We start from the raw sequence: 288,358 nt of genomic DNA, 5'->3' as shown, positions 1-288,358 counted from the left end.
GAGGAGCGGTGGCACAGTGGTTAGCGCACTGTGCTACGAACCCGACACAGCGAACATCAGTGGTGAGTGACATCTGAACTGGTCCTGGGGGAACTTCTCTTCAACAGCCCATTTGTATGTGCTATGAAGATGAGCCATTGCCTTAAACGTCACCTATTATATACATTTCCCCCCCGTTTAAGGCCACTGTTATTGACCAATGTGTTGACTTTTTTCGCTCCTCACACTGGCTCATGTAAAGTATGGTTAAACACAATCCTTCCCCCCCCCCCTCGACCAACAAAGTGTGTCGATATTTTTGTTCACCAGTGAGTTGATGAAGGACTGTAAGTTATTATTATTATTAAATTTTTATCCATGACATATAGCATACAGCTCAACTGTATGTTTAACTTATTTCGCACCGTACGTAGCCAACCGTGCTAATCGGAAGTGCAATAAGCAAATCGGAAGGTGCGATGAGCAGCACTCCGATTAACCAGGTCACCTGCAATGCAAACAAGTCCTGTCAAATATTGATAGCGAAGCAGACTCGAGTCTGGAAAGTGCTTGGATGGGAAACGTCGTGATCTATTATGTTTCTACCTACGTGACTTTACCGAAAGAACTAAAGAGTATGGATCCCTGCAGTCACGAAAGCTTCAAATCAAGATAGGCGCAGCGCGTTATAAATTGCACAGCCGAATTGTAAATCCAGCAGTGGATTGACAATTCGGCTGTGCATGTACGTACGGCTTAACCACAGTGGGATTAAGGATAATCCAATATTGGTCAAGGTGCATAAATCAAAATATACAATCTTGATTTAACAACTTGCAAATTAACTACACGGTCAGGAATTATTACATTTGTGTAACATATGAAAGTGTGAAGAAATTATAGAGATAATTGGAAGTACAGTACTGTAAAATAACTCCTAGAAAAAAAATCCATAACTATTCAATATTAAAGACATTATTTTAATGGGAAAAAATCATTTCCCGTTATTATTAGACATATATATCCTAACCAATTCTGATACATTTTAAGGATTCCAATTTTTGTTAAGGTATCTAAAATGAGTTTTACTTAATACTTACATTTCCACTGTATTTCACATTTTAATTTCCAATTCGGAAAGCTGTGCACATTAAACTTCACGTGACCTTCAGAAGGTGGACATCTGGAGACAGTCATAAAATCTTGCTGGCATCTGGGCTTCAGGCGCTCCTCTTGCCATGAAAAAAAGCATTAAAAAGCCATCGCCAGTGGTCTCGCCATTTGGCTAACAGGGGGACAGAGCCAAGAAGTCCACCAAAGGGAAATAAAGCAGAAGGGAGGCCATAGCAGGAAGAGCTTGTGATAAAGGCTGCCTGTTTGAATTTTAGAACCACTGTTTGTTGCCAGGCAGATGGTGGGGCCTCAATGCCCCATTTTACCCAGTGTCTGATTTACAGCACCTGCGGTTGTGGAGGAGTGACACAGTAAACATCAATAAAGGCACCATAAACAACTGCAATTCCATGGGACTTCATCGCCCTCCCCCTCCTCACCTCGCCTGTCACCGCCTTCCCCTCTGTGAGGCTTGGTACCACAATGCTTTGTGACGTGCATCAATTCTTTCTGGGCAAACATCACAGTGAGCTCTTAACAAGCAATGCTACAAGGGATATATTTTTTGATACTGAAACCATAACAGCGTCTCTCCGCTCAGCACAACGCCTCCACGCTCGTGGCATGCGTGACTCTCATCACATTTGGCATTTCGTCTATGGTTGAATTATTTTCTCAGCTGCCAGTGTCTTCTTATTTCATTGTACGTCTGAAAGCTTAGCAGTACACAGTTTCCGAGCAACCTTTGTAGTTTTACCAGTGATCATTTACAATATACACTATTCATCAAAAGCTCTGAATTCTAATTGTTATAAATGACAACCGCTAGCCATTGGGTTTCATACGATCACATCACCCGAAATGCGTCCAATCTCCTCTGATCTTGGACGCTATGGAGAGCAAAGCTGAGCCTGAATTCGTACTTGGGAAGAAGCCGGTATGGGAATACCAATTGTTTTAGGCTTGGACCGTGAGATGGCCAGGAGATGGAAAGACAACAATAGATGATTTAATCCATCTGAGCGGTGCTTTAAGTCTTATCCACTCATCCCTATCGTTTGTGTTTCCTCCCAGATGCTACTCATATCCCAAATACAGGACCTTCCTGGAATTCACCGGTGTCACAATCCACGTGAGCCAGTTTGAAGCATTGCACCGCAAATTCTATGCTTGCCTATGCTGGCAATAGGCTCAGGAGCTAAAATGGCAATGTCGAAGTCTGCTAGCCACGAGAGGTCTTCGGGAGAGGGCTAGCGCAAGTTTTGCCATCCCTCCTCCGTTGAAGGAACGCAGACGACCAGATGGGCAATTGTTCTTGGTTCTTTCGGTAAAGTCACGTAGAAGGGAAGTAATAAAATAATAAAAATAAAAATAATAAAATAATTCTCACGACTTCATCTTATTGGTTCTTTCGGTAAAGTCACGTAGAAGGGAAGTAATAAAATAATAAAAATAAAAATAATAAAATAATTCTCACGACTTCATCTTATTGGTTCTTTCGGTAAAGTCACGTAGAAGGGAAGTAATAAAATAATAAAAATAAAACATAATAAAATTACGTGCTTACGTCATCATACGTAAGCACGTTTCATCCAACAATATAATTTGTGGCCACCTAGTGGAATCTTTAATAAAAGAAACTAGAGTGGTTTGTTTTAATAGTGAGTATAGAAACAAACAAGATGTATTGTAAGAGTCACTTTATTTTTCATTAATATTGAAGAAGTGAAGTTGCCTTTACATGCTTAAGCTGTTAATTTATCCATTGCATGGGTGGACCTTATCCTTATCAATCATCCAGACATTTGCCCCCCCTGAGAGATTTTGCAGGAGCCGCCACTGGGGTAGGGTACGGGTACGGCCGGGTACGGGTACGGGTACCCGTTTGCGACCCTGGTGCGGCCGGGTACGGGTAAGGAATCAAAACCCGTTTGCGACCTCTGACACAGCAGCAACAACAACAACAACAATGTCAAGGATTCACCTGGGAAAGTCTCACTGAGTCTTAACACTTGTTCAGCAGGGCGCTGCACCCCTACCTACCCTACGCGCACAAGGGTGTGACGGCACTGGCACCTTATGAGCACCAGGGAACCCCATGCCTAGGACGCCTCGAAACCCCCCTGGTGGTCACCCACCCAAGTCGCGGAGCAGACTCGAACCCATTTAGAGTCTGACAGGTGACAAGATGGGGTGCATTTTCAGGTGATGTTATTTTCCTGCAGTGAAGAGTGATCTAACTTAAATGTCTGTCAAACAGTGGTAATGGTTAAACAGTGTGTCTTACATTGAATGAAAGTGGTCTCAATGGCTATACCACCCTGAAAATGAATGTTCTGTATGATCCCAATGGGCTCTCACCTGGCCATAAAAGAAAGCAATCCACGTTTCAAGCCTGTCACTCATGAATATACAATAAGTAAACCTTTATACTCGTTGGTTCTATCGGTAAAGTCACGTAGGTATAAAATAAAATAAATCACGACGTTTCGGGCGCAACACAAGCGTCCTTCATCAGGTGGGAAAGCATGGTCTGCTGCTGAGGCAGACTGTTTCGAAAGGTTTGAAATGGGTGTTCCATTTCCCTCTGCCTAAGGTGACAAGGCTTATAAGCAATTCTATACCAACTTCTTTGGAAAGAAACATTGCGATGTTTAAATTACTATCTAAAAGCAGTTCTAACTGACCAAGAAATGTTTAAATCTTAGCAATAGTGTTGAAAACAACTGCAAGCTTTTTGGTTGGAAATAAATGTAAATGAGTGATGCAGCTTCTCTGCATGAAGCAAATATAATTTATCAATTCAAACAAATCGTGACAAATATGTATGGACAGAAAAGGGGTGAAGATAGCGTGCAGAAATGCAAGAGGGCTTGTGGGTATGCAGCAATTAAGTATGGCATGTGTATACTGTGTATGTAACAACACGTCAAAATGAGAACACCAAGCAAGATAGCGTTAATAAACAAAGCAATCCGGCTTCTTTCAAGCTGAGGCACAGGCAGGGGATAACGCACACCACACCGAATTACATTTAATTACAGGCTGCTGTGAAGGCGTTACCTCTGATCGCCACCACTTTCAGCATGAGCCTTGGAAGTGCTGTCATGCTGAGCAGTGCCCAACGCGGACACAGAAAAGCCATCGCATTCGATGTAATTTTTAACCTATTAAAATATATATCAATCCCAATTACACGAGTTTTTTTTTTGCTAACAAAAACTTGCTTTCTACAATGTCATCCGTTTGATAAATATAAAGTGTTTTTTCGTAGTTTTTTTTTCTTTTCCCACCTCCCGTCAGCTATTTTTCCATTACTCAGCCATCGTGCGCCAGGGCCATCATCACGCGCGCGTGCCCGCATTGACTGCGCGCGGCGTTCCGCCATCACGCAGGGCACTTGCGCTACCTCTTGAGCCCAACGGAATTGAGTTGTTTTCGGCCGAGTGATATGCTAACGAGCCGTCTCTGTCCAAACCCCAGGGCAGGAGGAGCTAAGGATGAGCAGGGAACAGGGTTGCCCTGATTAATGACAGCCTCTCCACCGCCAGCATCCCCTGCCATCTGCCCGGCCCGCATCCAGTCCGGCCCAACGTGTGAAATAGCAAGGTGATCGACGTGAGAGCTGGCGGGTGAGCGAGCGGAACTGGCAAAAAATCTGCGATCGCCATCGTCACAGGTGGTCCATTTGCCCATCAGGTGCAGCACATTTTGTGGCACCTGTTGCCTGAGACAAACAGCGTTAATTTGCACGCTGGCACTCGATGAGGCTGATGGAACACTAAGATTGTTTCACGTATAAATATGCAATGTTTGGGCAGCCTATAGGTTTGAAGATTTCGTTATTTGCTCGGGCTGCATTTGTACGTGCCCGTGTGTCTTCGTGTGTGCTTATACAGGGAGCGATGGCATAGCAGTTAGCACTACGAACCCGGCAATCTGAATTTAATTCCCGCACACGGCCAACATGAGTGACGAATATCGGGGCCTCCCCTAGGTAAACTCAGCCTTAAATTAGTATAGTACCTGGTGCACCATGCCAGCCTTCAAGGGTGTTCGCTCATAGCATTTGCTCCAGCAGCCTGTGTCAGATATATGGGGGATCTTTATCTTCGTCTACAGGTGTATCTCATAATCTACAGGCATTTCAAGTTGAGGCTGCTGGTGAATTACAGGGCAGGGGCTCGAGTATAAGACTTACATTTCAGGTCCATTATAAATGGTACATTAATGAAGACTTACGATCAGCACACCTGTAATCCACCACTTGGGGGGCACGGGTTTTGTGGATCGTACAGATGGTGACATTCCACTGGGCTGTTAGGTGACCTGGGCATGGTAGTCCAGCACAGCAAATGGGTTTGTGGACCCATCTGTGTGAACTTTTGAGTATTATGCCCATGGATGCATCCGTTTCTTTGCACGCACACCAGTTTACTACGTACACATGCACATCGCCACTCAAAACATATTCCAAATGTCCAAAAGGCACCAGATGAGATTTTTTTTTGGAAATATACAGTCCATGAATCCCAATGGGTTTACTATTTTTTTCCAAGCAGTGCGTGCCAACAATGAAAATTCAAAGCAACGTGGACACGAATGGGGCCTGCGAGATGTGAGGTACACGGCATTATTCAATTCCACGGTAGTAATATTCGTGTGGAAAATCAGAGACGCAAGCAGGAGGGGAGAAGCACCCGTGGTTATTTGACAAAGTTCCAGCTTTGTTTTACAATAAGAAATGTCAACATCCACAATTCCATTTGCAGCAGTGCGAGTGGCATCTTAGCGGATAAAATAAATACTCATACCGTTCTTGGCACACACCACTTTGAAGCTCTGGGAGAGTAAACAATAATTCAAAGCACATCACGGATTGGAACCAAGACCTGTAATGAAACAACACAGAGGAGTGCTTAGCCGGGTTCAGTACATGCAGTGACAATGGCATGCGTTTGGTCTTGCTTCAGCGGCACTCTATTGAACTGTGGAAAGGTGGTGATGGCATCATTAAGAACAAGGCTAAGAAGCACAGCAATAACATGTTTGAAAACAACGGTGCACTTTAGTGAAGACTGATATGCGCTGGCCTTCATATGGACGAAACAAACCCCAATAGTTTTAAACAAGTAAAGTTGTATTGTAACTTGCCAATTCGACAAAGTGTAAATTGCAGTCGGTTCTATGCATCAGTTTAACACGTAAACTTTCGCGACCAATTTTATTCATAAAAGGTTTTTGGGTTAGATCGCGTAAGTATAAATATATATTCTACATATATTGAAAGATTAAAACGGTGGTTACATTTTTAATCCGGAAACATATTTTTGTATTTTGATCACTTACAGATATATTGTTTTCAAGATATGTAACATCTGTAAATTGGAATCTTTTCCGGATAACTGAATAACCGTAATGTATATATATATATATATTTGACAGTCCAGCACGGTTCATCTTCTTGGTTCTTTCGGTAAAGTCACGCAGAAAAGAAACAATTAAATAATAAAAACAAAACATAACAAAATTATTCTCACGACGTTTCGGCCACAACGCAAGCAGCCGTCCTCTTCTTCACCTGAGGACGGCTGCTAGCATTGTGGCCGAAACGTCGTGAGAATAATTTTGTTATGTTTAGTTTTTATTATTTTATTGTTTCCCTTCTGCGTGACTTTACCGAAAGAACCAAGAAGATGAATCCCTGCAGTCACGAAAGCTTTAAATAGAAAAAAAATCCAGCACGGTTGTTTATCTGCTTGTCACAGTTATAGCGCGCACTGAATGGGGCAGGCACATTTGCTGTGGCCGTGGAGAGAACGACCTCCACCACGGACAATGGACCTCGCAGCTGCCTGTAGTCATGCGTTGCCAGGGCAGCAAGACCCGCACCAAAATCCCATCACCCTTCTTGTGCCCTACCCAACCCCACCACCACCACCGCCACAACTTCCTAAATCCCCACAGTTCTCGGCACTGAACCCCCCCCCCCCCCACCACCGCCACTCAGATCTCAAAAACAAAGACATAGATCCCCCCCCCCCACCCCGTTATACCCTAAACAGACTTGGAGCAAGTGCTGTTAGCGAGCACCTAACTCCTCTCTCTCTCAAACACGCGCACACACCACGCTTCTCTCTCTCACCCCCTGCCTTCAACTGGCAGGCAAAGGGCACTCCCAGCACATCATCGCCCGTTCGTCCTGCTCCTGCAGGCAACCTGTCGGATCGCGTGGGAGGCTGCCACTGAAAACAAACAAGAGGAGGGGGGGGAAGAAGACGAAGCAGCAGCAGCAGCAGGAGGAGGAGGTGGTGTTGGGAGGGGAATAGGGTACGAGCAGGATAACGACTGCTCCTCCATCACCACCACCCCCAGGTCGCCCTCCAACTCGTCCCCCCCACCACCACCCCCGGCGTGCCAGCAGTGCGGGCGGGGGTGCCTTTGAGCGATTCGGCCGTGCGCGCACAGCAGCATCAGCAGCATCAGGAACAACAGCAGCAGCAGCATCAGGAACAGCAGCAGCAGCAGCATCAGGAACAGCAGCAGCAGCGACGGTGGCGGCAGTAGCAGAGGCCCACGGCTCTCCCTGGCCCGGCCACCGCGCCGCGCGCATCTCCTCCCAACCTCCCGCGATCCGTGTGATCTGCGCCGCTGTACTGACCGCACGCCGTCTCCCTTGGGATCGATGAAAAATGAAGCGGTAAACTTTTTGACAATGTCGTTTTTTTGTTCCTTCTCTCTCTCTCATCTCTTCTCTTCTCCTCTCCCACACCGCCGCGACTTTTCCCGGGCCGATTCTTCCCCACCACCCCCCCCCGGCGACCCGACGCAGTCGCGGGTAGCAAAGAGTGTCTTGCGAAAAAGGCGTGCAACTGTGAATGCATCCGTCATGCGCTTTCTCCGCTCTCTCGCTCATCCCCTCTGGTCCCCCCCCTCCTCCTCCACATGACCCATACTGCTTGCCAGTAACTTTGTCGACACACGCTTAACTTTTTTGTTTACGACTACCGCTTTCAAATAGGCTTTACGTTGTTATTGGTTTTGTTGAAAACTTTCAACTCGCTTTGGCAAGTGCGGTCGATTTTCAAGTCAGTAAAGCCCCCAATGCTAATTTGTGTTAAGCTTTAGTTATGATTTTGGGTTCTAAATTCAGAAAGTTGCAACAAAGGTTGTATGTTCAGCAGGCATAACTGTTGAACTCAGAGTTGATGGCAATGCTTATTGCAATGTTTCAAGTATGACTTTAAACGTTGTTGAATGGAATGTGAACAATGCATATGCACACACTCCACATATACACTCACGTATACCTGGTAGCATTCACATTTGAGGGATGATATAACAGTTCAGAGTGATACGCCAAAAAATATGGATTCCCGTTTTCAGCTTGTAGCGATATTCATTGAAGATAATTATATTCAGCTGGAAGAAATGAAAATGTCTGATGCCAAGAAAGATTTTCTTCAGTTGAACATTGCGTTTCGGTGTTTTGGCAGCACATATCAAGGTGCTGGCTGGGTGGATAAACGTAATGCCTTTCATGTCTGCTGCATTCTGACTTTAATGGGAAAAAATTGGCAGAATTGTATTTATCTATCCCTGTTATATCCAGTCTGTTTTTACTTATCATGAGCAGCAGCAGCAGCATGCTGTGCTAAGATCTTCCTTTAATAGGTTTTCACCAATAAAGTAGTCGATGCTTTCAAATTGCAAAGCCAGTCACTGTTGAGTATATTCTACAAATACTCTTCATCCTGCATGACTTGTATAATAAACTTGGGAAATTGACTGTTCAACTTTAAAACGATGTCCTTCCGCCTCCCTCGTTTAATATGATCATTTTAATTTAGAATGTCCTTTAATATAAAGCACATTCATAAGAACGCTGAACACACTCACCTGAATGTACCTTGAATGCTCCATCCTTGGATTTATTATACAAACACCTGCTTTTAATTACGGGAATGTGATTAGCATAGTCCTGTCACTGAAGCTAATAATGCGCACGCATGCTATGGAATAATCAAGCGGTCCCCCCCCCCCACCCCCGAAAGAAATTGGGCCCGTGTTTGTTGTTCAAATTACATTTATTTATCGGTCCATTATGACGACATTCCACGAAGAGAGTTCGCTACTTTCATCTTTCATTACTCAAGAAACATAGGAGAGGTTTTGTTTTCAATTAAAGCAGAAATTATGCATTCGTTGTGGGTCTGGTTATCTTGCATTCTAAAGATACCGTTAACTATGCACAGCTTGCAAAGAAAATAATTGCATTTTCAAATCGATATGGAATTAAAGTATCTTAAAACGCGTGTTTCACCCCCCCCCCTCCTAATTAATTCCACGTAGAATCTCAATTTAGCATGCTACAGCGGTACAACTACATATAAGCAATATTTCCTACTGCCCTCGTAAACATGTGCAAGCCATTAAGTTAATAAAGGTAAATTAGATTTTTTTTTTAAAGGCAACTTGTGTTTTTGTTCATTTGAAAACGTGTAAAAACTCATTATGTGCCATAAAATATAAACGCTTGCTTACAGAGAAACTGCCGCATTACACCACGTGATTACGATAATAGCCAGTGGTGGACATTACACTAAAAGACCGTCCTATATGGGATGAGGCATATGATATTTCGCCATCCAAGGCTTGGATGTTGCCCACTTGGGGCAATTAACGTATGAACTACCCTGTATGTATACTGAATTTTAAAACGGTTACAGCACAAGGATTAGCTTTCCATTTCAGGCGAGAATTACGATTACCCTAAACGAGTTTTTAAAAAAACTCACAGTTTTCCAATCTAACACCTGCTATATTCATAGTGACAATACAAATTCCAGTCATTCAGTGCGAATGACTTTGCAAACTTTATTTCAGCACAGGTATTATCAATAATGAAACAATTTGTAACATAAGAATAGGTTTTTCCCCTTTTTCTGGCAACAAAACTGGAACCTTTGGTAACACGCACACTATTCCACGGACGTAAAGTATTACACCGTGGATATTGATTACATTACATAGAGCTGTCATTTACCTTTTCACTCAAGACTTAAATAAGCCACTAAAACTCCACTCAGACACCAAGCCAGGCAGTGATGACTATGCACGTGGCCTGTTACCCAGAACTGTGGAGGTAGCGAGATTTGGTGGTTCACACAGATGTTGTGAACTCCCTTTACGTTTACATCGAGGTCCCATACCCTGGCTCGTCAGGGGAAGACGGTACAGCACGTGGACTAATCGCCATCTGTCTCCATCTGTATGGGGATAGAGTGTTGCCCCCTCGCATACGTGGGTTTTCTCCGGTTGCTCCCGTTTCCTACCACATGTGTAATTATAAACACTCGTCGTAAATTGGCTGAAAACATCTATATATATAAAATCGTGCATGTCTGTCTGTCCGTCTGTGTGTGTGTGTGTGTGGATTTCGGACCATACGCACTTTCATTGGACGGCGGTTGCCCCTGGCAACGGCTAGCGACGCCTTCTCCGCTTTCATTGGACCTGCCAACGGCTAGCGACGCCTTCGCCAAGGGCTGCAGTTTCATTGGACGGCGGTTGCCCCTGCCAACGGCTAGCCACGCCTTCGCCACTTTAATAGGCTCCGTAAATAATTAAATAATAGCCATTACACAGTATTGTTGGAGCGCTGAGGGGGGGGGAAGGCACGCCACCCGTACCCTGCCTCTGCCGGGTGGACAATTTTGGCGAGGCCGCAGGCTCTGCACGCTACTAGGCCTCGACACCCACCACGCCACTCTGAGGTAAATTCATCAAAGTTTTTCCTACTCTTCACTCCACCCCCAACACAATGTGTGCAATTAATATTACTTTTAAACCCAACGCGCCAACAATCGATTACTTAAATGTTCACTGTACAAATAGTCATTAAGCTGGGTCAGCGTACTGCCAGTCTATCATGTAGACTGTAGCCTGCTTATTAAGCTCGGTGAGCGTACTGCCACTCTATCATCTACACTCTAGCCTGCTTATGATGCTGACTGCGTGTACTGGCAGTCTACAATGTGGACTGTAGCCTGCTTATTATAATCGATTCTTTATATGTTCTTTGTACAAATAGTCATTAAGCTGGTTGAGCGACCCCAGTTCGATTCCAACTCACGCCCACCACCGCTGACGATTATTTGAAACGGACCTGGCCCTCCCCTAGGTCCACTCAGCCTCAAACGCGTAACTGCTGTCGTGTGTGAACATCGTCACTGGGGAGACAAAGGCGGCCGGGCATCGTGGATCCAAGTCCCGGGCGAAGCCGGGTCATGTGTATGTGTGTATGTGTTTATGTGTATGTCTGTGTGTATGTATGTGTGTGTATATGTATGTGTGTATGTATGTGTGTATGTGTTTGTGTGTATGTATGTGTGTGTGTATGTATGTGGGTTTTTTTCTATGTCTTTATGTGTATGTCTGCGTGTCTGTATGTATGTGTGTATGTACGTGTGTGCATGTGCTTGTGTGTATGTATGTGTGTGTCTATGTATGTGTGTGTATGTGTTTCTGTGTATGTATGTGTGTTATGTGTCTGTCTGTGTGTCTGCATGTATGTGTGTGTGTATTGTGTATGTGTTTGTATGTATTTGTGTGTTTACGCTCGCATTACACAAATGTGTTGCAGGTCTAAGGCGTTCCTTGCGCAGCATTGCCGCTTTATTATTTCAGTCGTTTACTGCCGTACGCACCCTGAAAGTCGTGTGTGTCTGCAGCAAGCGCGTGTATGTGTACCTATGGACGCGCGTGTGTTGTGTAGGGGGAACAGTAGTGTAGTGCTTAGCGTGCTGCCTGTGTGTGTGTGTCTGTGTGTGTGTGTCTGTGTGTGTGTCTGTGTGTGTGTCTGTGTGTGTGCGTGTGTGGTGTGTGGGGAGCGGTAGTGTAGTGGTTAGCGTGCTGTCTGTGTGTCTGTGTGTGTGTGTCTGTCTGTGTGTGTCTGCGTGTGTCTGTGTGTGTGTCTGTGTGTGTGTCTGTGCGTGTGTGGTGTGTGAGGAGCGGTGGGTGTAGTGCTTAACGCTACGCTGCGCTACCAACCCGGCGAACCCAGTTCCATTCCCGCTCACGGCCACCACCGGTGACGATTATTTGAACCTCCCCTAGGTCGACTCTGCCTCAAACGAGTAACTGCTGTAGCGTATTAACATTGCCACTGGGGAGACAAAGGCGGTCGGCCGTGGTGGATACAAGTCCCGGGCGAAGCCGGGTAGTACAGCTAGTCTTAAAATAAAAACCCAAATGCAGAACCCTCCTGAAAAAGAATCTGACGACTCAGTGTGGCTTGTTTGTCCCTAGGCTGAGCATTATCCACAATGTGCTAGTGCATACTTAAGGTTGGCTGAGAGGTGCGATGGGCAGAGATTCCAGGTCTCAGCTGGGTTTGTTTTCAGCGTGCTCACAGATGGGGGGAGGTGCTTCATATGGCGAATGTGTTGGGCTCCTAACATCGTTGCCTCTTATTATCACTGGAATATTCAGAAATGTTGAGACATGAGCAATATTCGAGACGTTAGCTGGAGAGAGAAGGCAATTCAACAGCCAGATTTATATAAATTGTGTCAGTTCAAAATAGGATTACGTAGATATACAGCTTTCGCAACCGATTTTATCCATAAGGTGTTTGGGTTCGATCGCGTAAATATAAGTGTGTCGATAAGCCTGCCACCACACCGGTATGCTGAACTAGCAACGAATTGGCATGTTTTGTTTACGTAACAAACCTTACTAATTGGCGGTGTCGAGTGGTGGCTGGTTTTGACGCATTTATATTTACGCGAACTAACCCAAAAACCTATATTGTGCCTTGTTGTCTGTTGTCCAAATAAAACATTCCACAATCTCGGCTCTTTTGAGCCCATGTCCATCATGAGAATGTGTGCAGAATGTGTAGAAGCATGGCAATGTCATCTTGACAAACAAAGCATTCTGGAATTCCGGTTATTTTTGTTGTTGAAGACACAGCTTTGTGGATATAGTATTGTCATGCATAAGCCATTGTGCCTGATTTATAGAGTACTGTTGAAAGTGATTCCACAAACATTTGCCATTTGAGCACGCCGTTTCGCTGGAAATTATATCCAGCATCTTCGGGCGATTTGCCAGAATGGTGAAGCCGTCCACCTGCTTCCGGTCTTAAATAGTGCAGGATGATGTCATCATTGTTGAACCCCATCAGGATTCGAGATCAGAGGCGGCGGTGGGGGTGTATGCAATTATGTAATAGATCAGTAATCAACCACTTAGCATGTGACTCACCTGTAAGGAATTGCAATATGTGTTGTGTATTACTTAATAATACGCTTCCAGGCTACGCTGAGTCTATAGCGATCACAGCGGTTGAAATCATTTGAATTCTTCTCAATTTCAACTGATTATTTAACTAATATTGGCCAGTAATAATTCGTTCTGCATAACACTTCAACGTTATCAAAATCAATTGAATGTCCTTGTTGGCAAGCATGCTCTGCCACTGCTGACAGCTGTGTTTGGGATAATTTAATGTTCCTTTGGTGTTCTAACCCCAAAAACACTTTATTATGAATAATACTGGTCGCGAAAGCCTACGTGTTAAATTGAGTATTTGCCACCTCTATCAGGAACGTTGAGATTAGAATTGTGTTTGCAATTTAATGTTCCTTTGGTGTTCTAACCCCAAAAAAACGTTTATTATGAATAATACTGGTCGCGAAAGCCTACGTGTTAAATTGAGTATTTGCCACCTCTATCAGGAACGTTGAGATTAGAATTGTGTTTGCAGACCTTTCCTCAGTGATAAAGTGAGTAAACACTCACTGATACGACAGCAGCGATGCACGCGGCTTCATCATCTGGAATAGACTTTATCAACAAGTTTTTGTTAGAGCTGGAGTAGACCATAGGCCCTCTGCCAAAACCTTCTAGTACATCATAAAATGGTTGAGCATGCATACAGCTAACGTACAGCTCTCTGATGTGTTATCAGGATGTGACACGTGTTGTTCGGCATGACGTCCGACTTTTCATCCCACGTGCTGTGTGCTTGTGCAGTAACTTAATCATCACAACCACTAAAAATAATTTGCCTCCAGAAGCGCCCAGCACGTAGTTTTAAACGTCAGACATCATGCTGTACAGCACGCAGTACAACCTGACAACACAGAGCTGTCCAGCACAACCTCTAAAACCTAGACAGTAATAGAGCAAATTAATGCACTTTCTCGAGTACAAACAGATAATGGTATCAATAAGCGTTGCTCGTGTAACGCATACCTGCGGAGGGAGCTGGTAGGAACGTTGGGTTGCTCGGTCAATGGCCAGGGTCAATGGCGGCGTGGTGTATTCCGCAAATATGCCCGACTGTGAGGGCGGGCACAAGCCGGCGTGAGTAGGTTAAACGTTGAGTTTTATAAGGGCACTACGGGGTGACCAGCCCCTCCCCACCCAGCCCCACGCCTCCCAACCCCCACCCAGCCCCACCCTCCCCACCCAGCCCCTCCCCACCCTCCCCTCCCCACCCAACCCCTCCCCACCCTCCCCTCTCCACCCAGCCCCTCCCCACCCTCCCCTCCCCATCCAACCCCTCCCCACCCTCCCCTCTCCACCCAGCCCCACCCCTCCCATTTTTGGATTCACGACGGACGGACGGACACAATAATCCCCTGTGGGCTGGTGGAACCAGGTGGTTCCTACCAGTATTAATGTGGCATGTAGGCTTTACAGGTGTCTTGTGATGTATGCACGCAATACAACATCTCTGAAATCGAGTCCAGGGCAAGCGCCATGAAAAATTGAGCAATGGTAACATACGCTCCTCGGTTGTGCGTCCATGAGAACAGAGTGTCAGTACAAATAGTACCACTCATTAACTATGTATGAACATGTTCATGGAATGACAAAAGCATTGGGATTACCAGCAGCAAAAACACACTCTTTGCAACATAGATGATGAGAGTCCATACATTCTGCAGGTGAACTGTTAGTACAGCTAATATTCAGAGTTATGGGTGTCCCTTTGTAAAATCTTGCCGTGTCGTGTGTACACACATCATTACTCTATTCTCTGCATACTATGATGCTCCTACAATTTAAGTTACCTGCCAAATTTCGTGGTCATTTTGAAGAAAATCTATGGGTTTTTTCGAGAAAATATGCCATATATTGATGTACAATATATATGAATGTAATGTTGGGTGAATGCTCATAAAAAATATGAAAAAATACGGAGCATATGGCAATTAAATGACAATACAACCTATGATCAATCTCATATTGGTTTATGTGCTATGAAGAATAGATATTGCCCAAAATGTAACCAATTATATATTTTATTCTTTTAAGGCAGTGTTGTTGACACCACTTCACATGCAGCATCAACAAACAATTAGTTTAATGTCAGATGGACTGGCAATCAGACTAATAGAGTACAATATAGTACATACAAAGGCAATGTAAAATGTCAGTTTCAGCATAAGGAGAGACATGCTACATATGAAAACTAAATAGAATTTTCAGATAACCACTGAAACTGGTCATGTCGCCATTGAGAAGTGGTCACCTTGCAGTGAACTGAGCACGATGATAACATGAAGCACTACACTGGTAATAAAAAAAATTCTGGCCTGGACTTTTGCAGCTGTTATATGAAGCCCCTGAACCCCAACACCTAGGGATTAGTAAAATTACAATAACGTGAATCTATTTATGAATTCAGGAGAACATTACTGAGTCTCAAGACTGATTACACTGGTCAACAAAAAAAATACATTTTTTTCTGGCCTGGACTTTTGCAGCTATTTTAGACTAATTTCAGGGTGCTGATTCCAAATCTGATCTCAGATTTGCTCTATCTCATCTCATTTTTATGCTATCGGCATACCCCATTTTCATTGATTTACCCGAAATTAACTCTGTCACTTATGATTGCAAGTTGTTGCGAGTCAGTGACTGCTTTAGTGTTAAAATATGGTGCTGTATTTTTAGGATAGTGTGTTTATAATATAATTTTATGTAGATATCCACATTTATTTAATATTTTTATTCCGCCGTTTTTATTGAAAATGCAATATTTGATATCTCAAAAACCTGATGTGATAGACAAAAACTGATGCCAGATTTGGAATCAGCACCCCAAAATTACCTTAAAACTGTTGGAATACCTTATGCCAGAAAAAGTGTGTTGACCAGTGCTATGTTAACAAATATCACAAGCACTCAGATCCAGAGAGCATAGATAAATAAATATGTTCTACTGTGCAGATGCGTTTTTGAACGATTAGAAATACACTAGGCATCAGCGCATATCCGACCGTTACATAACCACCATTGCAATTAACCGCTCACATGTAGTGGCAAAAATACTGCATGGAGTGACTTTGATTTTCTCTAGAGGTTCACAAATCTGACCTTGTCACATTTAGCAATCTTATTAATCCTGCTACACATTCCCTTCTAAAGTACAGAAACGCATTTTCCTGTGTTGAATGTTGTTCGCAATTTATTTTTGTCCAGTAACCTATTTGAGCATGATGCAAGCAATTTGACTCAGATTTTTACATATGGATGTTTTCACTTGTCAGCCTAAACCTTTAGTTCCAAGCTTGTCAGTCAATTTTTTTTCTACAAAGGTATATATTGAGGTTAAAAGGGAGTTCAGGAGAGGGTGTGATACAAAAACAAACCAAATGAACATAGGCAAATTAATTTTCTTGCAATCCTACAATGCTGGCATTTAATGCAACATCGCTTTAACTCCGTAAAGACAACCTCATCATTGTATGTAAGATGTCAATCACATTGGCATAGCATGTCGAAACACAGTTATGAAAATAACCCTAAATATAAGAGAATTCAATGAGGGACCCTAATTGTTGCAAGTTGGTGAGATACAAGTTTTCCTTCTAATTTAAGTCCTATCTGCCACTTTTTTTTTGGATGAGCGCATTATTAAATTCCTCTCCATGCCACACAATGCCCGTCTTTGTTGCAATTTGTGGTTGCGGGCAGTCATCCATGTCCTGCAGAGCTCTGAAGCAAAGCGATCTCCGCGAAGCGCGGAGCGAACACACTGCCTGTTATTCTAAATTCCAGATGCCAAAAAAAGAAAAAGCCAAACCGTGACTCTTATCCCATTAGGAGTTCTCATTTCTTACAAATTGACAAAAATCACCGTGCGGCTAATTGCTTGGGCCTTCCGCATTTGTCCCCAAGGCGAAAAAAAAAATGCCGTCGAGTTTGCACAGCGATAAGTACGAGAGAGCGTGCATGCCAACTGCACTCAGTGTGTATACGTTTCAATAGCCACATTATGCACGCCCGTACATTCAATACGACGTTGGCGAGTGACTACGTCGGTCGCGTGCAATGAATGGTGGGTGTGAATGCGTTTCATTTGATTTATTTCAAGAAAAGGGCACTTTCAAAAATAAAATACCGACGTCAACCCGACCGCACGTGTCTGTGTTGTGCATTGCCGTGTCGCTTTGTGGCAGCCCCGGAGGCTTAGCCCCTTCACTGGAGCTTCCTGCGGTTTGAGACCGAATAGTTCAAATGAGGCTCAGGCAGGAAATGATTGCAACTGCTTCCCATTGGAAAACAGCAGAGCCCAGAGCTCCCAGATGTGGCATTGGCATTTGGTTCGGTATCAAGGCTGAGATTGACTGAGCTCCGGGGGCAGTGAGGAGATTGCCAGCCTGGAGGCATCGCTTTTGAAACACGTTTTAAAGATTCAGGTTGAGATGATGAAGCGAGCACCTCACCCTCGACCTATCGTTATACCTCTGCTGAACCGGGCAAAAGCGTCATGCAGAGTCGTTTAGTTATTTAATGGCTTGGAGTAGAAGTCTTGGAATGTAACGGCACACAATTTGCGATTGATTATTAATGAGGCTTTGCCTGTATACCTGAGCCACACACAAAAAAACATCTACTGTACTGGGCCTCTAATTGCATTGTTCTTGAGTAAGAGGCATCACCTGGAGAAGTGCAGAATAACAGTAATTGTACCAATTAAGACTATGGAATGGTGCTGCAGTATATTCATACACTGTAGGCATAACACTGGTATATTGTATTAAATACAAAGGCATACATTTTGTTTAATTATCAATTCATAAAGGAAACAACTTTTACTATATTTAAAATATAAAACCCAACAGTAACAGTGGAATGGGATATAATCTACCGAATATTAGAGGTTTTTAACACGGGCAAAATGATTCATGTTCACGTATAGTCAAAATGAAATAACTGTAAGACCGTGTAACATGTTTTGCAGTCACAACGGGGGAGCTAAAGGTTGCTTAAATTATTAATGTTTTTCATTTTCAGATGGTTTCCAGCGGAGAAACTTTGCAGGGGCCATCAGCCGAGATGTCAACTCATCAAACTTTCCACGGGGATTTAGCAGAAGCCTCCTGAACAAGGAGGGGGAGGGGGGGCGCGGGAGGAGTAGGTGTGAGTGTGGGGAATAAAACAAACCACAACGCGACGGAGCACAAGCTGTTAAGATTTCAGCAACAACAACAAGAAAAAAATCGCTGGCGAAAAAAAAAATCCTGAATAATAATAATGAACCGGATTCCATCTCCGAAGGCGCAGACGGCACACGGGGACGCCGATCGCCCGCGTGGACTCGCCCGCACGTGCGGAGGAGGAGACGGGCACTCCGTGCAGCCAACGTGCATCGCCATCTGTCCCACCACTCGGTCTGCCGCGTGCCAGCAGAGCGACACCGTGCTCACGGTATTTCGTGCCGCTGGGTTGTTTTTTTTTCTTCCACACCCGCCCACATCGTCGTGTCCCAGACATGCTCATCACTGTTGTTGGGAGATCGGATGTGGAGGGGTTTTTTTAATCCTTTATATTAAGTTCATTTGCTTGCTTGCTTGCGTGCTTACGACCGTGCAAAACTTTCGGTCGTTTTTTAACCCACTTTCCGTGATCCAATCGAGCTGACATTTTGCACACAGACTCGTTGTGTGTGACAATTTATTTTCGTGAAAATTTTTTCTCAAAATTTTCCACTTTTTAGGAAAAAAAATTTTCATATTTAATTTAAAATACCAATGTGATAAAAATGAAACTTACTCAAAAAAACAGAAATGAATAATAAAATAAAACCGATGCCACGCATATAAAGGATTTATAGTGAAAAACTTTGTTTTTACGGGTTAATTTTTTTTCTTCTTCTTGTTTAAGTCCCTGGTGCAAATCGCTTGAGAGGGAGGTTTGATCCCAAAGCCTTTTGGATAAATAACAACAGCAAAAACACAACACGTTTGTCAATAACATGAAACGTATATAAAAGGTTACGTCAAATGTGTAAATGACGATTTAAAAAACAACCCATCAAAACAAAGAAATCGTGCTGCACAAACTTCCCCAGGACATGCTCATGATTTGTGCACGCGCACACATGTCATTGTGCTTTTTACATATATTTGTGTCTTCGTTGATAAATAGGTGACGTTTCGGACAGTGGTAAATTTTCAGAGCATATGTGCTATAAAGCACATATTCAGTGTGTATACTTTTACTTTTAAGGAGTGTTAATTATGAATGTGTTGAGTTTTTTTGAATTTGCAATTGTGCACCACTGCCAACGCATAATCACAAAATCATTTGTTTTATGGAGGCTTCACTGTTTGTTTTTTTAACGTGTTTTACAATGGTAATTTAGAATTTTAGGCGAGCTCTGTCCACCGAGTGAAACCAACCAAACAACCAGACTCTGGGCCATCGTTTTTTGGGGCCTAAATACAAAAAAATGGGCCTCTGGATATTTTTCTCGAAAAGTAAGCTTTACAGTAATCACCATACGTATAATTTGCAATCACTTTGTCAATCCACGTCTGCCTGAAGGCTTTCTCACACTCCATTGGTCGCGGGGAAGGTAAGGGCTTTAAGGGATGGCAGAATAGTGGCTCACCAAAATCAGCTGCGTGACACCAAGTGTTGCTTGTAACATTAGCAGTATAGCCAGTGACCTATATACACTCGTGTGCAATAACTACAAGAGGTTATAAATGTATTCAAAATGTAAAGTATATTAAATCGTTCAGTTATTACCCTGATGCCAAAAAAGTTATTTCAGTAGCAAAGTAAATGATGCACACTAAAATCAATTACTCAAACATTTATTTAATAATAATCATAACAACGATCATAATTCATCACACTGGTCAGTGTGGTTTGGTAGATATGAGATACCCAAGACTGGTTCGGATATCACTGGCCATCGATGTCAGCCTGGGCCAGAAATCAAGCTCGGGTGATTAGCTTCAATGGGCAGTTCTCGAACCACAATGTGTATTTTCACAAACAGATTGCATAACATGTACAGCTATGAGCGTACAAAATAATGTTTATAATAATTACTGGCAACTCTGCTGCCTCATTACGACTAAAGCCATGGCAACGTTCCCAATCTCTGTCCTTCACTTTAACACGTGGTAGGCGTTCGCGAACAATATCATCCATAAAACAAGTTTTTTTTGGAACCTCCTTTGCCAGTAGCAAAATATGATAATCGTTATAAATCAATACCAGATAAGACAAAAACGATGATCTGGGAGTGATCTAGCTATTTGTTAAAAACTCCCTTGTCTATTAGGTATCCTCATGCCAAATACACGGGGACATCAAGGTTTGGCTTGTAGTTGTTAATCTACTGGTCCTGCAACAAAAATAAAATGAGACACTGAAAAGCACACATACATAATACATGCATGCTGGACAAATATAGCAAGCAGTTTTGCAACTGGCTGAATTAACAACCAGTAACATTATAGATGCATGCTCTATAAATAAGACAACACATAAATTCACAAATTCAATAAATATCTCACAGTATATCTTTCATATGAATACATTTATATAGCTACACTGTGCATTGGTACATAAAAAATGCATCACAAGTATATATACACATGTATGAAATATATGAAGTACATACACATGTACATAGAATCATAATGTGTTTATATATTTACGCTTTCACAAATAAGCTGATAAGTTCCATGATTGTCCTTACATGTTGCTGGGCAGCTGCTTTTAGCAAACGTAGAGAACTCCTCTTATCTACGGATGCTATTAATCCACAAGAGCTGAAGGGTTTTGACAAAACCCCCTCTTCTCTGCCGCTCTATTTTTACTATTGTATGCAATTTTCTGAGGGGTTTCCAATCTTTGTCTGTGGGTCAGCTTCCTATTATCTAAAAAATGGATCACAAATAATAGGAGTCGCGCAGAAAATTCATCCTATTTTTTGTGATTGTCCGTGACTTGTTTCCCGTGGTTGAGTGACGTAAAATTGCAGATTACCCCACGGATAATAGGATGTATAACATTGGTCCCTCCACATCATCACGGACCAGATTCATGCTCCTATATAGCATTGTAAACCCAGTGCTATTGTTGACACATTGAATGGCAAATACTTTCTTTAGAACTAATTTTGTGTTTAGTTTATTTCCCCCTCCGACACCTCTGATTAGCACGGTTAGTTACGTACGGTGCAAAATAAGTTAAACATCCGTATATCGCCTTGAGGCATTTTATGATTTCTAGGTCAGTTAGGAGAGGCACAGACCAAGTTGAGATACCGATTGGCAACAGGTTGCATGGCCATTAATTGAAACCACGTCACCGGGAGAAAATGGCGAATCGTTGTAGTGATTTTGATAATGGCGACGATAATAGGCAGGACAAAGACATGGACAGGACCTGTTGCAGCAACGGAGATGGAGGCCAGTGGCAGAGTGGCATCCAAAGGGGTTGACACGCCTGTATACCTGTCAACTCATACGGTTTACCCGTATTCTTGTACGGGAAATTGAGTTTTCAGGTCCATACGGCGGACAGCCGTTTGAATATGGGCAACTAATTTTTTGTTGGTGCATTTGTTTGTGTTTCTCCCTTGCGATGTGACTTTGTATGCTGAACTTTGAGGTTTATAAGGGCGCGGGGTGACCAATAAGGTCTTAATTGGTCTGTAATAAGGTAGGGCACTGATAAGGGGTTGACAGGTATGCACCTGAGAAGACGTCCACTGGAGAGAGATGAAAGCGGATAGATGGACTATCGTTATGGAGGGCGATGGCCTGGGGAGCCCTTAATCCTGTAGTGAATACAATCATGGCTGGTGAATACAAATGACGATGACTTGACGACGACAATAACGACGATGGCAATGAAGTGGCCAATGGACGTGACAAGTAAGTGCACAACGACGATACAATCTGAACAGTCGACAGAAAAGGGTCGAGAGATCCACAAGAAAGAACGGTGACCCCCCCCCCCCCCCCCCCCCCCCGCTGAAAATGACCCAAAAAGTTTGTCTCTCCCCCGCTCCCTCCCCGTATAAAGGAGCTGTCGGTGATGGAGGACGGCGACTGGGCCTTGGCTCGCGGCGGCCACGAGGAGCTGCGGCTGCGCGAGCTGGAGGAGGCGCGCACGCGGGCGCTGCAGCTGGAGAAGACCATGCGCTGGTGGTCAGACTGCACGGCGAGCTGGCGCGAGAAGTGGGCCAAGGTGCGCGCCGAGCGCAACCGCGCGCGCGAGGAGGCGCGCGCGCTGCGCGAGCGGCTCGAGGGGGCGACGGCCGAGCTGGCGGAGGCGCGGCGCGAGAGGCGCGGGGTGAGCGCCGACAGCGCCCGGACCCTCCGAGCCGAGACGGAACGACGGGGTGCGGGCGAGGAGGGTGACGAGGAGGACGCGCGTGACAGGAAAGATGTCGACGATGAGGATGACGAAGAAGGGGAACGGCAACAGGAAGATCTGAATGCCGACGACGATGATGATCGTGAGGCGGGTGATGCTGAGAGAGAGCCCGGAGACGTTAACAGAGCTGGCAAGGAGGTGGAGAGGATGAGCAGCCCGGAGCAGGAGCCTGTTCGAGACACGGAGCCAGGCAAACGCCCGGTGGCGCTACCCAGCAGCAAGGCAAGTGGCCGTCGGCCAAACTACACGCATCGTTATCGCAGGCGATGAACACGCGCGTACTTCACCGAGCGGAAAGTGAGGCGTTTAAAGGTTTTTATCACAAGATGTACGTCAAGTCAAAGTGTTTCCCCCTCTAGTCAAATGAGCATCGGGAGGTTCTTCTCCAATGGCAGGCGCCAGTCACCAATCGGACCGTTCCCACCGACTTCTAGTTTTATTGCTCACAGATTATGGGCCGAGTTATCTTCGGCCAGAATTCTAACTTCGTCGTTGAATGTGTACGTTATCATCTCGTGTATATCACGAACACAGAAAACTCCACCATTATCCGCCCAATTCCGAAGGCCGCGTCACTTTGGGGCCATTCTCATCCACTCCTTGGCAGCTTCAATCCACCCAACTCCCACTTTTACAGTACTTTGATCCGAACAAGGCACTTGCGATACCTCCACGTCAGTATAGCCTTCAACTGCTGAATGTTCTTCAATTAGTTGCTCTTCCATTACCAATATAGTTCCATTTCTTAGAAAATGTCCAGTAGCCAAGTTTATCTTCTCGGTTTTTTTGCCCATCAGAGTTTCTCATCCCATCATCTTCAGCAGTCGTGATCAATCCACTGCTGAATGAAATCTCCCCGTAACCGACACAATCTCTCACAGTTCCGCCTCATCAATACCCAATGGGCCTCCATGCACGAGCTTCTTTTTAAATCCTTTATATTAAGTTCACTTGCTTGCTTGCTTGCGCGCTCACGACAGTGCAAATCTTTTGGTCGTTTTTTAACCCACTTCCCGTAATCCAATCGAGCTGACATTTTGCACACAGACTCGTTGTGCGTGACAATTTCTTTTCGTGAAATTTTTTTTCCAAAATTTTACACTTTTTAGGTAATTTTTTTTTATATTTAATTACCAATTGCTTAATGGTGGCAGGCAATCATCTGGCCCATCTCAAGCCAGAGGACGAGAGGACTCTAGCCGCCCGTTTCAAAGACCAATGTGGGCTGGGTTGTGGCCCATTGAACACGCATATGAAGGATTTATAGTGAAAAACTTTGTTTTTACGGGTTATTTTTTTCTTTTCATCACTCCATCCTATCAGTCGATGTGCTCCAGCCGGGCACAAGTTCCGTTTCTTGGCTGCCACTCCCGTCGCCATCGTTGACTATTGGCCGTCATCCCTCCACGCAACGGCGCGTTTATATTCACGTCTTCTACAAGCGTAGAGAAAAGTCACCAATTATAAGCCGAGGCAAACATCTGTTGAACAATGCCTCTATCGGAGCATGGCACCTGTGCGGGGGCTGTTTTTAGTCTTTTTTTTCTAACTGCCAATATGCCACCAGCGCCAATTAAAGAACAGCACTTTTTTGACTTTCAACCACAACACCTGCCAATAGCCCAGTCCAGCCCAACCCAGGGACAGCCCCAACCCAGAGCAGCGCCACAGATCCCCGTTTAGCCTACTGCTGTTTGCGAGCGAGCACCTATGAAGGCTGCCACCACACACACAAGGCGTGTTATGGGCAGAACCACGCACAGCCAAATTGCGTGACCAAGGATTGATGGTTATGCACTCCGCAAAGTAATTATTTGTCAACATCAGGGATGTTTATGATAGGTACAGATATAGCTTACCAACAGAGGCGGTTTCTTCATTAGGGCGATTGGGCGACGCACCACCAATGTCATTCAACCACAGAGTCACGCTAGCCGTCACTGTGCCTCTGGATATAGTCCAATCAGCGTTATGTCACGTTCTGTGGAGTACCGCCTCTTTTTGGGCGATTTCATTCCGGTTGAGAATCGCCCCGCGTGGCCCCATAGACTTACATTCAAAGATGTTTTTTTTCGACCGGGGGGCGCTGCAATGCATTCTCTATGGCTTCCGGGAGGGCTCGCCCTAACGTGCTTACGTCATCATACGTAAGCACGTTTCATCCAACAATATTATTTGTCGCCACCTAGTGGAATCATCTTCTTGTTTCTTTCGGTAAAGTCACGTAGAAGGGAAGTAATAAAATAATAAAAATAAAACATAATAAAACAATTCTCACGACGTTTCGGCTACAACGCAAGCAGCCGTCTTCAGGTGAAGAATGAGACACTACCAAACTAGGAGCTTATATATAAGCTGCATTGGGGGTTGAAGAGCGCCTTAACAAAAAGAATGTGCATGTGAAGAGGAATTTAGCATATTCATGGAAAATGCGTAAGCGTTGGGCGGGGGGGTGTCAAAGTCATATTATGCCCATGCATTATGCAGGATCAGCAGCAACCAAGGGGGGTGCAGGGATTAGCAGTAACAAAGGAAAGGAATGTTAATGATATGTAGCTGCAGTTACTCAACAACCACGTAGAAAACTAAAGTATAAACTACATAAAAAACTAAAGTATAAACTGCATCGCACCATCAGTATACTTACTATACTCTATAATAAGCTGAGTTACTAACAGCAAGTAATACATTACAATTCTACCTCGTAAAAATTCTATAATATGCTTCCATCTAAACCTTATTCTCTTATATCACACGAGCATATACCGTACTATATACTGCCATAGATAAACCCAACATTAAATTATATACTGTATTGCTGTAAACCAACCTATATCTTATACATTTAATATAACACTATGTATTATTCTACACACCCTAATGTGTATCGAAATGGTTTATTACGTCCTTCCAATGATTGCTGAGCCAGAATCCATCTTCTCGGTTAAAATTGTCTCTGTGTTTGTATATGTGGATCGCCTCATGAACGAATCTCTCATGATAGCCAGATGGCTTGCAGAGAACCTCTGTCTTGGAGAAGTCGATATCATGTGAGCCCACTGAGTTGTAACAGTGATCTGCCACGGCTGAGGTGTTTGTCCTACCGTGTTTCAGGTCAGCTTTATGTTCACGGATGCGGTCCGAGACATGTCGTTTGGTTTCCCCAATGTAACTGCTACCACAGAGGCAACTTAGTTTGTAGACGCCAGGGTACTGTATGTCTGGAACCACATCTTTTACAGACGGTACCAGATCACGGATTTTATGTACTGTGTTGAATCGGACCTGGATCTTGTGTTTAATCAGGATTTTGGAGATCTTTTTTGTGACCCCAGCAATGTAGGGTAAGGTGATGGTCTTGAAAGGCTCCTCAACAGGATCCTTCTTGATGGTTGGAGTGATGGCTTTGCGGATTGTATAGTCGGAGTAACCATTTGCCTTAAGAGCTTGGCGTACGTGTTTGAGTTCACTGGAAATGTGTTCATGGTCGGAGATGCATTGGGCTCTATGATATAGAGTCTTGATGAGGGAATTCTTCTGGGATGGATGGTGGTGGGAATCCGGTTTTAGATAAGCATCCGTGTGGGTGGCTTTCCTGTAGACAGAGTGGCTCATTGAACCATCAGGTCTCCTTTTGATTAGGACACTTTTGTCATCTGGCCACATGGCCGGCCTGCTCTAGACCAATTTCTCGACCACATCAATTCCATACACCCAGCCATCAGATTCACCATGGAAGTCGAAAATGATGGCAAGCTACCCTTTTTGGATGTCCTAATCAAAAGGAGACCTGATGGTTCAATGAGCCACTCTGTCTACAGGAAAGCCACCCACACGGATGCTTATCTAAAACCGGATTCCCACCACCATCCATCCCAGAAGAATTCCCTCATCAAGACTCTATATCATAGAGCCCAATGCATCTCCGACCATGAACACATTTCCAGTGAACTCAAACACGTACGCCAAGCTCTTAAGGCAAATGGTTACTCCGACTATACAATCCGCAAAGCCATCACTCCAACCATCAAGAAGGATCCTGTTGAGGAGCCTTTCAAGACCATCACCTTACCCTACATTGCTGGGGTCACAAAAAAGATCTCCAAAATCCTGATTAAACACAAGATCCAGGTCCGATTCAACACAGTACATAAAATCCGTGATCTGGTACCGTCTGTAAAAGATGTGGTTCCAGACATACAGTACCCTGGCGTCTACAAACTAAGTTGCCTCTGTGGTAGCAGTTACATTGGGGAAACCAAACGACATGTCTCGGACCGCATCCGTGAACATAAAGCTGACCTGAAACACGGTAGGACAAACACCTCAGCCGTGGCAGATCACTGTTACAACTCAGTGGGCTCACATGATATCGACTTCTCCAAGACAGAGGTTCTCTGCAAGCCATCTGGCTATCATGAGAGATTCGTTCATGAGGCGATCCACATATACAAACACAGAGACAATTTTAACCGAGAAGATGGATTCTGGCTCAGCAATCATTGGAAGGACGTAATAAACCATTTCGATACACATTAGGGTGTGTAGAATAATACATAGTGTTATATTAAATGTATAAGATATAGGTTGGTTTACAGCAATACAGTATATAATTTAATGTTGGGTTTATCTATGGCAGTATATAGTACGGTATATGCTCGTGTGATATAAGAGAATAAGGTTTAGATGGAAGCATATTATAGAATTTTTACGAGGTAGAATTGTAATGTATTACTTGCTGTTAGTAACTCAGCTTATTATAGAGTATAGTAAGTATACTGATGGTGCGATGCAGTTTATACTTTAGTTTTTTATGTAGTTTATACTTTAGTTTTCTACGTGGTTGTTGAGTAACTGCAGCTACATATCATTAACATTCCTTTCCTTTGTTACTGCTAATCCCTGCACCCCCCTTGGTTGCTGCTGATCCTGCATAATGCATGGGCATAATATGACTTTGACACCCCCCCGCCCAACGCTTACGCATTTTCCATGAATATGCTAAATTCCTCTTCACATGCACATTCTTTTTGTTAAGGCGCTCTTCAACCCCCAATGCAGCTTATATATAAGCTCCTAGTTTGGTAGTGTCTCATTCTTCACCTGAAGACGGCTGCTTGCGTTGTAGCCGAAACGTCGTGAGAATTGTTTTATTATGTTTTATTTTTATTATTTTATTACTTCCCTTCTACGTGACTTTACCGAAAGAAACAAGAAGATGAATCCCTGCAGTCACGAAAGCTTTAAATCGAAACCTAGTGGAATCTTTAATTAAAGAAACTTGAGTGGATTGTATTAATAGTGAGTATAGAAACAAACAAGATGTATTGTAAGAGTCACTTTATTTTTCATTAATATTAAAGAAGTGAAGTTGCCTTTACATGCTTAAGCTGTTAATTTATCCATTGCATGGGTGGACCTTATCCTTATCAATCATCCAGACATTTCCCCCCCCCTGAGAGATTTTGCAGGAGCCGCCACTGCTTACCAATGATTGTATATATAGTTCGGAATCAAAAGGTGTGTTTTTGTTTGCAGTGCAGTGCGCCACCAACCATTGCACCACTACTTCCCACCACGCAAGCACACACCACACATACAGACACCAAATTCTAATATCCATATAGCCTACATAGACTTTGGGGAAAGTTATATTTGCGAGCGCCAACGAAGGAAGGGACATGGACATTAGGAGGCTGTTTGTCCAGCACCACACCCAGCTGCCTTTTTCTCCCCAATGCTGATGTTTCAAGGTAACACCGAGTACTACTCATTTGTGGCTGAGTCAACCTCGGAGATGTCCGGGGCCAGTCCATATCTGAACCGATACTGATGTTCGCCTTGGCTGGCAAGTGAACTTAGGTCACCGAGTTTGCAGTGCGCTGATCACTCCACTACCACTCCACACAAAGCCAAAGATCCCCCATATAGCCTTGAACAGACTGTTGGGGCGAGTTCTGTTAGCGAGTAGCACCCGTGAAGGCCGGCACGTCTCCCTAGTGGCGATGCTTGCACACTGCACCAGGTACCCATTTGAGGCTGAGTCGACCTAGAGGGGAGTCCCAGGACCGGTTCAGATAATCGTCGCCGATATTGGCCGTGAGCGTGAATCGAACACGAGCCGCCGGCTTCGTTGCGCAGCGGCCGCGCTAACCGCTACGCCACGGCGCCGTAACTTCCACAAAGTCACCACAAAGCCACAGAGGCACCGCGCGACCATTGCCCGAGGCCACCTCGGCCCAGTGACGCCGGTCCGCTTCCAAAATGCGCGCAGGACACGATGCTCATCGAGGAGGCTCCGGGAGGAGGTGGCGGCGGCGGCGGTACGGGGAGCCCGGCGGAGCCGCGGGAGAAGCGGCGCGACGCGGGGAACTACCGGCGTCGCGCCGGGCCGGCGGGGCGCTGCCAGGAGGCGGCGGTGGCCTCGGCCGTGGAGGAGGAGCTGGCCAGGGCCACGGTGCTGCGGCTGCGCCTCGACGAGTCCCTGAAGACGCTGCTCAAGGAGCGCGAGTGAGTGTCGGGGACAAAAACAATCCCCAAACGCAAGGGCGAATGCATTAGTGCTGTGTTCATGTAACCCATCACCACCCCCCGCCCCCCATTTTACCACTAAGGTGGAAAGCATTGAGGCATGAGCTCTGTCTGCCTGCCTGTCCACGCGTCTGTCTGTCTGTCTGTAACATGGGGGTCACTTTCGTAGAGATGTACTGTAAAGTACATTTTTAGCGGAGAGTCATGTGGCAAATAGGGACTCAGCCTCCATAACATTATACAAATTCATCAACAGGTTGCCATCCACATCTGTAAGGTCACAATTATGTGTCATAATTAATCAGTGTTTTTTACGTATATAATTAACTCATATGCCGAACGGAGGATCACGTGGATTCATATGATCCATGTCGTACCACGAGATGTCGCCATATTTAATGTACAGAGTGGTCCAGACATCTCGTGACCCCAGATCAATTGACCCTCAAACATGGTTTTTCCCCTTTGCATATTCATTTATGTTTTAAATCAACTTCACTTGAAAAATGTTACGTTTCCAGATAATTAGATGGATGTTACAAGACATCGGGACCGTGTACGGTGGTGATACTCTTGACATGACTCATGACCGTGCAGCAACGTGTGAAATCCCTTTGAGACTCAAGGTGTATTTTCAGGGGAGATATAGGTTGAAAAACAAGAACAGAAAAAAAAACCCATCATAACGTACAAGGGATAAACAATATACATGTGGAATGAAAAGTGAAGAAGCATAAATACAAATGTCTTCATACAGATTTTGGCAAGAGTAAGATCTAAAAATACTGCCTAACAATGAGAAACTCTACAATATGAAGCCATTCAAAGCATATTTCAGAAACAAGTACGTTAATACTTTCCGAGTAAGACATCTAATTGCTTATCGAGAATAAACTGGCATGGTATAGATTATAAACTGCGATGTACATGCTCCAATATATTGTCGATCCTTGAGAAACATCAGACGTGAAGATGAGTTCCCAAATTAAGTATTGATTTTTGGAACGTGGCATTTAAGACAAATTTGAAGTACGTCTCTGTTGGCCAAGCAACCACTGCTGTATGTTGTGGTGACACGGAGCCTCTGAGCCAGACACGAAGCAATGTGGGGGGTGGGCTGATCACCCAGAGGACGCAGCCGTCGACGCGTGTGGCACCGGTTACAGCACCGCCACGTTCATTTACGTGTCGGCACAGCAGGCTGGGACACTGCAGTTTATGTGATGCTTCGCTCGCCGGACAATGCAAGAGGTCGTAGTTTGATCTCCCGGCGCGGCGGTTGAAACACTGGGCAAGTTGATTACATTTCCTACCCCCCCCCCCCCCCCATGTCCACCCGACAGTAATAAATGGGTAAAGTGTGATGACTCTAACCTCTTTGGAGATCTTCTTGGTTCTTTCGATAAAGTCACGTAGAAGGGAAGTAATAACCTGAGGATGGCTGCTTGCGTTGTGGCCGAAACGTCGTGAGAATTATTTTATTATGTTTTATTTTTATTATTTTATTACTTTCCTTCTACGTGACTTTACCGAAAGAACCAAGAAGATGAATCCCTGCAGTCACGAAAGAAGCTTTAAATCGAAACTCTTTGGAGATGTCTTGGCCAGCGTGTAGGAGTGCTCCAGAGCTCATTCAAGCAGAGGCCCTTCCACCACCAGTGGTGACAGCAAGCATTTACAGGGCTCCGCCTTTACCCGTGGCCTTGCGGGCACATTCAGTTTGTCTTATTTATCCGTGCAGTCAGGTTTCCTGCCTTCTGCAAGCGTGCCAAAATGAATGTAATACTCCAAATATTCCAAGTGTTATCTGACTGTAAAGCACCTTCTTGAGACTCACAGAAGCTTTCCTTAGATAATCGTAATATAAAATAGTCTTAAAGACACCGTAATATAAAAACGCTTTCCATCTGCAGCAATCGTACACTTGAGAACGCAGCCGATGGCTTCGTGCGAGAGACGTTTAATGCGCAACCAATAAGAGGGGTGGTCTTTCCTCTGTGCCGCCTTGCAGAGACAAGTCTGAGCTCACGAAGACGATAGAAAAGTTGGAGGCCGAGGTGTTGCAGTGGAGGCTCAAAAACGAGGAGCTCAACAAGTCCAAACAGGAGGCTCTCAAGCAGGTAAGGTCCAGATGTCCAACCTGGTTGTAAACGAACACGTCGGCTTTCGTGACCAATATCATCCATAATACAGGTTTTTGGGTTAGATCGCGTAAATATCGTAAATATGTGTCGTTAAACCCGCCACCATCCGACGCAGCCAATTGGTAAGGGTTGTCACGTAAACAGAACATGCCAATTCCGTACTAGTACAGCAGACCGGTGTGTTGTAGAGCCAAGCCACAATTGTAAATGTTGTAAATATTGTGGCTTGGCTCTCCAACACACCGGTGTGCTGTACTAGTGACGAATTGGCCACGTTCTGTTTACGTTGGCTGTGTCGGGTGGTGGTGGGTTTAACGACACATCAATATATTTGTAGGACTCGTACTGACGCGACAGCTTCTTTGTCTTTCTCGGTTATTTATTAACGCGTATAGTTCACATCTCCTCCGTCGGCATCACACAATGTCCCTCCGTACTCTTCAACTCACAACTCCCCATCAACATCACTCCATGTCCCTCCGTTCGCTCGCTCCGCTGGCTTCGCTCGCTCTCCCTCTGCTCCTCTCCTCCAGCGACCTCCCTCTCTGCTCTCTCTCTCCAGCTCGGTCGCTCTTCGTTCTCTCTGCCGTCCCACTCCGTAGTAGCTTTCTCCACCAAGGTCCGTTACCCTGCTGCTATCCTATACTGTACTCGCTCCGTCCACTGCTACACTATCTGTATTCTCTTTATCCACTGCTACCATACTATATATTATCTTTGTTCACTGCTACCTTGTACTATACTCTCTTGTCCACTGCTACCGTATATTATACTCTCTTGTCCACTGCTACTGTATACTATACTCTCTTGTCCACTGCTACGTTATACTATACTCTCTTGTCTGCTGCTCCGTCTCTCCATCTGTTCGTCTCTCGTCCCAGGCACCAACCAACTCCCGTTTTTCCCCACGCTCTTTGCCTTTATCCCCGAACCAATTCCCCTTAATTAATTGGACCATCCTCTACTTCGCTACTCGCCCCCAGCCCCCAGCCTCACGTGGTGTTGTTGTTGTATCACAACATTCGTATCACGTTGGGTCAGCAAATGTCTCCATTGTTGGCAGATTGTGCCATGCAGATATTACTCATGCGCAATGGTCAAAGTCAGCCGGTGTCTACACTCGTGTTCCATACTGGCACTTCTCAGAGCACCATACCAAGGTTTCTCTGCCCCACTGGCGGAGCCAGTGGGGGGGGGGTGGGGTGGCACGTGCCCCCCCCCCCCCCAATGATCCGATCAAAATCCTTAATTGCGATCGGATCATTGGGGTTTATTAGTAATAAATCGGCATGTTGCTACCCTCACTGCCACTGTGTAGCATATTATTATGTGCCAGGGACTCTATAAGATGATAGGACAATAGTCTGAGTCCATAATTGGCAAAAAGTAATGGCAAAGCAGTTATAAGTGACTCACAGAATTGTGCGCAGTTGCGTATACAATCCACGACTTCCCTGAAGGCATCAACACCTTCAGCGAGCGCGATGCCGATCACACAACACGGTTCAAATTGGACCCTCGATCGATGGCTGTGCCATCGCCGCACACGCGTCGAATGAAAAGCAAGGGGCAAGTCCTTACTTACTAACAACTCCTATCATTTTTTTTATTGCTGGAGGGGTTGCCCCCCCTACCTGAAAATCCTGGCTCCACCATTGCTGTTCCCACACCACGATGCTTCCGCAGAGGGTAAACATCATTTACCATGGACTGCCGGACGAATAGGTTTCATGCGGGGATTTTTGATCACTGCCTGTGCGGTAATGATGCTACGCAACGCTCCAATGTGTATCTGTCCAAAGTGCGGAAAACACTGTCCAGCCAGGGTTAGTCTCATGAGCCGCGTTCAAACCCATTACGCTTACTTTACATTGTTATGGACTCGCCCAGTGGTCATCATCGTTTTGATGAGACAGCAATTGATCATGTGACAACCTCATGCCATCCATCGATCACGTGACAACCTCGTGCCACCTCCTTCAACCTGATCTCACCGACTGGAGGGGTTCGTCGCAAGAGAGCAATCGCCTTCACCGTAATATATACATAGAGAAAAAAAACACGCATTTTTCTAAAATGTAATTCAAGGTAACCAGTTGTAACTTTGTTGACCCCGAAAAGGTTTTATGCACAATTCATTCCACATGTACTTTATGGGGTAAGGTGCTTAATTTTTAATTATAAACAAAACAAAATCAAATCACCAGTTTTATGAAAAACTCCCAGGCTGTGTTTTGTTGCTCCTCTGTCCTTGTTTTATTACCAGTCATAAATTCAGACGCACAAATAAAATGGACCAATTGCCATTTACCATACCGTCATAATTTAAACACTAATACGGCCCGCATTATGAATGCATGCGGTTATCTGCATTGTTTGCACGCCTTGAATTTTAAATCTTCGATTGTCCCCTCGTTCAACTGTATACCGCGTGCGTATATCATACATTCTAAACACCCGCCTGCCAATGTATAATATTAACGGTGGCTTGAAAAGCCATCATGAGCACTTCAACTTGTGAGTCAGTACGACTGTTTAGGTTTTACAGGTTGCGTCATATAGCTCTCTGGCGTGCGTCTGGGTTGCATCGCATGGAGTTGTTGGGCACGATGTCTGACGTTTTGCTCCATGTGCTGAATAAGCTCTCGGCACGTGATTTCAGTTCCTGAAGGAGCTCCCAATGCATAGAGCGAAACGTCGTCGGACATCCTGCCGAACAACCTGGTGGTAGTCCGAAAACACATTGGGCAGCTTGTAAGTCAGGAATTTATTAATCTCCGCCAATATTCATTAAAATAATAATTTGCCTTGTTTTTTTGTTCAGTTTGTTAACCTAAATATCGCAGCACATACATTTGCGTGAATTGTAAATAACCAATTTCACACGTAGTAGGCTTTCGAGACCAAGCATAGACAAATATTTTTTTTGGTCAGATCGCGTCAATAAAATGTGTGTCGTACACCGTCCTCCATCCGACACAGCCAATTGATGAAGCTGTCATGTGAACCAACGTGCCAATCGATTACTGCTTCAGTATATCGGTGTGATAAAGAGCATCATCAGACAGTCGCAAGCATTGTAGCAACTGCCTGATGATGCCGGTTGCAACCACCAATGAAACGTCGTAGCCAATTGTCAAATGTGTGTTGATTGCTCTCCAGCACACCGGCGGTGCTGAAGCAGAAATAAATGGGCACGTTTGATCACTTGACCGCTTTATTCATAAATAGCTGTGTCTGGTAGAGGAGGGTGTACAACACACATTTTACTCGAGCAATCTGACCCAAAATCCAATTATGGTTTGTAAATAATCTATTGTTAGCTGCACGAGTCCATGAATGCATAGTTAGTCTCAAAATCCAAAATTGTATTGATTCATAGCGATATGCCTAATGTATATTAACAGGTGTAGAAATGTATTAAGGTATTCAAAAGTTCCCCGAAACTAAATCTGTTGTAAATATTTTAAAATGTCTAAATATTTCAAAATGCAAATACATGTTGAATAATAGGTAACTGCAAATGATGCAGTTAAACAAGTGTAATTCCTGATACAAACACTAACATCTATACCACTTAATCATAACTTCACTGATGAATTAAGTCCTCACCACACCATATTTGCCATGGGGACAAATTGACCATACTTCACCACTCTAGTTAGTGTGGGTCGCTGATGTCAACGGGCAGATTTGTTCAGATATCACTCGTAATTGATATTAGCAATGACCGGGAATTGACCTCAGCTGGCCAGGTTCCTAGCACAACATCTGGTTTCAAACTAAGCTCCCAAAGCAATGAGTAATGCAAATGATCACGTCTCAGTCTTTAAACTTTTTTTAATCTCCGCTGTCATAAATCACCGCTATTCCTCAATCTGAAAAGCAAATTCAGTGTGCCTCACATGAACGGCAGTTACCAACACGTGACTGCATTGCATGGCGTTTTAATGCCATACACTGGGTTTGTTTTTGCGATTACCATTGTCTGGTCGGGACCGATTTACGATCTCAACGGCATGATTCTAAAAGGTGATGATCACTGCCAGGGCTTATTTTCTGCCCTCGGAATTTTCCGCAACGCCGCCGTAGAGTAGGGATTATCGCCACAAGGCACTACCACTCAAGCACAAGGGTAAGCCTGTACATAATAACCATGTATTATTGTACCCGAAATTCCTATAATCCTGTGAACAGATTTATCAAAATATCGGGTGCAATGAGGACCAAATGAGGCGCGAGGTTGGACGGATGTGGGATGCCAAAATCATTCCCGGAACAGCGTTCCGGCTAACATTAAGCTCCGATCACAGCGGTGCGGGAGGAGCGGTTTTGGAGCCGAGAAACCTTCAATTTTTGTTTCCCATCCCTTCTCCTGGCCATGCCGATGCCGCTGTGTGTTCGCGTCGATCAGCTGGCACTGCTGAGAGAGGCCCATGAGGCGGAGCTGGGTAGGATGACAGAGGATCTTGAGGATCAGGTCGGCGCCCACTCCTCCATGGACAAGAAACTCTCAGATATGAGGGCTGAGGTGAGTCGTGGGATGGCACCCTAATGAGTCTACATAGGAACGGTAACCTTTTCCCCCATAGCTTAAACATGAGTTGCTTATTAAAAAAAAAACTCAAATGAAAGATTTATTTGACCGTTTTTGTTCAGCGTCTTGAGATATCTGTCGAATTTAAATGCGAAATGAAAGCTCTTTGTTGACCTCAGAAGTAACTCTGCAGTGTCCACTTCCGTAGGCCATTCTCTGATACGAAGGGATGCTTGCTGTCTTCTTGGTTCTTTCGGTAAAGTCACGTAGAATGGAAATAATAAAATAATAAAAATAAAACATAATAAAATAATTCTCACAACGTTTCGGCCACAACGCAAGCAGCCGTACTCAGGTGAAGAACAGGTCTGTCGAGAAGACAGTCTGAATGCTTACTGCTTTGCGAGCGTTCCGAACCAATACTGAATCTCATGATACCAACAATCTGGTAAAAAAAATTGGTTACGTAAAAACGAACTTGCATCACCCCCCCCCCCGCCCTCTGAACTTTAACCCTTAATCCCTAACCCCCTGACCCATAACCCTCCTGCCCCGCCACGCCTTGTGGGGACCAAAAGCTGGAGCGGCTGCAGGCGGAGAACGCGGCCGAGTGGGGCAAACGCGAGCGCCTCGACACGGAGAAGCTGGCGCTCGAGCGCGACAACAAGAAGCTGCGCCTGCAACTGGATGATCTCGAGGAGCAGCTGTCCAAGCGCAGCAAGCAGACGGCGAGCGCCAGCGACGCTGACTTGCGCTCAGTGCAGGCCCAGCTCTACGAGAAGAACAAGGTGCGACTGACTGACCGACCGACCGACCGACGGATGGCCCCTTGTTAGAGAGGGCCTTGCCTGCTTACGTATGTGTGTATGTTGAACTTATACAGGTAGGAACAATGTTCCACACTGCCCACCAGGGATTTTTTGTCTGTCTGTCTGTCGTGCATAAAAATATATATATAATATAAACAGCTCTTTGATTGGTGGAGACCTACTGCCTGGTACGGAGAGGGGAGGGGCCTAAGGGAGGAGGGTCAGGGGAGGGGCCTAAGGATATTGGGGGGGGTCAGGGGAGGAGCCTAAGGGAGGGGGGGTCAGCGAAGGGGCCTGAGGGAGGGGGGGGGGTAAGGGGGAGGAGCCGATAGTTAAGGGGGCTGGCTACCTGGCTGGCTGCCTGGCTACCTCAAGTCAAGTGATCTTTTATACAGGTAGGAACAGCAGGTTCCACACTGCCCACCAGGGATTATTTGTTCTATACAGGTAGGAACAACAGGTTCCACACTGCCCACCAGGGATTATTTGTCTATACAGGTAGGAACAACAGGTTCCACACTGCCCACCAGGGATTATTTGTCTGTCGTGCATATTTGTCTGTCGTGCACGAATGCGCTGTCCAACCAAGTTCCTACCTGCCCACTCCGAAGGAACGTGTTTCTTGGTTCTCTCCTCCCACCCAGCTTAAAATACGCTGCCAAGCTTAGCAGCGTTCATTAGGACGCTGTCTTTCTGACAGCTCTGTTCTTCACCTGCGGACGGCTGCTTGCGGTGTTGGCCGAAACGTCGTGAGAATTTTGTTATGTTTAATTTTTATTATTCTATTATTTCCCTTCTACGTGACTTTACCGAAAATATGAATCACTGCCGCCACGAAAGCTTTAAATCGAAATTTAAGTTGAACTTCTTTCACATCGTACGTAGCCAACAGTGCTAATCGGAGGTACGCGGTGGCAAGGACACCAAAATAAAAACTAAAGCAGTTCTAAAGAAATACATTTGCAATATATATTTAAAAGTTCGTAGCTCCAGTGGCTTCCGAATATCGGACACAAGAGCGCGATGCAGTGACCTTCTTTGTTTGATGGCTCGCCAAAATCCGCCGCGATGATGACCGGTGTTTGCGTGATGGTGTATGCTCCTTGCTTACAACAATGATCACGCGTTAATAATATGGTCATCCTCTCTTGAAACTGCCGTGGTGTGATGGTTAGCACCCTGGACTTGCAATGCAGCGGTCGCAAATTCTATTTCCAGGTGCAGCAGTTGAAACAATGAGTACGTTTTGATACAATTGATTGTGTTCACGCTTACAGTGACTTTCAGACCGCATTCCATTTTCTTCTCCCCCCTCCTCTTTTCCGAACATAGATGGACTCGTCCATCTGACCAACTGCCAAATCGCTGTCCGTGGTGCTGACGTTAGGAAAAAAACGCCACTTTTTTCAATTTTTTTGCTGTGGATTTCACACCTGATGACGATTGCTTGTGTTGCAGTCGAAATGTCGTGATAATTGTATTGTTATATATGTTTTATTATTTTATTATTTTCCTTCTACGTGACTTTACCGAAAGAACCAAGAATACAATGAGTACGTTTCTTTAATTCTTTGTCCAGCCAGCAGTGTAAATGGGTAACCGCACAATTATTCAAATGGAAGAGCACGTGGGGTGGCATGTGCTACTCCCACCTCTTCCAAGACTACTGGCCGTCCTGAAAGAGTAGGCCAAAATACACGAGATATCTCTCTAAAGGCCTTGGTGGCATGAGCAAGCACAATTGCAACGTTGCACTACCTTCACATTCTTAACTCAACGTTTACGTGTCTCCCACCAATATCAATATTCTTGTACAATCTCTGAACTCTGCTGATACTCATGAAAAGCCTCAATAACATTTCTAAAAACACTCTTCGTACACTGAGGCCAACATAGGCATTGTGATTTGCTTGCAAAATCCAATGATCCGTAAGCCGAGCCCTTTGATGTGTCATGGTTTTCCGGGTCGTGCACACACATCACACACACGGCCTCCAACGTGACTCACAAAAGAAAACCCCACGGGGCTCATGTCAGGTGAGCAATAGCGCCACGCAATTGTTCCGCATCGGCACTGTCCCGACACACAAATGTCTCTTGTAACCAATCACACACAAACACCAGACCGAGGTCACACGACTCACACGTAAAATTAGCGTGGTATCTGTAAATGGATCACCGTGTACGGACTCCCTCGATTCGCCCGCAGGAGATGAGGCTAGACCCCTTGCGGTGGAAGGTGAGCAATGCACGCGTTGCAAGCCAGTGGGGTGGTCCGAGATTGACGAGTGGCAGGCAGCGTGACACCAGCATGTGGGATGCACGATGTAAAAATGTCCAATGCGGATTTTCGTCGATGTCAATCAGTGGCCGTTGGCCACGATAACTGTAAGGAACTCTATGGGAACCTCATTTGCCAGTAAAAATATGATAATTGTTTTTTAACCCTTCTCTCTGGCAACAAAACTGACACCTTTTTATGCAAACATGACTCCTTGTAAAAAGGTGTCAGTTTTGTTGCCAGATAGAAGGGTAAAAAACCAATTATCATGTAAGGAACTCGCTTAATGCAGCCTCGTGACAACGTGCAATGCTCACAGAAATGTTTACCCGTAGGCGGGCAAATGGGGTGCTTCATCTTCATCGTCGATTCTAACTTTATTATCACGCTGCGTGAAAGTATGAAGTAAGTCCCAAAACGCCGACGGAAATGAAGGAGCACAAATTGAGCAGAGTGCTGTGCACGGGTAACACGTATGCACTTAAAATCACAAAAACATTGTGATGACTTTGCACACACCGAGGGGTTATTATAAACGAACACACAGAACATCACTGCATGCTTAAGATGTACAACTACTACTACGTGTAGTACAATGTTTGACAACAAAAAAAGGTGAATTCAAACATTATCTTAAGTTGTGATAAATTGTGGTGGGCCTGGACAAAGTCCACACATAACTCTCCAACTTCCACACAGAACGACCTACTGGAGATAGCCTTGTGCAGGCCTTCCATAGGACATCTCATTATTCTGTGGGTGGAAATCTCACACATGATTATCTCTGCAATCCACTCGCTCTCACCTCTCAAGCACCACAAACACATGCATCTCTGTGCTTACCATGTTTATTTATCCTCGTAGCTAAACGATATAAAACATTTTAAATGACTCTCATGTAGCTATGAATAATGGGCTAGTGTTCATATTGCTATCTTGCATAGTTGTAATAACAATCATTGCAATACCCGTGTTTAGCTATTTATGGAAAGCCTCAGTGAGTCTTGGGACTCATTTCAGGAAGATCCTGGAATGTTTATGTTTGGTCAATTTCATTTCGGAGTATTTAACATGTGGGAAGAAACTGGAAACGCATGCATATATGGGAGGTGACACAGATATATTCAATAATCCACGCAGTATTGTCATCTCGTGGCCACCTAGCAGGAAAAAAGAGATTATACTGCATTTTAATGGACCAATTTCCTTGTAAATACCGAATATGATTGATAATTAATATACACTCCAAGTCTCACATGAAAGAGATACTTTAAATATATATGTTAATGATTCCTGTCCCAGATTTAAAGGAGTGTAAATTATTGAGCATCCCACACTTTTTCGAGTTTTCTATCCTTACTGATGTATCCCACTGTTATCATGAAAAATACATTTTAAATATGTGCCGAAGAACTTTTCTGAACAGTTGTTAGAGTCACTTCAGTATTCATCAGACTTCCAAGTGCAACTACAGAATACATTAAACAAAGTAGTTTGCTGCTCAGCTGAGCAATGGGCAGCACACTCATCTCTTCCTGTTCGCGGTCCTGAGCCAGGCATTGACATCCCTCATTCCCTTGGCTGGAGTCTATTAAGAGAAGAGAACATCGACTGTTGACTTGTCAAAAACAAGTGGTGCTCATTTTTAAATCCTTTATATTAAGTTCGCTTGCTTGCTTGCGTGCTTGCTTGCTTGCTTGCGTGCTTGCTTGCTTGCTTACGACCGTGCAAATCTTTCGGTCGTTTTTTAACACACTTCCCGTGATCCAATCGAGCTGACATTTTCCACACAGACTCGTTGTGCGAGACAATTAATGTTCGTGAAAAAAAATTCCCAAAATTTTACACTGTTTAGGGAAAACAAATTAAATATTTAATTACCAATTGCTTAATACTGGCAGACAATCATCTGACCCATAGATGGCAGCCATCTCAAGCCAGAGGACGAGAGGACTCTAGCCGCCACGCATATAAAGGATTTATAGTGAAAAACTTTGCTTTTACGGGTTTACTTGTATCATCCCAGGAGGGTTGGAGGGATTGGAGGGAAGCTCTCCAACAGGTTTCAAACTCACAATCTTATAATTATTAGCCAATCTCTTTGTAGCTGTGCCCCCCCCCCCCCCCATGATCAGCCACGTAGACCACAGAGGACAAACAATACGATTCCGCATTAAAACAATATTCATTGACAGCAAATGTTCAACACGACGAAAGCCTCCTCCACACCGCATTGCCGTGGGGATTTCTTGACCGCACTCCACCACAATGGTCGGTGTGGGTGTGGTGAATGGGTGGTTTGCCCCTGCACCGGTTCAGATTATAGCTTGCCACTAACGTGACCAGGAATCGAACTCGGGTGGCTGTTTTTTTTTTCACAACTGCGTGAAGAAGAAATGCACCGGTGACTTCATAATCGGGCATGTTCCCATGCCGGCCATTGGCCTTGTGAAGCATTTTTTTAAATTGTCACCAGGAGGCAGCAGCTGCTCGCTGAATGGGCGGTGTGAGCCAACGCAAGAGCAGAATTAGGCTTCTGGGACATTTCCTCTGCATACAAATGAACGTGTGTGTATATAGCCCCTAGGTCGACTCAGCCTCAAATGAGTAACTGGTGCGATGTGTAAACATCGCCACTAGGGAGACAAAGGCGGCCGGGCGTGGTGTTGGCCACCCACCCCCTCGTGTGCTGTGCCCGACTTAATAGGTGCTCGCTAACAGCACTTGGCCCTACAGTCCATTAAGGCTATACGGGGGATTTTTGTCTTTGTGTATGTATAAGAAAAATCCCCACAAGCGAGCAAACTGAGCACAGGCCGTGCATGTCACCGCACACAGCATGACCCTTCGGTAATTTGGTGGAAGGGTTAAAGTTCTGGTTCAGCACAGAGGCGTCTTATTCGAGGCAACATAAAAGGATGGAGACATTGCATTTGTAGGAGAATGTCACAAATGTTGAATGGATAATTCCAAAAAAGCCTACAACTCCGTTTTTTTTTGCTTCCTATGACTCGATTAGACTCAAAATAATAAGCCCACTGCCCCAGTCCTTCTAGTCGCTGGCAAGATTCGACAAAATAACTCGGCAGCCAACATTGCCGTTGCTGTAATCTTCTTTTTGAGCCAAGCAAAATTTGACAGGGTCTGGCTGGGCTTCCATACAGGTAATGCACAGTAAGTGGAAATAGAGTTCTGTTAAGCGCACAGTTTTATCATAGTCCATTGGCGATGGCTTATGCAAAGTATTTACACAAGTCCTAAATGCATAAATGCACGACACTGATTTGTAGCGATACACATTTAAATAAATACAAATTTAAACGTACATTTTGGATTGTTACAAAAATTACTTCCGCATCAAGTCAAAGTGATTTCTTGCACAAATGAGCATGGAAGCAATGCTAATGTTTCGTTTAGAAACTCTGAGCCAGTGGCATCATTCCAAATTCCTATGGCCGTGACGAGATTATTCATAGCATAACTACTGTTGACTCCTCCACAAAGTAGTACTCAATGTAGACTTCAGAGGGAGGATGATGGACTGAGTCAACCCCCAAATAGGATATGACCTCGCAAACCTCCCGATTGCAAGCGACCTGGCCATTTCTGCTGAGTACAGCTGTAGGTGTAAGTTAAAGGGTGGACAGCGCTCCCACTGATGGCAAAACATCGTGACAAGTGGAGGCCTATGGTTGCCCAAAGTTGTCAGTGGCATGAGACAGAATACGTCGTAAGTGCTCCTGAGCTAAAGTACAGCCCAAATTACACCAATAGACAGCTGATGAGAATTATTGGAGCACTTATATGAATGTAGAGATAACGACATTGATGATGGCAAATTGGGCCAGACCAGTCACTGACGATAACTTAGGCAGGGTGGCAGAATGGACACATTTGCGCTGACAGAAAGAAGAGCCTGGGTTCGATTCCTGACTCGGGTTTCTCTCTGTGTGGAGTTTGTACAGTGAGGGAAAAAAGTATTTGATCCCCTGCTGATTTTGTACGTTTGGCCACTGACAAAGAAATGAGCAGTCTATAATTTTAATGGTAGGTTTATTTGAACAGTGAGAGACATAATAACAACAACAAAATCCAGAAAAACGCATGTAAAAAATGTTATAAATTGATTTGTATTTTAATGAGGGTAATAAGTAGTTGACCCCTTCTCAATCAGACATATTTCTGGCTCCCAGGTGTCTTTTATACAGGTAACGAGCTGAGATTAGGAGCACACTCTTCAAGGGAGTGCTCCTAATCTCAGCTTGTTACCTGTATAAAAGACACCTGTTCACAGAAGCAATCAATCAGATTCCAAACTCTCCACCATGGCCAAGACCAAAGAGCTCTCCAAGGATGTCAGTGGGCAAACGTACAAAATCAGCAGGGGATCAAATACTTTTTTCCCTCACTGTATGTGCTCCCCCTGTTCTGCATGGATTCCCTCTGACGTTCTCTGATTTACTCCCATAGCTAAATAATAACGCCATACAAAGTGTGCTGTACTTGGCCCTTCCCCCCTCTCCAACCCTTAAATAAACGGAGTGGTAGCTCCTGCAATCTCTCATTTACTTGATACAGCTGTCGTGGCTGTGACGGTTCCACCTGAAGACGGAAGCTTGTGTTGCCTCCGAAACGTCGTGATTTTTATTTTATTTTACTTTTATTAATTTTAATGTTTTACCTACGTGACTTTACCGAAAAAACCTAAGAATAAAGATATTATATTCTTGCATATGGCAACATGTTCATGAGCTAAAGGCAAAATGTTGAGGTCTGATAGCCACAAGAGTGCTTCAGCAGAGACTTCATGTAGTGTTACTATCCCTGTGTTGAAGGAGCGAAGACAACAGTGGCTTGTCTTTAATTTTCTATTCATGAAGGAGATGTGTGCATCGGCTTTTTGATGTTCTCATGCAATTCACGGTTACACCACTGTCTTCGAATGTCAAAGCCAAAAGGTGCGGATATTTGGGTCCCGAATTAGGTGTTTAATCCGGCTGCCCACGTTGATCCACTCTGTTCACCAGCAGTCGTTAGATCTGTTTCTTGCGGTAGATGGCTGAAGGTGATGATGAGTCGTTTACAGACAGCTCATTTGGTGAGCTCGTCCACTTTGTGCCTTTCAGCAGGATAGCATGCAGGAAGCCACATCATCCGCTGTGGTATTTGGTGGTCTGTGCTCTGTTGGTTTTAAGGCACCTAGGTTCCAGAGGCGCCGCGACGTTTCACAGCCGGAGTTAATGAAGTAAAAATATGCATATTCTTTGGGTCTTTGGGGACGTTCATAAATGACGTCACGCACCTGGGGGGGTGGGGGGTCAGACATTTGTCACGATGTGTGACGAGGGGGGGGGGTTGAGAAATGGGACGTCACATCAAAATGCGCAACTTTAAATAAATATAGACAACACGTTCTACTTAATTAAATAGACTTTTTAATAAATGTGTTCTCCTATATCAGAGTGCAGCGCCACATTAAATACGCACTATAATGACAATAGTTTAAAGCGGTTTGAAGCATGTTTTTTGGGGGGGGGCAGAGCTTTGTGACGTCATTTGAGGGGGGTCTGACTTTTTGTGACGCCGTGTGACGAGGGGGGGGGTCAAAAATTGTCCAAAATCGAGTGATGTCATTTATGGACGGCCCTATTAGGTAAAGTCACGTAACGTTACCAAAAGATCCAAATAATATTAATTCCTGCAGTCACGAAAGCTTTAAGTAAAATTTTTACAAATATGCAGTAAAATCTTCGCAACATTTTTCTCCGTACAGAGTTTAGGAAATCCAGCAGCGTGGTGCCCTTATCTTGGTGACTGCTTCTGATCAAATCTTTCAAGGGTATTTCTGTTTCTCATTGTCAACATGGCGATGTAGCTTTTCCAATCCCCCCCCCCCCCCCCCCCCCCCAGGATGTTGTTTTCTTGCAGCAAATGTCAAAATTGTTCTAATGACTTTATCAATGTATTCAGGTTTCGGCTCCAGGTTCTTCGATTGGGTTTCGGTTTTCGTTTTCGCAGTCGGGCCAGTTGGCCTTCCGAAAGTCTCAACGTGGCCACGGTGTTGAGGTTATGACCGGCATCAGTAGTCCGATGTGCACGATCGTCGCTCTGCTGCGATACGTGCATTGCCTTTGTGTGCTGTTTCGCCTTTTGGCGCTCTCTGGTCTAACACCGGTGAGACTAGGCAATCAAGTTGGCTGTCTCTGTTGTAGGCCAATCAGTTTCAAAAACAATGCGTTTATTATTACACTGGTCAACACACTTTTTCTGGCATAAGGTATTCCAACGGTTTTAAGGTTATTTTGGGGTGCTGATTCCAAATCTGGCATCAGTTTTTGTCTATCACATCAGGTTTTTGAGATATCAAATATTGCATTTTCAATTAAAACTGCATAAGAAAAATATTAAATAAATGTGGCTATCTACATAAAATGATATTATAAACACACTATCCTAAAAATACTGCACCATATTTTAACACTAAAACAGTCACTGACTCGCAACAACTTGCAATCATAAGTGACAGAGTTAATTTCGGGTAAAATAAATGAAAATGGGGTATGCCGATAGCATAAAATGAGATGTGATAGAGCAAATCTGAGATCAGATTTGGAATCAGCACCCTGAAATTAGTCTAAAACAACTGCAAAAGTCCAGGCCAGAAAAAAATCTTTTTTTTTGTTGACCAGTGTTATCAGAGCATGTTTGGTTGCATGTTCACCTACAAGTGCGTGTGGTTAATGCAGACTTGATGACTTGATGCCTTGCAAAAATATATCTACGTGGTGTTTGAACATCTTAACACATGTTTTAGTGACAGAAAGGGTAAAACCTATTCTTATTTTTCATACCGGTCTGTGTTGGCTCTTCATAAAATTGCCTATAACTGCATGTATGTACGATGAACTTCTTTTGCACCGTACGTAGTCAACCGTGCTAATCGGAGGTGCGAGGGGAAGGACAACAAACTCTGGGTCTCTGTGTGAGTCGATGTGTGTACGCTGAACTTATTTCGCACCGCACGCAGCCAACCGTGCTAATCGTAGGTGCGGGGAAATTGCTCAAGAAGCAATTAATTGTTCAAGAAGCAATGAGTGGATGTCCATGGTTGCCCTTTGGGACGAAGCACAAGCCTGTGGGTTATGAGTCCTGTTTCCATCGGGCTGAGTGAAATGTGCCCAGCTGTTTAGGGTCGTATATCAGCAACTTCCCTTGGGAATGTTTTAGGGTGGGAGATGGAAGCCTTTTCAATGCCGATTCATTTTACGTGTTTTCGTGTCACCTTAAACACAACTAATACGGTCATCGTGGCAAAATGGAAGTCGTTAATTTGAATTCAAATATGATCAGCATAACATACAATGTAAAAAAAAATACCTGCAGATTACTCAATTGGGATTACACATCACAACATGACCCCGAAATGCTAAAATCTTTACAGGATTCTCCTAAAAATAATTGTCTTGAGACTTACTGATGCTCTATTAATTAAAATAAGATAACAGCCATCATCGGATTGAAACGTCTCCAACAATGCAATAGGCTTCAGTAGGCACGGAAGCCATCCAGGGAAGGAATGTAATGGGCAGTTATGAATTGAGATACACTTTCAATCTGACCCAACGACCAACCAAATTCCAGGCACTGATCTGCAGATAAATGTGTGAATCAGGGTATTTGAAAGATCAAAGTGTCTTCGTGAAAGACTCACTCATATTACATTTTTACATAATTTAGCTGACGATGGTAACAAGGAAAAGTGACAAGTACAATTATTATGTATAAACTGCTAATCCCCATAAGTCACGATTACATACGGCACGCGCTGTTATGTGCTAATACAAATCTACAGAGCGTAATGCATTAGAGAATCGTTTCCCTAATTGCCAGGTTGAACTTGGTGCCAGTGTTAATGCTACTCGAGTATGGTATTTTCACCTTCATCTCTCGAAAACCAAAGCTTAATACTTTACGACGACGGAGCATTGCACCATTATCTTCGCCTACAGCTTTGTTGCCTACATCACTTGCAAACGTTGTGTTACCCTACAGCAACTTATACGAGCAGTCTTGGAATGTATGCATTTTTTTGAAATGGTAATTTATGTTGTAATTTTCGTTGTTGTTTTTCATAATATAGGTTTTTGGGTCAGATCGCGTTATTTATAAATGTGTCGTAACCCTCCACCACCCGACACGGCCAAACAGTAAAAAATGTGTCACGTTTTCAAAGGACAAATTAATTGACTTCTTTAGCCCACCGGTGTGCTGAAGAGAGAATCAACAGCATTTTAAAATTTGAGTAGTCCGACGTTTCACTGATAATTACAATCAGCTTCATCGGGCAAGAATGGTAAAGCTCTCCTGTTGCTTCCGGTCTTAAATAGAGCAGCATCAGGGTAACGTCATCATTTAATTCAATTCAATCTGGTGCAGTGATTCGAGGCAAGGAGGGGTAGGATATTGTAATTATATAGATTGGTAATCATTCAATTGTTATCCATTGGTATGTGTTTCCCTTATAAGGAATTGTGTAATTCCAAAAACCTATATTATGAATAATATTGGTCGCGAAAGCCTACGTGTTAAATTGTTGTTGTTGTTCTTACACACTTTTGCATCGAACTAATTACGTTGCCTTAGAAACGTAGCATACATTGTAAGGCAGTGAGCAGCAGCTGCGTCTCGTGTGTGTAGTTTTTTTTATCTGCGGGCGTGCAACGGCGCGGTGGCCATTTTTCTTTACAGACTTTGCCATTCGGTCCACGTCAATTCTCATCCCTCTCCCGCGCGTCGAGTCGTTTGCGGTGCGCCAAAACTCTGAACGAGGCCAAAACCGCGGTGGTAATAGCCGTGCCCCCCCCCCCCCCCCCCAAAAAAAATAAAGAGGTGGGATTCCCGCCGCAACGGAATGAAGCGCTGATAGCGACGCTAAGTGGCTGACATGACCGGTGGTGCATTTCTGCATCGAAAACAACAATCTCACGGGGCCTCTCAACGACCCTTTTGCCCTTTGTTGGTCACACTTTGCAAAAAAATAATTATCTCACAATGTTGATGCTCTGGCAATTCTTCGGCTTACATAACGGATGCGCCGAAATTAAGTTTTGCTGCCTCGTTCGCGCGTGCAAGTCCTCATCGTCTCGAGCGAACATCAAACGTGCATATTTTTTAACCGGGGCACAGCATCCGCAACACGGTAAAAATAAATATATGACCCAGTGAACGCACAATAAAAAATAATTACTTGCTGGGAGAATATATTAGCGTAATAAGAGTAAGTTGCAGACGAAAGCAAGTCACGTTTTATTTCTGCTTAACCAATATCTCGAGAACACACGTTCACAACTTGAATGGCTTTAAAAGTCTGCGGAAGTCATGAAATTAACCTTCATGTGCACTGCAGATAAGGTGACAGACATTTCAATGAGAAATTTGTCTTACAGTCAATGCCAAATCTACACAATCTATCCCATTCTGTTGCTACCACCACACCAGTGTCTTTCACACCATAATTATACTGGTAGTAACCTGGTTACACCAGCCCACAGGGGATTATTGTGTCCGTCGTGCAGGGAGGAGCTGGGTGGGGAGGGGCTGGGTGGGGAGGGGCTGGGTGGGGAGGGTGGGGAGGGGCTGGGTGGGGAGGGGCTGGGTGGGGAGGGTGGGGAGGGGCTGGGTGGGGAGGGAGGGGAGGGGCTGGGTGGGGAGGGGCTGGGTGGGGGGTAGGAGGGGTGGGGCTGGGTGGGGAGGGAGGGAGGGGCTGGATGCGGAGGGTGGGACTTGGTGGGGAGGGGAGGGCGGGGAGGGGCTGGGTGGGGAGGGTGGGGAGGGGCTGGGTGGGGAGGGGCTGCTCACCCCGTGGTGCCCTTAACACGTTCCTTCGGAGTGGGCAGGTAGGTTCTTGGTTGGACAGCGCGGCGTTCAGGGGGGGGCAGTTGGATGAGTGGGCATGTTGACCCTTAGCCCCCACCCTCCCCGACATCGTCAACCAATCGCGGCGTAGCTCGATGTTCGGTGGGGAGGTGCATGGGTGGGCGGAAATCCGGATATACACGACAGACAGACAGACACATAATCCCTGGTGGTCAGTGTGGAACCTGTTGTTCCTACCTGTATAACACTCTAGGTAACTAAGACTCACACACACATACACTCACTCTCACACTCACTCTCAGACTCACACACACGCACTCTCACACTCTCAGACTCACACACACACTCTCACACTCTCAGACTCACACACTCACTCTCACACTCTCACACACACTCACTCTCACACTCTCAGACACACACACTCACACTCTCAGACTCACACACACACTCACACTCAGACTCACACACACATACACTTACTCTCAGACTCACACACTCACTCTCAGACTCACACACTCACTCTCAGTCTCACACACTCACTCTCACACTCTCAGACTCACACACACATACACTCACACTCAGACTCACACACACACACTCACTCTCACACTCTCAGACTCACACACACTCACTCTCACACTCTCAGACTCACACACACTCACTCTCACACACACATACACTTACACTCACACTCTCAGACTCACACACACACACTCACTCTCACACTCTCAGACTCACACACACTCACTCTCACACTCTCAGACTCACACACACTCACTCTCACACACACATACACTTACACTCACACTCTCAGACTCACACACACACTCACTCTCACACTCTCAGACTCACACACACTCACTCTCACACTCTCAGACTCACACACACTCACTCTCACACACACATACACTTACACTCACACTCTCAGACTCAAACACACACACTCACTCTCACACTCTCAGACTCACACACACTCACTCTCAGACTCACACACACTCACCCTCAGGCTCACACACTCACTCTCAGACTCACACACACATACACTCACTCTCAGACTCACACACACTCACACTCTCAGACTCACAAACACACACTCACTCTCACACTCTCAGACTCACACACACTCACTCTCACACTCTCAAGACACACACACACACATACATTCACTCTCAGATTCCCACACACACACACACTCTCAGACTCACACACACTAACTCTCACACTCTCAGACTCACACACACACTCACTCTCACACTCTCAGACTCACACTCTCAGACTCACACACATACACTCACTCTCACACTCTCAGACTCACACACACACTCAGCGCGGCGTTCAGGGGGGGGGGGCAGTTGGATGAGTGGGCATGTTTACCCTTCCCCCCCCACCCTCCCCGACATCGTCAACCAATCGCGGCGTTGCTCGGTGTTCGGTGGGGAGGGGATTGCATGAGTGGGCGTGTTTACACCCCACCTCTACCAATGGCGGCCCCGTTCGGTGTTTGGGGGGGGGGTTGGATGATTGGGCGTGTTTACCTTCCCCCCACCCTCCCCGACATCCTCAACCAATCGTGGCCCTGCTCGGCGGTCGGTGGGGGGGGGCATGGGTGGGCTGCATTTCGATGCACGACAGACAAAAAATCCCTGGTGGGCAGTGTGGAACCTGTTGCTCCTACCTGTATCAACGTTTAACCTACTCAGACCGGCTTGTGCCCGCCCTCACAGTCGGGCATATTTGCGGAATGCATCACGCCGCCGTTGACCCTGGCCATTGACCGAGCAACCCAACGTTACTACCAGCTCCCTCCGCAGGAATGTGTTTTATATTTTGTAAATGCAATAGAGTTCTGTTTGGTAAGTGTTGTTCAATCCTACACATTTAAAGAGGCATCTATCCGATAGGCAATGTATCACGCACAAAGTTAGCGTGAGCAGTTGGTAAAAGCAGACCAAGCATTAGCAATGGCTCAATTATGGGTAATATTTTCAGCGCCCTAATTAGGAAGGCTATATTTGTGCTGTGGATTAAATTGGTGGCCCCATGTAATGGTGATACACTTGTGTAGTTCATGTCACTTAAAAAATATATTGGTACTTCTCCCACCCAAGAACTCTGCAATTAAGGGAGACCACGTGTTATTCAATGACTGCAAATCAAACTCATTCATAGCCGTATGCTTATGTTACATGCTAATGTATGTATGTTGTTCAACTTCTTTAGCACCGTATTAAGCCAACCGTGCTAATCGGAGGAGCCTAATAAGCTACCTGGCCTATGAGACTGGACCGCTGAGAAGCTAACCAATTGTGGAAATTCAAACGATCAATCACCTGAAATAAACACACACATTGCCTGGCACACTTTTTAAACACGTGCACTTAAAATGCAATACACATGCCTCTTATTGGACGAGCTACTGTCTCAACTCCAACCCTCGGGGCCTCTGGAAGGAAAATACATACGCATTGCTACAAAGCAACATTTCTTTTGCTGCCGAAAGTGAGATAGCGAGCCAGTGTGCACAGACTGAGCATTGAAACGGGTCAGTACGTTTTGCCTCCGGTCTGCGATCAACCGCACAAGGCTTAAGCCATAAATTAGCAGCAACTGGCTACACCCGCCAGACTAGAGATAATTGGATTTTTGTCTGCAATCTATAAACGGACCATCTTGGGATTGTCACAGAGCGCACTATGATCAGCACCGTTCCAGGCAGGATTGTGGTCTCGTGTAATAGAGAGGAAATAGATAGCAGCGAGACAATGGTTAAATGTAGAGCCACCACTTTGAGTCTTCCACGGTGGCACCTTTATCTGCTGTATTTTAGAGCTCGTGCACAGACTGCCACATTTCAGAAAAGTGTCTGGTGTGTTTTTTTTGTTGGTCTCTAATGTAAATGGTGAAGTTGCAGCCCTGCAGTTTGTTGCTCATGCCACTGCTGGCAGAAGGCCGTGCCCTCTGGAGAACCAACATGAAGGGTGGATTTGACCTACTCCTCTGCCACTTAAAATGTGAAACAATTCCACGTCAAATTTCGATGTAAAGCTTTCGTGACTGCAGGGATTCATCTTCTTGGTTCTTTCGGTAAAGTCACGTAGAAGGAAAGTAATAAAATAATACAAGTAAAACATAATAAAATAATTCTCACGACGTTTCGGCTACAACGCAAGCAGCCGTCTTCAGGTGAAGAATGAGACACTACCAAGCTATATATAAGCTCCTAGCTTGGTAGTGTCTCATTCTTCACCTGAAGACGGCTGCTTGCGTTGTAGCCGAAACGTCGTGAGAATTATTTTATTTTATTATGTTTTATTTTTATTATTTTATTACTTTCCTTCTACGTGACTTTACCGAAAGAACCAAGAAGATATTCCACGTTGGGTAAATGTCTTGGAAGAAGCGGAAGTACCCACACTGCCACACACGAGCTAACGATCGACGAGCTGCTTTGTAGAGGTATAATTTTGTCCGTATATATTTTACAATATCAACATATGAATGCATCTTTAGAATTTGGGAAGAGTGGACAATTATATAGTCGTGAACAATGTGTTCTGCATATGCGAGAAAACCGTGGTTCTGTCTCTCAGCCTCGATCATAATCGCAGTGAATTACGTTTCATGTAAAGTCATATTCTGGCTGCATGACAAAGGGAATATTTCAATGCATTGATGCCACTCATCCTAGCACAATTCCCAGTATGCGGTGGCTCACCACCCTCATTACGAGCCAAGCATGAGATTGCTTGCAATTTTTTCAATTAATCACGTTTTTTGGTGTATTCTACTTCAAGCAAAATAACTGCGGTATCTATACACGGAGTGCAAATGCATTATGAAGCAAAAACATTTCTCCAGGACTCAGTGCTATGCCGAAATACAAGTGCCATTGAGTTAAGTGAATGAAAAATAGGCAAACTATTTTAGGAACTAGCTTGTTAGCCCGTCCTAGGATGGACGCTGTCATAATAAATATCTAAATTAACGTTGTATTGTGTGATTGTTAATTTATTAGGAAATGTAGCGCAAAAATAAAAATTTCTCCACTCATTAAATTTAATTAAGGACTTTAGAAGATTTCTCGGTATGCGACATTTTGTGTGAATCTCTCATCACTATTCAAAAGGTTTCCCTGCAGTTGGCTATCCTTGAAGAACACTTTGATCCGCTGAGGTTATTTAGATCTAGACAGAGCCACGTACAACTGGCCTGGGAAAATACGGGTCCACTGAGATAAATACACACATCTTCAAAAGTCTCACCCTGCGACTTGTTGATCGTCACCGCATTCGCAGGAATTATCGGAATTTGCCGTCGGTTCAGTACGAAAGGAAGAGTGGCATCACTTGCAGCTCGGTTGATTCTCGGGATGAAGACGATTTCGCCTCGGTTTCAAAGGCGAACAATCTATGTGGCTGTGTAGTTTGAAAAAAAAACGTAACTTCACTTTAGCACTGTTTTCAAATCACCTGAAGCTATTACCTGACAAATGTATCTTCACCGATGGACGCTTGATAGCGAAGAGTGAAGCAAGTTGTGTGCTGATACTGCCTGAAGTAACTTAGCAAATAACGAAGACCAAAGGGAAGCATTAGAGTTACGAATAAATTGATCAGAGTATAATTTTGTCTAGATGTAATGGCAGAGAATATTGGCAAAAAAGAATGTCATAAAACACTTCACTGCGTGTCACTCTAGCACTGTATCAATGGCAGTGAATGTTGCACCAAAGGAACTCATTAAACGCATCACAGCATTTGACCGCAGCACAGCATTAATGGCAGTGGTTGTTGCACGCAACTAAGTCAAGGAACACCTGAAGTAATGTCACAGTAGCACTGTATTTAACGGACGTTCAATCCACTGCTCTGAAACTTATCTTCCGCTGTCGCTCGCTTGGGTTGAAAACAATTGGAATTCGATACAATGTCTGCAAAGTAGCAGAGAAATGTTCATCGTAGCATCATTTGGAAGCGTAAAGTCGACTTGCCTTTTGTTGGATGTGCCGAAGAAATAAATAAAGGCACCAAATGCACTGTGATGCAGCGTAGAGTAATTGTCTTCACTTTCTATAAAGATAAGTAAAATCGAAAGCGAATTTTCGTAAAAAAATTATCATAGCCACTCGACCTTCTGCTTTAGTCAAAAAATCTAGGCACAATAATAATAATGAGGGGGGGGGGCACATGTGGAGTGACGTCACGCACGGGACACACACACACAGCCTTGTTTGGCTCGTGATATATTAGTTGCTGCGTTGATTTCTTTATTAGCTTTACTTTGCATAAAGAAAGGTAAAAATGAAAGATAATTTGCGTAAACAATTTTTTGTTTCCGCTTCACCTTCTTCATGTGGAGTGACGTCACCCGTTCATGATTATTAATTACGGGGGGGGGGGTCCATGTGGAGGACCCCACCTGTTCATGATTATTAATGAGGGGTTCATACTCTTAGGTTTTTTTCGGCAAAGTCACGTAGGTAAAATTTTTAAAAAAATAAATAATAATAAAAGATTGTTATTTCATAATACAGTCAATTTAGCTGTGACGGCCCCACCTGATGATAGAGACTTGTGTTGCCTCCGAAACGTCGTGATTTATTATTTTATTTCTATTATTTTTATTATTTATTCATTTTTAAGCTTACCTACGTGACTTTACCAAAAAACCTAAGAGTATGAATCCTTGCAGTCACGAAAGCTTCAAATCTAGAATTAATGAGGGGGGGCTGGTCGATGTGGAGTGACGTCACGCGCGTTACACACAGACATTCTTGGCTGATTATATTATTAATGTTCAACATCGCGATGTCATCATAGGCAAAGCCATTGCTTGATGCCCACTAGACGTGACCAACGTGTTCTACCTTCTGCCAGATCCTACAGCTGCTCCACAGTAGAAACACCACTTCCAAGATCTGCCCAGTGGTATCCTATTGTTCTTAGGTCTTCCACTTGCTCAACTGGTGGAGACCGTTCCAATACCTGTCTGAATAACCTATTAATTATATTATTTTATTATTTATTTTTTAACTATGTGACTTTACCGAAAAAAACCTAAGAGTATGAATAACCCGTCTTTCTCCACCGTGCACACATCCCAACCAATGCAACACTTTTTGCTTAATCATATGATACCACACTTACCTGTCGTGGTCTCTTCGATCAATGCTTGGTCTGGTTTTACCAACTGCTCACGAATAGATGCCTCTTTGGAGTATTTGGCTACTATAAATTTACACGTGATAAGCCACTTCGTTGAGCTATAATTTGTGGCCAGGTTACTTCTAAAAAAATAACTGTATAGCTCAGTGGGCCTTACCTGGCGAAAATAAAAAAAATAGTTTGGTTTAGTAAACTTATCCTATTTTTCCACTAAAATGCTCAATGACAACGTATTTTATAACTGCTTAGGTGGGAACCAGCTGTCTGATCCGCACAGCAATACAAATTACACCCGTACCTCAAATGCCCTTTTCTGTACACTCATGCTTATCTCTCTCCTCTCCCAGAGTGGTTTCCATAGTCATTAAAATAAAACTTTCTCTGCTGAAGCAAAACGCCTCCTTCTACCACCGACTCGCATTATGGATGGATATGGATATTACTGCCTAAGTACAAATTCTTTCCCACAACAACCTTCTCTCCTCCTACCGGGACTTGTCATCTTTGAAAATATGTTTATTCAGTTACAGTAGGCTCTATAGAAAACCAACAACTGCCTGAATTAATTTGTCTCATAAAAGCTCGTATTCCAGGACCCCAGTGTCCAGCCTCACTGGCTAAGACTCCCAACAGCTGAATGGCTCGAGCACAAAGTCCCTTCCAGTAAACCCGCATCATCAGCACAAACTCCAGGGTCCGTACATTCATCTTACCCATACCGATTCCTGGGTTTTCTACTGTGCTAACCCCAATAGTGTATTGTTCAATATACTGTATATCTAATTAGTACAGCATTAAACCATGTGGGAGATTTTGATTCAAAGCTTTCGCGACTGCAGGGATTCATATTCTTGGTTCTTTCGGTAAAGTCAAGTAGAAGGGAAATAATAAAATAATACAAATATACAACTATTTTATTATTTCCCTTCTACGTGACTTTACCGAAAGAACCAAGAATATAATGTGGGAGATGATATATTGTGTCTTGATGCCACGGAAGTCGTGGGTTCGATCCCAATCCTGATGCCTGTATATTTGGAGTTTGCATGTTCTCCCCGTGGTCGCGTGGATTTTTCTAAGGATCCTACAATCCCCCCCCTCTCCCCCTCCCCCATTTAGAAAAATGCGTTGGGAGTATTTGGCTGCTCTACATTTTCACGTGATAAGCCACTTCGTTGGGCGTATCATTTGTAACCAAGTCGCTTCTGAAAAATAGCGAAAAAGCTTACCTCGCAAAATAAGAAAAAAAAAATAATGATGGGGGAGGGGGGGGATGCCCATTTATATTTGAGTTAATACATTTCAAACTGAGTGGACACTTCTTTTCGAATTGTCTGTCTAAAACTGCATCTAATTTCGATCAAATTGGTTGACGCATTCTCAACAATATAACACTTCCGAATCGCTCAAATGCACTGTGGAGGAAATAATTCCCGACCGCTTTTTTTACTCGGGCACATATTCAATGTGTGTGTGCATCGTCCCGCGCGATATGCAGGAGTTTATTACTGGGACATTCATTGTATTGCGATCGGTTGACACCTATCAGTATGTAATTTTCCTACCACATCGATGAAGAAACTCTCTCTGAACACAGTAGATAGTGTCCATCATTGGCAATACCTGACAATAGATGACACTGGGTTTCTGTATCGGAATCATCCTAAAACAGCGAAGTAACATGGACACATTTAACGTTTTGTATAATTTTAATAAGAATGATGTATTGTTTGTCAGTCCACCGATGGATGAAAACCCCGTTAAATTGTATTGGTTTGGGGGTTTGCTTGGCAATAACTTTACCAAGCTGGTCAATGAGGGTTTGCGATGGAGGTTGGGAGGGGGGGGTGCAGGACTTGGACCAGTTCAGAGATCGGCCAACATTGTTACCCCGGAACCGGGAATAGAACTCAGGTGGATGAGTTTCACAGCGCAGCGTGTTAACCACGGCATCACCGCTGCACTGCGGCACAACAGTGTGCATTACTGTTGTATTAATTGAGCGTCCAGAACTGTGACACTGGTCTTGGTATATCTGCAGATTCACCAATCCCTGGTATTAATTCTAGATTTGAAGCTTTCGTGACTGCAAGTATTCATATTCTTAGGTTTTTTTCGGTAAAGTCACGTAGGTAAAAAAATCATCAAAATTAATAAAAGTAAAAAATATATATGTAATATATAATAATATAATAATTTTCTTTTTATTTTACTTTTATTTATTTTTTACCTACGTGACTTTACCGAAAAAACCTAAGAATAACAATCACTGGTATACTTATCCTGCTACCAATCTTAGTATTGCGGGTTTTGGATATGATGTCTGCATGTACCTTTGATCTTATTTTATATATCTTTTTTATTTTCTACATCTTTGACGGTGCTGTTTATTGCTGGCCGCTTGACATTTTGGGCCTTTGGGTCTGTGCTCAGAAACATTGTAAAAAAAAATCCGACAAGCAGTGTGATAAATGTACTCAAGTGTTATTTCTTTAATCAATTGGGTATGTATCACTGATCATTAGAGCACACTCATTAATGTATAATTAATATTTTAGTTTAACAAGTCTGTTGTCACTGAATAATCTCATTTTCAAAGACAACCTTGCCAAGGTGAGTTTGTTAATGTGCGAAATTGCCTCTTTTCCTAATATTAGCTTCAGATTAAAGATTGCATTGTGAGGCAAAAATTTATAAGGTTGGATTGATGCAGTGCACATCAGCCGCAGACTTTTAGATAAATAAAGCATGATTAAAATTACACACCAAGGCATTGCCATTCACAATCATGGATATGCGATGATTTGCTAAATAACAATTATATAATTGCATGCAAAAGTTTCAGATCAGATTGGATTTCCAGAAAGTCATGCTAACTTATTATTGATTGGTGTATATGTATGTATAAAACGGAAGGACTTGCCTGGAAAGGTGCTGTCAAATATGCCTCCCATTAAGAAAAGACAAATGGAAATCAGATTGATCTTACAAGGAGTTGAATATCGTTCAGCTTTTCATGTTCCATAACCTTTGGGCCTCTGAATACATTAAACGGATTTGCATTCAAGTGTAACATAAGAGTGGCTGAACCGATGACAATGTCGTTGTTAGTGCTGCTGCAGCTAAACAAATTTTCTGATATCTTGATTTTACAATATAGTTGCCCTTTGTTTATCCATGGATGCTGACATGGTGTGGTGGTTAGCACCTTGGGCTTGCAATACAGAGTATGCGAGTTCGATCTCTTGGCGTTGAAGTTGAAACGAATGACAAGGTTAAATTTTGATTTAAAGCTTTCGTGACTGCAGGGATTCATATTCTTGGTTCTTTCGGTAAAGTCACGTAGAAGGGAAATAATAAAATAATATAAATATGTTTTATATTTACAAGGAGTTGAATACCTTATATGTTTTATATTTATATTATTTTATTATTTCCCTTCTACGTGACTTTACCGAAAGAACCAAGAATATGAATAACAAGGTTATTCAAACCCCTGGCCACTGTCCATTCAGCTTTAGGGGTGCCACAGTGGCAAGATATGAACTACCTCGCCTGGCATGCAGGAGGTCGTGGGTTCAATCCGAACCCTGACACCTGCTGTATATTTGGATTCTGCATGTTCTCTCTGTGGTTGCGTGGATTTTTCTCTGGGTACTCGGGCATTCCCCTCCACATTTAGAAACATGCGTTTAGAAAAGGTAGCTGCTATACATTTCCACATGATAAGCCACTTCGCTAGGTCACGTTCGGAAAAGAGATATGTAGCTCAGTGGGCCTTACCTGGGAAAATAAAAAATAGTTTCGTATACTTTAAATAGTTTAGTTCGGAATTAATTAGGTGCACCGTTAGTTGGCCAGTCGGCACGTCGTGTGTGTGGTGGGCACTCCCACCACGAAGTGTGGGTACTGCCACCTCTTTCAAGATATCTGGCCAACGTTGAAGAGTCGGCCAAATATCCCCCAGAGGGGCTCTCAAGAGCGTTTACTGGAGGGCCTTCCACCAGCAGTGGCATGAGCGAGAAATTGCAGGGCTGCACCTTTACCTTATTTGTCCACGAAAACCTCATGCTTATATCTTCTTGGTTCTTTCGGTAAAGTCACGTAGAAGGGAAATAATAAAATAATAAAAATAAAACATAATCAAATAAAAATTCTCACGACGTTTCGGCCACAACACAAGCAGCCGTCCTCAGGTGAATAAACGGAGCTGTCGGAAAGACAGCGTCTCAATGAACACCGCCAAGCTTGGAAGCGTATATTTAAGCTGTGTCGGAGGAGGAGAGCGCCTTGACAAAGGAGTTTACACATCAACACCGGAATTAAGCCTATTGATGGAAAATGCAGATATGGGATTAGTCACTCCTTGTGGAATGTGTAGGTGGTGGGGGGGGGTAATTTTCTGTGTGGGAGGTAAGCAGAACACCCAGAGATAATACCAAAAAATGAGTTAGTACCTCCAAAATAATCCAGGGGAATGTTTCAGCAGCCTCCTTGCTAAACTGTCTTCTGTAGGTGATCTTAATTTAAATTATTTACCCGGGAAAGCCTGAGTCACAAAAGTATTTTTCGGCAGGGATCGATTCGCGTTCGAGAGGGGTGACACTTACCACTGCCATCTCCTGAGCACAAAGACAAAGATCCCCCTCGGAGCCGTCAACAGACTGTTGGGGCAAGTGCTGTTAGCGAGCACCTATGGAGGCGCGGCACGGCACGTGACGGGGTGGGTGGCCAACACCACGCCCGGCCGCCTTTGTCTCCCCAGTGCTCATGTTTACACACTGCACCCGGTACTCAATTAAGGCTGAGTTAACCGAGAGGAGGGCCGGTACCTGTTTGGATATTCATCACCGACGTTGGCCATGACTACATCACACCTCCACACCTATAACGACTGGCAAGCTTTGGTGGTCACTTATTCAAGTACTAACCGTGCTCTCAACCCTGCTGACCTGTCTGAGATGTGGCGACACTGGGCACTACTCAGAGTGATCTGTCATGGCAATTCCGCCTCACAAGTGCTTGCCAAGTTGAATGGGCCAAGTGCCAAATATTGAAAATATATTTGCAACTCCACTAAATGATTTCATAATTGTTTCTTCGTGACTCAGATCACCATTCCGGAAAGATGAATGCCCCTTCCATTTGCGTATAAAGCCATCCATTGATGTTATTGATTGAACCATCTTCTTGGTTCTTTCGGTAAAGTCACGTAGAAGGGCAGTAATAAAATAATAAAAATAAAACATAATAAAATTATTATGTTCATTGTTACAATAAAATTATTGTGAGAGTAATTTTATTATGTTTTATTTTTATTATTTTATTACTTCCCTTCTACGTGACTTTACCGAAAGAACCAAGAAGATGAATCCCTGCAGTCACGAAAGCTTTAAATCAAAATTTGATTGAACCATCGTCGACTCTTTCCGTCGGCATGCAGCTGATGCTGCAAAACATTGTGCATACTATTAATATTTTTTTTCGGCATTTTCACAAAGTGCACCGAAATTACTGGAGTACTCATTTGCATTAACGGGATGTTTTCAGGGTAAACAAAGGCACTTGTAAGTACTGGGGTAATGGATGTATCTTATTAAAACAATTATTAACCGGTACATGTTCATTGTTACAAATTGCCACATCACTGAATTGCATGAATAAGTAATGTTATATAATGGAACGCTACGCACAATGCATTTTCTTTCCAACGATTCCCCATCCCTCCGTATAGTCTTTATCAGGCTATTGGGGCAAGTGCTGTTAGCAAGCGCCTATGAAGGCTGGCGCGGGACGCAGAGGGGATGGGTGACAAGCACCGTGCTCACACATGTACAGTGATAGTATTATTATTATTCACAGATTGCAGAAGACACGGAAGGCAGATTAAAAGGAATACATTTGTACTATACTATCTGTCAAACAATTATTTATTCGTGCGTATTACTTACTCAGCCAGCGTGGCAGTTGAGAACATTTGACTAGTTTCTCAAATCGCCCGCCTCTGTCCACCCAGCAATATAAATTGCTATGCCAGTTAGCCGATCGGAAGGTTGTGCGTGGTGGGGTAAAGTGTTGGCGATGCCACTGCGCCCGAGACGTGTGGCCCACGTGGTACAACGGGCCAACATTCCCTCTCGACGTTCTCTTACTTCGGCGGAGGCCCTTCAGCCAGCAGTGGCATGAAGAAGCACTTTGCGGGTGAGGCATCTTCACCTTTTCACTTGTAGCTATTTTAAAAGAAGTTAAAAAAAAGAAACGCGACACCATCTGCGCTGAACAAAAAGTGCAATAACACCGACCCGCCTAATGAAAAATGGATGTTGAAATTTTTATTTTAATATTACAAGATTATTTTTGATCCGTGCATAATGAGTTACATGTCAACCCAGTGAAACAATGCCGACATGTATTTCCGTACACCCCCCCCCCCCCTGCTAACGTTCCGCTTTTTTAGACTTGATTCCTTCGAGCGACACAAGAGTGATATTTTATAAAGAGCTCACCCTCGGTGCTACTCTCAGCAGGCGTGGCCACCCTGCAGAGAGTGGCGATGCCCGTGGCAGGGTATACAATTATCCGAGGTCCTTTCGCAGAGACCTGGGAACAGAATTGGCCAGAAGCTCACGGGGAGTCTGAGCCGTGTCAGAGGTATGGGGGGTGGCAGCAAGAAGCAAGAATCCCCGCTCCTCCACCGGAGGGGACGGGTGGAATGTGGGTCATTCGTAAGATTGAGCTGCGATAGCTTTGAAATATAGAGGCAGTTTACATATTAATTGGAAGGGCTGCACGCCTCCTTTAAGGCATGTTTGTGGTGCCAGTCACCTGAATGCTTCATTTCAACAAACCAATTTTTCTGGTCTTGAACTGATCTGTAAGCAGGCTACATTTTCCCTGTGTGTCCCAGTGTTTCTGCACCAGTGAAATATTCATGTTGCAGAGCAGTCATTTCCTAAAATGGCTCTAAACGATCACATCGCTACACACAGTGGGCCAATGCCAACGTATTTAAGATTTTATATATTTTCACGGTTATACCATATATTGCATTACACTATTCCCATTTGTTCTTCAAAGGACAATCTAGAAGATGCTAATAGAGAAAGCAGTAGCAGGACTGCGGGATTGCAGGCCTGTGAGAATTGGTGATGATATGTGAAAGCCTTCTTTCAGCAATGTATAGACGATGGCTGATGATGATGATGATAAGTAGGACTGAAGGGCAGACACCACCAAGTATAAACAGTTTTTTTATAGTCGTCTTTTTTCAGCTCGATTATAACAATCATCATTGGCTGTCCATGATTCACATCAGCAATATCAGATCGGCCAGGAGTAAAAGTGTTATTACCCACATTTCTCAAGGAACTTTCACAAACAGTTATTTTTCTGGTGTTCTCCAGACAGAGAGTGTCACGTATTTTCTCCTTCCAGATCAATAATTCAAAATGCAGCAGTCACGGTCTAAATCTCAGCTTCAGGGAAAACAAAAAAAAAACAAAGCTGTATCCCGTGCAATTTTATCTCACGCCGGCGCTCAAAGAATAGTAGATGGAAGGGTTAAAGGTTCCATAAACATGCGGCAAATACAGCAATGATCATCAAATGCTCGACCGGGGATTTCAAAATGGTATCATGAAAGGTGTAAGCCCTGATTGTCTTGCGCATATTCTAGGGAAGAGGTTCCACCTGATTGAGGGCATCACTCATATTTCCTTCTTTCACCCATGTGCATGGCGATTCAATCCAGGGCATTCAATCTCACATCTGCTGCTTTGGATCAGCCACGCAAAAATGCTTTCCCACCATCCGGTCTAACACATTTTAAAAGTTTTCTCACCCCGTGGATAGCACTGTTTCAAGACAATCCGCAAAAATGAATTGCGACAATTTTGCAACGCAGGATTTTCACCGCTGACTTTCCGGCCGATGTATTAAAAAGATGCTGGCTGATGTATTTCAGGCATAGCATGTCCAAATGTGTGAATTGGATACATTGAGCGTGGTGGCGCGAACATCCATCTGCAGTTTGTGCCACTACACACAAAGCAAAAATTAAACCCAAAACCGAGAATTCATGTGACGAAAAAAGGAAATTCAAACAAGTCAGCGGTGTGTTTAATAGAAATACATGACAGTCATGTATGCAACACCAGATAGACAGACAAGGAATCTGTAATGAGGTCACAGAGTAGTGGCAACCACGTTATACCTTTGGGTTGCATAGCCATCCAAACTAACATCTAACAAGATATATATATGCACGCACACACACACAAATACATTCAACAAGCTCTATATATTATTGTTTTTTTCGGTAAAGTCACGTAGAAAGAACCAATAATATGAATCCCTGCAGTCACGAAAGCTTTAAATCAAAAGCTCTATATTTATTGGATTTTTTGCCAGTATACAAAATTATGAAAAATAAAAATCTTTTTTACCATTTCTGGCAATAAAACAGTATCAGAGCACTCGTATATTATCGGGTCGTGCTCTGCGTGTTCTGATATGTGCATTGTCTTTGTACTGTTCACATTTTGGCATTCTCTAGCCCAACACCGGTGAGATATTGCCAAAGAGAAGGCTGTCTCTGGTGTAGGCCAGTCAGTTGAAAGACAATGCGTACATTATCACAGCATGTTCGTTTGCATGTTTTGCCACAAGTACGTGTGGTTAATGCAGACTTGATGCCTGGGCAAAATGTACCTACTTTGTGTTTGAGCATCTTAAGCTCCATTCGACTGCCATGTGATGCTGCCATGGTGCCATGGTCAGCACACTGGACTTGCAATCCGGAGATCGACAGTTCCAGTCAATCTCCCGGGAGTGGGCCCCCCTGGAGTAGCCGTTGTCGCAGCTGGGCACGTCCACCCAGAAGTGTAAATGTATAAATCACAATGAGTCAATCGACAGGTCACGCGCGGTCGGGCAAAGCGCGAGTGTTTCCATCTCTTCCGAGATGTATGTCCTCTGTGGAAGAGGAAGCCAAGTAACCTCTTGGGGGTGTTTAAGAAGAGCGATCACTCTCGAGTACTCTGACCATGCTTCACAAATACTCGTCGGTACAGGATGATGAAGGGTCGTCAAAGTCTCATGGACAGGTCCAGACGCCACTAACCACTGATTTCGAGCCGTGGCAGAGAATCGAGCTCATGTCTCCTGGGTTCATAGTGCAGTGCACTAACGAGTGAACCGCCGAACGAACATTTTTTTTGTTTCGTTTACCCCCAACACCTAGAATATCTGCCATGGGAATACTATTACAGAAAACGATCGTGGTTATTTCGTGTAACGTGCATTATTTATTTTCTAAAAAATACCGCTTTATCAATAAATGCCGTCGGATCGAGGATTAAGCGCAAGGTGCCGCAGCGTTCGCGTGCGACATCCGCACGCGGACAATTTTCTTGTTTCGCCGCGTTCGAAGGAGCGCGGAAAGCGCCGTAAAAAATCGGCATGCACAGACGACTGTTCAGCGAAATCGGCGGCCGTCAAAGTGCGGGCGCCCTCGAACGCAGGACGCCTCGGACACGCGACGCATCGTGGCGTGCACTTCAAATGCGTGCTTTTTTATGAGAAGCTCCGACAAATTAAGGTGGTTTGGTTAAAAATTCCAGAGAGACACCGACGAGGCATTAAATAAATAAACAATCTGCACGTCGCAATAGGTTGATTAATGGACGGTAAGGTCTTTGCATATATAACGGTCGTAATCTTTAAGTCAAACGCACTAATTTACCAACTTGATTACCCCAAAGCAAGAAATTCACCATTCTGGCGAATTGCCCGATGATGCTGGATGCACTACCAGCGAAACGTCGTGCTATTCAAATTGTGAACTATTTGTCTTTTGTCAACGTGACACTTTTTGCTGATTGGCCGTGTCGGGTGGTGGAGGGTTACGACACATTTATAAATAACGCGATCTAAACCCAAAAACGTTGATTATGAAGAAATTCAAGTTACGCTTTTTCGTCGCTATTATTAACTAAGCAAGAGCTAAAATTTCGATTTAAAGCTTTCGTGACTGCAGGGATTCATCTTCTTGGTTATTTCGGTAAAGTCACGTAGAAGGGAAGTAATAAATAATAAAACATAATAAAATAATTCTCACGACGTTTCGCAAGCAGCCGTCCTCAGGTGGAGAACAGGTCCGTCAAGTAGACAGAGCTTGTTTACATCGACGGGGGTGGAGGGGGGGTAGGGTGGGTCAGCAGAGGGGGGGGCGGCTCACGAGCGGAAGGTCGCGAGTTCATCCACTGGCCGGGGATTGACTCAAACCATCGTCTCTCCTGGGTTCAACAGAATGCGTCTCGCTTTGTCGGAGAAACCAACGGTGGATGTCCCATGGATACACTCATCCCTGCCAAGGGAATTGTGGAATTTCCATCGCGTGCTTAGGGTTGTAAATGGGAGATGAGCAATTTGACTCTTTTGACTTAGAAGATGGATTTAAGTCCATGTGTGCTTATACACAACGTTGTGTGCTTGTATCAGAAGTTGTCCTTTGACTTCCCCCCACCAATGTGTTGCTTATATTGGAACCGTGCTTTTGAGAGTGTGCCTATATCGATCAAATAGCTTGCACACTGTGGCATTTATTGCACAGTTGCGCGGTGAGTTGTTTTTATTTTTTGCTGCAGGGCACCACGAGACGAGGCTTCGACAGTGCGAGGCTGCAGGTTGCATCCGGTGTGCCCTGCGTTTTGCAAAACGTCCTACGCGACTTGCTGTAGAGAGATACGCACAGGGTGAGATGTGGGCCCCCGTGAGGGGGTGAAGTCTGCGAGAGGAGACGGCGTAAGCGATAGGCAAGGGGGAGACCCACGGAACGGGGTGGAGGGGGGAGCGGTGGTGCAGCGATTAGCACGCTGCGCTACGAACCCGGCCACACGAGTTCGATTCCCGCTCACGGCCAACACCGGTGACGATGATCTGAACCGGTCCTGGGCTTCCCCTAGGTCGACTCAGCCTCAAATGAGTACCTGGTGCGGTGTGTGTAAACATCGCCACTGGGGAGACAAAGGTGGTCGGGCGTGGTGCTGGCAACCCACCCCCTCGTGTAACGTTGTGGCCTTCATAGGTGTGAAACTTTATTTTCAATTTAACAACAACAACAAAAAAGGTATAAGACAAGAGTGTCACATGGGAAGTGATATGACTGTCGTTGATTCGTGTTATTAAATTCCTACACAACCGTACTGAGCTACTGTAGACCCATAAGGTGGCAACCACTTTTCAATTATTTCTAGAGGTAACACCTCTCAGCGGGAAGTGTGGAAGTCTGTGGTAGCTCACTTGGTGGCCCATTCCGTCTCTCCGAGCAATCTGCCCAGCTGGGCAGAGGGTTAGGACATAACCACAATGCCTCCTTGTTGTTTAGTAACATTTATTCTTTCTCGTTCCGATGACAAAACGAAACCATAAGAAAAACTAAAATAACTTAATCGATATTCTTGGTTCTTTCGGTAAAGTCACGTAGAATGGAAATAATAAAATAATACAAATATAAAACAATAAAAATTATCACGACGTTTCGACTGCAACACAAGCAATCATCATCAGGTGTGAAATCCACAGCAAAATAATACAAATATAAAAAAAGAAATTTGTATATTATTTTATTATTTCCCTTCTACGTGACTTTACCGAAAGAACCAAGAATATGAATCCCTGCAGTCACGAAAGCTTTAAATCAAAACTTCATCGATACCGAGGCTCCCACAAAGGCCATGCGGGAGGGCGTGTGGCATAGTTCGGTGCCAGCTATCATAGAGTGCGGACGTGTCGCTACAGTTCTCTGCGGTGAGTACAATGCCTTTAAAAAAACAACGGCGCTACGCCTCTCGAAATAAAATGAACGCTGAGCCTTTTGCGTCTGCACCTTGCAGACGTCTCCGAACGGGAAAGGGTTAAGATACCTTAGTTTTCTTCCCTGAATCTTGTGCTGAGTGTGGGTTAACATGAGATTGGTTGCTTGTTGCCATATTCAATACCGATCAATTACTCAATTGGGATTACACATCGCAATCATCGCATCACCCCCGCCCCCTAGTGGTAGACTAATGCCCGCTTGCAAGCCGGATGCTAAGCCACCTTGTACCCAGGGGGACAGCTGCCACTAAGGTGTTACCCTTTGGAGTTGTGATGTATAAGCACTCTGAGAAAGACCCAGTGAATAGGGGAGCTTTTGCAAAAGCAAATCATCGTCATTATTAAATAATTGTTGGCAACGCCACAGTAGAACGTCACGTTAAGGGTCACATGGTGTGTCATGTGACCCCAACGATTGTGTAATAAACATTATTGCAAATAACAATAGGTTTTTTTTCCCCTTTCTGGCACTAAAACAGGTGTTAAGATGTTCACACACCGAATAGATTCCTTTTGCAAGGCATCAAGTCTGCATTAACCAGACGTATTTGTGGCAAAACATGCAAAAAAAAACATGCTCTGATAATGCATAAACCTATTCTTATTTTTGATATCGGAAGAGGTTCCATACACAATTGCTACTTCGATCAAATTTAAAGCCTTTGGCCCCATACACTTTGCTGCACCCTGGATTTGGCTGCCGGTTGATTTATTAACGGCCGATTAAATGTTCTCAAGTTCAACCTCGTGAATAGAGAGGAACGTTACCTGGCACCGTTGTGATGTAACGTAGGCGAGTCTCGGGTGTCCATTGTTTTAAGTGTCCCAGTGTGAATCCATACGGATACAGAGCGAGCCATTTGTTAAAGACCCCACTGATTTCTAATAGCCCTCTTAATTTCTTCTGAACAGGTGATCGAATATCGAGAAAGCGATGGTTCTGTATCTTACAGGAGGAGGAGATGAGTGCTAAAAGACGTAATAAGTTGCAATGACATTGGTGGGAGACAGAGGGTTTGAAATAAAATGTAGTTTCCTAATTCCTATATGATTTCTCCCGATTATGTTTTAGTGGTGTACATAAAAGTGGGGGGGTTTGTCAGCTGGAATGAAGTCAAGCGCGCACTACCTGCTGTGACAATATGGTACAGAAACATGGTCCTTGAAGAATATTGACGAGTGCGCAAGAAAGCGAGAAAATCTTTACTTGGAATTATACTCAGAGACGGAAAGAGGAGCACGTGGATTAGAAAACATCGTGGGTTCAAGACTTAATTCTACATATATATTAAAAAGGGAAATGTGTGAATGTGTGTCTGTTAGAAATGTTTAGCATACTTCCCAACATGCATAAAACTTGAAATTTGGCGTGTGGGTAGTTTCCAGACTGTACACAATGCAAAAAGTAAAAACATTGACTTTTGTATTTTGGGGGGGGGGGGGGCAGAATAATGGATGTAATATATTGCACGCCAAGTGAGTGGTGACGTCACGTCTGTGATGTCACCCGCATGCGGCAGCGTCACGCAGTGTGCCTGCTGACGTCACACACCCCCCCCAACCCTCCACTTAGGCCGTGTATTAATCCAAGACAAGAATCCAAGTCCCGGGCGAAGCCAGGTCGTAACGCTAGTTTGAAATAAAATAAATTGGGTTTGAGCAGGCCACCTCATAAGAAGGGATGATGGACCGATTGTAACGAATGATAACAAACTGACAGCCAAGGAATGGAACGCATCCGAGAGGACGTCAACTGGGAGATGGAGCCATGTCATCAGCTTGTGTGTAGCTGCTATGTAAATCATTACACAGCAGGAATATCAGAGAAGGTGACAACTTCGGGAGACCTTCATCCAACAGTGGTTTGGTCATGGCTGACATTGATGATGCTCTAAGAATTAATCGCCCTGTAATATAAATCTCCCAGCTGGTCACGTGGGCTTCAGGGCTCAGCACAGAGCAATGACCTCGATGTTAAAAAGAGAAAAACGAGAGTCATTCGGGCACGTGAGTCAAATGGCGGTGGTGCACGTGCGTGCGTGTGGACGGACGGACGCAGGAACTGTGTGACCTCCGGCACGCGTACGGGAAGCAGAGGAAGGCGCAGGCGGACGTGGCGGCGGAGCTGGCTCACGCTCAGCGCCGGGCGGAGCAGAGCGAAGCCGAGGTCAAGAAACTGCGGCAACGCGTGGACGAGCTGAAGAGGGAGGCAGCGCGCGCAGAGGATGAGGTGAGGGGGCATCAGCCGCGACGCACTTTGCGCACGAGCGATCTTCAGAAAAACGTTTGTGTTGACGTGGCTCGGAGGTCAGAGGGCCGGGGAGGCACCGTTGAGACGTTGGTTTTCGAATCTCGGCAGCAGCTGTTGGTTAAACCGTTGCTTTATTAAACCTTTCCCGTTCCGAGATGACTGCAAGTTACCGGGTGGTGTCCCGCTCAGCGTTATTTTTATTTAGAGAGGCATAGCACCGTTGTTTTTAAAGACGTTGTACTAACCGCAGAGAAATGTAGCGACACGACCGCAACTCTATGATAGCTGGCGCTAAACTGTGCTACACGGCCTCCCAGATGGCCTTGTGGGACCCTCGGTACGGACAAAGTTAGTGTTTCCCAAGTAGCTGCCCTGGAAATTATCTGAATCTTCCCATCAGTTGCCACTCAAGACAATGCATTTACCTGCACTTCTCTCCTTCTTCTTGGATTGTGAGATATTATTCTTCCCGTGACATGTCCCAGCTTTTTTAATATCTTGGAGATGGCGACCCTGTGAGTGGATGGTCTCAGTTCTGTCACAAAATGGATGCACACAAAATACTGTCATAGTATAAAAAAAGAAACCATACATTTGATTGCGCACTTAATTCGGTTGACATTCTAGCTCTGAGAATTTGAAATATGGGATTGACCGTCACGCGGCGCACATCACTCTTATATGCCGAACGTGTTGGAAAATGCTGCCCTCTTACGCTGTACCGCAGCGGTAGCAGCTGTGGTGTCCGTATCCACGGGTCGTTCTCGAGCACGAAGGGTTGCACTTCTCTGCGAGACTTCTAAGTGGATACTTGGTCTCACGATGTGACACTGATAGCATAATGGGGATAAAGTTGGTGGAGAATAACAAGAAAGGGTGTTTGTGTGGCCGCCAGCATGCGCTGCCAGTAGTGCAAGCAGACCCACAACGCTGCTTTCTTCTTTACATGCAGGCAGCAGGAAAGTCATTACTTTCAAAATTATAATGGAAAAGAGAGAAAAAAATAAGTTCTATCCTCTTTGCCTGTAAAAGATTGCACTTTTATACTCGTCTGCACCAATATTCGCATGGAAGGATGAGAGCACGAAGGTCAATTTGTTGCAGTTAATATGACAACCGCAATGGCTTTTTGGGAAAATCCGAGGTGAGTTTTATGGGCATTTATGTCAAATAAATAGTCATGAATGTCGTGAACTGAATGCTCATTTCTAATTTTACTTCAACACTTTTCTCCCATGCCAAATCGCGTCTATTACTTCATGAAATCTACCAACGCCACCGTCACACTATCGTGATCTTCATCATCACCATAGTCATCGTTGTCTTTGACCAACGACCCGCTCGCAGCAGATAAACTTGAATCGTTCTAAAAGTTTTTTTTTTACTCGGTCACAAATAAACATTATTACAAAGTCATCCTCTATCAAAAAGATAAAACTAAAAGTTATGTTTTGGCTCTAGAGCTCAAAAGGTACTTGCCCCAGGGCTTGTCAAAGCCACCCATTGCAAACCTGGCACTGGTGTCTACGCTGCAAATATAACACTGCCTGTGTGTACATGTGCAGTGACATCAAGGATGTCACTGTGTGATGTTCCTACTCATATTCTTAGGTTTTTTCGGTAAAGTCACGTAGGTAAAAATTTAAAATTAAAATTAATAAAAGTAAAATAAAAATCACGACGTTTCGGAGGCAACACAAGCTTCCGTCTTCAGATGGAACCGTCACAGCACGATAGCTGTATCAAGTGAGAGAAATTCCAAGAAAACAGTCCTTGTATATATACTGGTTGAGGGTGGGAGGAGCCAAGGTAGGCCCTGAATATTATTTTTGTGAGGTTCGGTGCGGCTGAAGCACGCTGTTAGGTATGAGCCTTTGTTGTGTAAACTAGGTGCAGATGATGTAAAGGTGCGTGTAAATGGGACTGAGCCTTTTATTATGTAGAGGTGGTGCAGCTGAAATCGCTGCCAGGAAATGAGTCTTTGTTGTGTAGAATGGTTGATTGAGCCTTTTTTGTTATGTATAGGTGGTACGGCTGAAATCGCTGCCAGCAATGCTCCAAATATGTGTAGTTAAATCTTTTTTGCATGGTTAATAACATCTTTCCAATGATTACTAAGTTTGTACCCATCATCACGGTTGAAATTATGTCTGCGTTTGTATATTTGGATGGGCTCGTGTACAAACCTTTGATGGTAGCCAGGAGGCTTGCAGAGCACCTTGGTCTCAGAAAAGACAATTTCATGAGAGCCCACAGCGTTGTAGCAATGATCGGCAACGGCGGAAGAATCAGTTTTGCCGTGTTTCAGATCTGACTTGTGCTCGCGGACACGATCAGAGATATGACGTTTCGTTTCTCCAATGTAGCAATCACCACAACTGCAACTCAGTTTGTAGACTCCAGGGTATTGTAAGTCAGGAATGACATCTTTCACAGATGGAATTAGATCACGGGTTTTATGTACTGTACTGAATCGGACTTGGATCTTATGTTAGTTTAGAATTTTGAAGATCTTTTTGGTCACGCCTGCTATGTATGGCAACGTGATAGTTTTGATCGGAGTTTCATGTGGCTGTTTCTGTATGGTGGGAGAAACAGCTTGGCGGATGGTGCGGTCAGAGTATCTGTTCATCCTGAGGGCCCGATGTACATGTCTTAATTCACTGGCCAGGTGGTGTTGGTCAGAAATGCCATGAGCTCTGTGGTATAGCGTTTTGATGAGAGAATTCTTTTGAGATGGGTGGTGGTGGGAATCAGGTTTCAAGTAGGAATTTGTGTGGGTGGCTTTCCTGTAGACAGAATGTCCCAAGGATCTGTCAGGTCTCCTCTCAAACATAATATCTAAGAATGGTAGTTTACCATCTTTCTCCACTTCCATGGTGAATCTGATGGATGGGTGTCTGGAATTGATGTGGTCCAAGAAGTGGTTCAATGCTGGGAGGCCATGTGGCCAAATAACGAAAGTGGCATCCACATACCTTTTCCACAGGGAAGGACGCAGGGTGGATGTCTGGATGGTGTCTGATTCAAACTTTTCCATGAACATGTTGGCTATCACTGGTGACAAGGGGGAGCCCATAGGGGTACCCTCATTCTGTTTGTAAAAGGTGCCATTCCAGGTAAAATAAGTGTTGGTGTTCCTACGTCGCGGACAGTACCGGGTGGGTTGCTGTGTGAGGCCAGCTCTAGCACAGCACGGCGTGCGATGCACCGTCATCGCGTACACCCCATAGGCAGGTGTAGTACCAGCCCTAGCGGGGCTTGGTGAGCGCTGGGATAGCGCGGGCACTACACATGGCGTGTAGAGCGGGCTCCCACTAGGGGGAGTGGGAGAGTGTCGGCCCACGGGCAGGGTTGCCCCGGGCCATGGCACTCTGTTTGACCCCATAGCCACGTGATCTGGAGTGTCCACAGAGAAGGCCCCAGGTGGAGGGGCTAGGGGGTGATCACGTGTACAGGGAGAGCTCTCGAGAGGGATCGAGAGGGAGCTAGAAGGCTCCAGAAGGCGGGCGAGGCCGAGGGCGGAGTGGCCCCGACCGGGAGGATATAAGGTGGGTCCCTGAGAGGGACCGGGGTCGCTGCATTCTACAAGCTGAAGCTCTACGGCTACAAGCTGTAAACTCTACGTCCTACAAGCTGGAAGCTCTACGTCTACAAGCTGGAAGCTCTACGTCCTACAAGCTGGATGCTCTACGTCTACAAGCTGGAAGCTCTACGTCCTACAAGCTGAAGCTCTATGTCTACAAGCTGGAAGCTCTATGTCTACAAGCTGGAAGCTCTACGTCCTACAAGCTGAAGCTCTACGGCTACAAGCTGGAAGCTCTACGTCTACAAGCTGGAAGCTCTACGTCCTACAAGCTGAAGCTCTACGTCTACAAGCTGGAAGCTCTACGTCCTACAAGCTGGAAGCTCTACGTCTACAAGCTGGAAGCTCTACAGGCATCAACACGTGGCCGGGACCCGAGTGAGAGTCAGACCCTTCGTAGCTGTAACTCCTCCGTATAGGGTAGTTAGCTGGGTGGTCACCACCCTAGGCTGTATCTGGTAAAGGGGCAGCTACCCCTTTGTGTTAACGTCTTGATGTTACAATAAATGTGTAGCCTCTAAAGAGAAACGTCTGCGACTCAGTTGGACTCACTACTCCATACGAACATCTCTATTGACCCATGCATTCACTTGACTCGGAATGCATTTCCTTCGCACGACGCGTCAAGTTTTATTTTTACCTGCACGCTAGCGGGACGGTCTTCTGGTGCACCGCTACGGAGGGACACGTGCCGTAAACCCCGGAGGGTGACCTTGTCTGAAAGTGGGGCACGACATGGTGAATGTTAAATAAACTCTTAACAATGTTAAACGCTCAACAAGATTACCAAAGATGCGATCTCCTTTTGGCTATCGTGCATTCTGCTTTTAGCTCTCACCCACTCTGTGTATGAGGGAAGTCTGTGATGCCCATCGCTTAATTTGCACAAGAAGGATTCAGAAGGGGGGTGCTTGGGGCTTCAGTAGGGCGAACTGCCCACTCCAGCCCCGCCGACGCTACTTTGCCGCTCGTTGTGTGTCTGGGTCTAGAGCAGTGGTTCTTAACCTTCACTGCAGCCTTGCACCCCTTTGGTTCTCGATCGTTCAAAAAAGTAGAAAGTTCATAAATAAAATAATAAAAATAAAACATAATAAAATAATTCTCACGACGTTTCGGCCACAACGCAAGCAGCCGTCCTCAGGTGAAGAACAGGTCTGTCGAGAAGACCTGTCGAGAAGACCTGTTCTTCACCTGACGAGAAGACCTGTTCTTCACCTGATGACGGCTGCTTGCATTGTGGCCGAAACGTCGTGAGAATTATTTTATAATGTTTTATTTTTATTATTTAATTATTTCCATTCTACGTGACTTTACCGAATGAACCAAGAAGATGAATCCCTGCAGTCACGAAAGCTTTAAATCGAAAGTTAATAAATACATAGTGAGTTTGATGAAGCAAAGTATTTGTACTTACGTGCCGGTGCTTAATTTGCGTTTCGATTATTTACCTTCTAAAACAAAATCTGGCCATGTCTCGCACCCCCAGAAAGGGCATCTCGCACCCCTAGGGGGTGGCGTGCGCCTCAGATTAAGAGGAACCACCGCTCTCGACGTATGACCGAATCACCACAGTTGTCTGTTTGAGCTGAAACATTCTCATGCAGGTTTCATCATGTGCTTGTGCATCGACTCGGTCATGCTCACAAACCTGACCACGCTGAAGTACGACGAGCTCCCTTCAACTCAACTAAACAAAAAAACGATGTTATATTTTAGCAGGTAAAGCCCACTGAGCTACGTAGCTCTTTATCAGAAGCAACCTGGTCACTGCTGATAGCTCAACACAGTGGCTTAACGTTTGTAACTTTATAGCAGCCATAGCATGTTTATATATGTGGAGGGAAAACTGGAGGACCAGGATTAAATAATCTACGCGACTACGTGGTGAACATGCAAACTCCAAATACACAGGCGTGGGGTCGGGATCGAACCCACGACCTCCCGTATACCAGGCGATGTAGTTAACATCTCGCCACCGTGGCGACTAACCGCACACCCCTTCTCTCAACAGCTGGATGAGTCCCAGAACCAGGTTCGCCGGCTACAGCGCTCGCTCGACGAACAGGTGGAGACCAGCGAGAACCTGCAGGTGCAACTAGAGCATCTTCAAACACGGTACAGAGCACAACACTTAACTCCTTCTTGTTCTGAGACGTCTGAAAGTTGCAGGGTGGGTGGGTCCCGTTCACCGCTGAATCTCAGAACGCGCAAGCGGTTAGCGTTAATTTTATTTAGAGAGGCGTAGCGCCGTGGAGAACCATAGCGACACGACCGCAACTCTACGATAGCCGGCGCCAAACTGTGCCACACGCCCTCCCACACGACCTTGTGGGAGCCTATGTAGTGATAAAATAATTGTTTTTCTCCTCCGAAATCTCCTCCGAAATCTATACACGTACGTCAACGGAATGGGAAATGGTTGATCAAGGTGCGATGCATTAGGAAGCCTCAAGGAGGCTTTTAAAGACTCTTTCAGGAAGGTCCTGCCTTTGGATGTTTGGCCAATTTCATTGCAGAGCGTTTGACACATGGGAAGGAAGCCAGACTCATCGGCATCATCAGCAGTCATAATCAATTCACTTCTGGAATGAAGGCTACCCAAATGGCCTCTCAAATTTAAACGGGAATAAAATCAATTATGATTATGGATATTTTGAAGTGAAGAAGGAAGCGCTGATAATGCATGTCTCACCATGAAGAAACACTATGCATGTGAGGGGGTAATGCTCAAATTCCATAAAAAATAGATTTAAGAATCCATTGCTGTACAGCCATCATCTGGCTACCTCACAACCCAAGTCTACGACACCTGGTATTCCCATTGAGTCTGCCATCCAAGTACTAACCGGGCGTAGCTGCCAAGATCTGACGATATTGGGCACATTCTTAGGCAAATTACGTAATATAAACATACCAAACCTTGATACCCATCAATAATCACCCTCTGTAGTTATACTATATATATGATCAATTAATGTTATTCATTTACCCAAGAGAGCCTAGCAGATGTTTAAACCCATTTTTCAGAGAAGTCCTGCTCAGGACATTTTGGCCAATTCCTTTGGGGGCATTTTTGCACAAGAGTTCCCACACAGATGCCGTACGTGAATCGGCTACCAACTTGCCATGCTGCTTTTCACTGACACCCCCCCCCCCGTCCCTGCAGCCCTTGCGTGGGTGGACGATGCTTCACAGGACCGTCTTCGGTGCACCGCACCAACTGCCGCAGTTGGAAGGCGTGTGCCACCGTGCTGAGCCAGAGTTGGGCAGCAGCCTGAGGCTGGGGTCTCGCTTATTTTTTTTTTCCTCCCTCTCGATGCGTTTCATATCTCACCATGTGCCACATGCACAAGATAAATGGCATACGCGTTCAGTCGGCAAATGCCACAACTCCATCAGCAGCATACGGAGTCCAGGCTTATTCACATTCAAGCAACAAAGTCGTACCGCATCTCAACATCCCCAGTGTAATGGATGCAATTGAGAATTACGGAGCTGCGTGTGAATTCTAATGCGGAGTTAATGTTGTGGATGAATATGCCATGGTGATATCGTTTTCTTCACGGCATTTTGTTCGCAACTGTCTGTTTATTTATTTATATGTTCGCTAGTTTATTCATTCTTTGTTTAGTTTACAAATTGATTTGTGCAAATGGGCAAAAACGTCATCGGTTGTTGAGTTTCGCAATCGGGAAAAAAACAAGATTGAAGTGTAGATGGAAATCGCATAAAATAAAGCCATGTAAAATAATGTGTGCCATTCCAATGCCATTTTCCCATTTGGCCCACTGCTGCAACGCATCTGCAAGAGTCGAGAGTGTGTGTTATTCCATAGTGTGCTCGGCTCTTGCATTTGCAAGCTGTGTGGGGACGTGAATTCCTCTGATGCAGAATGAGAATGTGGGATGAAGAACAAAAGGTTCAGAATGGCCCCTTAATGAAACGTTGACTTGCTATTTTTTTAATTCACAGCAGGCACGCAAACAACAAGGCGGGGGAGCGTAATGCCAGCATCAGTACTCTGGGCCAATACGTTCTGACATTCGTTTTAAAAGCCCCATTGGGGTGTGTTATTGTGGACGTGGGTGGTGACCTGTCATCCCCATCTCAGCTCTTCGTGTGTCTTCAGCCCCATTTTCCAATTAAAAGCTTTTGTGCTCCCTAACTACAGCCCTTGCCGCCGGTACCAAAATACCGAAGACGCCACTCTTGCGGATGACACTGGCTTCAATCGCTGGCTCGAGTGATGACTGAGACGGCGTGCGGTCCACTTCCCCACCACTTACCACACCGGCAAAGAGCTTTCGTGTACACGCTGCACTGAGTGATGCGGACTGCACACCACTCGTCTTGCAATATTGTTTTTTGGCAGAATGCCTTGGTTTGTCTTTCTGACCTTTGAGCATTTTTGCCAGCGCGCTAACTATCCGAGCAGTTAGTTAACAGCCATTTGATTTGGTTTGCAATATTTCATGATGGTATAATGTTGTCCAGGGGCAGATACTTGATTTAAAATAGTTATTATTCATTGAAATGGAGTGGAAAGATCTTAGTCGATTGTTGATGGGCAGAAAGGAAAAGGTGAATATGTAGATTGCAGTAAATATTCGTTTACATTGTACAAAAAAAAAATCCCCCATCTAGCCAAACAGACTGTTGGGGCAAGTGCTGTTAGTGAGCACCTATGAAGGCCGGCATGGCACACGAGGGGGTGGGTGGCCAACACCACGTCCGGCCGCCTTTGTCTCCCTAGTGGCGATGTTTACACACCGCACCAGGTACTTTTTTTAGGCTGAGTCGACCTAGGGGAGGCCCAGGACCGGTTCAGATAATCGTCACTGGTGTTGGCTGTGAGCGGAAATCGAACCCGGATCGCCAGATTTGTAGTGCAGCTACAATACCGCTACATTGTAAAGTATACATGCACATACAGCATGTGCGCACATACATAAATTAATTGTGCATACATAACATAGAAACATAGCATAGGCATATGTAGCAGATCACATCGATTTTATATTTACATATAAGGGGTGGAACGGTGGTGCAGTGGTTAGCGCACTACGCTATGAACCCTGCAACCTGCTGTCCTGTCCCAGCCTTGACATCATTGGCTTGTGATCTCTGCATTGGTTCTGTGCCATCAGCAACCGACACTAACAAGCAGTGGGTTGACATTGGGGGTTCAAATGAACATTATCTACATATAAGCAGTACATAAGAGTATATATGATAATACGAGAACACATAAACAAATGTGTGCGAAATACAATACCAATTACCACGTAATTATATGATGCTGTACACGATTGTGGGCACCGGAATTGTGGCAAGGTATGCTGGGAGATATGGGGTGGAAGATGTTTCTATCCCGCGTTTGACAGGGAAAGCAAGAGACGTCTCACGTTTGACGGATGCAAAAGCCATGCCACACAGCGCAGAGGGCGAGCAACTTCAGCAGTGAGATATTGATAGGAACAGGCCAAGGTGCATCCCATGCATATGCCCTTCCATGGGCTTTGTGCAACAATGAACAAAATGTAAGGAGAAAATTTGGTAAAATCATACCAATGCAATTGTCGCAACGCCCCTTTCAAAGCATTGATCTTGTTTTATATTTAGAGAGTGCCGGAGCTCGAGGGGGCTTTACATCGTTTTAAAAAGCGGTAACAACAAGAACACAAGAGAGTAATTCAGATGGCAAGGAGGCGTGCAAGGGCCGAGGAATGCGTGGCCACAAGAGAGGGCCCACAGGGGGTCACCAAAGGGCAGAGGAGGGACGGGAAGGAGTGGAGGGGCGAGGGGAGGGAAGAGGAAGGGAACGTAGTTTCACGTCACGTCGTCACGTCTGCTGTGAGTGTACTTAAGTGTCACGGCGAGCATCAGGAACATACATTAGTATTGACGGTCGCGAATTATTGTTGTTAAAAAAAATCTATAATTTGGCCAATTGTTATTGAAAATGTGTCATTCGATTGCCGTAGCAATATAATCGAGTCAATAACCTTGGTACCTTAAATAATTCCTGGCAAACACACGAAATAAATCTTTGCTGATGACAGTGTTGCATGGGATATACAGTACGGTTATTAATAGAGCCTTCAAATCGCTCCTAAACTGTTTCACAACATTTATAACGGCATAATACTTCTTAAATCAATGATCATACACCACAGGCAAGCGTATTATGCAAACACGTCAAACAGAGGCAAGAGGTGTCTGTTCCTGAACCCCTTAAGGCAGTACCGGATTATCCTAGTAGCAAAAGTAGTTAAATATGTAGTAGTAGCTACATATGATGTAGTAGTAGCTACTACTACACGTGTAGTAGCTACGGGCCCCGCACTTTCAAGGGACCTGCGCTAAACGCTTTCAAGCCATCAATTCCGGTTCAGTGATTCTGCATGTGCTCTATTACTATAGTACTATACCGCCTTCAACTTTTATGAACGACTGGGTGTTTAAGGTTAGCGGTTTGTCGTATTATCTGGCTGTATAGCAAATGAAAAAATACAATTACTTTACTAAGCAAGTGAAAAATGTGTGTTTTAATGTTTAAGTGTTGTTTTTTTTTATTTAGGGCCCCTTTATAAAATATGCTACAGGCCCAGCACTAGCTTAATCCGGCACTTGCCTGAAGGGCAATCAAGGCAACAGCCCTATTAATATTATAGGATCTGGTGCCGAATTATGTATTTGGAATATTACAGCTTATTAGTAACAAGCAGCAAGCCTGTAGGCTACGGGGACGTGCGGTCTTCACTGCGAATAATGTAGTCTGCAACCAGTTGTTGATGTATTCATTAGTCGTAGTCTCGGTCTTGTTGAACACAACCTGTGGAATTTAAGTCGGGTCTTGGTCTGTGGATTCCATGCAGTCATTATCTTAAACAGATTTTTTAAAAATTAGTCCTCTGATGTGAGGGGTGTGCGATTGTCCCTTGCCTCCCTCCCCCAATATTATCAGGTCAGCCAATCAATGGACTCATTAGATATTTTGATTCACTTACGACGAATCACACCATACTTTGGTCTTCCTCACTCCTTTGCAGTCTCTAATAACGCTACTAGATTATTGCCTGAGTCTGTGTCTTCACCGAGGTCCATTAATTACGCCTCATCAGTCGGTCACGCTTTGTGCGATGGTGGGTCAGTAGTCGTATCGTAGGCACCGCCACGCTTGGTTTCCATGTGCTCGTTGTCATCATTGACTATAAGTTGAATAAAACGCTTAGTTTGATGAATATCTTCGTTACCAATTTCGTTAAGAATCTAAACCGTGGCTGCAACGTGGCAACGGCGTGTAGGCCAGGGGCGTTGTTGAGTTTAGCGCAAGAACCACCTTTATCCTCCCTTCCACACCTCGCTAAGGTGCCCCAAATGTCTCTCTTTCTCTCTCCCTCTCTCCTTTTTTTACGATCAGTGGAAACAAGAAGATGCTCGGTGTAGTCGGCACTTTGCTTCGTTCATCATTTCGTATTTTTTTTTTACTTTGCTTTATGTAAACCCCCACATCTCGCTCACTCTCTCGCTCACTCTCTCGCTCTCTCTCTCGGTCATTCTCTCGCTCGCTCTTTCTCGTTCTGCACGCAGCCCTTCTCGCAGTCCGACGGCCTCCGACGAGTAGCTCATATCAGCATGCAGAGCTCCCCGTCATCTGCCACCGAGCACACGGCCTCCTCCATCGCCCTCTCTCCCCCGCCTGTGTGGATCAAGCAATGAACTCTGGGAATTCAGATTAGGTCAGGAAAAATTTTCATATAATGCGAGGCCATATTAATGTTTTAAAATATTTATTTAAACTAAAGCTTCTCTCGTTAAAACCATGTTAACCCTAGTGTCCTGAGTGAAATCCCACTGCAGCTAAAAAATTTTTTTTTAAATCCCATGACCGAATTACCCATAACTGGCTGTCTCTCAAATACATTTTAGCCTACCATTGATATGCAGAGCTGCACAGCAAAACACTCAAGGCATTTAAGTGAATCCACGTGGACTTGTATTTACACATTTTACACATTTTCAAGCAAAACTCAAGTACTCGATGTGTTTTATCCACCATCATCATCAGCTATGATCTATCTGCTGCTGCTGCATAGAGACCTCCCCACACTGCCACGGTCCCACATGAGCTGATATCATAGATCCATCTCGGTGGTGGACATCTTGCCCGGTGGTGCTTTTCCTCATTTGGTTGCCATTCTGTCACCGGTCAGCTCTCAGCCCTTCCAGCGATGTTTCCTCTCCAAGTCCACGTTCCTTCACCGTCAATACGATGTCTCTAATGTTTGTTTATTTACTGATACATGTGTTCTTCAAACTCCAAGCATGCATCTGTGCATGTTTTTCATATGCACTTTTCAGATTTTTTTTTACTCAGTACAATATCCATGTTTCTTGACCCACATTTTAAAAGTTGTAACAAACACTGATTACAAAAATACCATTCTTGCAGGCGCATAGCTACGTTACTTTTCATCATAATTTCAAAAGTAATCAAGCGGATAATGTAATGTTTGGATAATATACGGTATTTCAGGTATGTACGTGTACAATTTCTCTTCTGAGCTGCATTGCATTTATCATCCCGCTTATGGTGTGGTCATTGATGCAGCCTCGCGATTGTTACCATGTGAAGTTCAGAAGTTTAGAAGAAGTGTATTTCCCGAGTAGAGCCTATTGAGCTAGGAAGTTATCCTGATAGGAACCTCCTGGTTACACCAGCACACAGGGGATTATTGTGTCCGGGGCTGGGTGGGGAGGCGAGGGTGTGGAGGGGCTGGGTGGAGAGGGTGGGGCTGGGTGGGGAGGGGAGGGGCTGGGTGGGGCTGGGTGGGGGGTGGGGCTGGGTGGGGAGGGGCTGGTCACCCCGTGGTGCCCTTATAAAACTCACAGTCGGGCATATTTGCGGAATACACCACGCCGCCGTTGACCCTGGCTATTGACCGAGCAACCCAAAGTTCCTACCAGCTACCTCCGCAGGAATGTGTTTTTTAAAGAGCGACTCGGTGCTCATCGGTTCATCACAGCACAAACTCTGCACATCGGGCAACTCCTCGTGTCATCGAATGGAATAGACCAAATTCAACACACAGCGATAATGCTCTGTTAGTTTCTTTCAAATGCCACACAAATGAAAGACAGACAAGCAAGGGCAATCAGAGTTTGTGTCACACCAATAATTTTTTTGTCAACAGTTCTTCCAAGCAAAATTACTAATTCCCTCGTCATCATGAACACACCGCTTGTGTTTATAGTAATTCAAGTGTAAACACTCCATGCAACGTGAATGTTTTTTGTTTGTTGTTTATATAGGCTAGGGGCCACTCAACAAATTATTGTAGAACTCATTTAGGCAAAATAATTTTAAGAGGAAGTCAAAATGTTTTTAGAATGTATTATGACAACATATACACAACATATTTATGTTTTACCATTTTAAGCAAAATAACAATCCTTAGCAATGTGCGTATTATTTCACGTGATGAAAAGACGTGTTTTTTTTCATTTTGGAGTAATTCATTCAAATAAAATACAGGCCATCCAGATGAATATTTCCACGCAATATTCATTACTGCAAGGTATACATTTATTTAAATGCATAGGCTTCAACTTAATGGGTCTGATCGGCAATGAGTGATCTCGTAAACCTATAGACCATAACCTCATAGCATGCTGGTGAAGGTGAGCAGGCCCGATTCAACATCGATGAGCTGTAATTATTCTATAGCTTCTCACGTGAAGTCCATGGGGTGAGCATGGATTTTACAAATCCATCTTAAAGAGATCTTCCAATCCTTATGTGCGCTGGCCCCGTTAAAATCCCTCCCTCCCCTTTGTTGACAAATGTGACCATGGGGACGTGGCCACCTGGCATTCTAGAGACATGACTCAGGCACGATCCATTCTTTCTCAATTATTGTAAAAATGGCATCCACTGTGATCTATTATACACACACACATGCTGTGAAACATTGTCTTGCCATTCACTTGTAAAAACCCCACAACAGCAGGACCTTATGTATTGAATTGTTTTCCATCCTCCAAAAATTGCCAGAAGCCAGTTGAATCGGGGTGATGCGGCTGCACATTGGCGAGTTTGCATATTGTGCCATGAACCCAGGAATTGGAGTTCAATTCCCAGCTACGCTCACATCAGTGAAGAGTGATTTATGAGTCTGTCCTTAGCCCCCTATGTAAACACCTACACTGCCTGGCTCGCATGGGGATGTATGGATAAACAAACACCGTGACTGACACAGAATGGGAAAACAGTGGATTGACAGAGGGCTATAAATAATAATACTAATTAATGTAAAATGTTGAAATTACCATTGGGACCTCATTTGCCAGTAAAAAATATGATAATTGGTTTTTTACCCTTTTATCTGGCAACAAAACTGACACCTTTTTTACAAGGAGTCATGTTTGCATAGACCACAATACCTGCAGTCATAATGCAAACAAAAAACATAACTCTGATCATGTATGCACTGTCCTTGAAGTTGATTGGTCCACACCCGAGACAGCTTTCCTTAGAGCCTAGTCTCACATGGTGTTGGACCAGATGACGCCAAAAGGCGCACAACTCAAAGACAATACACCATCAGAGTATGAGAGCTCGGGGTAAGCATTTACACCATTGGGACCTCATTTGCCAGTAAAAAATATGATCATTGGTTTTGCTAACATGACTCCTTGTAAAAAAAGGTGTCAGTTTTGTTGCCAGATAAAAGGGTAAAAAAACAATTATCATGTTGAAATTACTATATAATTTATAACAATGATTCCATACTTAAACCATTTAACTCTACCGAGGATACAGGAAAAACCCGAAATAATATATCTTATTCGAATACAATTTTAACAGTTCTGTAAGCTTATATTGGAATGCCACTGATCGTTCAGGGTCGGTGAGTGTTTTAAAAATACATCATGACAAGAGAGCCATATTCGTAAGTCGAGGCCCAGCTCAACTTCTAACATGGCTCAGGTCAGGCTTGAGCCACTCGGTTACTTCTAGAGACGCATGAACGAGCGGCTCAGCCATGGCTCAGCCCTGGCTCGGCCTCTAACATGGCTCAGGTCAGGCTTGAGCCACTCGGTTACTTCTAGAGACGCATGAACGAGCGGCTCAGCCGTGGCTCAGCTCTGGTTTCACTCATGGACATCCTGAGCGTGGCTGGCACCATGCTCAAGAGCCGGCTCAAGTTGAGCGCATGGCTCCAAGCCGGCTCACTTGAGCCAGAGCCAAGCCTGAACCGAACCGTGACTGAGAATACCGGCTTAAGTGTATGCAGAGAAACTGGGCAGTGAACCCACTCAATTTAAGGGATAATTATAATATGTCCCACCCAGCTCCGTGGCAGTATAAATGGGTACACCATGCTCATTCGATTGGCAGGTTGCGTGTGGTGGAGTAGAGTTGTAGGTACTCCTGCCTCTTCCGAGATGTCTGGTCAGTGTGGAAGAGTAGACCATATACCATGGCTCGCTTGGGTTCTCTAGAGCCCTTTCTGGTGGAGGCCCTTCTGCCGGCAGCGGTGTGACCAAGCAGCACCACATAACTAGTAGGGACGACGGCTCATTCATAAGGCTGGTGATGGAATGGCAAACCAACAGAGTGGAACGCTCTCATGAGGACATTCACTGCAGATATGGTGCAGAGCCGGCCCAGCCACTAAGCGACCCTTGCAATTGCAAAGGGCCCCGTGGCCAGCAGAGGGCCCCCTAGAGTCACTGCTAGCGAGTGGGTGAAAAAAATCATACATCAAAGGGGCCTCCAACCAAATTTTGCTTAGGGCCCCCAAAGGTCTAGGGCCGGTTCAGATATGGTGCAATGATATCAGTTGATGGGCCGGACCGAGACAGATCATGGCTTCGCACGGATGACGATCGCGTGGCGAGGCCATCGTGCAGCAGTGGATAGACCACCGATGACGACGATGATGCCTACCTTTTTCTAGATTTGAAGCTTTCGTGACTGCAAGGATTCATACTCTTAGGTTTTTTCGGTAAAGTCACGTAGGTAAAACATTAAAATTAATAAAAGTAAAATAAAATAAAAATTACGACGTTTCGGAGGCAACACAAGTCTCCGTCATCAGGTGGGACCGTCACATCCAGATTTGCTGCATCAAGTGAGGCAATGATTCCAGATGTAATCCCTTAAAAGCAAGTTGAGGGGGGAGGAGAGGGGGGGGGAGCTCATCAGAATGTGGTAGCCAATGAATGGAACGTATCGGGAGGGAGGGGGCAGGGCTGTGACGGTCCCACCTGATGACGGAGACTTGTGTTGCCTCCGAAACGTCGTGATTTTTATTTTATTTTACTTTTATAAATTTTAATGTTTTACCTACGTTACTTTACCGAAAAAACCTAAGAGTATGCCTACCTTTGCCCGCAAGCTAAATCCAGCAGTGAATAACACCTCCACAAAGCTAGGCGTGAACAGCTCACGAAGTTCTCTTACAATCACTGCACCGCGTGCAGCGTTTGACGAGGAGGGGTTACTTAATTCTCAGTTTAACAGCAGAGATGTGCATGCGTTTTTTAAATCAAGGAATGGAGAGGCAGAGAGTCAGGCTGCCTCAAATCTGTCCAAATGGATCACGCAGAGGCTGTGATAATTTGCGATGGGGGGCAGAGGGGTGGAAATGCCACGTTTCACGGTAATTGCTTAACTTCAGAAATCAGAAAGATGTGGCCACGTGATCAGCGGTTGTGTTTGTTGGGACAGCTCCTGGGGGGGCAAGTCAGCGTGGCGCACAGGACCACTTCCATCAAAACAAAAGCAAATCAAACTGGCATTCCTATCGCACACAGCAATCAAAGTGCAGGCTTGTGCACAAACAGTTTGGCACGTGACATGTCGGTGTGATGGAAAAGGGCAGGTTCAGAACAATGCTGCATCACAAGCAGTTTTGTTTTTTAAATCATTATTATTCGGGAAATTTGATTGATTATAAATGTCAATGCTCACTCGGCCATTAGCGCCTCATCTTTTCTGATGTGCCCGGGTGAAATTACAGCACCCTTGCAGAAATGTAATTTAACAAACGTTTGGCCAGGAAATACGCCGACGACAGATGGCTCGGTGCTCATTAGACACAGCCAATGATCGTAACTCTGCCACACACAATGCCTCGCAGATGGATGAGCCGAACACTGCACTGTTAACAAATTCATAACCAAACATCAACACGCAACTACTGTAAAGATGCTAAAATATTTATTTTAAATGCCAAGTGTCACTTAATTGTTCCCATGTGAGCTTTCGATGGGAAACCTAACTTTTGAAACTTTCATGGCATTTTAATTATTTTCTTACGAAGGTTACGCCTTCCCCCCCCCCTCAAACCACAGTGAGCATGAGGCAGCACTAGTGACCTTGACTGGTATAATTTATCTTAACATGCTGTCGGCACAGCAAGGCACTCAACGCATGGCTGCCGAGATTTGATTTGAGCCCTTTAAATAAATAAATAAAACTTGATGGGGTGAGCAAGTGCAGAGATAATGTACAATTGAGCGTTGCCGCATAATGTTTGCTTGTAATTGTGTGCAAAGTGTGCGCCAAAACGCATTGCACATTGGCTCGCTTGCATGTGGCAATGCCCATGTGGCAACGCTCACTTAAATGTGGCAATGCCCTTGTGGCAACGCCCACTTACATGTGGCAACGCCCACTTAAATTTGGCAACGCCCACTTACATGTGGCACCGCCCACTTGTGTCAATTCCCATGTGGCAACGCCATGTGGCAATGCCCTCAATTACCGTGGAGATTCGTGCCAATGGTCTTTCGCGACGCACAGTGTTGATTTTGCTCACAAAATGAGTGGACGGCGTTATCAAATCAGCAAAGTGTTTGTTCTGTTTTGTCTTGTTCAACGATCACGATAAGTGTATGAAAACGATCAAGCGAAACCTCTAAGGCTAGATCATAAAATGGATGGCCCATGGAAACGTCTCGTGAGGTGAGTGGTGAGGGTGGCCAGGGAAGCCTCTGACAAGAAGATGTGGGTCCCTCTAAATGTCTGTCGGAGCAGAGTCAACTGAAGCCCTCGTTTGTATTTCGTTTGCTGCTCGATTTTTAGTTGGCCTCCCAAACGGTGTTAATTCTGTATTGGAAATTATCTATATATGTATTGAAACATATTCTCTCAGTTCAATAATATTATCTGAGCTAATAACATTCAGTGTGGAGAAATTGCACACCCCTAACACCGACATTTAATAACTCAGACGGTATTAAATGTCTGATTTGAAGCTTTCGTGACTGCAGGAATTACTCTTTGGTTCTTTCGATAAAGTCACGTGTCTGAAAGATACGTGACTTTCCGACAGACCTGTTCTTCACCCGAGGACAGCTGCTTGCGTTGTGGCCGAAACGTCGTGATAATTATTTTATTATTTCCCTATAAACTACTGATTAAATTAACACTGGCAGCAGGCAACATTACACTCAGTGAAGACCACACGTCGCCCTAGCCTACATGCCTGCTGGTTGTTGCTAATAAACTGTACAATAACAAATAAAGAATTTGGTTAATGGCTTCTGCAATATTAACAGAGCCAGTGCCTTCAGTGTGGGGGGGAATGTCACGCTCCTAACAGCAACATTTAATAACTGAGAGCAGATTCAACGTTTGACTGCTTTAGTCGATGAGACTTTGAGGATGGCTCAACGACATCTGCAGACTAAGTCCTGACTAAAAGTCCGCAGGTTGGCATCAACTCGACGAAGACCACGACTACATTTTTTTGTGAACACGCCGATCAAATTAATAGTTGTACACACGGAGATTTCCGCAGAAAGTGCAGCACGTGACTATGCAGGCTGCGTGACCTGCAACCACACATTTGTGGCAAAACAGCGCACAATGGCATCGTTACCTCACCAGCTTACACACCCCCCCGCGGCCCATCCTGGCTCCTCCCCCCTCCCCTTAACCAGTATATAAGGTCGTGTCTCTTAGAGCTCTCTTCACTTGATACAGTAATTTTGCTGTGACAGTTCCACCTGAAGACGGAAGCTTGTGGCCTCCGAAACGTCGTGATTTAATTTAGTAGTTTTTCATTAAAAAATTTTACCTACGTGACTTTACCGAAAAAACAAAAGAGTATGAATCCTTGCAGTCACGAAAAACTACAAATCTGGAATTAATGGCATCGTCGTGTGCTTCTCCCCCATTGGCAGGCTGAGGCGGCAGCAGACGGACTCACTCTTTGGAAAGAAGCGGAGTGGAGGACGCTACGAACCCAGCGAAGGTGGAGCTGCAGGGAGCGAAGAGGATGACGGAAGTTCCAGCTGACGACATGACTTGGAGGAGAGGCGGGTGGGGAGCACGATGATGTTAAATTTCGATTTAAAGCTTTCGTGACTGCAGGGATTCATCTTCTTGGTTCTTTCGGTAAAATCACGTAGAAGGGATGTAATAAAATAATAAAAATAAAACATAAAATATATTATTTTATTGGTTAGATTATTTTATTATGTTTTATTTTATAGAAGGGAAGTAATAAAATAATAAAAATAAAACATAATAAAATAATATAAAATAATATAATATAATAATATTTTATTATGTTTTATTTTTATTATTTTATTACTTCCCTTTTACGTGACTTTACCGAAAGAACCAAGAACACGATAATGTTGTTGGGATATCAAATATTGAATTTTCAATAAAAACTGCAGAAGAAAAATATTAAATAAATGTGGATATCTACATTAAATGATATTATAAACACACTATCCTAAAAATACAGCACCATATTTTAACACTAAAGCAGTCACTGACTCGCAACAACTTGCAATAATAAGTGACAGAGTTAATTTCAGGTAAAATCTATGAAAATGGGGTATGCCTATAGCATAAAATGACATGTGATAGGGTAAATCTGAGATCAGATTTGGAATCGGCACCCTGAAATTAGTCTAAAACAGCTGCAAAAGTCCAGGCCAGAATTTTTTTTTTTTTGTTGACCAGTGTTTTGAACTCAACAACATCAACCAGAAGAACATGATCCAGCAATATGCTGTTAAGCTTAAGTACTCTTTACTTTATTCACAAGGTACAAAACTTGAAATTAGAATTTCCTAGGGCTGCGACGATACAATATTTAGCATATCCCTTCGGGGGCAATGCTAAGATTACAAGTGCTGATCACTACTCTGAAACGTGGCTTTACTGAAGGCCCCCCATTAATGCAGAGCCCCTCTTGTGGGCAGCGCTGTTGCTGCCCTGTTCACAACGAATCTGGAGGACAAACTATGGCATTTGCTGCGAGCATTTGCAACGGGTACACAGCGTCAATTGGATAGTGGCTCACCTCCACCCTTCTATTACGCGCCACTTTTGCATACACACGGAGGGCGAAGCTGATTTAAACGACGTTTCGGCGTGCAGGTTGACCCTTTGGACCAAGCGGCTGGTCCACACACAACTTGACGTGTTAAGTCGTTGCATTTGTTTGCAAAACCTGTCGCATTCCAAACCATTTTTGTATTTTTCTGACGCGTGGCACGTAATCTAAAATACACACTTGTTGGTGTTAATAGCTTTGCAGTCCTACGATACCGCATTTCTAATCTCGCTTCACTGTCAAATTAGTATCGGAAGTTTTTTATTTGCAGGCGTACACCCAGAGAGATAATCTTACAGGGATTATCGTCCAAACACTCCAGATGCACATCACTGTTTATACTTTATAGTTCTGCTAAGTTGTATTTATCACAACTCAGAATAACAATGATGAACATTTAACGACTGTTGAGATTTCTGTTCTCGGATCCCTCAAGAATAAATGTTTCTGTTGCGCACAATCTATATCGTGTGGTGTGCTTATTGCTTCCATAAAAAAGCATTAAAAAGTCCTGACACAATCATTACAATCTATCCATTCGCTATCATGGTACACCTTGTTTGAAAACATTTAATGTGCAAGATACAACGTATCATGTTGCAATCTCTCCATAAAGACAAAAACAGTTTGTATCGATTGGTTTGAATGTGCTGCCATGTATATTGAGTTAAATGATGCTTGTCAACGATATTATATGGTCACCATAAAAAAACCCAGGTTGCATGGCAGCAGAGATCTCAATAAGCAAGGTGATGAGGAAATCTGGGCCATCCAATTATTTAAGTAAATCGATTACTCTACCGATTGTCAGTTGGATTACCCGACTAACCAGATATCAAAAAATTAATTAGGGGGGAAATGTTTACCTCTTGTGCCAGGTGTGCCTCTGGATGGGAGGTAATGGGGGGCGGTGGCAAGACTTCATTTGTCATCGCGAGCCGTGCTAGGCATGGCTGCTTAGGGCAGCCCCCATATTTAAAAGGAGCCCAACTCATCGAACGTAAAAAAAAATGTTCGTCGATTCATTCAACTCAAGTTGTGAGTTCGAATCTCGGACAGGGTTGAGTCGGCCCATCGTCTCTTGCAAGTTGGTGGGGCAGTGGTTTGCACGAGTTTGTGTTCAGTTTGTTGTCCTTCCCCCGCACCTACGATGAGCACGGTTGGCTACGTGCGGCGCGAAAGAAGTTCAGCATACACAGGATAAAGTGATTGTTTGCCTGTTGGCCACAGCGAGACCTCCACTCTTGTTGAAGAGAGATGAAAATTCCATCTCCGTGCCAGCGCCAGAAATCTACAATGAGAGGTCCAGCAGCGGGAAGCCCTGACCCTCGAAGGGGAGGAGATGGTGCCAAGAGCTCACGGCGGCCACTGCCAAAGCGCTCCGTCGCTCTGGAGACCTCACAATGGCTTAGGGCAAGGTCCGGCATCTTCTGTGGGGACCTCAGGCGAGGAGGTGATTAATTACCACCTCGCACCACAGCTGCGCCCTCTTCCCTTCACGTTCAGACCTTCTGTCTGAGTGGGGGCGTAAGTTACCGAGACCTGCAATAACCTGGGTCTCACGGCGTGGCCATTGGTAAGGAGGTGGTTCCGCCAGCACTGCAGGAGGATTTTACGGCTTTCATTTGGCTTTATTTCTGCCTCTGGTGTCATTTCTGCGGTTTGGCTCCCACCTCTTGCAGAGTAGCCCCACTCACCAAGGCCCACTGAGCTGTACAGCTCTTTTTCAGAAGCGACCTGGCCACAAATGATAGCCCAACTAAATGGCTAATTAGGTGTAAATGTATAGCAGCCAAATATTATAAACGCCTATTGATTATAAATGTGGAGGGGAAAACTGGAGGACCCGGAGAAAACGCCACGACCACGGTAAGAGCACGCAAACTCCAAATATAACGGCGTCAGAGTTGGGATCGAACCCACGACCTGTATACCAGGCGAGGTAGTTAACATCTCGCCACCGTACCCCCCCCAGTTACTTGTGGAGGGGTTTCAACGAGGCGGTTCTCTGCTCTCAAGGTTAGGGCGTCTGCAATTTCTGCCTTCCACATGAATGGTGGGGTGGGGGTAAGGCTGATAGATGACCTCTCCGATCTTGCCACGCATGTTTTTGGGGCTATTTCTTAGGTACGCCCCCTGATAAGGTCAGAGGTCGCTCCTTAGGACTTGCATCTGCTCCTTAACATCTTGGTGGCCCCTACATTTCAGTCCCCCCCCCCCCCCCCCTCGGCTACCTGCTCACACAAGTTACCGGCTTTCAAAAGGTTTTTTATTGCTATCACGTCGGCAAGGAGGGGGGTGAGCGAGCCCCAGTCCCTGATGGCCATCCCCCCCTCCTCCCCTTCGCGGCGATCACCAGGGAGCGTCCCGTCCTTTGCACATCCCCTCTGTTTGTCCCGAAGAGTTCGTCACAATTCCACGTGAACCAGTGGATCATTGTTTCCCTCTTTCCGCCCGCCACCTTTCCGCTCCCCTAAAAAAAAGCAGCATTTAGGGCCTTTGTCCTTCCATCTAAATCGTTCTTTGAGCCAGCGCATATCTGACCCAGCTGTCCTTCCCTTTTTCTGGTGGTCCTCGTTACGGAGGTCTGGCAATGTATACAGGAGGCTTACGTCATCAACGGGGGGCCCGGTTCTCCGCCGACCCGCTGTAATCCCCATTCTACGCGCGCGGTGGCCACCTCCTAAGCCAGCAGGGCCGGGGTGCCTCTGACTGAGATATGTACGGCAGCGTTTTGGAGCTCGCCTCCTTCACATTCACTGTGCTATTGTCGTCTTGGCAGCCTGGTGGCCAGGGTGCAAAACCTCTCGGTGGCCGTGTCGCAGTAAAACTGCTCCCTTTGTGGATTTTTTTTCCTCATTTAGAGCCGCGGTTTTTTTTTGCCCTCATTTTTAATTTTCACTCGGTTATTACTCGTTCATCTCTTCATAACAGTGGCGTGTGGCGGTGGCCACCGGTGAAAACGAGGCTTAACGTGAGTTTTAGTGGCGGTATGGAATTTTCACTGTGGACTCAGGACTGCAAATGGATGCAAGCGCCACACATTTCGAGTGTGGTCACGTGGACACTTTGGCTGTAGGAAATTGTAAATTATGTTCAAGAAACATTTAGGCAGGAGACCGTGGCAAAACACCTACATTTATAAGTTAGCATCTGAAATGTATAATTTAAGGGGCAGGATTATAGTGCATGGTATGCTGCGATAGCACATTATCAGCTTAGGAAAAGAGAGGTGAGGCCAAGTCAAAGGTCAGTGATCCTTGGTAAATTCAGTTAGGCGAGTGGATTCAAGGCAATATTGGATGCACTATTCCTTTCTAAATCAGTCCATTATACCACAATTGTGATTGAATGGAGGTTTATTCTATTTGGATGCATTTCCCATATAAGACAAAGAAAACCACTCTTAAGAGAAGGCTGATACTTGATCGTGAAAGTAAGCATTGACGAATGTCCGTTGTCGGTCCCCAAAGAGCATTTGTGCCATTGTGAAGTCTTCATCAAAGGGACCCTCCTGTTTATTTCATATCCAGTGGCCAATTAAACGCCTTGCTGCCAATTCAATTGATGCAGTTATTATGCTCGGCGGTGATGGGATTTCTAGTCTCCCCTGTGCTCGGCTTGAGGCACACCTTCCATAAAACATGGCCTCCCATAAAATCGAAAAATTTCAATACAAATTTTATTTATTTGTATTTACCACTTACCTTTCTTACGCTATTCGTTGCGCACGGTTGCACTTTATTTTTGCGCGCGAGTTCCAATTTACTTTGCTTGGTCGGTGTTAGCCGCTGAGATCGTGATGGTTTTCTTTTCTCATTCCTATTGGCTATATGCCCCCTGTATCGTACCCGTTCTATTGTAATGTGCACTGGTGCCTACTTGACTGAGGGCCGTATTGGCACGTAAAATGATTGATTGATTGACACCTCACGCCCACGTGAGTGCACGACTGATGAACGAGTCACTCTCCAATGGCTCTGTTTTTGGGGGCTCCCCCTTTCCGCTCAGTGACGGGGTACAAATATAGGCCTCCATCGAGGCCGACATCATATCGATCAAGGCAACGTTTATTTTGTAATTTCTGAGGGTATTTTTTTATTTTTTAGAAAAAGCAGGCCTTTTCGCCCGCTTTCTCTAAGCCCCACTAATTTGATTGTGTTTGCCGATTCAAGCCGAGTTATAATAGAATGATTCACGGATGTCTAGGGGTTGTTTTTTTTGCTTACGGTTGCACTGTATGGATCTCGTATGCCAAGGTCAATGTGCATGTTGTTTCAGCATGATGTCCGATGTTTTGCTCCACATGCATGGGAGCTGCTGCAGGACCTGCCGTATCTATCATGTGTAAAACACGCAATGCAACTGGAAAACACATCGTAGATCAATGCAGTGATGGTCAAACACACTTTTTTTTGGTCGAACGTTACATATGATTAGAAAAAAGAGGCGATTGGCAAATACGTTGGTTCAATCTTAATTGATGATTGCTTTTGTTGCAATCGAAACGTTGTAGTATGCTATTATTTATTTCATTTATTATTTTATCTTTATACGTGACTTTACCGAAAGAACCAAAGAATACGTTGGTTCAAGTTGAGCAATAGGTGCTGGGAGGCATGTCGCAAAACAATACTTGTGAAAATTCAATTTCCAAAATGCCTACTGAAACAGCACACCGTGCATAGATAATACAACTCGGTAATAGCATTCTCAGGTGATGGAGCTTTTTATGACTTCGGACTTTTAATAAGTTTAAAGCACGTTGCATTGAACACAGGCAGTCCGTTTTTTTAGACTTCTAATGGATAAAAAAAAAAACTATAACTACTGCACGATAAAATTGCTGCCGCAACAAAAGTCAAAATTGCTTCCATGAACAAAGAATAATTTTTTTAAAAATACATCACGTAAGCGAGACTATCAAAAGCCAATTAAACCAATAATAATGCCAAGGTCTTCATAGGATAATGATGTTCCAGGCCATTGACAGATTCATCTGTGTGTGAACGCTCACCATACGGAGATATAGCACCACGCACACAGGGACAAACAACGATTACAATTCATAACAAGCTCTGTAGGATTCTTACAACTCACTTGAATTGTATAATGAAAATTTTGACTCATCTGGTGGACTCCAAACACACAGTGTCAAGGATAAGCGACATACAACCAAAAATATTTTATTCGCTTAAAATTGCTACAGAAATTTTCCAGCTGCAACGGTTTGGCCATGTCATGAGGGAGAGGTTGGACCAGCGGCAGCTTCAAGAAAACAGAACTTCATTCAGGGAGCGGTCAGAGGAAGAAGAGAGGAAGACAGAAGATCGGATTCCAAAAACAGTCAAGCAGTGGACTGGCGCATCACTCCCCGATCTGAGACCCCACCAAGTTCCAAGAGCACACACATGGACTCCAAACACACAGTGCCCCCGCCCCCCCCCCTCTCTATTTAAGGCCTCGACACAGAGACGTGGCTTTCTCTGTGTGTCTATGTATGTCTCTCTCTATGTATCTCTGTGATATCTGTCTGCTTGTATGTCTGTCTATATGTCTCTGGTTCTGTGTTTTTATCTCTCTCTCTCAAATTTAGCATTCTCAGGAAGAACGTAATCAACCAGGTAGGGTGTTGACTGTTATGTTATCCGGCTCTCTGATGTATTACATTACATTTATAAGTATACTAGATTTCTGTTTCTATTTCATTTATACCTGATGATGATTGCTTGTGTTGCAATCGAAACATGGTATGCTAGTATTTAATTTATCATTTTCTCTTTATACGTGACTTTACGAAAGAACCAAAGAGTAAGAGCACACGTGTTGGAGGCGACTGACGGCTAAGGGGCCGTCCATAAATGACGTCACGCACCTAGGGGGGGGGGTCAGACATTTGTGACGATGTGTGACGAGGGGGGGGGGTGAGAAATGTGACGTCACATCAAAATGCGCAACTTTAAATAAATACTAGCTGTACTACCCGGCTTCGCCCGGGACTTGTATCTACCACGGCCGGCCGCCTTTGTCTCCCCAGTGGCGATGTTAATACGCTACAGCAGTTACTCGTTTGAGGCAGAGTCGACCTAGGGGAGGTTCAAATAATCGTCACCGGTGGTGGCCGTGAGCGGGAATCGAACTGGGTTCGCCGGGTTGGTAGCGCAGCGTAGCGTTAAGCACTACACCCACCGCTCCTCACACACCACACACGCACAGACACACACACAGACACACACACAGACACACGCAGACACACACAGACAGAGACACACACACACACACAGACAGCACGCTAACCACTACACTACCGCTCCCCACACACCACACACGCACACACACAGACACACACACAGACACACACACAGACACAGACAGCACGCTAAGCACTACACTACCGTTCCCCCTACACAACACACGCGCGCGTCCATAGGTACACATACACGCGCTTTCTGCAGACACACGACTTTCAGGGTGCGTAAGGCAGTAAACGACTGAAAAAATAAAGCGGCAATGCTGTGCGAGGAACGCCTTAGACCAGCAACACATTTGTGTAATGCGAGCGTAAACACACAAACACATACAAACACATACACACACATACATACACACACATACACAGAAACACATACACACACATACATAGACACACACATACATACACACAAACACATGCACACACGTACATACACACATACATAGAGACACGCAGACATACACATAAAGACATACAAAAAAACCCACATACATACACACACACATACACACAAACACATACATACACATACATACACACATACATAGAGACACACAGACATACACATAAACACAAACACACATACACATGACCCGGCTTCGCCCGGGACTTGGATCCACGATGGCCGGCCGCCTTTGTCTCCCCAGTGACGATGTTCACACACGACAGCAGTTACGCGTTTGAGGCTGAGTGGACCTAGGGGAGGGCCAGGTCCGTTTCAAATAATCGTCAGCGGTGGTGGGCGTGAGTTGGAATCGAACTGGGGTCGCTCAAGCAGCTTAATGACTGTTTGTACAAAGAACATATAAAGAATCGATTAGAATAACCAGGCAAGAGTCCACATTATAGACTGCCAGTACACGCACTCAGCTTCATAAGCAGGCTAGAGTGTACATGATAGAGTGGCAGTACGCTCACCGAGCTTAATAAGCAGGCTACAGTGTACATGATAGACTGGCAGTACGCTCACCCAGCTAAATGAGTATTTGTACAGTGAACATTAAAGTAATCGATTGTTGGCGCGTTGGGTTTAAAAGTAATATTAATAGCACACATTGTGGTGGGGGTGTAGTGAAGAGTAGGAAAAACTTTGATGAATTTACCTCAGAGTGGCGTGGTGGGTGTCGAGGCCTAGTAGCGTGCAAAGCCTGCGGCCTCGCCTAAAATTGTTGGCTTGGAAGAGGCAGGGTACGGGTGGCGTTCCTTCCCCCCCCCCCCCTAGCGCTCCAACAATACTGTGTAATGGCTATTATTTAATTAAATACGGAGCTTATGAAAGTGGCGAAGGCGTGGCTAGCCGTTGGCAGGGGCAACTGCCGTCCAATGAAACTGCAGCCCTTGGCGAAGGCGTCGCTAGCCGTTGCCAGGTCCAATGAAAGCGGCGAAGGCGTGGCTAGCCGTTGCCAGGGGCAACCGCCGTCCAATGAAAGTGCGTATGGGCCGAAATCCACACACACACACAGACAGACAGACATTCACGATTTTATATATATAGATAGACAACACGTTCTACTTAACTAAATAGACGTTTTGATAAATGTTTTCTCCTACAACATCAGAGTGCAGCGCCACATTAAATACGCACTACAATGACAATAGTTAAAAGCGATTTGAAGCGTGCTTTATCTTGGGGGGGGGGCAGAGCTTTGTGACGTCATATTTGAGGGGGGTCTGACTTTTTGTGACGCCGTGTGACGAGGGGGGGGGGGGGGGTCAAAAATGGTCCAAAGTCGCGTGACGTCATTTATGGACGGCCCCTATGTCGTTCTGAAGGGCACCCCAACAATCGAATCGGTCACGGGATTATCAAGTAAATATATCTTCATGAGCACGCATCTTGCTGTGGTGGCACAAGCTGGCAGCGCACTGCATTATTCACCTGGTGGGCCTTCGTTCGAATTTTGGACATGGCTCACACGAGAGATAGCAGTACGGAGTTAGACTGATGGCCTTAATCTAAGTTGTCTTGTGCTTCTTGTTGTTTGACTTGCGTCCCACTGGGATTTTTGCACACAGCGTTGGTGTACGGTGCTTTTTTCTGAAATTGTTGCTGTTTTTTTCCCTGGATTTTCTGTTTGCACTTAGTCACATTCATTTTCATTTATTTGGCATAGCCCTGTGAGCCATGCGGCTCTTAAGTCGGGTGCAACCGCAACAAACAAAATATGAACATAGAACATTGTAAAGCGACGACGCATAACAGAAACATCCTGGAATAAACCAGCAAATATTCAAAAAAAATTGTATTAAAACGCTGTGTGCTAAAATCCCAATGTGGTGCAAGTCAACAATACAAACCATAAGACAATTTAGATTAACCATATGTTTTCGAATCACCAAAATAAGGCTATAAAAACAATGTAACAACAGTAATCATAGGAAGTGTGATTCAAATTTAGCAATAAACAATATACATAGCACGTACGACCAAACTTGCAGCCATAGCTGGCAGCATGACACTCCCAGTGTATGATGTGTGAGTGAGTCAGTGGTAGTGTGAGTGAGTGTATGATGTGTGAGTGAGTCAGTGGTAGTGTGAGTGAGTGTATGATGTGAGTGAGTGTATGATGTGTGAGTCAGTGTATGATGTGTGAGTGAGTCAGTGGTAGTGTGAGTGAGTGTATGATGTGTGAGTGAGTCAGCGGTAGTGTGAGTGAGTGTATGATGTGTGAGTCAGTGTATGATGTGTGAGTCAGTGTATGATGAGTGAGGCAGTGTATGATGTGTGAGTGAGTCAGTGGTAGTGTGAGTGAGTGTATGATGTGTGAGTGAGTCAGCGATAGTGTGAGTGAGTGTATGATGTGTGAGTCAGTGTATGATGTGTGAGTCAGCGTATGATGAGTGAGGCAGTGTATGATGTGTGAGTGAGTCAGCGGTAGTGTGAGTGAGTGTATGATGTGTGAGTCAGTGTATGATGTGTGAGTCAGCGTATGATGAGTGAGGCAGTGTATGATGTGTGAGTGAGTCAGTGGTAGTGTGAGTGAGTGTATGATGTGTGAGTCAGTGTATGATGTGTGATTCAGCGTATGATGAGTGAGGCAGTGTATGATGTGTGAGTGAGTCAGTGGTAGTGTGAGTTAGTGTATGATGTGTGAGTCAGTGTATGATGTGTGAGTCAGCGTATGATGAGTGAATCAGTGTATGATGTGTGAGTGAGTCAGCGGTAGTGTGAGTGAGTGTATGATGTGTGAGTGAGTCAGTGTATGATGTGCGAGTTAGCGTCTGATGTGTGAGTCAGTGTATGATGAGTAAGGCAGTGTATGATGTGTGAGTGAGTCAGTGGTAGTGTGAGTGAGTGTATGATGTGTGAGTGAATCAGCGGTAGTGTGAGTGAGTGTATGATGTGTGAGTCAGTGTATGATGTGTGAGTCAGCGTATGATGAGTGAGGCAGTGGTAGTGTGAGTGAGTGTATGATGTGTGAGTCAGTGTATGATGTGTGAGTCAGCGTATGATGAGTGAGGCAGTGTATGATGTGCGAGTTAGCGTCTGATGTGTGAGTCAGTGTATGATGTGTGAGTGAGTCAGTGGTAGTGTGAGTGAGTGTATGATGTGTGAGTGAGTGTATGATGTGTGAGTCAGCGTATGATGAGTGAGGCAGTGTATGATGTGTGAGTGAGTCAGTGGTAGTGTGAGTGAGTGTATGATGTGTGAGTGAGTCAGCGGTAGTGTGAGTGAGTGTATGATGTGTGAGTGAGCCAGTGTATGATGTGTGAGTGAGTCAGTGGTAGTGTGAGTGAGTGTATGATGTGTGAGTGAGTCAGTGGTAGTGTGAGTGAGTGTATGATGTGTGAGTGAGTCAGCGATAGTGTGAGTGAGTGTATGATGTGTGAGTCAGTGTATGATGTGTGAGTCAGCGTATGATGAGTGAGGCAGTGTATGATGTGTGAGTGAGTCAGCGGTAGTGTGAGTGAGTGTATGATGTGTGAGTCAGTGTATGATGTGTGAGTCAGCGTATGATGAGTGAGGCAGTGTATGATGTGTGAGTGAGTCAGTGGTAGTGTGAGTGAGTGTATGATGTGTGAGTCAGTGTATGATGTGTGATTCAGCGTATGATGAGTGAGGCAGTGTATGATGTGTGAGTGAGTCAGTGGTAGTGTGAGTTAGTGTATGATGTGTGAGTCAGTGTATGATGTGTGAGTCAGCGTATGATGAATGAATCAGTGTATGATGTGTGAGTGAGTCAGCGGTAGTGTGAGTGAGTGCATGATGTGTGAGTGAGTCAGTGTATGATGTGCGAGTTAGCGTCTGATGTGTGAGTCAGTGTATGATGAGTAAGGCAGTGTATGATGTGTGAGTGAGTCAGTGGTAGTGTGAGTGAGTGTATGATGTGTGAGTGAATCAGCGGTAGTGTGAGTGAGTGTATGATGTGTGAGTCAGTGTATGATGTGTGAGTCAGCGTATGATGAGTGAGGCAGTGGTAGTGTGAGTGAGTGTATGATGTGTGAGTCAGTGTATGATGTGTGAGTCAGCGTATGATGAGTGAGGCAGTGTATGATGTGCGAGTTAGCGTCTGATGTGTGAGTCAGTGTATGATGTGTGAGTGAGTCAGTGGTAGTGTGAGTGAGTGTATGATGTGTGAGTGAGTGTATGATGTGTGAGTCAGCGTATGATGAGTGAGGCAGTGTATGATGTGTGAGTGAGTCAGTGGTAGTGTGAGTGAGTGTATGATGTGTGAGTGAGTCAGCGGTAGTGTGAGTGAGTGTATGATGTGTGAGTGAGTCAGTGTATGATGTGTGAGTAAGTCAGTGGTAGTGTGAGTGAGTGTATGATGTGTGAGTGAGTCAGTGTATGATGTGTGAGTGAGTCAGCGGTAGTGTGAGTGAGTGTATGATGTGTAAGTCAGTGTCGGCCCCCTCTCGCCAACCACAAACGGCCCCGCCAGCCACTGGCAGCGTGCGCCTCAGGCGGCCATCTTTTTTATTTTTTCTTCACGGCCTCCCCCCCCCCCGGCACTCTCGGCTCCCTCGGCTCCCCTGGCCCCCTCACAAACGGCCTCACAAACGGCCCCGCCAGCCACTACTGGGCAAAGGTCGCAAACGGGTTTCGATTCCTTACCCGTACCCATGCCGCACCAGGGTCGCAAACGGGTACCTGTACCCGGCCGTACCCTACCCGTACCCGGCCGGGTATGGGGTAGGGTACGGGTATCGGGTACCTGATTGCGACCTCTGGAATGAAGCCATGTTGCAGGCGCGGGTGGGTTGATTCTAAGAACTTGAATTGTGAGAAGAGACAAGACGTTGTGAAATGAGTGACAAACGGTTACTCACCAGTGACTCACGGCCAACCCGTACCTGTACCCGGCCGCACCAGGGTCGCAAACGGGTACCCGTACCCGGCCGGGTACGGGTAGCCGGGTATCGGGTAGGGTACGGGTATCATGTACCCGGTTGCGACCTCTGCTACTGGGAGCGCGCGCCTCAGGCGGCCATCTTGCTCAGGGCAGCAGTGGATGGAGCACGGCTCTCCCTCAGAGCAGCACCGGACGGAGCACAACTTTGCCTCAGGGCAGCAGTGGAGAGAGTGCGTCTGGTTCCCTCAAGCCAGCAGTGGAGAGTACGGAGCACCCTCAGGGCAGCAGTGGAGAGAGCGCGGCTCTGCCTCAGAGCAGAAGTCACTTTAAGATGTTTTCTTGTAAATTTTTCGTTTTTTGTTTGTTGCGGTTGTACCCCATTCAAGAGTCAAATGGCTCACAGGGCTATACCAAATAAATGAACTTGAACTTGAATCTTAACTGGCCTCGATGTCCATCTAAATCCCACCCCCTCTATCAACCCACGCTGACCAGGGTGGTGAAGTATAGTAAAAAAAACAATAACTGGCAAGGCATGGGAAGGCCCTCAATTAAGCAGTGGACTGACAGAGAACTGTTATTATTTATTGTTATACTCCTTGGGCATCAATCGACAACTTAAAAACTGTTTTTAATTGACTTTTCTTCAAACACCATATCAAGCAGTTTGAGCCATATTCAAGGGCCATGAAAGATATAAAAACTACCTCTAGCACACATGTACAACTGCTTCCATACATATCAATATTGGTACAATATGATTTAACCACGTGGTTAAACAAAGCAAGTTGCTTAATTGAAAATTCTTTCATATTTGATATTGCAATAATGAAACAGCAATATAGTGTATGTGTGTGGGCGGTTGGGGGAGAATTATGTAACATTACTCTATACTGGTGGAATAGTTACATCTGTTGCTATGTGGTTGGTAATATCATATGTACAGTATATATTTGTATTAATCGTGAACATTTCTGAGCCAAAGTTCTTTCCGATGCCTGGCATTTTGTGGCTACTGGGAGCTTCGTTGGGGGAATGAACGACACGCGGCACAACCAGAGAAGGCAGCTGAGAGCTATGCAAAACAATTATGAAAACCTGCGTAGTAGTCCTAGCCAGTTCTAGATGTGAAGCTTTCGTGACTGCAAGGATTCATACTCTTAGCTTTTTTCGGTAAAGTCACGTAGGTAAAAAATAGAAAATAAAAAAATAAGAGAAATATAATATTAATAAATGAAAATAAATCAATTAAATCACGACGTTTCGGAGGCAACACAAGTCTCTGTCTTCAGGTGGGACCGTCACATTTTGATTTATATTATTATTCTTATTATTTTTACCTACGAAAAAAACTAAGAGTATGAGTCCTAGCCAGTGTTGGTTCAAGGAACCTGAACATGTTCCCTAAATTTTAGCTCACAGGCCCCATGTATAAACCTGGATTTTACCCACAGCATATGGGTAAAACATGCAAGACAAAGCATTAACACACGGTTGAGGCAAGCGCTGTTAGCGAGCACCTATGAAGGCCGGAACGACACACGAGGGGGTGGGTAGTCAACATCACGCCCGGCCGCCTTTGTCTCCCCAGTGGCGATGTTTACACATCGCACCAGGTACTCATTTGAGGCCGTGTCGACCTAGGGGAGGCCCATAACCTGTTCAGATAATCGTCAATGGTGTTGGCCGTGAGCTGAAATCAAACTCGAGTCGCCGGTTTCGTAACACAGCACGCTAACTGCTACACTTCCACATATACAAATGTACACACACACATATTTGATCATGTTTGCCTTGTTGTAAGTATACTTTCGCAGAAGAATATCAACTTTACTTTAATAGGCAGTCAATGCATTGCAAAAACCATATTGGCACAAACTAAAAAAGTGCTGTTATTTTTAGTCTCTACCACTGTATCCATTTTTGATTGCGCAATTGTTGTGTGTGTATATATATATATTTCAATTGGCACCTTTAGTTCGGTGTGTGTTATCCGATGAATCATAAACATGAACCTCATCATGTGAACATTTCGCCAAACTGCACCCGGGTTTTGGTCGCCCTGCGTCGCTAGAGTCTGGAAGAAAGCGCCGAGCTACAGATGATGTCGTGCTAAGGAGAGCCGGACCAAGTGTTGTGCAGGAGCGGTCCTTGTGAAACTCACACAATCACGGGGTTTTCATGAAACACGACAATACGTTTCATGAAACGCGGCTAACACAGTCGCATGGGGTTGCCTATCATGTGGGGAAGAGGAGGAGGTGGAGGAAAGCAACGTTTTTGTTTGCGGTGAAGAATGGTGAGAGTGGCGGGCACAGCCGCGGGGGGGGGGGGGACATCCTTGTTCATAAAAGGCCGCCCGGTTCCACCGATGCCGAGCACCTACTAATGGGCCACGTCAGTGCACGATAATTGTGGAGTGCTCCGACCCCGACTTGCTCATGAATTATGAACGGACGCGTGCGTGCGCGCGCGCTGAAGACGAGGGGGGGCCCACCGGGAATGGAACGAGAGGGACCGCTCGCCAGAGGTCGCAACCGGGTACCCGATACCCGTACCCTACCCGATACCCGGCTACCCGTACTCGTTTGCGACCCTGGTGCGGCCGGGTACGGGTAGGCCGTGAGTCACTGGTGGAGTAACCGTTTGTCACTCATTTCCCAACGTCTTGTCTCTTTTCACAATTCAAGTTCCTAGAATCAACCCACCCGCGCCTGCAACATGGCTTCATCCCAGAGGTCGCAATCAGGTACCCGATACCCGTACGGGTACGGCCGGATACGGGTACCCGTTTGCGACCCTGGTGCGGCCGGGTACGGGTACAGGTAAGAAATCAAAACCCGTTTGCGACCTCTGCCGCTCGCCACTCTGTCCGGGGCGCCAATTTCCTGACGTCGCGTTGCTGTTTCACGTTTCTCGCAATCGCAGTCCGAAGCGTTCCTGCCGCAGTCAAAGGTGGCGCGAGACGGCGTTCTCGTAGGTTTAGGCTCCTTTTTAAATCCTTTATATTAAGTTCGCTTGCTTGCTTGCGCGCTTACGACCGTGCAAATCTTTCGTTCGTTTTTGAACCCACTTCCCGTGATCCAATCGAGCTGACATTTTGCACACAGACTCGTTGTGCGAGACAATTAATGTTCGTGAATTTTTTTTCCAAAATTTTACACTTTTTAGGGAAAACAAATTAAATATTTAATTACCAATTGCTTAATACTGGCAGGCAATCATCTGACCCATAGGTGGCAGCCATCTCAAGCCAGAGAACGAGATGACTCTAGCAGCCACGCATATAAAGGATTTATAGTGAAAAACTTTGTTTTTACGGGTTATTTTTTTTTTATCCTTTATATTAAGTTCGCTTGCTTGCTTGCTTGCTTACGACCGTGCACATTTTTCGGTCGTTTTTTAACCCACTTCCCGTGATCCAGTCGAGCTGACATTTTGCGCACAGACTCGTTGTGCGAGACAATTGATGTTCGTGAAAAATTTTTTCCAAAATTTTACACTGTTTAGGGAAAACAAATTAAATATTTAATTACCAATTGCTTAATATTGGCAGACAATCATCTGACCCATAGGTGGCAGCCATCTCAAGCCAGAGGACGAGAGGACTCTAGCCGCCACGCATATAAAAGATTTATAGTGAAAAACTTTGTTTTTACTGGTTATACTTATTTTAAATCCTTTATATTAAGTTCGCTTGCATGCTTGCTTGCGTGCTTGCGTGCTTGCGTGCTTGCTTGCTTACGACCGTGCAAATCTTTCGTTCGTTTTTGAACCCACTTCCCGTGATCCAATCGAGCTGACATTTTGCACACAGACTCGTTGTGCGTGACAATTTATTTTCGTGAAAAAATGCTTCCCTAACTTTACACTTTTTAGGAAAAATGTTTTTATATTTAATTACCAATTGCTTAATGGTGGCAGGCAATCATCTGACCCATAGGTGGCAGCCATCTCAAGCCAGAGAACGAGAGGACTCTAGCAGCCACGCATATAAAGGATTTATAGTGAAAAACTTTGTTTTTACGGGTTAAACTTTTTAAAATCCTTTATATTAAGTTCGCTTGCTTGCTTGCTTACGACCGTGCAAATCTTTCGTTCGTTTTTGAACCCACTTCCCGTGATCCAATCGAGCTGACATTTTGCACACAGACTCGTTGTGCGTGACAATTTATTTTCGTGAAAAAATGCTTCCCTAACTTTACACTTTTTAGGAAAAATGTTTTTATATTTAATTACCAATTGCTTAATGGTGGCAGGCAATCATCTGACCCATAGGTGGCAGCCATCTCAAGCCAGAGAACGAGAGGACTCTAGCAGCCACGCATATAAAGGATTTATAGTGAAAAACTTTGTTTTTACGGGTTAATTTTTTTAAAATCCTTTATATTAAGTTCGCTTGCTTGCTTGCTTACGACCGTGCAAATCTTTCAGTCCTTTTTTAACCCACTTCCCGTGATCCAATCGAGCTGACATTTTGCGCACAGACTCGTTGTGCGAGACAATTAATGTTCGTGAAATTTTTTTTCCAATAATTTACACTGTTTAGGGAAAACAAATTAAATATTTAATTACCAATTGCTTAATACTGGCAGGCAATCATCTGACCCATAGGTGGCAGCCATCTCAAGCCAGAGAACGAGAGGACTCTAGCAGCCACGCATATAAAGGATTTATAGTGAAAAACTTTGTTTTTACGGGTTAATTTTTTTAAAATCCTTTATATTAAGTTCGCTTGCTTGCTTACGACCGTGCAAATTTTTCGGTCGTTTTTTAACCCACTTCCCGTGATCCAATCGAGCTGACATTTTGCACACAGACTCGTTGTGCCTGACAATTTATTTTCGTGAAAAAATGTTTCCCTAACTTTACACTTTTTAGGAAAAATGTTTTTATATTTAATTACCAATTGCTTAATGGTGGCAGGCAATCATCTGACCCATAGGTGGCAACCATCTCAAGCCAGAGAACGAGAGGACTCTAGCAGCCACGCATATAAAGGATTTATAGTGAAAAACTTTTTTTAACTGGTTATACTTATTTTAAATCCTTTATATTAAGTTCGCTTGCATGCTTGCTTGCGTGCTTGCGTGCTTGCTTGCTTGCTTACGACCGTGCAAATCTTTCGGTCGTTTTTTAACCCACTTCCCGTGATCCAATCGAGCTGACATTTTGCGCACAGACTCGTTGTGCGAGACAATTAATGTTCGTGAAAATTTTTTTCCAAAAATTTACACTGTTTAGAGAAAACAAATTAAATATTTAATTACCAATTGCTTAATACTGGCAGACAATAATCTGACCCATAGGTGGCAGCCATCTCAAGCCAGAGGACGAGAGGACTCTAGCCGCCACGCATATAAAGGATTTATAGTGAAAAACTTTGTTTTTACTGGTTATACTTATTTTAAATCCTTTATATTAAGTTCGCTTGCATGCTTGCTTGCGTGCTTGCGTGCTTGCGTGCTTGCTTGCTTGCTTACGACCGTGCAAATCTTTCGGTCGTTTTTTAACCCACTTCCCGTGATCCAATCGAGCTGACATTTTGCGCACAGACTCGTTGTGCGAGACAATTAATGTTCGTGAAATTTTTTTTCCAAAATTTTACACTGTTTAGGGAAAACAAATTAAATATTTAATTACCAATTGCTTAATACTGGCAGACAATCATCTGACCCATAGGTGGCAGCCATCTCAAGCCAGAGGACGAGAGGACTCTAGCCGCCACGCATATAAAGGATTTATAGTGAAAAACTTTGTTTTTACTGGTTATACTTATTTTAAATCCTTTATATTAAGTTCGCTTGCATGCTTGCTTGCGTGCTTGCGTGCTTGCGTGCTTGCTTGCTTACGACCGTGCAAATCTTTCGGTCGTTTTTTAACCCACTTCCCGTGATCCAATCGAGCTGACATTTTGCGCACAGACTCGTTGTGCGTGACAATTTATTTTCGTGAAAATTTTTTTCCAAAAATTTACACTGTTTAGAGAAAACAAATTAAATATTTAATTACCAATTGCTTAATACTGGCAGACAATAATCTGACCCATAGGTGGCAGCCATCTCAAGCCAGAGGACGAGAGGACTCTAGCCGCCACGCATATAAAGGATTTATAGTGAAAAACTTTGTTTTTACTGGTTATACTTATTTTAAATCCTTTATATTAAGTTCGCTTGCATGCTTGCTTGCGTGCTTGCGTGCTTGCGTGCTTGCTTGCTTGCTTACGACCGTGCAAATCTTTCGGTCGTTTTTTAACCCACTTCCCGTGATCCAATCGAGCTGACATTTTGCGCACAGACTCGTTGTGCGAGACAATTAATGTTCGTGAAATTTTTTTTCCAAAATTTTACACTGTTTAGGGAAAACAAATTAAATATTTAATTACCAATTGCTTAATACTGGCAGACAATCATCTGACCCATAGGTGGCAGCCATCTCAAGCCAGAGGACGAGAGGACTCTAGCCGCCACGCATATAAAGGATTTATAGTGAAAAACTTTGTTTTTACGGGTTATACTTATTGGGGGTTTGTGCGCGCAAATGAAGCGTTTACGCTAAAGGTAATTGGCGTAACCTTTGCCAAAACGGGCAGAGCGCGCTGATAGCGTGCAGCAGAGATTCATTACCGCTAATGTACTCGGCGTTATGCGTTTACGGGCCACATGAATAAATTGCGCGGACTTTTCGGCGAACTCATACCCTCTCCCTGGTCTTCTACGAGACACCAAAAATAAACGAAATTCAAGCGGCTGGCCTTTGCCTTGCAGCGGACCCGCACACACTACGTCACATAATCCCCGAGTCCAGATGATATTAAAATGATGGCAAATTGTATTTGTGAATATTTTCAACGTCATTTTGTTGTTGTTGCTGCAGCATTTAGCCAAGGGGGGGGGGGGGAGAGTGGTGTTGTTATCGGAGGACCTATTCCCATGAGCTCCGACTCAATGTTCTTGTGTCACTGCATAAGCTCTGCATGCCTCTGCGCTCGCTGCACGGTTGGGCCCGCAATCGAAATGTAAAACGAGATGCGTGCCTATCGCAGCACACACTGTACGCTCTTTTGTCTGCCTTTGTGAAACTATATGCACAGCGAGGATGCTCAACGCGTATGTTTGTCCATACCTGATGGGGGAGTGGTCAGACCACCCGGCTGCCTGGGTTCTATTCTGTTCCACGTCTAAATCAGCGGCGAGTCATCTTTTTACCGGTCCCAGGGTTCCCCGACGTTGACTCAACCTTAAAATGAGTACCCGGTGTGGTCTGTAAACATTGGTATTGCGGGGACAAAGACAGTAGAGCAGTGTAATGGCCACACCAACCTCTCGTGCGCTGTGCCAGCCTGAATTGATATTCGCTTATACTGGTAGGAACGAAGTGAACCAGCCTACAATAGATTATATCGTCCGTCCGTCCGTCCGATGTCCGATTAGGTGTAGCAACATCGCCCCCTACTGCAAACACTTGGCACGACCCTACAAAAACCTTTAGACTCAGTGAGGCTTTCCTGGCTTAACAAGTGTAACATTCCCTTATAATTCCCTGAGATAGTTTTTAATTAAAACATTTAAATTAAAAATTAACTCACAGCGGCCTAAAGCCTACAGCTAGGCCTAAAGCCTAGAACTAGGCCTCAAACTCTCCCTTCGTATCGTACCCCTGCCATTTCATTTTATTATAGCCATTCATTTGTTCGTTCCTACCAGCCCACCCCGCAGGGACCTGTTATAACTTGACCAACATTCTGTTGAAGCTATCAGTGGGGCAGTCAGAGTGATTGCTTTGGGGGCATGGTGTCTCTTGATTTGAGGAGGAGCGAGGGGCGCGTGGCGGTGGCTTTGTGCGAAAGCGGCTGCAGGTGTGTGTGGGATTAGATCAGCGAGGGGCCACGAGGGGTTCGACTCATGAGCACGCCGTGCTTATTATTTTGGGTAATAAGTATAACCCGTAAAAACAAAGTTTTTCACTATAAATCCTTTATATGCGTGGCGGCTAGAGTCCTCTCGTCCTCTGGCTTGAGATGGCTGCCACCTATGGGTCAGATGATTGCCTGCCACCATTAAGAAATTGGTAATTAAATATAATTTATTTTTTCCTAAAAAGTGTAAAATTTTTGAAAGTAATTTTCACGAAAATAAATTGTCACGCACAACGAGTCTGTGTGCAAAATGTCAGCTCGATTGGATCACGGGAAGTGGGTTAAAAAACGACCGAAAGATTTGCACTGGTCGTAAGCGTGCAAGCAAGCAAGCAAGTGAACTTAATATAAAGGATTTAAAAAACCAAGGGTGTGACTCAATGAAAGGCCCCGCCGCGGGCAGCCGCGGGAGGGGTGGGGATTCCATTCCGCTCTGCGCCCTGCTCGATGCTTGAAGGGTGTGTATGATGGGAAGTTCTTTTTGCTGCATGCTCGGTGCATTTGCTGTAAGGGAGAGTGGGTAAGGGCACTAGTTGTTACAAAAGGATCCCCTGTTCAGGTCACGTGTTTCTCTGGTGTTTCCTGTTCATTTTTGGCTGTTCAAGGCAGCGGACCTACCCATGATTGAGGCATGAATGAAAATGTAAATGCCCTGCTCGATGCGGCTGCTGTGCTGGAGATGTGAAACTGCCGACCACGGGGGAAACACCTACTCGTACACGGCCCAGGAGGCAGCCGTTTTGGAGTCCAGCCTGGGGGTGGTAACCACTTGCTGGTCGGTGGCGCAATCGACTGGGGTTCTGCAGTGGACGGCTGGTCCATTCGCCAGTGGATCCGTCTCCGCAACCATCGTTTTTGGAGCCGAGGGTGGGACATCACGGGGAACAACAGCCGCTGCTGCCGTGAAGGGAATGCCTCGTGAGGACTGGGGCGTCGACAGCTGGGACATGTGTGGAGAGGTAGCGAGGTGATCCTCCCGACGTGGTCCTGGGAACATTTTTGTTTGGTCCGTTCCAGAGCCGGGTGATATATTTCGTGCAATGCCTTCGGGGGGGTTGCTCGGCAGCTTTCTCGCACCGGCGTTTGTGGTGGAGGAAATCTGTGAAGCCGTGGGTCCGTCGGGTTGTGTGACTGTTTGTTGTGCTGTTGCTCATGATGTGTGTATTTCTCAGAAGTAGCAAGCCTGTTACCATTTGACAATTTAAAACTTGTATAAAAATTTTAATTCTAAGTAAACACTATAAATCTGGTGTATACCAGCAGTGGTCTTTGTTTTATATTGCGCACACGGTCATTTGGGCATCGCTGTGAAACAGGGGCCCCACCATAATATAAGCCACAGTTGTGCTAGCTAGGGTTTCGGGTATAGACTGAAACCCTCTAAAGCATGTCCCAAAAGGACGCACTGTTGCAGTCTGTATACATTGGTATCGGGGAGACAGAGCAGTGTAATGCCCACACCAACCTCTCGTGTGCTCGGCCAGCCTGAATTGATATTCGCTTCCATAACTTGCCCAACATGTTAAAGCTATTGGGGGTATATTTGTCTTTTGTGTATTGGCTCCTGTCTGGTATATAATAGAACATTCATAGCGCATGTGTGTCTATCACACAAACTACAATTCACCTATGCTTTATTTTACCAGGTAATGCCCGTTGAATTATGTCGCTCTTTTTCAGAAAGACCTGCACCCAAATAATAGCTAGTTCAACGAAGTGGCTTATCAGGTGGAAATATATAGTTAAAAATAATCCACGTGACCACTGAACGTGTAAGCTCTAAATATACAGGCCTCGGGGTTGGGATTGAACCCATGGCCTCCTGTATGCTAGGTGAGGTAGTCAAGGGTGCCAAGCAAGGCTTTATACTGTTTGTTTTTTTCGGTAAAGTCACGTAGGTAAAAAATAAAATGCAAATGAATTAAATCACGACGTTTCGGAGGCAACACAAGCTTCTGTCTTCAGGTGGCACCGTCACAGCAAAATTACCGTGACTTTACCGAAAAAACCAAAGGGAATGGACCCTTGCAGTCACGAAAACTTTAAATCTAGAAGCAAGGCTTTGCAGAAATGTCACATTTTGCAGTGGAAACTACTTGCCCCATACTACAAGCACTGTTCAGATCCCACAAGATGATATACACTTTATCGATCCAGGACGGATGATGGGCTGAATCATTCCTCACCTACAATTTCAACTCAACTGGAAGTCGATGTTCTCAGAACCACAGCAATGAAGACATTAAATATTAAGACCCTAAATGCAAAATGACACGAATGCACAAGCAATGCAAATATTTCCCAGCTCAAGCCTTGGTCTCGGGTGGCTTGTAAATATGCATTATGAATTGTAATTAACCATTATCAGAGGAGCTGTTAAGTCTGCTGTCCCATTTGCTAATGTGCTGATGATTTAAGAGACATCTGCATGCTTTACAAACGCGTTGTAGAAGCCAATTTTTCACAATAAATGTGTAGTGACATCAGGGATGGTGCCGGCCCAGAAGGGTCAGTGCTGTTCGATGTTCCTACATCGTGGACAGCACCGTGTGGGTGGCTGTGTGTAATACCAGCCCTAGCGGGGCTTGGCTGAGCACTAGGATAGTGCGGGACACCACGCACAGCGTGTGGTGGGGGCTCCCACGAGGTGCGAGTAGGTGAGCGTCAGCCCAGGGGCGGTGTTGCCCCGGGCTATGGCACTCTGGTTGACACGTGATCTGGAGTGTCCACACAGGGGGCCACAGGTGGGGGGGCTAGTTGGTGATCACGTGTCTGGGGAGAGCTCTTGAAAAGGATCGAGAGCGAACGAGAATGCTCGAGAAGGCGGGCGGGGCCGAGGGCGGAGCGGCCCCGACTGTAGAGGGATATAAGGCGGGTCCCTGAGAGGGACCGGGATCGCTGCATTCTACAAGCTGGAAGCTCAACACCTACAAGCGGGGGACGCTCTACGTCTCAAGCTGAAAGCTATTCGTCTTACGAGGCAACCGCGTGGTCACAGACCCAAATGAGGGTCTGACCCCTCGTAGAAGTAACTCCTCTGTATAGCGTAGTTAGCTGGGTGGTCACCACCCTAGGTTGTATCTGGTAAAGGGGCAGTTACCCTTTTGTGTTATGGTGTTACAAAACACGTTCCTTCGGAGTGGGCAGGTAGGAACTTGGTTGGACAGCGCATTCGTGTACGACAGACAAATAATCCCTGGTGGGAAGTGTGGAAGCTGTTGTTCCTACCTGTATAAGTGTAGTGTGTTGTGTCGTGTGCAGTGTGTAGTTTAAACGTTGAGTTTTATAATGGCACCACGGGGTGACCAGCCCCACACCACCCTCCCCACTCAACCCCTCCCCACCCCGCCCAGCTCTCCCCACCCAGCCCCTCCCCACCCAGCCCCACCCCTCCCACCCCTCCCACCCCCAACTGAATCACCTTAAGGCTGGGAATGTTGAAAGAAACACGAGGCAAAAAGATCCACTTTTTCTTTTCAAGGCTTCCATTTTATGAATGGTGCCACCCTCCCCCAGTTCCATTTTGTGAATGAAACATCGCCCGTCTCATTGGTCGGCGCCCCCGAGCCAATGGGAGGGCTCTGGTGGGGCGGGGCCATGCACGACAGACAGACAGACAAATAATCCCTGGTGGGCAGTGTAGAACCTGTTGTTCCTACCTGTATTTATGTGTTGCCTCAAAGGAACAACGTCTGCAACTCGGTTGGCCTTGCTACAAATATGTTCACAAAGTCCTAATTCGTTCCCATCCCGGACAAATCCTGCTAGCAATTGAGTTTTGCTTAGCGAAACGGAACTGACTCGCACGGTGACATTAAAGCAATTAAAATAAACAAGTGAGTCTCGGTGCGCTTCTGTCCTCCGGGATGGCAGGTGGCTCAACAGAGTATGGATGAAACTAACGTCTACGGTGTGTAAGTCCCCAAAACGGGAGGAGGAGGGGGCATCGTGGAGTGAAGTTCACACGAGCAAGGTAACGGATCGCTGTTGAGCGAGTCATTTGGAGTGCACCAGTGAAAGTGGTGGATCATCAATCAACATAAACGATCGTCAACGATTCGGGGTTGGATGCCAAAAAATATTGTTTCGCTCGAGGTTTTGGCACGGCTTTAATCCAGGCCTGTCTGCGAGTGTCACATGCTGTGCATCGCCTCGAAGTCCCCCGTAGCAGTCAAACGTTGTTTGGGCCAAGTTTAACGCAGGATCAATTTCACACAGATTGACCCAGCAACAACTGCCAGAGCTACGAATGAATGTTCTGAGCGATGAGCAACCTCTGTACGGATTGTAGGAGTGTTTTTTCTTCTTCTTTTGGAATTTAAGGATCCTCTCAATCAAGTGCGTTTGGTTTATGGATTATTTCGAACGGCTAAGTTACAATCACAGCCCTTGATTCACGAACGAACGACCACCTTAATGGACGCCATCTGATCAATATGCTGATTGATATTATAAGATATACGCTTTGGCGAAACACCGAATAATTTAATACCGTTACAAAACCGTGGTCAATGTTATAACTTCCGAATGCATGTTCTCGTAAATGCAATAATAATAATAATGAAAACATCAAAAAGTTACTTTGCAAAATTCCATCTCCTCCCCCACCACCTTTTCGCCTTTGCTTCCTTCACAATTTCACCCAACATCGTTGCATTTAAACAATGACAGTGGCATTTTTTTTATTAAACGGGTATTTTCAAGAGCCCTCTCAAGTGACGCCTTCACAAGATATAATGGCCCACTGAAGCACAGCCGCACCCCCTACTCGAAATACGTTCACAATAGCCGGACAGAGTATTAGATCAGCAAAGGTCGCTTGTGTTTGACAAACCAGGGACGTGTTATATGACACGGGGTCATCAATGAAGGCTGGTGGAAATCAGAGACGTTGAGAATGGTTATTGAAACTTACTCTTAGGTTTTTTCGGTAAAGTCAAGTAGGTAAAACATCAAAATTAATGAAAATAAAATAAAAAATCACGACGTTTCGGAGGCAACACAAGTCTCCGTCATTGCCTCCGAAATGTCGTGATTTTTATTTTATTTTATTTTCATTAATTTTGATGTTTTACCTACGTGACTTTACCGAAAAAACCTAAGAGTATGAATCCTTGCAGTCACGAAAGCTTCAAATCTAGAATGGTTATTGAAACCCAGTGACTCTAATCCTGACGTGCCAAGCACAAACATTAGTGGAGTAACTCCCTCCCCCCCTCCCGCCACCAGTGTTAATTGCAGGGAACATTTCAACACCAGGAAAAGCATGCATGCATAATTGATATATGTATTAATGACAATGTATTTTTAGCATGCAATGTATGCAGCGTAAAGAACAACACGCAGTTATAATTACAAATAATTAATGTATCAGAATTTTTTTTTTAATCAGCCCCGGCCAAATTTCTTGCAAGTAAACAAAGCGTTTGTTTAAAGGCGCTCTGTGAGCATGCGTTTAAATTTACTCATAAACAACTTTTCCTTCCAGCTTAGGATGACGTGTGTTTCTAGTTTACACACCACCGTAATTATTCATGCTTGAGCAGCAGCTAGCAATTTTTTGTGCTGATTAATGCAAGGTTATAGCCCGACGCTCTATGCTGCTGATGCCTTGCCCTGCAGCGCTCAGGGGCAAGACTTGCATGATGACAGGAGATCTTGCCATTGTTTTCGCATGCTGTGCAAAACGAACTTTTTGTAAAAAAAAAAGTATTAAATAAAAAAAAATATCATATAAAGACAACCCCCCCCCTATCTATAAGCAAATATCAACAAAACCAGCAAAGCAGCCCCCCTGGCAGTTGCCTGTCATCTCGTATACGGCGTCGGCTGCATAAGCTGTCAAGAGAAGCGACATCACACGTGTCTGCTCGCTGCAGGAGAAGGAGGGCGCACAGCTTTTGGCGGCGCAAGTTCCGTAATTGGGGCACGTTCCTCGTGGGGGAGCGGTGGCCAAGCGAAAGCGACTGGGTGGGTCTCCCGCCAGCCACACGGCTGAACGTGTGGTCGGCGGGAAGGAATACGCAGGGGCCACTGCTGCACTGGAAATGTATCGTTGGCTAGGAATGAGGCAGAACTGTACTAACTGCCCGGTTTTCATTCATTGATTAGGTATTGCCCTGTGAGCCATGCGGCTCTTGGCTCGGGTGCAAGCGCAACAAACAAAAACATGAACAGGGAACATCTTAAAGTGGCTACGCGCAACAGAAAAATTCAAGAAAAAACAGCAAAGTCTTCCAGAAAAAGCACCGTATATCCATTAAAGTGCGTCGACATACCTGTATTCGATGTCAGTATGAAATACCCATCTATTCATCGTCAGCTATGGTTAATCCACTGCTGCATGAAGGCTTCCCCATGCCCTCGTTTATTACGAACCGGCGATGTAATATTTCGGGGTAACGAACACCATGCTATCATTTATTCGAGATACATTTTGTCCGCAGCAGGATAATTGATGGTCATTTTCAGTCTGAGAGGTGCAATATGAGAACGTGAGAGGGATATACGCATTAAGGTATGTACAATAGAAGTGCAGTGACCAACAATACTTTCTCTCTACACCCACATCCATCATCCCCACCTGTATGGATTTTTGTTCACCACCTCATAAGAGCATTTGAGCTATCCACGTGGCTCGTCTTCTTTGTGCCCCCATCATGATACTCACAGATTTCCTCTGTTTTCTTTTATCTGTGGCTCTGCGACTTATGATGGCTATGATCCTGTTGCTGCTGTTGCTGTTGCCATGAGTCAACCTTTCTCCCACATTCCGCAGAAAATTTGTCAATGTCCCTTTCCCTTCTGGTTTCACACACCCACCTCGGAGCAACGTTCCCAACCTTTTATCTTTTTATGATTTGAGGGCAATTGCATCTGCTGCTTTCTTGTTGCTACGTCCATTTTTTGTTCCAACCCCAACTCCACTGTCTAGCGCGGATAATCTTTCCTACAACATGAATAAAATGCCTGCCGTTCGCATAAGCCAAGCGCGATTAATTAACGAAAACAAAGGCCGCGTCATTTCATTACACAATGCATCACAAATTCTCACTTACTAATTTTTTTCATACATATATACAGGGTGTTTTAAAAAGATGGATCAATTTGAAATCGCTATATCTCTGCAACCACGAACCGCCCATGAATGAAACTCTTACCACTTGAAAGGGTGGGACATAGAGAGGGCGGGACATAGAGAGGGTGGGGCATAAGAGTTTCAAATGATTACAGCTAGATGCCTCTCCCAGTCCACAAACAGCCCCTAGCCTAGTTAAATTCACAAGACAAACTGCCTCAACGTTGGATAGGTCGCACGGGACCCCAAGACTTGGCGCTACACTCTTGGCCCCCAAGATCCCCAGACATCACTACACCCTGCGACTTTTTCTTGTGGGGATACGTCAAAGACCGTGTTTTTGTGCCACCATTAGCGACTAATCTGGATGACCTCAAAAACAGAATCACGGCAGAGGTGACTTCAGTGGACGAAGACACTTTGAGAGGCGTTTGGGACGAATTCAACTATCGTCTCGATGTTGTCCGTGCAGCAGGTGGAGGGCACATAGAGCATTTATAAAATGTTTAGTAAAACTTGATAACTCATGAAACCGTTTGTAACTTTTTGTGTAACTGTAACATGTGGCCATCGTGAAATATACTGCTTTAAAATTGGGTCCATCTTTTTAAAACACCCTGTACAGTAGATATAGATTGCGAAGCCTAATTTGCTGTTCTCACAATCCGTACTTTACAGTGCTCTTGTTTGTAAATCGACTTGCTCGTAAGCTCCACCGCTCAATGTTTTTTTTCTTCCAAAAGACCTGTGCCAACGTTACATTTCTGGTCCGTCCATCACTATTGTTCGCACGCGTCGTGACGGCACTCGTTGTGTCTGGTCGTTGGCTCGCGCGAAATTCCACAGTCAACGCTTGGATGCTGCTGCTGCTGCTGCTGCTCGCATGGTGTACCGCCGGTGTGCCGACGATGCTTCGTTTTACTTAAAAAAAAATCATAATCGCCCTTCCACGTTGAAGGAAAAGTTTCACCATAACGCGGGCACCGTGTCACGCTGCGCTGGCCGCGAAGGGTGGATGGGGAAATGTGTCGAGAGGGATGAGCGCCGCCTGCTCTCAGAGGGCACTCGTGCGTGCAATCGGAGGATGTCAACCCTGCAGGCGTCAGCGGCGACTGGCTTGGGCATCGTGACCCAGGCTGTTCGCCCTGCTCGGCAAAATCGGCAAGCGTCTCTGCTGTGTGTGTGCACTGGGCACACGAGGCGTGGATATAATTCACTCCCAACCAAAAAAAAAAGCCAGCTGGAGAAACTCCGGGGATAAACACAAGAACAGAAATAAAAAAATATGCTGAGCATTGATGGACAGCACATGCAGGCTCCTTTAAAGACTGGATTAGCGTTAATCTATCAGGCGCACGGATCTCAGCAAACAGAGACTACATTCTTTCTTGCTTCCGCAATTAAAACAAATAGTTTGCAAAGAACATACCTCCATTTAAAGAATATCTGGTACTCATTACGTAGTATTATGAAACATGCTGGCGTACATCTTTTTTTTACAACACTCTAATAAGTTTCTCAAAACATTACTTTCCAATGAAAATATACGTATAGAATACATATATATGTCTATTTTTTAAAGTGATCTCACAATGTTCTTTTAAATGCCAGCGATTATTGTAATATTCGACATCACTGATTAAAGCAGACTTTTCAAACATCTGGAATAATGGATGCTCCATGCTTAGCAGCACTCAAATGCAAAATGCGACACCACATTATTGCGGAGGATAATTTGCCATTCAGAAATAAATTGCCATCCGTGTGGATATTCAAGAAGACAAAAACGCAATCTGACACATCACGCAGTTTATAAAGAATGTTTTTTTCATCCTTCCAAGATCTGTATAATTGTTATATAAGGGACACGCTTGCACACAAAAACAACAAATCCCATTTGATGTTGGTTAGCCTCTGTGCCTTTTCAGGCCATAACAAAACTCTAATGTGGCTAATGGGACTACAAGCATCATCTTTGTCTCCCTAATGCTGATGAGCAAGGCTGCAATGCTGGCACAGAGGTATGGGTGGCTTTATATACATAGTGAATGCGAATAAAGTAGAAACGCATGAGATTTGGCAGTTCCTTTATGATTAGATTTCAAAAACTACGCACATAATGTGCTGTATTTTCCGTGTAGAAAAGGCATAGTGCTCTCACTTGTTTTAGTTGGGGTTTTTAACGTTTAAATGGTTATTTTAAGAGGTTTTAATTTTATTTGAGATGCATATTTTTCTTTCTTCATCGCTGTACTTTATTTGTTTTGCTTTGGTCATTTTGCAGACCCAGGCCACTCTTTCAATCGACTTACCCTGGTTGCTTGAGTCCCCATCTGGTTATTTAAAATGACCGTAAACTATTTTTTTTAATTAACGAGACATTTCAGCAAATCATTCGGTGGAGCTCTGTGACATTTCCATGAATTATTGTTTGATCACCACACCTCAGCTCTACATTTTTCAAACATTATTTGAGAAAATAATACACCTTGGTTAAATTTCATATGTTATTGGGTACTGTTGTTATTTCAGGCTAAGACAGCTTCAGAGAGGGTTGATGTCGGTTTGAAATTATACTCTTGAAACTGGGACAGCAGTACGCTGAGTTGACTGTGCTTTATAATGGCATATACAAACACAATTGCCTCATTCTAGGAACTTAAACCCAGTAATTTACAAAATCGTATCCCATTTCAGATCCCATTTTCAACCAAAGTCTGTTATATATTTATATTGCATCAGCCAAGCAAATCATTTCATTTTGAAAGGGTCTGCAAATTATGCAAATATCCTATTTTAAATACAATTTCACATGAGAAAATGCATTTTACATTGCAGCTCTCTTGTCAAAAACTGGAAATTTAGCAGGTATGCAATGCCATTATTTACGTAATGTGTTTCAAAGATTTTTTTTTTACCAGGATTTACAAAATAATCTGAAACTTCTTTCAGGCATCCCAGTATAAATCTTCTAGCAACAAAAGATGACATGCCGGTGCAGACAGTGAGCTATACATCCAAACAAGCACAGATAAATATTGTCACGAGAAATGGTAAATTGTGGTTTGAATAAACATTTACAGGGTAGAGAAAATGTCCTGTTGAATTTAAACACAGGCCTTATGTATTGGATTTCATCATGAATATCAGCCATAATATATCCACTGCGTAGTGAAAACTTCCCCCTTACCTCATCACTACACCTCAAATAGTGCTGTGTTGCACCTCCAATTAGCACGGTTAGCTACGTACGGTATGAAAGAAGTTCAACATACATACTAACTCCTGCGCACATGTGGATCTCATCGCTCCATTTCATTGGTGGTCATCCTCTGAGGGATGTCCCCTGCTTTGAGGCTACATGAAAGCAGCCATGCACTGAGCATTTATAGCAATTACCACTTTAAGCAATTATCATATACAAAATGCATCTCATGCTGTTAAAATCCATTCTTCGCTATTACTATTGATAGCATTGTTCCAATCTAAAAGGCCCCTTTCATTTGTTGAGGATTTATTCAACATTTCCTATGCATTATACATTCAGACATAAATATTGGATTTTGTATTATTCTGAGAATACCATCATTGATTTAAGATACTGGAAAAATCTTCAACAGAAACGTTTTTCAAAGAGATATTAAATGTGCCTATTGTGTGGTGTTTTCAGGAAACACATGCCAGACATTTTTTTAAAATACATTTTAAAAACAGTAAAATAAAAAGATACTAAATTGGGCATTTACTAGTAATTGCCCTTCCCTGCTATTTGCATCGCGAACCACAGAGACACACCATACAATACACACCCCATCGTAAACATTACAACAGCACGCTTCAAGTCCCATCACAGATGGATGGATCCCAACCTCACAAATAAGAAAAACACAAATAGATTTTGGCAATTGGCCAAAGCATCAAAGCCTGACAGTGACCGTTATTTTCAGAATTAGTCATCCCAGGTCTGAAGAAGAAGAATAAGAAAAAAAAGGTCTTTAGCGAAGGTGTAAAAACACCCCATCTATTTACTCATCCGTGAGTCCATCCCAACACTTTTCTCTATTCCCCTGGCACGAGAGTGCCTTGCATGCAGATCAATACTCGCAAAGCAATGCTGCCAGACGAGCATGCTCATTTCCAGATGAATGACCGTCCCTGGCCACCACGTGAAGCGTGACGCTTCCCCCGTGCGCCCTGTTGCCAGCGAGCACGCCCAGCCAAACTGGGCCAGCGTCACGCAACGGACGACGCCGACAGCTCGTCGTTTACAAATCATTATTATTATAACTATCGCTTGTAAACAACGACACAGTCGTTAAATTTCGATGTAAAGCTTTCGTGACTGCAGGGATTCATCTTCTTGGTTCTTTCGGTAAAGTCACGTAGAAGGGAAATAATAAAATAATAAAAATAAAACATAATAAAATAATTCTCACGACGTTTTGGCCACAACGCAAGCAGCCGTCCTCTTCCCAACAGACCTGCTCTCCACCTGAGGACGGCTGCTTGCGTTGTGGCCGAAACGTCGTGAGAATTATTTTATTATGTTTTATTTTTATTATTTTATTATTTCCATTCTACGTGACTTTACCGAAAGAACCAAGAAGATGACACAGTCGTTGTTTACAAACTATAATTATAATAATTTACTTATTTTACTTATTTATCTAGAAAAGTCACACTTGAGTCGAATGACTTCGGGAAGAATACTCCTTTGGGTTTTTTTTTATTTTAAGATGTTTTTATAGCCGGTTAATGAGTTTGTTTATTACACGTGGCGGGTGGTGGGGACCGGAGCACCCAGAGCAAACCCTCGCGGGAGGAGGCAATTACTCTATCCCCATAACGGTGGAAAAAAGGAGCGATTAGTTCACTTGCTGTACTGCCTTATTCTGGCGAGGCAGAGTTATGGTACCTTCACTAAGCCACGCGTGCGTATTCAAACACATGAATGTGCAAGCGAACGCAGAGCACAAAGCGACGCACGTTCACACGATGGCATTTCCAAAGTGGATTCCCTCGAAGCAGCGAGCAAGCGTCATTCTCACGTCCAAATATTGTTTCAGCACCATGCCCGACGTTTCCCTCCACGTGCCGAGACGAGTAGTTCAGTTCCCGGAGAAGATCCCAGGACGTGGAGCGAAACGTTGGACAACACGCCAAAGCAACACATGGTCCAACCCAAGAAGAGCATTGTACATTACAACTTAAATAAGTATAACCCGTAAAAAAAAGTTTTTCACTCTAAATCCTTTATATGCGTGGCGGCTAGAGTCCTCTCGTCCTCTGGCTTGAGATGGCTGCCACCTATGGGTCAAATGATTGTCTGCAGTATTAAACAATTGGTAATAAAATATTTAATTTGTTTTCCCTAAACAGTGTAAAATTTTTGAAAAAAAATTTCACGAACATTAATTGTCTCGCACAACGAGTCTGTATGCAAAATGTCAGCTCGATTGGATCACGGGAAGTGGGTTAAAAAACGACCGAAAGGTTTGCACGGTCGTAAGCAAGCAAGCAAGCACGCAAGCACGCAAGCAAGCAAGCAAGCGAACTTAATATAAAGGATTTAAAAAAAAGCCACGCAGTAGCAAGGACATTTGCTAACCTTTTCGGTCACCTAACCTATGTGTGCAGTCGACACCTCAAACAATGCATGAACGTGTAGTGTAATAACGCCGGCTGCTGCCCAGCAGCGGCAACTGCGGCGGACAAAGAGCACACACGCCGGTGAGCATGTGAGCGGGTGTGTCGGCAGGGCGGAGGAACTGGGGCAAGGGTAACGGAGGGCCCTAGCTGGAAGCCCCTGGAACCCGCTAGTGGGTTCGAGAAGGGAGGCGTGGCCAGGGCGGAGCCAGGCCGCGCTGGGAGCACAAAAGGAGCCGAGAGTGGGGAGCTCGAGGCTGCCGGTTCTGGGATTGGATCGTCTCGTCGTCGCTGCCGCCATTGTCGCTATCATCGCTGCGGTCTTCGCTCGACATTGCCCTGCTAGATCGTTGTTGGCTTTGTCCGTCAGCGCAGTCGGTGTTAGACAGCTAGTGTTGTGTATAGACTGGCGACTGGAGAGTGTGCAGGCGAGAGCGTGGGTGTTCAATAAAGAAGGTGCCTCTACAAACCTCGTCTCTGACTCGCTGACACTACAAATGTATTGAGCGTGTTTGGTTTGATAAGATCGTAATTATGAGACTTCCAATGACATCACAATATCGTGAGCCCTTCTCGCCCGGGCTCCTTACGAAGCTGATTTTAATCATCCTCATACATACCCACTCGTGTCCGTGTGACCACAGGTTTCTAGTAGAGACCTGCACTCCCTCGGCTATGATTTGTAAACCGATTCCACCCTTTTAAACTGTGGTAGTTTAAGAGCCATCGCATGCTCTCTGACAATAATGTCACCACATCAAATCCACGAAATCTTCAAAGCCTCCTGCGCGGCATTAAAAGAGTTCTGTTTAAACCCACAAAAAACCCTTCCATACAAGATGAAATCCTAATAGCTGCAAGTTTGACAAAAATAAAATTCAGAAGTCGGAACAGTTTCACCGGGACAATTTAATTGAGTTTGCGACCTTAAAAAGGCTGCCACTGCTGCTTGCGGAAAGAAGAAAAAAAACCTCTCCCAGGCTACCGGGGTGCACGAAGCAGAGATAATGGAGCTCCGTAATAAGACCGTACGTCACAGAGACTCGCTGTGGCTGAGGAAGCCACGAATCGTTTAGAAGGCGGAGCGTGGCATCAACAGATGCGCGGAGGGCGCGTCTCTCATCTTGCAGACATTTCACGCGACATTTCACTCACGAGATCAGTTGAGTCAGCCACCGCTCAGGCATCTAGAGTGGGTTTGCTTCGAGGCGCCGAGCGAAATGGGGAGCAAGTGCCACTCAACGCCACCGACTCATAATCACCATCATCATCAAGGAGAGAGGCCCTGCCGCTGCAGATACCCTCTCCATAGCAAGAAAGCAGTCTCGGGTCCTGGGTGACCGGCCCTTGACCTGAAGTGTACTCTGTCTAAGCAGTTTAGGTGTTTCAAACTGGTCACATATAACCAAGGTTGAAAGTAGCAATGCATTAGGGGTGGGGGGTGGGTACGGGAGTTGTGGGGCACGGGGGGGGGGGGAGGTTCTATAACTCTTCTAATGATTATTCAATATACTGTACATGAAACAGTACAGAGTTGAGCTGTATCCGGGACTTACCCTCAATGAAAGTAGTCACATTTATAAAAAGTTTGCTCAGAAGTTGGTGATTACAACAGCATCAAGGCAATGAAGTCGCTCATCATTAACTTCGCCACTGCTCCTCGTTACTTCCATGGATTCACCAACAAGAGCCCCTTTTTAACGAACAAACAAACCCCTTCTGAAGCTGGGTGGTTGCTTCTGCATCCAGCTAAGCTGCGGCACATATCAATCGGCATCGGCAAGACATCACTGAGCTGGCAGATGCAATTTGCGCTCCGCAGATCCACGAATTGCTGCGTAATTTGTAGCAGTCTGTGAACATTTTTGTCTTTACTGACTTACTGCAGTCTGCATATGTATTTACGTATTTAAAGAGTGGTGTTATTATAAGTCTGAGCAGTTCAACCTGTAATATCGTGCAATTTGTGGGATCACTCTTAAAGGACTTCGAGTCGACTCTGGCTTCCACCTCTGCTCGTTGTGTGCTGCCTTGTAGAGATTCTAGATTTGAAGCTTTCGTGACTGCAATGATTCATATTCTGAGGTTTTTTCGGTAAAGTCACGTAGGTAAAAAAATAAAATTAATAAAAGTAAAATAAAATAAAAAATTATTCATTTTAATGTTTTACCTACGTGACTTTTACCGAAAAAAAACCTAAGAATATGCCTTGTAGAGAGTTATCTGAACGGCTTCCCACGAGAATCAGCCCTACTCGGGGATCTTATCTTGTCTTCAACCATCCTTCATCCGAGGGTTGGCCGCCACTAACTTCCGTCTTCTGCTATCCTCATCGTCGGTTCCAGCGTGAGCCTCGTCCACGCTTTGATGTGATCCATCCACGTCATCCTTGCTCTTCCTCGTGCACGTGAACCGGGTATTGTGCCTTGCTCAATATTGCTTTTTCCAAACGAGTTGCATTGATATTTTTTCTAAGAGTGCGATGGCTTCTGCCTGGCTTTGTTTGCCTTCGACAACGGCGATCATTGATATTTTCCTCTCGGTTGTTCGAGGTAACCTTTCTGGAGCACAGTCGTGCGTTTTCATCCCGTCCCTGATGAAATCAACCCACGGTACCCCTGACCCCCGATATTCGCGTCTACTCTCAAGGCCTCGCCGCTTGACCCGCTGATTGCTCACTCCCGCATTGACCTCCACAGGAATGTGACAACACACACACACCTTTGAGTGCTGAAGATGCGCGAGTCACCTACGTGCCCGCCATGTAGCCGGAACCCACTCCTCGATATTGACAGCGACTCTCGGTGAACGCCACGCGGGTGTTGTATCCTTTAATTGGTCAATTGAATGCGCGGGGGTTTGGGGAAGACTAAGGTGGTATTGTTTCTTCCCAGGTCCTGTGACCCTTGGCTTTTTCGAGTTAATGACGACCGTGAGTGGAAATAACCTCCTCCTCCTGGGCAGTGTTGGTCTTACATTCATCAACGACCTCTGACCCTCGGGGTACACTCATAAAGTACGTGCTCATCAGGAAATGTATCATCTGTGCTAATTAACAATACCACTGTGATATCTCCAAGTTGTGTGTGAATATTGCTATGTTAATCGAGCCAGAGCAGGAACTGATTGGTTCTTAAAGTCAATGAATTGACAAATAAATTGTTCGAGACCACTGTTTTGTGGTCAATATTTTTAGGCCCGTTTAAAACTGGTGGCTGTCCCGACGAACTACGCCCAAGCGTGGTGTGGCTGATGATGCCGATGACATCACTAAGCCTAGCCCATAACCTCCCGTCCAGTGGCACATGTGTGAACAGAGGTGATACTTTGATTTTTTTACAACCATTTTGTGCGTCATCCGATGATTCCAGTAATCGAAAGCAACGATCGCTAATTGATGACTCGAACAAAAACTTAGTCTCCACGCAAGCGATTGCGCGGTTTGGCCAAGTATTTCGCTCGGACGTTGGCTAACACGACCGTGCAGGTTTTCCGCAACTTGCGCCGCGTAGCCCTGCGATGTATCTTGGGATTGTCGAGCGCGATATTCGGCGTGTCACTCCACGCGCCGTGGGGTGGACCCGTCCCACATGGAGCCGAACAACGCATGGCTCAAGCCCGACCGCACATCGGAGAGCACCCACGTGCCGTGCTACATAGTGCGCGAGCACTTTGACTCGGGAGCCAGTTCTTACAACGCACCCACAGGAGCGATGTGTCATCCTACGGAGTTTACTTAACGGGGAGCAAATAAACCCTCATTAACATTTAGAACGCCCCCACCTTTTGGCATCTGCGTGCTTGTGGAGATTACTCAAACCCTCCTTAACCAACCCCTGGAGAACCATAATATAATACGGGGGGATTAGAATATTATCACGGTCCCCTGGCTGGACAAATACCCCAGGCCGTAAAAAAACAACATACCCAGTGCACTGCAAGTGAACAGCTCAAAGCATTCGCTTACACAGTTTCATTTAATTAGCCCTGGGAAAATCCTTCACACCAGTGAAATCATCAGAGACAGTGGCTTCACACACACACACACGCGCGCGTGTCTATGGCTCATGAAATTGCATTCAGAAGAAACTAATTTCTGAATTCCGTCTCCTGGAAAAAAAAAAATCTCTGAAAGTATGTAAGACATGACGTTCACCTTTACGATCGTGCCCCCCACCCCCCGCTAGCCCACCCCCCGCCCCCCCCCCCCCATTGCTTTTTGCTTCCTTGATAATGGAGGTTGACCGGTCGATAATCCTTGGCGCCTAGACTGGAGCATCCCTAGGGATTCGTTAGCTCTGTCACAGATTACCCTGGAGATTAAGCACTTCACGCAAGGTAAACGTAACTCGGACCCCCACCAATCTCCCACAATGCCATGTGGGATGCATGAAGACGCTTCACCGACGCAGAGATTATGTATGTACGTTGAACTTCTTTCGCACTGTACGTAGCCAACTTTGTTAATCGGAGGTGCGATTTAATAGCTGTCGGAGTCCTCCAGAAACAGTCAGGAATTGTAGAAGGCACCAGCTTGGAATGTAGGCCTCAATATCTGCAGTGGCGAGATGTTAACTACCTCGCCTGGTATACAGGAGGTCGTGGGTTCGATTAACGACCTTGACGCCTGCTGTATATTTGGAGTTTGCGTGTCTCTCTCTCCTCGTGGTGGCGTGGAATTTTTCACCGGGCCTCCGGTTTTGCCATCCACATTTAGAAACGCGTTATAGAGTGTTTGGCTGCTATAAATTTCCACTTGATAAACCACTTCGTTGAGCTATCATTTGTGGCCAGGTCACTTCTGAAAAAGAGCTAAATGGCTCAGTGGGCTTTACCCAATGTATTCCATAATGTGTGTATGTTGAACGTCTTTTGCACCGTACGTAGCCAACCGTGCTAAATCGGAGGTGCGGAAAAGAAACAATGACGTGGCTATCCCAGAGCCTGGATAAATGGTGAAATTGACTCGACTCAAACAAAATAATATCATTGATAAACTCGTTTTTTCTCGGAAAAAAAATCGTGCATGAATTCTGGAGCAGAATTGACCCCAGGTTTTAAAAGCCTCTTTCTCGAGAATTATCTCGGTGCCACAGAGTTTCCCACAAAATAAGTCCCACCATTGAGCACACTATACAAATCCGCTCCCAACCAAAGTTGCCCCCCTTCGGAGATTGCTCGCTGACCCAAGATACCCTTGAGTGTACCCCGCACACCTATGGGGCAAGCCGTGCACGTGGAATTCCGTGCTCCGCTGCTTTCAACTGATGCGTGCCACGTCGATTACACCAACACTTGAAACAACATTCTTCAGTGCTTCCACCTCTCACCATTCTTACCAAACGCGAGCGAGCCCCTTCTCCAAATCTGTTACATCGCCACGAGGCTTACAATTGTTTAGAGATTGGAAGGATGAAAAAAAAACCGACAGTAAAAGTCCAATATAATGTGGGCGTCAAGGGACATGAATAACACCCACGTTATATTGGAAAAATTCACGTGTGTGTGTGTGTCTCTCTCTGAGTCTCCGCGCACGCTGCAGCCATTGAGTATCTGAAGTCTTATTTATAGGATGAGATAACTTCATGGAAATGTATTCAGGGCTCCCTTCTTACATGCCGAATTTAAACCCCTTGAGGGACAAACATAGCCAATTCTAGCCCAACATGCCTTCCGTTGCCCCTTGGGGCCCATAAGTTGTAACCGGATTTATTTTCAAACTGCCATTATACTTACCCCGCGGTTGATTAATACGCCACTTTCCCGATTTGCGAACGAGTACCAAACCCCAACCTGGGGCGCACACCTCTTCCAGCACATCTGGTCAACGTTGTACGAGTCGACCGAGAAACTCGCTGTTATTTAATTGCCGTTTTTTTTTATGAGAGTTCCAAAATGACAAGAAGCACTTAAAAACCAACACGCTTCGGCAAAAAAAATTCAATATACAGTGTAATAATGTACAGCCGTTTGTACTTTCCCGTCATGGGGATTGTTCGACCACATTTGCTTGAATCAATTCTGGTAAACTGCCGATCTTTACAGGGCAGACTCCGCTGATGAAACCGGTTCAGAGTCTTAAATCATTGCTGCTGAGAGTACGCACTCTCAGAACGCCGTGTGGCTCATTGGTTGCGTAGGAAATACTTGCATACGTTTATTGTATACACGCTATTATTATTTAACACAGTAGCGCACAAATAGTAGGCTCCTGACCCAATCAGTCAGTAGCCACCACATTTGATATAATTACAGTACATCAGTTTCAATATAACTAAACATAAGTTAGTAAATACATATAGTATGGAAAGCATAATTAATAATAGCTTTAGGAAATTACGTGTTAATGTATGTCTGCAATCTAACCAATCACCACAGGGAACCATCACGAGTAGGACAAAGCGAGTTTCCGCAGTGTGATCTGCATCTCTGTCGGTCGACCCAGAATTTCCCCGAGGTGGAAGGGGACCCCAGGCCCCACGGGGCATATGATGGCTTTTGACCTTAGCCCTTTCTCGCTTCGAGGGCAATGGATTAGCATGGTTATAGTTTATTTTTTTTATTTTATTGATTGTTTGGAAATTCAGTTTAGGAGTAGTTTATTCTGGAGTCAATGGATCTCTTATAGATGAAGTACAGGGTGGGATTTGGTTTATAGTGTTTTGTTTAAAGGTTATGCATGAGCTCGATTAGGATATGTTCTTTATTCTAGGGTAAAAATGGTATATTTTAAATGAATTGTAGTTTTATTCACACTTGCTTAATCTCCTGATGCATAAGGAAGTGTGACTCCGGCCCCCTCAGAAGTGAGGAAAGAAACAGACTTGCTGGCACTCCACAGATGTATTTTTTTTCACCAATCATGAGACCAGATTTGTCGTCCGATCACAGACTTTCCCTACGGTTTCAGTTGCCAGTCGTCTTGGCCGACGCATAAGCGGTCCTTCGATGTAATCACTGCATTGGTCCTGTCACCTGCCCTGATTGCACACATTAGTAAAGCCAATTGGTTTCATTCACATACAATTTGCTTTGATATGCACGCTCAGTTGTGACACGTTAATCTTAGCCATGTGCGATCTGAATTCATTTTAATTAAAATAACTTTTTTTTTTTTACACATCGATTGGCAGTGTCATGGCATGTTAATTTAAAATGATAATATTATGTTAATTTAATCAAATAGGGGCTCCACTGTAGCGAGATGTTAACTTCCTACCTACGTGACTTTACCGAAAGAAGCAAAGAGTATGGTATACAGCAGCACGTAGGTTAGATCCCACCCTGACACCTGTATATTTTGATTTTGACTTAAAACTTTCGTGACTGCAAGAACTCATATTCATTGGTTATTTCGCTAAAGTCACGTAGATAGAAAAAATAATAATACAATTATCACGACGTTTCGACCGCAACACAAGCGGTCGTCATCAGGAAAAGGGGGTTATCCTCTATAGGCAAACTGTTTATAAATGTTTGGAGATGGGCGTAGCCCAAGTGTATCAGCAGCACTAGGGGCATGGGCAAGGCAGCAATGCCAATGCAGCAGCAATGGCAATGCAGCGGCAATGCCAATGCAGCGGCAATGCCAATGCAGCAGCAATGCCAATGCAGCTGCAATGCCAATGCAGCAGCAATGCCAATGCAGCAGCAATGCCAATGCAGCAGCAATGCCAATGCAGCTGCAATGCCAATGCAGCAGCAATGCCAATGCAGCAGCAATGCCAATGCAGCAGCAATGCCAATGCAGCAGCTATGCCAATGCAGCAGCAATGCCAATGCAGCAGCAATGCCAAATCAGCAGCTATGCCAATGCAGCAGCAATGCCAATGCAGCAGCAATGCCAATGCAGCAGCAATGCCAATGCAGCTGCAATGCCAATGCAGCTGCAATGCCAATGCAGCAAAGGGCCGCCAAGAAATCCCTGCACCCCGCTCCACACACCACACTGCTGACGGTGGAGGTTGATTGACAAGAAAACACAAGTCAAGTCATGACCCAAAGTGGTTGATGACATCTTTCCAATGATTGCTGAGTCTATGACCTTCCTCTCGGTTGAAATTGTGTCTGTGTCTGTGTAAATGGATGTTCTCCTCGTGGTCGTGTGGATTTTTCTCCGGGTCCTGTTGAGAGTATTTGTCTGCTATACATTTCCACATGATGATGAGCCACTTCGTTGAGCTAACATTTTGTGGCCAGTTCGCTTCTGAAAACGAGCTTTATAGCTCAGTGGGCCTTGCCTGGTAAGATAGAAAATAGTTTATAGTTGAGTGTATATTGTTCATATGGCTGCATAGTGTAGAGCGGCATTTCTTCCACTACTCATCTCACTGTATTCTCGTGTGAGACATCTGCCTGTGGCACATGCCAATTGTATATAAAACGCGTTACCTGCGTTTGGTTTGCCATGTTACAAGATGGGGTTTGCCGCGACATATTTTTCACGACTAGATACGATGTTACATTTCACGATATGACTATCGTCGACATATTGGTTTCCCATAACCTTGTGTTGCCTTTCAGATGTTTTTATTGTACGTATTATTTGCCGTACTTCCAATAAAAATAAAGGCTACTTAAACTTTGCCGTTCACCCATCTCGAGTCCCTTGAGTCTTCTACCGGCGTTACGATCTCTGCAACGTGTGCATAACGCCCATACCGTCGCTTACTCCGTACCCAGCCTTGGCGCCTCTCGCTCTCACATTATACTTCCACTGGGTGTTTTTGCTTGCGCGCTTGCGCGCTTACGACCGTGCAAATCTTTCGGTCGTTTTTTAACCCACTCCCCGTGATCCAATCGAGCTGACATTTTGCACAGAGATTCGTTGTGCCTGACAATTTATTTTCGTGAACATTTTTTTCCATAACTTTACACTTTTTAGGATTTTTTTTTTAATATTTAATTACCAATTGCTTAATGGGGGCAGGCAATCATCTGACCCATAGGTGGCAGCCATCTCAAGCCAGAGAACGAGAGGACTCTAGCCGCCACGCATATAAAGGATTTATAGTGAAAAACTTTGTTTTTACGGGTTAATTTTTTAAATTCGCGCACAATTTATTTGTGACCGTTAAATACGTCATATTCTGCCCTCGATGTTGTTTTGTCTTCGGTTTGTTGCATTGCTCACGCACCACAGATGTCCCTTGTAAAGTTGTTGCAAATGTAAATCAACTTAAACTACTCTTTGGGTCTTTCGGTAAAGTCAGGTAGATAGAAAAATAATAAATTATATCTACGTGACTTTACCGGAAGACCCAAACAATATGGATTCCTGCAGTCACGAAAGCTTTAAGTCAAGATTCAACTTAAACTACTCAAAATCAAAATTAAATTAACAGTGAGAATTGTGTCGTTGTCACGTGATTGCCATGCCGTGGGTTAATCTGATTTTTTTCCCTCCAAAACTCAGTTGCTTATCTCTGCGGCACGCCACATGAAAGCAGAAGATGATATGTGTCACTGTTTTTTTGCTATTTGTTCAACGCTTGTGCGAGAAAACTCCTTCAAAGAAATTTAATTATTATTTGTAACAAACTAATTCCAAGTACAACAACATTCTGCTAATGAGGAAAACACAGGAAAAAAACAATGAAAAATAGATGTTGAGGGACATTTTCAATTTACAAATGAAATTGTTCACAAGCCCACACCCGCATATGCTCTGCTATCGTGCAGGATTGTTTCAAAAGGCCTTGCTTTAAAGCTATATGAATCAAATTCAGGCCTTTGTGAACTGCATGCAAGCAGGGCGTTTGATGTTTTGTGTTGCAGGTTTATTGATGTTCACAACTTCAAACATTGCATTGAATCTAATTGCTCAGGTTGGGCCAGTTGTAAGTCTTTAGATTCCTGCAGCATGTACAACTAAAAATAGGTATTTTTAAAGGGGGGGAGGGATCGTTCAATTCATTTCAGAGACACATTTTAGAAAATTGTATTAAACATAACAGACCATGTATGAAAATGTCATGCCAAAACCAATTATGTGATTAAAAGAGGCTCAAATTAGTGGGTAAAAATAAACACTGTGCTCAATTCTAAATGTTTTTGATTAAGTCAAAATTAGCTAACTCGACACTCTGTGCTTTTGTTTATATATGTATTACCCTTGAGTAAAACCAAAGCCTTTAGTGTAAAACATATCTCCAGAATTTCACATGGGGACCAACTTTTTGTGGAGTTTTATTTTGAGTAATTAACATTTTGGAAATCTTATTATTTTTTAAAATTCAGAATGTGTTCAGTGTTCTTTTGCTTCTTTGAATAAATCTAAAATAAAATTCATAACATCACGGCAAAACACATTTTTCAACACAAACAAGCAAAAACGAACAATACCGCCGCCTGCTTAAATGCTCAGAAACAGCTTTATTTCCAGAACATAATAATATTGGTTTGGCATTTATGCCCTGAATATTATCATACTAAGACACAAATGCCACTACGAACAATAGCTGAACTCTGCACTAATGCAACAACAAAAAATATGGACTAAAACCCATATTTTTTCTAAACGTTATTACTTTTTTCAAATTACCAAATAGAGCACGGGAGATTGCGTGTCCATGCACCCTCTCCCATGCTAACAAGGTAGAGTACATTAATAGCAGCATACCGGAACTTAAGTACACTCTCCAATATGACCCTTCCAATGTGTGACTATTGACGAATTGTGCACACGTCTGTCTAAAAAATCACAGAGCTAACCAATAACAGACCTGTGACAAAAAAAAACGATCAAATGCCAGATCAGCCACATCAAATGAGGAGCAGGAAGCCACTTGGAAAAATTATTAACAGGAAAAACTTCTAACCCAAAAATTTAAAACGAAAATCCTCTGATGTCCACAGCGTATTGGATGGAGTGTTTGGTGGCTGCATTGTGTTCGTAAAATAATATTCATGGTAGAAACATTCATTATCTCCCGAAGAAGAAGGTGATTGGAGCAGGACAGTAGCCACCCACGCCATTGTGAAGCGATTGCTGGGAAAGATACAGGGACAGTCGTGTTCGTGAGGACAGCTCTTGCTGTCTGAAGGAGTCTTCATGTGTTCTGCGTTTTCCCATATTGTGTCGAGAGGAGGACCTGTTACAAGAGGAATGCCTCTGGCTCAGTCTATTCCATTCCGTGAACAGTTTAGTGTTGATCATCTCGGCCTGTGTTACCACCTCGGGACTAAAGAGAACCTCCAATTAACGTACAGTGCGAAAGAAAGTCAACATACATACAAACATACGGAAACGTAAGAGAAAACATTGACTCGCATGGCACAGCGATGTATGTGCTTTTGGTGTTAGCCGGGAAATTCATGCCCCATTGTCATGGAATTCATGCCCCAATGTCATGGAACTCATGCCCCATTGTCATGGAACTCATGCCCCATTGTCATCAAATGCATGCCCCATTGTCATGGAATCTATGTCCAATTCTCATGGACCGCATGCCCCATTGTCATGGAATTAATGCCCCATTGTCATGGGACTCATGCCCATTGTCATTAAATTCATGCCCCATTGTCATGGAATTCATGCCCAATTGTCATGGAACTCATGCCCCATTGTCATGGGACTCATGCCCCATTGTCATGGAATTCATGCCCAATTGTCATGGAACTCATGCCCCATTGTCATGGGACTCATGCCCATTGTCATGGAACTCATGCACAAACAACCATGCATATAGCCCTACGCCAAAGCCAATATCAACACAACTGGAGGCACTGGGAGATCCACAGGAGCATGGGTCAAGTTATTCAGTTGCAACATTTAGGATGGAGAACTCTTGAAGTGGAGCCTGAAACAACTTGTCCAAGTAGGTCCACAGATTGCAGCTCTGATCTCTCCCAGCAGAAAGAGTGTGGATTTTCTCAATTTTTCTTTCTTGTATGTATGTTGAACTTCTTTCGCACCGTAAGTAGCCAACCATGCTTATCGGAGGTGTGGGGGAACGACAACAAACTAAAGACAAAAAGCACTAAATAAATAGTTTTTTCCATCTAGATTTAAAACTGAATAGCTCCAGTGGCTTCCTAATATCGGAAGGAAGAGCATTCCAGACGGCCATAGAAGCGCATCTGAAAGCGCGCAATGCAGTGACCGTCTTTGTTCAATGACGAGCCAAAAGCCGCTGCGAGGATGACCGGAGTTTGCATGATGGTCTATGCTCCTTCTTCTTCATATGGCCGGGGATGCATTTATAGTTTGAAGTTGCAGTTAGCAATCCATTCAGCGGCTTCCAGCGAGGCAGAGTGAACGGTTGCGATGCCACTGGGGATTGTCCTTTCAAGGATTTGTCCAGGAAGTCAGGGGAGCTCAAGCTGTCAATTCAGGGGGAGTGGGAAGTCTTTGAAATGAGGACCTTGCGCACCGTGTGCATATCAGCAGGAGGCACGGTGCCGAAATCCAGCTTATCATCCTTGAGTAATTAGTGGCAACCTGATTCATAGGTGAGAGACCGTACACCTGTAGCTCACTTATGAGTAGCGTGGTCTAATTCCTCACGCGCATGCTGATAAAACTCGGGAGATATGTCCTTTCGAGGGTATTTGCACTCAAATTCTATCTTGTTGAAGTTTATTGCGGCTGCTATATATTGTGAAGTTCCAGATACATGGTCCAATGCTGAAAAAAAGTCTCATGTAACGACATACGCTACAGCTCATTGTGCAGAGAGGTCCTCAAGTTTCGTCATTTTGGGGGGCCTCACAAGAATTGTGGATGGCCGTGGAGGGCCAAGCCATCAGGAGTACCGTCTCCATCTGATGCCCTCGAGTAATTGAGCCAATATATGTTTCTAAGTAAAGATTTGCTTCTATGATTGCGTCAAACAAACACATAATGCTCTTAATTCACATTTGGCAGAGTCCAACAATAGACACACTGCCTCCGGTGCAAAAAGTCGTGCGCGTCCACTTGCTTGCATTTTAAAAACAGTCGTAAAAAAAGCTAAGGTTACCCCTAAATGTTGGCTTTCAGCCATTGACAAGCACAAGTGGAACCAGATCAGAACTAATTTCAGCAATGGAATGCAATAACAGAGGGGCTGCAAAAAGGGTTACAAATTCACAGGCAAAGTGGTAGCATTAACGAGGTAACTGTTGATTTGGGACAGAGCCATAAAAACATCACGGGGACATCACTGTCGCATTAAAAAAAAGCTTTTGGAAATTACATTCTATTAAAGCCACTCATCTGGCTCGTGAAATTTCACCTGGGCACAATTTTAGCCAGCACCCAGCGGTTGAGCTGCCAAAAAGGTGTGTGGCGAGGCACAAACCGCATCATTGCAGTTGGCTTAAAAGGGATCACCGGTGGCCGCACGAGGGATAACAGCTTGCCATCCGTGTCCCTGGCCACCCTCAGTGGGCCCTTTAAAACAAAACAGTGAACATTGGCTACTGCCCCGAAATGCCAACAAAATGTTCCTTCTGTTATTTTTCTCATTTTATGTGTTACCAACTGAACAGCTTTTGCTCACCAAACCAGTAAGACGCGTCTGCCTCTTCAGTGCAACATTTCACGGATTTTTTTTTAATTAAGCCAATATAACCGGACGGCGCTTTGTTGATCCTCTGCTGGATGAAGACTTCCCGCACGCCACTTCAGTGTTTTGACTATACCTCACCACTCTGGGCAGCGTGCGTTTGTGAAGGGAGGAGAGGTGGTCCAGAACGAGATATGAATCGCTACTGATGTTACCGCCATGAATCTAACTCACATTTCCAGAATCATGTGAATACTGAAAAGTATTTCTAAAATGTAATCCATCCAGGTTAAGGGTTTTTTTTTTTCTGGAGGATTAGCCGGGTAAATGTGACTTAGTTGTATATGTAACCTACTTGAATAATACAGTCACATGCCTACAGTCATATATAATATTAATAGGCATGACACTTTATATCACCATTGCAGGTTTTAGAGAAATGTAAAAACTACCTCACAAATTTTGAGAGTGCTCGCGGGGAAAAAAAACAAAGTGGCATCTGCAAAGCTTACGGAGAAGAGCATGAGAGTTTGTAAAGGGAGCCATTTAAAGTGAGATGTTTTTGCTCTTTGTATTTGAGAGGTTGGCTCTGTGTGCTGCACTAGATGCCACGGCTGAGACAATCGATTAGCCCCATGCTGTTTCCATAAGGCCCCCTTGATATTATCAACAAACACAGGAAGCGAGGTTAAGGCAATCGTGTGTAAAAAAAAAATGTGCCACACCGTTTCAGCACCCATGTGACTTCAGTGGGCACATTTGTCGGCGGTGTTAATGTGCCGCGTATTTTTGCAAAAAAAAGAAAGGCTTTGCAAAATCCCGAGCTCTGCTTGCTCACGATAAGAATTATTTTCCAGGAGAGAGAGAGAGAAAGAAGATGGGATAGAGAGAGAGAGACGCCATCATAAACACTCCTATCTTGGATCGGCATGAGATTTCCATGATGCATTTCAGCCCCTCGGTTAGGCAACGCGACACAGCACGGCAACAGAGATGCAGGGATCGAGCATGAAAATGTCACAGTGATAATGCGTTTCCCCAACTCAGAAAATGCTCTGAATGTTAATGCCTGGGATAGTGGTTGAACATCAAAGGAACGTGACAATTGCAAGCCCTACTGGTGGCACCAACATCAACCCCTCGTCCCGGACCCATGGGGCTACGGTTAAAGCCTGGTAAGGGACTGCACCAGGTTATGCTTGCCTCGCTTTCTGGACTATCTTCTTGGTTCTTTCGGTAAAGTCACGTAGAAGGGAAATAAAAAATGATAAAATTTAAACATAATAAAAACATTCTCACGACGTTTCGGCCACAACACAAGCAGCCGTCCTCAGGTGAAGAACAGGTCTGTCGGGAAGATAGCGTCATTCAGACGCTGTCTTCCAGACAGACCTGTTCTTCATTCAGACGCTGTCTTCCCGACAGACCTGTTCTTCACCTGAGGACGGCTGCTTGCGTTGTGGCCGAAACGTCGTGAGAATTATTTTATTATGTTTTATTTTTATTATTTTATTATTTCCCTTCTACGTGACTTTTACCGAAAGAACCAAGAAGATGAATCCCTGCAGTCACGAAAGCTTTCAATTGAAATTTCTGGACTATCTCAACCTAAATTCAGAGCTCTCTGCCAATAACATCTGGCAATTGTTCAACAAACCTGACTGGTGATGAGACCCAGAATGTCGACACCTGTCGACAGTTCGCTTGCTGAAATAATTACGACTGGATCATTTTGGTTTGGAAAGTGAATGGGCTGATGGCCTAAATTATATCTTTAAATTTGTTTTAATGTGAAAAGACAGAAAACAGTTAAACCCCGGATAGCCAGATTTTCGAATTTAACGGAACAAGGTCGGATAAATTTCGATTTAAAGCTTTCGTGACTGCAGGGATTCATCTTCTTGGTTCTTTCGGTAAAGTCACGTAGAATGGAAATAATAAAATAATAAAAATAAAACATAATAAAATCATTCTCACGACGTTTCGGCTGCTTGCGTTGTGGCTGCTTGCGTTGTGGCCAAAACTTCGTGAGAATTATTTTATTATGTTTTATTTTTATTATTTTATTATTCTTCTTGTTTCTTTCGGTAAAGTCACGTAGAAGGGAAGTAATAAAATAATAAAAATAAAACATAATAAAACAATTCTCACGACGTTTCGGCTACAACGCAAGCAGCCGTCTTCAGGTGAAGAATGAGACACTACCAAACTAGGAGCTTATATATAAGCTGCATTGGGGGTTGAAGAGCGCCTTAACAAAAAGAATGTGCATGTGAAGAGGGATTTAGCATATTCATGGAAAATGCGTAGGCGTTGGGCGGGGGGGTGTCAAAGTCATATTATGCCCATGCATTATGCAGGATCAGCAGCAACCAAGGGGGGTGCAGGGATTAGCAGTAACAAAGGAAAGGAATGTTAATGATATGTAGCTGCAGTTACTCAACAACCACGTAGAAAACTAAAGTATAAACTACATAAAAAACTAAAGTATAAACTGCATCGCACCATCAGTATACTTACTATACTCTATAATAAGCTGAGTTACTAACAGCAAGTAATACATTACAATTTTACCTCGTAAAAATTCTATAATATGCTTCCATCTAAACCTTATTCTCTTACATCACACGAGCATATACCGTACTATATACTGCCATAGATAAACCCAACATTAAATTATATACTGTATTGCTGTAAACCAAACTATATCTTATACATTTAATATCACACTATGTATTATTCTACACACCCTAATGTGTATCGAAATGGTTTATTACGTCCTTCCAATGATTGCTGAGCCAGAATCCATCTTCTCGGTTAAAGTTGTCTCTGTGTTTGTATATGTGGATCGCCTCATGAACGAATCTCTCATGATAGCCAGATGGCTTGCAGAGAACCTCTGTCTTGGAGAAGTCAATATCATGTGAGCCCACTGAGTTGTAACAGTGATCTGCCACGGCTGAGGTGTTAGTCCTACCGTGTTTCAGGTCAGCTTTATGTTCACGGATGCGGTCCGAGACATGTCGTTTGGTTTCCCCAATGTAACTGCTACCACAGAGGCAACTTAGTTTGTAGACGCCAGGGTACTGTATGTCTGGAACCACATCTTTTACAGACGGTACCAGATCACGGATTTTATGTACTGTGTTGAATCGGACCTGGATCTTGTGTTTAATCAGGATTTTGGAGATCTTTTTTGTGACCCCAGCAATGTAGGGTAAGGTGATGGTCTTGAAAGGCTCCTCAACAGGATCCTTCTTGATGGTTGGAGTGATGGCTTTGCGGATTGTATAGTCGGAGTAACCATTTGCCTTAAGAGCTTGGCGTACGTGTTTGAGTTCACTGGAAATGTGTTCATGGTCGGAGATGCATTGGGCTCTATGATATAGAGTCTTGATGAGGGAATTCTTCTGAGATGGATGGTGGTGGGAATCCGGTTTTAGATAAGCATCCGTGTGGGTGGCTTTCCTGTAGACAGAGTGGCTCATTGAACCATCAGGTCTCCTTTTGATTAGGACATCCAAAAAGGGTAGCTTGCCATCATTTTCGACTTCCATGGTGAATCTGATGGCTGGGTGTATGGAATTGATGTGGTCGAGAAATTGGTCTAGAGCAGGCCGGCCATGTGGCCAGATGACAAAAGTGTCGTCTACGTACCTCTTCCATAAGGTCGGGCGTAGAGTGGCAGTCTGGATGGCGTCCGTCTCAAATTTCTCCATGAAGATGTTGGCTACAACCGGAGACAGGGGGGAGCCCATTGGGGTGCCCTCAATTTGCTTGTAGAAGGTTCCATTCCAGGTAAAGTATGTATTGGTTAAGCAGTGTCTCACCAGGGGGGGTACCCCAGCATTCAGTCCTTGATGAACCAAGTCTTCAATGATTGCGATGGTGTCAGGCACAGGTACCTTGGTGAACAAGGAAACCACATCAAAACTGACAAGCAGGTCGTCTGGGGACAGGGCAATCCCCTTGATTGTCGATACCAGGTCAGTAGAGTTTAGTACTGCAGAGGTGGTTTTTCCAGTGAAAGGCCGTAGGATTTCGGACAAAAAACGAGCCAGTTTGTAAGTGGGGGAGTTGATAGTAGAGACAATGGGACGAAGAGGTGTATCTTCTTTATGTATCTTTGGCAAGCCGTACAATCTTGGTGGTCTGGCTGCAGAAGGTTTCAACGAGAACTGTTTGGTCTGATCAATTAATGCGGTTGAAGCAGAAATGATGTTGTTGGTTTTGGAGACGAGGCTGTTGGTGGGGTCTCTTTTTTTTTATTTTTGTATAGCTGCCATCGTTTAGTAGTTCTTGAATTTTGTTGTTGTATTCTATTTTGTCCATGATGACAGTGGCATTGCCTTTGTCGGCTGAGAGGATGACAATGTCATCCCTCTTTTTTAATTGAGCTAATTCAAAACGCTCCTCTTTGCTGATGTTGCTAGCTGGCATCTTAGCGTTTTTGAGGGTTACAGAGATTTCGGATCTTGCTACGTCTGCAGCGATGTGACTCAAGCCCTTGAGAGCTACATCTACTCGAGCAATTATATCATTAACTGGTATGTGTCTAGGTGTGACTGCAAAGTTTAGTCCTTTAGCTAAAACGGATTTCAAACCTTCAGAAATAGGACTGTTACTGCGATTAATTACGACTTTGTTAATATCTAGCTTTTCAATGTGTGGGTCCGGTTTCTTGTTTGAGAGGCGATTGAATTTGGAAATCAAGTTGTCCTTACATTTAGTCGACATAGCGGCAGCTGAAGAGGCAGTCATTTTTTCTACATGTTCCCAATCCGATGTGGACATTGTTACACTCAAAGATAAGTGTGATTTGTAGAGTGTCTTGTCTAACTGATCTAGTTCGGTGCGCGTAAGTCTGATTTTCTCTGAGATAAGAGCTAAGCTAGTTCTAGACAGAATTCGTTTCGCATTAGAAGAAGTTACAGCAGCAGATGTTAGTGTAAATGCGTTTGGTATTACCTTAGAGTCGCGGCATCTCTTCAGAAAGGTGAGAGACTCGATTAGCTGAGCCTTCTTATCCCGGAGCTTGTTGAAGGATCTCAAAGTTATGTGGAAACCCTCCCCGTAGAGGCGGTTAAATTTCGATTTAAAGCTTTCGTGACTGCAGGGATTCATCTTCTTGTTTCTTTCGGTAAAGTCACGTAGAAGGGAAGTAATAAAATAATAAAAATAAAACATAATAAAACAATTCTCACGACGTTTCGGCTACAACGCAAGCAGCCGTCTTCAGGTGAAGAATGAGACACTACCAAACTAGGAGCTTATATATAAGCTGCATTGGGGGTTGAAGAGCGCCTTAACAAAAAGAATGTGCATGTGAAGAGGGATTTAGCATATTCATGGAAAATGCGTAGGCGTTGGGCGGGGGGGTGTCAAAGTCATATTATGCCCATGCATTATGCAGGATCAGCAGCAACCAAGGGGGGTGCAGGGATTAGCAGTAACAAAGGAAAGGAATGTTAATGATATGTAGCTGCAGTTACTCAACAACCACGTAGAAAACTAAAGTATAAACTACATAAAAAACTAAAGTATAAACTGCATCGCACCATCAGTATACTTACTATACTCTATAATAAGCTGAGTTACTAACAGCAAGTAATACATTACAATTTTACCTCGTAAAAATTCTATAATATGCTTCCATCTAAACCTTATTCTCTTACATCACACGAGCATATACCGTACTATATACTGCCATAAATAAACCCAACATTAAATTATATACTGTATTGCTGTAAACCAACCTATATCTTATACATTTAATATCACACTATGTATTATTCTACACACCCTAATGTGTATCGAAATGGTTTATTACGTCCTTCCATTAGGGTGTGTAGAATAATACATAGTGTGATATTAAATGTATAAGATATAGGTTGGTTTACAGCAATACAGTATATAATTTAATGTTGGGTTTATCTATGGCAGTATATAGTACGGTATATGCTCGTGTGATGTAAGAGAATAAGGTTTAGATGGAAGCATATTATAGAATTTTTACGAGGTAAAATTGTAATGTATTACTTGCTGTTAGTAACTCAGCTTATTATAGAGTATAGTAAGTATACTGATGGTGCGATGCAGTTTATACTTTAGTTTTTTATGTAGTTTATACTTTAGTTTTCTACGTGGTTGTTGAGTAACTGCAGCTACATATCATTAACATTCCTTTCCTTTGTTACTGCTAATCCCTGCACCCCCCTTGGTTGCTGCTGATCCTGCATAATGCATGGGCATAATATGACTTTGACACCCCCCCGCCCAACGCCTACGCATTTTCCATGAATATGCTAAATCCCTCTTCACATGCACATTCTTTTTGTTAAGGCGCTCTTCAACCCCCAATGCAGCTTATATATAAGCTCCTAGTTTGGTAGTGTCTCATTCTTCACCTGAAGACGGCTGCTTGCGTTGTAGCCGAAACGTCGTGAGAATTGTTTTATTATGTTTTATTTTTATTATTTTATTACTTCCCTTCTACGTGACTTTACCGAAAGAAACAAGAAGATGAATCCCTGCAGTCACGAAAGCTTTAAATCGAAATTTAACCGCCTCTACGGGGAGGGTTTCCACATAACTTTGAGATCCTTCAACAAGCTCCGGGATAAGAAGGCTCAGCTAATCGAGTCTCTCACCTTTCTGAAGAGATGCCGCGACTCTAAGGTAATACCAAACGCATTTACACTAACATCTGCTGCTGTAACTTCTTCTAATGCGAAACGAATTCTGTCTAGAACTAGCTTAGCTCTTATCTCAGAGAAAATCAGACTTACGCGCACCGAACTAGATCAGTTAGACAAGACACTCTACAAATCACACTTATCTTTGAGTGTAACAATGTCCACATCGGATTGGGAACATGTAGAAAAAATGACTGCCTCTTCAGCTGCCGCTATGTCGACTAAATGTAAGGACAACTTGATTTCCAAATTCAATCGCCTCTCAAACAAGAAACCGGACCCACACATTGAAAAGCTAGATATTAACAAAGTCGTAATTAATCGCAGTAACAGTCCTATTTCTGAAGGTTTGAAATCCGTTTTAGCTAAAGGACTAAACTTTGCAGTCACACCTAGACACATACCAGTTAATGATATAATTGCTCGAGTAGATGTAGCTCTCAAGGGCTTGAGTCACATCGCTGCAGACGTAGCAAGATCCGAAATCTCTGTAACCCTCAAAAACGCTAAGATGCCAGCTAGCAACATCAGCAAAGAGGAGCGTTTTGAATTAGCTCAATTAAAAAAGAGGGATGACATTGTCATCCTCTCAGCCGACAAAGGCAATGCCACTGTCATCATGGACAAAATAGAATACAACAACAAAATTCAAGAACTACTAAACGATGGCAGCTATACAAAAATAAAAAAAGAGACCCCACCAACAGCCTCGTCTCCAAAACCAACAACATCATTTCTGCTTCAACCGCATTAATTGATCAAACCAAACAGTTCTCGTTGAAACCTTCTGCAGCCAGACCACCAAGATTGTACGGCTTGCCAAAGATACATAAAGAAGATACACCTCTTCGTCCCATTGTCTCTACTATCAACTCCCCCACTTACAAACTGGCTCGTTTTTTGTCCGAAATCCTACGGCCTTTCACTGGAAAAACCACCTCTGCAGTACTAAACTCTACTGACCTGGTATCGACAATCAAGGGGATTGCCCTGTCCCCAGACGACCTGCTTGTCAGTTTTGATGTGGTTTCCTTGTTCACCAAGGTACCTGTGCCTGACACCATCGCAATCATTGAAGACTTGGTTCATCAAGGACTGAATGCTGGGGTACCCCCCCTGGTGAGACACTGCTTAACCAATACATACTTTACCTGGAATGGAACCTTCTACAAGCAAATTGAGGGCACCCCAATGGGCTCCCCCCTATCTCCGGTTGTAGCCAACATCTTCATGGAGAAATTTGAGACGGACGCCATCCAGACTGCCACTCTACGCCCGACCTTATGGAAGAGGTACGTAGACGACACTTTTGTCATCTGGCCACATGGCCGGCCTGCTCTAGACCAATTTCTCGACCACATCAATTCCATACACCCAGCCATCAGATTCACCATGGAAGTCGAAAATGATGGCAAGCTACCCTTTTTGGATGTCCTAATCAAAAGGAGACCTGATGGTTCAATGAGCCACTCTGTCTACAGGAAAGCCACCCACACGGATGCTTATCTAAAACCGGATTCCCACCACCATCCATCTCAGAAGAATTCCCTCATCAAGACTCTATATCATAGAGCCCAATGCATCTCCGACCATGAACACATTTCCAGTGAACTCAAACACGTACGCCAAGCTCTTAAGGCAAATGGTTACTCCGACTATACAATCCGCAAAGCCATCACTCCAACCATCAAGAAGGATCCTGTTGAGGAGCCTTTCAAGACCATCACCTTACCCTACATTGCTGGGGTCACAAAAAAGATCTCCAAAATCCTGATTAAACACAAGATCCAGGTCCGATTCAACACAGTACATAAAATCCGTGATCTGGTACCGTCTGTAAAAGATGTGGTTCCAGACATACAGTACCCTGGCGTCTACAAACTAAGTTGCCTCTGTGGTAGCAGTTACATTGGGGAAACCAAACGACATGTCTCGGACCGCATCCGTGAACATAAAGCTGACCTGAAACACGGTAGGACTAACACCTCAGCCGTGGCAGATCACTGTTACAACTCAGTGGGCTCACATGATATTGACTTCTCCAAGACAGAGGTTCTCTGCAAGCCATCTGGCTATCATGAGAGATTCGTTCATGAGGCGATCCACATATACAAACACAGAGACAACTTTAACCGAGAAGATGGATTCTGGCTCAGCAATCATTGGAAGGACGTAATAAACCATTTCGATACACATTAGGGTGTGTAGAATAATACATAGTGTGATATTAAATGTATAAGATATAGGTTGGTTTACAGCAATACAGTATATAATTTAATGTTGGGTTTATCTATGGCAGTATATAGTACGGTATATGCTCGTGTGATGTAAGAGAATAAGGTTTAGATGGAAGCATATTATAGAATTTTTACGAGGTAAAATTGTAATGTATTACTTGCTGTTAGTAACTCAGCTTATTATAGAGTATAGTAAGTATACTGATGGTGCGATGCAGTTTATACTTTAGTTTTTTATGTAGTTTATACTTTAGTTTTCTACGTGGTTGTTGAGTAACTGCAGCTACATATCATTAACATTCCTTTCCTTTGTTACTGCTAATCCCTGCACCCCCCTTGGTTGCTGCTGATCCTGCATAATGCATGGGCATAATATGACTTTGACACCCCCCCGCCCAACGCCTACGCATTTTCCATGAATATGCTAAATCCCTCTTCACATGCACATTCTTTTTGTTAAGGCGCTCTTCAACCCCCAATGCAGCTTATATATAAGCTCCTAGTTTGGTAGTGTCTCATTCTTCACCTGAAGACGGCTGCTTGCGTTGTAGCCGAAACGTCGTGAGAATTGTTTTATTATGTTTTATTTTTATTATTTTATTACTTCCCTTCTACGTGACTTTACCGAAAGAAACAAGAAGATGAATCCCTGCAGTCACGAAAGCTTTAAATCGATATTTTATTATTATTTCCATTCTACGTGACTTTACCGAAAGAACCAAGAAGATGAAGGTCGGATAAATAATAACATAATTCCACACAACCTCTATTCGGGCTGCAGGTTTCAATAGTAAATACTATACATAATCACGTACAGCAGAGTACGGGCACTGTAATTTACCTATTTTTGGATCTTAATTTTACCTTTTTTAAATATCCAGAGTAGAATAAATGCATGTAAGATTGATAAAAATTCATTTTAGATGTGTTTGTAATGTTAGGTGTAACGTAAAGTAGCTATAGCAGTATAAATTGTTGTAATTATTGTTAATTAGCAGTGCGTACAGTTCATCAAATGGGCTGTCGTTGATTGTTGTTGCAGTCAGCCAGACCTTTCAGCTAACCAGACCAGTCAGTGCTCCCCTCCCATCTCCTAGTCCGGCCACGGTTTTACTGCATCCAATGCAGAGGTCCATGGTCATTGCGCTGCTGTATTCATTCTCTCACAGTTGCTGGCAGTTTTCCATCATCGGAAGAATCAAACGATGGGGTAGTAGTGTTATTTGGTTAGTTCCCCACAACAGGTGTGTGTGTGGTGAGGCCACAACAACGAGCGGAGCGCCGGGCGGCTAAAGCGCAGCAAGTTGGCACAATAGAGGGCACAGGTGGTGCATCGGACAGTCGTTTCAGCCAGTCGACCCGTGTGGCACCTGGGTCTGACCCGTGACCTCCTGCCAGCGGGCGGTCAACACTTCACGTGGCCTCAACGGGCACATAGCCTGGCACAAGCACCGTGGAGACGTTACCGCCACTTCGTGACTGAATGGTGGTGGTTGTTGTTGTTGTGTAATTATAATCGGGTTCATTCACAACTGTCGCAGCTAGTTTGCAAGCCTGAATCGGGGGGGTGTGGGGGTGTGGGGGGAGGCAACACTGGAACCTCGTCGAGAAAGCTGTTCACCCTCCTGCGACACCCACGTCGCCTCTTATTCAAATGTGGCAATATTAAAGCGACACAAAAAAACGTTTAACAATTGTACATGATGTACTAAATATGTGAAATACAAAAAATGCCAAAACTACATGTACAGGAATGTACTGTGTGTACTTGTGAAGTGTATACTTCTATACGATGTTTATAAGTATGTATTTTAGCGACTTGAGTACCTATTTTTTCTAACTTGCTCTTAAATCGTTTTTTTTGTATTGTTTGTTGTTGATGTACTTGCTGGCCCACCGAACTGGACATCCGTCCAAAAAGAGTTTCATAGCTCATCGGATGCCTCCAGTCGAAATAAAGATTTCCATTATTCTTCTTGTTTCTTTCGGTAAAGTCACGTAGAAGGGAAGTAATAAAATAATAAAAATAAAACATAATAAAACAATTCTCACGACGTTTCGGCTACAACGCAAGCAGCCGTCTTCAGGTGAAGAATGAGACACTACCAAACTAGGAGCTTATATATAAGCTGCATTGGGGGTTGAAGAGCGCCTTAACAAAAAGAATGTGCATGTGAAGAGGGATTTAGCATATTCATGGAAAATGCGTAGGCGTTGGGCGGGGGGGTGTCAAAGTCATATTATGCCCATGCATTATGCAGGATCAGCAGCAACCAAGGGGGGTGCAGGGATTAGCAGTAACAAAGGAAAGGAATGTTAATGATATGTAGCTGCAGTTACTCAACAACCACGTAGAAAACTAAAGTATAAACTACATAAAAAACTAAAGTATAAACTGCATCGCACCATCAGTATACTTACTATACTCTATAATAAGCTGAGTTACTAACAGCAAGTAATACATTACAATTTTACCTCGTAAAAATTCTATAATATGCTTCCATCTAAACCTTATTCTCTTACATCACACGAGCATATACCGTACTATATACTGCCATAGATAAACCCAACATTAAATTATATACTGTATTGCTGTAAACCAACCTATATCTTATACATTTAATATCACACTATGTATTATTCTACACACCCTAATGTGTATCGAAATGGTTTATTACGTCCTTCCAATGATTGCTGGAAGGACGTAATAAACCATTTCGATACACATTAGGGTGTGTAGAATAATACATAGTGTGATATTAAATGTATAAGATATAGGTTGGTTTACAGCAATACAGTATATAATTTAATGTTGGGTTTATCTATGGCAGTATATAGTACGGTATATGCTCGTGTGATGTAAGAGAATAAGGTTTAGATGGAAGCATATTATAGAATTTTTACGAGGTAAAATTGTAATGTATTACTTGCTGTTAGTAACTCAGCTTATTATAGAGTATAGTAAGTATACTGATGGTGCGATGCAGTTTATACTTTAGTTTTTTATGTAGTTTATACTTTAGTTTTCTACGTGGTTGTTGAGTAACTGCAGCTACATATCATTAACATTCCTTTCCTTTGTTACTGCTAATCCCTGCACCCCCCTTGGTTGCTGCTGATCCTGCATAATGCATGGGCATAATATGACTTTGACACCCCCCCGCCCAACGCCTACGCATTTTCCATGAATATGCTAAATCCCTCTTCACATGCACATTCTTTTTGTTAAGGCGCTCTTCAACCCCCAATGCAGCTTATATATAAGCTCCTAGTTTGGTAGTGTCTCATTCTTCACCTGAAGACGGCTGCTTGCGTTGTAGCCGAAACGTCGTGAGAATTGTTTTATTATGTTTTATTTTTATTATTTTATTACTTCCCTTCTACGTGACTTTACCGAAAGAAACAAGAAGATGAATCCCTGCAGTCACGAAAGCTTTAAATCGAAATTTCCATTATTATTCTGAACTGCAATACCTGCACGAGCAGCAGTGCATTTTACAAAATGAATAAAACATCAAAAATAATGGCAATTAGTTGCCAAGGAAAGCCTCAATTTCGAGACCTTCAGAGCAGCCGTAAGATGTTTTGGCCAACCCATTCAGGCGTGGCTCGTGTGAGAAACCCCACACGCCGCTAACTATCTCTTGGCCAACTCACAGCCCCACATGCCTCTACAACCCCTGGCAAGCCCTGATGGTCACCCAACCAAAAATCACAAACCAGGCTCAACCCAAAATCTGACGAAATCACGCGCGGTTTGGTCGTAGCCAATAGCGTCATCTAAATCAGCCGCGCTCTATCCACTGCCGAATTAATACTTCTCCAAGCTATTGCCATCCCTGGGGTCTCTCGTGGTGCAACGAAACCATCTGGCTCTGGCACATGAGCGCCTATCTCTTTGCTCCGGTGGTTGCACTGGCGGGCGTGTTCACTCACTCGGCTCCCACTCGCCCGTTGGCCAACACTCCCCCGCTTGTGGGAATGAATCCTGTCCCCTGTAACCCCCACGCACACTCTCCTTAATGGCCAACGGTTATGTCTCAAACGTCCTTCTCCGATGCCAGTATTGCTCTTTGTGTCTCTCACTCGTGATGTCCACGACGGACCTCGGCGTCGATCCGTGTCTTTGTGCGCGCCCGTGTTTTCCCGTCTTCAACTCTCTCGCTCTGTTGCTAAGGGATCCTCTTGGCACCGATGCGTACAAGGCCCCCACTTAGTGCTGAAACAACTTGAAGCCCAGGAGCGCAGCGCGAAACTTCGTAGAGACTGCAGTTCCACACCCTTGCGGATTGTGGGTAATCAAATGCTAAAATAATATGGCAGACGCCGGCTGTGTTTTCAGCCCAATAAATATGAAATAACATTTTGGTGAGTTAGCCTGTGGGCATTATGGACGATTACTTTCCAGAGACACCTCTTCAAGCAACCGAACTCTGTAATGCTGCTGGTTTGTCGCATGATAAAGATGTGCGCTCTGCGTGATTGCTCAGAGACCCATTCAGTATAATACAGCAACACTATACAAAACCTTAAGCGTAATTTTAAATGTATAAGTCACTGCTGCACACACGTGCCTTGCATTATTCTCACATGCCTTGCATACAGCGATTATTGATGTTTGCGAGCGAATACGAGATCTCAAAAAATATATTTTTTTTATTTCCCCATTGCGCACACTTGTGCCATGCTCGACCTTTGTGATTTCATTCATCTGTCCCTCGGTGCTCCTCTGCATAAACCTTTGGCTCCCCCCCCCCCCCCCCAATTTTACGTGTTGCCAAGAATGTTCCTAGCCCATAGGTCAAAGCTGGCAATTTTCGGTGACGAACAACGTTCCTCCTCTACATCCCGTGGCATATTGTTCCTCATTAAAAACAACTATTTCAGATATTCAGCCATCATCATCATCAACGGCGGCGGCGATCGCCTTGTTAGATGGTGATCCCAAAATATATTCACTCCTACATTGGCTGATTTCATCACTCCGTCTCCGTGTTGGTCATCCTCTCAAAACACGTTCCCTCCTTTGTCTGATAATCTGCCACCAGTCTCGTCCCGATTACCCCCTTCGAGCGACGCATCCTGCTCAAGCACATTTTTGTTAAGTCAACGTGGTGTGCCTTTGTTCGCTGATCCCCGTGTTGCTCTGTCGAGATATCGGTGTCAATTCCAAGCGTATACTTCTTTGCACACTTTTCATCCTTCGTTCGTTTCCTTGTGAGTGTCCATGCTCCTGATACAGATGCCACGGTGTGTAATGGGCACAGATCGAGAATGTGCTTATTCGGCTGCATTGGTGTTGATTTTCACTCTGAAGTACAATAGAGTTTTAAAATAAATCACTACAACCTCCTCTCGTTGACCTCTTTATTTAATCGTTTTGATACTGATCTGATTAACGAAAGGAACAAAAAAAGGTTTGGAGGGATGCAATTGAAAACAGCAAATTTTGCATACCTATGATAATTGAGTATGTTATTAAAATGTATAAAATTGCATGTTTGTTTCAAGTGACGGTGGGTTGCATATGTATTGTGTGCACGCGTGTGTGTGTGCGTGTGTGCTTGCACCGACAAATCTGTTCGATACTTTGCCGTCGTGGGACAATTCTGACTTAAGAAAACGCAAATGCAGTCACGAGTCGCCGCTCAAGCATTTCGGGGATCCAAAGGTGTCAAGAGCACCGCAACAGCAAAATAACGACGACCACGACGATGATGATGAAAAAAAAACCCAATAATAATCATGAACGCACGTGACTGGTCAGGTGGCGGATGATGTCATGCCACCGACTGGAACGCCGCTCGCGTGCGTGCGAGCGAGCGAGCGCTGACTCATTCATTGGTCTCTGAGCCTCCGTGCCGCTGAGCTCCAAATCAAGCGTCTCGCTCTCCGCTCAGGGGCTGCCTCTGCTGCTGCTGTGACGCCGACGCCACCGTCGCTTCCTCCCAACACCAACCACAACAACAACCACCACCACCAACCACAGTGCCGGCGTTGCGACCGTTCGCTAAAGCCCGCCGGTGTTCCGAGGGCTCCCGCACGGTAAGCGAGGATCCCCGCACGCAGCAAACCCAGAAACACACATGCACACAAACACACTCTCTCTCTCTACCCCGCGGCACACACATTCATTCAACATGTGTGTGTGTGTGGAGTGCAACACTCGCTGCTTGTACGGCATATTTCCATTCTGACGATTCTATTTTATTTTAATTCTTCTTTGTTGTTGCAATTTATTCCGTGACATTTGAGCTCGGTCGTTGTTATGCGTGATGAGAATTTGGTTTTTAAAAAATCCCCAGCGTTTCTTTTTTACTCGATGAATCAATACGAAATTGCCTAAAATGGGAAAAAATGTCCAAATTTAAAACGTAGAATATTGAACGATGTAAATCAGTAACGATTTCCATGGTTTCTCTCAGCCTGTGCTGATTAAAAAACTAGCTATATTTATATATATATCCTCATGTATACTTACAATTGGCTAAAGTTAATTTAATATTGATAAACATATTTGTTTAGAGTATAACAAAGGGTTCCACAGTAATGACCGACCGTACATTAATTTTCAATGTGCGAGACCATATTTTTCCTGAAATTTGAATGGCATTTTAAAAAGGAAACCCATAGAACTACAGTCAATATTAATTCACTTTTAATCAGCACGACATGCAGCATATTTTTTCGTCATGTCAAACGGCCCCGCTCGACGGTGTAAATCATGTAAAGGCAAACATTGCATTGATTTGCTTTTGTGACATTCCAAACCATTCATGGCAACTTCCACTACCCCCCCCCCCTTCTCCTTATCAAATGCCAAACTGTTAAGGTAAATTACACGCTAATGCGAACCCCCTCTTACCAGCTCCCTGTTAAATAATTTGTAAGTGCAGGATATTACATAAGTGTTTTAGAGTTTGAGTACTCAACAGCCAAAACGTGTACTACATACCTGACTTTTTTTAAAAACACAATATAGAAAAATTACTTCTATAACGCGAAGGTTTGTAATTTTCGCTACATGTGTCGCAAGCAGTAGAACACATGAAGCTCTGTGTACGGTTTTTAATCATAACCACATTTTCACCGCCACACACCGTATCAGCGAGGTGATGCCTCCATGCCAAGCCATTTAATGAGGGCACCGATCGTGCCGGGAGGAGCTGCAGATTGAGCGGCTGTAATAGGTATGCCAGGTCCTCAATAGGGGATAAATAGCACCTGAAGGAGCTGCACATTGACCACGTGCAGTCAATATTCAGGGACATTGCTCATCTTTCTCAGCCTCTACCCCCCCCCCCCCCCCCGTCGCACCCAACCCCATCTGCCCCTTCACTCAAATTCACTGCCACCTTTAATTCTAGATTTGAAGCTTTCGTGACTGCAAGGATTCATATTCTTAGGTTTTTCGGTAAAGTCACGTAGGTAAAAAAATGTAAATTAATAAAAGTAAAATAAAATAAAAATCACGACGTTTCGGAGGCAACACAAGCTTCCGTCTTCAGGTGGAACCGTCACAGCCACGACAGCTGTATCAAGTAAATGAGAGATTGCAGGAGCTACCACTCCGTTTATATACCATCATTTATATACCACCAACCACCCCGCAGCGATAACCTCCCATAGAATCCAACCCAAACCCACCACCACGCGGCAGTGATTCACAGGTATTGCTCCTCATAGTCACACTTAAAACGACAACAGCAGGAATAATAGAGGGCGGTTGCAATATCGCGGAAATCAATGAAACGGAACGCATGCTATTTACTTTCTTCTTCGGCAACACAATCTGACCCCCCCCCCCCACCACGCCGCACCTCCCCAAACCTCAGTGGGTCTTCACACCCCGACATTGAAGGACTGTCTTGTCCGGGAGCAGCGGTCGAAATCCTGGGTCCACCGGCACTCATTAGCGCGGCCTGTAAATTACATCTCCCGTGTGCGTCAGCCCCCCCCCCCCCCCCCCAGTGCAGCTGCAATTCATTATCTCCGCAGTTCGCAACGGCATTTGTCGCAGCTGTCGGAGGAAAACGCAGCGCTCACGCGCAGCGTTTTCGCGTGACACCGTGACAGGTCGGCTGCCGAAGCCGTGCCCGTGAGAAAAACACGCGCACACACACGCAGACGCACGCAGACGCACGCGCACACACGTGCACACACGCACGCGCACACACCACACACACCACGCACACACGTACACACACGTACACACACGCACACACACGCGCACGCACACACGCGCACACACGCCACACACGCGCACGCACGCACCACACACACCACGCACACATGTACACACACACACGTACGCACACACAAACCGTTGAAAACCCTTCGCGCCGAGGGGGGGGGAGGTGAGCGACCGTGAGTGTGAGGTGCTCTCACCTCGCAATGCATGGCTCAGCGCTTTGAGAAACCCCCCACGTGTATTCTGTGCCCAGCGGTGCGCTGTCGTGGGCTCGCTTCACTTCCTCTGTGGGTTTTAGCTCCGAATGCCCAGGAGGGAGGCTTCCTGGCTTCGATGCGACGAGGGCCACGCGAAAAGCTCGCCGTCCGATTCTCCCCGACGTTCACAGACCCCACCGACTGTTGATGGGAGCGTTGTTACCATCCCCATCGGCAACAGTTTGGTAAATGGTGCTCCGAATATTGCGGAAACCTTTGTTACGGTCGAAGCATCAAATGGCAATGACCGTGATGATGCCTGGATCTTGCTCAGATGATTGCAATTGCCAACTGACCGACACGGAGGCGTATTTACTCAGGTAGCTCTTCAGCTTTTAGACCAAGAATCAAATCAGAACTGCGGCCGTCAACTGCATCGACATCTCTTCTAACCTTATATAATCGGGGCATCGTTTATCGGGCGACATTGATAGCGTACGTGAAGGTTGGAGGATCGTACACATTTGAAAGTCTCTTTCCATGGGCTACGATGAGGTACCATACACTGGGTCGCCAGGAGAAGGCAGTACAGCAAGTGGACTAACCTCCATCTGTTTCCATCTGTATGGAGATTGAGTTTTGTGGTGTTTCTCCGGGTGCTCTGGTTTCCTCCCACACGTGTACACGGTCATGGATTGGCTGAAGGCATTTTTGATGTAAAAAAGTATAACCCGTAAAAACAAAATGTTTCACTATAAATCCTTTATATGCGTGGCGGCTTGAGTCCTCTCGTCCTCTGGCTTGAGATGGCTGCCACTTATGGGTCAGATGATTGTCTGCCAGTATTAAGCAATTGGTAATTAAATATTTAATTTGTTTTCCCTAAACAGTGTAAAATTTTGGAGAAAAAAAATTCACGAACATTAATTGTCTCGCACAACGAGTCTGTGTGCAAAATGTCAGCTCGATTGGATCAAGGGAAGTGGGTTACAAAACGACCGAAAGATTTGCACAGGTCGTAAGCAAGCACGCAAGCAAGCGAACTTAATATAAAGGATTACAAAAAACCCAACGCAGGACTCTCACTGAAAATTATTCCTCGTACCCATCGTGGCTTTCCTGGACAAAAAAGTAATCAATACTATTGTAATTAATTTTATATATCCATTAAAAAATATGTAAGCCAGATTAAAGGTTGCGTAGGCTTGGACTGCGAAGTGGATAGATTGTGGAAGTACGCAATGGATTATTGAATCCATCCGTGAGGTGCTTTTAGCGTTACCCTTTGCATGTGTGGATTATTTCCCCGGGGAACTCTGTTTTTGCTCCCACATGCTAAACGCTTGCCATTTGAATCGTGCAAATCTCCAAATGCGAGACGTTCCTGAAAACAAGAATTGAGACTCAGTGAGGTTTAATCTGAGTAAGGGGCATGTGTATTACACGGAAGACAAAGCCACATATTTGCTCACAATTAAGCCGAGGTTAAAATGGCATCTATGGAGACATGTATCCCACAATTAAGAAAGTACATTTCAATAGTGATGACCTCCTCTTTGTAAGGTTAGCAATCAATACACTGATCTAATCAACGTCTTAATTGTACCGTGTATAAATATCTCAAATCTGAAATGGATGATAGGTAGGTGTGTGTTTGTGTGTGTTACCAGGATGATGTTCTTCTTGGTTCTTTCGGTAAAGTCACGTAGAAGGGAAGTAATAAAATAATAAAAATAAAACATAATAAAATAATTCTCACGACGTTTCGGCCACAACGCAAGCAGCCGTCCTCGGGTGAAGAAGGAGGACGGCTGCTTGCGTTGTGGCCGAAACGTCGTGAGAATTATTTTATTATGTTTTATTTTTATCATTTTACTATTTCCCTTCTACGTGACTTTACCGAAAGAACCAAGAAGATGAATCCCTGCAGTCACGAAAGCTTTAAATCGAAATCAGGATGATGTTGTTACGTCATTAACTATTCCTATTGGAATGGCAAATGCCACGTGAGAAAATGTCAAGAGACGTGGCCACACAGCACGGGAGAGGCTGCGCTATTCCAAACTAAGCGAGTTCAATTTAAGAACCCAGTGCTGGGCCGATTTATTGGCCCGCCGAGTGGTTTCAGGCAACAGATAATAGCAGCGTACACGCTGCAAAAGGGGGCCATGGTTTAATTCGGAACAGATTAGGACAGAACGCGACGCTCAGGGAATTTATTCAAGAGCACCAGCAGCAGATCACGCAGAACGAGTCCGTCTGGGTGTTTTTTTTTGTTAAGACGGCCTGCAGGTGCTGTCCTCCGTGCATTCAATCAATGTATTCATAGTTTTAGATGCAGCCTACATTAAGCCCACTGGCCGTGTACGATGTGGGGCAGTCAATGATAAAGTGGAATGCATCGTCAGTATTATAGAAACGAAACGATGTGTGCCATTGACTTGTTTTGTTTGCTACACTGGAAGCCAGAAAAAAAAAATTGCAAGTACAATGCGTATGGCAATGAAAGAAAACAAATGTGTATCCGTGCGAAAGCCAACCAAGTCATTGTTTATTATCAGGCAATACATGAAGAGAGCTGCTTCAAACCTCCGGTATAATTCCAAGCTCAACGAGTCATTTCCTACCTTTTTCAGCATTTCATCCTCGATTAACCACAAACTATTGTTATTTGATCTTTCCTCCAGAAAATGGAAACTACACTCTCGTGATGTCGGCTGTACAACTTATATGAGTGTCGTTAAAATTATCAGGAAATAGTTGCGTGAGCGAATTTCAATTTACAATTTATTTACATACATTTAATACCACAGTCATCATCCACTTTGATGGCATTTGGTTGAATAATTATGATGGGATTGCAAACTGAATCCCAAATTTGATTGGTGGATAATTTTGTTCCCAACATTTATATTTCTCCATCCTGCATGCGACAATCTTCTCCATATATATTAGTGATAATACTAAATGCATGTTTTACACGAAGATCACTCTACCCAGCTCGATGGCTCTGCGGTAGTGAGTAGCTCGCAATCAGGTCATGAGCTCAAATCCGGGACCAATAAAATAGGTACCCACTTTGTACAAAGTCAACAGTAGTGTTCCTATTGATATACTAGTCCCAGCCATAGGCATTTGGAATTTCTTCCACTGGCCCAGGAGATTAGCACTGCCTCAAATGCTCATTTGAGCAGAAATTAACTTTGGCTTTTTTGACATAACGTCGACACTGCGATGTGGGTGACAAGAGCGAGTGGCAGGGAGCCAAACGTAGCTCTATCAGCAGCAGACAAGCAGACGAACTGGCAGAGACGCACATTGAACAACGATCTCCGTACCTCCCTCTGTGCTTCTGATCACATGCACAATCTGTTTCGCGAATGCACACAGCGCAGCTGAGAGCATCTCAACAATTCGCGGTCGCTCAGTGGAAGCAGCGTCCTTTGGTGCCAGCGTGATAGCGTGCCTACATCTTGCCCAACAAGGCAAAGCTTGTATCACTACTATTATTATTTATGATGCGTATTCACCCAGGAAAGCTTCACTGAGGTCTCAGTGCTCTTCTCTTCATGAGAGTCCATGCTTAGTTTGCATAGATTGTTGCTTATACTACGATTGAGTAATTGCTACCTTGCACGGTGACGCCGTTGATGGTAGTACCATGATGGACATTAACAACAATATGTAGCAATATCTGAAAAGTGTGCAAAGGAGGCATGGAGAAGGCATTATTTGAATTGATCTGCAGATTTACAGGCGGTGAGACATGGATTCGAGAAAATAGGCAGGTTAATGACGGAATTAAAACCGTTAGGAAAAATGATGATGGTCAAAAATAATAACAGCATGGAAGGCAAGGGATGGAATGCATCCACCGGTGTGATGGAGGATTGAAATCAGCTCGTGTGTAGGTTTCAAGTGGATTCCTACATTGTCGGGTCACAAGAGACGGCAGGAGCTTTGGGGTCAGGCCTTTATCCAGCAGTGGATTGACCTGGCTAATTCATGCCACATGAGTAACAAGACAATTATAATAACAGCTGTTGTCATTGTACTGAGCCAGCACCAATGAGATTCTGGGTTTGCATCCAGGCAGCTGCCCGTGATCAAATGTAGCAAGCTGATGATTCTCAACCTGTTCACATTAGAACTGAGTAAAAAAAAACGTTATTTCGATTTTGCTTTGCACTTAATGTAGTTAAATTTCAGCTTGAAGAATTGCAAATCTTGTTTTGACTTGAATGAGATGAACAGTCGTAGTCTGTAGTAGGGTATTTGGGAAAGTGTGCCCCCTAGTGTGCACGTAAAGAGGTCACATGAAGGAATTTCGAGAGCAGTTCTGTAATATATCTTTGTGTAGGCTGCTCTCAAATTCCCTGTCGTATTCTTACCTTAGAGTTTCAAATGGATACTTTGTCTCACTAGATAATGCAAGTATAAATAATGCAAGGATAAAATCAGGAAATAAATAACGTACGCAAAAATATGACTTGCTTTTATTTTACCAATGACTCATTAATCACAGCAAAACAATGCAACAAAATGAATTAAAGCCACGGAAGGAGTCTTCATTACGTTAACCACAACGCGAATCGTCATCACAAATTGCTCATTAGTAAAATTACAATATATTCATGTCGGTAGCATCTTTCTATTTTAACAGCATTAGAAAATCTAAATTATGTTTCCAAACCAATGTTCTGTAAGGAGATCACCAGACCTCACGGTTTCCCCACCAAACTAGGGCTTCGAGGACCCATATAGGCGACATGGAGAAATGAACAGTTACATTAATTTTCAGGTTTAAGCCGTTTTTACGTGTTAAGGATCGTGAACATTTGTTAGTTTACGATTCTGTAGCTCGCAATAAATTAACGGGAATTACTTTTAACCCAAAAGAGAATCAGTTGCCACCAGGCTTACAGTTTTATACTCGTAAATGCCCATGAGCCAGAGCATCACGTTTCATATCTCCCCTCATGCACGCTGTTAATTTATAAAAAAAATTATACCGCAATATAAAAAAAAACTGTGTTTGCACTATTCGACCAATAAAAGCAGGAGCACGCTCCAAGGCACCATGGGGTCTTCATGCTGGAGTGTTTGCTATGGCTATATGAGCAAATAGTGTCCAACACTGAATAATCTGATAACATGTGGAAATCACAGTGACTGTTAATGAAATAAATATAAATTATACAAATATTACACATCTCCAAGGACACAGGCCTCCTCTTTCATTGTTCCACGTGAAAATTGCTCACTGGCAAGTGTGTGCGTGTGTGTGTGTGCGTGAATGCATTCACACACGCACACACATAACATCCATGTCGTTATCAAGAGGACGTAATGACTTACTCATCCAGCTAAAATTACGTCGAAAGAAAAAAACGTGCACTTTAAATGAGGTTGCCAAAGTGAGGATTTGTGTTGTGAAATTGCTCTGACAGCCTTTCAGACACACCTCTTTGTGAGTCGTAATGTGTTCAGGCAGAGAGCATGAATGGGAGCGGTTCCTAGAGCCCCAGCCACTGCTTGGCACGGTCACTGTGGATCGACTGTTAAGCCCCCTTGTCTGGGCCAGCAACAGCTGAATAACGCTGGGTAAAGGGGCCAGCACCAACATTGTGTCTGCCCAACATGGGGGGGGGGGGGGGTGCTAAAGCAAGTTCCTGGGCCAATCATCAACTCAATTGTGCTCGTCGATAGACTGCAGCGTTGTTGGCTTTGAGTTTCGCACCGAGACACGCCGTCGTTTTATTCGAGAGCCCCGCTCGCTCAGTACATTGTACAATGAATCATAGAACCCGATGGGGGGGGGGGGGGGGTGAACAATAATTGTTTATTCACTCAGTTTGTTCTCGTGTTGATTGTTTTGCGTTTTCCTCCTTTGACCCACCAGCCCCTTCCTCGCGGCCACCCCTGCCCCCTCTCACCGTCGAGCGGACGTCCCTCCGTCAACCGGCGGTAACGACGTGAACATCGATTCCCCCTCTGCACGGGCCAACCCTCCCCCCCCACCTCATCTTCTTGTGCCGGAGGGCCCCACGAGCAAGGAAGAACCGGGGTGGGGATCACGGACGCCGGAGCGCCAAATGAGCCAGTGAGGAGACGAGACGCGGAGGTCACCGGCGGAGCGCTGGACAGGTCAAGGCGAGGCGACGAGGGCAGGAGGGATTCGGGGAGCGACCCACGCAACGTGGCGACGGTTCACCTCCCCGCCATGGCGTCCAATTTCAACGACATCATCAAGCAGGGCTACGTGAGAATGCGGAGCCGCAAGGTCGGGGTAAGCAGCTCGGCGGAGCTCTCGCGGCCGCCGGCGTCCATGAATGTTTAATGAAGACGCGTCTAGCGACACGATGCGCATGTGAGCAAATGCGTGCGCATTGGGTACGATTGAATAAATAATTGATTGGCACCACCCGAAATTGAACTGCGGCTGCCGAACAATTTTCGGAATCTTGTTAACGCTGTTTTTTGAGTCGCACAGCAGGCAACGTTTGAGAAATGCGTTGCATTGCAGCTCAGCCAGCCAGTTATGCGTTTCAACCCACATGCTAATTTCAATAGGACGTGGGCCACTGCATAAGCTAAGTCAAGATTATTTACCCTTAAGTAAACTCCAATTACTCTTCCTTCAATACTATCACCATTTGGCCAGCATCCAGGAATTACAGAAGGAAATGAATCTCCTTTCACTCAATCAATGCTGCATTAATGGGAGTAGAGGGTTTTTTAGCCAAACATACTATACTTATTCTTCTTCTACCATTCAGAATGAAAACCAATTACGTATATTCGAAGACCCAAGAAATATCTGCAATTAACACTCGTAAATACCGGAATGGGAGTCACTGGAATCTCCTACTTAGCAGCACACCAGGTAGGGCAATCACATTGAGTGACTTACATTTTTTATTTCCAGCAATCTTTGGTTTTATAATAAGTTTGCCAACAGCATCCACGGCAACCTTGGAAGCAATGCGTGCGGCTGACGCACGAGACGAAAAGCTCTCAAAATAATACACCAACAGGATGCGAGCCAGTTGGCAGGCACTGAATTCCCCTGACACCAATGAACTCAACAGACTCGAATCACGTGGTAGAGCAATACCCGCCAAGGCAAGACTCATTTGGCGTTGTCCACCATTCCTTCAGAGTGAGCGTAACGAGAGGATGGCACACTTACCGAGGTGCTTTCTCGATGCCCTTATGGATTTATCTCCCCCCCCCCTGCCTCCGCTATTCCCCAAGAAAACAAAACATACTTTACTTCCAATGCTTTCTTGAAAGGTGTTTTCTATAAATTTCCTCATCCCTTATGCAACAATCCAAGAGCTATGAAACTAACATGAAGCACATCATCGATGTTTCTTCTCAAGCTATATATATATATTTGTTATCTCAGAGTGTGACTTTGTGATTTTAACATGCATAATTCATGCCACTTTCCTCACCACCCAATTCAATTTCCACGGGCAGCTAATAAGTGACCGAGGGCCAGTGAGTGAGCAGGCAATAGGTGAACCATGAATTCATGCAGCGTATAACAACATTTCACTTCATAATAAAGTTGTTTGGGTTAGATCGCGTTATTTATAAATGTGTCGTAACCCTCCACCACCCGACACATCCAATCAGCAAAAAAAGTGTCACGTTGACAAAAGACAAATAGTTCACTACTTTAGCCCACCGGTGTGTTGAAGAATGAATCCACAACATTTACAAAAACAATTTGTGTGGATTCACTCTTCAACACACTGGTGGGCTAAAGCAGTGAACTATTTGTCTTTTGTCAACGTGACACTTTTTTACTGATTGGCCGTGTCGGGTGATGGAGGGTTACGACACATTTATAAATAACGCGATCTAACCCAAAAACGTTTATTATGAATAATATTGGTCGCGAAAGCCAACTCCGTGTTAAGCTGACTAACATCATTTCCCTTCTCACCTTACGAGCAGCCTCCACAGTCGCCTGGGGTTGTGCATGACAAGGCCTGCCATGGTCGACACGAGACAGCAACGATCCTCAGCAGCCTGAATTCTCATGCCTTGCCACACATTACCAAAAATACCACAACTCTGCTTTATGATATGATTTCTAAAAAAAAAGGTTAAGGTGCAGCCCTGCAAATTGCTTGCTCATGCCACTGCTGGCAGAAGGGCCTCCACTAGAGCTACTCTCTAGGCTCTAGAGGGTCGTTTGGTCTACTCTTCCATGCTGGCCAGACATTTTGGAAGAGGTGGGATCACCCGCACTCTACCCCACCAGACGCAATCTGTGCGTCGAATGCAGTGTACTCGCACTGCATGGGTGGACAGGGGCATTTGAGAAAAGTATCCGTTGTTTAAACTGGCTTTCTGGTCGATCCAACCGCCGACCTCTGGATTGTAAGTCCAATGTGCCAAACCATTACATCGAGACTGTATCCGCTCTAATAGTACAACATTTGAAATATGCCCACAGCAATGCAGAGGAAAACTCTCTCCCACACACACCACACGCACCACACACACACACGAGTGCGCAAAAGGCGAGGCACGGTTCTGAAACGTTAATTCTTTCTGCGCGAGTGCACAGCACAGGCAAAACCTTGAGCCTGCTGTGTTGCGGGTAATTTAACGAATGGATAAGTTGAAATAGGCACTTCACCCTGGGCATGTCCATGCTCACTGCTTCATACTTGCAACCGTGTGTGATCACAACAGGGACATTACATCTGGTGGGGTTTTATTGTCGCTCATTTTCCGAAACATGGTCCACTCGAGGCTCAAAGTTTATCAGTTTTGTAAAAAAAAAAAAGCCATGCCATTATGGTAGCAATCTATATTGTATGTTTTCTTACCTTGAACGTCTTTCCAGAATGTCTGAAAATGTAAGGGGAAAAAAGCTGACTTTTTTCTTTATTTAGTTTGTTTCTGTAACTTTCACAATCTAATTATGCCCAAGCAACACTTGGCTGGTGCGTCTGATGCCGAGATGTTGTGATGGTAATTGGTTCTTTACCCTTCTATCTGGCAACAAAACTGACACCTTTTTGCAAGGAGTCATGTTTGCATAGACCGCAATACCTGCAGTCATAATACAAACAAAAGAACATAACTCCTTGCAAAAAGGTGTCAGTTTTGTTGCCAGATAGAAGGGTAAAGAACCAATTATCATATTTTTACTGGCAAATGAGGTCCCCATAATGTTGTGATGGCTTTATCATTAAGATGTATTTCATAAATAAACACAATTTATGATGTGCTGTCACACCATAATTGCAAGGAGGCTTCAAAATAAAAGTACTGGCTGTCGGGCAAATACAATTGGTGTTTCATGTCAATGTGCAGTCCGCACTTCAGTGGTGAATGCCGACAGAGAGGAATACGTTCAGGAGAACAGCCCTAAGAAGAACCGGAGAGCCCTGGAGCTCGAGTAACGAAGTGAAGCTGCACGCTCCTTCTCTTGCCCTTGGTATTCTTTAGAGACAGAGAGGAGGAGAGGAGGGGGGGACGTTACTTTCACAGTGTCCCCATAAAAACCGGCGAGGCGGCTCAGCGGTGGAGTGAGTGGCTCGCAGTCGGAAGGTCGCGAGTTAAAATCCTAGTTGCAGGTTGACGAAGCCCATTATCCCTCTGAGGTCGAAAGGATAAGTACCACTTTTGTGAGAAGGGTCAACTGTGGTTGTGCTCTGGAAAGACTCATCCCTGCAAATAGGAATGTGGAATCTCCGCCACTGGCCCAGGGCTGTCAGCAGGAGACAAGCACTGCCTTCAGCTGATTTGAACAAGAAATTACTTTTTTTTGTTATATATAGCCCTTTGTCAGTCCACTGCTGGATGAAGGCCTCCTTGATGCGTTTTTGACCAAACTTCACCACACTCCGATTAGCACGGTTGGCTAAGTAGGATGCGAAAGAAATTCAACATACATACACTGCTCAGGGTTGGTTAGTGAAGAGTGAGCTCAGGATAGGTCCAGATTCTACCTCACCACCAATGTTAACCATAGCTAGGAATCAAACTCAGGAACTGAGCTACAGCTTCCACCCCATCAATACATGAAGTGTACAGTATTCAAGAGTCAATGTCAGAAATGCACGCGTGAATTTACATTGATAGGTAGAAAGATGATGTTACGCAAAGGACCCTGTGCCTGTCAAGGTGAGGGATTGACGGATCAAGTGACTGGTTCGGTTGGCCACCCGTTGGAAGGAGCAAGATCAAAGCAATAACGCTTAGGCTGCAATATGTATTCACCCAGAAATATGCAGGCTAAGCAACCTCAAGCAATTACGCAATCAAACGCACTGCACTCGATGAGCAGAGATCATAAATCTAACGGAAGGGAGGTTGGTACCGTCTCTACAGAGTAGATTTGCTGCACTAGATTCTAGGTCAACATGTGCAGTCTCTACCTCGCGACGCAACAACTATTAACGGAACGCAACAGCGTACAATCAACGACCCAACTCGCACACCACGATCAGCACAATACAGAGCATATCCTCTAGACATGCTCAATCAACCACCTACCCCCGTCCCAAAAACACTAGCGCCTCGCCGCCGTGGGTCTGGGATGTAGACTTTCCCCTTATTGTCCTGGGTCTGGATGACCTAACAACGTAGTGTCGTACAGGGTCAAAGTGTCACGGGAGTCGGGTTGACGAGGTCCCTGGTGGTCGTGGAGATGACCCTCCGAGGAGGACTCAAGGGGGTAGAGGTCCGCTTTGTTGTTCCGCCTCTGTCCCGGCCCGGACTCGGTCCGTGCTTGTCCTGGCCCTGGGACCGAAGTCTTGGCCACTGGGATGCTGCAAGGCCACGTGCTCCCTGAATAATACCCACGTACTTGCAGTGGAGTGGCTTGACAAGGCCCAGTACTTGCAGTGGAGTGGCTTGACTTGTCCCACGCACTTGCTATGGAGTTGCTTGACAAGGGCCCAGCACTTGGTGCGAGCGTAATTCCCCATTAGCAGGAGGGCACATTGCATGTGCAATAATTATTCAATTGCAATGCAAGTGTAGTGGGTTGTATGGAGACAGAGTCTTCTTAGGAGGCAACACGTTTTTATTTAATAACTAGCGGTAAGTACCCGGCATTGCCCGGGAGAAAAAGACAGACACACACATCGACTTACACACAGATATCGACCAACACACATAGAAACACATCGACGTACACGCACACACACATATAGACTCACACAGACAGACATCGACTTTAGAGACACACATGGAGTTACACACACACATCGACTCACACACACAAATAGACTTACACACATATCGACTAACACACACATATAGGGACTCACACACACACATCGACTTACACAGCAATCCCCGATGATGCCACAGCTAGAGCAATTTTCTCTCTCTGGTGAGCCTTAGAGAGGGGCAGTTTGAAAACAAAGATCTTCCCAGTACTAGCAGGTGCATCAAAGAAAAAAAAGACTCGATTTGTAGTCTCAATGTCTTCCAATATTTTCGTGTAGGCTTTTATTAGTGCATCCATCAGCTTAGTTTAATTTTCCTAAATCAATTTAAGAAGCTGTAAAGCATAATAGCATATTTAATGTAGGATCTCTTGAGCAAGGGCATGCAGGTTGTCCCTGTAGGCTGTTGGTAGTCCCATAGACGTGAGGTCTCTTCCACCAATGGAGTGCAGTTTGTCCTGAAGGAGGATGAGGGCCTGTTTGAAGATGACATCAGAAAAGTTGACGTCGAGGTTTGTATTTTCTCATCGAGCTCCGTGGAGGATGTCCTCACTCATGCCCTCTTTGTATTTTTGCCAGAGTCCCATGTGGTTAGATGGGCTGCAAACTTGAAGATTTATGCAGAAGAGCAATGTCAGTTGGAAATGGGACTGACCAAAATAAGCTTATGTCATAGCTTTATGAAGATGGTGATCATGCGCAAGAATTGCACGAAGATTGCAAGCTTCCCTGTATGTTTGACAGACAACTCATTCCACTGTTTAGAGGTCTTGGAAAGATTTGTGCCCTTTGGCAACACAAAGAAGCATTTGGAGAAAGTAGCACTGCTCATTGTTGGGATGAACTGTGTAGACTCGTCCTAAGGCATCAGATTCACCATCAGCAGCACGTCGCTTCCATATTTTTTAAGCAGTCCATGTATAGTAGGAGGGAACTTAATGGTAAAGCAGGTTGGCAGCAAATGGGTCACTTGGGCACAAAACAAAGAACGCCATAAGGGTGGTATCTTGTGGAGCCAGGGTCTGTTGTTGGGCATTTGCTTTGGTGACGTAGATGCGTTGACCCTTTTGGAGGTGAAGTGCCAAATGGACTACTGTGGGGGAATGGTCATGGATGGGGAAGCCAATAATTCAGAAAATGGTCTCATTATTGCTGATGTATGTTCCTTGGAAAAAAGAGTTTTAGCTCATGCACACTTTGCCCCTCTGTTTTTTAAGGCAAACACAGCCATGTCAGAGCCTTTGTTGATGTATTGGCAAACATATTTGATGGCTTTTTTAGAATAGCAGAATTTTACATTAAAGTAGGCCTGGAAAATATTGCACAGAAGAGGGCAACTAGGGAATGATCCACCGGTTGTGAACCTTAATTAGCGAGTTAGTGGCAGGTCTGAGCATTGTTTGAAATCCACCATGCTCAGTATTTCTGTGACCATATAGAGAATATCCATCATGGGCCGACTGGGTGTGTTTCAAATAATTCCGTGGATACCTCTTGGTACACCTGTGGTCAAGCATTCATGGCGCATTTGGATAAAACTGGCCACATGGCCCATGGACCAATTGGTTGCAGACCACATAGAAAAAGGGCAGGGTGTTGATGGGGGTGAGGTAGTTCAGCACTGATAAATGTGTCGATGTGACTTGCATGAATTGTTTCCCTCATCCATAGTGAAATGTGAGCATGAGGAAGACGACGTGTTTGCCACCCAATGGTGTGCAAGTTACTGCTTGTCTATCCAAAGACGCCGCCTTCATTGGTCGTAATAAGCATCATGAGGTTATAAACTTTGAGTTTTAAGACCCTCGCTAAGATGTCATGTCTGTCTGGTGGCTTTTGGTTTGGATAAAGGTAAACCTGGATCTCCTTTAATTTGGGATTGCAAGTGAAGGTGATGAAGAGATGGGGGGAGTGGCATATTGGCTGATGTACGTCATGGCATCCTGAGTCTTCTCATGCATGTATCTTGGTGGAGTTGTGAAGGATGAAGGCAAAATGACTAATCAGCCCACATTGTGAGCGTTTGCATCTCCTTTGGCATTGATGGCGTCCCAGAGATGAGCATACTGTTCACACGCAGGCGGTTTTGATTCAGTTGAATGTTAAGAAGGTGCTCACTCAATGTTGGCATACTCATCGACAACATACTGGTGAAAGAAGTTGGCGCACTATAATATGTGGTTTCCTCCTCTGTCCATGATCACGAAGGAATATAAGTGTTTTTAGAGGAGGCAGTTTTGTGAGGATGTCTTTGTCCTGCAGCTTTGTAATTGGAGGAATCTTGACGTGGTACCCATCTTGGCCTTGCGACAGGAAAATGTGTTATTGTAGGGCATCGTATGCTGTTAGTGTCAGGAAATCGTGCGAAGGTGTTTTCTTGGTATGGAAGAACAATGTTTCTCTCACAATGTTCCTCATTCACCGTAAGTAAGCAAGGTCAACAATATTTGGGGCATTGAACCTCCCTGCGTGCTCCCCACTTTGGTGGAAAGTAAAGATGCGGTACGGCAACATTTAAATGGGTGATGTTCCCACGAATGTAACAAAACGATAGACGAAATGCAATGGGCTGCAGCTAAGAAAGTCCAATGTATTTAGCAGTATAACATATTAATCAGCATCGCAAGACTACGTATCAGTAAATATCGTGACGTGAGCAATAGAAACAATAGAAATGCATTGAAGAAATAAGCTGGAATAAGTGTAAATTAAAGAGCAGCAGTACGCACAGCTAAGTTGAGAAGCAGCCTACAGTCTAGATTATAGACTGCCAGTACGCCGACTCAATAACATAAGCATTGCTACAGTCGACGTAAAAAGCTGGCAATACGGTCAGCAGCTGAAAAAGCAGGATACAGTCGACATGAAAGGCTGGCAGTACACTGAGTGAGGTAAAGAAGCCGGCAACAGATTATAGACTGGCATACACTCATAATGGGCAAACGCAAAATTAGCAGTGTAGATAATAGAGTGCCAGTGCACTGACGTTAATTAATCAGCAGGCAGCAGGCCACAGCACAGACTGGCAGTACACCATCGCAGCGTCATAAAACACACCTAAAATAGAAAAAATGTAGCAACCTAATAATAAAATATTAGTTTTCTGCATACAAATATTATTATTGTAATATTTGACAACTTATTTGTTTCATAATAGTCAACAATGAACCTGAGTTCTTAGCGAAAGATTCAATACTATTGTACTTTACATTGCCGCGGTGAGGCCTAGTCCCGTGCAGAGCCCGCGGCCTCACCTAGATTACCCAGCCGGAGGAGGTGACACATTGCGAGGCAGGGGGCTGGGCCGCTCTCCCCACCCGCGCTGCAATAGTGCTATGTAAGCGCTATAATATGAATATTTACGTACTTTATATCAGTAACTGCACGCATTGGGGTGGGGGGGAGAAGAGGACATTAGACTGTGAAGAATGAAACTCAGCGTTGTGCGTATATTTTTTAAGCATTGTTAACACGAAAGAAATGTTTTAGCGATCGTGTGTGCGTTGCTAGGGGCAACTCCTGTCAGCGTTTCACGCATGCGCAATTGTGTGCTTTGTCCCGCGGCGGGCGGCAAAATTAAATAAATAAATAAAGAGAAATCGCGTAAAAACTGTAAAAGGTAACGGATGGGAAAACGGAATAGTGCTTGCCCATCACGGGGCTTACGGCGTGGTAGCTGGCAAATTATTTTTAACGTGAACCCCAAATCCCTCGCAAGTGCACGTGCGCAGACAGACAGACAGACATACAGATAAAAAATGTCTTTAATAGGTTAGATAACGGCAACACACGAGGTATCGCCTCCGGGCTAACGTGCCCTAAGTCACTGGGACCACCTATCTTAGCCCTCCGGCTAACGGGACCTAGGGGAGGCTGACCCGACCCAGCCAAGGTCCTCGGGTCTCGACCACTGGCCCACTCACACCCGGCCCTGATAAGAACTTGGGGTCCGAGGATCTTCAGGGTCCTATTCTTAAGGCGAGCTCTTCGGTCTTCGGCTTGACGCTGACTGCCGGAGCCGCTCGGGTGTCAGGCTTTTATGCGGTTCCCAGGGTCACTCCGCCCCTGGCACGCCCACTCTCTGGAACCTTCTGGAGGGACCTAGATTGTTGCGTAATCCCCCAGCCCCCACTGGGGGCCTGGGGTGTCCACCTCCGGTTCCCAACTGCCCTCCGGATTGCCTGACCCAACAGTCCTTCTTGGTACAGGAGGGACCCGCTATTGCCTCCTGTTGACCCATGGCTGGAGCTACATATGACCAGTAGTGGTGACGGCGTATTACGCCTGACAATTACCACGCAAGGAATCTGCAATGCTGGCTTTATCTTGCTAAACAACGTGAAGCCGCACCGTTTATTCAGCCGGTGAAGTAAAGCCCGAGTATTTATGCTGCCGGTTGTTGGTTGTGAACAGAATGTAAAGGTGCAGCCCTGCAATTGCTTGCTCGTGCCACTGCTGGCGGAAGGGCCCCCACGAGAGAGAATTCTAGAAACCCCATCTCGTGGATATTTTGGCCTACTCTTTCACGCTGGATAGATATCTTGGAAGAGGTCGGTCACATAACCTGGCAGATTTTTATGCATTTTCCAAAACTATCGTGAACTCTCAGCTCAAAAAAAAAATAGTGGAAAAAGAGAGATTGAAATTTTCTAAAATATTGGAACATTAGCATGGTGAACATATTCAATTGTGCATTAAAAATATATAAATGTTAAAGGTGAAGAGCCATTATTAACATTATAGATCCCCGGTTTCATCTGGTCAGAATTAATCTTTGACTCGACTCCCTTCTACGATGTAAATGACGCCATCACTGCAACTGCTAAACTGACTTACTGATGGACAAATGTAATGTTGCTAAATGTAGATACTGTATCCAGTATATTTAACACAAGTGCAAAGATGCCACATTGGAACGCAGCACAAGATTCTTCCTCTATGGACTGTACATCAATCACAGCATGACAATCACATGCAGAAGATTGCACGCGTGTGGCCATGAGAACCTCACAGGAAATGAGCAAAGCCTTCAGTGCAGGGCCGTTACATTACAGTCACTAAAACCACTCGCATAGATAATGAGTAATGAATCTCTGTAGTGCGATGAACGGTATGTGGCAAATATGCTGCTGTATATTCACGCGCACAAAACGTGGACGTAATATTCTGAGCTTTCCAACAACAAAAAGTGCAGGCCTTATAAAAGGAAATTAATAGTATCATCAAATGCAAGCGCTGCCCTTTAGTAGGCAATCAAGCGTGTTTATAGTTCTCCGTGCTATTGTCTCTGCAGAGTTATTGTCTGTACAGGGCTAATCATCCATGCTATCGATTGTAAATAAATGCACTGATTGGATGGGAGAATGTGAATATGGGCAGATGAGTTGCCATTCTGCATTTAACGGGAAGCACTTTGCGAGGGAGACCTTTTAGTCTGAAAGATAAAAGTCCAGTTGTACACTTCCTTGCAAGAGAAGTGACCTTGAGAATGCACCCACTGGCCTCAAAGATAAACTATCTCTCAACGTACTCCCCAACTTGCAATAAAGGGAGTGGCCGATGGAATATAACCACTGACCTGAAGACAAACGCTCACCCTAATGTACATCGTTTACTCACAAAATAGAGTGACCTTGAAAGTGTACCCAGGAGGCCTTCATACACCACCTGCGTTCCAACATTTACGTTGAGTAAGCAAAGCCCTCTACGCATTGACCAAACGTGATAGTTCTCTTCCTCCACTTCCACACTTGGCACATTTAGTCGGTCAGATTGCAAAGGACTTGTAAAACTAATCAGTGTTGATGCATCTCTCAAAAGAAATTGAGAGCATATGTTTTACTCAGCAGGGTAAGCTCTGAGGGGATGGCTGAATAGTTGTTCCAAATGCGCCGCTAATCGTTTGAAAGATTTCCCTCGCCAATAATACAGTGTTTTAAGTAAATGAAATAATTGCAAGCGCGTGTGCGTATATGTGTATCGTACAACGTGATGAAATATGGCAAGAATACAAATTCCAATCCTTGCATTATTTAGTGGATTTATGATAGGCCCCCCATGATAATATCATGTAAAGTTATTATGTTCTGCATTTCCTTTACAACCAAATTAACATATTGTAACATCAAATTAACATATAATTTACATATTTACCAAGTTAGCACCACTACAATATACGTGCACATGAATCAATACAAAATTATATCCAAAGCAATTTATTTTGAAGACAAACCACCGTACGCATGTAACGTTTGTTAGTTTCATAATGGAGATATTCCTACTAGGGCCTTACAAAAAACGCTTCATCCTGATAATTAGTGCACACAGTGTCACCACTTCGCAGCTTTGATAATTATCAATGGAACTGTGGAAGCAAAGGCACTTTGCTGTAAATAAAGCGATCAATTTAAAATGCAATTGCTTTATTTATCGCATCGGCGCATCAAAAGGCCCTTAATCGAGTGCAATAACACCGAGCGCCAACACTCGGCAGCGTCTGCAGGTGAAGAGACGCGCGTGCTGTTGGCAAGGTGCCGCATGAATATAAAACGCCGCGGTGGCTAGCAGATTATTCTTTGGTTCTTTTGGTAAAGTCACGTATAAAGAAAAAAATATAAATTAAATAATAGCATACGACGTTTCGATTGCAACACAAGCAATCATCATCAGGTATAATGAAATAGCGACATAAAATCTAACCAGAAAAAAATTATAGACAGACATATAAGCAGACAGATATCACCTAGATGCACAGAGCGGGCAACACAGGTACAGAGAGGGGTGATCGTCTCTGTGGGGTGGCCTTAAATAGACAGAGGGGGGCGGAGGCAGCGAGAGGGAGGGGTTAGAGACAAAATTTACATGTCAATGAGTACAACAAAAAGAAGTGAGCGGGCTTAGGGGGAGAAAGAAAGAACCAAAGAATAATTCCTGCAGTCACGAAAGCTCCACAGTTTAAGATTGGCTAGCAGATGTTAACTCCCTCGCCCAGCATACAGGTTTTGTGTGGGCTCATTCCCCACACTGACGCCTGCATATTTGGAGTTTGCACGTGGTCGTGTGGATTTTCCTCTGGTTCCTCCGGTTTTTCCCTGCACATTTAGAAACGTGCGTAGGAGAGTGTTTGGCCGCTATAAATTTCCACTTGATAAGCCACTCAATTGAGCTATCACTTGCGCCCAGGTCGTTTATGAAACAGAGCAACAGTATATAGCTCAGTGGGCCTTAGCTCGTACAATGAAAAAAAAAGTGTAATAGTTTAGTTTAAAATGTTTCAAAGCTTCTTTATGGCCATAATCTGGCTATGGGAAGCTGCTTGCCGCGTTTGAATGACACTCCCATTCTGCGACATGCGTGTGTGAATCTGTAATAGGCGCTTTAGCTACATCACATCTATGTGCAAGGCCAGGATTTAGTGGCCACGCGGCAGCAATTAATGTCTGTGTGGCTGTCCCGTACTCTTTGGTTCTTTCGGTAAAGTCACGTAGGTGAAAAAAGAAATAAGAGAAAAAAATTTTATCACGACGTTTCGATTGCAACACAAGCAATCATCATCAGGTGTGACAACCAGCGCAAGAAAATTTCGTACTGAAGTGGGAGAGATGCCGGAGTTAAGGGGTTTATGTGAGTCAGAGAGGGCGGTGGGGGACTGGAACGTGACACTGGGCAGGGGGGGGGGGGAGTGTGCCGGGCTAGAAGTACGTGACTTTACCGAAAGAACCAAAGTGTATGGATCCTTGCAATCACGAAAACTTCAAATCTAGAATGGCTGTCCCGTGTTAATGTGCAGCCAATTTGCCAATCTAGTTCTGGGTGAAGGGACTCCCCATAATCCTCGCATACAGCGAGGATTATTTCAATTCGTTTGTTAGTTAGACCGTACTCGATTTCGCTCGGGAGATGCACGTCGTTAGCGGAGCAGATGAGAGCGTGGAAGCGTGGTGGTTCCCGCCCCGGTCGTATGCGTCTTGCTCTTTTGTTCCACGCCTTGAGTAAACCACTTAAAAAATCGTTCGGTCATTGTCGAGTCGACTGAGGTTCATTTTTCTATTCTTAGGTTTTTTCGGTAAAGTCACGTAGGTAAAAAATTATAATAATAAAAGTAAAATAAAATAAAAAATCACGACGTTTCGGAGGCAACACAAGCTTCTGTTTTCAGGTGGAACCGTCACAGCACGATTGCTGCATCAAGTAAGATAAATTCGAAGATTAACCTTGTCATTTGTCCATCGTAACTCCAGGAAGCGATCTTGAGGGCAACCATCGCCATGCTTCGCTCCTTCAAAATGTACGAGCAGATCTTGCGTGTTTCATTGACCGATCGTGTGAGGTAAACGTGTGTGGCCAGGCAATTTTTTGCTGACGCCTTGGCAGGCAGAAGGACCTCCAAATGGAGTGGAAGGCCTCCTGGGCGGTCATTTGAACCACAATCCCTACTTGTGATGGCCAGACATCTCAGAAGAGTTGAGAATTCCCGCATTTTACCACACCACACGTTAAAAAAACCCCGCTGATCGACTAAAATGTGCCAAACGAAATGCTGAGCGGAGCAGAGAGGCGGTGGGGGTGATTTCAAGAAAACAATTTGTTTCAACCGTCGCACACGGAGAATGAACCGAACCGGTGACCTCTGACCGTTACACCATACCAGCTTCCTTCATATACATATAGTATATATACACACACACAGAGACAAGAATCTCCTGTATAGCTGGAACTGACTTTTGGGGAAAGTGCCGTTAGCGAGCACACACGAAGGCCGGCACAGCACACGACGGGGTGGGTGGCCAGCACCACGCCCAGCCACCTTTGTCTCCCTAGCGGCGATGTTTAGCACACCGCACCAGGTACTCATTTGAGGCCGAGTTGACCTAGGGGAGGCCTAGGACCGATTCATAAAATCGTCACTCGTGTTAGCTGGAATAGAACTCGGTTCGCCGGGTTCGTAGCGCTGTTCGCTAACCGTTGCACTACCACTCCCCACATTTTATATATACACATACACACCATATGTTGTAATGTTCGAAATGGGAACTAAATCTATTTAACCCTCAGTTCGGAGTCGTTATCGCACCATAAGGGCCTGCTCAGTTGTAGACGCCAAGCCTGGTGACGTGTTCAGTCGGGGTTAATTTGGACTAAAAACGTCAGCAGAAGATACACGCGAAAATACTGTTCACACAAGAACGAATCGACGTACAAAAAAAACCCTGTAACTTTTGAAACAGTTCCGATTTAAAGCTTTCGTGACTGCAGGGATTCATATTCTTGGTTCTTTCGGTAAAGTCACGTAGAAGGGAAATAATAAAATTATAAAAATAAAATATCATAAAATACAATTCTCACGACGTCCTAATGGCAGCTCTGTTTCTTCACCTGAGGACGGCTGCTTGCGTTGTGGCAGAAACGTCGTGAGAATTTTATTTTATTATGTTTAATTTTCATTATTTTATTATTTCCCTTCTACGTGACTTTACCGAAAGAACCAAGAATATGAATTTTGAAAAAGGTGTGAAACGGCCTCGCGTCTGCAATCCGTGTTTTTCCACACACATACATACGGCGGCCCCTGACCTTGGCGAGCGGAGAACAACGGTTGTCGAATGCGCACAGGAATGCTACAATGAATTTGCCACAGGATCACGGCGCTGACTTTTAAAAAGTTCCACTCCAAGCAACTTATGTTGGTCGTCTACGAAATCATTGCACGCCCATATGAAGAATAAAAAACGCTGACGCCGTGTACTAATACATAGGTGCTCGATCAATGTGCGTTGACACGTCTGTATGAGACGTCGGTATGAAACTCCCATCTGTTCATCATCGATTCACTGCTGGATGAGGAGCTTCTCACACGGAAGCACTAACAAGGCATGAACCCGCTGAGCCGTATGTTTATGATGACTTGGTCATACTCAACAGTGTTCATCACTTTGAGTCGCGCTCTCTCCGCTGCTAAATGAACGCTTCCCCAAGTAAGCGCCATCAATCGCCAACTACGACAAATGTGGGTTTTTTTTACCAGTTAAGGCCCCACTGACCTATACAGCTCTTTTTCAGAAGCGACCTGGCCACAAATGATAGCTCGACGAAGACGGCTTATCACGTGGAAATGTACAGCAGCCAAACACTCTGAAACACGCGTTGATTCGAAATGTGGAGGGGGGGGGGGGGGGGAAACAAGAGGACCTGAAAAAAAATGCACGCAACCACCAAGGGGAGAGAGAACACGCAAAGTCCAAGTATTCAGGCATCAGGGTCGGGATTGGAATCGAACCCATGACCTCCTGCATGCCAGGCGAGGGAGAACATCTCCCCCCCCGCCACCCCCCCCATCTTATCGCTTCGTGTCTGTGGTGGTATCCCCTTGGGCGAGGTCTGTCCTCTGGCTGCCGTTCCATCGCCAGCCTCATCCTTGAGCCATCATTCCCGTCGCAGTGTATCCCCGCCCAGGATATTTGGGGTCTCTACAACATTTCATTTGTTCCCCATTGCAGTGAAACTCCGAGCGTGCGCTCACCAAAAGTGCCTCGTATACTTTTATTCTCAACATTAGTTCCTCTCAACATTAGCCAGGAAATCTCACGACGTTTCGCCAGTAATTACAACTAGCTTCCTCGGCTTTAATACACACAATAGACAGGAAGGACAACTTCAAAGGGCTCACATAATACATAATGTACGTTGCCTCAGTAATCCCCCCACCCCCACGTGGAGCAAGAACGCAGAAGTGTGGTCACCACATCTACGCCTCTATATAAGGAACGAAACAGGTGGACTTCTCCACAAATCTGGCTGTCGCCTGATGAAGCTGGTTGTAATTACTGGCGAAACGTCGTACTCAGATTGTAAATGTTGTGGCTTGGCTCTCCAACACACCGGTTAGTGCTGTACTAGTGACGAATTGGCCACGTTCTGTTTACGTGACAACCATTACTAGTTGGCTGTGTCGGATGGTTGCGGGTTTAACGACACATTTATATATTTATGCGATCTAACCCCAAAAACCTATTATGGATGATATTGGTCGCGATAGCCTACGTGTTAAACTGGCCAACCTCATGTGTGTACATTTGTTGCACGGAAAACCAATGTGAATGTTATTCACAGTAAAAAAAAACTATTACAGTGGATGTGCTCCAGAATGTCATCCGACAGCTCATTAGCAATAATTTGATACAGAAAACTGAATAATAACCATCTTGCCGCTACAGAATTATTGCAAGAAATATTATGGATGAACCATGATTTACATGCAAATTTAAATCCTGTAAAAAAAAGGTTCTGTACAAATGTGTTGATTAGGTCATAATGAGATAAAAGTGAATATTAAACCATATCCTGTCCACAAATGCATTTCCCCAATAGCATGTATTTAATTAAAAGTACCACTAACGTAATGCCATAGCTAAAGAAGGCGGTGTAAATTAATTGCTATGGGTTTGTACAATGGGAAAACAACAACAAAAAAACCCACGATTGGAATTATCTCTACCCACGCGTAATTATATCTCTGGGCAAATGCCATTTCCGTACGTTGCAAAAGTGATCGCCGTGATTTTCTGAACTCAACTCGAACAAAGGTTAATTGTGCCCCAACCACATTTTTATCAATGTGGGGGGGGAGAGGGCACGATAACATTTTCTAACAGATAACATTTAAAGCTGCCAGGAGAAGTCCATCAGAGGTGCACATCTTGCAATTGCAACCACTTTTTGTTGTTGTTGTTATTAAATACCGTATTGCATTTTAAATGACAAACCAAATCAATTAAGCCGTGGAAAAATTAAGCGCCTTTAAAACATATCAGCGAGACAAACGTTGGTTAAATTTTGCATGAATGGTCGATAGCGGCTCACCAAAAGCAATTTCTGTACAAAAATATTCAAAAATTAATTGGTCAAACATTCCCAACTGGACCCTTGTTACAAAAACGAATCTTGACCGCCACGTTATTTAGAGGGTAATTTTTATTTATTATTATTGTTGTATAATTATGCTACAATCGACATTAACTCGTTGTGAACAAAAGGAATTGTTAACGCATCACCGCAACTTCAGTGTGTGCCAACTGTAAGATAGAAGACACTGGGGAGCGATAGATAGTTTCATACATTTTTAAGAATAAGCACTCAATTGCGCATTGAGCAAGACGGTTGCATAATCCATCGGTAACCACATTGCTCACTGCAAATTACATTTTTATTAAAAGTTGAAAGAATCTTCCCTGTGCACTGCATTTAGAAAGAAATGAGCGATTTAAATAGTTACCCATGGGCTATGCAAACACTGGTTTGTGCACAGATTCAAAACCCTCTGTGAATCCGCTGGTGAATCAAGGTCTCCCCACAACGTCTGTCATGGGGGGGTCATTGTTTGGCCATACTTCACCACCCTTGTCAGAGCTGTTTTGGTGAAGCACTTGAAGATTGGTAAAACACCGTTTTTTCCAGGGTATGAAATGCCTTACCAGGCTGTCGTGTTTAAATGCCCCTACAGGGCACAGATTCGCCCAAAGCCACTGAACCTGATTTATTGTAGGCAATGCGAAGCGGAGTTACGTATAATGGAGAGTTGAGAAGCAATTTTTCATTGTGAAAGTAACAATAGCCTGTTCACTTCAGCGTTCATTCTCACAGCACGGTCTGTTTACAATCTGACCACAGGAATACATCAGGGTGTTTGTTGAGAATAAACCTCACTGAGAAAGACACGTGGGCTATGTGAAACATTAGTATCAACATAATGCACGTACTCTTATGAACTTAAGCAGCACGTTTGTTGAGTCAAGTAGAATGGAAATAATAAAATAATAAAATAAAACATAATAAAATAATATCGACAGACCTGTTCTTCACCTGAGGACGGCTGCTTGCGTTGTGGCCGAAACGTCGTGAGAATTATTTTATTGTGTTTTATTTTTATTATTTTATTATTTCCATTCTACGTGACTTTACCGAAAGAACCAAGAAGATGAATCCCTGCAGTCACGAAGCTTTAAATCGAAATGTATATAGGTTCATGCCGAATGTCGGCACTAAACTTAACAGAAGTTGCATTCTTTGGAAACACATTCGAGAAATCGAAAAATCTGCCAAATACAAAATAAAAACCCTGCTATTAATAGTACCATGCAATTTTTATATTTTTATATCCCAGTTAGCACTAAATACCATTTATTTTAAATAATGAATCACTTGTTCATGTTTATCCACAAAACAGTTGGAAGCTTCATCCTTTCACGGCAAAATAAAGTTGCTCGTCACTCCCCTGCCCATCACTGCGCAGAACCACCAATTGGCTCCAACGACCCCCACACACAACAACAACAACACAACAGCGGCAATTATTCAAAGCCACGTCTGTACCGCGACGACGCATCACAGCCCCCAGGGGGACAGACAGCGAGCGCCGCGTCATCTTTACACGTTCGATTTGGAACGCTAAGTGCTCTTGGTTAAAGTGCATTTTAATAACCGATTTTAAAAACGACAGTCATGAAAAGAAATCTGCATTAGCAAGCCAAAATTTAAAACACCACCGTGTCAAGATGAAACAAAATCTGCTGCATGCAATGAGACAACATTGGTAGACTCTATACAATAGCTAAAAACTAAAACTGAACAAAAATTGTTTACCAGATAAGACCCACTGAGCTATGTAGCTCTTTTTCAGAAGCGACCTGGCCATAAATGAAAGCTCAACGAAGTGGCTTGTCACGTGGAAATATATAGCAGCCAAATAATCTAAATGTATGCTTCTAAATGTGGAGGGGAAACCCGGAAGACCCGGAGAAAAAGCTACGGACCACGGGGAAAACGTGCAAACTCCAAATGTTCAGGCGTCAGGGTCGGGGTCGACCCCACGACCCCCTGCATAGCAGGCGAGGTAGTTCACATCTCACCACCGTGATGCCCGATACATTGGTGTGCGAATCATCAACCCTGCCGGTATCATCAGAGGTTCTGAAGCATACATTATCGCGTGACCCACGCAGGCACCACTCCCTGTTTTATTAGCTCAGTCACTCCTCCCTGAGATTTTAGAGGCGATGATTAATTATTTATAATTTACAGCCTGCAATTAATTACGAGGCAGCCTGCAGATTGCAATCATGTTGTCTTCTGCAGGAGTAATGCAGCCTGTGGTGATAGATCAGTCTGCCTCGCTACGGATTCAACTAGGAGTGAAACAATGCATGGAATGATCGATTAGCAGTATCTTAGGATTAGTATACATATAGTGATTTGTATATTTTGTTTGGAGGGTGGAGTGGTGACATAGTGGTTAGCACACTGTGCGATGAACATAGCGACACGAGTTCAGTTCCTGGTCATGATCAACATCAGTGGCAAGCGACATCTGAACTTATCCATAATTCAGAATCTTTATTTAGACTTCAGGAATGTGATGAGCTGTGACGCTTTTTTTCTCAGATGTTCTGGTCCTGCTGTCCAACACCCCACCCCCCCCAGGTTCCCTCACTGCTTCACCTCCCACAATGGCCAACGTGGGGAAGTGAGGTCAAAACCCCCATTCATCACCAAAATAGCATGCACAGGCCTCCACCAAGCAGTGGAATTGACAAGGGACTGTAAACGAGAATGATGCACTTAATAGGTTCGCGTGATCCCTGCAGCTCCTAATGTGAAAATAGAAAAATACATTCTCGGATGGAATCGCCACCCTGAATCACAACAATTCAGGGAAGAGCTAGAAGCCGAGGTCGCAAACGGGTTTTGATTCCTTACCCGTACCCGTACCCGGCCGCACCAGGGTCGCAAACGGGTACCCTTACCCGACCATACCCTACCCGTACCCGGCCGGGTATCGGGTAGGGTACGGGTATCGGGTACCCGATTGCGACCTCTGGAATGAAGCCATGTTGCAGGCGCGGGTGGGTTGATTCTAGGAACTTGAATTGTGAGAAGAGACAAGACGTTGGGAAATGAGTGACAAACGGTGACTCACCAGTGACTCACGGCCTACCCGTACCCGGACCCGGCCGCACCAGGGTCGCAAACGGGTACCTGTACCCGTACCCGGCCGGGTAGCCGGCCGGGTACGGGTAGCCGGGTATCGGGTAGGGTACGGGTATCGGGTACCTGGTTGCGACCTCTGGCCAGAAGAGGTGGAATTGCAACTCCCTTATACGCCGGGGTTAAGAACGGAGCACTCAGTTGCACAAGAAAGTTGCCTCTTTATCCACACGGGAGCAAGCGGCGGTGCAAGGAAGGTTCCCACGTTTAGAAAGCGTCCGTAGTTTGCTTTTTTGGTCATTTCGGTGGCTGATTTTTTCGTTTGGTGCCGTCAGTTCTTTTAGACAATGGTCTCATGAATGGCCGATGAAGAGCTCACCGTTACATGCGTCTCACCTGTGATAGTTCAACGTGCGATGTTGAGCGTTAAAGTGAAGCCGATTAGATTATGCACAAGACTGGCAGGCTGAGGTGTCCCCAGGTACACGGGACATCACGCCCTGGTCCAGGAATTGCCGCCTCTTAACAACAGGAGCGATCATATGCATGCTGATATGAGTTACCCGTCGGAGGCCGTCGGACTGCGAGAAGGGCTGCGTGCAGAACGAGAGTGAGCGAGAGAGTGAGCGAGAGAGTGAGCGAGAGAGAGACCGAGAGAGTGACCGAGAGAGAGCGAGAGAGTGAGCGAGAGAGTGAGCGAGAGAGAGACCGAGAGAGTGAGCGAGAGAGTGACCGAGAGAGTGAGCGAGAGAGTGACCGAGAGAGTGACCGAGAGAGTGAGCGAGAGAGTGAGCGAGAGAGTGACCGAGAGAGTGACCGAGAGAGTGAGCGAGAGAGTGACCGAGAGAGTGAGCGAGAGAGAGACCGAGAGAGTGAGCGAGAGAGTGACCGAGAGAGTGAGCGAGAGAGTGACCGAGAGAGTGACCGAGAGAGTGAGCGAGAGAGTGACCGAGAGAGTGAGCGAGAGAGTGACCGAGAGAGTGAGCGAGAGAGTGAGCGAGAGAGTGACCGAGAGAGTGAGCGAGAGAGAGACCGAGAGAGTGAGCGAGAGAGTGAGCGAGAGAGTGAGCGAGAGAGAGAGCGAGAGAGTGACCGAGAGAGTTAGCGAGAGAGTGAGCGAGAGAGAGACCGAGAGAGAGACCGAGAGAGTGACCGAGAGAGTGAGCGAGAGAGTGACCGAGAGAGAGACCGAGAGAGTGAGCGAGAGAGTGAGCGAGAGAGAGAGCGAGAGGTCGGGGTTTACATAAAGCAAAGTTAAAAAATAAAAAAAATAAAAAAATTACGAAATGATGAATGAAGCAAAGTGCCGACTACACCGAGTTTCTTCTTGTTTCCACTGATCGTAAAAAAAGGAGCGATCACATGGTCGCTGAATGTACACGCGATGGAATGTCTAGATTATAGCCGTCGATACTGAACGCTTAATAACTGATGTTAAGCGTTTGCTAAAGTGTCCACAAAATCGATTCAATTGCATGCAACCCAAGTTGTGCAACTGATCATTCAGATGTGGGCCCAGCTTTAGAGCCCGGAGACTCTATAGGCTACTGGGTGGTATTACACTGGATATGCCTCGCTGCCTCGCTCCGATTCTAACTCCCATAATAATATTTTTTTTCATCTCGGTTTTGCAGTTTCATTTGTATCGTCTTTCGTGTCCTGGTCTTGTTTGTGCGGGTTTGTTCGCCGTATTAGGCCAAATGTAGCATTAAGCAAATCGCTTGCATATCGTTGCACACAAATAATTAGTTGTCTCGAACGATTTCATGCAAGCATCGAGAGCATAATCATTAATTTAAATTGAAGAATCGGTGAACAGCACGGCATTGTCGCATGGCCAGGTGGCTCAGCTGGACAGCAAGCAGGTTTCGAGTTCCAATCTTAGTTGGGGGTTGGCTCAGCCCATCATCCCCCCTCCCCCCCCCCCCAGGATAGATACAATTCAGTAGAGTACCACTTTGTGGGGGCATCAACGATGGCCGAAAGACTCACCCCTGTCATAGGAATGTAGAATTTCCACCACTGTCTTAGGGCTATAAACGGTCGATGAGCACTGCCTCAAATGGTCATGTTAGCAGGAAATCACTTTAACGTTTGACTTTTATTGCCACACGGTGCGTAATATGTGGCCTCTGACACATTCAGTCTTGACTCTGCACATCAAGAAAGCGATCAAATCCAACAGTGAGATTACTGCACGGCTAAAGAATAGCACAGGCGAATGCCACACGTGCAGTGATCTGATCAATGCGCCATTTGGGGTTGAAACGTATAAAGTTTCCTCGATTGGATGGTGGCACAGAGAAACCACATCAGCGCCGTCTCTGATTGAATGGAAGTTCCTGTCTGCAAAAATGCAGTGTCCACAAGAAAACGTGTGCCTGTGTTTGGCAGACTTTCCTTTCTTGGAGGTTGAATGTGCCTTGCCTTCTGATTCTGGTCATTTACAAAAGGATAACCCTTGCGCTGTGCATTGCCAAGTCGCTGTGATCTATGTTAAGGTCGGGATGTTTTGTAAAAGGAGAAATGAAATATATATGTAATTTTTTTTTTAATATTCGTAATGTGCCCAGAAGGTCAATGGAGTTATAATACCATTCACGAGCGCTTACCAAAGTCACAAAAGTGACTTTACCAAGGAAATTAAACATCCCTGATATCAGGCAAGTTCCGGCTGACTGTAATGATCCATGAATGGCTGAGAAAAAAAAAACTATTTAGGCCAATTTCAATCCGCAAACACATTTACCCGTGTTGCATATGAGCACGTGTTTAAATCAGACATCATTATAGAGCACCACATCCAATGGACACATGGTCAAGTTGAAACACGTGAATGTACAAAACAAACAAACCGGGCATTGAATGGTCATTTATTTTTACAATTATGTACGTTGGAGAGAAACTTAGGTTTAAAAAACCCCACCACATTTTCCTTAGCGCGAGAAGTCGGAGTTGTGGGGCATGGGTTAGCACACCGAGCTCCACTTGTGGCGACAATCCACCATGGCAGTCCACCAACGACCCTAATGAACCAGCAGAATGGGTGATCTAACAACCCCCATGACAAACATGGCATGTGGATGCCTTCATCCAGCAGTGGAGTGACAAAGGGTTGTAAATATTAGTGCTATTACTACAGTAGCATGAGTATTAGCAGTGTACTACTTTGCACATGGATAGCGGTTTTTTGCGTGGAATATTTGCTGGTTTATTCCAGGATGTTTCTGTTGCGCGTCGTCGCTTTAAGATCTTTCTGTGTTCATATTTAGTTTGTTGCGGTTGCACCCGACTTAAGAGCCGCATGGCTCACAGGGCTATACCAAATAAATGAAACTTGAAACTTGAAACAGGCAGCAGTGTTTCTGAATCGGGCTCACACACCGTTATCGTTCATACAAATTTTACGAATAATTTTCCCATGAAAATCAAACGATGTCTCTAAGCAACACACAAATAATGAAAGTAACTGTTCTTACATCGGTGCATGAATAACACCGCAGTATTTTGTTTGCAAGTCCATGGGAAATCGTTTGGAGTTCTAAAGACGGTCTACTGATAAAGGAATATGTACTATTTGTGCGTATTTTCAAAAGATGTATTTTTCACAACGCTATACTTTACTTTCGTCAAAAGATATAATTTATTTTAATCAGGAGGCAGAGGACAGCACACGTGTTTGAATCTCATACACGTCGGGATGTGATTGTTTAAATGCCCCACTGGTAAATATATATAGTGTATATAAAAAAAGGGAAATTTGTGAATATGTGTGTCTGTTCAACATGTTTAGCGTACTTCCCGACATGCAACAAACTTGAAATTTGCCTGGTGGGTACTTTCCAGACTGTACACCATGCAAAAAATATAAAAATAGACTTTTCTATTTGTTTTGGGGGGGGGAGGGGCGCAATAGTGCATATATTGTGCACGGCAATAGAGCTGTGACGTCACATCTGCCATGTCACCCGCGCATGTGGAAGAGTAACGGAGTGTGCCTGCTGACATCACCCCCCCCCAACCCTCCACGGGAAAAGGGAAATACAAATGTGTTGCAGGTCTTAGGCGTTCTTCGCGCAGCATTGCTGCTTTATTATTTCAGTCGTTTACTGCCGAAGGCACCCTGAAAGTTGTGTGTGTCTGCAGCAAGCGCGTGTATGTGTACCTATGGACGCGCACGCATGTGTGCTGGGGGGGACGATTATTTGAACCGGTCCTGGGCCTCCCCTAGGTCGACTCAGCCTCAAACGAGTAACTGGTGTAGTGTGTGAACATCGCAACTGGGGAGACAAAGGCGGCCGGGTGTGGTGAATCCAAGTCCCGGGCGAAGCCGGGTAGTAAAGCTAGTATATTATAATTCTAAGCCAGCACAAAAAATAAGGGGTTGAAGCTAAAATGTATCGGATGCATGGCAGGTTTTGATAAGTGTAGTTTAAACTGACTATGTCGTGAACATGCCATGATTTCAAATCAAATGCCATCATTTTTATCTCACGTGTAATAAAATAACATTACGGATTTAAATAATTCTACATGGCTTTAATTTCCATCAAAGAGACTCCGAGTGTTAGGAGGGGAGAGTGGTTGTCCGCCAGAGTAGAACATTTTAAGCTTATTGTCAAACAATTATCTCAAAATTGACGGAAATTTAGAAAACGCATATAAGTTGAGTGTTTTAGAAGTGTTTTTTTTACGTATACAAAGATTAAGGACGAAACATAAAAAATGTAATTGTGACACGCGCAAGTTCGTGTGATTTTCACCATCTCGGGTGGGTGGACGGGCGGGTGGGTGGACGGGCAGGCGGGCGGGTGAGTGAGTGGGTGGTTGAGTGGGTGGATGGGTGAGTGGGTGAGTGGGTGCGTGGGTGGGTGGGTGGGTGCGTGGGTGGGTGCGAGGGTGGGTGAGTGGGTGGGCGAGTGGGTGGGCGAGTGGGTGGGCGGGTGAGTGGGCGGGTGGGTGGGCGCGTGGGTGGGCGCGTGGGTGAGCGAGTGGGTGGGCGGGTGGGTGGGCGAGTGGGTGGGCGGGTGCGAGGGCGGGTGAGTGGGCGGGCGAGTGGGTGGGCGGGTGAGTGGGTGCGAGGGTGGGTGAGTGGGTGGGCGGGTGAGTGGGCGGGCGAGTGGGTGGGCGGGCGAGTGGGTGGGTGGGCGCGTGGGTGGATGGGCGCGTGGGTGGATGGGCGAGTCGAGTGGGCGCGTGGGCGGGTGGGCGCGTGGGCGGATGAGCGGGTGGGTGGGCGCGTGGGTGGGTGCGTGTTGACCCGTTTTCTGGAAGGCATAAATTGTCCGGAACATTTGTCGACACGATTCTCAAGCCCTCGTCGGCATCGCAGTGGACGATGTTTCACCTTTCAAATGAATCAGGAGAAGGAACCGTGGCGTCTGCGATTCAAGTGTCCATTTGGGATTTGACGGCTCGCAAAATTGTCACCCATCTGAAATACAATTGTCAAACTGCCAGATATAAAAAAAAATACTATATATACACCCGTAGTATATTGTGACCCATAGTAATACTAATCTTACCAGACAGCTCTGAGGGCAAGATAGATCACTATGTGTTGGAGAAATGTGAAGCAAAGACATCAAGAACGCTGCTTTGCCTTGTAAGATATCCAAGTGTAAGTGATGTGGCAACTATTAAGGCCCGAGAAGAGAATTATTAGTCTAGATTTGAAGCTTTCGTGACTGCAAGGATTCATATTCTTAGGTTTTTTCGGTAAAGTCACGTATCAAGTAATATACAGCAATCGTGCTGTGACGGTTCCACCTGAAGACGGAAGCTTGTGTTGCCTCCGAAACGTCGTGATTTTTATTTTATTTTTTATTTTACTTTTATGAATTTTAATTTTTTACCTACGTGACTTTACCGAAAAAACCTAAGAATAATTATTAGTCTGTTCCGAGCAAGAAAAGGGACCATTCGTGTGAGAGCTTACCCCCCAAGATGCCCTGCTATGATTGCCATCCAGTGTAGTGTTCCATCTCTAATGGACAGGATGCGTAGCTTGTTTTGCTTACTTCACGAGCCTTCCTGGAAATAATACAGATGCACAACGAGCTTGGGTGAACAGACACAAGTGCACATGGTTGTAGCCAATTGAAATCACGTATTATTCTTGTCATGTTCTTGGTTCTTTCGGTAAAGTCACGTAGAAGGGAAATAATAATATCAATATATAACAATAAAAATTCTCACGACGTTTCGACTGCAACATAAGCACACAAACACAAGCTGTGGATTTCACACCTGATGATGATTGCTTGAATTTGTATTGTTTTATATGTATATTATTTTATTATTTCCCTTCTACGTGACTTTACCGAAAGAACCAAGAATATGAATCCCTGCAGTCACGAAAGCTTTAAATCAAAATTTATTCGTGCAATGTTCATGATCTATCCACTGCTGGATGGAAAGTCTCCCTACAGAGTCACCATCTCTTGCAGTCTCGTGACGTCACAGAGCTGAACATCGCGCGCATGCAAATGGCCGATTTCTCCGCTCGGTCTTGGAAGTGGTCATCCTCCTCGGGCGAATTCTCTCAACTTTGGCTCCCATTCCATCACCAATCTCCTCCACTGGATGTCATCACTTCGTCGTGTCCTGTACATGCCCACTGAGAATTTTGTGACGGTAAATACAGAGTCCCCGATCAGATATTGTTCCTTGATCAATGTGCTTCTCCCATGCCGAGGTATATTTCTGAGCGTGGATCTCTCCTTACTTCCTTGCACATTGTTCAGCTTCCCTACAGTGTCATCGTTTCCGATATGTGTCATAGAGCCCAGTGTGCATCGATTGAAAACGTTATACTGGTAGGAACCTCCTGGTTACACCAGCCCACGGGATTATTGTGTCCGTCCGTCCGTCGTGCAGGGAGGGGCTGGGTGGGGAGGGAGGGGCTGGGTGGGGAGGGGAGGGGCTGGGTGGGGAGGGTGGGGAGGGGCTGGGTAGGGAGGGTAGGGCTGGGTGGGGGCTGGGAGGGGAGATGCTGGGTGGGGAGGGGCTGGTCACCCCGTGGTGCCCTTATAAAACTCAACGTTTAACCTACTCACGCCGGCTTGTGCCCGCCCTCACAGTCGGGCATATTTGCGAAATACACCATGCCGCCGTTGACCCTGGCCATTGACCGAGCAACCCAATGTTCCTACCAGCTCCCTCCGTAGGAATGTGTTTCAAACATTAAAACATTTATATCCAAGCAGGACAAAAATAAGATTATAAATGACATTAAATTCATCAGCATAGATAAACTCCAACACCTCGGGGTTATTTTTTTTCTACGTAAACTTAACACAGGAAATAGATGTCAGACCAAGCCAGTGACACCTCAACACTGCCACAGAGAGAATAAAGCCAATTACAGGCAAAGTCAAAGATTAAAATACAGCTCAAGACATGTAACAAGTGTCGACTCGTTCGAAGACACTGATTCACATCTCCAGAGAGAAAATTACGAACATGTCAGAACCATAAAAACCTCGCAGAGTAAATCAACATTTCATTGGAAGTTGGGGGCAAGGATCAAAAAAGCTAACAGAAATCAAGGTACATAAAATCACAAATGACCATCTTTTTTTTACAAGGAAGTAAAATTGATTTTCAAAAAATTAGTTTTCAAGCAATGTTGGCTCATGTGACCTACGTTAGGCCTCTACAGTACATCATCACATTGGCACGCGTGGGTTCTGTCCTAACATTGAGACGCAATCCACTTTAATAAAGGTTTGCCACGATATACATTTTCATGAAAACGTTATCAAATTTCATTATTTTACGATTATAAGGATATCAGTTTCCCACGACTTTGTAAGTGTAGTTCACATTTGTATTGCATTTGTGCTTTTGCTATACGTCCAGTACAAATAAAGATGATCAAACCGTTCTTCACAGCTGCAGTCGACTCAATGCAATCCCTGCCATTAGTCTGTATGAACAATTACAATCTCTAAAGCTTGTAACGCACATGTATGCATGTAGAACTTCTTTCGCACCATGCGTGGCTGACCGTGCTCACCGGAGGTGCGAGGAAATGCTATCAGTTATGCAGAAAATAAAATTCAATAACCCGCAAAAAACATATCACGTCACACTCCTGCCATGGCGTTAATGAAAAACATTTCGCAAGGCATTGCAACAATTTGTTTATTTTACACATTTAGAAACGACGTTGAGTTGTCGGTTCATAAATATATTATCATGAAATTTAATATTTCTGGGAAACGTTAATGAGCAACAATTATTATTATTATTAATGAGCATCACCCAGGGAAGCCGCAACTCGTCTCAAGATTATTTTTTCCGGAGGGTCCTGCCACGTTTTTCACAGTAGGGTGGGGGGAGGGTGGCGCCGTTGCCGTGTGTGTAATCCAAATCGAGTAATTTGCGAGAATTTTTTTTTGCATTGTGATTTTTTCGTCCAGTACGAGTTAAGTATCGTGATGCATGGAAACTGAAAAATCCAGAGGAAATTCACGCAGAAATGTTTGGAAAACTACAACTCAGCGCAGAAAGGCACCCGAGTCAGGGATTGAACCCAGGCTCTTCTTGCTGCAAGGCACGAATGTTCCCACTGCAACACGCTGCCGCTCGTAATACCAATCGCGTTGTACTGACATTTAGCAAAATGGACAACACGATTTTTAGTCGTTATATCGTACAACACAATGGAGTATCACCGTATCAAAGCGACCCTACATGAAAGACTTGAGCATCACGTGTACCCACGTCAAGACGGGCACTCAAAGTAGTGACTCGCTGACCACTGCCATATCGGTCACAGGTGCTGGCCCTGGATTTCTCTCTCACGCCACCGCTGGTGGAAGGGCCTCCACTTGAGCAAACGCTGTAAAGGGTATTTGGTCTCCTCTTCCACATTCACCAGACATGTTGAAAGAAGTGAGTGTACTCACACTTCACCCTACCACACATGACCTGTCGATCAATACATTTTTGGTGTAGCCATTTATACTATTGGGTGGAGACGCTGGACGATGGAATCGAAACGACGACCTCTGGATTGCAAGCCCCGTGTGCAACCCATTACACCACAGGCTTATCGCCGTCTAAGCAGCTGCATGTGGACAAGTAGGCAGGTAATTACACATACAGAAATGCGAGGGTTTCAAATTTCTTCAAACCGTGGCTTCAAAAGGTGGGACCTTAATTAGAAACCCTTTGCAATTCTGCTGTGGTCGACGGATTGTAGACACTTGTGAATAATGCCACGGACATGTGCGTGCACAGGTTGAGCACACTTTGCTGTTGGACCAAACATTTTCCAGGTCAAGGTCAAATACTATAGACGGCTGCTTATACATTGACGCTCACTTCCCGACATTGTCTTGGAAAAAAATGGCTCAATAATATAAAGCATCGGTAACTTAAAAAAAATAAACTGAGACCTTTCATTAGAATTCAGAGTCGATATCCTAAAAAATGGATCTTGCTCCTTCTTCCTCACTAATGAATCTCCACGGTAGGCCAAGTGACACAATAGTTTCGTCGTGCAAAGGTCAGGAGGTAAAGGCAACACAAAGATGCCGCGTGCCTTCTCTCCTAACAAATACTGTAGTCTATTACGTGCAATGCAGTCCTCCAGGAATGTCTTGCCAGGTATCGTTCAGTGGTATAATGGAAATTTCTAAACCTTTGTCAATCACCGACTCAAGGCTTCTCCAAGCCCGTGTGGGTCTTGGGAGTTGTTAAGAGCGTACTTTCATACTTTCATACTTTCACCGTGTTTTCCAGTGCATGTTGGTGGACGGGGAGACACAGGAACGGTTCCGATATCGTTCTTCACCGCTCTCAGCCGTTGCTGGGATGTAAACTCAGGGTCGCCGCTCGGTACATAGCGGACTCCGTTAACCACTGCACCACAACTCACTTAAGTTCATCTTCTTGGTTCTTTCGGTAAAGTCACGTAGAAGGGAAGTAATAAAATAATAAAAATAAAACATAATAAAATAATTCTCACGACGTTTCGGCCACAACGCAAGCAGCCGTCTTAGAGTCGTGGCATACCGCGACTCTAAGACCTGGTCTTCACCTGAAGACGGCTGCTTGCGTTGTGGCCGAAACGTCGCGATAATTATTTTATTATGTTTTATTTTTATTATTTTATTACTTCCCTTCTACGTGACTTTACCGAAAGAACCAAGAAGATGAATCCCTGCAGTCACGAAAGCTTTAAATCGAAATTCACTTGAGTTCATTATTCGTTCCATGTATTCCGAGAGCGCTTAAATTAATACCCACCATATATGCATAATCAAATGTGACTTATTTCATAGTTTTACACATGGTAGTTTCACACACATACATATGCATAATTGCACAGTCATTTGCATAATGGTTCCTTACCAAAGACTATTAATGAACATGGCCAATATAAATATTCAACAAAGCAGTGTAGTGTTAGGTGCTGACAAAGCCTGATAACAAGCCAAGGCTTAATCTCGTTTTCGTCACGACGTGTCCCATGAAACTTGTGCTCGCCAACACGGTACGAATCAGACCGCCCTGCCCAGCCCATGATTATGTCAAGCACAAAGCCATCCTGAACGTTTGGGATAATTCAATTACACACCCAAACCAGCCTAAACGGGGCCAGTGCTTCAAAGTCACAATTGCAGTTCACGCATGGGCAATTTTACTTTGCTGCTTTCGCCCGCACACCCCCATATGAATTACAATAACTGCAAAGTTAACAGAATGATGATAATAACGGCTTTTTTTAATAGTGGGAGTGTGAAGGTTATTATATCGTGGAGCTCTGTGCCTTCTACAGAGGCAGCAAACCTGGATTCAAACTCTGTTCATAGTTAAATACTTGTAACAATGCTTCACAGGAGTTGACCATTATGTTAACACATTCCTGCGGAGGGAGCTGGTAGGAACGTTGGGTTGCTCGGTCAATGGCCAGGGTCAACGGCGGCGTGGTGTATTCCGCAAATATGGCCGACTGTGAGGGCGGGCACAAGCCGGCGTGCGTAGGTTAAACGTTGAGTTTAATAAGGGCACCACGGGGTGACCAGCCCCTCCCCACCCAGCCCCACCCCTCCCATCCTCCCCACCCAGCCCCTCCCCACCCAGCCCCTCCCCACCCTCCCCACCCAGCCCCTCCCCACCCTCCCCTCTTCACCCAGCCCCACCCCTCCCATTTTTGGATGCACGACGGACGGACACAATAATCCCCTGTGGGCTGGTGTACCAGTACCAGCACTGGGTCTAGCCCGCAATGACGTCACACGTAAATAACATTTACATTAAATTTGGTTCTGCACTTAATTTGCCTAAATTCCAGCTCTGAGTTTTAAACACATCAGTTTGGCTGCCATACTGCAGACATTACTCGCAGTCACTCGAAATGATCTCAGAAGTAATTCCGTGGTATGCACTTCCACAGACACTTCTCCAACACGAAGGGGGGTTGCCAATGCACTTAGTATTACTTATACTTTGTAACGTTAGTATAGTTAGAGTGTATACCTTTTATATAAGTTAAGATTCCTACTTGTTCAATGTATGCACCGTCCCGCCATAGTGAATTCCTTGTTTGTGCAAACTTACATGGCGATTAAAACCGTTTCTGATTCTGATTCTGGGAGATACCCTCACGGTTTATTTGTCTCATGACATAATGGCAATAGCATAACCGAGATAAAGTCGGGGTTCTTATTATAAATGAAAACGACTGAATACATGACCACCTACCATGCAATCCGCAAGCCACAAACAGTCACCCACCTTCTCGTTTTGTACACGGTGATTGTGAGGCTCCATACGAAGTAATGATTAGCCATGGACAGTTATTGTTTACGAAGCGTGCAACGTGGTAAGGTGTCCGATAGAGTTTCCTTGATGACGGCACGTTCATGACAACGAAGTGCGATTTTTAACCACGGTCAGTTTCCAGGGCTGGCCATGCCATTCGCCCGCAGCAAACACTACGGGCGAACTGGACGTTTTGCGTTGGTTTTTATTTCCCCCACCTGCGATGACAGGTGGGAAACATCCGAGAGGATTTTGGAAGAAGATATTTCGCGTCGCACGAGCGCTTCACATTTCACCCGCTGCTGTAAACACACTCCATCATCAAAAGGGCACCAAGGCTGTGGGCACGTACGTGTGTGGCCAGGATCGCATTAATGCCACCCATGAGATGGCACACACCATAAAGCCTGGCCATAAACATCGACGTGCACCGCATCCAAAATCATATTATGCACAATTTGGCCGTTCGTATGTAGTCAAGAGGTAAAGGTGTGGCCCTGCAGTTTCTTACTCACGCCCCTGCCTGCAGAAGGGCGTCCACTAGATTGAGTTCTCGAGAAAGCTCGGAGGGCATTTGGCCTGCTCTTCCACGCTGGCCAGACGGCTCAGGAGCACCGGCAGTTTTTACCCCACCACACGCAACTTGCTATCGTGTACGATTCATGCTGCTGGGTGGTCAGCAGGCAGGCAGATTTGAACAACGTGCCCATTGTTTCAGCCACCTTTCCGGGAGGTCAAACCGGTGACCTCTCGCTTGTAAGTCCAGTTCGGTAACCATAACACCATGGGGGCATCCATTATTTATTTAAAGTGTATCCTCATACTTTTATGGGGGTGTTGTTCATTTGTATCACTGTTCAGTTTACAAATACACTTTTAGCAATGTCACTTATTTCGTCAAATAATAGTAATAAACCATAATTATGACCTGCAGAATAATTGCAATGCTGCGATTTCCAACGACTAATTACATCGTCTCCTCAAATATGTTTCCTTACTTTGATGAATGCAGTATGGATTGACTCCTAAAAAGAATTAGTCACGTAAGACTGATTGCTCTATAGCCATACCCAATTTTAACACCACATTACCCAGCGCACACTCCTGAACAAGTGAATCATTTTGACGTAATTTAAACGAGTCACGCACCGTTGCACTTCTAGCGAGAGTCTACTGCAAGTGCAAAATGCAGACACAAAAGCTCATTGCGAGAGAGAAAAAAAAAACACGTGCACAGCGCATGCAAAATGTAATATAGTTCTCAGATCAATGGATACATCACCGCCAACACTCTGTGCGCCTTTCCATTTGGACGTTATGCACGCGACAAATGCAATTCTTTGCATAGCAACGAGCGCAAGTGGTCCTTTTCACACGACTGGTTATTCCGCAGAGCTGATATGAAATGCAGCGTGGTATCGCAGAGCAGAAACCAACAAAATATTCATTGGCGAAATATCCTTCCTGCAACATGCACTCGTCCGTAAACGCATTGCAAATATATCCACTTAATTTTGACCAAATAAAGTAGATTGTGGTGCTTGTGATTGAATTAATAAAATAACCAAAACGAATTCATTTGTTACCGCACTACCTGTTGTAGTTCCCAGAATTGTGGTCATTACATTTTCGCATTATAAATCGTTTTTTTTTTTATAAACTAGTTTACCATACCGTGTCTCCTCTTTCACAACCACTGTCATATCATGAATACATCATGCAGGTTTGTCCATTGTACCCATAACAGTTGCCTCGGTGAGCCCACAATCCACACTGCAATTGAGATATTGCGGCCCGAGAGCTTTGCCTTCCACGGAAATATCTGATGCAAACACAAACAGCAGAGGACAGAGACTGCACACACACAAAATCAAGATGCACAGAGGTACACATGAATGAAAAAAAAAGACAAACAGTCATGAAGATGGAGAACATTTTCATAGAGAACACAGCAACAGGGAGGTCGAGGAATGAAGCAGATAGGCGGTGGCGAGACGGGTGTGTACATAGAAGTGGATTCAGCAAAACAAAGACAGTCACCATACCGATATCCGCACAGCCGAATGTTTAGATTTAATGTGTGTGTACACGTGTCATTACGCGTTTGCCGTGTGTGCGGATCGACACCCGGGACAGCCTTGCAAATGAGATGTTCCACCTCAGGGGATTTTTCCAGTTGAGATATATTAATAAATAAAGCATCTAATAAATCAAATGTTTCACTCAGGGTCACAATTGAAGAATCAATTACTTGTTTAACGTTGTGGTGAATTTAAGCGACTGCTCGTGGCTGTGTGTAGGTGCCCCATGAGCCCATTGCATGCAACATATAATGATATGAATTTAAAGCCAAGTCAATACACTACAAGGTGGAGGTATTGGGGGCAGTTTGACCAAACCTCGCCAGACTGCTCAGTGTGAGTTGATGAAAGGGGAGGGCCCAGGACGAACTCTGATCTCGCTGTTCACTGCTATTAGCCATAGCTGGGATGCAAACTCAGGATGCCGGGTTCACAGCGCAGGGCACTAACCCCGCTGCACCACCGCTCCAATCGGTTCGATATTGTACGTTACACACGTAGGGAAGTTCCGACGGACGTACTCGTAGACGGAGGTAAGTTAAGGGCTTCCGCCAGGGTTTATTAAAGCTTATCAATATTACACAGCAGGGTACACAACTCCCAGGGGCTAGGGGTCCTACTCCGAGTCCGGGTCCCTGCCGGCTAGCTCCGGTCTCTCTCTCTCTCTCGTGTCGGATCGTGAACTCTGCCGACTCCACCGACCGGAGAGAGAAGCACCTCTACGGCTACCACCGGCTTCTCACCAGACTCACTATTCGATCCCTCTCTCTACCCCTGGTTCCCTCTTCACCCTGTTTACTTTCCCCGTTGCCACAGTGACCCCGCTTACGTCACGGGGTATCCCTTAAATACCCTAGGAGACGTGACGTCATCGCACTGAACGGCACACATGACGTCACGTCCCCATTTTACTCCTCTACACAAATACAAAATCATAAACTGCTGTATCATTACGCGGGAAAGCCTCACGGCTCTTTTTCAGGAGGGTCCTGCCAAGTCTTTTTGCAGTAGGCAGAGACGTCACCGCGTGCAATCCCAGTTGAGTTGAAACCCGAGTAGAATAAATGGCGAACCCAAATCCCGATCAATGCTCATCAGTGCAGATTCGGGGGTGGGGGTCAAGAGCAGTTCAGATATTCCTCGCCACTGGTGTTATCCGTGACCAGAAATTATAAATCGAGGTTGCTGGCTTCATAGCAGAGTGCGCTAACTGCTAACCAACTACTATTTTACTAGGCAAGGCCCACTGAGAAATGTAGCTCTTTTTTAGAAGTGACTGGGCCACAAATGAGAGCTGAATGAAGCGGCTTATCACGTGGAAATGTATAGCAGCCAAATACTCTAAATGCATGTTTTTCATTTTGGAGGGAAAAACCGGAGGACCCAGAGAAAAATCCATGCGGCCACGGAGAGAACATGCAAACTCCAAATATACAGCAGGCGTCAGGGGCGGGATCGATCCCATGACCTCCTGTATACCAGGCGAGGTAGTAAACATCTCGCCAAGGCGACACCCAACTCCACTGTTCACGCCTCGTTGCATCTACCAGTTCTGTAAAGCACATGTTATTGCATTGTTTGGGACATCATGAATCTAAAACACTGTGTGATTCATCAACTCACATCATGCATCCGACACACAATGGCACCGTGCCATTTGCAATAAATATACGTGTCGTGTACTATGCTGTATCACGTAACATTGTTTCTATAGAAAGGAAATATACAGTGCTTAGTAATTCCACTGCCGGACGAAGGCCTCCTCATGTCAGCCACGGTGAGTGTGGATTGGTGACGGGGTGAGGCCAGTCTGATTACAGATACCACCTCGCCACCGAAGTCAGCGGGGGCCAGGAATTAAACTTAGATTTCCAGGTTCAGAGTGCATAAACGATGACCACTGCACCAGGTCTCATCACCGGGAATAAATTGAATGAATAAAGTAAAATTTGCCTCGGTCTGCCCTCACCGGGGGTTAAAATTGTCATGGGGAAGTTATCAGATGCTCCACCCTTGACGTCGCAAGTCGATATTCTTGGGGACCCAGCGTGCGCTCACCTCGGTCATTGCGGTGCTCGTGCAAAAGAATTGTCTCCACTGATCCCACGCCGATGCCCAAAGATGTCGGACAACTGTGCAAGGGTAACAGAGCGGTCTTCCGAATCCGCGTCTCTCACGCAGCCTTGACGTTTGTTTCCCCATATTTCGCCAAATCTGCACGCCACCGTGACCTGGGGTCATCTTCAAGAGTCGTCCTGCCACAAAGAGAGTCTTGCAGTCGCCCTTTTGACTGTTGAATATCGTGGGTGCATCGTTCCCACACGCATTCAATTTGTAGACGTCCATTTCCGGCGATTCGGTTTTCTCTCGGTGTCGAAAATTTCTACAGCAGCACAAGGTTTTGACATTCCAATTTTTCATTATCCATCGCAGCCGAGCTGCCATAGATGAATCGTAAATAAGGAATAAGGAAATCTAGAATATGGTACCTTGCTGTTTTGAGCATACAAAACATCAACGGTCTCTGGCATTTTCTTCTATATTAAGCTCGGAACTTTCTGTACCACACTCGTGCACACGTGGACTTAATTAGCTTATCACCACAGGGTGGGTGGGTGGGGGGGGAAGTGATTCTATATTGTACAGCAGAGAGAGATTTTTTTTGAAAAATGTGGCGATGTGAGAGAGAACAAAACGTTTCCTTTGAAGAGTTAAACAGAGAATGAAAGATAAAAAATGACCATAATAGTGTCATTAGTTTGCGCACAGCTGGAAGTATCTATAATAGCAAGCGTTGCATTATAATCCATCAAACGGTGCCAGGCAACATGCAGAGCTAACACCAAGCTCGGCGCTTTTCGACTTTTTCATACAAAAACTGTGGGAGCCAAAACGGTGAGCCGTCCCATTATTCATGAGCATGGGCAACACAGATCTTGGTGACAAGAGATGTGTGGACGGCTGGCACTAACGGGACATTAAAATGTTGACACGAGTTACATCAGCCTGTTGGTAAATGTCCAAGTGCAGTCCCAATGCTCAGTGATTAGCAGTACAATTCCAGTAATGGTGAGTGGACACGTATTCGGTAGAAGACTGCGATTCTTCCACATCGGGAACCGATAATATACCTTGGTTGTGTTTCAGCTTCTTGGTTCTTTCGGTAAAGTCACGTAGAAGGGAAGTAATAAAATAATAAAAATAAAACATAATAAAATAATTCTCACGACGTTTCGGCTACAACGCAAGCAGCCGTCTTCAGGTGAAGAATGAGACACTGCCAAGCTAGGAGCTTATATATAAATTGAGTTGGAGGTGGAAGAAGAGCGCCTTAACAAAACGGCTGCTTGCGTTGTAGCCGAAACGTCGTGAGAATTATTTTATTATGTTTTATTTTTATTATTTTATTACTTCCCTTCTACGTGACTTTAGCGAAAGAACCAAGAAGATGAATCCCTGCAGTCACGAAAGCTTTAAATCGAAATTTGGTTGTGTTTATTCAGCCCAGATCACACAGCCGTTGTGTTTTTGAAGGGGTTTAAGTGCAAGATTGAGCGGGGACGTCTGTACCAGAGGACCGCGTGTCAACGCACTACTTAAGTGCAATGGTAAATCAATTAAAACAGTATTTAAAAAAAAAACTCATCACGTGTATCTGTGGACCATTATGACTCAAATAATACAGGTAGAACTCGATTTCATTTCCACACGTAAATACAACTTTTATTCATACGGAGAATGAACGGTGCTTTGCTTTTATCTAATAAATATATGTATTGCACCAGCCTAGGAACATGAAACAATGGGGGGGGGGGGGGGGGAGGAGAGTATGCAGTTGCTAAAAAATACATGGAAGGTTAAATGCATCGCTGCACTTTAACGGACCCACCACTAAAGAATAAGGCTTACTCTCTGAACCCATATAATCCTTGAACCCATATAATCCTTGAACCCATATAATCCTTGAACCCATATAAGTGACATTATGGAAGGTGAGATGGGTTTATAGAGGTGAGATACCCTGTATCCTACATTACAAGAAGCGATGGACCATTCGACCTGAGTGGATAGAGCAAGTTTGAAATAGAAGAAACTTAACTTAAAATGTATCATTGTTGCCATTCTAATTTTTTATAATTGTATTTGTCCATCACTCCACTTATGACAATAACCAAAAGCTTTCGTGACTGCAGGGATTCATATTCTTGGTTCTTTCGGTAAAGTCATGTAGAAGGGAAATAATAAAATAATATTTAAAAAAATAAAACAAAATTATTACTGTGGATTTCACACCTGATGATGATTGCCTGTGTTGCAGTCGAAACGTCGTGATAATTTTTAATTTTTATATTTTCATTATTTTATTATTTCCCTTCTACGTGACTTTACCGAAAGAACCAGGAACAGCCAGTGTATTGACCAGTTATACACAAAAAAAATACGGCTTGACCACCGCCTATCTCACTGTCAAATGCAAGTCACAAAGCAATAACACAAGTTTCCAACAGTTTGCATAAAGGTGAAGGAAGAGAGTGGGGATTGCAAGTCATTCCTCGTCCATCATTTGCGACAAGCAGACAAATGCATACACGGCTGAACGTGCCGCTAGAAATACTTCTCATTTGGAGGTTGCACGCAACGGTAGGTGATCTATTTACTGATATCCTATCCACATGCAATACCCGTGTTCTTGTAAGAAAACCAGACCGACGATTATATTTGGACTAAAGTGTAACGGGAGAGCGTTAATATATTTCAGAAGTGTATTCAGACTGAAGAAACGCATGTGGAGGATTTTTTATTTATTTTAAAAAATGTGTTTATTTAATATACTCTTTGGTTCTTTCGGTAAAGTCACGTAGGTATAAAATAAAATAAATCACGACGTTTCGGGCGCAACACAAGCGTCCGTCATCAGGTGGGAAAGCATGGTCTGCTGCTGAGGCAGACTGTTTTAAAAGGTGACCTTGCTGCCTGCAGTCACGAAAGCTTCAAATCAAGATTTTTATTTCATATGTTTACGTTATCGTCTTCGTGGAGGGTCACCCTGTATAATGAGTACAACATGCATGGTTCGCTTCATCACCATCCATGTGTCACGTGTTTTCCTACTGATGGAGCAAGACCACTTCAAAGTTAGCACTATGGCATTTCTCTTACACAAGGTAAATCATAATAAACACATTCCTGCGGAGGGAGCTGGTAGGAACGTTGGGTTGCTCGGTCAATGGCCAGGGTCAACGGCGACGTGGTGTATTCCGCAAATATGCCCGACTGTGAGGGCGGGCACAAGCCGGCGTGAGTAGGTTAAACGTTGAGTTTAATAAGGGCACCACGGGGTGACCAGCCCCTCCCCACCCAGCCCCACCCCTCCCACCCAGCCCACCCTCCCCACCCAGCCCCTCCCCACCCTCCTCTCCCCATCCAGCCCCTCCCTCCCCACCCAGCCCCTCCCTGCACGACAGACGGACACAATAATCCTCTGTGGGCTGGTGTAACCAGGAGGTTCCTACCAGTATTATTTACTTTGTCAATCTGCTGCTGGATGAAAGCCTCCCCGCACCTTTTGGCCACGGAGGGCTGCTTGGCCATACCTCACCAAATCGTTCGCCACGGGATGGGAATTTGCCTCGGATCACCAGATCCATAGCACAAGCCGCAAGCCACGGGTCGCCACTGGTGCACACACCCCGAGACACCTTTTACTTTGTGGGAAATAAATGTGTACGGGAACATCCACGTGGCGTCTATTATTATTATTGTTGTTTGTTTGGACGTGCCATTTAGTAAGCACAGTTACCGTGCATTACTGGGGCTAGTGAGGGGAATGAGGTAGTTTGTGATTTCATGCATGGGTGCAGCGTGTACAGGAGCAGGGCAGTTGGCAATTTGCACAATAAACATTTCTGAAATGCCCCCCTGCTGTTCACAAAAACGGTGATGTCTCCGTGCGATGGAAATTACATCGAGCAATTTCATTTCACACGCACACACAAGGACTACTGGGACATCCCGTATGTATCATGTACAGTGTGTGTGTGTATATACTGGATATTACTCTATCTTAGGATAGTGGGTATACAAAAACCCGGTCCCTCTGTGTTATATACAATTTAAAATAAATACCAAGCTTTTATGTATCTTTTTTATGGACAAATTTACATTTCACACGCAGGCGTGTTAACACTTTTCTTTTGCTTTCATTCGGGCACGATTGCGTATGTATGCATATGTATCGAACTTCTTTCGCACCGCATGTAGCCAACCGTGCTAGATCTGGAGGTGTGACAGGCGTGCACGTCTTGTTTCATACGGACACACTCCATCCTCTTGAATACAACACAAGCTGCTGCTGCTGCTGCCGCTTCTTATTCGTCAACAAAATCCCCCCCACCGAAAAAAACATCGCTCGGCAGGGTGGTGGCAGAGGTCGCAAACGGGTTTTGATTCCTTACCCGTACCTGGCCGCACCAGGGTCGCAAATGGGTACCCATACCCGGCCGTACCCGTACCCTACCCAGCCGGGTACGGGTATCGGGTACCTGATTGCGACCTCTGGGATGAAGCCATGTTGCAGGCGCGGGTGGGTTGATTCTAGGAACTTGAATTGTGAGAAGAGACAAGACGTTGGGAAATGAGTGACAAACGGTGACTCACCAGTGACTCACGGCCTACCCGTACCCGTACCCGGCCGCACCAGGCTCGTAAACGGGTACCCGTACCCGGCCGGGTACGGGTAGCCGGGTATCGGGTAGGGTACGGGTATCGGGTACCCGATTGCGACCTCTAGGTTCAAGTTCAAGTTCATTTATTAGGTATACCCCTGTGAGCCATTCGGCTCTTGAATCGGGTGCAACCGCAACAAACAAAAAAACAAAAACGCGAACAAAAAACATCTTAAAGTGAATATGTGACTAAGTGCAAACAGAAAATCCAAGAAAAGACAGTAAAATATTGCAGAAAAAACAGCGTACACCAACGCCGGGTGGTGGGACGGACAGGGGTTCCTCCCTTGTGCAGCTCCGTCGGTCTCTGCCGTCTCGCGCTCACGCCGCGTCTCGCCGTGACCCCCTGACGACGCAGATCTACAGGCGCTGCTGGATGGTCTTCAGGAAAGCATCGAGCAAGGGCCCTCGCCGCATCGAGAAGTTCTGCGACGAACGGTCGGCGTACTTCAGCAATTACCACAAGGTGACCCCCCCCACACCCCCACCACCACCACACACACACACAGACAACAGCTTCGCGTGTTCTGTGAGAAAATCCGTTCCGTCTTCTTGGTTCTTTCGGTAAAATCACGTAGAAGGGAAGTAATAAAAGAATAAAAATAAAACGTAATAAAATAATAATACAATATTTTATTATGTTTTATTTTTATAATAATACAATATTTTATTATGTTTTACTTTTATTATTTTATTACTTACCTTCTACGTGACTTTACCGAAAGAACCAATAAAATATTGTATTATTATTTAATTATGTTTTATTTTTATAATTTTATTACTTCCCTTCTACGTGACTTTACCGAAAGAACCAAGAAGATGAATCCCTGCAGTCACGAAAGCTTTAAATAAAAATTTAATCCGTTCCGTGTTTTACATGGGCGCCGTTTTCTGCCCGCTTCACCAATATGCGCATCTTCTTAACGCCAAAAAAAAATGTGCGTATGCCTTGAGCTTTTAAAAAAAAAATGTGTGCCTGGAGGACAGACTCTTAATTAAAGCCACTTTATTTTAGTGCCAAAGAAGCCAGCAATTGAATACTCTTTTACGGCTCTATTCATTATTTAATATGCTATTATTAAACCACATTTAGATGTTACTGGTAATGCGACAGCACAGTTAAACAACGAGACGTATTTTTAACAAGAGACAATACGCAATCTTACCATTATAGCCATTGTTAGACTACGACTCATGGCATTTAATTTCCACATTTGTGAAAGCAAGTTAATCTTTATTATTTGACCCCATTCTTGCATGTATAAAAATGCACCTATTTTCACATCGTAGTTACAAACGGCGTTTTGTGAATGGGTCATCTTGACAAAATCACTTTAAAATATTTTTGTTGTTGTTGACAAATCTATTGCAAAGCCATCTGCTAATTTAACTAAATTCACATCATTAAATTAAACAACCGCACGTGCTTAAATTATAGAACACCACTATACCAGTCATCATCACGTGCTTTGCGCATTTGATTTGTTTAGAAAAGCCTGTGCTCAAGTGCACCCATTATTTATTACAAACTCACACGATCCTGACCCCTTGCCCAGACATTACGACGTAAGTGCATTTGCATATTTGGGAGCTGTGCGCTCCCCGCGTGTGTGCGCGCTTCCAGATAACGGAACTGAGCAATGTGAGGAGTATAACCCGATTGCCCCGTGACACCAAGAAGCATGCGGTGGCCATTATATTCCACGACGAGATGTCACGAATATTTTCCTGCGACTCCGGTGAGCTTCAGGTCCTTTAAACGTGTGCAGCCACACTGGTGTCCTACAACTGTTCTGTGCAGACTTTGCCGGATGAAATGTGATCCCCCATTTGGTTAAGGTCAGTAGAATGTCATTACTTTAATTGATGCCGGTTTTACAAAAAACACACTTGCTCTCTCAGTAATTTTTTCAAGCAAAACCTGGTCGATATCGTGGTTTTTTTAATTATTATTAAAAACTTTTGGCAACTTTCAGATTTGATGTATGATATTGGCACAGAATAGTATATTCTTATAAATTGTGTTTTTTTTCGTGTGAATTAATGTCCTGGGATCTTCTTGTCCAACGATCACCAATGAGCACCAGCCTGAATTGCGAGGAGCCAGCGACACTAATTGGATGGTCTACTGCCGGCCTTCAAGCCAACCAACAGTCTGAAGCACAAGGCAAAAAATTGAGCCATTACGTAGTTAAGCAGACGCAATATTCTATAAGGCGAGGTGACGCATCTATGCGATCCATGTGGAGAGTGTTCATACAGCGGATAGCGCAGTGTACCGCAAACGGTAATCCAAGTTCAATTCCCAACCACAAATAACCATGGTGACTGTTTCTGCAAACGTCACTCATCGATTCCTACATCCATTTTGGGTCCTCCGTTTAGCACCGTACAATTCTCAGTCTGCCCCTTCAATCGCAATGCTCGACCTTTGGGAATTCCGTAACATCTCTTTCTCAACCTCTTTAATAAGGGGCCATCCTTTTAGTGCGTACGCATGGAGGGGGGAGGGGGGGGGTTAACCCAAACGCGTACGCTTGCGTATGGGGGGTCTACTGACAATGTGCATACGCATAGGAAACGTGGGGGGGTGGTGAAGCCTCGATAACAATTTGTCTACATTAGCCTTCAAATGAGTTAGATAGTCCGGCGGTGGACTATCTGTTTGCTTAAACACGTTAATATTATTAATCCTTGATCGTTTCTGCGTGGATGAAATATCCGCCGTTCTATAGGATTCGGGTGGGGGGGAGAAGTTTTGACAGATTTTTGCGTACGCACTCAATGGATGGCCCCTAACCTTGCCGAATTCAATAAATGTGGTAGCTCTAATAATCTATTACAGCTTTGTTCGTGCTCTTAATGTCGGCCGTTTGATGCTTTGGCCCATTGCGCCTCTGCTCAGCCACTGCGTTGAAGAAAATGAATAGCAAAGAGAAAAGTGTATGTGGGCAACCTCCTTGTTTATGTATACGTATGTGTATGTACCCAGAGCTGGAGGCAGAGGAGTGGTGCAAGGTGCTGTGTGTTGAGTGCTTAGGAGCCAGACTCAATGACATCAGCCTGGGAGACCCCGACCTGCTAGCGGCTGGGGTCCAGCGTGAGCAGAACGGTTAGTCAATAACGTGGCAAGCCGTGCCGCGGTGCAAAAAACCCTCATTCACAGTGCCTTAGGCTTAAGTTCACATCAACCACAAAACCCCTTTTACCCGTATCCCCCGGTTGGACCTCACGCCCATTTTAAACACCTCTCGCAGCGTCCGTTAAGTCACCTGTCAATTTCGCCCTCACATCCGTGTAATATACTACCGCTCATGCACGTGTGCGTGTGTGTATGTCACTGCGTACGGGGGATGCAGTCGCGTTGCAAGTCAGTGGTCACTGGTTCTATCTCCCGGCGTGGCAGATGAAACAATGGTCACGTTTTCTTGGTTCTCTCGGTAAAGTCACGTAGAAGGAAAATAATAAAATAATAAAAATAAACCATAATAAAATAATGATTCTATTATATGATATTATTGTATTTTTATTATTTTATTATTTCCCTTCTACGTTACTTTACCGAAAGAACCAAGAAGATGAATCCCTGCAGTCACGAAAGCTTTAAATCGAAATTTAATGTTTATGAAATCCCGCCCCACCACCACCACCACCAACACCACCTCGCCCTGCGTCCAACCCAAGTGTGAATGGGTTGGTCAATCGACAGTCACAGGTGGAGGGGTCATGTAGTACTCTACCCCTCCTGCCTTTTCCAAGGAGGTCTGACCAGGTGGGCAAAAATCTGCCAAAATAAATAAAATGTAAACTCGAGACACGGCTTTCAAGAACTCGCTTGAGTGGAGGCCTTCAGCGAGAAGTGGCGCGTGCAAATAATTGCAAGGCTGCACCTTTACCTATATGTGTATATACATCTATGTATACATACATGTATACACAAAAAACTAATTTCTCCCGTATAGCGGTAGTGTAACGTTTAACTTGCTGCGCTACGAAACCTGGTGGCCAGAGTTCGATTCCCGCTCACGGCCAACACCAGTAACGATTATTTGAATCGGTCCTGGGCCTCCCTTAGGTCGACTCAGCCTCAAATCGGTACCTCGTGAGGTGTGTAAACATCGCCACTCGGGAGACAAAGGCGGCCAGGCGCGGTGATGGCCACCAACTCCCTCATGTACCGTGCCGGCCTTCATAGGTGTTCGCTAACAGCAAACAGCACTTGCCCCAACAGTCTGTATATATACACACACACAGTTATATTTGTATACATGCATTATATCAGTGTACATTGAGTTGGTTTGTTACCGTCTACTCGGCGAACTGAGAATATTTGAGTATAAAATAACAATAATAAAAAAAATTGCAACATTCATGATGATGATGATGATGATGCTATAAAAAAAATGATAACAAAAAACCAACAAAAGTGCTGCGGCTTACAGAACGATTCAGCGTGTATCTGCTGCCCTCTCCATACCTGGAGATCTTCGGGGAGTGCACCATGCAGGTGACCCACGAGAACATCTACCTGTGGGACGTGCACAATCCGCGCGTGCGCCTCGTCTCCTGGCCGCTCAGCTCGCTGCGGCGCTACGGCCGAGATCCAACGCGCTTCACCTTCGAGTCCGGCAGGTCAGCGAGCGTGCGTCGAGGTCAATCGCCGCTTAACCCCGCGAGGTGTGCCGCCGTGGCGCTGTGTAGCCCCTCCTGCGTGCGCTTTTGGACTGTGTGCCGCGCGGGCGGGTGGGTTGTCACCCGGGTTGTGCTGCCCATCGAGCGAAACGTCAGAAATCGCGGCGAACGCCACGCGACACGTCCAGGAAGAAATAAAAAAAACACAAAACAGACAATCGGGGAGCTATTAGCTGCCGAGAGGCGCCGGCAATAGTTGCCGTGCTATTTTATGTTGTTCAAAATGTCCAAATATGGACAAATCTGATCGCGGGTAAGGCCTCGTAAATAACCGAGATGGCAATTTCCCACACACCAAGTCATAACTTTTCAAAGAAATTCTATTTTCATTGGCGAGACGGAACTCCATCACGCCATGCCATTGCTGTGCCAAGTTGCTGTTCTTGCTCAAAATGTGAATATTGCTGCCAACGATTACCCGAAAATTGGCCCGGTGTACCGTGGCCTTCATGGGGAACATCGGGCTACATTTTACGAATAAATGCCACAACAGGCACGATGTATGGGACATTTATAATGCATTAATGTGGGTGGCATGGAAGTAACAAAATTTGTGCCAACTCGCAACTGAATGGATTGTGAGCCCCAAATCGCAGTGGGGTCAACAAAATAATAATAACTAATTTATGGTCAACAAAATGTTTTCTACTTTGTGGTATTTTAATAGAATTTTTATCATATGGATAGACTAGTTCCGCTTATTAGGTGTGCGGGAAGTGTTTCACTAACTGAAGCCTGCCAATGTATTTGAGCCTCCCCAATGCTCATTTGAACTTGGAGACACTGATACGTTTCACTTGAATATTAAACGTAGTATTCTTACTGTACCATTGTTGTAGTTAATCCATGAAAGCTGTACTCATCACAAGTTGTCATTTTTTTCTAGGCGAGACAGCTGCCTTGGTACGGACTGAGACAATCGTTGTTATGTCGTTTTCTCTTGCCACTATAATCGTGTCCTCTCTCTCCGGGGGGGGGGGGGGGGTTGCGGGTGCAGAATGTGCGACACAGGCGAAGGCCTCTTCACGTTCCAGACACGTGAGGGAGAGGCCATTTACCAGAAGGTCCACACGGCCACGCTCGCCATAGCCGAGCAGCACGAGCGAGCCCTGCTCGAGATGGAGCGGAACGCTCGGGTAAATTCTCCACGGCTCCGTCGCACCGCACGCACGGACGCGGAGAATCGCGCGTCCCCGTTGACGACGCGCGGCAATGTTATTAATAACCCTTTCCCGTTCAAGTTACGTCTGCAAGTCGCAGGGTGGGTGTCCCGGTCACAACGCACAAGCGGTCCAGCGTTAATTTTGGTTCGAGAAGCATAGCACCGTTGTGTGTTGACCGACTCTCTGTGTTGCATTACCTTTCATTTCGATATTTTGCTAGGTTATTTAATTTAATGTGTCTCTCTCCCGTTCTCCTAATTTTCAAGCTTGCGTACTTTAACACCCGTCGTCCTACCCATTGACATGCAAATTTTTTCTCTAACCCCCTCCCTCTCTCCGCCCCCGCCCCCTCTCTCTATTTAAGGCCTCGTCACAGAGACGTTCTCTCTCTGTGTGCCTATGTGTTGCTCTCTCTCTCTCTATGTATCTTGGTGATATCTGTCTGCTTATATGCCTGTCTATAGTTTTCTGGTTAGATTTGTGTTGCTATTTCATTTATACCTGATGATGATTGCTTGTGTTGCAATCGAAACGTCGTATGCTATTATTTAATTTATTATTTTATCCTTATACGTGACTTTACCGAAAGAACCAAAGAATAGCACCGTTGCTTTGAAAGACATTGTACTCAACGCAGAGAACCAGTGACAGAACCACACTCGATAATAGCTGGAGCCAAACTGTGTCAGACGCTCTCCCGCATGGTCTTGTGGGAGCCTCGGTACCAATAAAGTAAAATTTCGATTTAAAGCTTTCGTGACTGCAGGGATTCATATTCTTGGTTCTTTCAGTAAAGTCACGTAGAAGGAAAATATTAAAAATAAGAATACCAATAAAGTTATTTTATTTTAGTGTACGTCATCAGAAAGGAATCGGAAGGAAATGGGGAAGGGTTAAGACTCGGCCTGCTTCTTGGTTTGTCTCGTTTGTACAGTTACGTCCATTTCCTTAGCCTAAAAAACAACACCATGATTATGAATAATTGTCATTGATTGAGCATCCACATGCAATCTCAAGACGCTTTACAAAAATATCAAAGCTGGCCGTGGGAAGGCTCAGGAATTTGGAAAACATTGAGAGAGAGGAGACGGCAAAAACTGCAGCAGGATATCCTCGTAGAAGCAACTGGGACCCAGCATCATCAACAATGAGCTCCAGGATACAGCCAGGACAGCTATGGCAACCTAAATATAATATTAGCATAGCATTTGCATTTACATCACATACTTCCCGACATGCATGATTCAACGCGATGCATTGCGAGCTTAGAAATAATTTTATTCAACAATCAATGCATCTTTAAGTCGTTATGGAAACCATCCTCTAGCCACGGAGGTCAAATTTCTACCACTAAGTCAGAGACATTTGTGCTGGTTTCATCACGGAGACGGATTTTTTTTTACACCCACTCCATGTCATATATCCAGTCGTTACACATTCATCTTGACCAATTAACCACCCACACCCCGTACAATATTTGCACGTGGTGTAACTGTCACTCGCTAAAGATGTCCATAATCCAGACATTTTTTCTCTCCTCTTCGCCTTGTCCTGTTGATGCCGAGTTGTTAGAAATTTGACCCTTTTTTCCCCCATCCAATGTATTCTTAATCCCACGTACATTAGCCACGTTTATTCCTGTCAATTCGCCTATTTGTGCTCGGTCTGAAATGCTCTATGGATGTTCACATAGCCATTTATTTTCTTTCTCACATATCTGCCTACAGCTCAGTTCCCAGAGACACAGATAAGGTGCTTATTGTACCATGATTCTGACGTTGTGACCCCAGGTGTACCATAACCACTCCAATGCTTGACCCAAGTTAATTTTGGCAAAGCAAATTTAAATCGCTATTTACAAAAAAAAATTACCAGGAAGCAGAATTGATGCTTTGGATTGGGCAATTAGGCCCCAGAGAGACGTATAGACCCACCTGAATGCACTTGGGTTTGAGAAGTTGCATGGTGGTTAGCGCATTGCGCCAATAACCCCACGATCTAAGTTCGATTCCCGGATAACATGAGTGACATCTGAACCAGTCTTACCATCTGCACGCCCCCCCCCCCATTCTCCTTCGCCAATCCACTGACGATTATGGCAAAGAATAACACTGGTCAACAACAACAACAAACATTTCTGGACTGGACTTTTGCAGCTAACTTCAGGGTGCTGATTCCAAATCTGATCTCAGATTTGCTCTATCACATCTCATTTTTACGCTATCGGCATACCCCATTTTCATTGATTTTACCCGAAATTAACTCTGTCACTTATGATTGCAAGTTGTTGCGAGTCAGTGACTGCTTTAGTGTTAAAATATGGTGCTGTATTTTTAGGATAGTGTGTTTATAATATAATTTTATGTAGATATCCCCATTTATTTAATATTTTTCTTCTGCAGTTTTTTTTAAATGCTATATTTTATATCTCATAAACTTGATGTGATACACAAAAACTGATGCCAGATTTGGAATCAGCACCCCAAAATTACCTTAAAACCGTTGGAATACCCTATGCCAGAAAAAGTGTGTTGACCAGTGTAGTCGAACAAGACAGACACCATATTCTTTGGGTCTTTTGGTAAAGTCACGTAGATAAGTTCAAAGAAAATAACAAAAATAACAAAAAAACTACGACGTTTGCCTCAGCAGCTTTCCTCTCTTTTTTCAACGGTTTTACTTAACTTGACTCCTATGTTTGTCATGGTCAAATCTTGTAGTCAAAATTTCGTCCACTTACCGTTGTCCAATAAATTCCACATTTTGCACACGTACTCAGATCCGGTGACAATGCATGCCTGTATCAAAATCGACATCAATGAATCAATTAATGAGCTACTTTAAAGCAATTTACATTTTGTATGGACGCCTTATTATTTATATATATTTGTGTAGGTAAAACACGCCCCGGGTCCCTAAACTGTGGAATCGGCTCGCCCAAGAAGCAGGCGCCACGTGTCGTCTCGTGTGAACGAGTTACGAGCACCCTCACTCCACACAGACAAACGTTGTACATTGAAGATGAATTAATAAAGTAATCAATTAATTTAAGTAAGCGTCCATGTGGGAGCAGGCTCCGCATCATTGACGTACTTCTCGACCGTGAGTTAAACGAAGTTGTTAAAAAAAACTAAAAAAAAAAACTTAAAAAAAAAGTTTATTCAGCCTGATGATGAACGCTTGCGCTGCGATCGAAACGTCATAGTTTTTGTCTGTTTGTTATTTTCTTTGAACCTATCTACGCGACTTTACCCAAAGAATATGAATTCCTGCAGTCACGAAAGCTTCAAGTCGAGATTCAAGACCGATACCACAGCATGGGGGAGTCCTTGATCCAGTCGTAGATTGACAAAAGTGTGTAGATTATTATTATTGCATTTGCATCTGAATGCTTGCAAGGTCTGGGATATACACCGAAGAATATGTATTTCATAATTCAAAACAGAAGATCCCTTGATAAAGTCTGGATACATTCATGACTACCTTCCATAAACAAATTACATTCCAAGGTTATTTAAGCATCGTGTATGGTGATACATTTTTTATGCAAAATAAATGCAATGCTTAACTGAATCGAACTACATTAACAAATCAGCACTATTAGGCCGTATGTTTGTTGAACTTCTTTCACACCGTACATAGCCAACTGTGCTAATCGGAGGTGCGGGGCACGATTAAGTCCTAAATTAATGCTTTCTCATTACAAATGTTGTAGAAAATGTCTTAAATTGTAAAACTATATCGTGAAAACAACTGCCAACCGTACGTGTGCGTTCTAGAGCAACCGGCACTACAATTATTGTTACACTTTGCACTGCTTGCATGATTTTTATACACACAGCACATGCATAAACGCATTAGCATAACTGAATTGCGCATAACACATTCAATTAAAGTTTAGTATGTGTATGCAAAATAGCCTGGGTTGTGTGCAATATTTCTCGGGCATCTAGCAGATATTGCACTCTGCTCGAGCTTAATTATGCAGTTGAGAAATATGCTTCTGACAGTTTATGCTACGAAATTATACAATGAAATTGTTTTTGGTTGTTCTTCTTCCGTTAAGGTTTAGAATGTTGTGGCACACAGCGCCTGACACACATCTGTGCATGAACAAGAGCGGTTTTTAAAACTTGAGAACATCATTGGTGGAGGGTGACATGACAGAATGATTTCACGCGTATTGTTAATAGCAACAGTAATCATGTTTTTTTTTTAAATCACATCTCAAAACATTACAAAAAGATTGTTTATTCAAGCCGAAAACAATTTTTCTCGTTTCATGAAACACGTTTTCGTGTTAGATTTACGCGATCTAACCCAAAAATAGCTGCATTATGGATGACATTGGTCGCCGCGAATGCCGACGTGTTACACTTTCTCGCTGTGTGTTTCACAGTTACACTTAGATTAATATTGGCAATGTTCAGATAAGAGACAAGACGGCAAAGTACGATCTCGAAAAGTAAAAACATGTTAATTTAGACTGTGCTGTGAACGTACAATAATGTTCTTATGGTTGGGTTATGTTCTCACTTTGCATGAAGGTGCTACTGTCATCTTATCTGTGGAGGCTATGTACAAGATAGCAACAATGTTTTTGCTCGCTAACAAGTGCACAGTCTTCCCACACAACATCACTGACGCAGTATTCGCCGAGCACGTTGACTTTTGAAAGCGGTGGGGTGCGGTTTAAAATGTGGCGAAACCACAACGAGAAAACAGGGATCTGTGGTGCAGCGCTGAGTGCGCCGTGCTTTGAACCCGGTCACCGAAATTCTATTTCCCAAGACTGCTAACATCACTTGCGATAAATATCTAAACCGAGTCCTGGTTATCATCCCTTTTCACCAAACGGGACTGACCAGCAAGGTGAAATATGGTCAAACGATCTCTTAGACGACCAGGAGTCAGCAACCAAAATAAAACAAGAAGAGCAATTTTTTTAGAATTTAGTTTCTTAAGAAATAAAAAAATAATATTTCAAGAGCCGCAATTGCGTGCAAATACGAGACGGTGATCCTTGATAAACAACTTCACGAATCAGCGGTCCTTAAAGATCCGCATGCATCTCTGGGGCCGACCCCTGCCCCAGAAGGACACGGATTTGGGGAGGTCTCCACCCAGCAGCGGATGATGCCAGACTGTTAATGTTCATCTCGGACACACGTCCCATACGTGAACGACAAACGAGGCTTCATTCCTCACTCGATATTCACCGGAACGCCGCGAACAAGGATCGTTTGCATAGTTAAGGCACTACCACAACATTGCAACGTGCGCCTATCCATAATAATTATGAGATAACATTGTACCCTGGGTCGATTTAAAGCTTTCGTGACTCCAGGGATTCATCTTCTTGGCTCTTTCGGTAAAAGTCACGTGGAAGGTAAATAATAAAATAATAAAAATAAAACATTGTATTTTATTGTTGTATTTTCATTATTTTATTATTTCCCTTCTACGTGACTTTACCAAAAGAGCTAAGAAGATTGTACCCTGTATTGTACTCCTACGAAACGGCTTCATGCAACTTATAGGAGGATTAAACAAGGGGTAATGGATGTCGCCTGTTAAAACTGAAATTAAGCAGTGGCTAAATGAAGAAGCTACGACGAAACCACGACATTTACAATTGGAGGACGACGTTTCGCCAGTAATGACAACCAACAGGCGACAGCCATCAGAGTTGTGGAGGAAACCTCCTCCTGCTGCTGCTGCCTCGCTCTGTTTCGCTCGTCGGGTGGTGGAGGCGGCTTTCACGACACATTTATATTTACGCGATCTAACCCCCCCAAAAAAACAATATTATGAATATTGGTCGCGAAAGCCTACGAGTTAAACTAGCACGGTTGGCTAGGGGGGTTAACCCAAACGCGCAGCTTGCGTATGGGGGGGGGGTCTACTGACAATGTACGCATAGCCTCGATAATAATTTGTCGACATTGGCCTTCAAATGAGTTAGATAGTCCGGCGGCGGACTATCTGTTTGCTTAAACGCGTTCATATTATTAATCCTTGATCGTTTCTGCGTGGATTAAATATCGGCCGTTCTATAGGATTCGGGAAGGGGAGGGGTCAAGTTTTTACAGATTTTTTTGCGTACGTGCGAAATGGATGGCCCCCTACGTACGTACGGTGCGAAAGAAGTTCAACATACACACGTAAACTAAAAAAACTCCACAATTGATCCATCAACCTGTGGACCTTCTGAACCCCACCGTTCATCACGTGCCCGCAACGAGGTGTTCTTATCGGAGCAAATTCAACTGCTGCTCCATAAAACTTGGCTCTCCATCCCTCCCTCCCTCCCTCTCTCTCTCCCCCACCGGATCTCTCCCAGCTGCTGACTCCGGCTGGACGCGACTTCTTGACCTGCCGCGCGGCTGTCGCGGTGGCCACGGCCCTGCCACGTGGCGGCTACTGGCAGCACATCACGAGGCAGCGAAGCTCGTCCGACCTATGTGAGCTGAGCAGCAGCAGCAGCGGCGGTGGTGGCGGCGGCTTCGGCATCACGCCGTACGGCTCCTCCGGCCAGCACAGCAAATACGGTGACTCCGAAAGCACGCCAACATCTGCTGCTGCTTCTGATGATGATGATGATGGGACTATTGTAAATTGTTGCGGATTTACTCTGCAACACAGCGGTGTGCTGTGCTTGTAATTAATTGGCATGTTCTGTTTACGTGACAGCTTACAAATTGGCTGTGTCGGGTGTTGGCGGGTTTAACGACACTTTTATATTGACGCGATCTAACCCACGAAATGTGTTACGGATGATATTGGTCGCGAAAGTCGAAGTGTGATACGGGAATATTGTGCTATCATGAAAGGCCATTGCACGAAACGTCGCACTTTTCAGAATCGGAATATTTATTTATACTGGAGGAATCCGATGAGCTATAAAGCTCTTTTTCCATGGGGCGGAGTTTTGCGGGGGGGGGGGGGGCACGGGGGATGAACAAAGCCCCGCACAAACTGGACACATAGGGGTCGAAATGGTAAAATGACACAGTGTTTATCGAAATAAAACGCAAACTGATGCCTATCGGAATGCAGTCACACCATCACCCCGCACAGAAATCTGCTCTTATCAAGACGCTCATTCATCGAGCTAAGAAAGTGTCAGATGGTGACAGTCTGAGAAGTGAAATTCAACGTGTTAAATAAACGCTGCAATTGAACGGCTACAATGATGTCCAAATCAACAGGGCATTGCATGCCAAAACCAAATCAAATAACACGAGCATTGAAGCTTCCCAAGTAATTAAAACCGATCGAAATACCGTACATTGGGGGAGTAACTGTTAAACTAGCCAGATGTTTGGAAAAACAAAACATCCGAGTCACATTTGGCACGGTACATAAAATCCAGAAATTAATATCTGGTACAAAAGATGTATTACCGAAGCTGTCAACAGAAGGTGTGTTCAGGATTAACTGCACGTGCGGTAAATGTTATGTTGGGCAAACAGGACGAATGATCAGCACGAAACAAAAAGAACATCAGAGAAATATTAAATTATCCCAAATACAACTGTCAGCAGTAGCAGAACACGCGTTCCAACAAAACTAGCAACTCTATCTCCGTGACTTTATCGAAAGACCCAAAGAACATAGCTACTGCTGGCCAAAACAGGTGGACTTCTCCACAAATCCGGCTGTCGCCTGATGAAGCTAGTTGTAATTATTGTCCTCCTCCACCCGACGCAGCCAATTAATAAAGCTGTCACGTGAACAAAACACGACAATTTTCGACGCACCGGTGTGTTGGCAAGCAATTAACAAAATTACCAAATTGGCGCGTTTGTTCACCTATTAAGGCGAACACATAACACGAAATGTGTTGGTGGCCAGCACCAAGCCCCCAGCCATCGTTGTCTCCCGAGTGTTGATGTTTAGTTAGTCGCACCAGGCGTTCGTTTAATTCCGAGTTCATTAAATCCTGAGTCGACCTAGGGGAGGCCTAGAATTGATTCAGATATGTTATTACCGTTCTGTTTAACACGTCGGCTTTCGCGACCAATATTATCCACGAGGGTTTTGGTTTTGATCGCTAAATATGTTGGTGTCAGTGTGCGTTTTTTTTCAGTAAACACTCTGTTATTTTATCGTTTCGGCCGTGTCCGAGCCTAATATTCAGAAATGGGAGAGTTCTCACTTCCATGGTGAGCTGGATGGACGGGTTTTGCTGCTTGAGATGATTTAGAAATGCATTAAGTGTATCTCTACCGTGTTGGCTAGACCACCAATGTTGGGCCTCCACGTATCTAAACCAAACAGAGGGCTTTAGTGTGCTTGAGGCTATTGCTTTATTACTTTTATTGGTCGTTAGCGAGAATCAAAATCGGCGGGATTTAAGAATTTAAGAAAGCTTCTCATTATTTCAACCGCCACTTCCAGGAGATCGAAACGGACCGGCGGACCTGGATTGCACGTCCAGTGTCCGCCAAAAAATAATTACATCACGCCGGCAAAAAATCTCAACGTACATGAAAAACGTGCGAATGAGATGGCGCGAGAGCCGAGGACATCTCCAATAACGTCCCGTTGTTGGCTCGCAGCACGCCCCGTGTTTAGACGCAAACGCGCCCCTTCTGCTTTCGCGTTGATTTACGTCCTTGGTTGGCGTAATAGCGGGCGGTTTAATTAGCGCTTTGCCCATTTCCAACGCGAGATGCTTGGGAGGGATCACTCACACACACGGACGCGCCTTGTGAATTAAATATAAAACGGTCGCTTGTGGAACACGTTTGATCAGTAGCGGGCGGGTGGGGATAACCAGTTTAACGAAGCTTTTTAATCTTTCACGCCTCTCCTGTGCATACCTTAATTGGGGGGGGGGGGATACTGATGTTGTGTAATCATCATCGTCATGATGACAGCCGCCATGATCAATCCACTGCTGGATGAAGACGCCCCAAATCCGCAGCAATCCATCCAGCATCTGCACTCGTACGAACTCTATTTCATCACTCTTATCTCCGAGTTGTTAAGCCCTCGCGGCCACGTTCTGTCCCTCGGCTTATTTTGCAGATATAAATTATCGTGTAAAGTGCGCACAGTAACGAGGACAGGGTGATGTCGGGATGTTCACCGAAAGGAAGCAATAATCATCTATCCGTCTTGCAAAGTGACAGGTCTTCAGTTGGGTCAATATTCTCCACTTGCACCTCTTAAGTGTGTACACCAACATCACTTGGACCAGTGCCGTGATTGTTGTAACCACTCATCTGCAAGTCACACGCAGTTGGTTGCAACAAATTCCATTAGTTCAGAGAATGCTTATTTCATATTTATTATACTGTGATCTGTGTAATGGGTTGCCAGACCCACATGCACATTGGCACATTTTCAGATATTGTACAATGCAGCGCATATTTGCATTTGTGCTGGGGGTCTTTGTCAGCTCGATGGTTTTGCAGCAGGTAATTACTTTCCTGTAAAGGCATTGTGTTTGCCTTCTGCTCAGTGTAACCAATCATTTTATAACGATCCATTGATGTCTTTTCATGTTATGATAGGCAAAGGATGTACGCGTGGGCATACTGCTTATGATTACGGCTTAGTTCTTGTAAAGCTCGTTTCTCGATGCGTTTTTGTGGCTATATGTATCGACGTTCAAGACCATCGGGCTTAACAGCTATCAGACAAATATTATCTAGCTGCTTTTTATTTTAGCAAGAGAGCCCTGGACAAATTTCTGACGTTCTAAGTCTCATCAGCAATCAGGTTTGTTAAACATAAGCTTGTTTGGTTATTAGAAGAACGTGCCATCTTAGCCACCAGGCTGGTGAACCAAAATATTGTAGTTACGTGGAAACACAGAACAGAGTTCTGCTTACAAATGCCATTAATTATTACTCATCACGATGGGGTTTTCTCGTTCAATACAGAGCTCTTACCACAGAATACCTTCTGCAGGGTTTGCTTGCAGTTCATGAGCGGTCGTTTTGGCCTGTATTGCCCCTTTTTTTTGGCGACTCACGTTAAATAATGCTGCACATTTCTCCCCAATGTCATGCAGCCCTATGCGTGGCCCAGCCAGCTCAGGCAACATTCTGTGGATGATCGATGTGATTAATGTACACCAGACTCATTATGCGTTGTTGGCAGAGGGTCGGTCTGGAAAGCCTTTAGGCTGATGGTAAAAAAAAATTTCATTTTTTATATGGAGACACAATAGGGGTCTCTTAAATTGACTTGATTAAAGGCCAATTTGTCCATTGACATTCCTGATCATGTCCACCCAGGATATGTGCAATATCTGCTTCACACCAATCGATGGTGCGCAGGCTATGAAGAGTAAGCAGTTTAATGCACGTGCTTTCGTGGATGCAACCCTTGCAGAACTGCGTGGAGAAATGTGTGGTCACACTTCAAAGGCGCCTCACCACAGCAATTTAAAATTCGTTTGGCGTGCCAATGAAGCTGATATTTTTGAAGTCTTTGAAACTCTTTTGGCTGTATTTTAATTATGAAACTGGAAAAGCATTGGGCGGCAAACCAATGTCAGCATTGCATAGATACACTCTTTAATGATAATCACATCTCATTAGCAATAAGGGGAGTCTCGTTTTGCCAACTCTTGGCCATGATGCCCCCTATATGCAATTAAATAGATAAGTATACAATGTCTCCTTCATATATATGTATCTTGACATGATTTTTTTTTATTTGTACAACCCATAATGTCAGCAGCGTTATTTCAGGACAAGCGAAAGCGGGACCGGTTTAGACATAACAGCGTCTGATCAGCAGAGTCAGGCCGTCTTGAATCAATCGCTGGTGAATCGCCACACTTTATACTTTCTCTTTAAGCTAAGGATTTCTTGTTCGACGCAAATGTGTAAAATAGTTGAGTCAAAATATGCATTAGTATCGTTGTGGAGAATATAGAGAAATTAGATTCGCAATGTCTCCATCATATATCCGTCTGTAAGATTGTTAGATGTGTAAAGCTGATTGCCTACGAAGCTGTGGACGAGCAAAATCATGGAACACATTCCAATTTGCCAGACTGAACATGATGAAGCATCGTTTCTAAGCCTTTGTCTTTTAAATATACACCTAAGCCTAAACGACTTATCTTTCAGTGCAATTGAGTGTGGGTTTTCCATGCAATTTACACGAAATCTATTATTGACTCCATCCTCAACTCCACGGTTGCAGCCGAGCTGACAAACGTTGCTAATTGAAAAGTAATTTAATTTACCCCCTGCCGGATTGAAGATGTAATACGGTACAATACATCAAATGGTGAAATGTAAAATATATATTATTAAAACCTCTATTTTGACTTACATCCTACACACTTCTACGTCAGCACTTAGAACAAATACATAAACACATTTAAGAGAATAATGCAAAGCTATTGTAGCATGGTACATGACCATCATGTAACTCTCTATTCTCTGCTGAGCGATGGGCTCCAGAATATTGTTGCAGTCCCTTATGGGCTCGTGATGTAACAGTATCTCAGGCTTGCATATGGGCTGATCTAATTGCTCCATCTCCGTAATCCAAAGTTCTATATATATATGTAATGCATTTTGTCTCGCTTAAAAAGCCATCATAACATGCAGGCCACATCGTAACTGGACATATCACGGCGTGATGGCGAACTACCAACTCAATAATGATGAGACTTGGTGGCGATGGTAACGATTGCTAAAAAGGCCACCACAACTGAACCCGTTCTCCGATCCACACCACCCTATATGCACGTATTGTACACATTAAGGGACTTTTTGTGCCTCTCCTCCCGCTGCAGGAGACTCATCGCTGAGGATACGACATGCAGGATCGTTCCAGGACTTTGCGACCGAGAGCCGGGGCAGAATGACGTCTACCGCAGCCACAACCACCACCACCACGGGAGGACACATGTGGCACTGAAATGTCATCTGAGAGCGAGAGAGCCTTGGCATAATTGACGACATTGCCACACGCAGTTGCGTTCACGGAAACGAGCTAAAATGAGGCGTAACTTGACGGCCAATTGGTGGGTGATGTTAAGCGAACCTTGGAAATAGATTGTTTTGTGTGTGGAGCGCTATTCCTACTCATCTAAAACCTTGGCTTAGGTCTGTTATACCATGTTAGTGGAAACAAACAAAAAAGTGTTGCAATTTTGAGATGTGATGACAGTGTTTTAAATCATGGAACCTCCTTTGCCAGTACCAAAATATCATGATGTAGCTGCTCACCCCGAGCTCTCATTACTCTGATAGTGCATTGTTTTTGGGCTGTACGTCTTTTGGCGTCCTCTGGTCTAGCGCCGTTTTGAGACGAGGCTAAAAAAAAGCTGTCTCCTCGTGTGGACCAATCAGTTTCAAAGACAATGCATATACTATCAGAATATATTTTTGTTTGCATTCTGACCACAAGTATTGTGGTTAATGCAGACATGATTCCTTGTAAAAGGTTTCAGTTTGGTGTTTTAACATCTTAACACAACTGTTTGTTGCCAGAAAAAAGGGGAAAACCCTCTTATCAGTGTTATGAATGTTAAAACTTTCACGCTTATTTTAACATTAGCACGAGTGAATTAAAATAGGAAAATTGTCCCATCACTAAAACGAATTCAAGTTGAATCCTACTCACTTGAAAATGACATTCAAACACAATAGAGGCTATAAATTATGCCCCATGCGGTCATTATTTTCCCGAAACGTCCAAATATATGGTCATATGGACAGATGCAGTTGTATGTTCCACGCGTAGGCGTGATGAGAGTTATTCGTAGTTGGCGCGATAACAAAACAGGCAGACGAGACAAAGGCTCGAGATGACAGGTACGCGTAATACGGATGTGTCGGGTGGATAGATAATACGACAACGGGTTAAGCAGGCCAACTGAAGTATCGTCCGCGATCAAGCAAGTCAAAGGCGTGGGCTTGAAACATTTTGAAAAGTTCCGGATGTGCACTTTGCGCAGAAGCCTTGGGCTGTGCTGTTGGCACATTTTTTTTTGGTTTGTGGAGGGAGTAAATAGTTCAGTGGTATAATTGAGCACCTTGTTCAACGGAGGCTTTTGTTTGAACAATGCACGTGGATTTCCAACGTGTTTGAAACTACAATTGCCATTCTGCACTGCGGCGGTTTGATTTAACGCTAAGATATTTGGATGTCTCGCAGTTAAATTCGGAATGCCTCAAATGGATGGTGATAGTTTTCACAATACAGAAGTAGAATTACTGGCACTGTTGTTACTTTGGTGGCTTTTTTGTGGGAAAACCAAACATACTAAACGTAGCATCAGTATGTTAGCCTGTGGTTCATAAAACTAGGGGAGTTTTGTCAAATATTGCAAAGTGTCTCTGCGGGATATTGTACCAAAAGGGGTTGGATTAATTGATAACAGGCTGTGCCATTTAAGATACGATTTGACTGAGACAAGTTAAGGGCAATATGTGGCTAGTTAGTAAAGCCTAAGGCACACGAGTGGCTACCAAGACTGATGTTTTTCTTGCACTGGCAGTCACATCTCAAATACCATAGTCCACCATACGTATTCAAATTGGTCTTTTCCTTTAGATTGCAAGGGCCCTTCGTTGTAATGCGATCAGTTTTTTGCCAGTAACCGCAGAAACATTAAAAATTGCGGTGGGACATCAGCCTACTTTTCATGTGTTTATGTGCTTATGGGAGGCCAAAATAAGCATGTCAGCACTGCAGCTGGTCCATGATTATCCTGGGTTGGATTCCAGCCAGTAGGTCGAAATGTACAGACGATTTGGTTGTGCTCTGCAATCAGCGATGTGTCAGGCTAAGCCAGTACCTGGTGCTATTTTTAGTGATTGATAGAAAAAAGGCAGCTTGGCATCGTGCAAGCTACTTACCACCGTATATCCAGTAGAATATTCCCAGTGGCACTGGCTTTAACAGTGCAATTGAATAATTTAATGTAGGGATGTTATGGTTAAAAATTGCATAACCAATTGTTACTACACAGTGAAACCTAAAATAATTTAGCAAAAGATAGTCGATTGCAAGACCTCTCTCATTAAATAAGTAATGTGCGGTGCAGAAAACCAACATGTCATTTGGAGACACACTCCTTGATGGCCACCAACCATCACTATAAATTCCAGACTCGAGAACCATCGTGCACAAGCACTGCACTGTCAATATAATGGAGCTAAATGCATCGTTTCTACAACCACTGGAAAACATTTCTGCTCACCCATGGGGGCTGAGTCCCTCCCCCAACCACAGCCTGTGTGGTCAAGGAGTGTGGAGGTCAGGAATAGATGTTTGAAATGAAATGTTGTATTAACGCCAAATGTAGGCAAGCATAAGACCACTTGAGATCATTTGTAATTTCCGCTGTGTTAGCGGATGATGTCACGGAGAGTACGTTTTTGCTTGTGTTGTCAAATCATGACTGGAGTCAAGAGGTCAGCCCTAACAAAAGTATGTGGTTCGGTTTACTAACTGTTCCTGGGGGGTAAGTGTGCTGAGCTCACTTGGGATCAGTTTGGCTTGTGAGGATTCCCATGGCAATGCATTTGGATGCAGCCCAGTTTGAGAAAAGAGCAAGCTTCGTTTTCGGTGTTCGTGCAATTGTGTTGTTACTGGAAGTAAACCAGCAGGCCATTATTTGACTTGTGGAATGATAGCATTAATTTCCACTCATTAATAAAAAAATATATAATATTTTACTCACGGTTAAATTTCTACTCTAGTAAGCTCATACCACTTTGAAATGAGTCTCTTTTTTTCTTCTTCTGCAAACCACTTTCAACGAGCGCAGCTGTGATGTCTAAAAACAACTGATGTGTCCAGGTAGATATTTTACATTTGCCTTTTGTTCCTAGAGTTGTAGAGATGTGGTTTAATTTTGTACATAACGAAGAATATGATTTCTCAATGATCACACTGCCGAAATGTGTTGTAGTCAACAGAAGATAGCATAGAGTAATGCATGGTCTTATAATGTTGGCCAAGGTAGGATAACCTTTGTCAATATCACGTACATTAGTGTCCACTTGTAATTGTTTTAAAAACATCCGATCTTTTATGACGTGTTGTCTACTGCTTCAGTCACTATGTATTCAATTTCATTGTTTAACTGTGGAGTTGATAATAAATATTAATTTACAGATGTGATTTATAAATGATTGCTTTACTGGTGATATTAAATGTCTCTTGTTGCCTTGGAGCATACATTGAACCAAGACCCAGCTCGGTACACACACAAGGCCAAAGAAAATATATTCGGCCTTGTGTGTCATTGGTTGTTTGTGGTACTTGTATAACCAGGATGTGATGATGCAGGTATAATATTACACAATAATTTGACAATGGCACCAGAAATTGACAGCAGCCATGAAGACACCCCCTTGATTTAGTCGCATCCCTCCTTGGATCTGCATCAACAAAATAGTCAAGTGGCAATGACGTTCAAAGCTCCATAATTAAGATTCAATAGCACAGTTTAATAATCATGATTCGCATATTAACTACATAGTTTGTCAAATAAAATCAATCACACTTGCAGTTGATCATTTTAAATATAAACACCGTTTATATAAATACACATTATTTTAAGTTTGAGACACAGGATTTGATTCAAGCAAAGCATACTACACTGTTTAAAATATCCATGAACAGTTACGCTGCCTAGGTGTTCAGTAAGGTAGACACATTCTCCAGGCTCTTGAGGCAATATGTGTACAGCTTGAAATCCTCTGCTCTCACACCTGCACAGATAAAAGTCACACTTAATGGGTTGAAAGACAGTACACATATATACTCACAACACATACAAGTTGAAAAACAGTAACTTTGCATATTATTGGTTCTTTCGGTAAAATCACGTAGAAGGGAAATAATAATAAAATAATAATTGTAACAAAACTTTTAGTATTGTTTTATTATTTCCCTTCTACGTGACTTTACCGAAAGAACCAAGAATATGAATCGCTGCAGTCACGAAAGCTTTAAATCGAAAAGTAATTTTGCAGTCAATTCTGAAGCCACTCACTCTAATGTATAGTGTTTACCTTTTCGATGTGCCTTTAATGCATCATCAACTTTTCTCTTGATCGATGGATTTTTCAAGCTTACTTTAGCCTGCAGTGGTAGAGAGCACACAATCAAAATCAAAACAAATTCTAAACGATGTTTTTTTTTTCAATAAGGTTAGGTGTAATCTTGTACGCGTGTTGACAATGTGAATATGGACGGATAGACCTTCTGTGAGTTGTAGAGCAGTGCCCACAGCGCGCTGGACCCAAGGGACCTCATCTCGAGGGTCTCATTCTCCAGACATCTGGCCAGGAAGGCGACAGCTTTTTCTGTGGTAACCACAATTTTTAAGTGTTAGAAACCTACACACGTTGAACTTCTTTTGCACCGTATGCAAGCCAACCGTGCTAATCGTAGGTGTGGGGGAAGGGCAACAAACTAAACACAAAAAGCATTAAAAAACATGGTAGGAGCGGTGGATAAGTTAGCAGATTTCACAATGATCCCAGATAACTGGGTTGGCTTCGTGGCCATCCATAGTACCCATGCCAATTCATATCCAAACTTGGACCTACCTCCCTTCGGTTTGACGGGTGAAGGTATCAACGTGTACAATGATGAGGACAAAGGTTGGTCAAGTGCAATCTTTGCTACACCACTCTTTCATTCATTTTATAAATTTTAATAAGTGAGCATTAATAGCACGACAGTTGGAAAGGTTACTTGATTACAGCAAGCATGCTGTGACGGTTCCACCTGAAGACGGAAGCTTGTGTTGCCTCCGAAACGTCGTGATTTTTTATTTTATTTTTATTTTACTTTTATTAATTTTGATTTTTTACCTACATGACTTTACCGAAAAAACCTAAGAATATGAATATAGATAACGTGTTTTTTTATTTGTCCGACGTACATTGTATCCTCCCACGCTGTAAACTTTTGGCAGTTTATTATGACAAAGCAGCAGCTGAAAACAGGTGGACGCACCGTTGGCCAGGATGATGGCCTTGTTGGCTGTGCTGAAGCACAGGTTGTGCAGAACGAGAGTGGCGGCACGGTGGCAGGCGGCCTGCTGGTGCCCTGCCATCTCCAGCAGCAGCTCCAGGCTACCGCCCAGGCGCAGCACCATCTGCTGCCCATCCTCCGATGTGGTGAGATTGACCAGTAGGCCCAGCCAGTGCAGCACGAGTGGGCTGGAAGCTCGGCTCAGCTTAGGAGGGTGCAAACTCGCAAACTGCTGCAGGAAGTTGCTCTGTCATGCCAATTTGGTTGAGCGGTCAGAGAACACACAAACAAAAAAGCAGAGTGAAACTGAGTTTCATTTCATATTTGGTGAGCTATCCACGTAAGTGGGGCCTGAGTGCACGTAAAATGTGACAGGCAACGAATGTCGTAAGATCCAAAATGGCGTAGGTCAAGCCATCAAGTATTCATCCTTGCGAAATCACAACGCTGGGTTCACAACAGTGGTTGCTGGGAATTACATCATGATTCCCACTACACCCAGCCAATCAGCGACTGGAAGACAACCCCCTTCCAACTTGGCCACCGTAAAGTTCCCATGCAACATGGGCCCCCATGACATCATCGCTCAGTGCGCTTCAACTGGTCTGTGGTCGAGGTAAGTAGATTATTATTAATGCAATGGATGTTAAGGCCCATCATTATCTTGTTTTAATACTGGTTCACATTTTTTTATTTAACAGTCAATATAAGAGTGATCCAGATCAGCTTTACATTTTCTCCAAACTTAGATAATTTCCATTTGAATAATTCCTGCATGGAATTGGAGTTCGAACAAGTCTTAGGTCACACGATTTCTAGAAGTGTACAAGTCATTCTTACTCGGAGCCCCTGTGTTCCCGCTTGCTTTAGATATAAACATCACCTTCCCTGCACATTCGCTAATTATACCATTTACAAAATATACTACTTTTCCATATGGTTTAAATACTTACCACAAACAAGTAACATGCCTTCATTTGGTACATTAATAATGCCATTCGTTATTTCTAGGAAATCCTAATTCTCAAGACCATTTCAGGAATGTCCTGCATTAATATTGTTTGCTCAGTTCCATTTTTGAGTGATGTGCAGTAATAACAGTTTTAAATATCATAAATTGCTTATTCGAGCATCGAATTGGTGACTTCGGGCTATAAGCCTTTAATTAATTAACCTTAATTCCTTTTATGGTAATCTTGTGATATGATTTTTATCCCCGTTCGGGTATGTAGTCACCCATCTGAGTCTTTCTTTCAAAGATGTCAATCTGAGATTACATATATTTTTCTCTGTTGGATTGCAGCTATTCGTTCATGACAGTCAAAGCATATTAAATATGAGCGACAAAAGGTGACGTAACGTAAATGACATATGTCAGGTAAAATGACTCATGACAGGTGCAGTATTCTTGCGGGTGTCTGTGGGGATACCATTTGTAGAGGGGTATAATTTTAATGATTGAATTAAACCTCTTCGAGACTATTGGTATATTACTGCTAAGGATGATTGGCATCAATTAAATATTTTTTTTCTCTCAATGAAACTTCTATTTCATCCTGAGATTAGGGCTCACTGCCAGACGGAACAGAAGCCATTACCGGTAATGCAAATCTCAGTACTCTTTAACCCCTCTTTTGTCACAACAAAGGCTGCAGCAGAAAACCACGGGCATGAACGGCATGTTGCTATCACTGAAACGAAGTGGCACTCATTCACACTTTATCTGCCCAGAGGCAGAGAGGTTGCTGGATTCCTTGTGGATTGGAAATTTTAATTATTTATGCTAAGCAAGGGACTGCAAAACCATCAAGTGTGTGGAGCCATAAATCACACATCTGTGTAATGCTCAGTGAGCAGGCTGAGCAGAGATTGCACTGATGAATAGAGCCAGTGGCAAATCCACAAGGGAATGAAAAGTAAACACTCCTCTGAGAAATCACTCTCTCCCTAATTTATGTGCCCCACCTGTGCTGCTCTAACATCCAGGCTGTTGCTCAAATGTACAGGTGGCAAATATAAACTCTTTAAGTTTTCTCATAAACCACTTATAACAATTGGGTGTTTCATTTCAGCTCGGTCACTAACCAGCTCAAGTTGTTGTCCATTTTTACTTGTTGCAAAAAACTGCATGCAAGAAATGTCTGTTTTACATTCACTGACTACGCCTAATGTAAAAATGAACATAACCTGGAATTAAAGTAAAAAAAGCTCAAAATTCTAAAATAATTAAAGCAGCAGTTACAGACTTCAGTCCTTAAATATATCGCCTAAACCAAGTGCAAGGATGTTTTCATTTTTACTGATGCACCCCAATTCAATGAGAACATATAATATTGTACTCATTGGTTTTTCGGTAAAGTCACGTATGTAGAAATAAAATAAAATTTTACTAAATTAAATTACAATTGAAACAAAATTACAATAAAATAAAATAAAATTTTTAATTACATTTTATTTAGTTAAATTTAATTTCATTTATACATACGTGACTTTACCGAAAAAACCAATGAGTACAGTCATTTCTGCAGTCACGAAAGCTTCAAAAACATATAATATTGATTGTGCAATTATATTGTTTGGTTAAATATTAAATGAAGAATCTGAGGAGGCACAAGCACTGGAGTTTGAGAACTGTTACAATTGAGCACAAATCTTACTACAATAAAGACGCAGCACTGAAATTTCTTGTTCATGACACTGCTGGCGGAAAAGCCTCCAATTGGGGTACTCTTGAGGCCCCCTCAAGAGTGTAGTGAGCTTCCTTTCCACCCTGTCCAGGCATCTTCGAAGAGGTAACAGTACCCACTCTTTACCTCACTACAAATAACTTGCCGATCAACTGTGTTGTACCGATTTATACAACTGGGTGGACAGAGACCGGAGGGATTGAAAAAACCTGCCCCGTTGTTCCAACTATACCATGCCAGGAGATCGACCTTTGAGTTTGCAATATCCAGAGGCCGCCAACCAAATTCGACCATGTCATCACTAACCGATTACAAAGTCGACTTTAAACACATTTATTCAACTAAAACACCCTCACACCTTTTGCAGGACCCCCTTGCCCTCGTGCGAGAGCAGGAGGTTGGACAGCAACGTGAAGGCGTGACGCTCGACGGCAGAGGAGTCTCCCGCACGCACCGAGCACAAGCGAATCACCGCATGCACCAAGGAGGAGCCACCCCCTGCGGTAGCACAGGTGCCAGTGCCTCCAATGCAGCAGGACAGACACGCTGGTATAGGCAGGAGACACAACATAATACAGTATCATATCATGAAAATGAATTGTGACATCACGGGACGGTATGGATAAGAATTAGCCTGGGGAGATCTTCATTAGGCAGAACTTCTTCTTCGTATGGCTGATGTTGATGAAGAGCAAAACAACGACAATATCACGTTAAAATGGTTGAGCCAGATTATTGTATCAGGAGTAGTGGCGTATGTATGCATGTATGTATGTAGAACTTCTTTTTCTCCGTACATAGCCAACCGTGCTAATCGGATGTGCGGAGTGTATCGCTGTGATGCTTCCTTTGTAGTTGTGAATGGTGCATGGAGTCGTTAAACACTCCGTGGTTCTGTTCTGGGCACCGCAGTTGCACACTGGAGATTTTTGTAATGTTCCATTTGCGAATTAAGTGTCTGCATCCGCCGTGATTTGTGTGCATGCGGTTGGGACTGAGATACTATGAAGATACAATCTGGTTTTATTGTATGCAAACTAGATGATATGCATTGTAAGAACTTTCAAAGGAATATTAGAATGCTCATGTACAATGTGAGAATAACAACAATGTGTTCATATAATAGGGGCAATAAAAATAATGGAGTATAATACACCAAGTCACACTAAGCCATCATCATAAGCATTACTTTGGGATCCCATAACAATGTTTGGCTCATTTTTGAGCAATCTTCACGTACGAATTATGCAATGGAGTAAAATAAATGTTTATAATTACCACATAAAAAATAACCGGTGGTATGTGCATCATATTTTTGCGCTGACTTAATATCAGGATCACTTTGCAACTTTAGAATAAATATTAGTATTCTATATAAGAGATACGATGTATTACTTACTGGAATATAAAAAAAATACTCATATAAAACACAACTTTCACAAAAACTTCCTATTCTGCCCATTGTTATGTTGACAATAACAAAAACATGTTTTAGACTTACACTACAAAAACTAAAGAATTTTCATGAAAAAACTGAAACAAACCTTTGAGACCATCAAATTACCAGGCCAATGTATGCTCTAAGCAAATGTACATAGTGTGAAAAAAATTCAATATATTTGTATAGTGCACTCTATTAGCTAAACACTCTGCAAGGCAGCGATGCAATCATTTGAACAGCACTCTATTAAGTAGGGGGCGAAACATTACAGTGCTTTTTGCAAGTCTTTCAATTGACTGTGGGACACTGTGGTTTAATCTTGAAATGTGAAATCTTGAACATACATTGGCAAATGGGACATCTGTTCTTTACCTTCTCGATGAAACAAATAATAAAATCACAGAAACGTGCCAAAGGAGTTCACTCCTCTATGAGAAGTGCTTTGTGTTCTACTACAATTGAGACTGTGTAATTGTAAATGAATGTGGCTTTAATTGTTTGACTATGAACGCACTAAACCATATTGCAAGAGGCAATAAGCCTATGCGTGTATGTGCAAGTGGAATAGCTGGTGACATGTAGCCAATTATAAGGATACACAACCCTATTTCAAAGCTTGGCATTACAAAACAGCCTGAGGCAAAGGAACCATGAACTCACCTTGTCCTATAATGTAACTGAATCAGTGAATTAATTCAAGTTATTGTTACTGAAAGAGCCGAGATTGGTTATTTTCTCCATTTTGGGAAGCTGAATAGCTGGTGGTTAGAGCATATGCCACCAAGTTAGTTTGAGAAAAGTAGATTCCAAAGGCTGGAAATTTTGGAGGGACACTTAATGCAGTAAGGTAAGCCAATGCTTCTATGCAGTAGTCTACCATTTCAAAGATAATAATTACTTGAAAATGATAACTAATACCACCTTTATCTATGCAACTAGAGGTAATAAAAATGGTATAAAGGATGATCCAAAAAGTATTCCTACTTTTTTCCTTCAATATAATTGTACTCAGTGATTTAGATTTTTACCATGGAAAGGTCATACATAATTGCTACTTTTCAACATATCCTGAATCTTTTACTGTGCACTTGTGCTAACAAGGAACCAAAGCAGATATTGCAGATTGTGCAAGTATTGGGCTGTCACTTAATCATTAAAAAAAAAGCATCCTGTAAGCAGTGTCACTTTCAAAATGCTGCCCAGGCAGGCAACATCATTCCAAGGATCAAACAGATGAAAATTTGATGGATGAGGCAAGCACATTCTACCTGAACTGTGCAATGGTCCGTGATGTACTTAGGCTCATGTATAGTCTGGCACTGTCTGAGGACTGTCTGAGGACTTCTACCATTCAAATGAATTTGCCATATATGGAATTTCAATTCCTTCAAAGTCCCCAAAATGATGTAACACTACATGAAGATACCATACTAATTTTAGAACAATAAAAAGCATTATCCTTGGGATATCCCTTGTACATTAAGCCCCTACACCTATCCCTCCATCTCCCATAATTTAAGTTCTCTCGTAAATGTCAGGCTTTTGCAAAAAATCTTTGATTGTTCTCCGAAATTATTTTCAAATCTACATCTCGACCACTCGCCCTATTAAGATGTTGTATTCAGCCTGCCGTATGTCACATACAAATTTGAACAAATTAATACGTCGTGCAATCCGATTCATACGCACCAACAGAGTATCTTGAAATTCCTCAATATTCAGACCCATTTACAGATCCAGCTGGTATCACCATTTTGTTGTGCACTCACACGAGAATCTGGCAGCAACTCACAATTCGATACGTCGCGCTAACACGGAGGTTCGTACCTGCGCGACAGCTGGTTGTAAAGACGCAGAGGAGGCGGAGGGCAGCCAACAGAGTGGAGTCGTCTGCGAGGAGGTAGGGCCAGAGGGCCAGGAGCACGGCGGCCAGACGCTCATCCGACGCCGCAACCTGAAGGCCCAAGTGAAGTCAGACAATGAATCGTGTCGGCTGTCGTGGTAAAAACGAACCATTGTGGCTTCAATCGCACTAAAATGTTTTAGCGCAATAAGTCGCACAATAATTCCGCATCACGTATAAGTTACTATGTTTCGTCACAACTCGATTATATGGCATTCTATGGAACTTTCTAGAAATGAGGAAAGTATTAAATGTGTGTTTGAGTAGTGTTATCAGAAAACGTTCAAACGATCCACAGGCCATTTTTTCTCTAGCATTGACCACAAACACACTATCAATCAGATACTGGAAAAGACAAATTAATATCGATCAACATTTTGCCTAGCCTCTGTAAACAAATAAAATGTATTTCACTCAGTGGAGAGTAATGCAGTCATCCAATCTGTCATAAACCAAGGACTACATGATATTTACAATAAAAAAGCAACTAAAAACCTAGAACAGCTCCAATGAGATTGAATGAATTAACAAAAAAAGTAAAAATGAGTCAAAGAAGGAGACATTCTTTGTCCAAAGTTATTCAAAGCAACATTACATGGTGGTGTCTGGATATTGAATTGAGAAACAAAGGAATAAAAGTTGAGAATATATTAACCAAATTACATTCATTATAACAACTAATGGAAATAACCTAAAAAAGGAAATGAGAGCGAAACTTAATAAACAAGGCAGCACAGCGAGCTGAAGAGAAATGTAAAAAACAAAAGTTGGATAACACAACTAGAAAACACACCTTTGAATATATAAAGGTAGGGCATGTACTGATGATAGACAATCATCAAAATGATTACATTTAGGCAGATGACAGCAGGTTGGAGTACACAATTGTACATTAAGTAAAATACTCAATATACTTTATTAACATTACGTTCCAAAATAGTTTTGCATCAACAGTATTTTCTCATGTAAATAATTACATGACTGCCATTACTTATATAGAAATAGAATGTAATAATGCCTCATTCTTAAACTGTTTGACCTAAGGCCATTGTTTTGCCCAAAGAATACACTTTATCTTCTTTGAATTGTAAAAAAAAACCTTCACAGCAGAAGCAATTGTTGAAAGTATAGATCAAACCAAAATGCATTTTATAAATGCTTTCATCCTTTAGATATTGCAATTACTGTAGTAAAAATAAATATTTTTAAAAAGCTGGTGGCTAGACCAGGAGCACAAGCAGAGCTGTGCAAAAAACATAAAACACAATCAAATGTTCAATTACAAAAGACTTTACTAGAACCAGAGGCATAACCAGACTTGCATAATCTGCACCCAGCAGGATAGGATTGGCAGAAGGAATCATGATGACATTATATGACAGCTTGATCGATGTATTGCAAACAAATATTTACAGAGAACCTCAACATGATCAGCGAGTGAACGCACGGACACTCAACGTATCGCAGCCAATGTACATTGTAGATCCTAGTACATTGCCTACGCCAAATATTTTACTCGTTGGTACCATCTGAGATGCAATAACCATACATGACCGCGTGTTATCACATAGACATATACAGAAACTGGTCTCAATAAATACTTGCTTGGCACTTCTAGTGGTACCGATTTCTGATCTGGCCTGTTTACTACCCATAATAGTGCATTTCGTATTTGAGCAATTCACTGAGTGACATTTCCTGCACCTGCTCACCTGTGTGCTGGTGGCAATGTCCCTAGCAAGCAACGCTTTAATGGTGCCGCTGTTTTTTTGGGGGAGTACACACTACTGTAAAGCTGTTACCGTTCATTAGCCTGTTCAGAAAATATACTTGACCACTTGCCTGATTCCAAGAACACAGGATGAGATGTTACTATCCTTTGTGCAAGCACTTCCAAGAGTTCATGAACAGTGAGCCTGGTGAAATTTGGGGAGCGCATCGTCAGTAGTGTACCTTAGGTTCCTAGGGTGTTTCGGCCTTTCACACTATACACCTTCCCCAAAGGCGGCCAGCGACAGGTGATCAATCCTACGCTTGCGTCCCATTCCCAATTAGTCATAGGAGTTGCCTTGTTGTTGATAGGTATAGCTAAAAGCAGACACGTAAGGGGCCAAACTTCCCTGTGAGCACACATTTAATTAACTGAGAAGTACTTCTTCTTCCAAAGGCTACCCAAGCTATTTAGTAAAATCACAATTGTCTTAGGTCTACGAGCTGAAACAATAACCGAAGTAGGTTTATTTAGTGGGATGTGTGCCAAGGGTTTTTCAAACATTAAAAGCTGCTGCTGATATTCCAGTGAATGGAATTTGAACATATTCTCTTAAATGTATAAACCTGTTCGCAAACTTCACTGTGATATCAGAAACATAGCGGGCTCATATTGCCTTAACCAAATTATACTTAAGCTAAAGAACACACTGTAATGTAATCCAGATTGTACTACATTTGCAAGAAAAAATGCCTTTCTATATATTCCGTGGATTTATAATTCTAGTCACCTTTAGCGTTGCACTTTACATGTCAATTACAGATTTTTTTTATGAGCAACATAACCTTGCACAACAGCCTTTCATAACAAGGCATAACCCTCAACAGATATCTCAATCACATTTGTTTTAAAATGCATCCGATGCATTGGTGGCTGTGATGTAGCAAACTTGCTGTCAATCTCCATGCGATGAATAGGTAACTACACATGCAATTAACATGCACTCAAATTGTAAATGTTGTGGCTTCAACACACCGGTGGGCTAAAGCAGTGAACTATTTGTCTTTTGTCAACGTGACACTTTTTTACTGATTGGCCGTGTCGGGTGGTGGAGGGTTACGACACATTTATAAATAACGCGATCTAAACCCAAAAACGTTGATTATGAATAACATTGGTCGCGAAAGCCTACGTGTTAAACTAATTAACATGCAGTTAAACCCTTGGGGCAAGCAAGCTACCTTGCAATCCTCGCTCTCATAGAGACAGTTCCTCAAAACTTCCAGAAGAGTCCTCAATTCTCTCAGCAGTCGGTCCTCCTGGACAAGCCCAGAGCAAAACATCCAATGTGTTGAACAACATCAAAAAGTGTGATTTTGTACGAAGACAGGATTGCCTAAAGAGCTACTTAACATTCAAATCTGTTCACGTCCCCCACTGCGACCTGCCTCAATTAGGTAACCACGTTTTAAATTGGTGCCACCGGGAGGCATGCATTCTGTTTTTTCCCCGTAATATAGGATTGGAACAGAATGTACCAATTGTGGGAATAATTATTTCTTAATGCACATCTGTAGTCCAAACGAAACTACAAATTTGTATGCATACAAACGTGCTTCTCACAAATGGGTGATTTAGATTTTACAAGGATGTAATTATAATTGTAGTTATCTTGTTCATGTAAAGCATGATTGAAAGGATGCCTTTAAATTCAGTGTGATTAACAAAATGAGAATGCTTGAAGGTGTTCAAACTATTCATTAATTAAAGATGTGTAGTCGTTATTAAACAATAAAACACTGATCATATACACATTAAATGTACAATGCAGCCAACACAGCATTTATAGCTTCATGCTCTGACCTGCTGACAAAATCAACTTAGAGGTGTCAAGTGGCATTCGAAAAGGATCATGTTAAACTGTGAAGGACATTTGATTCCGGGCATATATGCCTTGCTTAAGAGCGTTCAGCTTACGAGACAATTCTTTATTTAAGCGGCACTGGGCAGAGTACGGACCTTCTTCCTCGGGGCTGGTTTTGCTTGCTCCAGTGAGTCCAACTCGAGCTTGCTGTGAGCTTGCTTGGCTTGCTCCACACAGCCCTCAATCAGGCCCGCTGCGGTTAGCGCGGCACACAGCCCAACGGGGGGGCATTGCAAGCAACAATTTACAGCTGCCCAGAGTCGATAACTTATTTGGCAAGTTGTGCACCGTTAATAAACTGTACGTAAATAAATAACCATTTGTCTTTCTAATATTTCATCTAGCATTTCAAAACGCCATCATGTTAAAAATTTAGTCATACCCAAATTATACCAATCGTGCCATGTGCACGCCTCAATGCCTTCTTAGAAATGTAGTGCATTGTAATTTTCACAAAAGCAGTCTGTATTAAATGTGGTTTTTTTTGTACCTTGACGGGCATAATTCTTGGCTGATGCGCTGACAGCGAGGAGACAACAGAGAGCAGACGTGGCATGCACTCCAAGTAGATCATCAGTAGACCTGCACTCAAAGCACTGGTCACAACGGTGGACCATGGAATCATACAAATGCAAAAAAAGTGATTTAGTCGCAACAACATGCACGCATACAAATTTGTAGTTTCTCACTTGATACAGCTATCGTGCTGTGACGGTTCCACCTGAAGACGGAAGCTTGTGTTGCCTCCGAAACGTCGTGATTTTTATTTTATTTTTATTTTACTTTATTAATTTTAATTTTTTACCTACGTGACTTTACCGAAAAAACGTTTAAACTGATGTTGTACATACACGCTTTCATACGAAAAAAAAGTAGAAAAATAGTTAAATGTTTTTGTGAAGGCAGTTTCAAGCTTTGTCCGGTCATGGGGAATGTGTGATCATACATCACCACACTAGTTAGTGCGGGCAGGTGAAGAGGGGTCCAGGACCAGCTCAGATATCGTTTGCCATTGATGTTAGCCATGACTGGGAATACAACTCACATGGCTGAGTATTATTATTTTTCTATCTACGTGACTATACCGAAAGAACCAAAGAAAAATGCATATGCACTCTGATTCGTGTGGTGAAATTATTTTCACTTATTTTTATAAAGAAAGACAATATATTGTGTACCAACATAACAATCTCATTATTATCCATAACACAACAGACACAATATAGATGATGATACTTATTGGGAACTGTGGGTTATGTACTTTATACTGGTAGGAACCTCCTGGTTACACCAGCCCACAGGGGATTATTGTGTCCGTCCGTCATGCAGGGAGGGGCTGGGTGGAGAGGAGAGGGTGGGGAGGGGCTTGGGTGGGGAGGGTGAGGCTGGGTGGGGAGGGGAGGGTGGGGAGGGGCTGGGTGGGGAGAGTAGGGCTGGGTGGGGAGGGGAGGGGCTGGGTGGGGAGAGTGGGGAGAGGCTGGGTGGGGAGGGGCTGGGTGGGGAGAGTAGGGCTGGGTGGGGAGGGGAGGGGCTGGGTGGGGAGAGTGGGGAGGGGCTGGGTGGGGAGGGTGGGGAGGGGCTTGGTGGGGAGGGTGGGACTGGGTGGGGAGTAGGAGGGGTGGGGCTGGGTGGGGAGGGGCGGGTCACCCCGTGGTGCCCTTATTAAACTCAACGTTTAACCTACTCACGCCGGCTTGTGCCCACCCTCACAGTCGGCCATATTTGCGGAATACACCACGCCACCATTGACCCTGGCCATTGACCGAGCAACCCAACGTTCCTACCAGCTCCCTCCGTAGGAATGTGTTAATCTAAACTAGACATTACTTAAATGCAGATGCTAAAGTTTGCTTTAGAGTATGGACAGCTGTGCGACCAGTGTGAGGCTGTGTTAAAGGTGTGTGCCAAGCCTTAACAACATTAAGTAGTGTTGCTGGTGTCTTTATAAACCAAACATATACAAGGTATAAACACACAGAGTATAATATGTATACTAAAGATGCTGTATATTGTTAAAAAACTTAAAGTATGGTAGTAAATGACGAAGTGCATTACCGAATCACCGGTAATGTGCCCCTTCTCATCAGACCTCAGACGGTAAGCAAGGTTGAGTCTTGACAGTCCTTGGATAGGCGACCACCATGCATAACAGTTGTTATAGGCTGTGAGTTACATTGTGTCCCAGCAGAGGGTATGTGTGGAAAATATTTTTGTTGTACTGTACACTACGTCCCCACATCTATGCTCCCTACCTTCGACAACCTGTGTGGTGATTCTTCGCCGGTGTGAAGTATCGTCAACTAACCTGCTCATCCGGCAGTGACCCTCCTCCAGTAGCGAACTGACAAAATGGCTGTACATGCATAGCACCGGGTGCAGCAGACAACCACAAATCTAAGTGACAACTGCTGCAACTTTGACAATCATTGTAAATAATCGTTGTCATATGAACCTATTATTATTATTTCACCTGCAAGATGATCTTGCAGAGCTGGCTCCCGGCGAGTGGCGCTTCCCACGAGCCATCTCTATCGAGCAGCCACATCAGCGTGGCTGGATCACCAGACGCTGCTCCCATGCTCGCCGATGACCGAACTCTCCGCTCGCCTTCTCCAACACGAGTACGAGATTCTCTTGACCGCTCTGCTCGTACCGATCTTGTCTTCCGACTTACGCCACCGGTATCAAGAGAAATCGGTTTGCCATTCGTTGACCCGTCCGCTTTCTGAAGGCAGAGTTTGTGAGGGTGGGCGTCCTCTGCTTCAGGTGCTACTCCATCATCCTCATCGCCATCATTTTCTGGTGATTTCAAACTCAGCTTTCTTTTGCTTTCTTCTACCAACAGCATGGCCAGGAATTGCATGGTGGCTATATGCAGAGAGCGGTTGGATGAAGACATTTTGAGGCACGTCTTCAAGCATCCTAACATATAAGGAAATCACATTTACAGAACATTCACATAAATGTTAACAAAGCATGGAAATGACGTGTTATATGGTAAATTTCCTAAATATCTGTGCTTCAGATGGCCAGTTCTAAGTTTTCAAGAGTAATACGAGCTGCTTTTCCCTGAAATAGTTGTTGAAAAAGTGGGGGTACTCGTGCTTTACCATCGCAAAATACCATGCAACTTACTCCCATGTACTCATTGCTCAATGGAGAGAATCCATGTCCAAGGAAGAAACACATCTTGGGTTTCCAGTCCCAGTGCTAGCGGTTTGGATTTAAAGTACAAATGTTTATGTTGCATTTGAAAAAGGCAAAAGTGCTTCTTTAATCAGTATAACTACAAATGTTATTCAAAATAATGTGCAACTTAAGCGTGTTGCACAACATTGAACAATTCAAAATTGTATGAAAATATTTTGCAAACAGATATGGCTGCTACATTGCTTATTTAGCATTAAAATGGCACCACACAGTCTACACATGGTGTACATTCACCCTAAAAAAATATTGTTTGGAGGCAAACGGTTACAATATATTTTCCGCATTCATGCAGGCAATATCTCTCCACTTAAGAAAGCTATTCGATTATAAGCAGAGCGTTGCGTTCCCCATTAATTGTACAAAACAACTCAACACCTCTCCGATCACAAGAGGTGCATATTCAGTAGTTTGACAAGGTACATTAAGTTCGACATAGACATTTATATCTGAACTGGCAGAACCCGCGGAGCTGTGCAGCTCTTTATCAAAGGTGTCCAGCCCAGGCTGCTGTTAGCAATGGTGCAAAACTAGTGGCTCTGAGTATGAAAGGTAATGTGTACAGTAAATGTAGATATACTTATAGGGGAATGTGTTGTTTTTCTCACCGACAAGAGCACCCCAGTGATGGCATGCAGCAGAGACAAACGGGGGCAGCATGGTGGGTCCAGCCTTCCTTAGCAGCACACACTGCAGACTAAGCGACTTCTCCCATACTCTGTGCACTGCCTGCTGTACCTCCACATCTGTAACAACACCATCGTCGTCGTCGACAATCACCTTCATGCATTGTGTCTCGCACATACAACATGTCTCGACGAGGTACACCCCAGAAAAACCGTGAGTTAGCTGGCGGTATTACGGGATATAAGCCACCAAAGAGCAACCGGGAATTTATTGGAGAATTACTTCAAGTAAGTGGAATTTGGCCACGCGATATTTTTTATTGACTCACAGTGGGATTTTGTCCAAGATAGTGGGGGTTACCTTACATGCGCTTAGCAATGAATGCCAGAGGAAATTTAGTGTTTCCAAGCTCAGCAAGATTTCAGTTAAAGATCTCATCCTAAAGAAGGGGGGAAAAAAGCTCATAAAAAAGCCTAACACAACACATGCCTCTTGGCGCATGTATTAATGGGATGCGCGCACATGTTTGTCGAACCTCAGCAGGTCTCGTGTCAGTGGAGATTGCACACATGATTTAAAGACACCAAGGGAGAGCTTTAATGGGTATGATTCTTATCACTGCAGGAAGCTTATGTCCTGGTGGAAAGTGATTAGAAAATATTAATGTTCTGCTATTCAGGGAAGATAAGAATCAGGTCCTATCCAATGGCACTTTCAACCAACAACAAACAAAACATATGTTTATCGATTAGAATATACCTCCTGAACCCCCCCCCCCTCCACCATTTTATCAGTTTGAAATGTTGTGAAATTACAGGATATTTGCATACCTGTTAACACGGAGATCATGTAGAAATCTTTTTGACATAATTATTTTGATAGCCTTTGGAGTTCAAATAAAAATGTTTTATGTGTATTTATTTACTGCCTGTTTATATACTCGAGCACAATTTACTGCATATAATACATTTAGAGGCCATTTTAAAGCTTCACTAAATGACAGAAAATTTTAACATGACATTAACAAACGCTCTCAAAGCAATGCTATTCTCTACTACAAAATGCTGCACTGCTTGTATTTCACTTCATATATGACCATACCACAGTTTATGCAATTTAAAGAAACAACACAATCGTGGCTACATATACTATACTGTGTCTCAGGGGCCGCTTGTGGTCACATCACACAGTTTCTTGTTTGCATTTTAACATAGAATGCAAAGACACGTAACATCATCCCATGGAATTGTTTTTGAACGTTGGAAACAGTAACATCCGTATTAAATGATGCAAATATGGCAATGTTTTATTTTTAAAATACAGCAGTTTCAGTAAGACTGTCAGGATATTTATAAATCATGATGTAGTAATCATGAATCTGAACACAACAGAATGTAATATTCTCAATATCCACTGCATTCCAGCAGTCTCCGAAATACGAACGTCCGACGTACAAACATCCACACTTGTGAACGAATCACCATAAGATGTAGTTTTTAACTATCTGAATTGCAAACGTTCAGTCATATTCACGAACCGAACCGCAGAACTGTTTTGTTTGGCGGAGCGATACTCCGCGAGATGTAATCAGTCCCAGCATCCTATAAAATGCCCCTTCTGATAAGCAAGCCAGCATCAGCTCTCAAGGTAAATTAAACTAAAACAGATATTTTTTTCATGTTACTTTATTTGATGTTTTATTTACTCTACTTATTACATGCAAATATACAATATTTATTCTTATTTATGAGTTTAAGAATGCTTACGTTTTTTGTTGAACCAAAACACATTTTATAACACTGTACATACGAGTTCTGAGATACGAATAAATCGACTTATGAAACGGGTCTCAGGAACGTAACCCGACTGTAAGTCGAGGACTGCCCGTACAAGTAAACCATTTCATTGCCTGAATTTATCAACAGACTTTACATAGAACCAAAGACTATCTCACCATGGGGTAACCCAAGCAGCTTCTGTATGGAAAGGGGCATGCACAAAAACTAGTTTTGGGTTTTACAACAGTTTATTTGTTTATCCAGGAAAGTCCTATTAAAATCGCAAGTCTTTATCAATAGGAGCCTGCCTGGAATGTTTTTTTAAGATTTAGTTAGGGATATTTTTGCCCGTGGAAGAATTAACATGCCTCTTATATCAATCTTAAAATATTATCTCAGTAGGATCAAACAGAACCTATTTTGCATTACAGGCATTAGCCGCACCACTGAAGCAAAATGACTAATTAGTAATAGTGGTTAATGTTTCAGAAAGTGGTGTGAAAAATAGGGAATACGAACCCAAGATCTTGGACTTGGTTTGGGAAAAGACGGCAAGGAGGTTCTGCAAAAGATCTCCCAGCAGACTTCCCTCCAGCACTGTGCCGAGAGAGAGAATGGCACAAGCCTCCACCAGCTCGCACACAGCCGCCTGCAGATCCAGCAGTGACAGCACCTGCAGCAGACAAAGAGATACAATGGGTCCGCAGGCTAGGTAAACATGGCCAGTCTCAACCGTTAGCGATTTAGCAGCTCACTTTTACCGCTCACTTTTTTGAAGAGATGCCGCGACAGTAAGGTAATACCGATCGATCGCCTTCAAACTCACATCTGCTGCTGTCACTTGTCCTAATGCTGAACGGATCTTGTTCAGGGCCGGCCTAGCCCTGATCTCAGAGAGAATAAGATTGCTCCGATTTGAACAAGACAATTTAGACAAGACTCTCTTACCATCACAACTAATACTGACAGAAAACATGTCTACATCTGATTGGGACCATGTAGATAACCTGACAGCCTCTTCAGCTGCCTCAATGTCAGCTAAATGCAAAGATAACCTGATTTCCAACCTCATGTCCAAGAAGAAGCCAGATCCACACATTAAAAAGTTAGACGGTGACAAGATTGTGATCAATCAGAGTAACAGCCCAATTTCCGATAGCCTAAAATCGGTTCTAGCTAAAGGGTTGAATTTCGCAGTCACCCCTAAACACATCCCAGTTGACGATATCATTGTCCAGGTTGACGTAGCCCTTAAGGGTTTGGGACACATTCCTGCAGATGTGGCAACATCGGAAATAGCTGCAATCCTCAAAAACGCTAAGACACATATTAGCAACATCAGCAAGGATGAGCGCTTTGAGCTTTCTCAACTAAAAAAGAGAGATGAAATAGTCATCCTCTCAGCCGACAAGGGCAATGCCACTGTCATCATGGACAAAACCACATACAATAACAAAATTCAGGACCTACTAAATGATGGCAGCTATACCAAAATCAATAGAGATCCTACCAACAGCCTCTGATTAGGCATCTTTAATAGAACCAACCAAGCGGCTCTCTCTAAAACCCTCTGCTGCTAGACCACCCAGATTTTATGGCTTACCAAAAAATCCATAAAGAAGGTACACCACTCCGTCCTATCGTCTCCACTATTGACTCACCCACCTACAAACTGGCCCGATTTCTGTCTGAGACCTTATATCCATTCACTGGCAAGACCACCTCAGCGGTACTTAACTCAGCTCACTTGGTATCTCTAATTAAGGACATCTCACTATCTTCAGGTGACTTGCTAGTCAGTTTCGATGTGGTATCTTTGTCTACCAAAGTTTATGTGCCTGACACGACTGCAATCATTGAAGATTTGGTCCAACAAGGACTGAATGCTGATGTACCTTCCCTGTCTTCTTGGTTCTTTCGGTAAAGTCACGTAGAAGGGAAGTAATAAAATAATAAAAATAAAACATAATAAAATTATTCTCACGACGTTTCGGCCACAACGCAAGTAGCTACTTGAGTTGTGGCCGAAACGTCGTGAGAATAATTTTATTATGTTTTATTTTTATTATTTTATTACTTCCCTTCTACGTGACTTTACCGAAAGAACCAAGAAGATGAATCCCTGCAGTCACGAAAGCTTTAAATCGAAATTTACCTGCCCTGGTTAGACACTGCCTCACCAACACTTACTTAACCTGGAATGGAACATTCTAAAAACAAGTTTAAGGTACCCCAATGGGTTCTCCCTTATCTCCAGTTGTAGCCAATATTTTCATGGATAAATTTGAGACAGATGCCATCCAGGCATCCATCCTACGTCCTTCCTTGTGGAAGAAGTACGTAGATGACACGTTCGTCATCTGGCCGCATGGCCTACCAGTGCTGGGCCAATTCTTCAACCACATCAATTCCATACACCCAGCCATAAAATTCACCATGGAGGTGGAAAAGGATGGCAAGTTACCATTCTTGGATGTTTTAATCGAAAAGAGACCAGATGGCTCAATGGGACACTGCCTACAGGAAAGCTACCCATACGGATGCCTACCTAAAACCTAACCATCATCCCAGAAGAATTCCCTCATCAAAACTCTACACCATAGAGCTGGATGTATTTCCGACCATCACCACCTAGCCAGTGAACTGGAGCACGTACTCCAAGCCCTCAAGATGAATGGATATTCGGACTACACAATCCATAAAGCTATCACCCCAACCATTGGGAAAGAACCATATGAGGACCCAATCAAACCCATCACCTTGCCACACATAGCAGGGGTCACCAAAAACATTTCCAAAATCATGAGCAAATACAAGACCCAGGTTCGATTTAACACAGTACTTAAAATTCATGATCTGATCCCATCTGTGAAGGATGTGATCCCTGACATACAATACCCCGGTGTCGACAAACTAAGCTGTGGCTGCGGCAGTAGTTACATTAGGGAAACTAAGCGACATGTCTCGGACTTTGTTCGTTAACATAAGGCAGATCTGAAACAAGGTAGGACCAATACCTCGGCCGTGGTTGATCATTGTTTTAACGCTGTGGGTACGCACGAAATTTATTTTTCCAAGACGAAGGTACTCTGCAAACCTAATGGCTATCAGCAAAGTTTCGTTCATGAAGCCATCCAGATATATAAACACAGACACAATTTCAACCGAGAAGATGGGTACAAACTGAGCAATCATTGGAAGGACGTTATTAACCAGTTTAAGTCATAACTGGCTATGTTCCATCCTACCTGCCGACATTTGCTGTTATTTCCGACTCTCTGAGTTGCATTGCCAGGTTGGATGTCATTGCATTGACAGGCTGGATGTCTCACTCGCACTAGATGCTCATTTCCCTTGATGTGGCGATGGTTCTCGTTTTTTTTTCAACGGGCTGAATGTCTCACTAGCACATCCACCGTTGCGGTGGTTCTATTACATTGACATGCTAATCTCTCACAATACAATGGCCACCTCCACAGCCTCAGGGCGCCCTCTGATCTTACATTTACATGCAAATACCATCTCTAGCCCCGCCCACTTACCCTTGGGCTACGCACAATACGATGGCCACCTCCACAGCTTTGGTGGCGCCCTACAGGCTCATCTCTCACACTTCAAAGGCCACTGCCCCAGCCTCTGTGGTTGGACCATCTCTAGCTCCACCCACCTACCTTGATGCACCCATCTCAGGCCTATATAAGACCTTGTCTCAGCAGCTTTCTCTCTCTCTCACCTGAAGACGATTGCTTGTGTTGCGATCGAAACGTCGTGATTTTTATTTTATTTTTCTATCTACGTGGCTTTACCGAAAGACCCATAGAATATGAATAGATATGTTTAGGAGGCAATATAGCATGCAAAATCCTACAATAAGCCACCATTTGCCACATAGCGGTGACATTACCAAATCACTTGTGCTTGGCTAGGTTTACTATGAGGCCATGTGAAGTGTTAAAAGGCTCACTGGCATGAGGTCCAAGTATTACGGGTTAATGGACTGCAATGTATCACCTGCGATACCCACTGTGCCAGCTTGTTGTGTTTTAGCTACCAGCCACACAGCTAATTTTTGTGGGTATTATTACTCTGGCCTCTGATTCTGCTGGAGGGTAGCTCCCTCCATCTGTCCACTAGCTCTAAGTCTTCCCAAACGACAGCTCATCTCTCGAGCCTATCTATATGGCCAAACATAAGCAGCTTGGACATTTGGTTGCTGGGCATGCGGGAAACATAACCCAGCCAATGCATCCTATCCTACTACATGTGCTCATGAATGGAATTTCAAGGATCTGTGAGCTCCTCATATAATTATAAGTCTGGTTAAATCCAAAATAAATCATAGGTAGGCAAGCTGGAATGGTTCAAGGTATTCTTGTAAAGGTGCCAATGAGCTTACAATATATAATAACGCCGATTCCATTTGAAGTGGTCAACTATATATTCTACGAACATTAATTCATATATGTAAGTATTGGAATAGCTAGGTTTAGCCAATGGTCAAAACATTATTATAGAATACTCTTTGGATCTAAATAGACAGGCCAGCATGACTCTCTTGTGGTGATATTCAGTAATACATAAGGTACGTGTGTGCTTAGATGGAAGAGCCTGCAACATTTGTTCTTTTAAAAAATTCCCAATTTGCATCTGCTTAGAAGCATAATGAGAAACTCTGCCTGATTAATTATATTCCCCATTGTATTTACACTCCACAGGTAAAATGTATTTTATTTAGATGTTACAAATTGAAAAATTGTGTACCGCATTACATGTCGCTCATTCAAAGTTATCCACCTATGTACATAATAAATATAAGTCATGACGCATGAATGCAAAATAAATTATTTTTCTAAATGTAATGCACATTAACTGTAAACCACACACGGAAAGTTACACTGTAAGCAAAGTTATTTTAAATTGCCTGGATTAAAGAGTAAACTGTATTCTTAATCTAGCAGTCCATATTTAAAATTAGGACCACAGTAGCAATTCATAAACACCCTTCGATTTAGGCTATGCTCTATTCAACGATTAAAAACAATCCCAATCATAAAAAAAAAACATTGAGAAAAAGAAGAACCACCCCAATTCTATTTACTTTAATAATCTGAAGGTCACATCCATGTTTTTTCTTTAACTTTAGCTACAAATGAACAAACTGTAAAAAAAATCATATTCAATTTGTAAAACAAACTACAAATGAAAAACTATTGTCCCAGAAACTGTCCCGCAGTCCAATTCCACGCAAAGAGGATCTCACTACGGCTCAACTATTGCTCATGTGCAGCAATGGGTGCCCTGCTCATGCTCTGAGTTTTGGAATTGCTTTTTTATTCAGGCATAACAATGATAAAACCTCGAGCATGGACCTAGGTGAAAAAGTATAATTCAAACATACCATAATGAGATATGAAAAAGATATGAACATGAAAACCAAATACCCTAACAATTATTATCATTAAAAAGTTCACTGGCACAAGCCTAACAAGTGGTGCATGTTAATATACTCTTTCTATACCCCGCTAAGAAATATGGTGAAGAAACGTGCTTGTGAATGAAATAAATATATAGAACAAAAAACGGAAAGGTGCCCAAAGGAGCATGGATTGAAACAGAATTGTAATTACACTGTTTAACACGTAGGCTTTCGCGACCAATATTATTCCTAATCAACGTTTTTGGGTTAAGATCGCGTTATTTATAAATGTGTCGTAACCCTCCACCACCAGACACGGCCAGTCAGTAAAAAAGTGTCACGTTGACAAAAGACAATTAGTTCACTGCTTTAGCCCACCGGTGTGTTGAAGCGTGAAACCACAACAATTTACAATTTGAGTACGACGTTTCGCTGGTAATTGCATCCAGCATCATCGGGTTTCACGCTTCAACACACCGGTGGGCTAAAGCAGTGAACTAATAATATTTTGTCAACGTGACACTTTTTTGCTGATTGGCCGTGTCGGGTGGTGGAGGGTTACGACACATTTATAAATAACGCGATCTAAACCAAAAAACGTTGATTATGAATTGTAATTACACTGACCGATTGAAAGAAGAGCACGTGAAATGGAACACATATGCAGGTTCAATAAACAACTCTAACTGGTAAGCAGAGTAAGTCGGCTTGGGCAGGACTTAGAGCTCTTAGGGATAGGGATGACGGTCAAAAATTGTAACAGTGTTGCAGCCAAAGAATGTAGCGCGTCACACAGCACGTCCACTGAGAGATGGAGCAATGAAATCCGTTTATGTGCAGGTAATAGCTGGAGTGTTAACATCACAGGTTTATGAGAAACGGCGGCAACTTTGGGAGGCCTTTGTCCAGTAATGGGTTGATCATGGCTAACGATTATAATGATGACTTATACATGTTTAAACATATTGCAAGTAATATAAGATTGCTGTTACTGTGAGTATTCAAAAGACGTGGTTCACTGCCGTGGAGGGTCAATCATAGTTCTGAATGAAGAAACGATCGGGCAGAATGTAAATACAGCCATTCATCACCTTGAAGGGACAAAACACGCAGGGCATTTTCTCTCTGCACTCCATCCCACATGCACGCCCTTAGAAATGTTTGCTGTGATAGTTTATCGAGAGCTTATTGATTGAGAATCATCATTGTCCGATCTCTCATCAGTACATACTCATACTACAGCAGTGGTAAGAATGCATACACATCCATTTACTGCTGACCTTTTATATACAATGAAGTTTGTTGTCTGCAGATATGTAGTCATCTAAAATCTTTTATGGTTGTCCCAGAAATATGGCATAAAGTACTCTTGGTTACAAATGATAGGACTGTATATTTTATAAGAAAATCGATGGTACATCAGGTTTTGATGTCATTAACAAAGATCAATTCAATGGCAATTTAATGAAAAGTGAATATATACATATTTATACCCATCAGGACAACTAGTTTATATTATTTAGTAAATAGTGTACATGTACTTGCATATGACCAAGGAAAATGCTTTGAAGTACATCATACATGTGACCATTAAGTCGTCATTCAGGAGTTTTGTGGCTTATATCTTAAATCCTAAATGCATGATATTTTCCAAGTTGGCTTCCAATTATGTGAACAACCTTTTCTGTGATGATCAACCAGAATGATTAGTCAAAAGACGCCGTTTCATTGCTTATGAATGACCACCCTTCTCCCCCACTGGACCACATTATTGTAAAGTATTGCATGTTTCAGGCACACGTGCCCAATTTAGGATAAACTGTTCCAACGAGTTGCACGATAAATGCACTTCCTCAATTCCGAGTGACCAAATGGCTCATTGTAGTGTCAGCAGCCGTGTGGCATAGCGAGACCGATTCGTTTGCCAATTCGGCATTAATTCAAAAAGGTTTGTTCTGCCCCAAACGTAGCCAAAGCAATGCATCTTTAAATGGTTGTGTGATACAAACCACGCATAGTGTTTGCCAAAATAGCAAGAGTGAATAATGTAGTTATTTTGTCGACTGTGCCAGCACTTTTCGATGAGTTTGGCCCGGTAATTTTTCAATCACATCAATTCGGTGCACCCCACATGGGGAATTTTGTAGACCTTCCACAGACGACTTTGCATTGCGTAAATGAACCCAAATAACAATTCAATCCATAATACCGAAATGCATCTGTTGTGCTTGTCTGAGAGGCGAAATACATGTATTCATATTGCTATTTCTACAAACTGAACTCTGCTTCTTAAAAAAACAGTTGATGGGCCAGAATTTATTCACCATCCTCTCCAGGGCAAGTCGCCATTTACAGAAGTGCACAAAAATGCATACGCTCACAAGTTTCTCTTTGCGATAGCACTTTGCTGGAGGCTATTCACGTTTACACAGCAGTTTTCATTACCATTCCACTTTGTCAAAAGCATGTTTCAATTTTTCTTTCTCCCCCAAGGCAAGTTGTCTATTGGCAGTTTGGAGGAGAGATTGCCGCATGAGCAAAGAACACATTCCTCTTACCAGAGCCTTGGACTCCCTGGCAAGGTGCAGAGTCTGTGTGGGGTTCCTGATCTCGCAGAGAGAGGCACCCAGCACGCCTGCATCTGCACATCTGACATAAGAGAAACATCCCACAAGTTGCACTTTGCGGATTTTGGCCCTTATACTAGGTGAAATCTGAAGACTGTAAATGTGCATAACTGAGAACAGACCACCAAAAATAACAACGCAACACTATAAAACAAATCGTTTGTGGAAATAAAAACTTGATATTCTGAAATTGGATTTGAAACAAACACATTATAATGATTAAGAATAAAATAAATACATTACTCTGGTATTACCAAGCTTACATGATGGAAATTTTACATTTGATATTAAATTAGTTTAATAATAATTTAAGTGCCTCAACAACTAAAAATCTCCTCATTTCAAACATTCGAAGGGTATCCCTAGTGGCAGCCGTCCCAGCATGCACGTGGCAGGGTATGGTTGTATGTGTACAGTGAGGGAAAAAAGTATTTGATCCCCTGCTGATTTTGTACGTTTCTTCCATTTTCGAAACCTTAATGACTTGGAGAAGATCTGCAAAGAGTGGGACAAAATCCCTCCTGAGATGTGTGCAAACCTGGTGGCCAACTACAAGAAACGTCTGACTTCTGTGATTGTTAACAAGGGTTTTGCCACCAAGTACTAAGTCATGTTTTGCAGAGGGGTCAAATACTTATTTCCCTCATTAAAATGCAAATCAATTTATAACATTTTTGACATGCGTTTTTCTGGATTTTTGTTGTTGTTATTCTGTCTCTCACTGTTCAAATAAACCTAACATTAAGTCAGTGGGCAAACGTACAAAATCAGCAGGGGATCAAATACTTTTTTCCCTCACTGTATGTATGTTGAATTTATTTCACGCCGTACGTAGCCTTACAGTGCTAATCAGAGGTGCAGGGGAATGACAATAAACTAAACACAAAAATCAGTTCTAAAGAAAGTAGTTTTCAATCTAGATTTAAAAGTGCATAGCTCCAGTGGCTTCCTAATATCGTAAGGAAGAACATTCCGGGCACGGCCACAGAAGCGCATCTGAAAGCGCACGATGCGGTGACCGTCTTTGTTCACGTGTGTGTGAGACACCTGTTGAGGCTGGACAGGATCTGGTGCTGGAGGAGTGAGTGGGCTGTCATTTCGGGAGCAAGGGCAAGCACGTTGCGGACAAGTCGGCACATGCCAGAGACGAGGTGGGGGGTCACTACACTACTGTCAGCATGCACGCCACGCCGTTCCCACTGGGCGTCTTGAGTGCCTTCACTGTTCACAGACTCCTGCCCCTCACTTTCACTTTGCCCTGAGCAATTGAACAAAAAAAACACATGGACATATATACACGCAAGCACGCATGCACAAAGACGCTAACACACGCAAAACACATTTGCCTCTTGAAATATGTTTTTTTCTTTTTTTATAGATGACATTAAAGAGCTACTGTGAGAAATTGGGAAATGAGTTAATGCCATTCAGCCTATCTCTCCAACCCTTTATTAAAGCAAGATCGCTTCATCTACCCTTCAAACGGCCTACAGTGACTTACCTGCATAAATCATCCAACTGCTTTAACAACCACTCTCGACGTTTTTCACACTAAAAGCTTAACTCACATGCTCCAAATGACGTAATTATTAAACACATGCTCAAAATTGAATCAAGCTATCCAAGAGTGAACCAAGAGCCCTTACATTTACATCCATAATCTCTCTGCAATTTATTTTTGGATATTATTTTGTCTTAATTGTCTACTCACAGCTCTGCAATTGTATTAATCTTTAAATGTTCTTATTATGAATTCAGATATGAAGATTGTTCGGTTTAGAAAGTTGTTACAAACATTATGCTTAGAAACTAAATTTCAAACATGCATACCTATACTCTACCGTACACGTATGCATACATTAATATATACTCTATGTATAATTCAGCAGTCACAACAACAAAAAATATTCTCCAAGATACATAATATGTTTGTGTTACATAAATCAATTTCATACATCTCTTTAAAACGTATGCCTACATTTATAGAATGTTAACTTTAATTTCAGGGTTGCTTAAAGTTGCCTTTGAAAGACAACATCAAAACCACCTGGAACACTGCAACATAAAGGGTGTGTGTCTCCAAGGTGAATTGCAGTTTTACAAAATTGAAACAAGTAAGAAAAAGCATTTGCACAATCTCTGATCTACAAACAGTATGCACACATCAAAAGAACACTGCTGTCGTAACACATCAAGGTTGTTTGGCTCTTACCTTGCGCGGAAAGTCTGTTGGCGGGATATCTGCCGGTGCGAGTGCCGTCGACTCCATTTCCAGGAATCAAATGATCCTGCCCCAGGCCACAAACGTCAGAAAGGTGGCAAGGAACAAGCAATGTCCACTCATGTTGCAAAGGAAAATGAGCAGCAATAAGCCAAAATAATAAGCAATATTATCCAGTCTGAACATTTTTGTTTTGACATTATTATTTTGAAATTATTTTTATACGCAAAATAATATTACATTGTTCTGTTATTGAATTAACTAGCTTCCCACTTTCATATTTCTTGCTCTTCAAAAATAATACTGATTTGGTAAGAGGGAAGGTAGCAGGTCACATTTCCCAGTAGTGTGAGTTTTTGGAAATAATTAACGTAGTGGTGCAATAAATCTGTACAAATATATGTGTAACTATGCCTGGCACATACGGCATTCTACTTGTTGCAAGAAATTCACGTTCTATTTGAAAAGCATATGCCAGATGTACGTACATGCACACATTTGACCACACTGGCCAGTGTAGGTTGGTGACGGTGTGGCGTTATAGACGTGGTAGCATAAACGTATAGTTCAATCACGTATTTTACCGCACTGCCCTCTGACGCCCACCATGTAGGCCCACAAGCCTGAAGACAATCTGATGTGCACTGTGGTCACCCATCCAAGCCCTAGCAAGGCTCAATCCTGGGCAAAGTCTGAGATTTGATGAGGTGGGGTGCATTCTGGGCAATTCAGCTATAGGCATGCCAGATTCATACACATAATTTGGAGAATACTCTCAGTTTGCAATCGTGCAAAGAATCACCCCATGTAAAATATTATTAAATCAACAATGCTCACAATTAATCAAACCCCAACATATTCGTCAATAAAATTTCCTTTAAAAAAGGTGATGTTTAGGGCAATGACCTTTCTTTATAACAATTCACCTTTTGCAATGCTGAATATTTGCTCTGCTCTTGCTTCCCACCACACTAGAATAAGACTATGAATGTATACTGGAGGAATCCGATGAGCTACAAAGCTCGTTTTCTCACAGATGTCAAAAGTACTCACCCACGTGGAGGAGGTGGATGGGCAGCTGGGCCCTGGGTGGGGGTTGGATGCTGCTGGGCTACCGCCCGGGTGTCCGAGGGCATCACTCAGCTCTGCACGGTTATTATTGCAAGGGTGACAATATGCAAAATGGACAGAAGTTAATTATTCTGCTACCCGGCTAAGCCAAAGAAAATTAGTGAAGTGGGACTTTTATTTTTTTTGCACCAGTGCAGTTCATTTCAAGAATACATTTTGAAGATAAAAATGACATTGGGTGAAAGACAATTTTAATTTAAACAGGAAACTTTATCTAAAAAAAAGTTTGTCACCAACAAAGCCAGCTGTTGTTTGGAAAGGCCAGGGAGGTGTGATTATTAAATATATAAGATCATTTGTTGGCAGACTACCCCTGTCTAATGTTTGGTTATAATTATGGATTACAAACATTAGTTATTAATATAGTTTTTATGCATGTGTTTTTAAATAATTTTAATGTTTTAAAGATGCCAAAGTTGACACCTTCCATTGGTAAATTTCTACAAATGCTAGATTTTTTTTTAAGTATCCTTGTATAACTGGCTGCATAGATAAATTTGAATTTAATTTTAATGTTTATGAAATTACCAATCATTGACAAATAAATGAGAACAGCACCAATGCAGATGTATACAAAGCCAGTTTAACACGTAGGCTTTCGAGACCAATATTATTCATAATAAATGTTTTCGGGTTAGATCGCGTTATTTATAAATGTGTCTACCCCTCCACCACCCGACACGGCCAAACAGTCAACAAGGACACTCAAATGATTTTGATACCGTTAAAGTGTTGTGAAAAACTAATTATTACTGGCCAAGACTAATTAGAGAAAATTGAGAGAAATATAAATAACTTTAATCGCTCTGAGAGCTACAGGCTTAGTGCGGCCTGTATGCGTATTATTAAATAAAATATATATTACAATTACAATTCCTTAAAGGGGAAAAAATACTAATTAATAACAATTGAATGATTACCAATCTATTATAGAATTACAATACCCTCCCCGCCTCAAATCACTGCACCAGATTGGGTTAAATGATGACGTCACCGTGCTGCTGTATTTAAGACCGGGAGCAAGTGGAGGGCTTCAGTATTCTGGCAAATTGCCCGATGATGCTGGATGTAATTACCAGCGAAACGTCGTCCTCAAAATCGTAAATGATGTTGATTCACTCCTCTTCCCGGTGGGCTAAAGTAGTGAACTATTTGTCTTTTGTAAACGTGACACATTTTTTACTGTTTGGCCATGTCGGGTGGTGGAGGGTTACGACACATTTATAAATAACGCGATCTAACCCAACAACCTTTATTAAGAGTATACAATGCCATTGTTAAAATAATTTGTTTTTATACATTTACGCAAGAAAGCATCACAACCATTGATAACAAGCAAACATATGCTAGGCATGGTGATACATTCCGGTAATGCACCGCTTTGGAGGCAGTGTTGGTGGAGCACACATGCAATCACCTTGTGCTATGAATCCCACACATGCTGGCTTCAGGATGGTCATAAGATAATAAAACACCATGACCAGTTTGTGGCATATATACGTGAATATTTGAGTATTATTATCCTCTCGTACGTGTCGCCAGACACCCCAATGCAGGATTTTTCTGAAAGCATTCTTGAGACTCAATGAGGTTGTCCTCAAAGAAAGGAAACACATTACATGAATCCCAATGCAAGAAATGCAATTGCACATGGTAATGATTGATGATGAGGATATTATTGCTGATCATAATCCAGGTTATGAGTAAGTGATGATGATGGTGACGATGATCGCTCCTACTTTTACCCCACAGAGCACAAGGAAGTCACACCGGCAGAGGCCGAACTGCTTTCTCCGTGTGACGACTTGCCGTCCTGTGGTGGGCTGGCGTACACCAGACGCGCCTCTCGGCAACAGTTTGCGATCATGCCGGCAAAGTGTTGGTAAAAGCGGCAGTGGTAGAGAAGGGCCAGCAGAGCTGGCAGCCCCACAAGCGAGAGGTCTGTGTCCTCATCGTGCACGCATGGGCCCTGCAAGGCCATGCAAAGGTCATTGCAAGGTGTCCACATTTCCTGTAAGCTGCACATCAACATTACATGATGATGATGATATACGTATCGTTTTCCATGTGTGCTCGTTACCACGTGTTCAGGTACTTGTGGTTGTACTTGATATACTTAATGTGTCTGTGCATTAGTACATTATGTCGGAGCATTCTGCATTCTAGAGTGGACGCAATGATCTTAAAATAGCAAGTGCTATGGGGTGATGCCAGGAAATTTTCCACACTCAAAACATGTTGGTGTTATCTGACAAAAAAATATCAAAGTCCAACATTAGTGCTTAAGTATGAGTTTATATCACACAATTTAACATCAAACAAAGGTGCTGATTACCAACATGCACACCAAATTGGATAACAATTTCAGAACCAGATGGCATGCACGTACACACACATAAAAGGATGCAAACATATGTCTTCAATTATTCATGATCTGCTAGGTCATACGTCTGGTTATCAATAATTTACTTGGGCTAGTCTGGCACCACAGGGGGGGTGAGCTCACCAGCGTCACACACGACTGGTTTTGCCTCTTGCACTCTGAACACACAGTGAGCTCGAAACTCAATTAGGTCTGAAGCAGCCTCAGAGACGACCATGACAGAGCACAGTCAACCACTGCGATTGATAGCGAGGCCAATAATAAAAAGCACAGCACTGAAAATGCAATTCAAAGTGCCAAAAGCCACACCAGTGCTGTTCACATGCACATATACTCATGCACACATAGCATAAACAAACAACTGCATGAATACACATAGCCGTAATCATGGCTCATCCACAACAAAGCCCTCCCATTTCTCGTGAGTGTACACATAGGAAAGCATACTTTCTAAAATGATTACAGTTTGTTTAAGGCTCTATATTAATACCTGCCAGCAGCCATCCCCCGCTTCATCCGCTGACGCTGGCATTGGCAGAACTAGCAGGTTCTGCAGGATGCTGGCAGCCTGCACACGCATGAGATTAAGTCACTAACATGAAACCCAGCTCATTTAAATTCTGCAGTGTGAGTTCTATTTGAATATTCCATAGCATCTAAAGTATTTCAACATTTTTCGTTGTAAATCTATCCAAATTTGCACATTAATCACAAAACTTCAAAGAGATAATCTAGATTTGAAGTTTTCGTGACTGCAGGGATCCATACTCTTTGGTTCTTTCGGTAAAGTCACGTAGGTATAGAATTTAAAAAAAATCACGTTTCGATTGCAACACAAGCAATCGTTATCAGATGGGAAAACCATAGCAAGATTTAATTTATTTTATACCTACGTGACTTTACCGAAATAACCAAAGAGTAGAGATAATCTCTTCCAGTATAAACATGTATTTTCATGGTTTTTAAATAATTGAGTACATCGTCATACATTTTAGAATTGGTAAGCAAGTGGTCACATTTATTACATTTCCAACATTTGCATTTTGTTTGTTCATGTGTACAGTTAATTGTTTCATTGAAATAATAAAGGTTTACATTTTTTAAGTGGTAGTAGTGCACTATCACAAAGATCAACACTACTTTGTGCTATCATGGCCCTGGGAAGATTCTGATCTACCTCCAAGCGGACCATGCTGGACTCGTACTGGTCAAGCAGAATCTTCAGTGCTGTGCCCCAAAGGCCTCCTGAGATGTTTTGGCATGCGGCAACTAGGGCCATGCAGCCTTGCTCCTCAGAAGTCAGTGCCGTCCCGAGGCCTAGGCTGGCCAAACGCACCTGGTGAGCACACCACGGTGGCATTCAGGGTCAAGTACACAACAATGTTTTCGTTATGAGACCTCCTTTACCAGTGGCAAAATATAGTAATAGGTTTTTACCCTTTCAACAGGTACAAAAACTGACACCTTTATACAAGTACGCCTTTTAGCGTCATCTGGTCCAACACCAATGGAGACTAGGCTCTAAGAAAAGCTGTCTCGGGTGTGGACCAATCAACTTCAAGGACAGTGCATATCATTATCAGAGTTGTTTCTTTTTGTTTGCATTTTGACTGCTTGTGTTGTAGTTATTGCAAACATGATCCCTTGTATAAAGGTGTCAATTTTTGTACCAGTTGAAAGAGTAAAAACCTATTACTACAATGTTTTTGTTCCCATCCTCAAGTGGAAATCCCCCGTGTGCAGCATAGGGAGGATGCTACAACAGAGAAGCTCACCTCCAGATCTCTGTCCACCCATAAAGAGATGAGCCAGGTCAGCCCTAGCTGCGCAGCTGTTTCACCGCGGCCACTACCCTTCCGAGACCAAGACCAAGGGCTCACCCAATCCTGGAATGAGGAGCGAGAGAAAGCAAAGACCCAGCGTGCACAAGTCAATGACATCTATTCTTTGAGTCTTTCGGTAAAGCCACGTAGATAGAAAAATAATAATAAAAATTTACGTTTCGATCGCAACACAAGCAATCGTCATCAGGTGAAAAAATATAGTGGGAGAGCTGAGGCAGGAAAAAAATATAGCCATTGTATTGTGAGAGATTAGCATGTCAATGTAAGAAAATCACCACAACGGTGGCTGTTAGTGAGACATTTAGCCTGTTAATGTAAAGACATTTAACCTGGTAATGTAACTCAGAGTCGGAAATGACTGCTAACATCAGTAGGTAGGATGGAAACATCACAGCCAGTTAAGACTTTACCTGGTTAATAACGTCCTTCCAATGATTGCTCAGTTTTTACAAATCTTCTCGGTTGAAATTGTGTCTGTGTTTATATATCTAGATGGCTTCAGCTCTCCGATCTTACATTTACACGCAAATTCCATCTCTAGCCCCGCCCACTTACCCTTGGGCTACACCCATCTCAAACCTATATAACATCCTGCTTAAGCAGCTCTCCGACTATATTTTTCACCTGATGACGATTGCTTGTGTTGCGATCGAAACTTCGTGATATTTTTATTTTTATTTTCCTATCTATGTGGCTTTACCAAAAGACTCAAATAATATGAATTCCTGCAGTCACGAAGGCTTTAAGTCAATTAAATCTATTTTATGACATGAAGTAAAAAAAACACTTACATGGCGACTTCGACTCTCTGGGGCCTCATAAGCTTTGGTGTGTGTTGCATCATTGGCTTTGTGCCATGCATTAAGACTGACTGATGAGTGCTAAGTGGCCAAGTGAGTGGGCCTTACAATCCAATACAATATAGGCACTGTTAGCCAGATTTCCAATTCACCTTCATATGATGATAGTCCATTTTCCTGCTTTTATAAGTACATGGAATACTACATAGTATTAATTATATATTGCTACAATTAATAATTATTGACACACCAAGCATTGACCTTTAGGTATATAGGAGTCATTCAGGATTTACATCAATATTAAAATGTAAATATCATTCCAATATTTATCTGCCAACGCAAACACACCATAATAATTAGCCAAAAGTGTGCTAAGCATCAGCAGGTATGGGGGAAATATGGAATTATTAAACTCCAAAAGAAAACAATCTCCCCCGATTTAGGATGTCATACTTTTAAAGGGAAAAAGGCACTCACTTGGTTTTCAGCCTGATCGCTCATCTCGCTAGCCAGCTGTCGCAGGCACACCACGGCACTTTTGGTGACCCCTTTGCCAAGGAATGAAAGGCCATTTCCTTCTCGCCCAATGCTGAATGACAACACAATCTGTGCAAACAGATACGCGAGCATACACATATAGAACTCAAATTACAGGATATGTTACGTGTTAATTATTCATCAGCAGATCAATTTGCCAGCAGGAAATCAAACTGAAGAGAGTTTAAACAAGCCAAATCGCCCGATGATGCTGGATGTAATTACCAGCGAAACGTCGTGCTACTCAAATTGTAAATGTTCTGAATTTACTCTCCAACACACCGTTGAACTGAAGTAATAACTAATTGGCATGTTTTGTTTACGTGACAAACCTTACTGGTTGGCTGTGTCGGGTATTGGCGGGTTAACGACACATTATACTTACACAATCTAACCCAAAAATCCTTGATTATGAAGCAAATAAATTACACATATCATTATGATTATACATTGTGTCTGGTCTTAAATCTTAGCAGGTGTAAATAAACGAAACGAATGTGCTCTGCTGATAACCTGCTGGCAAGGAAATTAGAAGTAGATGTCAGCATATTTGCACAAACAAAAAGTGCACTCCGACAACCTGACACAACTTTAACAGGACATAACCTTACAGTTTTAACAGCGTTTTCCCACTTTTTTGACATGCACTCCATGAAACCAGTGCTTTCACAAGAATAATTGCATTTGTAACAGAGGCAGTGCATGGCTGTGGAGCAAGCACAACAACTCTTGATAAACACAGTCGCAAGGCAGAAGCCCAGGGTCCATACTGTAAAGCAGCCAGCAACCAAGAGGGGTAGAATTTGCAAGAGGAAGGGAACAGAAGTACTCTCCACAAGAAACATCTGCTCTCAGATTCATCAAGGTCTGATGGGAAATGTTGAAAAAATTAAAACTATTCTTTGTATTTATTCTTACCAGGTAAGGCCCACTGAGCTATTAGGTATTTTTCAGAAGCGACTTGGTCACCAATGACAACTCAAACAAGTGACGTATCATCTTGTGGGAATTTATAGCAGCCAAATGCTCTAAACACGTTCTATATGTGGAGATAAAAACCCACGCGACCACGTGGAGAACATGGGGTCACAGTCAGGGTTGGGATCGAACCCACGACCTCCTGCATACCAGCCGAAGGAGTTAACATCTGGCCACCGCGGCGAGTGAGTTAAAATGGGGTGCCGAGTATTGGTGGGGGGCTGGGGGGGAAGAGAGCTGCCTGCCTCTTGGAGGGAGGCGAGATACTGCAGGCGGAGGTTGTTTGGCTGCGTGGCCGTAGAAGCGACGCTCCATCCTGGCAGAGCCGTGGCATGAGCCATGCCGCGCAGTGTGGCTTCCAGAGATGGCAGCTCGTAGAATCCGGAGCTATCCGCTTCTTTCAGCCGACCCAGCAGCAAAGCAGCAAGGTGGCAACGGACACCGTTCGATGCTGCCAAGCTTTGTCTTGAAAAGGGGGCCGGAGAGGTCAAGTATAGCAATTCGTAAATAATAATCAAAGCTGCAAATGTAATCATGCTGTTCTGTGGTTAGATGCACATTAGTCGTTTTTTTTTATTAAATGCATCTTTACCAGTTATGCTTTATCACATTGTTCATAAAATAGGCCATTTGAAGCATATTTTATTTTATTGGGATTCATAATTGGAGTTGGCAAATTGTATTTCAATAAAAAAAAGGCATAGAATTATGTCTCAGTAACTTTATAAGCATTTGGAGGCTTGTAAACAGAGGCACAGAAGGCTTAAAATTCCTTAGAAAGAATGATATTTCGTTACATAAAATGTATAATCATAAGCATCATGAACCAGTAACAAAATTTGATTTATGCCTCAACTTGGAAACAAGCACATTACCACCAACACTCATCAGTTTATCTTTGGCTTAAACACAAAATAATTGAGAGAATACGTTAAATTTTCAAGTAGGTTATTTAAATATGTTCACATCTTGTCATATATTTTCACCATGCTGAAGAAAGAGACATGGGAATTATTGACATTTCATTAATACAGAGTTTTCATTGTAGAAACATGAAGGCAAAGAACATCTCATTTTGGGTGTGGTTCTAGCCTGAACATATCCTTACGAGAAAAGAGAAATAAATCAATGTTAAGCAGCGGACAGTCAAACCTATGAAACAAGCTCATGAAAAAAAAGCAATATAGAACAGTTAATTTGAATTCTACCTCTGACAACTTTGTCACTTAAAATACTCACTGTATATATTTCGACTATCCGGGCACTTACTTGTCTGGACTGCAGCCCAGTGCTCGCACCAAGGCATTAAATAATGATGAGAGCTCTTTCAATAATCCCTTTCGAGTGGGAGATTCAGTCACAGTGTGACGTGCATCAACCTGGGTATTTGACTTGTTGAGCAGATCAAGAAGATGATTTGATTCCTGTTATAAACACATAAAACACATTTTTATTATGGACATAACATCAATGGTTTTCATACTTCAATCAATTAAGTTTTTCCTTATTCGTGTATTTACTTTCACAATATTGACAGCACATGATTCACTGCTCGGAAAACAAGAAAGCAAAAGATTTAAGTGTATCCTTGCTAAAGGCTTTACATGAATACAACATTAATATGCATTACAGTTCATGACATAATCAACACATTTACAAGCTTACGACCAATATTGAACACATAATATACAATAATAAAGAGTTTTAGGTGAATAGACCGAAGTATAGAAATATTATTTCCATACAATGTCAATAAGCAGCGAGTATTGCTATAAATCACAAAGACTAAATTCAAAAATCTATCACCAGCATGTGGTAGTATTGCATTAAAGAAGCAGAGTCCACAGAACATCTCCTAAACTTGTATAGGAATATGAGACCTAGAAGCATTCAATAAAAATAGCAGTAATTATTCACTTTCAAAATTTAAAAATAACATCAGCATACCAATTCCTAGCAATGGGTAGAATATCATGGGACATATCCACAAAAATGGCAATGTGCATAACATCATCAGGAGAACAAGAGTTCAAGCTTGGCTTTGACAAGATGGCTCAAAAGAAGGTAAGTTCCATCACCTCTTTGAGGAGCAGCAGTATCCACTGCAGCATGCTATGGTCTGGAATGTCTCCTTGAGCATGTAACAGGGCCTGCAGGAAGGCAAGCACTTCCCCCAGCAACTTCTCATCTGCATTGCTCACTGGACGAACCACCAGGAAGCTGCACACAAACACACAGATGAGCCGTCCCAAGTGTAAACACAAGTTATAGTTTGTGAATACCTCGTATGTATGTTGAACTTATTTCGAACCATACGTCGCCAAACGTGCTAATCGGTCATCTTGCAGAAGGGTTATCATATCTATACCTGCAACAGCCGCTCACACTTCTCACAAAATGGGATAGCTTCTTGCAATGTCTAAGCAACCTTTAGGCCACGTGAGAAGCTCTTATATACCATGCAATTTCAGCACAATGGGATGTAACCCCACAGCGGGCGATCACCACAGACACACCTTTGCGTCGTCATAGTGCCATGTGACCAGTGACACCTGAATGTGCTGAATTGCATTTTTTTGTAATCAGGTGTGATCACTCCAGCATGTATCCAATCAGTGAGTGACTTATTCATGTGACTGCAGTTGTATGCAAGACTATGTGTATGTATACAGGCTTTCGGAGTTGTATGGCAATGTAAGAGTACCTATATATGAGTGTGTGCATGTGCTTGTGTCTGTACTAGATAGTATGTGTGTATCTACGTGTGCATGTATATGTATGTGCATGTGTGTAAATATTTAATCATGTGAACACCTATGGTAAGTCTCTATGGGGGATCTATGTTTTTGTCAGGTGAAGTGCTTGCTTGCATGTGAACTTTGCCATAAAATAATTTTGTAATAATATAAAAATGTAAATCCAGATTACAGCCGACTTCTAAAACATGCGCAATTTGCAGACAAAGACCTGTGCCATACTCACTTGGGGTTTTAGGCATGCAAGGAGGACACTCATCCAGGACCCAATGCACTCACCGTTTCAATGTGGAGCGCCAGTCCATGCTGAGGAGCATCTGTGCAGCCTTGCTCTCTGCTCCCGGCTGGGGAAGCAGAGCATCATTGAGCAGCTGCAGGCGGAGACGCAGCAGGGCCAGCTTTGCCTCGCCGTGAGAGGCCGCTCGGCTCACCGCCTCCAGGCACAGCTGCAGGCTGCAGGGCATGTGCGTTAAGCGCAGCCCCATCACATCGCTCCCGTTCATTCGCAGCAGTTCAGGAAACCTTTCAAAGATGCACAATCAAACGAAGTAGCATTAGAAGTTGTTATATTATTAATGCCATTAATACCTAATGAATGTATTTTTAATATGACTCTGCCAGTAGAGTTGAATAAAGTTTTTTTTTTCTTCCAGAATGCAAAACCTTGCAGAAGGATTGTCTTTTTTTAATTAAATAAATGTGGAATATAACACACGAATCAATTTTTGCCCGTGAAAATTCTTAAATGTTTACCATTGAAGAAGCAAAATAACTACTACGTCAATGTGTATAGCATCTTCATCCAAACACATCTCAAGTAACATTACAAAAAAGAATAATACAATTGTAATCCAAATAAATAACAATTTGAGAATCTAATCAACACTTTACGAATATTCTTTGGGTCTTTCGGTAAAGTCACATCGACAGGTTGAAAGAAAATAACAAATACATTAACTGATGAAAGATATAATAGGCGTTACCATTTCTGGCAATAAAACAGGTGTTAAGATGCTCAAATACCAAATAGATACCTTATGCAAGGCGTTAAGTCTACATCAACCACACGTATGTGTGACCAAACATGCAAACATGCTCTAATATTTGCATTGTCTTTTAAACTGATTAGCCTACAGAAGGCTGTCTCTCTCTGGTATACGTTGTATTTATGCGTCAGACTTGATGACTTGCAATAGATATCTATTAAGTGTTTAAATAGCTTAACACCTGTTTTATTTCCAGATTAGGTAAAACCTATTCTTATTTATTCGTTTTTTAAAATTGGCAAAAAGGTCCCAAAGATAATATATTAAATATGAGTAAGGCTACAATTTTGACAAGGTAATTTTTTATAATATGTACATAGCCAAGCTGCAGGAAAAAAATTTACTTCACAGAATGATCACAGAATAATGTGGGGTAGGGTCTCACCTCCCATTGTGTTTCTACAGTTTTTTCGAAGATTTCACATTTTATGCTAATGTAATAATATATATTCAAACTCATGCTTTCTGTGACAACCGTGACATCTGTGCCAATATCCTAACCTTACCGATGAGTGATGCATAAATACAACGTACACATATACATACGTAATATTTTGCAAAAATGTTTGGAAAAAAACGTGCAGACATATTTGTGTAAATATATCCCATTTGTCTGATAAAAATGGATAGGCAAACAATCATTTGAAATTATGAAAATTCGATGCAACGTTATTATTTACTACGTCAAATCACCGTATATGTAATAAGCAAACTAAATCCTTCTCACCAACCGGAGGGAATCGCTTAATGTGGTTCACAACAACTGACACGACAAACGGATCTAGTGCACGAGGTTTTTGAAAACACACGCAATCGTTCACCCTTGGTTTGTTGCTTCCAGCTGTGACGCAGCATGTGCCTGCAGCAGAGCCTCTACACCCTGGTGCCATGCGAGGTTCCAGCCAAGTCTGATGGCATCTCTGGCTGGCGGAGCAACCAAGGGATCGGACGGCGGCGGAGGAATCACTCTGTGCGGGCTCACCACGTGGTGCGTCGCCATTACAAGCGGAAGATGAAATCTGTACACGCACAAGCACGCGCGCGTGCCGTTATCTTGGCAACATTTAAAAGAATGAAAAAAAAGGATAGCATCTTCGTTCACCGAGTTTCAATTGTAAACAGAACTTTTTATTTCGATTTAAAGCTTTCGTGACTGCAGGGATTCATCTTCTTGGTTCTTTCGGTAAAGTCACGTAGAAGGGAAATAATAAAAATAAAGCATAATAAAATACAATTCTCACGACGTTTCGGCCACAACGCAAGCAGCAGCTGCTCACACGACTCTAAGCAGAGCTGCTGCTTGCGTTGTGGCCGAAACGTCGTGAGAATTGTATTTTATTATGTTTTATTTTTATTACTTTATTATTTCCCTTCTACGTGACTTTACCGAAAGAACCAAGAATAACTTTTCCTCCATGCCATTGTTCCAACAGATAAAAGACAAGATTCACAGCGTGATGATATTAATGAAAGCTATCACCTAGACAATTTTCCCAATTCCTAGCAATAGGGGATATTCTTAAAACATAATAAATAATCACGTGAAAAGGCACAATAAACAGCATGTGAATGTGACCCGAGATTTATTCATTAAAAAATACATCCCAATGGAAGAGAAATTAACCCTTACCGTTGTTCTACAACAAGAGGCAGACTCAATGGCTGAGGATCACAGCCATCCAATGGATATGAATCAGACCTGCCGATAAATACAGTTTATCAACAAACTTTTAAATGCCTCAAAATAACATTTTCACAAGAACACGTTCCTTCCATTTCTCGAATAAACACATTTCTAATTTAATATTTAATGCAAATGAATTATGCACTGCAGAGAGTCGTGTGAGCAGTTTACAAATAACGTACAAACTGTTGAGATAACGATCCAATATAATTTTACATACTAATTAAAACAAAAAAATGCAACAGTAATGCTTAACATCAAAACAATGAACGTATTTCAACTTCAACATGTCAAAACGGCTTCACATTATGCCTATCACCGGATTAACACAACTTCATTTGGAATCTCGCTCGCAAAAAAATGTTTATCGCTCAAATGCTTGCCATTTCTCTATTTGGGCCACTTCATCAAACAGCAGGAGAGACAGCAGAACAGAAACCTCCAACTGCACCACGGCTTCTGACTGATAAACCAGCAACACTGTCGAAAACACACACACACACAGAGACATGCTTATTTGAGCTTCTGGTGGGCGTTTAATTACTTCCATTCTCATATGCACAGCATTAATCGTGAAAAGGCTGCTTTCAATTAACAAGACAGCACACACAGCACAAATTAAAATTGCTATTTTTTTTATATAAATAAAAATAATAATAGAAAACTAATTGTGCACAAATTCATGAACAGGAATTATTCAAAATATGACATTTAAAATTGCTTTTCCTTATCTAAAATTCAAGGAAACTAGTAATGGTCATATTGTGTGGACGGTTAGACATGTTTAGGTTCAGAACCAAGCCCTACTCGGGCAGCTCTATTGTAAAATCTGGCAGCGCGTTTTACTTTTTACATTGTCACTGTTTGCTGGTATTTAGCCAGATAAAAAACGTTTATAGCTGAGCATCCTTCAGTTTCACCACCAAAAATAAAAATAAACAGCTTCCTCTGTGTTTAAGGTAGAGATGAAGAGATTTATTCTAGAATGCCACAATTTGGCATCCTACACCACAACATTAGGAACTCACCTCGGAGCAAAGACAGCAGCAGAGTGGGCTGGTAAGCCAAGCGATGTCGCAAACACGGATCGTGGTACACGAGACGCCTCAGCAACGTCAAGCATGGCCTCACCATGCATTCCAGCCCCTGCCATATACCGTGTGAAAATATTTGCAAGTAACTTTTTTTACACGTACATATATATGTTGAACTTCTTTTGCACTGTACGTAGCCAAGCGTGCTAATTGGAGGTGCTATAGGACAGCCATATATAAGTAGCTGCCTAGGCTCCATTGCTTATATATCTCTGTGTTTGTGTATATACATGCACGTATTGAAATACACAGTATATATATATATATTTTTAACATGCTAAATTATGTCCGAGAGCTGCTGAGTTGTACTCCATCACACAGACAAGCTCCTCAGTCTGCATTGTGCTGCTTCACTGAACAAGAACAAAGGCCCTGGAATGCATTAAACTCGTCACCCATAACCCTCTTCCAACTCACTTCATCGGTACAATGGCAAAGGTTTTAAGTGTCATCTTCGGTCGCGCATAGGCATATGTGAACAAAATTACAATAACATACCCTTCCATCTTTATGCACAGCTTGATGCAGCAGTGAAATCACCTTCTCCACTGCGCCTTGCTTTTTTAATACACCGTGCAGAATTGTGTCTGCAAGTCAGAAACAAGTTGTTATTTTGATTGAATGCAGTACAATTCATAATAGATTTTTGGGTCAAATCAATCATCCCTCCTCCCCACGCCACAGTCAACTCAATAAACTTTTCGCATAAACAAAACCACCAATGTCTATTGCATAACTCAAAATAATCATGAGCTTTACTGGGGAAAATATAAATAACAAAATAAATAAACAATGTCTCCTTCACATATGTGACGGATAGGTAAAGGATGCATTGCTAATTTACAATGTCTTTTGCTTTAGCACATCGCTATGAATCACAACAATGGTCGAGAAAGACTGTGTTAAAATTAATAGTCGTTACCAATCATTTATATTTCATTACATATATAAATTAGTGTGGCTATTTAAAAATTCTCTATAACAAATATGAATTTCGATATAGTCCCAAAACACACATATCTATGCCACACTGTGCTCTAAAATATCACTGTACTATCAGTCACTGAAACTACTATTTACTGGCAGCCAGGTACAATGACAGAGGGCCTTCCTGCTTGCAATGGCAGCGTGCCTTTACATTTAATTTTGTGGAGATGGTGGCACTAATCTAGTGACAAGGGCGGATTTTACGATTGGTTGCTATGCAAAATTCAACTAGCATTTCGCCAAAAAAAGTTTCTCGAGTTGCAGCAGTAATAACATCTTGCCAAATAATAAAAGTTAGGCCAATACACAGACCATTGTAATCGGAACGTAATACAAATGACCATCCGGTTGCCCGCTGTGGCAAAGGGATAGCGATATGCAAGTGCTACAGGCTGCAGGTTTTGCAGAGCCTACCTTGCATCATAATGGTAAGCTGTTCAGCTGCAGACTTCTTTACAGCGAGGTCCACCGCCTCAGACATAAAAATCCCATAGACCTTGCACACTGCGTCCTCCTGATAACGGAGAGAGACGTTGAAAGTGTTATTCAAATGTTGCTCGTCTGAGCATATGCAGAGTACGAATACTTAACTAAACTCAGCTATCACCTCAGCCAAGGAATCTTCTTATTAAGCATGCACAGCTGCTCTTGGTTAAGACCGCTTAGTTTTAACAGTAGCATGCTTCATCACCGAAACAAATGCGCTTAATTCCTGAATTGTGTTGTGGTTGAAAGTTTAACCATCGCTGTAAATGCATATTTGAATAATTGCAAAATAAAATGAAAAATACGAAGTTAAAATTTAATTTAATCGAATTACGATTAAGAACAGAATTGCGTAGCCTATATACTTACGGTTAACATTCCTTCAGGTAATGTATTACAAAGTGTGATTTCCGCAAATAAAAATAAACTGACAAAATGAGTTAGAATGTTCTCACTTCAATTTAGGTTTTAATGGTATCAACGTCCATGGCACAAAGCAGAATTTGGTACCACTGGAGCTAACTATACCAGTTTCTGAATAGGCTAAGAAAAGTAGATTTTGTGATAACATACTTATTTAACAAGATCATTGCAAATTCGTTGTAATGGCAATTTCAAGAAATGAGTACAAAGCAAGTTTTTTTCCCATCTCAGGTGGTATCACCAAGTGAAATATTTAGTCTGGGCACATAGATGATCAGTAACAGTATATATACGATTGGTTTATGTCAGCCTCAGAAGCAATCTGCTCGCCAGAGACACCTATTGAGAAACCATGCAGACGGCTGAATTGCAGTCAGCACTCTGTGCAATTGTAATAAAAGGACTCAGACGCTTCTCGCTGACTCCGTGTCCTTTATTTGGGGTTCGCGTTCTCCTTCCCACACGGCACTCCTCCTGAGACTCTCTCCCTGGCAGCCCCACATTTGCCTTCGCTCCCGTAGCCTTCCACGCTCCTGCAGCTCCGCTGCAGGCTCTTGGTGCAGCCCTCTGGCTGCTCCCACAGCAGCTCCATCGCTGCTCCCTGTTCCCCCGTGCGTGGCGATCTCGCCACCTCCCAACGTCAGCCCTTCGTGGCCTCTGTGGCTATCTCGCCACTTCCTACCTCAGCCCTTCGTGGCCTCTGTGGCTATCTCGCCATTTCCTACCTCAGCCCTTCGTGGCCTCTGTGGCTATCTCGCCACTTCCTACCTCAATCCTCCACTCTCTCTTCCACCCCGCTGGCTGGCGCCGTCATGAGCCCCTCAGCCACCAGGCTGAGGCACGGCGACCACCCAACGTGTTCACCACCCTTCACTCCCCCGACTGACCCAGATAGCTTCCTGTCTCCCCGCTATAACTTCTCCCCCACGTCACCCTGACTCCTCCCTCTTGGATCGTCATATCCGCCCCGCCCATTTACGCCCGCATTACACAATCATTATAGATTTAACCTCTCAAGTGCTCAGCTGGATACTATTGTTTTTTTTTATTTAGTTTGCTTGTACTACTTTTTAATACTTTCAACCCTATTTCCTAAGTACTGTATTTGTGCATACTTTGAGAACACGTAAGCACTTTGTTTCCTGTTGTTTAATGAGGCGTTGGTCAAATATTTGCCCCTATATTTACTCAATTTAAATTTCAGGGTGATCCATTTTTAGATATCATACTGAATTCTAATGACACCTGTTACTTTCTTCTGAAAAGGTGACTGAATATTGTGAATGCAATGTTGTGTTGGACACAGTGTGTCAAAGAGGGTGTTAACATATTCAAGAAGTGTACTGATATTAGTGGCAGAAATATAAAGGCTCGACAATAAAAAAGTTTTTTTTCCTCTATGAATTCAACATTTTACAATAGCCAAACGCAACTGCTGACATAATGCAGCAGTCATCGCGTCAATAAACCGATAAATAGCTCAAACTATTTTATTACAAAGGAATGCAAACATGCACCTTGAACACCGATTTGCCGATGGTCTCGGTGTCCGGACGCAGCGGCACGTCTGGGATGAGCAGGTTGGGCTCCCCAGCCAGCACGGTGCCGGGCAAGTGGGGCCGCTTATGTCCTGCCTGCTCCTCGGACACCAGGTGCCACGCGAGCTGCTGCACTCCAGCCGAGCGAACACTGCACACCCGGAGTTTGGGGACGTTGCATTAAAGAGCACACCAATGTAATCGCGACATTTAGATTCATCACGCGTACACTTTTATCGAGCGTTCACACAATATTTTAACGTGCGGATTTACGTATGCCTGTTCACGCAGAAAAGCCTGAGTCCCAAGACTCGTTTTCAGGAGGGTCCTGCCAAGCTGCCACTTGTGGGGGGGGGAGAAATTTCTACATTTAATTTCAAATTACTAATTTGTAGGTGATCTTTCAGCATTAGGATGTTTGGTCAATATCAGTTAATTCTCTGTTTTGAATCCTATAGGAGGAATCCTGAGAACCTGGAGGAAATCCACATGGAATAGGGGAAGAATAGACAAATGCAATAGAAATAGGCACGATTTAAAGCTTTCGTGACTGCAGGGATTCATCCTCTTGGTTCTTTCGGTAAAGTCACGTAAAAGGGAAATAATAAAATAATATAAATACAACATAATAAAATACAATTCTCACGACGTTTCGGCCACAACGCAAGCAGCCATTGTGGCCGAAACGTCGTGAGAATTGTATTTTATTATGTTAATTTTAATTATTTTATTATTTCCCTTCTACGTGACTTTACCGAAAGAACCAAGAAGAAGAGAAATAGGCACTTCGAGTTGGGAACTTAATCTGAAAACCTTCTTGCTGTGAGGTGCCACAGTGGCGAGATGTTCACTCTCTTGCCGAGCATGCAGGTCGTGGGTTTGATCCCGACCCTGACACCTGTATATTTGGAGTTTGCATGCTCTCACCGTGGTTACGTGGATTTTTCTCCGGGCCCTCCAGTTTTTCCCTCCACGTTTAGAAACATGCGTTTAGAGTATATGGCTGTTTGAAGTTTCCACATGATAAGCCACTTCATTGAGCTATCATTTGTGGCCAGGTTATTTCTGAAAAGTATCTAGAAAGCTCAGTGGGCTTTACTTGGTAAAATATAAAGTTTAGTTCATAGTTTCGGGCACAAGAGTTACAACTCTGCCACCCTGCTGCAACACATTTTACATGCTTCTGTAGATATACAGTTCATGCATAAGTAATATCTGTGAGCATGTAGACATACCATTTTATATATTTTTTTGTTCATTCAAAAAATGTATTTGAACTGATATATTTATTACATTACATCCATTTTTCAGTCTACGTATAGCACTAGGTATGGTATCATAGGTCGATAATCCATAACACTATGAGCCCCATTTTATCGATCACTGGTTTTGTGACGTTTCCTATTATCGTACATCAGAAAAAAATCCATTGCAATTTTATAAAATCACTAGGAGCAATATACAAGCAGCAAAAGAGAAACCAAAATCGCTCTGCGTAATATTTTGTGGCTTTATGTTAACTCCCTGCCCTAGTATGCAGGTCGTGGGTTCGATTCCAACCCTGACGTCTGTATATTTGGAGTTTGCATGTTCTCTCTCTCCGTGGATTCTTCTCCGGGTCCTCCGGTATTTCCCTCCACATTTATTATCAACATGTGTTTAGAGTATTTGGCTGCTATACATTTCCACATGATCAGCCACTTCTCTCTAGCTATCATTTGTGACCAGATCGCTTCTGAAAAAAAGCTACAGAGCTCAGTGGACCTTACCTGGTAGAATATAACTAGTAACTTAAAAATATTTTGTAATTTACTGGCCTTTAAGAGGTAATAAATTAACAGAAGTACAAAATTGGATGAACTTAAAAAGGCCTTCACTTTGTCCTTATGGTGAAATGGCATGGTCACATACTCAGTAATGAGCTCAATAATAGGCTGCAGCTGACAACACTTTGTATCATATTTCAAAGAGGCAGTGAAACATAAATGTTTAGGTCATGTCTAACAAATATCACAAGGTCATATTCACGAGATAATAAACCAAGAACATTGGCAGCGCAATGGTTGTCTGAACCGTTGAACCTCGGACAAATAAAACAGTTTGGTTTACATATGAATATATCTCCTACACAGAAAAAGACTGGTCAGTTTGGTTACTCTGTTGGCTTGTCAGCATAAATAAGAATAGTAATTATATTCACAAATGCTCTGAAGGTACAAATACACATTCCTTTTAGGAAATCGGCCATGTACTTTATCATTTTGTATTTATTTTCACTTCACACTTGAATCGCCACTGCCATACCAAAGGGAATTATAGGTAAAAGCATTACTAACACTGTTTGACAAGCTGCTGCAAATGTGACATTTTATAGTCAAGTCACGATATTTGTTGCGGCTGTATGGTTTTATTCCTTTCACCTTCACGAAATAATTTAAGAGCAGTGGCCACTGGTTCAACAAAGATGCCATTTTATGTACAGCTGTCATATTATAGATGCTGTCATTACTAGTGCATAAAAACTGTTGCATGCAGTCGCAAGACTCGCGAAATACAGTGGCGCCCTTAAAGCTATGCAGAGTGTTGATTGTGAATGAAGGCTGAAGCTGTTAGGGTAATACAGAGAAGCAGGGGAGGTGGTCATTGTGTTAGAGAAAGGTATTAGGAGCGGCATTACGGAAGCTGCTTGGCCAGGAGCAGACGGAGGGAGGCACGGAGACGATCGGTCCGCGGGATGGGACCCTCACCACTCTGGCTCTCCGTCTCACTTAGGTTTACGATCGCAGAGCCTAGAGCTCCCTCCTCTCCTGCAAAACCCTGGCCAGATCACACACGGTGGTTACAGCAGTCCCATGATTACATATACAAAGCAGCATCACAAGAAATACACAGCATACCAATCGCATTTGTACCTGGTCCTGGTGAGCATTTTGGGGGAAAGGATGGAGTAATGAAAATTATGCTTTCACATGACTAATATCGTGAAAAAATAAGTATTGTTTATTTGTGACAGAAACAATCCATCATAAACCAGTTAAATGTGCTGGAAATACAACATTTGATGCAGAGAACATTGGGACAGACCTGCAGAACAGGCAGTACAGGAGTGAGGGCCTCCAAAAGCTGTCCCCAGGTAGCAGCGCACATGAGCAGCCGGCTCTGCAGCAGGTACAGCACAATGGCCCGGGCTGCCAAGCAAACCTTCACATCCAAAACAAGAAGCATATGCCTGGCATTACAATATGTATATGTCAGAGGTTGGATAAAACATGTTAAAAACAAATATATTGCCGCTATTCAATTTAGTGCACCATGTAAGCCCACTGCACCCATGTTAAAGTCCTGGCCATGGATAACACCAGTGACATATAAAGTGAACTTGTCCCATGTCTCCCCCAGGTTGACTCAGCCTGAATCAAGTATTAAGGTCCCCTTTTATCAACCCCAACAGTGATCAGCATGGTGAAGTATGGTCAAACAATCCCCACAACTGACACAGAAATGCAGAGGCCTTTATCCAGCAGTGGTCAGACAAAGGGGTAATTATTATTAATCTATGACTGATACTAGTAGGATGGTAGCACTGTCCTGTATGTTATAGGTCAATTGATAGCTTTGCAGTGCCAGAGAGTACAATGCTGTAGAGCAGGGTATAAAGCATAAATCATATATGTATGCAGTAACATGTCCTGGCATTCAATAAATGCACACAATAATGTTTATATTGACAAACATACAAGTATGAGTCAATTCATGGGTAAAGGATGGCCATGTAATTATGGACTATTTACTCAATGGATGTCAGAATATTTATTCATATCGGAGGAATCCGATGAGCTGTAATAAATCACTTTTTCACAGCTGTCCAGTACCCATGTTTCACACGCATATTTCAAGGAAGTGGTATTTTTGGAATATAGTGGAATATGATCATTTAAAATAATGATATGGGTAAGGGCAGACAAGCACCCTATACAATCAAATGCTACCCCCTGACCTCTTTGTGGGAATCCTGGAGGCCAAAGGCACACAATTCGTACAGCACCCGACTGTGCAGCAAGAAGCGTACTCCGAGGCAGGCTGTGGACACTGACTTTGTCACATTGTGAATGCCTAATGATTCCTGGTCAAACACAAGGTGGTGAGAAAAAAACCACGTTAAAGAACCACATTTTCTAAAGAGACGCAGATACAGTATCGTAAATCTGGATGATACGGCATAAAAAAAATTGTTTGTTTATACAACCCTACAAATTCTGTCGACGGCCTGATCACCAAGTTAGAGGAAATTCATCAAACCACTATGTCAATCACAGTTAAGTTAAATTCAGAATCAGAATATGTATTTATACTGGAGGAATCGGATGAGCTAGAAAGCTGTTTTTCACAGATGGTCCAGTAGCAGGTCAGAACGTTACAAAAAAGAAAACAAAAACACGATAGGAGTGGAAATTATAGGCAAGGTAAATAAATCACTCTAAAATATATACAAATTAAACCAAACTATGTTTTATCTTACTAGGTTAGGCCCACTGAGGCATTAGCTTATTTTTCAGAATTGACTGCAACAGGAACATAGCTGGTCGTTTTAATGAAGTATATAGGTTGCTGTCAGTTACCCGTCATGGTAAGAAGCAATTGTTATTCAAATTAACCAAAAAAATGTTTAACACTAGCAGATATGCATTTCCATGCCATATCAAAGACCTAACCAGAAGCGGATGTTTCCTGAAGATACGTTTATTATTTAATCAATATTAAAATACATACTTTCACATTCAAATCTTTTCAACCACCATAGGAATGTTTTCAGCATTTTCAAGTTTGTAATTCACGCACAAACTATGTAAACATCAAGATATATTTACGCAAGTCATATACAGTAAAACCTTGGATTGCGAGCATAATTCGTTCTGAAAACGTGTTTGTAATCCAAAGCACTCGTATATCAAAGCACTCGTATATCAGTTGTGATCACGCGACGCTCGGCAGACAAAGCGTATATACGTACTACTCGTATTGCAAGACCTCGCTCGTTTATCAAATTAATATTTACTTAACATTTTTGCTCGTCTTGCAAAACACTCGCAGACCAAGTTACTTGCAATCCAAAGTTTTACTGTATACGTAGTTTAGCTGTTAACCAATATTAATTAGGCAACAATTAAGACTAATATTCAATATTTTCTGACCAGTTAACATGGAAAAATGTATATAATGATAAGGCGCAAATGTCAGGTTTAATAATCTCGGCTTTCATAGGTCACTACTGATAATACCTGGACTATATTAAGACAGTTGCTGTAGACATTAGCTCGAATCACATTCACTGGGTGTGACAAGAGCTTTAGCAAGACTTTTCTGCTTTCACCAGCTGCAGTTGGGCTAGGTTGCAATGTCTTGTGTCTAAAACAAAAAGAAAATAATGAACATGTTATTGCCATAGCAATTCTGCCTTACACATTTCGGTAAATAACACACTGCATTCAATGTAAAAATAGGTGATTTTGAACACTCACATTTTGGAACACAGGGTTATGAAGTGTTGAATGAAGGGAAGGTGCAGGTGGTACGGTATACTTTCCACAGCTTGGTCAGCAAGTTCTATCAGCTCCAACATATTTCCATCGTCCTTTGTTGTTCCAAGACAAAACAACCAAGAATCACATAATTAAAACACTGGCAAGGAAGCTTGTGGGGAGTATATGCAAGTCTTGCTGGGTAATTATAAAACAATCAATCCATAAATAAGGTTTTATTTTGACAACTTAAGCATGCTGTTAGTTTTGCACGCATCCCTGCATAGTGAGACTCTTCATACGTTTTACTACAGATCGCACGTGGCCACTGCACCCCTCAAATTCATACCTGGTTGGTGAATTCTCGCAGAAAAGTGCAGGTGCACTCCATCGACTGGGTAACGGAGGCAACGCGTGTGCTCAGCGAGTGACACTCGGAGCTCGCCTGCTCCAGGAAGGACCAAGCCGCATCGCAGGCGGTCGGGAAAGTGCGACAGAATGGGACGTCCAGCGAAATCATGCTCAGTGCTGACACCACACTCCCAGGTAGAATGGTCCCTGCCTGCATTAAGTCACACCAGTTGGAAGGAATCAATACCCAGACTACATAGGAACTGGCAATAAAACAGGTGTTAAGATGTTAAAACACCAAACAGAAACGTTTTGGAAGGAATCACGTCTGCATTAACCACATGTACTTGTCGTGAACATGCAAACAAAAAACATGCTCTGGCAGTATATGCATTGTCATTGAAACTGATTGGTCCACACCAGAGACAGCTTTCTTTAGAGCCTAGTTTCAAACAGTGTTAGACCAGAGGACGCCAAAAGGCGTACAGCACAAAGACACAATCAGGACATTAAGAGCTCGGGGTGAGCAGTTACATCATAGGGTAAAACCTATTCTTATGATTTGATAATGGCAAGGGGGATCCCATGAAATACCCAGGCAAATGGTTCTTGGTAGGTAGGTTAGGTTCTGGTAAAACACCATGTGTTGGGTGTCTTTTATTCATTCCACTCATCCTACTATGTATACTTGGTCATACGCGTCAAAACACCCATGAGTCAATGGCCCCTGAAAGTACTTGTGCAAGAGCATCAGAATAATAACAGGATCTGCCTGCATTTTCCATTCCACACTTACATACATTAAGATACAAGAGATTGAATTATAATTGCTTTTGTATTTTTTATGCCTTTATTGGAGGCCTTTCTCTTTTTTTTTACAATACCTAAAATTACATAAACTAAGGCTCAGGGCTAGAATTCTGGGATATCTCACCTGCTCTAGAGGCACCAGCATTTGCACCAGCCGTAGAAATGCTAGGGCACAGCCGTTGAAGGCGAGGCGATGGTGTGCACGCTGCGGCTCAGGCTGCCCTTCAGCAACACGGCTTGTGTAGTGGTAAGACACCACCTCCGCCAGGCTTTCTAGGATGCCCGACATCCGCTCAGCCTATGCAGTGATAAGCAAAGGTAAATCAGTTAGGCTGCTTATTCACACATCAGGTTGACAGTCCAATCAATTGGACACAAAGTTCCTGCAAGATAATTTATCCACCGCCGTCTTCATCGCCGCTCAAAATAGAGAACGATTTTCCCAGAGAAACCATGATATAATCGGGAGTTATGTTCCCGACCAAGAGCACGAAATGCAACTTTTTATATATGAAGACAAATAGCATTTTTAATCAACTACCAATCATGTATAATGTACAATAATAGTGTACAGAAAGTGTATTGCCTTGAGTCTTCATAAATCCTTGCTTATTTGGACTGACTACAGTAATGGCCTTTCTGCTACGTTCCTTTCCAGCACCATCACAAGAGCACTGACCTTTTGTATGTCATTTGTTTAACTGAAATAAATTCATAAAAATGCTTACAAATTACTAAGAATGCACAGAGATTTAGCACCGGAGTGCGTCGGGGAGGCAGACTGACTGGGCGACATACCGTAGATTTGCGCGAAGAACCGGTGCCCGAGTCAAAGTCATGCCGTAAGTTTGGGTCTGACCTGCATAAGTAATAACAAGGGTGGCAAATGGCGACCTGCCATAATTGTGGCAGGTCGCCAAAAGTCAAGGACCATCTGTATTACGAGTGACGGGGTAAAGTGCAGGTATAGCAATGTATCCCAATCTGTCTGTCCAATACGAAAAGTAGACTGCCCTCTCCTCCGGTGGTGTAAACCACACTGTACAAGGGTAACCTTTACAATTTCCAGACAAGCCAATTAACCTGTATTCTGGTGCAGCTTGGTTACATTTAAAAGCCTTAACATGCTTACACTTATACACCTTTGCTAGACCAAGGATCTTCTTGGTTCTTTCGGTAAAGTCACGTAGAAGGGAAATAATAAAATAATACAAATAAAACATAATAAAATAATTCTCACGACGTTTCGGCCACAACGCAAGCAGCCGTCCTCAGGTGAAGACCAGGTTTGTCGGGGAGACAGGGAAGTAATAAAATAATAAAAATAAAACATAATAAAATAATTCTCACGACGTTTCGGCCACAACGCAAGCAGCCGTCCTCAGGTGAAGACCAGGTTTGTCGGGGAGACAGGGAAGTAATAAAATAATAAAAATAAAACATAATAAAATAATTCTCACGACGTTTCGGCCACAACGCAAGCAGCCGTCCTCAGGTGAAGACCAGGTTTGTCGGGGAGACAGCGTCTGAAATCTGACGCTGTCAGACACTGTCAGATTTCAGTCTCCACGACCTGGTCTTCACCTGAGGACGGCTGCTTGCGTTGTGGCCGAAACGTCGTGAGAATGATTTTATTATGTTTTATTTTTATTATTTTATTACTTCCCTTCTACGTGCCTTTACTGAAATAACCAAGAAGATGAATCCCTGCAGTCACGAAGCTTCAAATCGAAAATTAGACCAAGGATAGCAACTTGTTATTCCTATCTGGTTGAGGAAGGGAAAGGAGAGCACTAATTTCATACCAGTCACGCCATGACCCATGTAACCTACCATTCACCCACTCCTTAATCATTAAACATAGATTTTGCCTCGAGATTTAGACAGCACTATCCTGCTTTGCTTTATAATTTTTACAACTCTTACAAGCCAAAATAAGCTCTTTCAAAAGACAAATCCAAATCCATTGTGTGCGTGCAACAAGATCAAACTACAATAACAATGCAATGTGCTCTTCACAACAACTAGATTTTATTGGGTTTTTTTCAGACAATTCTGTCTAAAGCACTCAAAATAAATCATTTATTTTAAACAGAAAAAATACTTTTCAAATGAGTCATACCACTTTAAAATGCATTAAATATATTGAGGGGGTAAAATTCAAGGATATAATATAGAAGCAGATTAAATGCCCTTTTAACATTCAGCACATTCGTCACAAACCCTTACCAGGTCCCGACCGATCAAGCTGTTGTCCTGCCAAACATCCGACGTTAGAGACTCGGACAACAGCGAGCTCAGCGACGCAAGCAGCTCCAGCACACCGAGGACATCACGGCTGCTCCCTGCAGCACAGTGCCATTCCAATTCAAAGGCCCTATCTAGCAAGCGAACGCAAAACTCGACAAACGTTATTTGCCAGACTTATGGTAAGTGTTCACGTGTGCTCAAGCAAGATGTCACTTTGGAATAGAATCACACTACGTGATTTATGAACGCTGTCAAATAGTAAATTGATTAATGACTCAATTATTCAGAAAATGTTATGGAAGCCCAAAATAAAATGGTGTTGTAACCATCAAGCCACAAAGAAAGTAACAGTTTTTAATCTTACTATTTTTCCACATTATTTTGTATTGAGCGGTGGAGTGCTGTAATTGATTCCCATGCGCCTCAGTTCTTAACGCCTACAACCAAGCGATCAGTATTGGAAATCTGTCTTTGGCAACTGAGCAACGGCAGAGGTGGAATTAGAGCATCCTCTCCATTTTTTGGGCAAACTCGTACGCTTATTGTAGTAAACATGACCAAAATGTAAAAAAAATTTATACCATAATTGCAAGCATGACTTGATGTCAATTTTTAGGACTCTTAATAACCAACCACACATTACATTTCAAATTTTCAACAATCCAATAAATTACTGAACTGCAATGGTGTGTACAAACATTCACTACATTGAAAAACAGTATATTATTGTTAACCAGAACACTCATATAATATTATTAGTTTTTCATATAATTTGTGTAAAGAAGTGGGTTTTTTCCACTGGAAACTATCGTCATAAAACATTTATATTTAAACAGGCAAAATGTAATTTTAAATCATCCCTATAGCATAGCAAACTACTTAAACCCATGGGCACTGCTGATAGATGGGTATATGTTGAACCAGTGATTAGTCACATCTAAGCATTGTTAAGTTGCTATTGGTTTATATTCATATAAATTATTAGCAACTGCGTGGGCAGTGGTGTTAAGAGCATAATCCTAAGTAGCGTGATATTAATCCCAAATACTGTCATATAAATAGAAAAAAATACGACTATTTTGCAAGGCTATTGGTCAAATTTATAGTTTCATACATACTTTTTATAGTCACATGGCAATGATGGTAGTAAAGACACTTTTGTTTACATGTCTATGCTGACATTCTGCAGCCACAGGATGAATATCAATGGAATTGGGATTAAAGTTGTGGGATATGACACTGTTCCCGAGAAACTACGCTTGGATAAATCGATGTGGCATTTTTCAGCTTCAGCCAAATATCCATGAATCATAAATACTCTTTTAATATTACCAGGAAAGGCCCACTGAGCTATATAGCTCTTATTCAGAAGTGACCTGCCACAATTGATAGCTCAACAAAAGTGGCACATCATGTCGAAATTTAAAGCCACAAAATACTCTAAATGCATGTTTCAGGATGTGGAAACACCGAAAAACTCCAGAGAAAAATCCACGCGACCATGGGAAAAACATGCTAACCCCAAATATACAGGCGTCAGGGTCGGGATCGAACACACGACCCCCCTGCATACCAGGCGAGGGAGTTAACATTTCGCCACGGCGACACCTTGTAAGTTCACCTCACCCATCCATACCTGTTTTAAGCATATCAATGGCTGGTTGCATTGCCATCAGACAGAAGTTGGGTAGCCCCCACTGCTGTAGCTGCAACTCCAGAGTGAAGTCTGCATCCAGTTCACCTCCCGTCGTGCCCAGTTCCAGTGGGGATGGTGTGGCACGACTTGAGGTCTCATTGCGGCTTTCAGATGAACCGGTGCTGAACATCAACGGACCCAGGAATCATAACCACATGTTAAAATAAATGACATTCACATCCACAGTAGGTTAAGCGACGTAATATTTTCTCAATTTAACCCCAATTAAATGAGGCTGTGAAAAATGAAAATTGCCTTCATTGACATGATTTACAAACTCCAATTCCAAAGTTTATACATAAAATGTCATGCTAACTTTGCTTAAGTTGCATGTAATTTAGCTGTAATTAGTAACTTTTGCATTTGTTTATTGTGCTTTGCATGCAATAATCAATTATGTACTTTTTATAACAGTATTACTGATAATTTATACATACAAAGGCTTTAAATCATTTTCTGCATTATAGCCACTATTATTAGTATTCTTTATTGCTACAACAATATTTCAAATAACCAAAAACATCATGGAATACAAATGAGGCTGAGAAAAAAATACACTAAATAACCAAGCTAAAAAGTAGGCACCATGACAACTAAAAAAGTGTAATGCTATGCATAATGTATTTTAGGTGACAGTATGTTTAATTTCCCCTATGTTTTCCCATATCACGTATGAGCAAAATACATTTTTTTTGTATAAAAGGATATTGTGTTTTTCAAATAACATTTCCTCCCCATGAAATCCCTATCTCCCCTACCATGCCTGGGCAATGGTTAGCGCACTACTCGATGAACCTGATATCCAGTTTAAATTCCCAGCTACGGGTTAACATCAGTGGTGGGCAATACCTGGTCTGGTCCTAACCTGCCAATACTGGACATCTGTGAAAAAGAGCTTCATAGCTCATCGGATTCCTCCAGTCTAAATAAAGATTATGAAGCTGCTGCTGAGCCTCGCCCTTCACCAAACTGCCCGGACCATAACCCGAGATGGTGTGGGGGAGGTCTTCATCCAGCAGTGTATTTAAAAAGGGATATAAATTGTTGACATTAACATAAAATTTCCCAAAAAGCCATAATCTGTATCATATACAAGTATATGCTTGCACACTACAATATCTGTTTGATGCTTTTCTGACTAAGACAAATTATGCTTCATATTGACTTTCATTAAAATGTAATTAATAAACCTACCCTTTAACACTGTTTTAGTAATAAGTTGCTGATTACTTTGCACTGTTTCTATAATGCATAGCATCAATAAGTATTTATATTTAAAGTTGTTCTTGTCCGAAGAAAATCAAGAAATCCATTATTTAATCAAATCGTCAGCACAACAAAACAGGACAGGAGTGAGACCTGGAGGCAGAGGAAGAAAGGTCACCGTCCCTGCCGTCCCCACGTGGCCGCTGGTCCCTGTGACCCTGAGTAGACGGGCGAGGGCTGGTGGCAGCAGCGGTAGCTGATCGCTCATCTGATTCCACTGAGGTGCCTGAACTGGATACTGAGGAGTTCTGATAGTCCACATCTGCAAATCATAGGAAGAGCACTGTATTTGTAACAAACGAATTTTTTTGATTACCCAAGAAAGCCCCAATGACTCTCGTATGCACTTTTAAATCTAGATTGAAAACTCATTTCTTTAGAACTGCTTTTTGTGTTTAGTTTGTTGTCCTTCACCCACACCTCCGATTTGCACGGTTGGCTACGTACGGTGCAAAATAAGTTCAACATACATACATTTGTTTTCTGAACTAGTGTACCCAGAAGAAAATCATGAATACAAAGGCATAATACTGAAACTTCAATATCATCCTCTCTGTACTGCCTCCCGCAGTCACTTTGTTGTCCTGTGGATTGGTCTATTTCAGATGCTACCCCTATGCGATCCACTAATCCTGATTCCACATTTCTGGATTGCAGGTATGTATATCTATACTCTTTGGTTCTTTCGGTAAAGTCACGTAGGTATAAAATAAAATAAATCACGACGTTTCGGGTGCAACACAAGCGTTCATCATCAGGTGGGACAACCACAGCAAGAAACAATTGCTGAAGTGGGCAAAAGGGCTGCTGTGACAAGAGACGCCCCACTCCCCTTACCCCACACCCCCCTCTCTATCTCTCCTCCCTGGCTCCTCACCCCTCTCTTACCTACATAGCCTCTTGTCACAGCAGCTCTTTTACCCACTTCAGCAATTGTTTCTTGCTGTGGTTGTCCCACCTGATGACGGACGCTTGTGTTGTGCCCGAAAGGTCGTGATTTAATTTATTTTATGTTATACCTACGTGACTTTACCGAAAGATCTAAAGAGTATGGATCCCTGCAGTCACGAAAACTTCCAATCTAGATTATGCATATCTACTTTAGACATGTTCAATATAATCAGATATTACATGTTTGGGTTGCTTTACAATACCAGTTTTTAAGCACACACATAGTGCCCTCTGTCGGTAGTGGAGCAGTATCGGAACACAAAACAATGAAATGACTTTCGATGGAAACTACACAAATAAGGTAACAGAAATCTGCAACTCGTTAGTGTTAACAAATAAGTGAAAATGCAATCAGCTGATTGTGCGCCTTGACATTTGTATGTGTGTATGTTGAACTTCTTTCGCACCGTACGTAGCCAACCATGCTAATCGCAGGTACTTTTACAAATTCAAGATTTGATTTTGCTATAACATGCAGAGCTAAAATGAACAGCGATGCGAGAAAAATAATTGTGGGCAACTGCCTGCTCAGCCGCAAGCACCTGGCTTGGTGGAAAAGAACGCAGGGTCCCTGTGAAAGCAAAGTCGGCTGGTGAGGTTTCGGCACAGGTGGTGGAGGCACCGTAACGCATGCAAGGCCAGATGGTGGGTCCCATCTGCTCCTCCGGCCAGCCTCAATAGCAGCAACAGGTTCTGTAAACAATGAGACATTTACAACCATGCTGGGTATCATATGGATTTTTTTTTACATTTATTCGACAAGGGTCCCCCAGAAAGGAATGCTTCACTGGTAAGAAATACATGCTGTCTTGTCTCAATGGTGTAAAACCATTGAGGTGGAAGAGGATTATGTGGAAAATTAATGCACATACAATCAATACATTTGCTAATTATATGGGTAGGTTTCACTTTTCCTAAATACATTTCGGCCAGGGGAAAAAAAAGTGGGGCACTACTTTCTGGTTGACCCTCGTATGAATTATTTATAAATTGAGTTGAAAACACTGGGTTTTTTTAATAATAAAATATAAAAAAACAGTAGATTTAACTATTCTGTAATACATGCTACCATATAACACACATTTGTCATTTTCCTGTGAATGCAAATATATCACTTATTGCATAGTTTTCGTATTTAAAAGTAAATATACAGGTTGTTTTTTTTTATTCCAGAGCTTAAGAGGGAATTGTCCCTGGTAAGTGATTATTACATCCCATTCTGAAAAAACAGTCAACCCTGTTATTCCACATTTCTGTATCATACACTAAAACCTGAAAATATAATTACGCAGTTGTACACACTTGGAATAAACTTACAATTATGATTACACACACATACGTTGTAATGCTACATACATGTATCTCTTAGATCATTTTCAAAAGTTACCACGATTGGAATTATTATATTAAATACCACTGTCCTAATGATTCCAATAAAACATTACACAGCATAATTATAATAACGAATAGAACAGTTGTACCAAACAACTAACTTATAAAAGGACAAAACTGTGATCATCCAATATTATTATGAATTACCAGTCATTTATAGGCATTTGACAGATGTTTGACAACTGATTTTTTAATATATGCAACACAGCAGAGGAAATAATCCTACACCTGAATATGACGAAAGAATTAACGAATATTATCACAAATAAAACATGGGGTTAAAAAAAAATACCTCTACTATATTTGGCCGTTGTAAGAATGTTTCAGCAGGAAAATCACACATCATCACATCCAATAAAAAGTCGCAGGAACTTCTAATCAGGCTGGCATTCTTACTCCGTAAGGACCTGGCAACAAAAGTAGCACACCAGACAGATTCTTTCTTTTAATCATGTTCAAATGCAATGGTTTCCATTATTTCTTGAACTTTCAATTTCAGCAGTAAAAAAAAAGCAACTCTGATTTAGGCACAGTGGCAAACTATTTAATAGCTGAGAGTTTTATTTAATTATAAAAGTTGTCCATGTTATACATTTCCTGATTCTGCATGTACAGTATTATTTTCATTATGCATTCAAGGCTAGACTTTATTGCTTCAGAGAATTACGTCTCGCCAGCTTTTCATATTGAACCAAAAATTAATGTGTACCAAGCAGAAATAACTTTACCTTTCCGTTGAAGTCAGAACATGCTTATCATTTGGAGTTAGGCAGAGCCATGGAAATGTAGAAAACTTTAAACACTTCACAACGTCGTTTACTGAAACAAAAGTAAAACAACATTTTTTCGTATTTACAATCAGTCTTTCATCCATGCAGCAGTAACAATTTATTTCCAGCGACATCTATGGGACCTTTTTTGCCAGTATTTAGGATGGTATAAAAAGTAAGTGATAAAATACAGGTGTTAAGATGTTAAAACACAACATAGACACCTATTCCAAGGCATCAAGTCCACATTAACCACTCATACTTGTGGCAACACATTCAAATAATTACGCTTAATGTGTGCATTGTCCAATTAGTACCTTACTAACTAGCTGTGCCGGGTGGAGGTTAGTGTATAATACATATCAACTATGAGATCTCTTTTACCAGTGTCAGTTTTGTACTAGTTTTAAAGGGTAAAAACCTACTACAATACATATCAATTTACACAATCTAACCCAAAAAAAGTTATCATGGACTCACACATTTCTATCCTGCCCCCACCCATTTATTGCTGTCAAGGATGCTTTGGCTTGATACAAAATTATACCATCCATCCACCCTTTTTAATGCTTTCCAGCCAAGGTTGAAAGTGTGAATGCATAAATTATTTCCATCTGTCTGTAATGCGGGGACGCCTAAACACTCATAAAAAATATTATCTCATATAAACAGGGTAATTTATTGCCATTATTGTTAACTAATTTCCCATTTCATCATTCAATAGAAGCAACATTTAACGTAATAATTACCTTAAAATTTTATATTAAGAACTTACCTGATAGGAAACCGGTAACATTTATCAAAGAATTCCTCAAAACTGGAGACAAAAAACAGTGCTAAAAGAATGCACCTCCCTTCCTTCTACGCTCCGAATAGCATCAAGGCATGTCACGGGCCTCTTGTCATGTCACACATCACATGCTGTGTAGTTGTGCGACTTTAAAATTAAACATTATTCCAGCCAATTAAATATTTTTCAAAAAACATTACCATACTTGAAAAAGTGAGTTTTCATGACACGTACCTGGCAAGATTATGTTGTTTTTTGGAATGTCCTTTTCCTTCTTGCTGTGTATAAAATAGCCCGTGTTTCCATCTGCCTGCATTGGTTTCAAAGCAAGAGAACCTGACCAAAATAAGCAAGTGTAGATTAAAACATAGAAGTTCCACTTTCATAAAAATGATATCAATTTTTCCCAATCAAACTTTCTTCATATGCAGCACAAGACACTCAAATTATGTTATGAAGTCACAGTCACTCACTATCTCTAATAGCCACGAGTATATTGGCCTACATACAAATTAGCCAAAATGCTGAGTAGAATTTGAGCCGGTTTAGAAATGTTTTCTCCTGGTTAGTAGTTGGATAGATGACCAACAAGGGAGGGCTTTCAGTGAGGTTATATGGATGTGAGGCTGCGGGATGACCAGGAGATGGCAGTGTTTTGTTTCATCCGTTATATTTGTGGGTTTCTCCAGGTACCCTAGTTTCCTGCTACATGACACTAAACACTAATTAATGAAATTTTCCAAGCATCACAATTAAGGACCTCAATGAAAAAAATATGAGAAACAGTGAGGCTTTTCAGGGTAAATAATTGCCACTATTGTTAATTAATTTTCCATTTCATTACTAGACAGAAGCAACATTTTAAACTAATAATTACAGCCAAATTTTATATCAGCAGGTCTATGAGCCAAACTATTTTTAAATAATGCACAAGGCAACAATATAGATGAGCATACTATTATTACCTTGCTGGTGAGTGTCCTCTGGTGGGGAATTGGCAGAGTACATCACAGAGGGGGTCTCGGGCTGCACTGTTGGGAGGCGCAGTAGGCAGTCCATGATGCTGTCCACAGGTGCCTGCAGTGACGCCTGCACGTTAGGCCGCAGCTGCGCCAGGAACTCAAGTGCTCCAATTTCGACCAGTAACCCCGCTGCAGAAGAATGCTGTCACGGGGTGTCGCAAGCAAAACAAATGTACAGGCAAATGAAAAGACTTATAAAAAAACACAATCCTAAATTATAAATTCATCCTTAAAAATACTGATGTATATGTATGTTGAACTTCGTTCGCACCGTACGTAGCCAACCGTGCTAATCGGAGGTGTGGCGGAAGGACAACAACAAGCCTTAAAGTGTACCATCCTTAAAGAGGCACGAACCAAACTCAATCTAATAACAGCATTTTGACTTACAAATTTAATTCGCAGAAACAAATATGAAGCAGCCAGTTTAACACGTAAGCGAATCATTAACTATACAATACATTATTTAAATGCTTGCCTATACAAGGCATTCAATAGGGATTACCGTTGGTATGGTTATTTTAATACACACAATGGACAGCAAGGACAAGATTAAAAAGATCGCAAAATGCGCATGCATAATGTACGTTGCCTCATTCATCTCCCCCCACTTTGCACAACAGCGCAGAAGTGTGGTCACAACATCTATACCTCTATATAAGGAACGAAACAGGTGGACTTCTCCACAAATCTGGCTGTCGCCTGATGAAGCTAGTTGTAATTACTGGCGAAATGTCGTACTCAAGATTGTAAATGTTGTGGCTTGGCTCTCCAACACACCAGTGTGCTGTACGAGTGACGAATTGGCACGTTCTGTTTATATTACAACCCTTACTAGACTAGTTGGCTATGTCGAGTGGTGGCGGGTTTTAACGACACATTTATATATTTACGCGATCTAACCCAAAAAAAATCTCTATTATGGATGAAGCAGCCATAAAAAATTTGCAAAGCTAAACACAATCAAAACAATGAAGACCAAACTAAAACTTCAAGATTCTTAGTACACTTAGGATGATGACGCCATAATCCCATATGCAATACGTATCCCCACCTGGGAAAGCTTGTGCAGCAACCCCAGCACTTCTTTCTGCATGGGCACAGAAGGGAAGTTGAACCACTCAAGCAAGCGGACAAGCAAGCGCTTTTCCTGCACCAGGTCCGCCTCAGCCAGCAAGCCATGCTCCAGCTTGAGCAGTAGATTCTTGAGCGCCCGCACACGTATCTCCTCCAGATGGTGGCCTACAGGAATTAATTTGTCACACAGAAAAACAGTATGTTAAAAAAAAGTGTAGCAGAGCATCTGGCTGTTCACTATTATTGTCTTCATCTGGACCTTACAGCTGACAACCACCTCCAAAAATTGTAAAAAAACTATCTCACCAAATGCCTATTTTTAAATCCTTTCTCCCTCCTTAACCCTCTAAATGTGCATGTTCCCCCTACTTGAACAGAATCTTTGGAGTGTTGCATTGTACACAACCCACTGTTGGTGTTCATCATTTCGGGCATGTTCGAAGGATGCGTCCTGCCCAATCTCACTTGCTACTTATCTGTCTAGCAGTTTAATTACCTGCGTGCATCGCTCCCTGCTTCTTTACAAACTTTACTTCGCCCTAAACTCTCAATGCACTATTACAATGATAGAATGTTTTTTTTAATATACATACACGCTTTGTAAATGCACATTTTAGAAACACTATTTTTGTTGAATAGAAAACCAACATTTCCTTCACGAATTATTTAGTAATGTTACTCTTGGTAGTGGTGCAGAAAACACAATTTCTCATTAAAACTGCCTTAAAATACAAAAAAAATATTCAAACCAGATGACGTTTGGCCCTTCCTAATGTGTTATGGGCAATCAAATGCCCGCAACGTCGCCTATTATAAACAGTGCCTGTACGTATATATATTTATTTTAAGCAGTGTTATAGACTTCGTTGAAATTCCTTTACGACTCAACAGAGGGCGTGTATACAGCCAGCCAAGGACACGGCCACAGGGCAACAGAGCATTTGAAACTTCTCATGAAAGCAAATAGACAACTACATCAGAATCTTTATTTATACTGGAGGAATCCGATGAGCTGCAAAGCTCTTTTTTAGAGACGTCAAATAGGTGACAAGATGTCCAGTAGTACAGTAGATGCCGGTTTCAACCTAATTAGATATCATCAGCCATCTACAGCACTACTAATCAACACGACCAATTAAATGTATACATCTAGAGGCCTGTAATCCATACATTTGGAAGCGGAGTTGGTGAATCACGTTTAGATAAAGCCGTTGTGCATGCGACACCCGTCTGGAAGAAATAATACAAGGTGCAGTATAGCACATAGGTGACATTGTCATGCTTAGTTTGAGCCTTGTTTAGTACGTACATTTAATTTTAACCGGGCACTAGGGGTTTTTTGTTCCCCAACAATAAAACATACTTGCTCCTAAAGTGGCGATACAATTCCGAGCAGGGTTTCTTTCTTAAGCAAAAAAGTATTGACATTAATGAAAGCAATAAATCCATCGTTACGGTGAAATTACCTTCAAATGAAGAGCACAATTCAAAAAGACACACGAGAATTTACACAACCTGCTCAGTGTGGGCTGTCCGAAACAAGTTGGCAGCTTAAAGTGAAAAGATTTGAAAACTAGCGAGGCGCTCCATTCATAACAGTCGTGGCATCTAACATTGACATAACGCAAATTTGTACAATTTAAATGCTCTTTGAAGGATTGTGTTCGTCCGTTGTACAGGACGGCCCATGATTAGATAACACAACCCAAGGGTGTAGTAGCGCTCGTCTTTACTGACGAACTTGGCATTACATATACAAGCTCCTCACTTTTCAGCTCGTCACATTTTCTTCGTCGATTACCAAGTTAAGAATGTAAGTGGGTTAAAAGCAGGGCACGTCGCAAGAAGCATAAACTTGTCAACCCCTTATCAGTGCCTCCCTTATTATAGACCAATTCAAGCCGTATAGGTCAACCCGTGCCCTTATAAATCTTAACTTTCATCCTACAAAGTCTCATCACAAGGGAGAAGCACAAACATATAGACAGAAACTATATATTTTTGTTATTTCGGTAGTCACGTAGAAAGAAAAATAAATTACATAACAGCATACGACGTTTCGATTGCAACACAAGTAATCATCATCAGGTACAAATGAAAGAGAAAACAAACCTAGTAAACTTATAAATATACTGCAATACAACACAGAGAGTCGGCTAACATAACAGTCAACCGCCTACCTGGTTTATTACGTTATTCCAAAGATTGCTAAATTTGAGAGAAACAAAACACAGACACGGAGACACATAGACAGACACATAAGCAAAGATAGATAACACAGACACACAGAGACACACACATAAGCACACGGCTGTACGCCGTATGGACATGAAAACTCAATTTCCCTGTACAAGAATACAGGTAAACCGTGTGGGTTGACAGGTGTCAAAAGAAGGGATGATGGACAGGTGATCCGAGTGGCAGCCAAGGGGGAGGGCAGCATTTAAACAATGCAGCGATGGATGAAATCAGCCGCTGTGCATCTGCTTGTCCTTCCCCCGACACCTACGATTAGCACGGTTGGCTACGCACGGTGCGAAAGAAGTTCAACAGCGCCATAGCAAGGTGGTTGGTCAACAGCGGCAGGGTCATGAGAGATGTTATCGGCTTGGAGAGGCCTTCGTCCACAAGAAAATTAAGATTACATCTGAAGGGGGCGGATAAACCCAAACATCCACCATCCGCAACGTACGTGGTGGCGAAGTCGCCACAGCGCTTGTGCCAGGCTAGGTGCACTTTGAATGCAATTCACGTGAAGTGTGCGAAGGCTCAGTCGGTGCTGGCAGATGCACAACTTGGACCTTCAACTGTTTCACAAATGTTTAACAGTACTGCCTTTTTATATTTGGATTATCAGCCAACACCGGTTACAACTTAATTATAGATTTGAAGCTTTCGTGACTGCAAGGATTCATACTCTTAGTTCTTTCGGTAAAGTCACGTAGTTAAAAAATGAAATTAAAATTAAAATAAAACAATAAAAATCACGACGTTTCGGAGGCAACACAAGTCTCCGTCATCAGGTGGGACCGTCACAGCCAGATTAGCTGCATCTGGCTGTGACGGTCCCACCTGATGACGGAGACTTGTGTTGCCTCCGAAACGTCGTGATTTATTATTTTATTTCTATTATTTATTCTTACCTACGTGACTTTACTGAAAAAACCGAAGAGTATGTTTCACCAATGCACAGCCCCTGTACCGTACACACGACAACAGACTGCTGGAGCACAGATAGGGCTGTTGGTGCCAGAGCAGACTGAATCGGCATCACGACCGGCCAAGGGTGGCACAGTCGGGTTTTTTACAATCAAGTTTAATTGTCTTTTTATATTAAACCCGATCATCTAAGATTGGGAGAAATCCGGTTTAATTGGTTCTAATTGCAGAACCGCACTTCTCAACGATGGGCTTCATCCATTCCAAGCTCAGGAACTCACTGGCGCCCACGATTGTGGAGGAGAAGCTCGTGTTCATCAAGACCAACCTGCCCACCGCATTCTACGACTACCTCGTGCCCGACGGCCCCGAGTACGATTGCAGCACCGACGAGGAAGCAGCCTAAGCCTATCAGAGTTTCGTATTCATTAAATCAGGTTTTAATGCCCCAAAATAGGGTTTAAATGTATTAATGAAAAAACCCGATGCCTGCCGCTGGAAAAATGTTTTTTTTCACCCACGCGGCCGGCATGCCCGTCTGACCCCCAATACTGATGTAATGTGGTGCACACCACCGTACACCAGCTACATTATTGAAGGCCGGGTCGACCTAGGAGAGGAGGCGACCGATGCTGGCCCTCAACGAAAATCTAAATTTTTAGTCGTCGTGTTGAAATCAGCACACAAACCACCGCACCCCACAAGGACCACCCATATAGCCTAAACATTGTTGGAACCTCCTTTGCCAGTATCAAAATATGAGTTGTTTTCTTACCCTTTTATCTGGCAACAAAACTGACACCTTTTGGCGTCATCTGGTCCAACACCAGGGTGAGACTAGGCTCTAAGAAAAGCTGTCTCGGGTGTGGACCAATCAATTTCAAGGACAGTGCATATCATCTTCTTGGTTCTTTCGGTAAAGTCACGTAGAAGGGAGGTAATAAAATAATAAAAAATAATAAAAAATAATACAAATAATTCTCACGACGTTTCGGCCACAACGCAAGCAGCCGTCCTCAGGTGAAGACCAGATCTGTCGGGGAGACAGCGTCTGAATGAAACAGCACCACGCTTGGAGCGTATCTTTAAACTGGGTTGGTACTTTACCGAAAGAACCAAGAAGATGAATCCCTGCAGTCACGCAAGCTTTAAATCAAAACAGTGCATCTCATTATCATACATTATCAGAGTCGTGTTTTTGTTTGCATTCCGACCGCAGGTATTGTGATCAATGCAAACATGATTCCTTGTAGAAAATGTCAAGTTTTGTTGCCAGATAAAAGGGTAACAAAACAACTATCAGCCTTAACATTGTAGAGGCAAGTGCTGTCAGCGAGCAGCACCTATGAAGGCCGGCACGGTACACGAGGAAGTTTGCGGGAGGTCACCACCACACCCGTCCGTCTTTGTCTCCCCCCAGCGACGATGTTTAACTACAACAACAACCGCCATTCGCCACTAAGTGGCGGTGACGTCACCACGATGCTTGTGCCAGGCCAAGTGCACCTTGATTTAACTACACACACCGTGGCACCGGACACTCGTTTGAGGCCGAGTCGACCTTGGGGAGGCCCAGAACCGGTTCCACGCACGCTGTTAACGACAGAGGAGTAGAACGGCGACACACTTTTATGTCTTTATAAATAACAACAATAATAACCTCACCCAGTTTGTTTACGAGCGACGGCACATCCATGCCGCCCGTAGCAGCGGCGTCGATCTGCTCGTGAGGGGGGAGTTTCTTTGACCGTGCGTTAGCTACTGAGGTGTATAAGTTGCGTGTTTATTAGTGAACTCTCCTGTTTTTATTTGTATTTGCCTCCTCCCCCCCCCCCCCCTCGTTTATATTTCTGTTGCAGTCGCTCCGATTCGGAGGCGAAGATCGTGAAGCGACAAAAACTCCCGCCGCTTGAACCGCGCTATGCGCGAAGGACCCCTCCAGAGGTGTCCGCGGAGATCAGCTGCAAGGTGCCGGGCGGGCAAAAGCAACGCGAAACGGACCCCATATTAATATTTGAATTCCGATGTTTGTAAAAATATATATGTGTGTGATTAAAAACGGCTGAATTGATATAAGAAATATATTTGGATTTTTTTTGCCATTATATTAGTGACAGCGGGATTTATATTTAAATGCAAACAACAGGCATCGCGTTGGTGATCACTGTTGGGGTCTTGATACAGGCAGTGACGTGCGGGGAACGCCGTCGCCGCGGTGACCACGAGATCCGATTTAAAAGTTG

General features: G+C 43.6%; 3 protein-coding genes and 1 long non-coding RNA gene across 9 annotated transcripts; 2 read left to right on the top strand and 2 right to left on the bottom strand.

The window, feature by feature from the left end:
* Nucleotides 1-7,206: 7,206 nt before the first annotated feature.
* LOC133350765 (coiled-coil domain-containing protein 102A-like) lies at nt 7,207-88,279 on the top strand. Its single transcript, XM_061565486.1, has 10 exons — nt 7,207-7,792; nt 18,412-18,825; nt 22,450-23,025; nt 29,078-29,313; nt 31,346-31,454; nt 35,893-36,009; nt 36,594-36,803; nt 69,082-69,252; nt 74,871-74,974; nt 88,061-88,279. The coding sequence occupies exons 2-10, from the start codon at nt 18,652-18,654 to the stop codon at nt 88,173-88,175; spliced, it is 1,812 nt and encodes a 603-aa protein (XP_061421470.1). The 5' UTR covers nt 7,207-7,792; nt 18,412-18,651; the 3' UTR covers nt 88,176-88,279.
* A 61,417-nt stretch (nt 88,280-149,696) lies between these two features.
* LOC133350854 (docking protein 6-like) lies at nt 149,697-219,975 on the top strand. Of its 3 annotated transcripts, XM_061565653.1 has the most exons (9): nt 149,697-149,885; nt 158,131-158,517; nt 199,357-199,464; nt 200,623-200,737; nt 201,991-202,110; nt 203,441-203,630; nt 204,688-204,826; nt 211,197-211,404; nt 216,627-219,975. In XM_061565653.1, exons 2-9 carry the CDS (start codon nt 158,452-158,454, stop codon nt 216,749-216,751), a joined length of 1,071 nt encoding a protein of 356 aa, XP_061421637.1. In that variant the 5' UTR covers nt 149,697-149,885; nt 158,131-158,451; the 3' UTR covers nt 216,752-219,975. The 3 variants fall into 3 exon arrangements, with proteins under 3 accessions (XP_061421637.1, XP_061421638.1, XP_061421639.1); XM_061565654.1 differs by lacking the exon at nt 201,991-202,110; XM_061565655.1 differs by lacking the exon at nt 204,688-204,826 and having other exon boundaries at nt 203,482-203,630.
* LOC133350855 (uncharacterized) lies at nt 158,341-166,930 on the bottom strand. Of its 2 annotated transcripts, none has more exons than XR_009756116.1 (3): nt 166,690-166,930; nt 160,186-160,285; nt 158,341-158,486 (listed from the first exon to the last, which is right to left on the bottom strand). It is a non-coding gene; the product is annotated as an uncharacterized LOC133350855 (long non-coding RNA). The 2 variants fall into 2 exon arrangements; XR_009756115.1 differs by lacking the exon at nt 166,690-166,930 and adding an exon at nt 161,578-164,675.
* A 182-nt stretch (nt 219,976-220,157) lies between the features above and the next one.
* RTTN (rotatin) lies at nt 220,158-288,030 on the bottom strand. Of its 3 annotated transcripts, none has more exons than XM_061565651.1 (49): nt 287,781-288,030; nt 282,934-283,121; nt 281,823-282,021; nt 281,092-281,193; nt 280,026-280,116; nt 279,590-279,704; nt 278,448-278,598; nt 277,048-277,216; nt 275,629-275,810; nt 273,972-274,087; nt 271,867-272,040; nt 270,931-271,143; nt 270,582-270,694; nt 270,342-270,468; nt 269,060-269,185; nt 268,147-268,263; nt 267,740-267,879; nt 265,042-265,213; nt 263,030-263,129; nt 262,127-262,215; nt 261,563-261,680; nt 260,918-261,014; nt 260,481-260,549; nt 259,672-259,869; nt 258,084-258,326; nt 257,127-257,268; nt 256,318-256,472; nt 255,294-255,513; nt 254,011-254,139; nt 252,665-252,775; nt 252,067-252,225; nt 251,380-251,457; nt 250,316-250,475; nt 248,429-248,520; nt 247,367-247,442; nt 246,202-246,412; nt 245,086-245,176; nt 237,631-237,784; nt 235,315-235,452; nt 233,970-234,421; nt 231,990-232,095; nt 231,595-231,692; nt 230,817-230,894; nt 227,789-227,915; nt 224,879-225,066; nt 221,816-222,080; nt 221,054-221,157; nt 220,864-220,933; nt 220,158-220,560 (listed from the first exon to the last, which is right to left on the bottom strand). In XM_061565651.1, the coding sequence occupies exons 1-49, from the start codon at nt 287,809-287,811 to the stop codon at nt 220,481-220,483; spliced, it is 6,924 nt and encodes a 2,307-aa protein (XP_061421635.1). In that variant the 5' UTR covers nt 287,812-288,030; the 3' UTR covers nt 220,158-220,480. The 3 variants fall into 3 exon arrangements, with proteins under 3 accessions (XP_061421635.1, XP_061421634.1, XP_061421636.1); XM_061565650.1 differs by having other exon boundaries at nt 220,159-220,560; nt 250,277-250,475; XM_061565652.1 differs by having other exon boundaries at nt 220,159-220,560; nt 250,277-250,475; nt 258,084-258,257.
* Nucleotides 288,031-288,358: the final 328 nt, after the last annotated feature.

This window comes from Lethenteron reissneri, chromosome 35, assembly GCF_015708825.2.
Source record: "Lethenteron reissneri isolate LAM-NWPU_2019-01 chromosome 35, ASM1570882v1, whole genome shotgun sequence".
Classification (NCBI taxonomy): domain Eukaryota; kingdom Metazoa; phylum Chordata; class Hyperoartia; order Petromyzontiformes; family Petromyzontidae; genus Lethenteron; species Lethenteron reissneri.
This window is presented reverse-complemented; position numbering and strand designations above follow the sequence as displayed.

Excerpts from the sequence above, each read along its gene's own strand:
- LOC133350765 (XM_061565486.1), top strand. The coding sequence starts at position 18,652 with ATGAACCGGATTCCATCTCCGAAGGCGCAGACGGCACACGGGGACGCC. Across the intron at positions 36,010-36,593 it reads TCTCAGATATGAGGGCTGAG|CTGGAGCGGCTGCAGGCGGA; the intron begins GTGAGTCGTGGG and ends GGGGACCAAAAG. Across the intron at positions 69,253-74,870 it reads CAGCGCGCGCAGAGGATGAG|CTGGATGAGTCCCAGAACCA; the intron begins GTGAGGGGGCAT and ends TTCTCTCAACAG.
- LOC133350854 (XM_061565653.1), top strand. The coding sequence starts at position 158,452 with ATGGCGTCCAATTTCAACGACATCATCAAGCAGGGCTACGTGAGAATG. Across the intron at positions 199,465-200,622 it reads ACTTCAGCAATTACCACAAG|ATAACGGAACTGAGCAATGT; the intron begins GTGACCCCCCCC and ends GCGCGCTTCCAG. Across the intron at positions 204,827-211,196 it reads AGATGGAGCGGAACGCTCGG|CTGCTGACTCCGGCTGGACG; the intron begins GTAAATTCTCCA and ends GATCTCTCCCAG.
- RTTN (XM_061565650.1), bottom strand. The coding sequence starts at position 287,811 with ATGGATGTGCCGTCGCTCGTAAACAAACTGG. Across the intron at positions 279,705-280,025 it reads GTTCTGACTTCAACGGAAAG|GTCCTTACGGAGTAAGAATG; the intron begins GTAAAGTTATTT and ends TTTTGTTGCCAG. Across the intron at positions 251,458-252,066 it reads CCAGCATGGTCCGCTTGGAG|GCTGCCAGCATCCTGCAGAA; the intron begins GTAGATCAGAAT and ends ATGCGTGTGCAG.